The sequence below is a fragment of the Trematomus bernacchii genome, unplaced genomic scaffold (genome assembly GCF_902827165.1).
Source record: "Trematomus bernacchii unplaced genomic scaffold, fTreBer1.1, whole genome shotgun sequence".
NCBI classification, from domain to species: domain Eukaryota; kingdom Metazoa; phylum Chordata; class Actinopteri; order Perciformes; family Nototheniidae; genus Trematomus; species Trematomus bernacchii.
Window position 1 is genome coordinate 157501 of NW_022987517.1, and position 281001 is coordinate 438501.

Here is a 281001-nt window from a genome sequence, read left to right on the forward strand (position 1 = left end):
GACTGATGGTGGACACAGGGGCGACTTCACATATCGTCACAGATGTAACAAAGTTCAAGAGGTTTGATGATGACTTCCAGGCTGAATCCCACTGTGTGGAATTAGCTGATGGTACCAGGTGCAATGGTGTAGCAGAAGGAAGAGGGGAGACCAGAACCATCCTGTCAGGCGTTTCTTGGACAGAGCTTTACCGGCCACACCATCCCCAAAGCACACAAACAGCTGTTCATTGCGCCTAATGGAAGCCGTGTGCCCTACATAACATGCCAGCGCACGAACCGGGCAGAGGAGGTGCAATTTAGCCTCCCTGTCCCCAATATGGGGTGGAAGACTAAAGCCGTCTAACTGTATAGCCCTCGACCTGAACGAATTCCTTAGGTTCTTGGGAACAAAGGAGAGGTTCGATCTGAGTGTCGCCCTGCTATGGTCACCCCGAATCAAAAGGCAACTCGGGTGCACCAACAGAGCGGTCAGCTCGCACACTCTCTTGGCCGAAGTCAAGGCAAGCAGCAAAGCTGTTTTCAATGATAGCGCCTTCAGGGAGGAGAGCTCCAGAGGCTCAAATGGTTCTGTGACCAGAGCCTCGAGCACCAACGGTAGATCTCATTGCGGGGTGGAGACATGCACCACTGGGCGCTGTCTCCTGACCCCCTGCAAAAAACGCGCCATAAGCGGTTGACTAAAGGCTGACCTGCCGCCAAATCCCTCATGGCAGGACGAGATGGCCGCTGCATACACTTTAATTGTGGAATGAGCAAGCCCCCTGTCCACCAGTATCTGTAAATAGTAGGGATGCTCCGATCGCCAATTTTGGGGCCGGAATCAGTATCGGCCGATACCGATCGCTGATCCAATCGAGTGGGCGGGGCCTATGGGGATCTTCCATTTAAAGTGATGTTTAAAACTCAGTTAATGGGGCTCATTCACTGGCGCTTCCACAAACAACAACCAACATAATTATCACATTCAAATGAAGTACATTATTCAAGTTTACATTAACTTTGTGTTGTGTCTCGTCAAATGTGTTAGTTATGTTTATGTATTTTGTCTGTCATTTCCTGTTTTATTTTGTATTTACCTCTTGTCTTTCATTTCAGGCCCTGTTTCCTTCCTCCCCTTGTGTGTTTTTCCCGCCATCATCAGTGTCTGCCCCGCCCCTGATTGTTTCCACCTGTTCCCACTCACCTCATGTTTAAATAGTCCTGTCTCTCCCCTGTCCTGTGTCAGTTCGTCTTGTTTGTTTCCCCGAATGGTCGTGCCAAGCCTCAGCTCTGAAAGGATCGCTTTTCACTCATGTCAAGTTTTGTTATGTTTGTTTATTTTGTTAGGCTTAAAGTGGACCTATCATGCTATATTTGAATAATATATTGTAGGGCCATACCTATATAAGGTATATTTATACGTTTTCTTTTTCAAAATACCAAACAGATCATGCATTTTAGCCATGCCTCATTTCGCTCTATTTTGCTCTCCTCCACCCTGTCTTTGCATGCGCTGCAGCTGACCACGCCCCCCTGCAAAGGAGGGGGCCGAGTTACGAGCGCCATGTTACCATGCTGTTACCATGCCACAGCAACCTCTCATTCCCCTGATAGGTGGAGAGCTCCTCCGTCCTGACGTCAGAGAAATGTTCAAATCTGGATCAGTTTTTATCAGATCCGTTGCAGCCCCTTTTTAGAGATTTGGGTATGGAGGAAAAGAGAGAGGGTTGTGTTTTCTGACACTTGGTGAGTTCCCTGACACACCGGGAACACATATTCATGTATAAAAGACGTACAAAAGTGCATTTTGCATGATAGGTCCCCTTTAAGTTTTTATTAAGTCCTCTTTTTGTTACGCTAGTTTTTTCCTCCTTGTGAGCGCTTTTTGTTATTTCCACTACCTACTCTGTTAAGAGGGATTACCTGATCTGTTAAAATAAATACACTTTTTTATTACATTCAAGACTTTGTCTCTGGGTCGTGCATTTGGGTTCATCAGTTTGTGTCGAGGTCCTCACATTTTGGATAATAACACGGGAGAAATGAGCGGAAGCGCTCTCTTTTCCTCTCTCCCCCTCTCTCTCTCTCCTGACAGCCTGTCAGTATCGTCTCATGCAGCTCACTGATCCAGTAATGAATGACCCGACAGCAGGGGTGAAATTGGGATTTGATATGTGGGGGGGCTCTGTGTGATTATTAGACCTTGGCTGCAACTCCTGATCAGAGCAGAGACACGTTCACTAAGCCGAAAAAACTATATCCGGTCACAGAGATCTGCTATTTTAAAGTAAAGTCAACACATATCGACCCTAAATATAGTCTATATTAAGAACGAGAAAAGTTTTAACATATCGTTTTTTGAATACAAATGTGCGAGGGTGATGACGTCAGAGCATTGTCCTATGTGCCGGTGCTTAGCCCCGGACAGCCCCAGCCCAATTTAACCCCTGCCCGACAGTGAAGAATAAATATATTTATAACTAGTTTAGCTTGTTCCAGAGGTAGATAAAATAGCTAAGTGTGTTAGGTCTAACTCTTAGTGTGTGTTCTGCTCCGCTCACCGGTCCGTCACAGCGGGTGGAGCTGCAGGATTTCTGCTTCACACACGTTGCATACCGCTATTGTATTGTCAATTTCGGACACCTTAAAATACTGCCAGACTGGTGAAGCCATTTTGGCGAGCTTGTTTTGCCGCGCTTAGAGAAAAGTGTCATGTATTTTACGTCATAATTTACGTCATGCGATCGGCTCTTGCGATCGGCATTTTTAGAGAGCACCGATCGATCAGCAGAGAGTGAGTATCCCTAGTAAATAGGACAGAATAGAGCCCAACGTACAGGATAGAGGCTCTAGACTCCTTACTTCACACCACCGCTGGAATCCCAACCACTTCGTCCTGTAACAGGCTGTGGTGGATCCTGCTCTTGCTGCCTGGATAGTCTGAATAACTTTGTCAGACAGTCCCTCCCGTCTCAGCCTGTCCCTCTCAGGAGCCAAGCCTGGAGAGGTTGGCCCAGAGAGGGTAACGCCCCTATTGCACCTGCTTCCTGAGACAACGCCCCCCAGACCTGAGGAACCGTCCAGGGCTGGCCTCTCTCTCTTCTTTTTCCTTTCTTTCTCTTAACCAGGAAGTACATGGAGTAAAGCCCCTTTTCTCTGTGTTGAGAATGCACAACAGACACAGCCTGTGTTTGCAACAGGGCCTGAATCTCTGTTGAAAGGAAATCTATCTCCTCCTGGGATGATAGATTTGCCTTTCTTATCAGAATCAGAATACCTTTATTAGTCCCACAGAGGGGAAATTAGCATTGTTACAGCAGGAAAGAGCCACAGACAGCTTAATGTTACATATGTTAAAAAAAAGTACTAAGTTATAATATAAGAAAAAACTAAAGAAAAACTACTTTTCAAATTACAAATCCTGTAACAGTTCTTAGGATTTAGCAGCCAGGTATATATTACACAGTTATTAATGGCATATGTATATAATGTATATATTGCACATATAGCACATATTGCACATAGTCTCTGCATTTGACCCATTCTAGTGTTAGGAGCAGTGGGCTGCCATTATGTACGTCGCTCCGTCATAATGCAGTCTTTACACTAGGCAAGGTGTGTAAAACTAGGCAACAACATGGCCATCACCAGGGGGAAGCCCATGGCGGGCAGACCTGGGCTGTGGACCCTCATGGACGCCGGACCCGGAAGCGCCCGACAACGAGAAGTCCTCGTCATCCTCCTCCTCGACAAACGGAGCCGCCCGGCCCGCTGGAATGGCGAACGTGAACTGCACCTCCCCGGCCACATCCTGGTCCTCCATCTCCACCACATCGAGCTCCGCCTGGTCATCCGGTGAGACGTAGTGTACCTGGAAATGCTCCCATCGGTGCTGGCGTCTGAGCCATGGAAGCACTCGGCAGGCAGTGCAGGACGGAGCAGGCTTCACGCCGTTCACGGCGTGGTCAGGCCCCAAGCACTCAAAGCAGAGGTGGTGGGGATCGGCACCCGTTATTAAGCCAGAGCACGAAGGACAGGGCCGGGTCTCTAGGAGTGGCGAATCCATAACGGTACGACTACTTTTTCTTCTTCTTTACGTTTACTTCTCTCTGTCAGGTGTTGTCCTGCTCGCTGAAAAGAAAAGGATGACAGTCAGGAGGCGTAGCCGCCTTATATACTGTGTGCCTGCACGTGCATTCAGGTAGGCTCGCCCTGATTGGCCGGCTACGTTTATACAACTTCAGTGTGTGAACGCTCGCGTATCATTGATGAGAGTAGTACCCATAGAGTCCAGTAGAGGGCGGAGTCTGTGTGAGATAGAACATCTTCTTATACAGGGTTGCCAACTCTCACGCATCTGGCGTGTGACACACGCTTTCACTCTCAATCTCACGCTCTCACGCTGCCCAAACTATTCTCACGCCAAAAGCAAGATGAACCAGCGATCGTTTTTGGTTGGTTATTTACAATGTTGAGTTGACAGCTGCTCAAGCTGTCGATCTGCTCCCTCCCCGCCCCCACCACTCTTAACAACGTTAACAGACAGCAGAGCAGTGGGAGCCGGTTAGTCAATCCCCGACCCGTATTGCGCATGCGCAGATCTGAGATCCAGTAGAAATGATAAAAAAGTAAAAGTCTGCTGCTTATTGTTCTACTAGGCCAAAATAGAGTCAAAGAGTATATGAGAGTGAGAGTGTTCATATTCATATATTTGGCAGTTTGGAGTAAGTCTGTAGATTTGTCTGTGTGTGTGTGTTTCATGTATAGGCCTCTCACGATAATTAATTTTGTTGGATACATTTTCCCGGAAATTATTGCGATAAACGATAATATTGTCGGCACCGTTGTATGACCATTTTAGACCACAGACATAATGATAATATATAATAATAATTCAAGTACATCCTTTCAAACTGCTAGTCACATCCTCATGTAAATGGCAATTTATCGAGGTCAGAAAAGTTATGGAGTTCATTTTTATTTATCGTACGATAAGTCAATTAATTGCTTATCGCGACAGGCCTATGCACACAGTAAAACAGTGGAAACAAACATGTGTTTGACTTTCATTAGTGAATGAAACTTTGTGCCCTTTATAGTCTGTGTCCAATATTGTGTATTTGTATATATTGTATATATATGCTAAGGTCCCGCTACTGACACGATAGCAGTCATTTAGTGCGCATATGTGTAATTAAACCCATGATATCAAAATCTCACTCCAGCCAGGTACCCAAAGTTGGCAACCCTGTCTTATATCCGTTAGCGCAGCTAGCACCAGGTGCTAACAACAACAATAGTCGGTACCAGTGCACCCTCTCTCTCTCGCTCGCTCCCACGCTCGCACTTTGGCTGTGAGCTGCGGGCGCCTGATAAGCCAACATCCCCCACCGTATAGGGCAAATGAAACGTGTAACCGGGGTGAAAAGGATGTTACTTTTACTTAATTATGAATGTTGTTACATGAAGGCTGAAAATTAGGATTAGCGCAAACAGTCAAAAATGTTTTTTTCCCTCCCAGAGCTACCAGGGCAGCGCCCCCCCCCCCCCCCCCCCCCCCAGACCACCTATGTCGCCTATGCCAAAAACCGGCCCTGACAAGTTCCGCCCGCTGTGAAGTTTATGCATGTGTGTTATAACAACGGCTCAAGCTAGGCGGAAGTAGCTAATTTGCATAAGTTTGTTCATGATGGCTCATATCAGTGATAGTGATGACATCGTTGCGAAATTATTAACATAGCCATTTTCAAGATTGAGTTACAATGATAAACTGGAGTGGCAAAGGATCAGATGCATGACCCCGCCATCAAGTGCTTCATCCAAAAGGACAGGAGGATGAACTTTGTGTTTAAGTGATTTGATCATCAAAGGTAGGCCTAAGTCATTTTCAATGTGGGCCGCCGTGCCGACTTAATTCATGTTTAATTGTTACTTGGTTACTTACTTGTGTGGTAGAGGGTCGCTGTCATTGATGCGTTTTGCACGCCGGGCCGTTGTTTTGATATTCCGCTGAAGTAAACTACGCTGTGATGTAATAACTTTTTTCTTTTTTTTCGAGGGAAGGGGGGGTTAGAGGGCCTAGGTTTAAAAGTCACGGCTCGCCACTGTGTACAACGTATGCCTAATAGAAGCCACAGTTAATTTATTTGCGATAACGATTCTGGTGGCTTTGAAGAGAGCAAAGATAAAAAGGTCCAGTTTCCTGTCAGAGAGTTCTGTCTGACAGAAAGGTAAATCTGCTCAAAAGTAGTTCATGTAACCTGGACTTTTTTACATTACATTACATGTCATTTGTTAGACGCTTTTATCCAAAGCGACTTACATACATTCAGTACTGTGGGCAATCCCCACAGGAGCAATTTGGGGTGAAGTGTCTTGCCCAGGGACACAACGACATGCTGACTGCAGTGGGACTCGAACTTGCAACCCCCTGATTTGAAGTCCAGCACACCACTCACCGAGCCACAGCCTCCCAACTTAAACTCATATTTGCTTCATTAGACCTTCATCTGTTCTGTTCTGATTTTTTTGTGATCGCTTTTGTTTAGCAGTACACATTATCTCAACAAAAGGTAACATTGTAATTCCATCCATAGTACATTCAGTTTCATTTACATTTTTTTTCAGTATGTAAGCGCTACAGTTGACATTTCATTAAGAAGTCAAATAATAAGAAGTCAAGGCATAACAACTTTAAGTATGTTTGACAAAGTAAGCCAAATGTCAATCGAAAAAATCAACGCATTTGCAGTGCCAAAACATTTACATTTATAAACCAACCTCATGTTTGTGCAGAGATCATCATTTGAATAAGAATCCATAAGATAACATTTTCTGGGTGAAGGATGTGTTACGTGTTGAGTTTGCAGATGATTAAGATTCTCAGATCAACAATAGCCGGCCAAATTATTTTCCAACTGCCATCCACCGGAGGTATCTATTTGTCCCTAGACCATACCTGCTGGATGTGCAGAGATTTTTAAGTAGCTATTGACAGCAAAGAGTAAAGCTCTAACACTAAGCTCTTCGTCTGACCTTTTCTAGTAATGGCATCTTGTGAGTGTTAAGTGGTGTGTCCCATAGCCATTAACAGAGTAGGGCATCTGTATACAGAACAAATTATGAGGTAAGTCATATATAACATGTGCGTCATCAAAAGTGAGACCAGTTGTATTAAAGATTTCTCCTTTATCTTTATTCTTCTTTGTCGGTCTTTTTTCCTCCATGTAACTGAATAGAATTGTTGTCCAGGGGCTTAGATCTGTAAATGCATGCGTTTGTTACGATGGTGTGATGATTGCAGGCTATCAAGCTGATTTAGCAGAAACACAAACACACACACACACTTAGAGTAAACATCGGAATACAAGATCCTGATGATCAAACATTCTCATGATTTCTGGCAGTCTCACAGATGTCAGGGCTGCAAACACACACACACACACACACACACACACACACACACACACACACACACACACACACACACACACACACACACACACACACACACACACACACACACACACACACACACACACACACACACACACACACACACACACACACACACACACACACACACACACACACACAACAACAACATCATCATCTGAAGAAACCCGGCCTGCATCAGGGCAGGGACATCTGGAGCTGAGCCAACAAAGAGGCAGCGTGAGTGGGCCACACAGCAGGAGCCGAGCCCCTGGTCCAGCACCGGCTCTGGAGATGCCGTCATGTTTTCCACGCAGCTGGGGCAGGAGTGGTGAGGTGGGCAACTGACTACTGTAGCAGAAAACAAACAGATGCCAAATGGAAAATGGAATGAAAAGTGCATGTGTGTGTCTACATGTGGGGAAATGAGAAACCAGGTGGATTCCAAAGTCCCAATGACCTAGTTCTGTTTTGGAGGAGCATTCATAACAGGTATTAGCCAATGATGCATATCAATAATTTATATCCAGAATCAACAAAAACATGACTGATCACTGATGACATTCAGAACGTCTGCTCAAGGGTACTTCAACAGGATGAATACTTGCAGTTCTGCAGCTAAACAACACTTTTGGACACGTGGAGTTCCCTTAGCAACACAGCTCTTTGTATACACTTGTACATATAGGGCTTCTTTTTTTCAATGAATAGTTTTGGGAAAAACACTTGTTCACATGCTTTTCAAGAGGCCCAAGTATCAAGTAAATCGGAAGTTAAAAAGCCAAATATGGCCCCCAGCCCCTGCAAAACTCAATAATACACCCTATGTGTTGAGTTTGTTCAATCTGTACACAATCAGGAATTTAAAATAATAAATGGTAGGCTTCAGGACAGCTTGACCTGATTGCCATGACATATTTAAAGTATGTAAAGACACAGATAATATAATTTTTCTTAATTCTTATGACAGAAATGTACAGTATATATAAAAGGAAAGTGTTTTTAAGATCCACCTTGGCCTCTGGGTTATCCAATCAAATGTGATTACAGGCACTTGGCGAGAGCAGATTTACGCCAAGGACGATGGCGCATTCACAAGAACCTTGGATGGTCCCATTTTCCCAAGCTTTAAAGTTGTTCTTCTTGTCCTTCTTTGTTCATGAGCTATACATTTTAATGAGGAAACAACATGGATGCTCATCCGGTTTCGGGGGGAATTCACATGAACTCTTAGGGTAAGTGTTAGGGACAACTATATATTTTTTTTTAATCGCCTCTTTCTACGAAAATAGTTTCCTCAGTCTGTACTTGCAGTACTCAGACTGCGCTCCTCTTCAGGCTGACAGTGATAAGAACTCTTTTCAGCTTGGGCCTATATGTCTCAGCTCTCATCCTCCCCCATTTTCATCTTTTTTTATGGCAGAATCTCTTCTCGGCTCGCTTCATCTCCCTCTTTCACTCCTGCTCATTCACCACGCTGTCGAGGTGAGTCTGTTCTGTCTTCGTTTTAGCTCTGTCGTCAGATCCCGCCCGGGGCCAGAAGGATTCCTGTGATAGCATCCTCAAAGTTAAGATGTGCCTGCACACTGACACAGATGAAAGAGAGACTGAGAGAAAGAATCGGGCTGAGAGATGTGTTCGGTACCTTTTGGCACTTCAGTTCCAATTTGAATTGTTAAAGCTAAAAGTGCAAATTACAACATAATTTAAAATATTCTTCTTTGCTAAAGCTGAATGTTTATTCATTTTTTGGCATTTTTTTATTGCCACTTTCTGACTCTTAATTGAATGAAAACATATCACGCCCACCTCTTCTTCAGAGATGTCCCTCTGTGTTTGATGTCTGTAACTCATTTCATGCCATCAGTCACTTCTCCCTCCATCAGTCTAATAACTACTGTGCCTTTTCTCTCATGTCTGCCTCAGAATAAAGGATTCAGTGCATAGAGTCTGGGCCGACTCTCGCCTCTACATACCTTCCACCTCCGTCACCTCTCAGCTCGGGGCTTCAGTCTTGAACTCCTGACGGGCTGAGTGGGCTGAGTAGGGGGCTGCTTGTCTATCTGCTGTCCGCCTACATTACTTTGTACCGGCTGACTGGATTGATAATAATTTGAGTGAAGAGCTAAAGGGATGTCCAAACATAAAACTATTCAAAAAGAGGTATAAAGACACAATTCTCACAAGGTACAGGGATGAAACTGCTAAACCATAACTGTTTGTATTCTTGTTTTGTATTTTATTTATGAATTTGTGTTTGTATGGATTTGTGTATGTATATGTATATGTATGTGTATATATGTGTATGTATGTATATATATATATATATATATATATATATATATATATGTATATATGGATATGTGTATGTATATGTATGTATATGTATGTGTGTATATATGGATATATAGAGACCATTGTCCTAACTTGCCTGTATTTATTATATATTATTATATTATATATTATATCAATTATTCAAGATTATAAGTATACGTTTATATTGTATGTTAACATATATTAAGATGTAAAAAAATAAAAAATAAAAATAAAAATAAAAAAGGGAGAAGGGGTCGGATTAAATAAGTGTAAACTTCTTCCGACCCCTTTTCGGATGTGTAATTAGCTAAAGCTTTGTTGTTTATTGTTTATTGATATCAGACAATGATACTGCAGTTTATTCAATTATTATTTAAATGTTTTGTTTTGTTATTGCATTCATTTGTATAGCACTGTATCATGTCTGTATCACCTTTTGTTTCATTTGTATTTTCTTTGGTTTTACACGCTCGAAAAAAAATAATAAACTAAACTAAACTAACTAAACTATAACCAGCTGAGTGTGGGCGTTATTTCAAGTTCAGGTTTGCGCTTCCAAATAAAAATTTCTCCTGACTCATTTTGAAAGTTAATAAGGCTTTTTGACAACTCCACAGAATGGGTTCTCGGTAGCTGCCATGCTATTGTTCCGATGACCTGCTATGCCGAAACCCCAATTTCCCGACGAAAATGTCCAGTTGTCCCATTTGTCTGGCAGTCATTATATTTGAGTCATAACATGTACATTCCCAGCTTGGTTAGGTTTACAAATTGGTGTGCAAACTTGAAAATATTCATAATTAGTGTGGAGTCTGGGTTCGTCTCGTAGAGAGAAAATTGTAATTTAAAAGAAAATGCATTTCTTCTCAACCTAGCCTAGCTTAAATTAGCAAACTCTTTGATTCAAGTGGACAGAACTAAAGGGTGGTCAAGAATGTGTGTTTTTGCTCAGTTTGCCACTCATAACCATACTTTTACAAGCATCATTGCTTTATTTATCACCTGTATTTGACAATATTTTATATTCTGTAAGCCAAAACTCATTTTTTTGTGAGATAAAATGAAAACCACTTTCCTTGACGCTGTCGTGTTACTATCACCCTGTCATTCATTACTTATGGGAGGCGTAGGGAGGGAGGGGGAGCGGAGCTGATCGGAGTGAGACGATGCTCGCAGAAGTTGGCACACTGTCTGTAGCTTCAAATATATTTATCTTCTGGTTTGTTCAAAAATGTACAAAAAAACCCAAAATGAACAAAACCTTAATCCATGATAATCTCAGAATGCGCCCTTGCGATAGAAGGGTCACATATCTGAAAACACCACAAAAATCCTAATCCCCCCAAATCAATAATTTTATCGTATTCCCATGCAAGATTGTAAAACAGAGTTTCAGATTAGGTATAGCAGAGAGATATCAAGTAAAAGAGAGCCGAGAGACAAAAGAATGCACGCTGGGTAAAACTTTAAATGAGACGCCACTATAAGAACATCTCTGCCCCCCTTCTGCTGCGTGGAATGTGTTTGCATCTGTATTGTTCTGTTATTTCATCTGGCTCAGGAATGCAGACAGATAGGAAGTTAGCAACCACCTCTGTTGGACCACTAACTTACTCCCCTGGGGTGAGGCGCACACACACACACACACACACACACACACACACACACACACACACACACACACACACACACACACACACACACACACACACACACCACACACACACACACACACACACACACACACACACACACACACACACACACACACACACACACACACACAACACACACACACACAGTAGATTTATAGAGCTATTTATTGTGCCAGTCGACCGTCTGTCTAGTCCTCTTCTATTATTGCCATGCAGCTGCGTAGGTGTGGATTAAACCTCTTCCTGGATGATGCAAACCACAAGTGCCTCTCACTTAATGAGAATAGATGCTTCTAAATGGCTAGACCTGGCCGGAATTATTAGAAACCAACGTCCTGTTCTGCATGCTGCAACCACTGCACAGACTGAAGCAACCGGAGACAATTCATGGGAAATTGTGTTCTGTGGGGTTCCCTGGGGGCACAGCGGCTATAAGAAGCATACTTGTCTGGTGCATGACCTTTGTCACGTGTAATCTCTGCAACTCCCCTATTTGTCATGCCTTCTGTCTACAATCTAGTGCAGCAAAGCAGTAATCACCTAAACATATAGTGCCCAGAGTCTCATGCGACAGGTGTGGCAGGTATGGCAATTTGCAATAAAGAGATGCTCCAATAGGACATGTCATGTTTTTCAATAACAACATCTCCACACACTCCCCTCCCTAACAATACCAGCACATGATGTTTGCTGTTGTTAAAAGACTATCAAAACAAGATAAAGTGCAACATGAGAGGGCGAGTCAAGAATGTCAAAAATGAGCCTCAGGATGTAATGAATTGAGACCTCAACCACAAGCAGACAACAAGTGGGGGTCAGCGGGGGTGCAGCCGAACAAGTTATAGGCCTCCTGCCTCATTAGGTGAATGACAATGAAGTCTACATCCCTTAACTCATGTGATGTTTTCCCTGCTGGCTACGACTGGCAGTTTTCTTACGGTGACTAATATAGATCTATACTGTGTGTGTCAGAAACAAGGAACTTTTTTTGAAAGCCATTCTTTCCGGTAATCCTTGAAAGACTCCTCCACATGCATAATTCTGTCTGATTTGTACTTTGTCTCTCTGTAAGGCATCATGCCCTGACAAATATAAGCCATAGAAGTGACATACAAGACATAAAAATGTATCCGGTAGTTTCTCCGAGTTTTGAGAAAGTGCATTTGGGGAATGTGTCACAATTCAGACTTTGAAAATAAAATAATGTTATTATCTTTCTTTAAACAGGTACACAGAAAACAACATCCCTTCCAATATTTGGTGGATTTTTTTAATTTCCCATTAAGATGCACTCAGTGATTTTTGAACTGCAGGTTTTTATTCTCTAAGTGAGGCCTCAGAGGCAGCACTTCCGCTGGTAACTTTGGTAATTGGGTAATTATTTGTTACCACTCTGTCCCCTGGAAGCACTTCACAGTACAAAGTCATTGTTAACATTAACAATGCTGGGCAGTGTGCTGTCTGATGTGGTGGTTGGTAGTATTGGAGCCCCACAGGGGACTGTGCTGTCTCCTTTCCTGTTCACCTTATACACCTCTGACTTTCTATACAACTCAGAGTCATGCCACCTGCAGAAGTTTTCGGATGACTCTGCAGTGGTAGGGTGTATAAGGGATGGACGGGAGGAGGAGTACAGAGCGCTGGTGGGTGATTTTGTTGAGTGGACTGGAAGAAATCATCTGCTTTTGAATGTGGCCAAGACCAGAGAGATGGTCATTGATTTCAGGAGGAAGAGGACATCTCCTCCTCTGCCCCTGTGCATTCTGGGAGAGGATGTGGCAGTTGTGGAGGTCTACAAGTACCTGGGAGTGCACTTAGACAATGGGCTGAACTGGAGGATCAACACTGACGCTGTGTACAAGAAGGGGATGAGCCGACTCTATTTTCTGAGGAAGCTGAGATCCTTCAACGTGTGCAGTAAGATGCTGGAGATCTTCTATCAGTCTGTTGTGGCTAGTGCACTCTTCTTTGCTGCGGTCTGCTGGGGGGGCAGCATCAGAGCCGGTGACACCTGCAGGATCAATAACTGATCAGGAAAGCTGGGTCAGTCATCGGCATCAAGCTGGAACCCTTTGAAGCTGTGGTGGAGAGGAGGACACTGAACAGGCTGTTGTCCATCATGGATAACCCCACCCATCCTCTCCACCTGCAGCTGGACAGTCAACGGAGCTCCTTCTCCAACAGACTGCTGCAGCTCCCCTGTCACAAGGACAGATACTGGAAAACATTCCTGCCCACTGCAATAACTCTGTACAACAAATCACCTCTGGCTGGAAGAGAACTCTCTGCTCCATAGTTTCTCTAGAAATAAAACCACCTTGTACATTTTACTCACACATAATCTGTTTCATATTTAATACTCCATAATTCCATATATTTTGAATATATATATATTTGTATATATATATAATATCTGTATGTATATTTTCTATTTTGTATTTTGACATGTATATTTTATATTTTATTTTATATTTTATTTTATTTTATTTCTATTCTTGTATATTTTGTTTTATTGTAAAATGCCTTTTATGCTGCTGTAACAAAAACAATTTCCCAATTTGGGATCAATAAAGTACGATCTATCTATCTATCTATTAAAACTGTTGCCAAGCTAACGTATAGCTATTAGCTCTTTTGAGCAATGCATTTTTCTGGTTAGCTCAATGAGCTAACAATGAGGAAACAATTGAAATGTCTTCTTTTATAGTCATCACTTTCCCTGAGGAGTTTGACAATGGTTCAATCCAGACTTCAAACAACATTTGCCTATAGCTAACGTACTGTAAAACTAGCTATAATGCTGCGTTCACACCGGACGCGATGCGACTATTCGCTTCGCTCTAATCGCTCCTATCGCATCGCTCTAAACGCTGGAGTTTCACCGCGGCTGCCAGCTGTGTTTACTCGCATCATTCAAACAAGACGCGCTGGCTCGGGAGCTACAACTACAACAAATGAACATATTTTACCGTGATTAAATTGTAATACACGTTTCTAAATGATGCCGAAGTAACAACATACTGATACCGGTTAGTAACAACCATGAATTAATGCTTTGACAAGTCTGCAGACAAGACGGCAGGCGAAACACCTTTTAAAATGGTTGTTTTCTGAATGAAGATCGGGTCGACCAGGCTAAGCTAACGTTGTATATGCTCATTCCACACTCATAACAACGGCCTACAGACATAAATAAAGCAGCGACTGTATTCGCCATGGCACAGACAGTCTGTGGTTTGTACTTGTTTAACTTTTGTCCAGTTTCTGAACATATATGAGGAGCTGTGAGCTCTGTGTGCTAACTGCTAACAGCTAACGGCTGATGTTGTGTGGTTGAACGTCAGTGACGGCGGCTGAGATCCTCACCGCTGATTGGCTTCCGCGAGAACGCGTCACGTGAATTTGACGCTCGAGTTGAAAAAATTGAACTCTCGCGTTTAACGCGGCACCGTTCAATCGCCTCAATCACGTGATTCGCGCCGCATCCACCGCTTCATGCGCACCGTCGGAGCGAATTCGCGTCTGTCCGCGTCTCTGCATTGACTTTACATGTAATCGCGCCACCCCCAAACATCGCATCGCGTCCGGTGTGAACGCAGCATAAGGCTATTATAGCTCTACTCAACATTGATGAAAAGTCCACTTTTACTTGGTAGCTCAATGAAGGATGATGGGAAGACCATTTAAATGTCTTTTCTTCTTTAGCCATCACTTTCCCTGAGAAGTTTAAGAATGGTTCAGTCCAAACAGCAAACTAAATTTGCCTAGCTAATGTAAAACTAGCTTAAAGGCTATTAGCTCTATTGAACAATGTCAAGCCCCATTTTCTCTGGTTAGCTTAATGAATACTGATAAGGATGCAACTTAAATGACACTTACTGAGGAGTGTAAGGAGTTCATTCGAGACTTCGAACACTACAAATTAATTTGAGCCAAAACTGAATTTGTGGAATTGCACTTCTGAATTTCAACCCCATCTTGTCTGGTGTATCTTTGAGACCCATTATGTAAGAATACTATGGTTTAAGTTAGGGTACTGGTTTCTGGAAGAGCTAATGGCAGTGGCAATATGTTCTTCCATGCAACCCGATCTTCTATCCAGCGTTCTAAATTAGACAGATGGTTATGGGTAAGTCCCTATTACTGCAGATTCTCCACAGGTTGCATCATGAAGGGAAGACACATTATCGGCGAGGAGAAGTAGAACCATTTGATCTGAGCACCTTCTGTGGTTACAGACAAGCAGCTGCTGGACACTTCCTTCTGTGATCCAACAACCACTTGGCTACCTTTTAAAAAAAAACGTTTGACTCCATTAGTCAGCCCTTGTTAAAACCAGCTTATGAACACACACACACACACACACACACACACACACACACACACACACACACACACACACACACACACACACACACACACACACACACACACACACACACACACACACACACACACACACACACACACACACACACACACACACACACACACACACACACACACACACACACACACACACATTTCCCTTTCATTTCCCAATTATTTTGTCACTCCATTGTTCTGTCCCGGAGCTTTCTTTTTCTCATCAAATATTATTGTTTTTATTCCAGTCTGTGTGACAGAAACATCTCCAGAACTGTTCTTTATATATTATTAGCTAATCTTTTGAGAAATATCTGTTAAAGTAGATTTTTGCAAAAGGAGGCATCCATTTTTTATAAATGTCACTTTGGAAAAAAAGTATTTATTTATTTACGTAACGATTTGTCCAATCACATATCCTGAAGCCAACAGTGGTTTGAAGTGAGCCTGGGTTATAAGGGGATGCAGGTAGAGTGGACATGAATCAACACAGGCCATGTTGCTGTACATTGATTATTTTACCAACTCAATAATGTTAGGTTTAATAATGTGCACTGGTTAAGATTCTTTGTTGTAAAGACTGTGTGATGTTTATTTTGAATGGTTAACCTATTCTTTTAAAAATCTCACCAAACAGCATTTGATTGGTTGCGTGGAAAGTGGAAGTTGGTCACAACAACAATAACGTGTCACCACAAGCATTAGAATTGTTAAGTAATGCTCAAAACTGTTATAAATATAGAAACACCATTTAGTGATTTTTCACAATTATTTCACAATGATTTATTTAATACTTTATGTGCAAATGTACTCTATTACTTGTGTATCAATAGATGTATTTCCTAATGTGTTCTCTTACTATATATTTATTTATTATCAACCATTTTCTCCTTCAGTATATTCCCACTGTGTCCTCACTGCATTGCTGGGATCATCCAATCACATTAGGCAGGAAATGAGTCAGTGTCCCCATGACCAGCAGTCGAGGTCATTAGATGCAAGGACGCAGAGGATGCATACCCAGACATATATTTAGGTAATATCTTAAATAATATAATGGAAATAAAGCTCCGTCCCAATTGCTAGCATACACAGGTTTTATATAGATATATTAAACGGCCAAGATGACTGCTTCCATATTTCATACAAAAGTAGGGGCCCTCTTTTAGCTGTTCCACACACATATTGACAAAAGTGAAAAAATCATTAGCTGTCGATAAAATTATGTTTCATGTACATATATAAAACATTTAAATTGTGGTTATATAAAAGCCCCAAAGAGACCTAGTTCAAACTAGGGTTGGGGCTACTTTCCCTGGGTTATGATGAGAAGTTACATCTTTTTGTTTTTACAGAGAACACAAGATATTTATGTGATTTTTGAAATGACAAATGTTGTTTTTCGGGGGAGTCGAGAGATGTAGGCTGTTCAGTTAAATCAATTATTAAAATATGGAATCTTGCAAAATATCATCCCTAACATTTCAAAACAATGTCTTCAATAACTTTGGATCTCTTATAGATTCAATTTGTCAAATGAAAACGAGTTCAGGTTGGTCGCTTAGGGCTTCCGTACCTCTATGACCTACAACACAACATAAAACCGAGTGTTAAGATACTTTATCAAAATGATCAGTCGATTTTAATATGCTGACAATGAATGACTGCAGATCATGTCATATAAACAGCAGATTGTTAATGACTGAGATTGCTGGTGCTGAGCATTTTACATTTCTCAAAGTTTCCATCTTGTTTGTGCAGCCCACTCTCTTCCTTTGATCACTTATTCATCCATCTATCTCAATCTCTATCTGTAGTGTGGGCTGGTGTTCCTGTAATTACCGCCTCCTACTCCATCTCTTACGCACACACACAACTCAGACAATAAACACAAGGCTTTTTACATATCATTTTATTTTCTCATGTCTTTTATCCCCATTTATGTAAATTACAGATCAGATTGAGTCAGCCTACCCTGCCAGACTGTGGCGAGTCTCTTGTTCCAGAGGATTTCCATATGACTGGGGTAATTACATCAAGCTATTCGGCCTACGCATTGGGACACTGCGCCATGGGTGGTGGACCGACCGCAGTTCATTGAAAGGTCAACAAATAAACAGGCGTATCTGGTTTCACACAGTCCTGATGCCTGCTCTGCTTCTGGGTGTGTGTTACTATATTCTCTGTTTGTGTGGCCATGAAAAGTTGAGCTACATATTAAGAGGCACTTTTAAGAGCATTGATCAATTCCCAGGACTGGAGTGTAGAGTGAAGTCCCCATCATTGTTAGTAACCTTACGGTTTTATTTAATGGCTATTTCCTCTGGGGGGATCAATGCCATGATTGAGAGGTCATTCATCACTCAGCAAGTGGACTGCAGGGGGAAAGGTGGGGGGGGGGTTGGTCCTAGGGCTTGAGAGGAGGAAGACCTAATGGTGACTTATTTAGAAAAACAGTGTGCACTTATTAGCAGATAAGAAAAGAGGCAAATAAAAAAGCTAGGCTAGCCACAGTAGGTATTCCAGTCAGTGATCATTGTGAGGCAGACTATTACAAGTTTGCCAACATTCAATTCTGATTTATTTTTGACCCTTTTAAGCTGCATTTACAGGATGCACAGTAAAGCGGCTTTGCGCTGACATTGCCGTTGTCTTCGGTTTTAAAAATTGTACCCTGATTGCTGCTGACGTTTCGAAAAGCTGTATGAAGCTAAACATAGAAACAAAACTAACTAGCTGTGTTCACGGCAAGGCTCTGTGCCCAACTTCAGGTGAGCAAAGAGGAACATGCATATGATGAGAATGCAGCTTAAATGTTGTGAAAACATCAAAAAAGACAAACTGTCTGGATGTTATTTTATCAACAGTCTCATTTTTATCTAATCAATCATTTTGGGACCTATTTCCCTTACCTAAAGATTGTGAACAACTGATGAGATGACATTGAAAACAACAACTCTGCAATAAGTATGTTGACTATGTTCATTTTATGGTCATTGTCCCAAATGTATAATATATTACATTATATTATTATTGCATTATATCATACTATGATGACAGATGTCTACCAGAAAAAGTTTATGAGTTATAAATCATTCACCAGCGTTTGGCAACACTGTCGGTGTCATGGCAGTGGAACCTGTCTGTCTGCAAAAAACTGTTAAGTAAGTATCTCTGATTTATTTATCTTTGGGCTAAAAAGTTAGCATCATCAGTGACAGGATGTCTTGGATTCAGTCCGACAAATATCCTAAAACACAAATTGAACTCCGGGGATCCCAGGATGTATAAATCACAGGCTTGATTGATTTTCTTATTGATTGCTTTTACTTTGATGCTTCACTAGATATAATAACAAGCCTCGCTTGACTGTTTTTCTTGCTGTGTGTTTATTGCTGTCATGGCTAATGGGTATTGTTATTGACATATTTGGATAGGTTTTTTTACGGTTATTTTATAAGGAATATAGAAGCCGAGTGCCATTCTCTCCCATCTGACAGCCACGGGGGCAAAGAGCAGAATCATGATGGATTGGAGGGTGAGAAAGAGGAGACGCCTTAAAGAGAAAATGAGGTTAAAAGGAGGAGGAAAGAGGGGAGACGGAAGGGGAAACAGTGGCTTATTATCTGACCACCACGGTTCCAGATCAGTAGCTTTCAAAGTGGAGGTCCTTAAGCAAAATGATTAATGGTTTCATTCAGGGTAATGATCCCCTATTAGGAAATGTCTTTTGTAGATGACCTTTGTACCCGTCTTGATTCTGTTTCGGCCTTCATTTTCATCACTTCCCCTGTGTTGCAGTGCAAATGACAGTTTATTCTTCTTAACAGAAGAATACAAAATCAGCTCTGATGTGTTATGATTACATTAATATATTTGGGGTCAGTACAGGTTCAGAAATAGATTAAATGCATTTAACTGCACTGAATGAAAATACAAATAGTGTGAAATGTGTCCCTTTCCTCGGTATAGAGAGACCAACCACTGATAATGAGCTCATTCTTTGTGTGGGCTGTTAAAGGTGCACTCCACCTGTTATAAACCTGGAGATCAGTTAATCGTCACATGGAGCACTTCATCGTAACCCATTGGTTTTCCTGGGGTTCGGATGTAACAATTTAATGTCCGGAAAACCGATGTCTGGCCCAGGTCTACCTTTGCCATGCACTTCTCAGTCAAGAGCTAAATTGTCTTCAGGGATTTCATTACAGCCTGCATCGGGCCTCTTTTGCTCTCCACAATCTCCTGCAATTCAAGCCAGCTCAATCCAGTTGGTCAATACTACTCAGACTACAAACAAAAACACAACCATTCCGATACCAAAATCTTGCCCGCTGCATTCATGTAAATATCCATTAAAGGTCCCATGTCATGCTTTTCTGGTTATTACCCGTCCCCTTGTGTGTTATGAAGGTTTTTCTGCATGTAAACGGTCTGCAGTCACAAACCCTCAAAGTACACCCTGTAGTGAGTAAAACTCTAACACAGAAAAGACCTGTCTATGCTGCCCCAGAACGCCTCGTTGGAGATTTCTCTTTTTCTTCCTGGGTACAGTGACGTGCCCATACCCAAATGGACCCATTGGGTAAAAATCAAAGCAGGCAAACTAAAAGGGCTAAGCTAAATTGTAGTCCGAGGGAAAAGGGTAAAAGTAAAAAACTCAGGCAGAAGACAGGTACTGTTAGGCTGTGGCCTGAAATGCTGGACCACTAAGGCTCATGGCACCAAGACAATTTGGCTTCAAAGCAATGGAAGTGGACCTGTATACAAACCATGGAGCTGATTAGGGAATGTGGAGCAGGTGAGTGGAGAGGAGAGCAGGTGAGTTAATCTACTAACAAGAAAGCAGAAACATGGGAGTGGCAATGTCTGAAATGACAGCAGAACACAAACAAGCAAACTAAATAAGAATGATACGTTTAAAAAGGAAAACTCAAAACCATGAAACCCTGATACTTGCAGTACGAACCATTTAAGGACATGCAGGTTTAGTCATTAACTGTTCAAAGCAAATCCTTAAAAATCTATTTATTTTTTACAGCCCTGTATAATAAAAAGCTTTCTCTATGATGTTTTTTTAGCAGTCACTCCAGCCAAATGATTTTGATACCCTTGGGCATAACTCACATCCAGCTATTCTGATGGAGGGGTCACAGGTCACACCAATTCATTATAGCCAGGTGGAGTGACACACACACACACACACACACACACACACACACAGTGGCAGCTCTTTAATGTCCAGCTTGCTCGCTCCGTAAGGAACCTGAATACCAAATTCGTACTCATTATTTTGTCTGACCTGTGAGTTGGCGTTGATGATGCTAACGTATCTTTTACAGCAGCTGAATCTGGTTTTGTTTTGTCACAGTAACCCTTTTTGTGTGTGTGTGTGTGTGTGTGTGTGTGTGTGTGTGTGTGTGTGTGTGTGTGTGTGTGTGTGTGTGTGTGTGTGTGTGTGTGTGTGTGTTGTTTCTCCCAGGATCCCTTGTTAGTCACCATTGTCCACCAATATCTTAAGCATTGGACAATCAAAGATTCCCGGGAAAGTGCAGGAAGTATCTGCTCCCATGGAACCGAGTTGACCAGAAATGTAACCACCTTGCTTGTGACCTACTTTTTTAAATGTTATCTGGAAAAAACCTGGCTTTGAAGTGTGGTCACATTTTTAGGGAATACGCATAATTGTTCTTTTAAAGTTAGGTGAAAAATACATAGCACACATGTCTGTATGCTGAATATGGATCCAGAGGCAGCATAGCATGAACATTTCAAGCAGGGGGAAACCATGCAAATGGAAAAATAAATAAACGGCATCAATTAAAAGCACATTACTCCTCCTACACCACTTCAGTTGTTCCACATATTGAACAAATGTAGTCGTAATTGTAATCTCCCTTTGGCTTTACTGGGAAACACTAAAAGTATTAATCCAGAAGTACGGGTTGAGTGAGGTTATGAGTGTGTTGCCAACATCTTTAAAGAAACAATAGTCGTTTGCAAGCAGAGAACATTAATCTACATTCTGAAGATTCTCCCCTTTGTTATCTTTCCTTATTTTTAAAGAAGAAAGTTATTCAAATATGTCTTTAACGGGATAAAACAGGTAAGACCCATAGCTACAGCATGTTGATTTAACTGAATAACAGATACCAGAGAAATACATCTCAGATATCCTCACATCTTGGTTATAGCCCAAAGTGACTTCAACTTTTAATGTCACCACGACATCAATGAAACAAAGCCCACTATTTAAAATGACACGATTAAAATGTACTTTGTGCAACAACTTCCCCTGTGCTGATAATAAAGGGGGTAGAGAGAGTGTACTTGCAACAGATAATAACAAAAACAGCTCAGCTGTGTAATTGTTCAGCAGCCAATTACACAGCAAATCAGAGGAAAACAAAACACATGCAAGAGGAAATCAAGCAATTGATAGGTCAGTTGAAGCATGCACGATTAAACTACAATGTAAACTAAAACATTAAACATTTTACATAATAAGAATATGGCTCCAGAGCTATTGCAAGGGGCATTGAAGCATGTCTTTAAGGCTGTTCCAGTGCCATGTGGTTGGTCAAAGTATTGGGAGGCGCTGGCCAGTGTCAGAGACAGATTAAAACACATTTGAACCCCATTGAGCTGATGTTAATTCACCAATTCAATTGGGAGCTCGCACAATGCATGCACCTAAGTATCCGTACATTTCATATTTTATATCAGCAGTCTTAAAAAGTAATTATAGGCCTTCATTTAATTTAAAGTATTCGATTCACGTATATTAGGAGAATTCAGTTCCTTCATTTTCTTCCTTCAAATCTCTGCTTTGTCTTAATCTAACGTGGATGCTAACGTGTAATATGCTAAAGGGATTTAGCGGGATTTATTTGTTTCCCCTTGCTTCCAGTCTTAGTGCTAAGCTAGGCTAACATGTCATGGCTGTAGCTTCACATTTAAAAACAGACGTGAGTGTGGTATTGTCTTTCTTTTCTAACTTTCAGCAAGAAAGTGAATGAGTGAGTCCCAAAATGTCAAACTATTAATTAAAGTGAACATGTCTCTCCGTCGGCAGGACATTTCAATTGTTTGAGGAACACATGCTCATAATACAAACTAAAACCTCCAGAGGGATACCAGTGAAACTATAAATAAGCCTGATCCCGGCTTTACACCAAACACACATTCATTAACATCACTTTCAGTAAACTTGAGAAGTTGTTGCATCTTGCACAACAATGGCAACCATCTGTGAATTTCAGCAAAGTGAAATTGCTGAGAAAATTGTTTCCAGATTTAGTGATTTGGTGTCAGGAGCTCACACTCACAAAAATAAAGTGTTTAATTATCAATTATAGGAATCTGCTGAGTGTGTGTCTTTGATTGAGCTCAAATGCCATCTCAGTGTACCCGTTGTCTTGTATCTCTTTTAAGGAGGTTTATTTTTCCCGCCATAGAGTTTAGGGAAAAACATTTCAGATTTGTATAAAACCTGTTAGAAGCAAGAGTGTCGTTTTTTGAGCGGATCCAAATCACAGGGTACATGAATGATGTTTCACCTATGTTTCCATTGCATGATATGCCATTTCTGCTGCATTCATGTGGTGTTGGAAAAATCTGAAAAAATAAGTGCCAGCGCTCCTGGAGTTAGAACAAGACTTGGAGACAGATAACACATTTTTCAGACAACAGATCTTCTTTGTAAGGTCCATGTTGTTTGCACAGTCTCATGAACACACCCTAGCAGGACGTAGCCTACTTCCCAGCTAGGGAAATGGGACCATCCAACAGGCAGATTAATGCACACTTGGACTTGGTGGAAGTGTATGCTCTCCAGACAGCAAACAGCTACTTCTGTGTGGAGCAGATATCAATGTGCTGTGCCAGAGAGGACAATGAAGAGCCATCTATCAGACAGACGGTTTGATCCGTCAAACACATCGGCTTCACAGGCCCTGCGAAGATAAACTCATCAAATTCACTTGCTGGTGCTTGACCTTTAACCACACAGAGAGTGAATGGTAACACTGGCAGGCAGATGTAAACAGTCAGAGAGATATCGTTGTCATGTTAGAGCTCGTTAAACAAAAGGTCAGTTATCATAGTTCCTGAAAAGATCTATAGCTGTTGGGTATATATTTCTACCCAACAGCTGTATCTCACGGGCGATGTACAAAAGATAGGCACAAGTCTCATGTGTTTATAGGACTGATACAATCCTCTCAGAAGAAGACTTTGAAGAGCAGATAACAAACAGCAGACAACTCAAACTCCATTAGTTTAGGATCTGGACAAATGGAAGGCATGGACAAATGACAAGATGAATATGTGATATGTACGAAAAGGCCACAATCAGCATGACACTTCCTAGGAGATAAGTTAAGTTAAACAGTGATACAAAACTATTTTCTGCACATCCTACTCTGAAGTCACTTTCAGCCCAACTGACCACAACCCCATACAATCTATACACCCCCCCCCACACACACCCCTCCCACATGACCCCAGCTGTGTTTACTGTCTGCTACTGTGTTTGATTCCCAGGACCTAGGGACAGGAGACCCTGGGAGAAACAACACACACACACACACACACACACACACACACACACACACACACACACACACACACACACACACACACACACACACACACACACACACACACACACACACACACACACACACACACACACACACACACACACACACACACACACACACCACACAGGCCAATCGATCGGTACAGTTTGGTTGATAATAAAGAATTTTTCCCTGGAACTGAACAATGGATTATTTTGTAACATTTTGAAGAACAGCTTGTTCTCTCTGGGCATCATACTAATGATAGAAACATTATCGAAAGCCAATATCTCCATTTAAAACAAATCTGTGAGTCAGTCTCAGTTTAAAATTCTGATTAAGAAAATATCTCTGCAAACGGAAATAGAGTGTGAAGGTCTTCTGGTGGATGATACGTGTTCTTATGTTCTCCATGTTAAACAGACATTTGTAAAGCTCCCCAGACTGCTATTGGTTTTCTACTCAGCATCAATTTCATAAACTGCTTGAGGAATAAATTAAATGATTGTACCAAACAAAACAAAACACACTAGATTAGTCATGTATAATACCAGGATCCCCAGGATATTCAGCAGGAAGATAACATATAAATACACAAACAGAATAGGAAATAATTTATATAGGATACAATATTGCACGAGAGAACAAGCTGCTGCACTGAATATTACAAAATAAACACTTCTTCTTTGTTTTACTACCCACTAGATCCTTATTCCAAGAAAATCTCATTAAATGACTTTATACATATGTAAAATAGACAATTTACCATAATTTGCATTTCAAAATATATTGCAATGATATTACAGAGGAAGTATTCAGTTGAGGAAATCAGAACTTCACTCAAGGAATTCAAACGCGACACAGAGAAACCCAATAGAGTGTTGGAGGAATGACACATTTTAATAGGCCAAAAAGTAAAGGGTTTCCTCACGCATCTAATCAAAAACACATTCAACCGGAGGTGGTGAGATGCTACCTCAGGTTCGGGATTTAGGGCTCACCCCTGCACTCTATTTTGGATTTAAAGTGACAATAGAAAAACATTTTTGCTTTCATTTATCATGAGGTGCTGATTACACAATGTAACGTTTGTAAAATAATGAAACCACCAGTGCTAAGATAGATTTCTTATAATACTTGCTTTCTATATTCAATCCTGTCAGCTAGCTTGGGGAATGCTAATAACATTAGCTATCATCAAGTAGCGGAAACCAAAGTAATGTTTACTGTAGAAAGTATAAAAGTGCACCTTAGATTGAAGAGGCAAGAAGGTGAAAAGGGAGAATTATAAGAACATTTTTGTATTTCTACCTAGCTAGATAAGTTAGTAACACATTCTGTATTTCAGCATAGCATTGATATCAGGTTTCTAGCTGTTTGGGATGCTTTGGAGACTATACAGAGTGCTAGCGGTAACCATAAGAACAAGTACAACAATCTTTTTCAAATGAAAATCAATGGGCAGAAAGAATGTTATCAACATCTTTGTTGTGCAGTTTTATTTAGTGTATTGTGTTGTTGGTAGCTCTAAGGAAAAGAGAAGGGGATCTGGCAGTCTCAATAACACCAATAGGAAATGATACATTTTTATTTGTACTTTATTTATCCCTGTGTGACATTATTCACACAACTGTCTGCCTAAAGGTCAGCTATAAAAGCTTGTTGCTGTTGGTGACATTGAACTCAATGTGAAAATATAATGCTGATATATTGCTCCCCGGAGTCAATCCATTGATTGTGGCAATTCCATTAAAAATAATTTGATTTCTTTAATGGCAGTGTGACTGGACCTTAACAGCTAATCTACTACTTCTAGATATGTTGCATGTTTAATAAAATGGGCTTCTGAAGTACTTTGATAGACTATCTGCTGTGAACGGAGAGGCATTTTCAGAATAATAACAGGATAAACAATCAAAAACAGCTGACAATAAAGGTTGGAACAGATGAAGGCACTTAAACAACAAAGGCAGGACTTTAGGGAAAGAGAGAACAAAGAGAGCAGGTTAATTATTGAGGACTGAAAATAACAAACATTAACTATTAACCAATCACAGAGGTTTAGCGGATAAGGTAATCGCTGAGGTCACCACTTCGGGATTTCATCTTTGTGGTTGAGTGATTTAGAGGTGAAGGACTGTTCTATAAATCTGTGTGTGTGTGTGTGTGTGTGTGTGTACAATTACTAGCAAGTGTGTGTTTGTGCTTATACAGAACATAAGGTCAACTGTAACATGGAATTATTTATCAGATATATAAAATCCTTTTTGAAAGTATAAAAGCTCAACATATAATCACAACCGACAAAGTGACGACGTAAAAGTATTTAAATGAACATAAAACAAGTTGTGCCCATTACTGTTCGACTTAGAGTACAGTAGATGTGTTTGTGAGATAGTGCTCAGCAGAACACAGAAAACCTATCACTGCCAGGATTGCATTATAAAGGACGTCTGCACAAAGACACCATGTGTCACCTTGGACAATTTGAGAGGTATGCTTCCTTACTCAGCCGTATACACACACGCACGCACGCACACACACACACACACACACACGCGCGCGCGCGCGCACGCACGCACGCACGCACGCACGCACGCACGCACGCACGCACGCACGCACACACAAGAGGTCATAGCAGACGCCACCGGTGCATTAGTTTGTCTGTGACCAAGGCGGTCATTATTAGAATAGTTGCTGTTGATGCAGACCTTCATTTAAACCTGGCTAATGGCTCACTGTCGCCTGCACACACCCACACATGTACACACACTGATAATTATACATTCCAGGGACACATTGTCTCAGTATGGCGGCTCTCCATGCCAGTCTGTCTCCGTGCATCCATCTCTTCTCATTACATCTCCTGTTTAAGTTTCCACAAAGTCGTTACCTCTATCATTTGGGAACACCCTTTGGAGGCTGGTGGTGATCATGACTATGACTTTATTTAACCCCACCCTACTCTTGCTTCAATCAGAAATCATTGACCAGAGTATTATTTTAACACAACAGTAGATTGTCCGTGTGAAGAGGTGTCGTCACTTCCTGGAAATATTCTATTGTGTTGGAAAAAATGCTATCACAATGGAAAATTCACCATTATTTTGAATGTACAGCAAGTCATGCCTACCAGCTGTGAAAATGCTGTCAAGTATGAGACATCTAATTTTAGGAAACATTCACAGGTAGGATCAAACGCTGGCCTACATTTGCTCAATGAAAAGTATGTTTTTCTTAAACAAATAAACACCTTTTTTTTATGCTAAAAATCATACTTTCTCCTTTCTAAGATTGTAGTGTTTTTGTGTCTTTCAGTTAAAAGGAATCCTATTTTTATTTATATTCTTTATTTGCTTATACTATCCATAAATTACGGGTAGAAAATCAGAATACGTATCAAAAATCCACTAAAGGAAACCTTCACCATTTTGGGAAATATGCTTATTAACTTTTTTGGTAATTAAAGATCAACCTATCAGCACCTCAACAGTTTACTACATGAATAGACAAAGTAACATGTGTAGTACATACACATGTTACTTTGTCTATTCATACACAAATGTTAATAACACAAATGTGTCTTTGTTCTGTTAATGAAGCCCTGTCACTACTTCTTGCTGACTAACAGCCAGTAGCAGTGACACAGAAGGGCTGTGCAGACAGATAAACTGTTGTTTAGGAAGACATTCTTCCAGCAAGCAATCCCCTTTTAAACCACAATTTGTTGTTTGTACATTTCTGATTCCACAAATGAGATGCTAATTTGTCCTGCTGCCGGTCTTTTTGCCAAGCAAAGATAACGCGTCCTAACTCGTTGGCGTGCTAATTACTGAGCAGCAAGCGAGTGGTGTTTATTTTCTCATTTTGCTTCTGCTACCAAAAGAAAGTTTCCTAAAATGTCAAATTATTTATTTTCAGCCTATACCAGTCCAATCTAATCCAATTGTAGTTTCACTCCGAAGCTTAAGTAGCCACCTGTAGAAGAAAGAACCAACATAAATGTCCACAATTTGTGTTACTGACATCTTCTCTTTATGATTTCAGTCAAACATAAACTAGTCATCAGGCAGCATAAAGGCTGCTGTCAGTCATTAATGGGCCAATTTATTTTTCAAACATCTCTGAAAATTGAGAAATGACATTCATCACACACATGATTCCATACTGAGCACAAAAACACACACACACACACACACACACACACACACACACACACACACACACACACACACACACACACACACACACACACACACACACACACACACACACACACACACGTGCATACGTACTGTACTAGATACACATCAGTTGCCCGCCCTGCTTGTCCTTTTTCATGTCCGCTTCGAGATCATAACTCCACCCTCCGCTGCCCCCCCGCCCTCCCCCCCTGCCTGCAGAGCTTCCACAAATGAGATAAGAGCACTAATGTGATTGGGAGAGAGAGAGAAAGAGAGACAGAGATAGAGAGGAAGAGAGAGAGAGAGAGTTTCTAATTTAATAGAAACTCCATCAGGCTAATGGAACCGCGGACCGACTGCCCAGCCTCCTACACACACACACACACACACACACACACACACACACACACACACACACACACACACACACACACACACACACACACACACACACACACACACACACACACACACACACACACACACACACACACACACACACACACACACACACACAGTCATTTACTCTACACTGTATTGTACCCTGTGAGCGTGGGAACCCATTAGTATTCACCACAATGCGCTGGGCCACAAAGTTAAATGAAAACGTAGAAAGAGAGGACATGGGAGGATAAACCAAATGAGTGAGATAGATGGACTGGCGGGGGATAAAAATGAAATGATTCTTTAAGATGGATGTTCAAAGAAAAACAAAAAGGCCCCTCAATTAGAGGAACCAAAGCACAAAGTGAGGCGGACAGACGACTGATGTGACGGTCGCCTGGTGCAGACACTTCACCAATTATGGCTGTGCCGGCTTGTAATACGATGTTGAAGCTTGGGGACAATGCGAATGAAGACCGAGAGATGGAGTCAGGTTGGGGGGGGGGGTGGGTGGTGGAGATGACAGATGTTTTTTCTCTCCCCAACTGAAATGAATGAGTGTGTACTTCTTCTCTAGCTATGTCGCACGCACAAACACTACTGATTCTCATTCACATACAGGCCTGTCAGCTGATTTATTTCCACTTAGACTCTCAAGGGCGGAAATTTGGACATGTGACAAAAAGTGTCCTTGAGCTTATGGCTCTTGCTCTTCTATTTTTTTCTTCTAATTTAGTGGCAGTACTTTTTTTTAAGCCAGTAGTCCTTACTCAAGGGCGGCAGTAGCTCAGTCTGTAGGGACTTGGCCTGGAGGGTCGCAGGTTCAAGTCCCCGATCTGACCGAGTAAGGAGTAAGGAGTGTGGACTGGTACCTGAAGCAGTGTCAGGTCGCCTTCTGGTCACTGCTGAGGTGCTCTTCAATCAAAAAGTGCCAACTGCTTCTAATACTTAGATGGGTTAAATGCTGACGATCTGAAACAGCTGAAGTACTCGGATATAGCAGCCGAGGCAGTCCAAGGGGCTGTAAAACACTAGTGCTCCCGGTGGAGGTAGTTATATAAAACACCAGGCTACTGAAAGAAATTGGTGTCCAAGGACAGTCCCTTCGACAAGCCTTCAAGTTGCTGGCAAAAGCTACTGACCATATAGCAAATGGCTGTGGCTGAAAAGGAAGCATCCCAACTGGGCTGCAAGTTAACTTCCACATTTATGATATTTTGTACCGCAATGCCTCCATGCTCTTTCAAAAGCAAAACAGCAAAATAACATAGAACAACATCCAAATGACGAAAATGGTGATGTAAAAATATGCGCAAAAGGAAGATTAAGGATCATGTCAAAAAGATTTGTAATGCTGTTTAAAATAATTACACTGGGTTTAAGCAGGACCACTGCATCAGGCGCAGCCACGACTCCAGATCCAGAAATAACCTTTAAACATGGCAACCTGCAAGGTGAGACAGAAAAACTCTGGGAATGTTGCCCCGGACGCTGAGATAGAAACATGCATTTGTTGGTCATGAATGTATACAGATAGTGGTATGTACTACTGTACATACCACTTGGGTGTGTGGACATTCTGTTCTTACCTAGGACAAATTGGAAACATTGGCTAACTTGGGAATCTCTGTAAACATTGCGTAAGTAGTTTACTTTTTCTATATTTTTATTTTAAATAGATTTTCTCTCAAAAACAGTTGGTGAATGAGCCACACAGCTAGCATTTTATTTTGGTGGCATTCATGCATTGTGAGCTCATCCTAACTCGCCATATTTGGTGTTTGCTGCTTACCTAGTTAACATGTATTTGTCACGGTAAAGACAACAACAACAACAACAACAATTTGGTTAAGAAAGAGATAATGGTTTCGGGGGAAAATCCCACTTGTTATGTTACTTAATGTAAGGATAATGTCAGAAAAAAGGGAAAATAATTACTCACCATCACCCCTCCATTCCCACCATAGTTGTCTTTCTCTATCCTAATATGTCACATTTAACTGGGAAAAAAGGGAAGCGTTTGATAATGATGTGGATTGTCAAAATGATGCCAAAGGGAAACTTGTGCATCGGAACCGAGACGCCAATGCTCACTGCCCAATTGTCCATGTAATGCCTCAGGAGAGACCAGGCTGAATGTATGTAGATTACACAGTGTGGGTGTCTTTATCACAGAAACAAAAAAGTTTGTATAGCTATACAGAATCTGGTGATGCAATCATCCGAGAAGACGCAGGTTTCCTCCTTCTGTCTAGTCTGTAAACATTTACTATATCTATGTGCTGCTCAACTCAGACTGTGTTGAATCTGCTGGAATACTGCACTCTAGCGCATTTCCACTACAGCGCGGTTTAAGCGGCCCGTTTTTGGTTGCGTTTCCACTAGGCGTAGTACCGGCTAGCGGGTACTATTTCACAGTTTTTCTGGCCCCATAAAATCGAGGTTCTTAGCGGGCCAACAACCAGGCTGAGTCGAGTATGCTAAACTAGAGAGAGAGAATCGCTGGCAAGGGGGCTACAACTACAACAAAATGTACATATTTGACCGTGATTTCAAATCAAATCAAAATCAAATCAAGGTTTATTTATAAAGCACATTTAAAAGCGATTTTTGGTCGGGCCAAAGTGCTGTACATGTAATAACTACAATCACATAAAAACACATTTCTATAATCACAATAAAAGACAATAAATTACAACAGATATTTAAAAAAAAAACACAGGGAAATGTCAGGAGTCGTGCTCCGCTCTGACTAAAAGGCCAGGGAGAAGATGGCGCCTGTGTCGGCTCGCCGCTCCCTCAGCTCTCTACCTTTAGCTATCCTGTTTTTGTTTTATGTTTGTCAGAATGTCTCTGCTCTGCTCGTTTACGATCGCCAAGCTCTCCTCCACCTCAGACCCTCACTGGAGTTGATATTGCTACCCAAACCTACATCTGGCAACCATAAATCGTCCCCCCCCCCTCTACTGTCGAATATTCCCACCTACCTGCGCAGGTTGCCCTGCATCCTGCCTCGCCGAAAGCGCTTTAGACGACGGGGAAAGCGTGGTGGTGCACTGGTCCATCTTAAGGCATACCTGACGGCTTCTCCTGGGACTTATCCACGCCTCGGATGTCATGGCCCTCCCGCTGCACGCCATGCGAGGGATCGGTGGATTCGCCCTGTTTTTCCGGAGCTGCGGACTCTACTGGGCCCGCTGGCAGCTCCTCCTGCCCGACTGACTGCTCCTCCTGCCCGACTGACTGCTCCCGGCCCGCGCGGCGTTCAACACGCACATCTTCGTCAGCTGAGACGCACTACACCTTCGGCAAGCCCGGAGCGAAAACTTTGCATGGCTTTGCTAAATGCTAGGTCGATAGCAAACAAAACGTTCCTGCTAAACGACTTCTTCACCTCTCGTGAACTGGATTTTATGTTCCTGACGGAGACCTGGGTCCACGCTGGCGAGTATACACCGTTCTCTGAACTTCTTCCTCCTGACTGTACATTCTTCAGCTCCCCCCGTGCCACCGGCCATGGTGGGGGCATAGCATCAGTGTTTAGAGCTAGCCTCCAATGCCGATTGCTTCACCCTGTAACTAGCTATGCTAGCTTTGAGTTGCAGCTTATTGAACTGAACCCGGCCTCGCCTATACTCTGCACAGTTGTGTATCGTCCGCCAAAGTGCAATAAGGATTTCATAAATGACTTTTCTGACTTTCTGTCCGGGATCATGGTGAAATATGATCGTGTTTTGATCTCCGGAGACTTCAATGTCCATGTGTGTTGCGAGTCCAAACCTCTGGTTAGGGACTTTTTAAATCTCCTTGATTCTTTTGGTCTCGTTCAGTCCGTGGCTGGCCCAACACACGAAAAAGGACACACTTTGGACTTAGTATTATCGTTTGGACTGTCTGTATCTGTGGATGAAATATGTGCAGCAACGCGTATCTCAGACCATTTACCAGTTCTGTTTACAACCTCCATCCCTTCCGCAGAAGTCGAATCACGTGCCCCGGCGCGTCGTCTGCGTTCGATTAACCCCTTGACTGCCTCACAGTTCTCTGATGTTTTTAATGCTTCTCCGATCTGTAAATTAGATGTGAACTGTGCTTTTAATGCTGATGAGCTTATCTCCATGTTTGACTCGACATGCACACTAATACTGGATTCTGTTGCTCCTTTTACGCTTAGACGCACCAAAGTTCTCTCAGAGCCGTGGCTCAATGACTGTACTCGTGCTCTCAGACGCGCTTGCAGGCGTGCAGAGAGAAAATGGAAAAAGGATAAACTCCATGTCTCCCTAGAAATCCTTCGTGCTTGCCTTTCCGACTACCAGACGGCAGTCAAAGCAGCCAAAACAGAGCACATTTCTCTGTTAATCTCCAAAAACAGCCATAAACCTCAGGTTCTTTTTAATGTCCTCAACTCTATCATTAATCCCTGTGATGTTTCTTCTATTGTCCCATGGACTACTCTCTGTGATAAGTTTCTTACATTTTTTATTGAAAAAGTATCTGCTCTTAGGCTAGCCCACACTAGTGCTACCCCAGATCCTGCTCCTTTTCTGTGCCCTGCTGTCCTCGACCACTTTGAGCCTGTATCCCTCTCTGCTCTCTCGGATGTAGTCATGCACCTGCGGCCGACAAACTGCACCTCAGACAGCATTCCCTCTCGCCTTCTCAGTGATGTTTTTGATTCAGTTGGAGCAAGTATTTTATTACTTTTAAACACCTCTCTTAGCTGAGGATGTGTCCCAGCTGCCTTCAAACATGCCGTGGTTAAGCCACTACTTAAAAAGAAAAATCTCGACCCCTCCATTCTCGCAAATTTTAGGCCCATCTCCCAGCTACCTTTTTTATCAAAAGCCCTGGAGCGAGTAGTGTACGCCCAGCTGCAGTCTTTTTTAACCATGCATGGAATCCATGAAAAGTTTCAGTCTGGCTTCAAACCCATGCACAGCACTGAAACAGCCCTTTTAAGAGTTTTTAATGATCTGCTCCTAGCCACCGACTCAGGTAGCCCAGCTGTCTTGGTGCTGTTAGACCTGACAGCTGCCTTTGACACTGTGGACCATAGCATGCTGTTGTCACGGCTTGAACAGTCCGCTGGCATCACAGGCTCTGCCCTTGCATGGTTCAGGTCCTACCTGACAGACCGTAGCTTCTCAGTACAGCTAGGTGCCTTCTCCTCTGCCAAAGCCCCTCTTACCTGTGGGGTTCCCCAAGGCTCGATTCTGGGCCCCATCCTTTTTCTAGTGTACATACTGCCCCTAGGTTAAATTCTCACAAAACATAATATTCCCTTCCACTGCTACGCCGACGATGTACAGATCTATCTGCCTCTCAAAGCAAATGTCAAACACTCACTACAGCAGTTGATGGACTGCTTAACAGAGATAAAATCCTGGCTGAGCAAAAACGTTCTCAACCTCAACGAGAGCAAGACTGAGGTCATCTTTTTTGGACCCCAACCTCCAGCCTCTCCGGTTGAAATTCTGGGCTCTCTCAAAAAAAACATCCTCCCCTCGGTCATGAACCTTGGAGTGACCTTCACTAGCACTTTTAAATTCGACAAGCAGGTCAGCACCGTAGTCAAATCCTGCTTTTTTTAAATAAGACTATTGGCCAAAACCAAGTCGTATTTATCTTTTAATGACTTAGAAAGGGTTATTAACTTCTTTGTAACCTCGAGACTGGACTATTGCAACGCTCTGTATGTGGGTATGGACCAGGCCTCAATTAAACGCCTGCAGCTAGTCAAAAACGCAGCTGCACGTTTGCTGACTGGCCACAAAAAGCGTGACCACATCACCCCAATTCTGGCCTCACTACACTGGCTTCCAGTTCGTTTCAGAATTGATTTTAAAATCCTTTTATTTGTTTTTAAAGCACTAAATGGGCTGGCTCCGGCCTATATAGCTGAACTCCTCCAGCGCTACACCCCAGCCAGAGCTTTAAGGTCTGCTGACCAGCTGCTGCTGGTAGTGCCCAAGACCAGGCTTAAAACCCGAGGGCACCGAGCCTTCGTTGCAGCTGGCCCTAGGCTCTGGAACACTCTGCCCCTCCATGTGAGGTCGGCCCAGACCCTAGGGGTTTTTAAATCTACACTAAAAACACACTTCTTCTCTCTGGCTTTCTAGTTAGAGCGGAGCACGACTCCTGACTTTTCCGTGTGTTTTTTTTAAATTTTTGATATATATCTGTTGTAATTTATTGTCTTTTATTGTGATTGTAGTACTGTGTTTTTATTACATGTACAGCACTTTGGCTCGACCAAAAATCGCTTTTAAATGTGCTTTATAAATAAAACTTGATTTGATTTGATTTGAAGAAGTGTGTTTTAAGAGTAGATTTAAAAACCCCTAGGGTCTGGGCCGACCTCACATGGAGGGGCAGAGTGTTCCAGAGCCTCGGGCCAGCTGCTGCGAAGGCTCGGTGCCCTCGGGTTTTGAGCCTGGTTTTGGGCACTATCAGCAACAGCTGGTCAGCAGACCTTAAAGCTCTTGTTGGGGTGTAGCGCTGGAGGAGTTCAGCTATATAGGCCGGAGCTAGCCCATTTAGTGCTTTAAAAACAAATAAAAGGAGTTTAAAATCAATTCGGAACCGAATTGGAAGCCAGTGCAGTGAGGCCAGAATTGGGGTGATGTGGTCACGCTTTTTGTGGCCAGTGAGTAGACGTGCAGCTGCGTTTTGGACTAGCTGCAGGCGTTTAATTGACGCCTGGTCCATACCCACGTACAGAGCGTTGCAGTAGTCCAACCTCGAGGTAACAAAGGCATTAATAACCCTTTCCAGGTCCTCAAACGATAAAAACGACTTGGTCTTGGCCAATAGTCGTATTTTAAAAAAGCAGGTTTTGACTACGCTGCTGACCTGCTTATCGAATTTAAAAGCGCTATTGAAGGTCACTCCAAGGTTCGTGACAAAAGGGAGGATATTATTTTTGAGGCAGCCCAGAATATCAACCTGGGAGGCTAGAGGTTGGGGTCCAAAAAAGATAACCTCAGTCTTGCTCTCATTGAGGTTGAGGACATTTTGGCTCAGCCAGGATTTGATCTCTGCTAAGCAGTCCATCAATAGCTGTAATGAGTTTACATTTGAATTGAGTGGCAGATAGATCTGTACATCGTTGGCGTAGCAGTGGAAGGGGATGTTGTGTTTTGTGAGAATTGAACCTAGGGGGAGTATGTACAGTAGAAAAAGGATGGGGCCCAAAATCGAGCCTTGGGGAACCCCACAGGTAAGAGGGGCTATGGCTGAGGAGAAGGCACCTAGCTGCACTGAGAAGCTACGGCCTGTCAGGTAGGACCTGAACCATGCAAGGGCAGAGCCTGTGATGCCAGCGGACTGTTCAAGCCGTGACAACAGGATGCTATGGTCCACAGTGTCGAAGGCAGCTGTCAGGTCTAACAGCACCAAGACAGCTGGGCTACCTGAGTCGGCGGCTAGGAGCAGATCATTAAAAACTCTTAAAAGGGCTGTTTCAGTACTGTGCATGGGTTTGAAGCCAGACTGAAACTTTTCATGGATGCCATGCATGGTTAAAAAAGACTGCAGCTGGGCGTAGACTACTCGCTCCAGGGCTTTTGATAAAAAAGGTAGCTGGGAGATGGGCCTAAAATCCCACACACATCCTGAGCTAAGAGAGGTATTTATAAGTAATAAAATACTTGCTCCAACTGATCCTAAAACATCTCTGAGAAGGCGAGAGGGAATGCTGTCTGAGGTGCAGTTTGTCGGCCGCAGGTGCTTGACTACATCCGAGAGAGAAGAGAGGGATACAGGCTCTAAGTGGTCGAGGACAACAGGGCACAGAAAAGGAGCAGGATCTGGGGTAGCACTAGTGTGGGATTTAATTGTAATACACGTTTCAAAATGATGCCGAAGTAACAACATACTGATACCGGTTAGTAAAAACCATGAATTAATGCTTTGACAAGTCTGCAGACAGACGGCAGGCGAAAAACCTTTTAAAATGCGTGTTTTCTGAATGCAGATCGGCTAAGCTAACGCAGTATATGCTCCGACCGTCCACACTCACAACAACGGCCTATACAGACATAAATATACCAGCGACTGTATTCGCCATGACACAGACAGTCTGTAATTTGTACTTGTTTAACTTTTGTCCAGTTTCTGAACAGATAGGTGGAGCTGTGAGCTCTGAGGGCTAACAGCTAACGGCTGATATTGTTTTTCGCCATAAGAGAAGTTGTTTTAGAGTTGCCTCGCCTGGGACCGAGGAGAACATTGTGACTCAACATTGGTGCTACATAAAATGTGAGGAGGTCAAAAAAGCATCTGCGAATGTATTTCATCAGGGTTAAAATAATTCACGACTAAATAGCTTCTTGTCTCAAGTAGAGCCCTGACAGTTCGCAGGGATCCTTTGAGTATGTGACAGTGACTGTATAACAAATCTACATAACCAATTCAAACACACAAACAAAAGCAAAATGCAATGCTATCCAGACCTGAAGAGACAGTACTGTGTGGCAGATTACCTGAGCACAGTGACTGTCAGTAAACACAGAACCAGACTGACCAAGCACAGCCTGACCATGAGACTGGTCGATACAAAAAACCCTGTCATGGCTCCTAAATGAGGAGCGCTTCTGCCAGCTGTGCAAAGAAGACAAAGTGGAAACAGAGGTGCACTTCCTGATAGAATGCACAAACAAAACACTTATTACACTTATTATTAATGCACTTTTTAAATGTGAATATAAAAACACAAATGTGCCAAAACACATGGAAAATGAAGAAAGATCTTCACCAACTTGACGAAACATGCGCAGGGTTTATTAAAAGTGCTGCATAAACGAAAGGCTGCAATAAGCTAAAATCACAAAGGAACAGGGACACTACAGTGTATAGTGATGCACACAGCTGGGAAAGGTGCGTTTCATGACGTTAGGGGGTTATACATTTGGCCAACAGTCACTGGATACTAACCTAAAAGGAAAGTTGTCAGCTTATTTTAACAATGTGATCCTATGATTCCTTCCGATATATCTGCTGTGAGCTAGCTAACAGAGTCATTTCAAATATACTGAAACATTCAAAAACACTCCTAATGGAAGTGTTTTGAGCCGTTGTACATTACAGGCATCAACATTTCAATTCTGCTGGGAGAGCAAACAGAGAGCTGGAGTCTGGCAGAATATGTTTCACCTGATTTTACAGACATGCACAAACTATTATGTATATTACATTTATATTATTTTCATTATCGTCATTTTGATTTGGTTTTGATATCCATCAGTTAGGTTCAGCACCTCTCCTTGATTTTAATGACATACATTTTTTTATATGATTGTTTAATATTTTACTGTTTGGCAATATTTAGTTTTGGACATGGTCAGGCCAATAAGGCCAATAAAGCATGTTTGAATTTGACAGAGCTCAAACAACCAGAGCTTAGAAATTACAACTTAATGTACATCTGGAGATAATTATCAATTGAGTGATTTCTTTTTTTGTTGCCGGCACTTGATTTGCCTTATCTGGTAGTGAAGGTCAACATTTTCAAAATGATTTTAATTTTGATAAAACTCAATGTATTAATATGTCTTCAATTTTAGTCAGATGTGAACAGTACAATCTGTGCTTAAGGCTAAAGCCAATGCTGGCAGTAAAAGTACAAATAGTCAGAGGGGAATGTCATAAAGTGTACAGACATAAAACCAGGAGACAAACTAAGTAGAGGACATTATCTGGGTAGACAAAATAGACATCCTCAGTCCTGCAAGTAATACAATTAAGCTGACATAAGCAAGCAAGGACGGATTGTCTCTGTCTGCTGTCCCACTCTCGTCTCTTACTCACTCCTGTCTTTGGTCTGCAACAGCACATAAAGAAGAGGAAGCGGAGCAACGCTTTCATTACCAGACTAACTACCGTTAACATAGTTTGTAATCAGATTACAACATGTTGGATCACTGAGGGTCCATATTTGTGTCGCATCGATTTTTCTGCATGTGTGGTCATGCTGGTTATGCATCCATAACGCATTATACATCTTCTAACAAAGAAGATTTATAAAGGGATTCACATACTGACAACCACTTAGTGCAACACTCATATGTCACTGTGACTCTGAGATCACATTTTATTGCTCTTAATCTAGACACATCTCTTCTGTCTCTGCTAAACCTTCCTACTACATTTCATGTTTTATCTAAAACAAAGAATAACAAGAAACATCCAATCAGATTACTCTGTAAGTCATAACACGTTTACAAGATCCCCTTTCCTTTTCCTCCATGTGTGAAAGTCTGTGAGGGTTTAAGCCTCTTAGATTTAATGAAATAAAGTGATATTAGAAAAAGTACATCCATCCAACAGCTTAACTGGATTTTAAGTTAAAGTGGACCTATCATGCTATATTTTAATAATATAGTGTAGGACCATACCTATATAAGGCATATTTATACTTTTTTTTGTTCAAAATACCAAACAGATCATGCATTTTAGCCATGCCTCATTTCGCTCAATTTGCACTTTTGTAGCCCTGTTATGGATGCATAACCAGCTTTTTTGTCATCATAAAGTAAAGTAGTTAATGAAGTCTTAAGTGCCTTCATCACAAAGTGTTAAAAGAAATGTCTAAACGCCTATTAACAGAAAACCTGGAAACTGTGGTAGCGACATGTCAATCACATGAAGCCCCGCCCCAAAGCATACCCTATTTGACAGTCTACTGTATACGGGGACATCATTTACAAAATAAACATCATGCTGTACCTAGGAAGTCTTGAAATGTAGCGATGTGATCATAAACTCATCAGGAAAATGTTTAATGAGGTAAAGAGTCAAGAGAGAAGTAAGGTCATTTTCTCATAGACTTCTATACAATCAGCAACAACTATTAGATATTAGAACAAATGCATGTTTAGGCTCCTCTGCTTTGGCTTTACTATTCAGACCCCAAGGTTGCAACATAGTGAATTCCCATCCAGAGCTTGAACATAGAAAGGTAGAAATAGATAGCCAACTGTATATAGGGTGACCATATACTACCGGGACTGCACAGCATTTTTATCATTCGTCCCTTGTCCCACAAATTGAGACGATGTCCCACATTTGATTGGCAGTCGCCCTTCGAAAAACTTGGCTTTTATCCAATTGCCATTTTTAAAGCAAGAGACAGCTATCATCATTAGCTGTGTCAAATGTCAATCAATCAACAAAGTCTGGAAATGTAATCACAGATGGGTGTAGCCGGTGAAGGGCGATACAGAGAGAGTTTTTTGTTATATAGTTCTTTCTTTAATCGCACATGGAGGTGAATAGGATTTAAAGCAACATCACATGCAAGACTCACAAGAAACGCCTGGCTTTTAAAGAAAAACGCGATCTGTGGATACAATCCTCCTGAAACCCAAAGAGGATTACCAAACAGATAAGGTAACAGCAGCTGAAATAATGAGCGTTTACCACACTGTGCAGCACTCATACAGGTCAGCAGTCTGTGGTAGGAAGCTAGCGATGGTCCTTTTTCCAGACTCAATGATTACAAATAAAATATCATGTGGACGATTGTCTGTGAAAAATAAAATAGAACTATCAAATATAGTTAAGACCTTAACGGGCATAGTTTGAGCAGACAAATCAACCATAGTAAAGCGTTGTTATCAAAATTCAGCTCATAGTTTCAATAGAAATATACATTTGTAAGGGTAAGATGAACATTATATTGAAATCTATCTCTTAGCATCGCAGTAACCCCGCATTGTCCAACACTCTTTGTCCCACATGCGGCTTGTAGGCACCTGGCTACCCTAACTTTATAATAATGTTTACGCCGTGATTTCAACGTGAAACACCATCTGCGACTGTTAGGCATTTTAGTCAATATGTTATGGATCAATATAGAGACGTAGTGTTAGCTGACCAGTTTAATGAGCCCAATTTTCTCACTTCTTTTCTCTGTTTTATTTAATATTGAACACACACCCATCAATGCATGACCACACATCTTCCCTCCACTCCCCCCCACAACTCAATTCCAGTAACAGTATATCTGCTAACCGACTAGTGTGTGTGCGTGTGTGTGTGTGTGTGTGTGTGTGTGTGTGTGTGTGTGTGTGTGTGTGTGTGTGTGTGTGTGTGTGTGTGTGTGTGTGTGTGTGTGTGTGTGTGTGTGTGTGTGTGTGTGTGTGTGTGTGTGTGTGTGTGTGTGTGTGTGTGTGAGTAGGACATAAAGACTGAGCAAACATTTAGGAGTGTCACAGTCACAGCAGTCTATAGCATTCTGTTGTTATGTGTTCACTTTCTATTGTCTTAACCTTCACGTGCACCACTTCCTGAATGGCACTGTCTGGATGTGGATATTAACTACGAGGCCTCATTCAGCTATTCATGGAAGCAGCTGTTTTGGCATTAGCCACATAAATCCAGTGACATTCCCTCCGTCTAAAAACAGGTCGCCCACAAAGCCCGGCCACTAGATCACTGTGGCAGCCGCTGATGGGAATCTGCAGCGAGGCCCGCTAAGCCTGGCAGGACGTCAGAGGGGACGCAAGTGTGATCGTGCATACGCAAACATACATGCATGTGGTATTCCCCCCATGGAAGTTGTAATGTTTTACAATGTTGAATCTTGACTAACCTATTCTGTGTATTTATATTGTGTATTCAAAAAGAGAGATATATAGAGATACTGTATATCTGTCCACTGTTAATATCTCTATATATTTACTGTTTTATTACAATTTTATTTTTAACTTATGAACAATCAGAATCGAAATATTTAATATGTCCAGGGGATATTGTTTTTTGTGACAGTTGTCCGATTGTAGAAAAATGTAATAGAAGAAACATAAAATATAAACATACTGTACGAAGTAAACATGTGCAATCAAATATACAATAGGATATATGAACATAAGAAATACAAGTAATTTGTCGAATAAAGATACATTAAAATAAAATAAATAAATCATTATATAAACAAAAGAAGTCAAGTACCGGCATATTGACTCAGAGTGCCTGACACCCTTGGTAGGAGTTAAACAGTAACAAAAACAACAATGCAATTTCCAAAATTGAGATCAAAGTAAATCTAATCTATTCCAATATCACCTTTTGATTACAAAATTGAATGTAGCTTTTTATAAATCGATCAAAAGATGTATATCCTATCATTATGTAAATTGGATTTAGTTGATGTTTGTATATTTGAACCCTTATCTGGTAGGCCCGATTTCTGGTGTTTCAGTATGGTGGCAATAACTCTGAAGATTAAAGAAAATTCCAAACAACCCTCTGAACGTGTTTGAAAAGTCAGAGATCAACTGATGAAGTCACCTCCAGTGTCCAGCTATATCAATCATTAAGAACTGGAAAGTGCATGACAACTGTTCATCTGCCTAGAGACAGTTAAAACAGAGTGGTTATGCAAGAAGAGACTAGTGAGGGAGGCCACTAAGGGACCGATGACAACTCTGACGGAGAAGGATTGGAGAGACAGAATGTTCCGTAGAGCGGCAGAGAGAAAGCCCCTCTTAGGCCCTGTGTCCACATGGAGCCTTGTTTTGGCAGGGTGCTGATACAGAGCTCCATGTGGAGCTGATACTGGGCAGAGCCTCCTCCCAGCGCTTCATCAATAAAAAAAGGTCCCAGCGCTTCTTTATTGTTTCTATGACAATGATATCTCAACATCGTATCACCCCTTGGATTTTATGGTCTCTTCTATAAATTAGTTTGACACCGTGAACACCAGCTGGAAGATGCATGCTCTCACACTTTGTATGAATAAGCTTGTGGCAACTCAATGTAATAGCTGCAGAGTCAAGTCGATCCGGGTAAAAAGTTGAAATATTTTCAACGCGAAACACTCAGAGCGGCTGCACAAAATCAGTGGCATTTGCTCAGTCCTCATGCTACCAGTCAAAAACATTTGGACACAGGCCTTTATAAAAACCCACATGACATCCCAGCTAGAGTTTGGAATAAGCTTGAAGAAAGTATTATGGGTTGACGAGGAAAGGAAAAAGATTTAATAGAGGATTCCTTTTCCCAGCAAGTTATTGAGTTAAGACTAAGCCATAGCTACACAGAAAAGGCTTCATAATATCATGTGGAGTCGCTGTAATTACTGTCAAAGGAGAATATCATTTTTTTTTTTACTTTTTAAGTGTTTTTAGGAATGCACAATATGGAGTTAGTTATAAATCTTACATCCCTAGTTTGTTTTGTTGTTGATCAAAGTCGAAGCAATCTGTTTAATTGCAAGGCTCAGAGATCACAAAACATGAATACTACCTAGGGTGCTAAATACTTTTTATAGTCACACCATGTGCACAGGAAAACCCATGGTTATTATCGCTGAAACAGCTTGCTAAGCAGCAGTTTATAGAAATGTAAATATGGCTTCACTGCCTCTCCATCTGTTACCATCCTATACCTGTACAAACATACATAATAATATAATCTTATTTACATACCCACGTTGCACATCCTGCTGTGCAGCTGTGAACAAAGTGGGTCAGATGAGACTGCTTGAACCACAGAAGAAGTGGTTTTCCTGGAGATCAAACTAAACACACACACACACTTTTTATTCTCAGCATCTGACAGCGGAATACCCTCTGCAGTGCCACTGGCCAGACAGGAAGTAGGAAGTGGAGAAAGGAAGCATGGAGGGGCTGATGACAATGCTTTCTACATCCTCTTTAGCTCAGACTTTGGCTGAGGTCCATTACTCCGCAGCCACTGCTCCTCTGAAAGATTTACAGACTAATATGATAACATGTAGAAACCACTGATGATATTATACTCTAAGGAACAACCGAACAGATAGTTCAAAATATCATTCCAGCTTAGTCTGAGGAAATGATGTATATATCTCTTTCTGTTAAGTATTAACATGCAGACAGCAGCTTCACACTGAGGTTACAAACTGTATTAAATTCACCAGAGATGACTGGAATACCCGATCACCTAAGCAGTCAATATAAATGATGAATTTGGTTTAATTTAGGACAAACTCTAACAGCAGAAATGAAAATAAGTCTATCAGGCATCAGAAAGCTTGGACAGTAATCAGTGTAGAAAGGATTATGGTGGATAGTTTTGGCCTAGAACAAAGAAAAGTATCTGATCAATAGCAGCCAGATCATTCAGATAACTTGATAATAAGATCATTGTTTTCTGCCTTGACTACAGAAGCTGACTGGCAGGTAGTGGTAATGGTAAGTGCCATCAAACCTCATCCAGGATGCCGCAGCCCAACTGACTCCAACATCCCTGAGTTCTCCAACACTACTCCTATCTTCCGCTTCCTTCACTGGCTGCCAGTAGCTGTCCGTATCCAGTTCCAGACACTAGTACTGGCCTACCTCTCTGTGAATGGATCATGTATTTCCTACATCCAGGATATGGTTAAGCCATACACTCCAGCACGTGCACTTCGCTCTGCATCAGCCAATCCGCTTGCTGCTCCCTCACTGCAAGTTGGACCCAGGTACCCCTCAACAAAAACACGCCCACTTGCTTTCCTGGATCCAAAAAGGTGGAACAAGCTTCCAATTGATATCACTACAGCAGAAAGTCTACACCTCTTCTATCTCAGACCGAAAACTGCACTTTGGCCAATACAGAAACACAATGCAAACAAATACAAAATAAAACACTCACGACAGTATACGTGTAGCACTTAGAAAGGTTTTGACTTTTTGAAATGTATCTGCACGATTCTTGCTATTTTGAGTTTGTTTCTTCAATGTAGGGTTAGGAGTAGGGTTAGTTGTTGTAGTTGTGTAGTAATCATTGGTTTGACGATGATAACGTGAAACATGGAAAAGGTAATCCGAAATGTGCCCATGCTCTTTGCTAAATCAACAAATGCCTCACCCCAAAACACTCCAGGTGACCACCGCAGGTTAAAATGTACCCTTGACTAACACTTTGGTCAACAGCAAGTTATCTTAAAAACTGATGGCCAGATTTCCATTAAATTGGAAGTATATAGGGTTCAAATAGGAACAAATAAAACGTTTTTGGGGTATCCCTGAGCAAATACCACCATCTATTTAAGATAGATCATAATCAAACAGGTAGTTGTTAATGAAATTAACACAGCATGTGCATATTCGCATGATTTGGAATTGGAAGTTCGGGGAATGCATGTGCTATTTACGGGCAAACAGCATTTCTTTACATTGTGTTGTGTTGACGCAGGTTTAGATCAGCTACAGGTCTCTGGGGCCGATAATGCTCGAGCTACACTTTCAGCTTTCTTTACTTTGTTATCCATAAATCCTCTGAAGTGACAACAACACACCGCTTACTTATGTTTACCACCCCGACAACTGTGTGATGCTTTTATATATAGAAAAGCAGTAGAAAAAGCAAGCAAGTTGCCAAAAAAACATCTTACAATATGTTCAAGAGTTTCTTAAGACAGCATGCTTCTTCCTGCTGTGAAGGAGGCCATTTGTACTTCCTGTTGGTGGTGTTATCATGCCAGCATACTGCAAACAACAATTTCATCATAACTGCGTCATTTTGCTTTGCTTGGTTGGAAATTCACTTTGAGGTAGGAAAACTGGGTTTTTTCTTTTGCTACTTTTTGTGGTGTTAATAAAGCCAATAATAGTCTGAATAAGCTCATACTGTAAGTAGAGTGGGTTCTGTTCTGGAAGAAGAACTGGAGTGTTTGTTGGGGGTGTCAGAGATGAGGATGTGGTGGAAACTAGTATTATGGACAATGCCTCTCATCCTTTGCATATAAGATGTGCAATATCAACTTTATTACTTTTCTTCAATATCCCTGACAATGTTACCCTCATCATCATGCACAATATTACTTTTCTATTTTAGTTTGACTTTATGTCTCATAGTTTTATTGGTATTTTATAAGGCACTGATGTTAGAATTACTTCATATACACTTTTAAAGTGTCGTCGTAATTTACTTTTCTATTTAGGTCTACCAATGTTGCTGAATGTATCTTATTCCTATTGTTTTTTCTGTTGCACTGGTGTCATTTTTGAGCAAAGATAGCCGTTCTTGCTCATCTTATCTTAGAAGCACAGTCTGTGGGAGGGAATGTCTATCATTTTTTGTGGGTTACAGATTTGAGCTTGTCTTGCAAAAAATCAACTGTCAAATTCGCTGATTTGCAGATTGTTAACAACCACTGGTGACCGGTTCATTACAAGCTGCTGAGAAGGCAGAAATGAGCAAAGCATGCTAATGGAACTTATCTCCTATGACTAAGTTGTCGTGCAGAGGGAAGGGGAGGAGTCAAGATGATACCAGTAACACAGAAGGAGTCATGGAGTGTGAGACAACGGTATGGAGATAGCAAAGTGGGGGACCAAGGTTACATTTAGGGTGTGGACGAGAGCATGTGTTTAGAACTGTCTTGTTTGACCATGGTGAAGAAAGGAAGTTGGAATAAGTGAGCTGTGAGAGGATGGGTGACAAATAGCCGGAAGGAGTTCATGATCAGACCAAAGCAGAGCTGCAGGGTGTGGATGGGAATGGACTCTGTGTGTGGAGAGCCTAGCATGGTTTCACAGTCCCTACAGAGCAGTTTTCATCCCTATTTAAGTACGTTCCATAGCAGGACTGTTCATAAAAATGCAACATGTGTTAGCCCTTTATTTCTGGCTCAGGTTCTGGCAGAGTTTCTCTGGCTCGGTATCAGCGCTGGAACTGACACGCAAAGGTCAAAGCTAATAATGTGGTGAGGAAGAGCTGGGCTCAGCAGTAAGATGGCTAGTAGAATAGATGGTTAACACGTGAAACAAAGCTAGACAACAGAGCTCGACTGCCAACAAAAGGCAGGATTGAACAGCTATGAGGTGGCTGAAATGCTGACTTCACACCAGACGTAGTTATATCAAACCTCTGCCTTACCTCAGATAATAGAAAAGACAGCCGATCGAATTGCTGTCATCAGGTATTATATACACAGCGCAGAATTTTAATGGTGTGTGATTGTGGCAATTGTGACTGAAGGTAATGGAAGAGTGATTGCCCCTTGTGATTTATTAAAGAGAAAGCTATTAGTGGCTGTGTGAGGCGCTTCTGCCGCTTCAATTATCATTAGATCCAGTTCTGACCAGTCAGCTAATTGATAAAGGAAAAGTGCAAGGCTCATCCAGTATCTCTGTATGGGTTCAAATACACTTTGTAGCAGCTGAGAGAAGTCAGAAGCTGCAATAATTGTTGCCATTATTTTTTGTATCTATTCAGTACACCCCAAAACTAATAAGCAATTCAAAGACTAGCATAAGTAAGTATAGCGGCAAATGTCCCTGTAAATGAACAGAGAAAGCTCTTGTTTTAGAAACTGTAGGTTGTGGGAAATGTTTTCGCTTTGTCCTGTTTTTTTTTTCTTGGGTTTAAAAGTGTATACTTAACCCCAGGCAAATTTGGGTAAGATTACCATCAACTGATAAGGATGACTTTTTGTCATTAGCCTCAGTTTTGTTTTGCGCAATATCAAATATGTGGTCATCAGGTGCATTGTTTTCAATCAGCTCATGTTAGCTTATTGAGCCATAGCTTATCTTAACAGAACGGCATATGAATGAAGAATGTAAAGGCAATGGGACAAGAGTTTGGTAACAGAAGCGTCCTGTTTACTGTTTTAATCTGAGTAGTATTGGTCATTTATGTTTGAGGAGGCTTTGGTTGAATTTAGGTAAACAGTTCATGTAAAAAATAAACACGCAGAAAGAATGCATGGTCTAAAATCAATGCAACCTGAAAACTCAACTGCTATTTTACTTGTTAAACAATCCACTTGTTGGCTTTTTTTCCAAACCAATTCTCCCATCACAGTTTGATAATGGGACTGTAAACAATGAGGAGCCCTGAGAAGAGGAAGTCTTAACCCAGATATCATCTAGCTACACCAGAACCCCTAATATACCCCTTAGCCCCCCGAGGCTAATCATTGTCACACTGATAGCTGATGGGTTTCGGGATTGAGCTATAGCTGATAAAATCTGCAAGATGCAGTCAACTTCTGTCTGGAATAAGGGTCCATTGTTTAAAGAAATTGCAAATATTTAAGTGGTAAATTAGCAATTATCATTTTACAACTACATGCGCCATACAAGAATGTCAAGCAAAGCGCATATTTTGTTTTGTTTTTCAGCAGTTGGTTGGTGTGACTAGAGACATACTTTCACTGTTTTTTTTGTGAAAAATTCGTATTTCAGATTTTGCTTAAAAAAACGTGTTAAACGTCTTAAATAATTGGGACCCAGTCTGAATCCCAAATCACTGTTGGTGGTAGTCATCGTCTCTGAATGCCATGCCAGCTAATATCACAAATTGTGGAGCAGGGTTAGGCCTCAGAGGGTGAGAAGGTCCGTTCAGATGGGTCCTTGGTGCTGTGCCCAGATTGGCAGCAATATCCCTTACCCCAACTCTCTTCCACTGGACAACTGGCCTTCATCCGGACAGTTCACTACACCCCCTCACACCTGCCTGTCCCCAAAGCAACCAAACACGTCAAAACACTCCCTTATGGTGTATGTGAGTTCACTAAAAGCAAATGACTCCTTCTGTCCTCCGGTTGTGTTTTCAGGAGTTAATTTAAATGTTGCTGACGTCTCAGCATTGTTTATAATCCGGTAAACAGTAAGTGTATCTACAGCCACAGCAGTTCCCCTGCAGCTAAGTCAAGCTCAATTTGGCTCAGCGTTTACAATGCAGGATTCAAGCTGTTTAAGTGGAGTCTGACTATCAACTCGAGAAAGAACTCAGGCCCTCATCTCGAACACTGCAAACATGTAAAATATGAGCAATTTGGTGCCTGAGTTGCTGCTGCTGTGGCCACTGATGTGTGAAGACAGATCCTCCATGCCTCACAAGCCTTGTTAATATGAGATGTAGCATCTCCAACCAATCATTTTTACCACATCAGCTATGGATTTGTAGCGAGGCCCGGGAATCCTTTTTAATCCCTCTAATACTTTCTCTGCTCCTAATCCCTTTTTAATTCAACTCTCTCTGTGACTTACAAGGAGTCACGCCTAAAACGTAGGTGTGGGATTCTATCAGCTTATTTTGGTGGACCACTTTTCTCAATTTAAGACCTGTGTCAATATCTCTGGAAGAGCACAATGGAGGAAGATTTTTTAAGAGTCTAGGTGGGACGTGTTGTCTGGATTCCGGCTAAAGACATGTGCTTTTGGTCTGGAGCCATAAAGTTCAAGTTGCTGCTAAATTGCAGGGGTTCAGATTCTGTATCTGACCGAATCATGACTTCCAAAGTCATTTAAATTCACATTTTTGGAGGAATCTTATCTCTGTTAAAGCCAGGGTTAACCACATGCCCTGACCTCCTCATGCCCTGACCTTTAGTATCCAACTTGTGGCTCTTTTTGTTTAGTCTGATGGTCATCCTGGATGACTCATCAATCCATTAGCTAGCAGGACAGACCCGTCTTCAGGTCAGAGGTCAGAGGAGAAGAAAAGGAAGGGAAGGAAGATCAGTTGAAAAACAAACTGTTGACGTTGGTTGTCAGCGGACATGTGGAATCTCTTTGTGGTCGTTTGATTTACTTCACAACAAAAAATGTTAACACTGATTTTAAACAGGGCTCTGACCCAAGGGTTACCTAAGGTCTTGGGCCCCCTGTGCTTGTACCCAGCAGGTTTCGGTCAGTATTCTGCTATAAACATGTGTACCAAATGGCAACCCATTTAATACTTGGGGAATTATTTCAAACCAACCCCATGCTGGAGCTTCAGGAAAACACATCCTGAAGGGCAGCAGGACCCTACAGAACCTTCAATGTATTTCCAAAGTCGTGGACAGGCCAGACCCTAACCCTAACCCTAACCCTAATGACCGTCCATCACCATCCGTAGAGTCGCTTAGCTAATGTGGCTTTAAAATCAAAAACAATGGACTGCTTATGTTGCAAGTCTTTGAAGTAGAAACAAATAAAATTAGCAAATTTGTAACCAACAAACCCAAACACAAGAAATCAACATCATGATGGCGAGAATCACTCTCTTGCCACCAACCACAAGCAGCCAGTCAAGCTAACCTCACCCACCGCAGTGTGGTTATGAGGCGTACCTCTAAAGTCCTGGAATGCTCTTTAGAGGTCTGCTCTACTTTATGGTACATGCAAATCGTCAGTGCCCGCAGTTTGCTGACAAATCATGTACTTTCCTCTGAGGTGCCCCTTTTCCTCCCGGGTTTTGACTCTCAACAACAACGCTCATACCCCCCAAAACCTCCAATAAAAACTAATTTAGCCCCTCGGGAAATCAAGCCAACTTTGGATGAGGAGTGGCACCAACTCCAAGTATCCCATTGTGCTTTCTGTATATCGCATTCCTCTAGCCCAGGGGTGTCCAAACTTTTTTCACTGAGGGCCACAGAGAGAAAAATATACGAAAGGCTGGGCCACTCACTAGAGGTATATTGCCTCATAAGTTCAGTTATAAGTTGGAAAAATCAATCCAATGTAGGTAAATTATTCTTGATACTTGAAAATGCTGTTAGAAAAAAACAGCCTACATCACAGCTCTCCATAGGGTTTCATTAATTTCGTTAGCAGCTCATTCCTTAAAACAGAAGCTTCTGATTGATTATAATAAGAGGAAATATGAAGAGTATATTAACTCATGAATACTGTGTAATATATTTGAACAGATATATTTAAGAAGCATAATATAAGACAAGCAGAAGTTTATTATACTTAAGTCATTATCCTTTTTGAATTTGCTGAGGGCCGATTCAAAATGGGCCGCATTTGGCCCCCGGGCCGTAGTTTGGACACCCCTGCTCTACCTCCTCGTCGTCTTTCACTCTCCCCTAACTTTGTTGTTTCTTTCTCCCTGACCCCCACCTGCCTGTCAGTGCAGATGAATGTGCAGCTGCAAAAAGGGCCTTCCACAATATGGTTACTGTGTACACTGGATATTTATATGGATGGGTGCGTGCTTCTCCTTTTGCAAATTCAATAGCGTAGCTTTTAGTGTCCTCACAGGAAGATCATCCCTTCTTCAGGTTTCCACCTCTTTCACTGAATGCTATCTGTCAACGAGTAAGCCCAGCATTAGAGCCCCCTCAATCTCACGCAATATTTCCTCGCCTTCAAGGATAATTTGGGAATCAATTAACCTGAAAAGAGAATGATCTGTAACGTGGTCCCATGTAATGCAATGCAATGAATCTTGTGCATATTGCATTAGCGTTGAACGAATGCAAGGGGAATCAATGAGTCTTCCATTATCATAACTGATTTACATCCAACTTGTATCATTACAGATATGGGAGACCCACTGATGGGGGGGGGGGGTGCAGGGAGCAGGAGGGTGCTTACATGGCATAATAGGTTGCCAGGTGTCATGGATAACTAAAAACACTTGAGAACAAGCTGTCAATCATTGACGTCTTCACCTACAATAATGCACCTAGAACATTTATTTTGCATTTGATACCAATGTAGTTTCACTCCAATGCCTTTTTTAAAGGAAAGATCTTGAAAGATAACATTCAAGGTGAATTGCTAATATTGAAACGTTGATAAAACTACAGCATAAGGTCAATTTAAAGCTGTCCTGCAGTTTCTAAATGATATCTTATCTACAACCATGAAGGTATACTTTCATTCTCAATTGTTGTCGTTACCCTTTATGGTGTGCAAGCTTTCCTTCTAACACCATTAACTTTATATTTGTACTGGAAAATAACTATTTCCCACGAAATAGGGATTTACTAGGCTATATATACAATTTTTACAGTTGATTAAAAGTTAAACAAATAAGCTTGCCTGAAGAAGACCTTGGTTAAGATGTTACAAAACAAAAAAAGTTTGATGCTTATGCAGGTTTTGTTCTAGTTTTGCTTTTTTGATTCATAGTATCCACTGAGATTTTGTTGATCAGTGCACGAATGCTCAAACTAAATGATGATAGGACAGTAAGTGTTACAACATAGAAGTGCATTAAGCAAATGATGCAGTGGTTTGGGTGTGGATTTGGTAAATGACAAAAGCATATTTACAAGCTTTAAATGGACAGTGAAAGGACCATAACATGTGTATTCTAAGCTGTTTGTATGTTTTTAGGTAAACCTACGCCACCTATGGAGATATGTATACAAATACAAGTCTCTTTACATGTAACTGACCACTTGGATTAGCTGTCATCTGCTGCCCCCTCGTGTTGAACATCAACATAACATGCTGGGGTGCAATTTATGTCTTACTGTTTTGTTTGTTATACATTTCCCAATTTGACTTTCATACCCACACATATCTTGAATCCTTTTTTATTTGCTTGTATTCATACAGAATAAATCAACCAAATATCAACCTTTTGAAGTGAATTATGTTGCTATAGGAAAGGCAGTGCTGGCATACGGAAATAATATCAAACAGCACACATATGATGTTTTGACACACACAAAACCAATCCGACACAGAGATGACACTTTTTAAAGAGACAGGCCAGAGAAACCCTTAATCCCATTGGTCCATTAATCCCTTCGACAGCAACAAAATATTATTGTCTATATTGATGAATACATTTTTTTCTCTTTCATTTGAAATGACTTGGTGAGATAAAAAGCCCCCATCATGGCTACCTGAGCTAAGTGACATCATCATCATTGATTATGATTATGAGCAGCAGACAAGGGAACAAAAAGGTTTTAAACTCACAAAGATATAAAACAGAGAAACTTCAAATTCTCATATTTGAGAAAGCATAATCAGCCATGTTGTGTCTTGATAAATGATTATCAAAATGGCAAAGTGCATTATGGGAATGTCACAGAATGTTGTGTGTTAGAGAACTGACTCCTTCTCTTCCTGATATTGGCTTTGGGTGGTTTAAGATGTGCTTGGTCTTACTAGCTCCAAAATATATATTGTATTGTTATTGAAATAGTTTTTAAGTATGTTAAATGATCACATCATAACGGAAGCAGCATACTGGTGTATCAAACTGCCTTTAAGAAGCAGGAAAAAAAGAGCACTTAAATGTCTGTACCTGCATATTTCTTAAAGAGTGTGTCCAGCTCTTATTTACAAAAACATATTATTGGAATGTACAAAATGTAGTGTAAAATGTTCAGTATGTTATCTTCTAGACATATATAAAACACACAATACATTCCAATGTTTGAATCTATGTAGCCCCTACCCCTGTGGGTCCTGCCTCCCCTTTTGCTGACCCCTCTCTAAAACACCCCAGGAATGAGTCGGCGCGGCACAACATCAGTGTAACGCTTCCAATCCTTTCCGTACTTGCTGCTGCAGCGGTGCTCGTCGCGCACACAGCGGTGCACCAGCAGGATGGTCATGTAAACTATGTAGAAGTACGGGAGGATGTGTCCGAAGCCGCAGGCGGCACAGTAAGCCAGGGAGCCCATCAGGTCCCCGGTGTAGTTGAGGTGCCGGGCCAACCCCCAGAAACCTGAGGTCATCAGTTTGCTGTGGTGGAGGCCGCCGTCACCGGAGTGGTACGAGCACTCGATGTACGTTGGCTTACTGCCCCAGATGGAGCAGGAGCCCTCGGTGCGGCGGAACAGATCCTTCTGGTGGTTGGTGGAGCGGAAAATGTAATACCCAACGAGGCCGAGCGACAGCACGGCGAGGGCATGGACGCTGGAGAGCTCCACCGGGTGGTACACCAGGTACAGACCCTGCAGAGCATTTATCACATTAATGTACACTTGCTGAATTTGACAGCAAAACTAATGATTGGTTGAATGACAAGTATTTGATAAGGGATGGCATTAAGACATAGGATATAAGTTCAATATAAATTAGTACAGAAGTCTTGTATTTTACTTTCAACTTTACTTTAGGGCTTCCCAATGGGTAGGCCCCCTGGTGTACCGGCTAAGTAATAACAGGTTGGCAGTAGCCTTGGCTGGAGAAAAAAACCTTCCATGCAGCAAATTCATCCAAATAGATATTATTTTTAACCATATCTTTGAAACTAATATGCACTGTATGAAATGTAGAACTGTACTTTTAATGTTATTAACAACTAACTGTTATTACTGTACAGTGTGTATTGTATGGGCAACCCTTATATTTTAGATTCAAATCAGATTTTTATTTTTGAAGAAACATTTTGATTATTAAATGCATTGTTATTGTAAAAGGTAAGTGATTATCATGTCCACATGCATTTCTAATGAATTTAGCAGTTAAAATCATGTCTCTTGATCCTTTACAAAGGGTGGATCCCATCAGGTTTGCTGCCAATCATTAGTCCTCATGGTGTGATGTGTTGGTGTCAGGGAAGACCCACATAACTAAAACAACGGTGTTTACACACGATGCCACTAAGGACCAGTCATTTCATATTCATGACATAATTGTTACTATGCATTTTTAACATGCATGCATGTGTTTGTTACCTGCAGTGTGTAGAGGTATGGCAGCCACACACAGTCTCCCCAACCCAGATACCATCCGAAGTGGTCGTGGCAGATATCAATAGTCTTCAGGTACCACGCCTCATTCCAGAAGAAATCCAATACATAGAGGCCCTAAAAAACACAAAAAAAGACACAACTTGCCTTTACTACAATGACTCAACAAGCAGTGTTTACTCAAACTGCTTAAGACCCCATTTACACGGGAACGCAAACGAAACGATATCAAAAAAGTATTTTGTTCACACGAGACCACTCGAAAGCGCTGGAGACGCTGTACTTCTGCCACAAAATACACCAAAAGCAGCGAAGAAGACCCCCGAGCATGGTTGCCATGGTTGCCCTTCTGTTTATTCTCCGCGGTGGATTTAGCAACATGTAGTTCATGAAGTTCTCCATGTCCACTTGTTGCTGATGGTTGTGGTAGGGGAGCTATAGATTTTGCACTAACATCTGTAGCATGGTCAGTAGCAGTAGCACTAGCTAGGGCGGTGGTGGTGAAGTCCATAGGGACTTGGCTTGGCAACTGGAAGGTCACCAGTTCAAGTCCCGGAAAGACCAAGTGCTACCGAGGTGTCCCTGAGCAAGGCACCGTTCCCTACACTGCTCCCCGGGCGTCGTACATAATGGCAGCCCACTGCTCCTAAGAAACCATTTCGTTACATAGTACTGTACTATGTAATGACAATAAGTTGAATCTTCTTCTTCTTCTTCTACTGACAGTAGCTACTGACCATGCTACAGCAGTGAGAGGCGGGGCTATGGCTTCATCGTTATCAGGAAAATTATCGTATAGGACGTACCCACGGAGCCGTTTGGCCCCCCAGAGCGTTCCGTTTGCAGATCTATCCACCTTGGGACCCATTATCTTTTCCGTTACGGCCTCGTGTGAGCGAACGGGCTATACGAAAGAGAAAAGTAGCGGATACAACCGTTTGTGTTCTCGTGTGTAAACAGCACCTCAGAGTCAAGAACTCTAAACTTAAATATAAACACACACAACAAAACAGGTCGGAGAAGTTGAGTTTTTCCCAGTCAGTTTTATATCTTGGTGTAATTTCATTTTGCAGGTGTCTGCTTCCACATATTTTCTCAGGGTCATCAATAGCAATTGGTATTCCTCCTTACCTGCAGGACGTTGACCAGGATCATGGAGTTGGTCACGTGACCGTACAGTTCTTGCTGCTTGGCCATGTATGACAGATTGATCAGAGTCCAGGCTACGATGCCGGGCCGGCCGTTGAAGAAAAGCTTGAAGTCGAACCACTTCCCGACACGTGGGTTGAACTCGATGCCCATCATGTAGTTGTAGAAGACGTTCCCTGTGAACTTGCTGCAGAATCACAAAGAAAAAATCTTGATAAGCACTGTGAAGATTATGAAAACAATTGTAGAAAATGTAGAACATTAAGGCTATCTATGGCCACTCATATTCACAGAGAAATATTGCTTTATATTATATAATGAAGACTTTTAACTAGTACATTATTACAAATATTAATGTTTATATTAAGATTTAGTAGCAGTAGCCCTTAGGCTTGGCAGCAAGGGTGCCATCCCCTTATCATTGTGTATTATGTGTATCAATAATTTTATTTTAAATAACGGGTAGGCTATAGCTAGGGCTGGCTCAGGGTTGCCTTGAACATCCCCCTGGGTGCTATACTTCATTGTATTTTATTTAATATTATTTCCCATTAGTTGTATTTTACATTCACATTAGCATTTTGTCAGTTGGATTTTCTATGTTGTAATGTTATTATGTTTTTTTCTGTACAAACTGCAAAGCCACCTGAGACAAATGTATTTTGTGATTTTAAATAAAACTTGAATGTGATCAGTACTCACCAGTCTTCAGCGCACGTGGGGAAAAGGTAGGCCTTTGTGAAAGCATAGGTGGACACAGCGTAGCCCAGTATGTTAGCACACCACATCAGAGGGATCCAGTTGTCAAAGATGATGGTGGGGGAAAACCAGTGGAAGTATTGGGCGTTGGCGTACCACAGAGCATGAGTGATCAGCCAGCACTGCAGCCCATTCACCTCATACTTGTTAATCAAGCCTTAAAACACAGGAGATCAGATTTTAACATACCATTTTGTTGTTTGTTACAAATTTGTATTAATCTCTCCTAAAGTAAAAGTGGATTTAACACATTATATTACATGGCTTAGTTGAATACTCAATTCTGATTGGTCAATTTGGACAATAAGTCTGCTCTTTTTCAATAACAGACCGCTGCTAATTGCGCTGTGATCAAGTAACCATGTGCAGTCATATCAATCCGCAGTAAGAAGTCCGGTGAATTGAACATCAGCTGAGTCCCAAAAAGATATTGGTTTTCCTTCATCAGAATATTCTGCGAAATATTTTTTGATTATTTATTTGTATTATTGTGGAGAGCATGCAGTCCACAACAGACAATTGTTTTCTTAGCGGAAGCATCACATTTAAATTAATACAATTGTGTTAATCAATATCCTGCTTTATAATATTGATTTATTTAGTTAGTGGCCATAGACTTCTATGTATGGGTAAGTGTGTAAGTAATTACCAGCAGGCGTTCGTGCTCCATCCTGCACTCCACCGACATAGCCAGGAATAAACTTGTGTGTAATGTCAGGAACACACATATACAGGAACACCTACGGGAGGAACACACACCCTGTTTTAACACTTGCCAAGATCCCTCCCTGTTTAGCAAGAGCTGGAATGGACACATTATGCAAGTTGCACCTCCCGCACTAATTTTTTGTGCTTCTTCTTCTTACCTGGAAGGACACCCAGATGGCGTAGATCTTTGCAGCTGACCAGGTGAAGGAGGGCGCTCGGGACCAGATGGAGAGCAGGGTGGTCTCTCCTTGGTATAACTCAATCAGAGGCTGGCTGACGGAGCACTGGTACTGATCACAGGCCATCACAAAGTAGAAGACGATGAAAGGGGCGAAGCAGAGGAGGCCTATGACACTGCTCAGGGAAAACCAGTCAACCTCCCTGAGGATGAATCACATGGGAACACAGATTTAAGTTTGGGCTGGGAGACAAAGAAAATATTCAGACATGATTGTGTTGTTTCAGTATTACCAGAACAAGTCAAATGTAGTGTTGGAAGATGAGACCACAACATCAAAGCAACAATAATAACTAGAAAATGCATTTCCTGCTGAAAATGCGTGTGAATGCTGTAAACTGTGTACATTTGTTGCTGAATTTAGCTGAAAATGCAGAAAAAGCTGAATATGTTAGTTGATTTAAAAATTGCAGTAGATTGTGATTTCAGTACAGTTTAATTAATTGTTCAGACCTAGTTTAAATGGTATATGGACTGCATTTATATTGCGCTTTGAGGTCTTTCCGACCCCTTATAGCAGCTTTACATATACATTACATAGTCAGCACTCACCCATTCACACACATTCATACAGAGAGAGGGGCTGCCATACAGGGGGGCCCTGCTCAGCAAGACTAACACACCGTCCATGCCATTGGAAGCAATTTGAGGTTAAGTATCTTGCCCAAGGACACATCAACATGTTGACTGCAGGGGTTGGAGATCAAACCAACGACCTTCCAATGGAGGACGACAATCCACCTCCTGAGCCACATAAACTTGTGATAAAGTAAATTATATAAGAAAATTGCCTATTGCAACCTGTGACATAACATCGTCTCACCATGCTCTCCCCCACTGTGCAGACTGCCCCTCCTCTTCACTGGACTTCCCATTGGCACCGTGCTGGGCTCTTCTCCTGGTGGCTTCCATGGCCACGGAATTTTTCATTACTGGGGAGAGATCAGGTTATCAGGTGAGAATCAGATATCCAGTGGCATGCTGTACTTTGTACTTCTGTCTTTCGAAGACCATACAGTTGCATTCACCAAATAAAATACGTAGGTAATGGCACCAATGACAAGGGGACAAACAATGCTATTTTATACATTTCACAAATAATTTGCCTTTTTGTCTGTACTCTTTTAAGAAGTGTTTCAATGTGAACATGCCATGAAAGGACAAACAACACGTTCCACAAGCCAAACATTAACAAACAGATCTGAGGTAATTGGGAATTAAAGTTCATGTCCATGGAGATGTGGCATACCATAAAGTAAAGTCAATAAATAAAGCTAACTGTTCTCTGGTCAGCTACGCACGCGCGCGCTAACTGTTCTCTGGTCACAGTCACACACACACACACACACACACACACACACACACACACACACACACACACACACACACACACACACACACACACACACACACACACACACACACACACACACACACACACACACACACACACACACACACACACACACACACACACACACACACACACACACACACACACACACACACACACACACACACACACACACACACACACACACACACACACACACACACACACACACACACACACACACACACACACACACACACACACACACACACACACACACACACACACACACACACACACACACACACACGACTCTAGAGCAAATGTAATGATGCAAGTACTTCATGTATGTCATACATATGCGCACAGAAACAATATTACTATCATTTAATAACTATGTTGCATGAAGAGACTCTCTGTTGTCCAGTCCAACATGTCCGTGTTAGCATGTTAACAGCAGCTTGTCACACAGGCAAGTGGGAAGAGGGGGGAGGCGACCCAGCGTTTCATAACGACATAAACAATGAAACCGTTTACCTCTTTTTTTAGTGAAATACAAATCTTTATCTTTTGCACGTGCCCCTTCTCTGACGAAGTAAGCGGAAATAACTGGGTTAAACGCTCAGTACTCATACTCATGTGTATCCTTAACGGTGCTATATAAATATACACAGAGGTAGTGCATTAACCGTAAACACAAGTTGTAGGCCTACCAGGTTAAAAATCCCGTTAGAGATTCACTAATGTACCGTAGCTCACTCACCGGTAGACAGGCCGACAGAAGAGGAGGCAGGCTGCTCTTCCAGGTGCAGGCTATCATGTAACCGCTGGAACAAAACTCACCTCAAGGCTAGAGGCTCCGCCCATAAGACCACTATTTATTAAAATGTAACCAATGATATCCGTGCAAAGGCGGGCCTGGGAAGTGAGGTGGACTCTGATTGGGCAGTACTAACTGGAGCCACCAGCTCCTGACAAAGACACCAGTGGTGGAATCGTTTGGTAAACAATGAAAATGGAAACATTATGAAATAGCTGTCATAGTATCTTCGCCAAACACTGTCCTTTGGCACCCTCGATTCTTATAATAGGTTGTTATATCACAATGTTATTAATGACAGAATCAAAAAGACAACGTAACGAGAAATCAGCAACATTATAAAGGAACAAATTTAAATTAGAAAAAAATAACTGAAATGCCTTTTTCAAAAGCAAAACTCTAATTTCAAACAAAAATGATTACACAATGTCAGATTCTAATAGCCTACTGAGTACCCAGTTGACGTTTAATTTAATACTGGTCTTGAACAGAGGCATGTTAAAAAACATATTTTGTTACACAAGACTCAATTGAATTGCAGTTAAACAGTTATTGTATTATGGTTTTGTCTCTTTAGTACTTTCATACACATACATACAAATATGGTGTTTAATTTAAAACAATATTAAAAAAAATACAATCACATCAATACAGAGACTAGAGGCCTGTACGACGAAGCCGGTTCAACATAACCTGGATATGTTTGAGTTACCCGGTTTACCTAATCCATTGGTTCTCAAACAGGCCCCCCCCCCCCCCCTTTGGAGAAAAAAAAAGTCGGGCCCCCCCAACACAAATAGTCACGTAATGAGCCAAGTTCACATTTATTAAAATACATCAATATGGAAGTGATTTTTTTAGTTTTTTGAAAGGAATTTTCAAAAAACTAAAAAAATCACTTTGCTGGAACAGTGATAATAAAACAATGCTCCATAATTCTGTGTGGTCAAAAAAATAAATACATAATACAATTGTGCAATCCCTTTGCTAGAACAATACGTTATAATACTTTGCCACTTTGCAATCTGTGCAAAAAAATGAAAAGAAAGAAAATGCTGATATTTGGCAAAAAAGTGTGTCTTATCATTAGTGTCTGCAATGAGCTTGTGTTGCACTGCACATTTCTTCAAAACGGGGTTGCAGGCTCAGTGGCGGCGCCAGAGATTTCTTTTGGGGGTGCTGTGGGGTAGCTTGACGTTTCATAGAGGGTGCTCAAACATTTAGGGTTTCCCATTAATGTACCGGTCGCTACAGTGGAATTCTCTACTGCAACAATCCCCACGCAAATACACAGTACACCAGCGACTCTTACAATGAAGGCTCGATAATCAGCTCACCTAGGTGTAAGCAGGGGTAAAGTGCTATTTTTATAGGTGGTGTGTGGACCTCACATAGGGGGGTCCGGGGGCATGCTCCCCCGGGAAGATTTTTTTTTAAATATTGAAGTTAAATGCATCAATCTGGTCCGTAGATCTCTTCATTACATCTCTCAACACCCATTTGAAACAGAACTGTAAACAGATTTTCTTTTTCTTTATGGATATTTTACAAATCACCCTTTTAAACTTTATTCTTTTTTTACTGTCATATAGTATTTCAAACCTGTTTTTCACTCATTCTCTTATTTATAAATGTGTGCCTCGGAAATAATTGTTTACATTAATCGTGACCAAAACATTTGAGACCCACTGAGATAACTTAGACTAAAGTTAACTATCTAAACACTCAGAGAGTCCTTTAGTTCAGTTGTTGAAAAAGCTCCTTATATCCGTTAGCGTAGCACGCTAGCACCAGAAGCTAACAACAACGATCTCCGGTACCGGTGCGCTCCCTATCTCTCTCTCTCTCTCTCTCTCTCGCTCGCTCACGCACACAAAATGGCTCGTTCCACACCAGTGGCGAGCCGTGAGCTTTATACCTAGGCCCTCTGACCCCCACCCCTTCCTTCGAAAAAAAGACGTTATTACGTCACAGCGTATACTTCAGCGGAATATCAAAACAACGGCCTAGGGTGCAAAACGCATCAATGACAGCGACCCTCTACCACACAAAACAACACCTGTGAACCCAATTTGTGTTCTTTGACATTGAAAATGATATTGCATTGTGTTTGTTACTTTCATTGCAGTTGTATGTCTTAAGTGTAATTTGGCATGCTTTTATTTTGAAGGCGAGTTCACGCTGTTGACAGGAAGTTGTTGTTGCTATGGAAACAAGAAAAGTTTCACAGCGGGTGGAACTCGTCATAAAGTCCGCGATAATAAAACCCACCCATTTAGAGGGAAGATATGATTGGTCAATTGTACTGTCATTTGACATTACTCTCTCGTTTAGTTACTATAGCGGGCCCTCTGTGAATCGCAGAGAGGCCCGCTATAGTAACTGACATTCAAACAGAGACTGAACAGGCAGATTCGAAGGATTTATTTCTTTGGAAATGTTATTTTATTAAATCAAGTTTTTTTTCGGTAAAACTAATGAAAAATATAACAAAAATAATATTAAAAAAAAATTTATTTTTAAAAAATATATTTTTTTTTAATGTTTTTAAATATTATTTTTTGGAATATCTTAGGCCCTCACAGAGGGCCTAGAGGGCCCTGACGGCTCGCCACTGTTCCACACACACACAGAGCCGAGCTTGAATGAAACACAGAGACCCAGAAGTAATTGTACTGTACTGTATCATATTATTTTCGAATCAATAATGTTTCAAATTATGATTTTTTATTTATTTAATTAATTTTTTTAATAACCATTTTTCCTCCTGGTCTCTCGCGCCCGGCCCTGTCATGCCTCTGCGCCCCCCAGGGGGGGCGTGCCCCCCACTTTGAGAAACACTGACCTAATCCAAAACAAACGCGCTCTCGCTAAACGGTCCTACGACGCTGGTTATCAACTCGTTAACTCAAGCCAGTTTTGCCCTATGTGCGCGTTCACATAAAAGGGGCGGGGCTAGCAACATTTGACCAATCACAAACATGGAGAAGCGCCCTGACAGCGCAGCGTCTAGCTTCCTGAATGAAAAGTGAACTATAATATTAGACATATGAAGAAGTTAAACTTTCATGACTTAAACACTTTATCCAGGATAAAAGACACATAGCTGCACCTGCAAGGTGAATACAGCTGGTAAAAGAAAAAGTGTTTGAATGCGTACATTAACAAGTTTATGATATCACTGCCCCGTCTAAGACACGAGTGGATCTGACTTTAATTACATTTGACTCGAGTGTTTCGTCAACTTAATGTGTTGCTTAAAATAATACTTCTGCATACAGTATGTGACACTGTGTTGCACGGCCAGATACGGCTCAAGAAGCTGACTCAGATAAGGAAATATATGATACATTATGATGTGATATGATGTGATATGAATGATAATGGGACACATCGACGTCTGCACTCACAGTGCCGCGGACTGTACGTAATGTTACTTTGATCCGGTTACTTATGTTGTGGCAGATATTTAAGTAAGCTTTCTTAACGCTAATGTTATAATAGTCAGATTGCTCTGAAGATGGGAGGTGATATTCTATTCATTTTCACATTCACACAGTTAGTTGATTTTTGCCGGCCGTCTTTCCTGCAACGGCAGTCTAAACTGTATTTCCTTTCTCCTGTAATATGACTTGATCGCTTTAAACTCCGCACACTGAGCTCTGATTGGTCAGCAGACGGTGCTTTCACTAATTTGATCTCTTATCCTGGAACCTATAACTGCTCCGGACCAGGCTAGCCGTTCAGCATAAGTTACCATGGAGATCTAGCCCGCTAAAAAGAGAACCAGCGTCGTAGGACCGGAAACCCAGAGTTTTCCCTGAAGTTAGCTCGCTAAGCGAAAATCCCGCTTTGTAGTACAGGCCTCTGCTCCGGAGCAGGTTAGCCGTTCAGCATAAGTTACCATGGAGATCTAGCCCGGTATGAAGTGAACCAGCTCGTAGTACCGGAAACCCAGAGTTTTCCCTGAAGTTAGCTCGCTAAGCGAAAATCCGGCTTCGTAGTACAGGCCTCTGAACACTAAATAACTATAACCTGACCAGAGAGCCTAAAAAAGGTCAGTTTGGTGCCAAGATTTGGCACTTGGAGACGGTGGAGGATTACTGCGAGTGCCTCCTGTGAGACCCATATTAAATTAAAGTCATATTTCATTTTCCGTGCAGTGCGCAGTTACTGCCAATTGTTCTTCTCTGCAATTAACTTTATCTTTTGCGTTACAATTTTTTTATTAATTTTTTACAATTCTTCTTGCTAATTGCAATAGTTACTCATACATGTTCTGTGTGTCAAAGGTTCTTGGGTTTTATACTTCGATTGTTTAGCACTTATGTCAGTAATGCAGTTTTGTCAGGTGCATGAACATAAACCAACCACTAGAGGGTAGCATTCAGCTGTTACATTATGACACTGCATACACACCACCACCACCACCAAATGCCCTTATAAGAGAAGTGCAGTTGAATTGTATATCTATTTTTCAGCTTCTTAAATCAAACCAGTCTAGATGTGAAACATAGTGCGGCATCAGGCATTCAATGAGCAGGACTTGTCTTTATGTAGGAGTTCAGCATTCAACTGGTAGATTGTTCAGGAAATTAATCCTCCCAGCTGAATCTTTATTGCCACTGAGATGTGAGGATGCCATGGACAGGCTTGGGGAGTAATGGATTTCAAGTAATGCAATTACGTACAGTAATCAGGAGGATACAAAACAAGGAGACCGTATTCCCTTGGAGTTACATAAATTGTATAATACATGATCATATTACCAGTACATTTAGAAAAATTGGGATTAGGATCACAACATTACAACACACACAGAAAAGATCGATATTGAGATGCACATGCTCAACATTTTTATTTTTGCTTTGTAAACTGTACGTGCTCATGTTGGTCTATGACTACTCCATCAATATGCCTAAGAAAAGACAGGTTTTTCTTTAAAAAAAACTCTGCAGACAATTTTTTTTAAACAAAATGTTGTATTTTCTAAGGTTTAATTGTTTTATTTTTCTAATATAATACACTTAAAGGTAGGGTAGGTAAGTTTGAGAAACCGGCTCGAGATCGCTAGAATTTGAAAATACACAACCGGAGAAAATCTGCCACTTCCTTACAGAGCCCCTCCTCCAACACACACGAACGCGCACATTCGTGAGGGCACGAGATACATTTGTGCACAGATGGAAGGCTGACAGGCCAGTTATTTTAGTCGGGCCGGCTAATTTTTTTATGGATTTTTTGTCAAAGCATTTAAGATATTCATTGCTATCGGGATGTTAAGAGCATTCCATGGAATATAACAAAAAGTGTATCTCGAGCCGGTTTCTCAAATGTACCTACCCTACCTTTAAGTAAAAAACATCTTATTACTATTTATTTTCTGTCATATTTATTTGCATATTTGATTTTGATATAATCCAGAAGTAACGGGAAGCAATCAGGTTACATTACTTTAATGATGAGATACTCAGATTACTGATTCTATTGTTTAACAGGTATAGGTAACTAACCCTAACCCTAACCCTTCATATTTCTGGACTTTCTTTTTTGACTGATTTTTGTCCAGTGTGAAAGCTAGTGGGAACGATGTCCAGTTGTCATAGTGTTTTCTAAATTGTCGGGATAGGCCTGCAAAAGACAGAAAAATTACTTGACTGACTCCAATGTTTTAATGTTATATCATATCTTAGTCTTGAGGAAAACAAAAGTAGTGGAGAAGATGTGAGAATACTGTGTATTTTTATATCCAGTGTAGGAATGTGTTGAAATGCGAACAGTTGATCAGGGGTATTTTCTATTGCACTACTGGCTCTTATATTGGGAGTGGGGATACATTCCTGTCTCATTACTTGTGGCTTTTTGTGCCACGTTAGACATTCCACCATCATATTATCCCCTTCATGTAATCAGCACCACACGCTCCCTCTGAAACGCTCCAGGACTCTGACCCTGCTGCTCGGAAATGTAGCCGTGTGCTTTTTGGACAGTCTCAAACTGCTTTATTGTCATCATATGTGTGATTTTCTGATTATCCCGATTTGGTTCTTCTCCAGGTCTACTGGTTTACTGTAAAAGAACTTCTGCATTATCAAATGACCTCACTCTTTCTGATCTTTGAAACATTCTTCTAAGTCTGGTATTGCTTCTCTTTTCTTGCAGTGTGTGTTGTTATGTAGCAGTTCACTCAGTTTGTTTCTGCAGTCTTTACTGTTCTCCTTCCTCACTTCTCCACTCTTTGATCAGATGTTGCTATGCTGTATCCAGACAGTGTGATGTATCTGGGCCAAGCAGCAGACATCACTGCTTCACAATGTGTCTGAGAAAAAGAAGAAATGTTCTGCTGCTGGCATCTTTTGTTACCTTGTGAAATTTGCTGTAAAAATGCACCAGTCTGCTCTCAGAAAGCACTTTCATATTAATCCCAGAATGCAACATGTCAGAATTATTGATGAAAAACCTGTCAGTGTGATAATCTTCATTATTCTGAGTTAATAGACTCAAGACACAAGCTGGGGTACTTACTTAACCATCAGCAGTCAAACCATTTTAAACTGTGAAATTCAGAATTAATATCTCCTTAATTCTAATACACCAGTATTGCAATATGAATGTCATATATTGTCATATTGTTACTTTAACCTCTTGTGTTGATACAACACGTTTTAAAAAAAAATGTATTCATCTTTTATTAGACATTTTAATTTGACTTCTTATGTTTATATAAATATATTTATTTTATCTTTTTTTTACATTCTAACTTTAACTTATTGTGTTTATATAAATATTTGTATTCTTTTTGTATTGTTTATCATTTATTTATTATAAACTTAATGTAAGTAAATAATTATTTTATATAACAGTAATAGTAAATCATATTAAAAAAAGTCAGCTCTCAACAATCAAAAAAACAATGATGAACAAAGAGGAAGTTACAACACATTATGGTACAATAACAATTAGTTAGATTCAATCAGGAATAGGAGTACATAGTCATAAAGATATTGTGCTTTTGGACTTTTACAATACATATATTTGTTTAGTAGTATTTTGTTTAGATATGAAGCAATCCAAAAAAATATATATTTCTGTTCGAAATATATTGCCTCAGTAATTATTTTATGAATCCCAAACTCTTGTCCTCAAGTTAGAAATCAGACGTTATATTTATACTTTTAGTCGAGAGAACCATGGTGATGCTAACAAAAGGAAAAAAAAAATGTCCGTAGTACTTTATACTAAATTATAAGAAATGATTACCAAGTCCAGGGACGAATGTCTGTCTGTCTGTCTGTCTGTCTGTCTGTCTGTCTGTCTGTCTGTGTGTGTGTGTGTATAGCACATATGTGGGAGGGAGGGCAGGTTGCCTGACAAATCTTGCTCTAATCAGCTCCCCTGGGAGAGTGCATGTGTGTCTGTATGCATAGCAGTGTATGCAGTCGCGTACAATATTCAGAATGTATGAATATTGTGTATCAATGTGTCGCCATGAATGTGCATATATGTGTTTGTGTGTGTGTGGGTGTGGTGTGTGTCCCTTTGTTGATGTGTTAGTTTCTTATAAATTCGAGGACCTTGCTGTATCAGAGACGCAGGGCAACACAGCTCTTAAATAATTTACTATAAATGAAAGTGAAAAATGAACGAGAGCAGATCCTCTCTCATGTCCTTATGTGAATGTCCACCCCCCCTCTTCTGCTTCGTTAGACTTTGTCATCCAACACATTTTATTTTATTTTATGTTCAGCCCTAAATAAATTATGCAATTCAAACATAAACATTGTCAAACCTATCAGGCTACTTATGGCTCGTTATTTGTGTTGATATGTTGCCGTTCTCTTTACTTTCCTTCCTCCCCCTTCTGTTGTGACATGAATGCTCCCACCTTCACATCCCTCACCTATGATCTACAGAACCCTTTTTCTCAGCTGCATGTTTGAATTTCATCAGAAAATCTATTTTTCACCACATTTGTTCTCATATGGGGCAACATGAAGGTTCTAATCAGTAGCTTAAAGCTACCTTCACATGATCCACGGTAAAACAGCTCTGTGCTGACCCTTTGACGCGCAACCAATGAGATTACAGCGGTCTGAGACCACGAGTCGTATCCAGAATCAACACAGGCAAGCAGAGGAGGTAACCACACAAACAAAACACACAGCAATCATCAATCCTTCACTCTCATACACTCGGCCCACTACCTTGAGGTGAAATAACAATCATGTGAAGAGAAGACAACTTATTGATATTCATTTGATTAAGACCAGAAATATTTGAATATAGTTTAAATATATATTTCTGAACAATGGAAACACTGAATCACCCTATCTAAAGCAGCCCTAACGTTTCCAACTTTTGACATGTATAAATTGTTTTCCATTGACAATACCCTTCATCAGTCGGTAGGGGCCGCTACTTCAGTTTGGACTGTTTAGGATGGTGTTTTTTGCTTACACACAGCATCCATCTCTGTTTTTAATTGCATGACCGTTTTCTTTTGTCTGTCTCAGAAGAACGTGATCCGCTCAGCCGGTGTTCTTAACGGCCAGAGATCGCTAGATACGTGGAGAAGCAGTGTGTAGAGCCAGCATTTTTTTTAACATCCAACAGTAAATTAATGGTTTATTTTACCCAGATCACAGTTAGTGATTGTTGAAGAAGTCGAAGGTGGACAAACCAAGAAGATTAATGTTGTTTTGTTCCAAAGTGTGTTTTTTGGTGAGTTAACGAGACTATATGTAAACATACATCTACTGATGCATCTGGACACATCCTCAGTGATGTTCCTGGAATCATCGGGTGTTTCGGGTCTTTCAACATCATACACCCTCCTCCAGGTGACCCAGCTGGGGCTGATCAAACCCCAGCTTGTGTCCAGATGGCGAGCTACTATTTCCTCCACTTCTCTCCCCTCTTGAGCCACAGCCATCTGGATGCTCTCTCTGCCGCTTTGGTGCTGCGAATGGCTCTCCTCTTCCTTTCCCCCTCAATGCCCATGGTACTTAGGGCTCTGGCCAAAGAACGAGCAGCAAAACCCCTGCACCCAACCTCCACTGGGAGACACCTTGCTCTCCAACCAGCCTGCTGGCAACTGTTAACCAGTCCTGTATACTTGAAAAGCTTCCTCTTAAGAGCCTCTTCCAAACGATCTTCCCATGGGACTGTCAGCTCCAGAAGTACAACTTGCTTGGTGGAGTCAGAGACAAGGACTATGTCTGGTCGCAGGGTGGTTGCTGCGATGTAATTTGGGAACTTCAGCTGTTTCTCAAGGTCAACCAGCAGACGCCAGTCCTTCGCAGTGGTCAGGATGCCTGCAGATGTTTTCTAGGTGCGTTTTGGCTGCTCTCCGGCTCTGACAAAGGCAATGGTCTGCTTGGAGGGTCTGGACTGCTTTGCTGACTCGATTCCTGCTGCAATAGCTTCAGCTACAGACTTAAGGACCTGGTCGTGCCTCCAACGGTACCGTCCTTCTCCGAGCGCCTTTGGGCAGCAGCTTAAGATGTGCTCCAGGGTTCCTCGCTTGGAGCACAGTGGGCATGCTGGTGAATCTTCTATGCCCCATATGTGAAGGTTTGATGGGCTCCCAAGCCCATCAAACCTTCACATATGGGGCATAGAACACTGCCTGAACAAGAAACTTGATGCGATGTGGCTCTGCTTTCCAAAGCTCAGCCCATGTTACTTTTCTCTCGATCGCATTTTCCCATCTTGTCCATGCTCCCTGTTGTTTCATCCCCACCACCTTGCAGGTTCTGGTCTCCTCAACTGCTGCTCGCCTATAAGCTAGCCTTGGCGAAAGACAGCTACCTGGTTTCCGAAGGTGTACGATTGCCTGTGTAATGAGGACAACGTGTACGAATATTTTATGGGTTTAATTGGTTAATTTATTTTACTAAAGAAGTTGAGAGATCTTAATTTGATGTTGTTGGTTCACATATACTTCAAACGGCTAAAATAGTTGTTCTGGAGCCCTGTCCCAGAAACACCTTGCAGAGCTCTGCAGTTTACTGAATGCACTTTTCTAGCTCTCAATTAAGAGCTTGTTCAGGATTTTGTCAACATGATGGAGGTCATCTTATTCAGTCTCCTGTATTATGTCACTGGAGACACAGTCTGAGAGCGAGCAAAATGATGCTGAGTGCTGATAGTCACACAGAGAACCTTTATAACAAGGTTATTTGTCAGTTGGACTAAGAACAACCAGATCATGTCACAAAAATGTATATTTACTTGTACAAAAATGCATCTTTAATTCTCCTTAAATAAATGTTACATCATATCAAATGCATTGTACTTTTACAGAATACAACATAGGTCACTTTTTGATTGATTAACAGTGAACTTATCCAACAGTCTGTCCTCATCATGTTGCATTTCCTATTACAGCACTCAATCCCAAATAAAAGATGGAGAATTGATTACGGGGGGAAAATAAAAAGCCTTTAAAGTTAACTGTGTTTTGCTTTATTGAGAATGTAAAGTTCAAGAGTTTAAGGCAGACTACATGTATCCTCTGTCCTTGTCCTAGAAGGGACCTGTAAGCAGTGCTGGGATCATTTCCTAGATTTGTGATTGAGTAAAAGCACTCAACCCCAGATGAGACCACCCTCAGTAGTCTACGTTACTTTTAATGTCATGAATGGACTGTATGCATAACAGGCACTTGGGCCTTTGGGGCACTCTCACGAACAGATAGGACACACATAATAACTGCACCAACAGACTGTTTCATATGCCTGACGCCCCAAGATAAATAGGAAGTACACACTAAAGTAGATCTTGCCAAAAGTCTATTAAATAAGAGATATTTTCTGACTGTGAAACCACTCTACTGCTAGGTTTACCATTTCTGCTATCATTAATCAATTCTCTAATCTTGAAGAAATATACAGTATATCAACAATAAAGCAACATTATTGGTAAAAAAGTCTGTGTTTTTATCCTTGACACGTAATGTGACTGTCAGTCAACCATCATAGAGTTTTATTTTTAAGCAGCTACAGCTTTTATAACATTTATTGTTAAGTACAGATAAGCAAAAAAGCTGAAAAATGTTGAGGAACATTTTCATTAAAGTAAATATAACCTGGAACAGTTGAAAGAGCTGAACCCTCACAATCCTTGCTGCCCAACGACCTTTCCATTACAACGATCTTAACCATTCAAAATCAATGCCTTAGATTAACAAGAGTCAAAGACCTGACTGTCTTTTCTGATTCTAACCCTGAACCCCAAACCCAACCCTAACCAGACAAATGACCAGACAAAGAAGCATAGAAGCAATTTCCTTCAGGACATAGTGGAGACCAAAACGAGAGCAAAAACAGAAAGTATATTAAACCCATGTTTATAAGGTGGACTCCAACAACCATTCAAATAAATAATAATAACATGTAACTGTTTTCTTGAGCATTTGAAAGACAGCAGAACTCTTACGATACTTGCTGCCCAACGACCTTCAATCCCAATGATCTTAACCATTCGAAGTCAATGCCTTACCTTAAAGGTGGGGTAGGTAATTTTGGAGAAACCAGCTCGAGATCGCTAGAATTTGAAAATACACAACCGGAAAAAATCTGCCACTTCCTTACAGAGCCCCTCCTCGAACACACACGAACGTGCACATGACCAATGAGGGCACGAGATAAGTTTGTGCACAGATGGAAGGCTGACAGGCAGGTAGGCCTTCATTCACATTTTTTGGTTACATTCTGGTTATAATTTGTGATTTGAAAACTAGATGGAGAACATCTCAGCATTTAGCAACTTGCACCAGATTTTTCCTTCAGGAGGCGGTGGAGACCAAAAATAGAGCTAAAACAAGAGAGTATATTAGACACAAACACCACTCAAAATAAACAGGAGTATTGCTAACATGGCTAACATGTATGCCATATCGACTTTAAAGGTGATATTATATTGAAAGTGTATGAAACTTGTTTAAGCCACCTTGAACCAGCATATCATAAATAAATAAAGCTGCTGATGTGAAAATCAATAATAAACTGATTTTCACCAGCGGTTGTGGGTCCGTCTATCTTTGGTGAAGTGTGTTCTTTTTCCTTCATTGCTACTAAATGATGCCAAATAAAATACATACAGTACACAGTTTTTTGGCTGTGACAGCTGTGATAAAAAAATATGATATCCAATATATTTTTTAATTCACCTCCCGAATTCTGTGAGAGGCATGATCATCTTCAAACGTATGCAGACGTAGGCTCAGGCGTGTTGCAGATCAAGCCCCTGTGTGCCAGCGTGTGTGTGTTCCTCTGAGACTGCTCTGTGTGTGTGTTTCTGCCAGCATATTGTAAGCGTGTCTGTTTCTATGTGCATCTGTGAGTGTATTTCTGCGTATTGTGACGTATGTGTGTTTGAGTATGTTTAGTCTGTGAGATGCGTCAGTAACTGGGGCAGAACAGATTGTTGCTGATGGCTGTAGGCGAGCACAGACCTACATTCTGCTCCGCCATACAGAGGAGGAGGAGGAGGAGGAGGAGGAGGGGGGGGGGGGGGGGGGTGCAGTAGGGTTATACAAATTGGGGTTTCTCCATCACTCCTCTTCCTCCTTAATCTCCCTTTTTCTATTTCAACCTCCCACTCTGCTTTTCTTGAGCTTTTCAGTCTGTTTTCTGATCTGTCCTCTCCTCTCCGTTCAGCTCTTCGTGTTGTCTGCTCTGACACTTGACAGACACAGAGACTTACTCAGCACACTGAGAGGAAGTGACTCCCGAAACGAGGGAGAGAAAAGCCAAAGAGATAGAAGAAGGGAGAGAGAGGAAGTAAGATGACATTGATGGTGCGTTAATGTAATAAAATAATATCCTTCTCGGTTCTAGTAGGAGTCCTCAAATAATAAGCAGAAATAGACATACTATAGTGTAAGATTACTCTGTTACAAGGTCCTGCATTCAAAATATACTTAAAATACCCATATAAAAGCCAATTTTAGAATCATAGTCCCTCTGTGGGACTAATAAAGGAATTATGATTCTGATATGAAATGACTAATTTATGGCAATTGATGCATTAATGTGTTTGTCATAGCTGCTAAATGTGGAGCTAATTTTAATTGTTTAATTGTATACTGCCGCTGGAAGTCTTAAGCAATAATTAAATAACATGTTTCCAATGTCTTCAGAGCTATGTCTGTGTTAACTGTCCGCCTTCAAAAGGGGCGCTCTGAACATACCAGTAGGCATAAAGGGGCCTACACATCAAACTGACACCAAAGAACACGTCCCGACGGAACACAACTGTTGTGTTGCCTCACGTCTCCTGCGTCTTGGCCAACAGTCGCACTGGAACACACCGCAAAGACTTCAGCCGACGGCCAAGAAGCACGTACGAACTGCACATGCGTGATTGGCAATAACTCTCCTTACCAGCAGGCGGCGGTAGTGTGTATTCGTCATTCAAAAGACGCAACAACCGGTAGACAGACTGCGTGATACACTGAGAGAAGAAGAACAGACTGCGTGATATAAACAAACAACAAATAGCGTGTGCGTTCCATTTTCACTCTACAACGAGAAGCTCATGGGGCTTTCCCGAACCTGTGTCGAGAGCTGGAGTTAAATGAAATCTCAGATTTGCCTTCTTAATAGTTTGTTTGGGTCCATCACTTCCGTTTCGCTTCTCATGCTCTGATTCGCTAAGCTGAACAGCCAATCAGATTGACTTCTTTGGCCGACGGCCTTTAGCCGACAGCCTCCCGATTCAACATGTCGAATCGGCGGCGGAAGGTGTCGGCATGGCCAAAAAGACACGATGGTGCAGGACACACCAATCTGAGTAGGGCGACAGGACGCTCATCAACGGCCAGACATCTATCGACATCTATCGATGGCCAAAATCGGGTTGGTGTGTCCGGGCCTTAAGATGCTAAAATGCTAAAAGGTGCTAAAATGCTGCAGCACATGTACTAACCAGAGTTAGGAAAAGGGACCACATTACTCCTGTTCTGGCTGCATTACACTGGCTCCCTATAGAACACAGGATAGAATTTAAAATTCTTCTTCTCGCCTACAAAGCCCTAAATGGGCAGGCGCCATCTTACCTTAAATAACTCATTATACCCTACTGTCCTACTGGGCATTGCGTTCCAAGAATGCAGGGTTGTTGGTTGTTCCTAGAGTCTCTAAAAGTACAATGGGAGCCAGAGCCTTTTCTTATCAAGCTCCACTTTTGTGGAATCAGCTTCCAGTTTGTGTTCGGGCGGCAGACACCCTATCCATTTTTAAGAGTGCGCTTAAGACCTTCCTTTTTGATAAAGCTTATAGTTAGGGCTGATTAGATTCAGCCCCTAGTTTTGCTGCTATAGGCTTAGTTTGTCGGGGGACACCTTACTTCTTCCTTCTCTCTGTCTGTACCTGTGTACTCTCATGTTCCGAAGAACCCAGCTTCCCCACATTTATTTTTGGTGTCTATCTACGCCGGGATCCTGAGTCGTGGCTGATCCTGTTGCTGCGGTCCTGAGTCCTGGATCGCGAGCCCTGGATCTTGAGTCGTGGCTGTGCCTGTTGCTGTGGTCCTGGATCATGAGTCCTGGATGGATATCCTCGTGGATTCATCTTCTTATTATAGACACACGCATTTCCAAACATTTGGACTACCAGTAGCTTTGCCGATATCTGTGTTGATAGGTAATAGATTAAGAGCAGTGAATCATCTTAGATACAGGAAGCGCTCAAATGTTTTTGTGAGTTTATCAAATTTAGCAGTGATTCCATGTCAGCCACAGCTTGTTACAAAAAACCTGACTGATAGTGTGTTTAACGACCTTAAACTAGCTTTATTAAATGTCAGGTCTTTGGCAGGAAAAACATCTTTAATCAATGATTTTATCACTGAGCACAATCTCGATTTTATGTTCTTAACAGAAACTTGGATTGAACAAAATAACAGTGCAGCTGTTCTTATCGAATCAACCCCTCCCAACTTTAGTTGTATGAGTCAGGAAAGAATGCATAAGAAAGGGGGTGGAGTTGCTATTCTGTTCAATGATTCCATTCAATGCAGGAAGACATCTTATGGGGACTTTGCTTCTTTTGAATATGTGGCCCTTCAGCTGAAATGCTCCTCTCGAGCTCTGTTCCTAAATATCTATAGACCACCCAAATACTGTGCAAGCTTTTTTGATGATTTTACCAAGTTGCTGTCTATAGTGTGTATTGACTTTTACCGTCTAGTCATTGCTGGTGATTTTAACATCCATGTTGACAACCCCCAGGACAGAGGGGCTAAAGAACTGTTTTGTGTTCTTGATAGCTATGGACTGACTCAGCATGTGACGGAGCCCACGCACAATAAGGGGCACACTCTGGACTTAATTATCTCAAAGGGTCTGAATATCTCTGAGGTTGTGGTGACTGATGTTGCACTCTCTGACCATTCCTGTGTTTTCTTTGAGAGCTCTATTTCTGTTCACAAAAATGTTCAAAAAGAGGTAACCACAAAGCGATATTTAACTGAAAATACTAGGGAAATGTTTACTCAGAATTTTTCTTCCACACTTGCCCCTGCTAACATCTCAGTAAATGGGCTAGTAGATCATTTTAATTCAAAAATTAAAAATGTTATAGATGCCATTGCTCCAACTAAGGTAAAGGAAGTGTCTGGCAAAAAAATATCTCCATGGAGAAAGGCCATGATCGTGAAAACAGAAAAAAGAGAATGTCGAAAAGCTGAACGCAGGTGGCGAAAAACAAATCTCCAGGTTCACTTTGAAATCTATAAAGAGAGACTTGGCCTTTATAATTTGGAACTGAAAAACGCACGACAGTCTTTCTTCTCTGACATCATTACCAAAAACAAAAACAACACACGTGCCTTGCTTGCTTCTGTCGACAGACTAACTAACCCCCCAGTGTCAGTAGCCTCTGAATTTCTATCCACCAGGGCGTGCAATGATTTTGCCTCCTTCTTCACTGACAAAATTCAGAAAATCAGACAAGCAGTCAGTGCCTCTGCATCAGGTACAGCAAATGTGTTGTCCCTATGTCCACCTAATATCAATTCAGACATCATGACACAATTCCATCAGATTAATGATAAAAACCTAGAGGACATTATTCAACTTCTGAAATCCTCCTCCTGCTGCCTTGATATTATTCCAACAGGATTTTTCAAAGATGTCTTTCATTGCATGGCCTCAGATCTACTTCATATAGTAAACAAATCTCTTCACTCAGGTATTTTTCCACAGGCCCTGAAAACTGCAGTCATTAAACCGCTCTTAAAAAAGAATAATCTAGATGTTTCAGTAATGAACAATTACAGGCCCATATCAAACCTGCCATTTCTAGGTAAAATCATTGAAAAAGTTGTTTTTCAACAGTTGAGTAACTTCTTGCATTTAAATAACTGTTTGGATGTGTTCCAGTCAGGCTTTCGTCCAAACCACAGCACTGAGACTGCTCTTGTAAAGGTCTTCAATGACATCCACTTAAACACAGACAGTGGCAGAACTTCAGTGTTCGTATTATTAGATCTCAGTGCTGCGTTTGACACTGTTGACCACAACATATTACTAGACCGACTGGAAAACTGGGTGGGACTTTCGGAAACAGTTCTAAATTGGTTTGAATCCTACTTAAAGGACAGAAACAACTTTCTTTCTATAGGTAAATACACATCTGAGTTGACAAATATGACATGTGGGGTACCTCAAGGCTCCATCTTGGGGCCTCTTCTCTTTAACGTCTACATGCTACCACTGGCTCAGATAATGAAGAACAACAACATAAGTTACCATAGCTATGCGGATGACACACACATTTACGTAACAATTTCACCAGGAGACTATGCTCCAATTCAAACACTGAGTAAGTGCATTGAACAAATCAATGACTGGATGTGTCAGAACTTTCTCCAATTAAACAAAGATAAAACTGAGGTAATGGTTTTTGGAGCCAAGGCAGAACGTATAAAAGTTAGCACTGAGCTTCAATCTGCAATGTTCAAAACAACAGATAAAGCCAGAAATCTAGGTGTAGTCATGGACTCTGACCTCAGTTTCAATAGTCACTAAAAAACAGTTACTAAATCTGCCTACTATCACCTAAAGAACATACCTAGGATTAAAAGACTAATGTCACAGCAGGATTTGGAAAAACTTGTCCATGCTTTTATCTTCAGTAGACTGGACTACTGTAATGGTGTCAGGTCTCACTAAAAAATCTATTAGAAAGCTTCAGCTGATTCAGAACGCTGCTGCTCGAGTCCTCACTGACACTAAGAAAGTGGATCACATCACTCCTGTTCTGAAGTCTTTACACTGGCTTCCTGTGTGTCAAAGAATAGATTTCAAAATACTGCTGCTGGTTTATAAAGCTTTGAATGGTTTAGGCCCAAAATACATTTCTGACCTACTGCTAAATTATGAACCATCCAGATCTCTCAGGTCTTCAGGGACTGGTCAGCTTTCTGTCCCCAGAGTCAGAACTAAACATGGAGAAGCAGCGTTCAGTTATTATGCTCCAAATATCTGGAACAAACTCCCAGAAACCTGCATGTCCGCTGCAACTCTGACTACTTTTAAATCCAGGCTGAAGACTTTTCTTTTTGTCGCCGCTTTTAATTGAACTATTCACATCTTAAACTGCACTGTAACTTTTATCCATGTATTTTTTTTTCTTTTAATGTTTATTTTATTATCTTTTCTTTTTAATGACTGATTTTAAATGCCATTTTCTTAATGTCTTTCATTTTTTGTAAAGCACTTTGAATTGCCTTGTGTTGAAAAGTGCTATATAAATAAACTTGCCTTGCCTTGCCTTACCTATGTTGTAAATGTATTATCTTTTCAATTTACACTCGGCATCTATTGCATGTCTGTCCGTCCTGAGAGAGGGATCCCTCCTCTGTTGCTCTCCCTGAGGTTTCTCCCATTTTTCCCCTTTAAACTGTGTGTTTTCTCTGGAAATTTTTCCTTGTACGATGTGAGGGTCTAAGGACAGAGGGTGTCGTATTGTCATACTGATATTCTGTACAAACTGTGAAGTCCACTGAGACAAATGTAACATTTGTGATATTGGGCTATATAAATAAACATTGATTGATTGATTGATTAAGATGCGTACACAAATCTATAAAAGGTCACAGTTTCCTTAAGTCTAATTTACAGTTATCTTGGGTTTTGACCAAAGCTACATGGCTAGTTTAGGAACTACATCAAATTTGTGTTTAAATCAGGTAACGTTGCAGAACGTAAATTCGGTGTAAAACGGACGCAACCACACTTTCCATACGTGGGGTAAAACTACTAAATGCTGGTAAGGTGGATGTGGCTCAGGGGATTAATAGGTGTCTTCCAATCTGTGGGTCAGTGAATTGATCCCCAGCCCCTGCAGACGACACGCCAAGTGTCCTTGGAAAAGATACTGAACTCCAAAAAACTGCTTAAGGACGGACATGACCAGGACATATGTCCCAGGGAAACAGGGGAATAATGACACCTGGGACAGGTTGGAGCGACACTGGGAAATATCTTAGCTAATCTGTCCTTGGAGTAATGTAGTCGGTGTACTATACCTTAAATTGGATTAATCCATGTCTAATACAGAAAGATAAGGTGTGTTTACGTGAAACAATGTTTTTCTAGGCGTCCTCTGAGATAGAGTCTCCAACATCCCCTTCCCATGCTTCTTTACTTTTATCCCATTTGTGACGGCAGATATTCAGAATTAATGTATATTTGTTGACAGTGCCCCATTATTGAATGGATTCATATTAAGAACTGAATAAGCTAAATCTTCAGAGGGTACATGATGTGATTTAGACTGAAATTCATCTTATCTTCAATGCTTTTAAATGGCCTAATATATTCTGTGATTAAATATTGCCGATAAATGGTGCAGAAGGAGAGGATCACTGTCAGTTTTTGTTCCTCTTTCGACAAAACAAAACAGAAAGTCCTTCTTTGAACTTCCAGTGGATAATAAATCAGTACTTCACCCACTGATACCGACTCAAATCACATATCGCTGCACACTGTTGTGTTCAGAGCTGCTCACATCTGCTTTCAGTGCAACATCAATTGCTCAAGTTGTGCTGCTTCCTCTCAAAATAAATGCCTACAGTCAGCGGTTTGAACAGTCAGCTGACACCTGACCTCTGACCCCACCCAGGGACATTGGTCTGAGTCACACCACAGAGCATGAAACAGGCTGTCACTCCAACATTCATTGAATGATGACATGAATTCTAAAAAAAATATATAACCTTACACTTAACATACGTCTATGTAGCAAATGCCAGCAAGATGTGCTGGAGCTTGTGCTGAATTTGACTCTTATGAGACATCCATCACTTAAAATAAAAACATGTTCATCCTACCATGACTTCATATACTTTACTGTAGGCTCAGCTGTCATAATGTGATTCCCTGCAACAAATGAATCATCATGGCCTATATGCTAACTGTTTTCAGGGTATTTGAATATTCTATTTTGAAAGCCACTGACTAATCTTTTGCACAGCTTTGCCATAAGCCTTTTTTAACACATTATGATAAAAGAAACTGTGAAAATGCCTTATTTTTCTTATTTTTTCCTCATACTTCACTGTGCGTGTAGTCAGAATGAAGGTTTCGATGGAGCAATGATGAAAATATAGACAACTGTTCTTAATGCAACAATGGTTAGGACTAAAATTGTCAGATTCTTAGGTCCAATACCAACTGGGTAAGAGGTGAAGAAAAGGTTTTCATTAGTTTGAAGGGAAACAAACATGACGGCCTGTCTCTGCAGTAGCTGTGTGCGAGACACTCTAAATACAAACCAGGTCCACGGTTAAGAAAGCAGTGAAACCTTGTCAAATTGATTTAACCTGGCTGGAATCTGTCACTGGAACATACACAGCTGTTAATAAACCCAGACTGTTTTCATGACTCTTTGAAGTATGTTTACCTTCCACACTGATCGGATCCTTTTCACGAAAGGCCTGGTGGGAGACAATGAGAGCCAAAGGAGGATTCAGTTGCAACTGAACACGTGCTCCTTAGTTTTCTGTCACGTCCAAAAAGAACCGGTACATTTGCTGAGTGTGGCGGTAGAGAGAGAGTGTTTGAACAAACTGTGCGCAGGACAGACTCGAAGCACAGGAAGGGTAAGGCTGAGACAAGAAAAACACTGGCTGTGTCGTTCCTTCTGTCAAGGTCACTGTAGAGGACCATTGTACCACATGACACATGCTCGCAAACATGTACACATATAGAGTGCACATATGGTATTCACACACACCCACACACACAGGAGATGCTCACATGGGCGTGTCCTCTCCTGTATCCATATGACGTCTCTCTGGGGAAGCTGAACATTTGGCAGCTGAGCATGTTGATGTGTACATGAGCTTGTGCTTATACACAAGGTGTTTCTGCTGTCGGCTCCCCTCTATAGACACACAGGCTCTTACATGTTGATAAATGTCTCTGCTTTTTTTAAATATTAAGTGTAGGATATGAGCATAATTTTTGTTTTATTATTTCAAAAAGGAACTATTATTAACAGAATTTAAAGAGTTTTGTTAAGTCAAAGAAGACTATGTTTTGTGTTGCTGAGACAACTACTGAAGTTAGCATGCTAATCAGTTATCCCCGCCCAACCTTTCTTGTAATACCACTTGTTCCTCTAGAGGTGTTAGGCCAGACTTGATGCTACAGTTACACACCAAGTCCCATGAATGTACAAAGATGAAAGGTTACGGGCCGTCTCCACGGCAGCGTTAAAAAAATCTTGGAGGTGGGCGTATCTGAAGCTTGGGGATTTTTTTGCGATCAACCAATCACATGAATCTCCCGCCCGCGACATACGAAGCCAAAAAGCCCGAAGTAAACTGGATATAAACTCCCCAAAACAGGCGAAAACATACCACTGTCTCTGCCACCTCCCTCCATGCCTGGCTCCTCCAGTTTATATCCCGGTAGGTCTGGTCATAAAGCACCGGGTGATTGATTCGCTACCGCTAATTTCTCCTCCATTTTTTGGAATATGAGGAAATGATCTGCGGTATGTCTCTCCCAGCATACACGCCGTTTGATTGGCTAGAGCTTGAACTGTCAGATTTGCGTACACGGGATTTGATTGGCTGACGCTTCCTCCTCAGCTTCAAAAGTTGAACATTGTTCAACTTTGGATCTTGAAAATCCTGAGAATCTCCGCTCGCCTGCCCACAATGCATTTCGGCGAAAGCGAAAAAAAGTGACGTCACCCCATTCAAAGTGAATGGGCAGAAGCGTTTCAAGATTTTTTAACGCTGCCGTGGAGACGGCCCGTTATAGTGTTGGAGACGGGCCCGTTCGTTCTGTGTTGCCCAGGGACGATGTAGCCAATGGCCCATCTCTTAGGAACAGTGTTGGGCAAGTTACTTCCAAAATGTAATACATTACATATTACTTATTACTGTCTTTTTTAAGTAATAAGTTACATTACAATATTACTGTCTCTGAAATGTAATGAGTTACACTACTTTTATATTACTTTTGAGTTACTTTCACCAAAATAACCGCAAAATAATGGCTAGGTATTTTAAATGCTAAAATGTAGTTTAGTGCAGCAACTGTGTAGGCCCTTAAGGCTACTAACACATGTATTACAAGGCTTTGTTGAATACTCAATTCTGATTGGTCAATTCCATTGCTAAGGAGGATCAAGAAAGAGAAAGTAAAAGAGGGTAAAAGACGGAGCGCTGGATGTCAGATAAATGAACAGAAGAAGACAGACAGGAAGTAAACACTAACAGGAACACGGAATGGGCTCTGCAGAGTTTAAGGACTTGTTAGTGGATCAGAAACTGTGAACAGAGTTGGACAGTGCTGCCATTAAGTTGTTGTTGTCGCAGTTCCAGCCGTTGGTGCGCCGTGGAACAGAGTTATTTTTTTTCTTAGCGGAAGAAATACGATCATTTTAAGTCAATAAAATAATTTCAATTAATATTGGGAGTCGATTCCTTACTTTGTTTAGTATCTGGCCATGTAATAAGCGGGATAATGTGCAGCGACTTGGTCATTATGGGGAAAAGAACACCCTTCAGGCTCATCAAGATCAGCCTGACTGATTACGTAAACACCAGGCTTACTAATCTACCGGCACAATTTTTCTCTGGTGTCGGAATTGTAACGGGTTTCATTAGTAATGCGTTACATTACTTCGTTACAGCAAAAAGTAATACATTACTGTAACTCCGTTACTTTTGTAACGCGTTACATCCAACACTGCTTAGCAATGTTTTCCTTAAACCTCAGTCCGATGAATGGAGAGGGAAAACAACTCCCCTCGATTCAGCTATTAGTGAACTTTACAACTTTAAGGACCTGAACATTTATACAAGGGCAATTAACGTACTGTGAAGTCGATTTACCCAAAAGAAAGTACCGTATACACTGTAATTATACACTTACTATGTAAGTCAATTGGAAAAAGTCTTGGGACCAACAACGTCATGTGACTGACACTGAAGTTGCAATACCACCGTTTGGCCACAACGGACAATTTGTTACAATGCCTCTGGGGGCTTCGTAAGTCCGACATGAAAGGAAGTAGAGCTGTCAAAGGGCTTTTAATCACGTTAAAGGGTCCCTGTATTTTCTCATAGTTTGTTTATTCTATATAACACAAAGTGTCAGTAACAAGGAAAAATACTTTTTTCTTTGTTCTGTCCCTGAAGTGACTACAGGCGACAGAACTTCATTTAGCAGTTAACTCCAATTCAGCCAGAGCAACCCCCAGCAACGTCATTCTGATCAAGGTGATTGCCGCGGCTCCCTGCCAGATAAGACATTTTTATGTTACTGTCAATACATGTGCTCCACCAGCTTGCTGTGACTTACTTTAATAAAAAAACGATCAAAGTGTACTCAGACCGCACTGCCCCCGGTTATGAGCACACAGATTGCTAACGTATTAAAGACTGCCGTCGCACGTGAAGATTATAAATTAGCATTTTTACTTTGACTGGCTCTCAAAGCTTTAGCAGTTTGCTCCAATTTTGAAAAGTCCTTTCCGACTCTAAGATAGTAGTTGGCTTCTTTTTTTTCTTTTTTTTCTAATTACTGTAAATTAAGACTTTATTGACCCAGTAATAGATGCTAACCTGTATTCCATGAAGCAGGTGAGAAGATATTACACATTTGCCGTTTAAAGAAAGTATTTTCATTTTTGGATTTGTTTCCACTCAACACAGAAATAAAAATATAATAAATAGTCAGCAGATTCTGAAATCTTCATGAGGTTATCATGTGACAATAACATCTTAATGCCTGAAACCGATACACGGAAAAGATCCAATCTGTCTCCAACTAGTCTCCATTGCTGACTAGTTTCCGAGAACTTCTCCCTGACATGATCCATCTGTAGTCACAGAAATATCCAGGGTGCTGTGACCTTTGACCTCTGAACTATCATTCTGGTTGCTTTCAGTATCGTGTTACTTGAATGGCCAAAAAGTACAGTACATCTGGCATACAATACCTGCCCTTTAAAGCAAGATCCATACAAATACACAACTTCCTATCTTTCACTCTCTTATCTCAGTTTTATCCGACTAAACATGACCTAACTTTGATGTTTATAGCAGCAGCTTTGTTCAGGAAACTGAAACAAACCACATTAGTTAGACAACACCCACTGAAAGGACTTCTAAGAACTGCCTCGAGAGATAAATGTTTGTAGTTAGTTGTGGCTTTTACAGAATTACATAACTTTCCCCACTAAAGACATTTTAATAGAATTTTAATGAAAAGTTTGACCACAGTCATCCTAATATCTTAACCTCGGGGTCACAAAACACCCAATAGAAAATCTGTTTTATTACATATGAACACTATGACGAAGACATTGTCGCTATTTGCGTATGGCACATGGTAAAAGGCACACTCAGTACAACACATTGAAAAAGTCATTGCGGTGAGTGTTCACACTATAATTGCTTATCAGTTAGATTTTTGCTAGACATTTTTTAAATATTAATTTAAATCATTATTTTGTTGAAGACAAATACATACTTAACATAACAATGGTTTCCACTTCGCCAAAGTAACCTGCTGTTCCTCTCATTCACATTTCCTGAGTCCCAAACAGATCAACAGCATAATGCTGCCTTAAGTAGAGGCTCAATCAGTCAAAACAGGTGTGCTCAATTGGAACGTGCCATGTATTGCATGTATTAATTATTATGTGTGCCTTTTATCCTTTTATCTTTTCTTATGTGTGCCTTTTATCTATTATTGTAATATTATATTTTATTATAATGTTATGTTTGGTGTGAAGCACTTTGGTAAACCCTCTGTTTTTATTATGTGCTATACAAATAAAGTGGATTGGATTGGATTGGATTGCATGGGCATAGGTTAGAACTTCTTATAATTAAAAATGTCATTGTTTAGGGCTTTATAGGTCAAAAGGTAATATCATATGATGACTCCTTTGACTTACTGTGTTTAATTATTTTAGGATACATTGGAATAAATGTGTAGTTATTTAGAAAAACATTCATTAATATGATAAATAGTTAGGCCTATGGGGGAGGGGCTTAACTCATATAAGCCTCTGGCCACCCATGCTTTGAGGGAGTCTGATGGTGTATTTCAAACCTACCCTTCTTGGGTAAAATTATAGAAAAAGCTGTTTTCCATCAGCTCAACTCTTTTTTGGCACAAAATAACTGCTTTGATGCTCTCCAGTCTGGATTCAGAGCCCATCACAGCACTGAGACCGCACTTATGAGGATCTTAAACGACATATATTTAAACACAGACAATGGCCAAATCACCTTTGATACAGTGGACCACAAAATATTACTGGACAGACTAGAAAACTGTGTTAGTTTATCTGGCAAAGCACTTAATTGGTTCAAATCGTATCTGCAGGACAGGGACTTCTTTGTGTCTGTTGGTTCTTTTAAATCGCAACAAACAGCAATGACTTGTGGAGTTCCCCAAGGGTCGATTCTTGGTCCAATTCTATTCAGCATACAGTATACATGCTTCCACTAGCCCAGATCCTAAAAGTAAACAAAATGTCGTACCACAATTATGCGGATGACACTCAGTTATACATTACAATAAAGCCTGGTGACTACGGACCACCACAATCCCTCACCAACTGCATGGAACAAATCAGTAGCTGGATGAGCAACAATTTCCTACAATAAAAAAAACAAAAAACAGAGACAATTATCTTTGGTGCCAAAAGGGAGGAACAGGCTGAAGTAAGCGCTAAACTAGAAGCCCTACTGCTAAATACATCAGAAAAGGTGAGAAATATAGGCGTAGTTCTGGACCCCGACCTCAATTTAAAATCCCACATAAACACAATTACTAAATCAGCATACTATCACCTGAAAAACATAGCCAGACTTAGAACATTCATGTCTCAACAAGACCTTGAAAAACGAGTTCACGCATTTGTTTTTAGCAGGCTTCATTACTGTAATAGTGTATTTACAGGTCTCTGTAAAAAATTGGTTAAAAAACTTCAACTAATCCAGACCGCCGTTGCCAGAGTCCTGACCAAAACAAAAAGAGTAGAACACATCACCCCAGTACTCAGATCTCTGCACTGGCTACCAGTAGCTTACAGAATCGATTTTAAAATTAAAAGAAGAAACATTTCTCTGCAAGCTGTCTATTTTATATCTTTATTTATTTCTTCATATTTTGTGTGGACATTCATGTAATGCATTTTCTTTCCACCATTATCTGTAAAAAGAAAAGTCACTTCAATATATTAGTTATTTCACCCACACTTTTTGTAACAAACACTATGGGAGTTCAATATGTATGGAATCCAGTGGCGGCTGGTGCATCTTTCTCAAGGGGGGCTATACCAACATTTAAGCAAACGTATACACAAAGTAAAAACATATGTCATATTACAACGCAGGGCTAGCTCAAAGGCACACAGCACTTGATACAGTCTATTATCTGAGTGCCTGTTTTTGTCAACCTCCTTATTATGCTTACTGATCCCTATGCTGTAGCCTTCATTGGACAGCAGTGTTTACTTTCCTAAGCATGGCTAGTCGCATAGCATCATCCATGTGGACTCTAGTTTGTTCATGCTTTTTAGTTTTTTCTGATATGTGCTTTAAGTCACTCACATCTATCTGGATCGATGCTGGGTCTGGTCCATAGACTGGTCTGATCCTGACGTTTGAAAAGGAGGCTGTTGCTACAGGTAGTTAGCCTTCTTGCTAAACCAGGTTTTTTTCTTTTTACCTTTTTACCGGTTTAAATCACAGAGAATGTCTGTTTTGGAGTGGAGGAGACCTCTGTGGATAATTCCTCCTGAACCATGCACACTGAAGGGATCCTAACTGTGAGAAGCTGACTGACACAGTAAACTCCCATGATCCCTCGCTGCTTTAGGAGGTCACTAAACTCCATCTTTCATTATTGTTATGATTTAATTGCATCTAGTGCTTTTAAGGAGCTTTACAGCGAGTTTCAGCTCAATGTTTATTAGCAGGTTGAATGTCATATTTGGTTGTATAGCTTTTTATTTTCAAAACCCAAAAACTCACTCGATTTTACGGAACAGATACAAAAAAACGCAGTTAAAATCTCATCTCAAGACAATTTATCATGTCGCATAACAACTGGCTGTCATAGGTAAATGTTATTGACCTAATTTTCAATATATTCTCATTTAATTTAGTTTTTACTTTGAACACTTTATATATGTCTATCTATTATTTTTAGTAGCAGGTTAGTCTTATGTGATATATTCTAATTTATTAAAGGGGACCTATCATGCAAAATGCACTTTTGTACGTCTTTTATACATGAATATGTGTCCCCGGTGTTCCAGGGAACTCACCAAGTGTCAGAAAACACAACCCTCTCTATTTTCCTCCATACCCAAATCTCTAAAAAAGGGGCTGCAACGGATCTGATCAAAACTGATCCAGATTTTAACACTTTACTGACGTCAGGACGGTGGCGCTACGGCTATTGGGCCAACTCTCCACCTATCAGGGGAATGTGGGGTTGGGCCACGGCCACGGTCATTGCCCAACCTCTCATTCGCATATAGGCTGTCGGCAGGCTCCCCCAGTCACATCTATGTTTTTGCGTACTCTAACAACGATGTCGTCCAAGGGAGTTAAACGTTGTGCTGTTGTTGGCTGCAATAATCTGGACAAGGGCAAGGTACTGCATGCACTGCCATCTCTGGAAAAAGACAGGAATCTGTGGCTAGAGTTTATTTTCCAGGGACATGTGCCAGAAGACTACAGCAAATTTCTGCTTGTGTGTTCACAACATTTTGCCCCGGACATGTTTATGAACTTCACTCAAGTCAAAGGAGGATTTGCCTCCAAACTAAGGCTAAAACCGGGATCAATACCCACCATCCGGGACCAGACCAGTGAGGCCACATCCAATTTGGAAGCTGTACGTTTTTATTTAGCTGTGTTTTTCCTGATAAAGCTATTCTAGCTTGTAGCATGTAGCATGTAGCATGTAGCTTCACCGTATCAATGTCGCCTCAAACCCAAACAGTAATCGGTTAGGTGTTTATATGTTTTTGTAACATTTTATTTTATTTTGTACGCTCCACTGTCTTTTATTTTATTTTAATTATCAGGCATTTGATAACATGCTCAGACATACTGCCGCAATGGCGATCTGTGTGAAGTCTGTAAAGCCACGCCATAGCAGATAACAGAAGTATTTATTCTCGTATTTATTAGTATTTTGTATCCTCTAAAATCATATAAAGTAAGTTATAATAACAAACGTAATCTTCTGTAGCTAAGTGCCGTTTTTTGCAGCGTTATATGTACAAGCTTTTGTGATTGTAGTCTGTAAGAATGATCAGATATCATCGATCTGTAAGCTACGCTACGCTAATGAGACACGCCGTTTTTTGCAACGTTATATGTAAAAGCTTTTATGTGTTTACTTGTTAGCGCACATGAATTTAAATGGGTGTGTGTGTGCACGACTGTTAGGATCTATGGGGGAGGGGGGAGACACACCACGAGTAAAACCGAGCTAAAGCACCGTTGGTTTGTTGTTGTTGTTGTTGACGGGGCCTTACCTCCAGCAACAGGCTAATTAGTGGCTAGCACTCATTACAGTCAGTCTACTGAGCTCAGCCCCTCTCCAACACATCATCTGTATCCTGTCAGAAACACAGCATGCACGTTACGGTTCCAAACTAACTCAGATTGGAAAAGGCTAAGCATGCAAAGAGCTTTGCTAAATAGACAGTTTTAGCCCCCATCTTTTGGGATTTCAGACTATAATTATCCAAATAGTATTTTCTCATCCTGAATACTAAGTTGAGATGATTTTGTTCTAACTATGGTTTCTTCTTTACAGGCCAGCACCTCACATGCTACCAGCAGATTATCTGTGATGATAGATTCTGCATGTCAGACTGACCCACCGAAGCACCGTACTGTTCGTACACATTCCGTAAGAGTTTAAAATATTTATTATACAACTATTTACACAACAAAATGTACACCTTACATTGGATATTTCACATTTCAAATCTCTTTCAAAAGAAACTGCAGCGTTACAACAACAATGGCAGAAGTAAAAGAGTACACTCAGTTTTTTCACATGCATACACAAACCAAACCAAATATTTGTTTTGCTTTTTTTAATATTGCACAGGCTACGTTGCCAACTTGATGGACCTCATCTTCGACCAAGTCTTTGTGGACCCTGCACCATTCACACAGGAGCTTTTGAAGATACCCATCCCAGAGGACCTGTGTTCCCAATATGAGCGACCTGACAGGGAGGAGGTCATCGCAGGTTATGCTACACGGTTCAATTTGGCTGCTGTCTGAACCCAACATAGACATTTTGCGGATCAGGAAACTCCCTGCGAATCCTGAGGACAACGCAGGCCGGAATCACCACTCTGATCCTGCGTCCAAGGAAGCCCCAACACCAGCTCACAAAAGTTCTGTAGGCTAGATACCTGTGACGCCTGAAATAATTTCAAAGAATATTTAGTGAAAAGCCTATGTCATTTATGTAAAATAAAAGTACATTTACTTTATTTTTATGGGTTCAAAGAACCTTTGCTTTTAACAATAAAGTTCCGACAGTTTATATCAAATGTGTCATGATTATTCATGTTGGATGGGTAAAGTATATGCTGATTTCAAAAGCATAAGGTTGTGTGTGGACTTTTTTTGTCATCAACAAATGGGTGTGTTATGCCATTTCTGTGTAGTATATGTAATATAATAGTAACGCCATGTACAATGACAGAATGAAATGAAAGATTGCATAAAACCAAATACACCAGTATTTATTTTCATGAACAATATTAGCATACGTTTTACAAATTCAGTCAAAAGAAACAAACCACTCACTGCTGTATTTGCCTCATCTGTAGTCTCCATATTCAGCTCTGTATATATTCAATGCATTCTGCAGGGAGAACACATTTAGGCACACAGGCTCCAAACCAGGATGGTCCACCATACAACGCACCGAGTCCTCAAGTTCCTGCATCCGTCTTGACACCTAGTGAGATAAACATATATTGAATGACATGTGAAAAATGTATTCTCTAAACAGAGAACTTAGTGAAGCTATCAAAAATGTTACCTGTGGTATCTCAATGCAGCACACATTCTCAGGTTCCGAAGGCATTGTGGCGCAATTTCCACATGTACACCTGTATAAAGAAGTCAATAAATGAATAAATGTTTATTGTATGATATATGTAGCCTACCGCTGTTTTTGCATTACAAACTCTACGTTACAAACTACACATTTCATTCTTGCTAATTAGCCAAAATATGAACGGAATAAGTAGCAAGCATCGTAACAACAAACAGAGTTAACTTAAAATAAATAGGGACAAAAGTGTGTCAACTAACCATTCAGAAAGGTCCTGCTGCAACCGAGATATTTGCACTTCCACCGAAACCTCGTCTCCTTCAGTGTCCGATTCTGGATCATACTCATCAAAATACGCTTGAACGCATGCATTTTTCTGGGAGGACATGTTTCTTCTCGTCTAGTTTTCAAAACAAGCATGGTAACATGACGCTCGTGCCGGGGCCGTGTCACGTCCCCCTCTTCTGCAGGGGGGCGTGGTCAGCTGCAGCTCAAGCTAAGTCACAGAATCAGCCCTTGCAAAAACAGGCCTGGAGAACAGCAAATAGAGCGAAATGAGGCATGGCTAAAATGCATGATCTGTTTGGTATTTTGAAAAAAGAAACGTATAAATATACCTTATATAGGTATGGCCCTACAATATATCATTTAAATATAGCATGATAGGTCCACTTTAAAGAAGGATCTTATAATAGCACTTCATTTAACAGTCTGACTAGGTCACTGAGAGGTTATTACAGTGATCATTTTAATAAAAAAGTGATTAATCAGGGTCATATTATGGAAGCCTGTTTGCGCCACAGGATTTTTTTTAAAGAAATCCTGTAAGTCAATATATTGACTTAGCTATTTCATTATATTGAGTTATATATATTTTTTTTAATTGAAACAATTATGTCAAATACAGAATAAGGCACATAGACATCAATGTTCATCATATAAGCGGTACAACTTTATATTAAGGTACACAAATTCACCATCAACTAGTTTTTAATTAACATGCATATTAGCAGTATATTGGCTCTTTATTAGTCATTATAAAACACGTATTAATGCCTTATTCTACATGACCATATTCTACAAGTACTGTAATCTGTGTATGTTACACTTGCATGTATGAGATCATTAAGTGCCTTGAAACTTCTTCTTTTATAGTTTCACTCCGTTTGAATGTCAGTGGACTGCAAATAAGTCAATAAAGGAGCATGGCTGCTCATTCCCTCGCTCTCAAAAGAGTTTGGCTGGCTGTTTAATCTATGTTCACACTGAGACAGTACAACAAATAGAGATAACAGTACACCTATTGTGTAAGTGCATACAAGCAGGTCACACAGTATATCACAAATACATAAACTCTGTTAAAAATCAGTTTGATTAAAAAGTACAGGCTGCATATATGTTCTCAGCCTTGGAGAAACTTGACATGTTTTGGTACATGTGTCTGAACCTCTCTTTAGTGGTTCATTAATAAAACAGATATTTCAACGTGAGCCTACTTTGTAGGGATATTGAGATAGCTAAGTCAATATATTGAGATAGCTAAGTCAATATATTGAGATAGCTAAGTCAATATATTGAGATAGCTAAGTCAATATATTGAGATAGTAAGTCAATATATTGAGATAGCTAAGTCAATATATTGACTTACAGGATTTAGATTTTTTTTATTTCTGTGGCGCAAACAGGCTTCCATATTATTCTGTATTTGACCTAATTGTTTCAATAAAAAAAAATATATATAACTCAATATAATGAGATAGCTGAGTCAATATATTGAGATAGCTAAGTCAATATATTGAGATAGCTAAGTCAATATATTAAGATAGCTAAGTCAATATAATGAGATAGTAAGTCAATATAATGAGATAGTAAGTCAGTATATTGAGATAGCTAAGTCAATATATTGATTTACAGGATTTTTTATTTGTTTTCCTGTGGCGCAAACAGGCTTCCATATTATGGGGACACATTCCCACACACATGCACACACTCTTGTGGCAGCTAACGCTATGTGACATTTCCCCCCTGCTGACATTTTTTTTTCTGGTGGTCTACAGTATGTGCGTGTGTCTGAGCGTGCGTGGTGCCATGTGACAGGGGGTCCAGAGTTGTCCAGCCTCGTTTTTTTTTGTGTGACTCCCTTGCAGTTGCCTGGATCGTGTTACTGGCTGCTCCCCGCACCGCTGAGCCCACCACCTCTGCGCCAATCACAGCCTGCCTTCACCTACGCGCACATGCACGCACGCACGGGCTCAGACCCTGAGTACTGAGTGACACACACGGCGATCCACCGCTCCCGGTTCTCCGCTGCCTTCACATGCGTCCCCACCGACTCCGCGTAGCGCTGGCTGCGCCAAGATGAGCGGTCCTCCCGGTACCATCTGAACACCGCCTGCCTGACCCGGAGCCGCGGAGAGAGACATCCAGACAGACAGACAGACAGACAGACAGACAGACAGACAGAGAAAGAGACCGTCTTTCCTCTCTCACAACCCATCTTCCGTTCGCTTGGAAGCACTGCATATCTTTCGGCATCTTTTCCTTTTTTCTCACCCCTCCTCTTCTTCCTCCTCCTCCTCCTCCCTTTGCTGCATCCCCTCCGTTATTGTCGGTTTACAGGATAAACCGGAGAGCCAGCTTGTGGAAATACATTTTTTTTTTTGCATTTTTTTTCCTGCCTAGTGTTGGTAGCGCGCTGTCGGTGCGCGCTTTGCAAATTCCGTTGAATGGTGGATTTGGCAAACATGGAGACCGTGGAGAAGGAATGCGGGGCCCTCGGGGGTTTATTCCAGGCGATTGTCAACGACATGAAGGTAAATAAAAGCTTATTTCACTGGGATGGTGGCGAATCACACGTGCGTCCCTGAGAATCATAATAAAACAGCATAATCATAACCAATAGCTGTCTGTCTCTATTCCAAGTGTATCCTGACACACACCTCTAGACTACTAATTTCCCTTTCATTTAATATTAAGATGGAGAAATGCGGCGGTTGTTGGTGCGAAACCCGCCTCCCTAATATTGGCTGCGCATGTAAACCCGTATGCACCCATTATCGGACATGCTTGACGTGATGCGCACCCCCATTTCCCAGCTCGTTCACAACCAGCTCACAAAGGGTTTCTCAATGTGTCTGGCTATTAATGTTGCTCATCATTTCGGGGTGTGTGTTAATAAGCCTGCAGGATCCTATTAACGTGTCTTAATCAGGAACCTATCTTTGTGGAGCAAATTGGCATATATTACAGAGGCCTGTATACTTTAGGGTAGATGTTTTTCACACATTCCGTTACATACACATCAGATGCATACATTACAATCACCTTATTGTGTATGAGGGAAGGTGCAGACATGATTATTGCACATTCAGTCTCTACTCCTCGCCCTTTTCACTGGTTACTGTGCGTCTCCGTGAGAGTGCAGCGTCATTGATTTTCTGTCAGGCTGATCTGGCAGGAAAACATGAAGGCGTGAGAAGCCGAGCAGCCGTCAGACAGCCAGCCTCCCTGTCTGTCCTCCTGTCCTCCTGTCTGTCTGTCTGTCTGTCTGTCTGTCTGTCTGTCTGTCTGTCTGTCTGTCTGTCTGTCTGTCTGTCTGTGGTTCTGCAGCTTGATGTCTCCAGCATGCTAAACGCACGGATCACTCGTCCATCCAACATGTTCTGATTCAGGGTCTGTCATGTCTGCCTGTCATTCCTCTCCCTTTGTCTGTTCCAACCTGAATATGAAAGATAATGCGGCTCTCTTCCACACTGCACATTTTATTGCCTCACAAGCCGATGACCCCAAATGGAGGTCATGTGCTCCGCTCTTATTGTTCCATAAGGAGAGATTATTGGCTTTCTGTGAAGCATGTGGGAGCAGGAGAAAGTGATACATGAGAATGATCCTGGAGTCAATACCAATCCAGCAGACATAGATGAAATATTTCCAATAGTAAATCTGAACAGTATTATATGGATTCAATTACATTTGAGTGAATTTACACCAGTATTTCACAAGCTTGCATGGTGACAAAAAAAAAATGACATAAAATAATTTGACAGATTATTGTTTGTTTTGGGTAAGAAGGATTTCACTACAAAACGAAGGATATTGTGGGGTTTTTTCAATGGTTTTTGTCATTTGATAATTGTTTAGGCTGTCACTAGTTGTGAAGTCAATACATTAGGGCTGAAATAATGCATGGATTCATTGATAAATTAACACTTGATCAGTAACTACTTAATTAATCCATTTTATTTTCAAGCTAGAATGCCCAACCATCGTAGTTCCAGAGAAGAGCTTTGTTAGGATCTTTATTGGTGGCCAAGCGCAGTGCAGGAATTGGGGGTTCCCAGGAAGATTTGTTTTGAATATTCAACGTTAAATGCATCAATAAGTTTGAGAGCAAAATTAAGAGGCTTGATTAATGAAAAACCTTGTGATCTTGTTAAGGGAAGGGGCGGTGTGAACAACTCTCAACATTCAAAAATGAATCTGTATTATCACAATATAAGAACATGAACATAACCAATAACATCAATTCAACTTATTTTATAGTTGTGAACTGCATGTACTCTACCCTCCACCACATATGTCTTTTGATCAATGATATAAAATAATTTTGAGGGTTTTAATGGATAATCGGAATGACGGATGAATACTTTTTTTATTTTCCCTATTTTTTGTATTAAAATAAATGCCCTTGACCTATTTATGAAACAATATGAAACGCTAAAGAATAGTTGTTGGCGATCACTATAGTCTTAGGCTCCTCCGACAATGCAGCATACACCATATTTACATAAACAAATAAACTAGGGGATTATATGTTAACTTTTATCTTAAGTAAGGTGTATGTAATAGTAAACTGGATATGTGTAGGTTTAAAAGCAGCTTTATGACATAACCTTGGGCTCTGGGAAACAATGAAGAGAATTGTTCAGTATTTTCTGACATTACAAGAAAAACATTTAACTTGTGCGATAGGAATGATGTCCTCAGTGGTGACAACCCATTCAAATATTTCAAATAAGTCTGGAAAATGTCAGCCTGAGTATAGCATGGGTGTCACACTTTTCTCTACAGTATCTGGACTGAAGATGAACATATTTAGTATTTATTGTTCTGTGATAGCACATAGCAGCTCCTTTTACGCAGGCAATTCATCTGTATTTTGGAGGAGATTCTTCTGGGAGCTGTGTAATGGGAGCCATGCAGATCATACATCAAGAGTTCCTGCTTATGGTCATACATCAAGAGGTTGTGCTTATAGGAAACAGTTTTTCTGACAAAAACCACAATTTTGTGATGATAATAAACTTGTAATGATGTCCATCTCTCTGAAAACGATGTGGGTGGGTTGGTTGCATGGCAACATCAGCAGCCATGACACAGCATCTGTAGTGTTCTTTAACAGAGTTCAGGATGTAGGTGCATAGTGAGAGTTGTTCCTGCCCATTTTTATTGGTAAAATGTCACATTTCAATTGATTCTTGTTAAGTATGTCCTGCAGTAATGGTCTATAATTAGCAGTAGTAGTGTTTTAGGATGGACAACTTTGCATTGAGGTTCAGGGTTTGAAAGTGAAGTAAACCTGCATTCATTCAAACTGCCAGCAGGGAGTTAGATTGTACTGTATAGAAGTCTATGAGAAAAGGACCCTACTTAGCCCACTTGATTTACAACCTCAATAAGCAGTTCAGACCAACGGTACAGTCTAAATGTTAAAGTAGCCTTGACAGATACTTTAAGAGGATATGTTTAGCTCATTTTAGGGTTCATATTTATAATTTGTGCCTCTACTGGGACATGTCTCCATGCTTTAATGTTCAAAAAGCTCTTTATTTTGCTCATACTGCCTGTGCTGCAGCACCTCTTTTCACCCTCTGTCTGAAACCAGAGCCCAGTCTGCTCTGATTGGTTAGCTGACCAGCTCTGTTGTTATTGATCAAGATGTCCCGCCTCTTAGCCTATCACGTACAATGTGTTGCAGTGCTATATAAGCGGGAGTGTTACATAGTGATGTCACTATGTTACGAAAGTAAACAAAGGAGTCCAATGGAGGAGTTTCATTGCAGGAGGGGCGAGTGGGAGGGAACTTTGCAGACCATCTATATGCACAAAAACCTAAATAACATATAGGAAAGGGAGAACTGAAAAAAGCTGCTGTTTCAGCTGAGTTTCCCAGAATTAGCATCGTCATGGCCAGCTCTTCTAAAAATAAATCTGCTATATCTTTTAACACTTCAAGAACAATATCACCAAAGACCAAGACTGATGACGGACCTCATTTAAAAATCTTTATTCTCTATCTTGTTCTCGTTTGTTCTCTCAGTCACTACTCAAACACACAATACCGAATTAACTTGGGTAAACAATGTTCAAGGAATCCCACTTTAAAGGCTTCACTTTCCATGTTTTCATCTATTATTCATGTGGCTCCTAATGGCCCTCTTGTTTATGCTATCCAGCTCACTCTGATATATGTGGGTCACTACAACCTGCGCCAAAAAACACTACTGCCCTGTCTGAATCCCCGAATCCCCCAAGGAGCCACTGAATGAACCTCAGCGAGCGATTGAGGATAACTGAGTCATTAGCCCTCAAATTCACTTTGACTCAACAGGAAGCTATGTGGCTTTAATCAATATTTATCGCTTGGCAAAGAAGAAGCCATCGGTCAGAAGGAACAAATGGATTAATAGTTTTCGTTGATTTGTTCTTGGGATAAGGCTGGTTTTGAGGTCTTTGGATATTAAGTGGATTACTTAGGCTATTACACAAAAACTAGGGTTAGGAAGGGTACATTAAGGATGTATTCTGTTACAATTACGAGTTAACCATAACAAAAATGTAATCTTTAACCTAATCTGAGTATCAAAATATAAAAGTAATGTAACTGGATTACCCTCCATTACTTTGGAATTGCCTTCATATCAAAGCAATGCAAAAAATACAAGAAAAAGGAAATATCACCAAGGTGTTTTAAACGTGTATTGTGTAGGACAACAGAACAATGTGACCTTTTGAAAGGAAGACACCAAGATATTTAGGATCAGAAATTATTTTATTGATAGGAAAACCTGCCTTTCATTCAGCATATTCAGGCAGCAGCCCAAACACAAACAATGAAACACATTAGCACATACTAAAGTTTAAAAAAGCAGAAATAAAATCTGAGCTGACAGAAAATGCTCCGTTTTAGTTTAAGCTCACACACACTATTTTATGAACATATAGGTTCACCTACTGAATTAAAAACAGAACAAATGAACCAAAGAAAGTGAAAATCATAAAGCAGATTCAGGCGTATAGATTCACACTTAAAGTATTAGCTTACAGGACAGTACAGCTTACAGAGAAGAGATAACATCTGATCCTTTTACAACAAACACTATATGCTCTTTTTAGTTTTTAAGTAACATTGTAATCCTGCTAGTAAACCCCAATTTGTATAAATGTAAAAGCAATCTGGTTACATCTTTTTTTATGTAACTGAAAAGGAATACATCCTGTGACCCCAAGTTTATCAAATGGTTTCACCTGTACTAGCGGACCTAATTCTTGGTAGTATCATTTCACACTCATGTTCACAACAAGAGCCGAGCTAAATGCTGCCGTCTGCCAGTGTCAGCAGATTTAACTCTTGCTGTTTACAAAGCACTTTTTCTTCCTCTTTCCCCATCGTCTTCCTCTTCCTCCTCCTGCTCCACCCAGGGTCCCTTCCTCTTTCTTACCTCAGCAAATCCTCCACCCAAATTGACCAGTAACTACTCTTTATGTGTGTGAATTGTGGTTGTGTGATATTAGTTTCCTTTGTGTTGCAAAGACCTCGTAATCGTAAATAAATAATGGTGAAAATATAATTTATAAAAACAAAAAACTTCATGAGACTAACTTCCCATTAGTCTCATGCAGCAAACATGTAAGTGTGTGTGTGTGTGTGTGTGTGTGTGTGTGTGTGTGTGTGTGTGTGTGTGTGTGTGTGTGTGTGTGTGTGTGTGTGTGTGTGTGTGTGTGTGTGTGTGTGTGTCGTTAAGTGCTTGTTTGTGTGTGTAAGGGCATTATGTTGCTGTCTACCAATGTGTATCCCTGGAGGCTATGTCTCGCAACTTTCTACTGAATTACACACACCCACACACACACAGGTCACCAAGGGGTAATATGATGAGACACAGAGGTCATGTTCACGGTCAGCTGGCTAAATGGACCAGAGGTTACTGAGGAAATGTAATATTAAGTGAACAATTGCAATAGGATGGAAAAAAGCCAGCTATTAATAAAGGTTTTTAAAGGATTATTAGTCTGTCTTCACCTTGATGGTCCTGTTCCACTATCATTAGCATATTAGTTGAGCTTATTTGTAAGTGTATTGTGTGGTTCATAGATACACATAAAATATACCTTATCAGGTTAGAAACTCTTGTTGCAGGATTATTACCAACATTATTGTAAGTGATAGCCTAAGGAGCGGGACATCTCTAAATGGTTGACCAATCACAACAGAGCAGGCCAGCTAACCAATCAGAGCAGACTTGGCTCTGGTTTCAGACAGAGGGTGAAAAGAGGTGCTGCAGCACAGGCAGTATGAGTAAAATAAAGAGCTTTTTGAACATTAAAGCATGGAGACATGTCCCAGTGGCACAAAACACAAATATGAACCTGAAAATTAGCATTATTTATAGGCAGGGGTGCACATAACTTTTTTTAGTGAGTTACTCAGATGAGTACCAGGAGACAGCATTTGGTACTCACCCCACACGAAGTGTGGTCCTCCTCAGTGTCTCTTTCACTGTCCTCTATTTACACTTATTGCATGCTAGATGATGAAGATGATGAAGATGCACCTCCCTGTCTCTTTTTAAGCCTCCCGATTTGCTTTCTCCAAAACTTGTTGCCAAAACTGGGAAGTCCTTGCATTTCCTGAGGCCAAGTTGAAGGATCAAATTTTCACATGACTTGAAGTCATATCTGATTTCAGATGTGGGAAGTTACTAAGTACACTTATTCAAGTACTGTACTTAACCTGTTAAGCCCCAAAGACCCCGTCGGCGGGTCTTTTTTTTTCACAAATCAAAACCTATGGTGATAATTCAATGTAATACACCATTTTTATAGTCTGGTACCTGAAAAAGGTCAAATGGCACTGATGGAACCAGATGTACCCAAATGTGCCGAAAGCTTATTCCGCCTGGAACTTGTTTTTGCTAAACCTCTCTAAAAAGGTCAAATTTCACTTGTTTTGCCTCAATCTTGATACAGGGTACTTATTATATGTTATAGTTTGGATTCCTAAAGCTTTTAGTCTACCATCCCATCATTCAAGGGTGGTTTTCACTATAAGTAATGTTTTTTCTTTAGGCGGAGGTAAGAATTTACCTTTTTTTGCTATGTTCCATCTGAATTTACTCTGACTGAGAAACATCTATATTGATTCTGACACTTCTACATCCAACTCACAGATGTAACCTTGCTTTGATAAAAGAAATTATTCATATAACCCTTTTAGAAGTTAAGTTGTAGTCATTTGTTTTGGGCATGTCATTTTCGAGTCTGAAACCTGAAAAACAGGCTCGGGGCTTAACAGGTGGGGTTGGTAATTTTGGAGAAACCAGCTCGAGTGCGCAAGAATTTGAAAATACACAACCGGAGAAAATCTGCCACTTCCTTACAGAGCCCCTCCTCCAACACACACAAACGCGCACATGACCAATGAGGCCACCAGATAAGTTTGTGCACAGCTGGAAGGCTGACAGGCAGGTAGGCCATCCAGTTACTTTAGCCGGGCCGGCTAAAATGATTGGTCGTGCTTTTTACAGTACTACGGCTTCCACAGATGACGTTTTTTAATGGATTTTTCAAAGCACTTAAGATATTCATTGCTATCGGGATGTTAAGAGCATTCCATGGAATATAACAAAAAGTGTATCTCGAGCCGGTTTCTCAAACTTACCTACCCCACCTTTAAGTACAATTTTGAGATATTTGTACTTTACTTGACTTTGATGCTACTTTGTACAGTACTTCTACTCCACTACAGTTCAGAGGTAAATGGTGTACTTTTACTCCATTACATGTATTGAATACCTTTATTTACTTTACAGATTTGGATTAATGATGTGAAATATAATCAACTCTTAAATCAGACTTTAGTTCCACCTGGAGTAAATTCACAAGCTACCCTGCAGTATACAAAGTCATTCAAACTAGCTGCACCTTTACCAGCTTTGATAACACTTTGATGATCAATAATTATAAAACACATCATATATATTATTCTGAAATGGACCAATCTGCACAATGACTACTTTTACTTTTGGTACTTTAACTATATTTTGATAATACTTTTCAAATTTTACTTGAGTAACATTTTGAATGCAGGACTTTTACTGTAACAGAGTATTCCTAAGATCTGAGTACTTCTTCCACCTCTGTCTGATTTCAAACTCTTCCATTAACACCCTGAGTAAGTTTGCACTTTGTTGTAAATAAAACTGCAGCAGCTTGACCACAGAGCGTGAACGTTGTGATCAGCTGATTTTGCGCAGTTCTTCAGTGTGTGCGTGGGGCACAAAATGTGCACAGGGGAGTCTCCCTCCGCAGCCAGTTGGCGTAGTTTTGGTACAATTCCGCTGTACATACCGACGTTAACCCTGTCTGTGCACACGGCGACCAACTCTGTCGTCCAGTGATCTAAGCCTCCGCCTCCTGGAAAAGCTTCACAGGTCCGTCGGTTGCGGCCAGCACCCAGTTCAATCAGTCCAAGAAAGTCAGAAGATTTTTTACAGGGAGCGAAACGGCAACGTAGCTGCTTAATGTCTTTGTTTTTTTTTACATGTCTAGTAGTTTACTCAATTGAGTGTTAACAAGAAACACTTGTAGACGAAAAATGTGTTTTGTTTTGATGTTTTGAGGTACGCAAATGCGCGTAGTGACACAAGTGACGTTACGCAATTCAGATTTTTGCCGCGCATGCCTACCTGCGTACCAGTTATGTGCACCCCTGATTATAGGGCCCCTTTAAAGTGGACCTATCATGCTATATTAGAAAAATATATTGTAGGGCCATACCTATACAAAACATGTCTGTGAAGTTCTTTGCTTAAAATACCAAACAGATCACCCATTGTAGCCATGCCTCATACTGCTCAAACCCCTCTTTTGCAGCCCTGTTAGAGAAACGCGGATTTTGGATCCTTAGCTTGAAAAAAAAAAAAGATGCCTGATCAGAATTCTACCGGAGATAAAGTTAAATTCTGCTCAAATGCTTTTTCTCTTGCGGGTTTATCACAAGGTGAGTTCCTTTTTTGATTTCCTGCTTTTTAAACACATGTGCTCTACAGTACAGGTTAGCTCTGAGTGTTAGCGAGGCTTGCTAATGTAAACAAAGACAAGATTACGTCCAAAACACGTCAGGCAACTTTCTGTGGGTCCGCAGCCGATTTGACGTCATATCGGCATCAAATCTGTATCCGCTCGTTGTACCCCCGTTTTTGAAAGATTTGGGTACGGAGAAAAAGAGAAGGGCTTTATTTTCTGACGCTGCGTGAGTTCCCCGACACACCGGGGACACATATTTATGTATAAAAGACATAAAAAAGTGCATTTTGCATGATAGGTCCCCTTTAAGTTATACTGAATATATAGAGTTAAAAACAGCTGGCAATTTTAGGAAACTGTTATACAAAATGCTTGGGCACAGTGCCTCTACTACAGTAAGGTAAGCGTGCATTCACTTGCATCTGCAAAGACAGTATTTGTCTGAACTTTTGCACGCAATGTTGCTGTGGTTGAAGTCCCGAACAACTCGATGCACAAACAGGTTAAACACATTCATCACCAGCTGCAGTTTACGTGCAAAACAGGAAACCGAGTCCCTGTTCTCCTCCTGGGGAGTCAGCAGCCACGATGTTGCATGCAGGGTCCTGGTCACATGCAGCCACTTTCCCAGTAAGTCTCTACCGCATCATTAGTTTAGCTGCGGGCTTTCAGCTGTGTGTCTGCCTGGCATAACGTTACTGTCAGGGTTTCTGCTAGTCTATTACAAAGCCCTTTGGTTTGCCATGAATGTGTGATGATGAGTATGAAGTGAGCAGTAACATCATTAAAACTGGAAGCATCAAAGAGTCAGCAGAAACCAAAAAGATCCAAGCTAAGTATATGGCTTTTGCAACTCTACTTGAATCCAGTATTATTTTAGTTATTAATGTTCATTCTAAAACTATAAAATATAAGGGTTTCCAAAATTCTATGAAGACCTATAAAGGGAGGTCTTGTCTTGCTTTGAAGAAGACTTTGTTCTTCGTTGTGCAAAGATGGCTCCTCGAGGTTAAGTCCTCTGCTCAGTTATGGTGAGAACCAGGAAGAGCCTGTGGTTGTGTTGGCAGGCCGCATCTGCTTTGCTTCTATTTGTCTGGCCATGGCCATGCCTCATGATGCCCAATGTGTAGTCTACCACACAGCATAAGAGATAGCAGATACACAACCTCACATGTGCATGTTGGTTAGAGTCCCTCCAGTCTTGTAGCAGAGCTTTCATGTATGTGTTCGCCCTTTGGCATTACTTATGCTAAATGTTGACTAACAATTAGCGCCATTGAAAGTCTTAACTTGGACATGTCTTAAAAGTTAGTTCTTTTTGTATGCATCCAAAAAAACCCTGAATGTATATATTCAGATCATAAACCCTATATGCACTGAGCTTTGTTTAGGGCTGGATATATTCCATTAAATGTGAACAGTGGATGTCCTTGAGGTTCTAATTTTAGTGCTTCAGGTTTCTGGATAGGCCGACATGTTTACAACTCTGCAGACAGCAATATGATTAGTGCATTCAGTGTGGACCCCCGCTAACATGGGCAGATGATGATATTTATGTCACGCTCGAAATATATTTTAGCCGTTTAGCACACCTTTGTGTGGGCACATATTCCTTGCAGATCTTCTCAATTCCAGGCATGTTGGCAGTGTCATTGGCTAGTCTGGCTTTAACTAATGCATTTCATTCATTTATTGAATCATAATCAGATTGCTTTATTTATACCAGGGGAAAATTATGTTTTTAACAACTTTCTGGTTGCCCTGGGTGTCACATTACTATCAAACAACAAGTAGAAAGTAAGGCTTGCTAAACACTGTATATTGCATAGAAAGCTTTTATCTAGCAGTCCATATTAAGAATGTTTTTTCCACAAATCAGGAACAAAATCCTTTCAGATCTGGATTAGAAAACTAATAGAGTTCAGTGTCCTCATTAAAGAACAACAACATCAACAAACCAGGAGAACTGGAAGTAAACTGCTCACATAGACCGCCCATTGTTTTTCAGCCCTTTAAAAACCTGTGACAATTATGTCCTATGACTGTGGGCCATGCTGCAGAACTGAAGATGATCTGTGGGAGCGTATCATTAGTCCGCTCTGTTGTGTGTTTGTGTCTGTGTGGTCCGGGGGACTTCCCACCACAGAACTGTCGTAAAACAGAGGATGATGAGAGGGTCCTTTCTCACTGCATGTATAGTATATCCATGCAGCATTAGCTTCAAAAGACATCAGACATTTTCACTTGTCAAAAGCACATATGTTATTAATAACTAAAACCATGACTCAGTTCTATATACTACTACTCCGAGTCCCTCCCGGATGATTGAACTTTTCACCTTATGCCTAAGGGACAAGCCAGCCACCCTCCGGAGAAAATCCATTTTGGCCACTTGTATCCGTGATCTTATTATTTTGGTCATGGCTCCACTTGATGACCATAGGAGAGTAGAAACAACGGTTGACCGGTAGATTAAGAGCTTTGTAGGGAATGAGTCCTTTCCCCAAGTAAAGGAGTTAAAGTATCTCCGAGTCTTGTTCTTGAGTAGGGGACCCGTATTGATATCATTTCTGTAATGAATGGATTCAGAAGAGCTTTTTTTCTTATAAAAGTAATAGCAGCAATGGTCCGACTGACGAGGATATAGTCAAACCAATCCACCGACTGACCAGAATGTGTTAACACTAGTAATGTTGGATGATGTAGTGACTTCTTGCATTGCACATTTGCAATGTATTGTGGCCAGCTAACAAATCAGTATCTTACTAGCTGTCTGATAACATTCTAGAACTTTTTTGCTTGACAAACCAGCTGGCCTAAAACTGAAATTGGATCGACCGCAAACCGGGCCTCTTTAGTAGAGCTATTTTGTAACAGACATATGGCAAACACATGGTTTTAAAAACCTTGGTGTGTGTCACTGCTTATATGATAAATGTATTCTATTTCCACTCTCAAAGATAATCTTCAAGACATTTCTGTACAGTCAACTGCGCACATTTGACAGTCAGATTGAACCAAAACTACATTTTATGCAAAACCTGCTCAGATTTGCTTCATCCCCCTGAGCAATTATGCTTATCACAGAAACTGTAATGAATTGATTTTGGGCAGTCATTTCTTCTATGCATGCTGACTTGGATATTCCTTTTACATACTGGTGTAGATTAAAAAGGTGTAAGACAAGGTAAAAAAAAAGAAGCTGATTTTGAAAGAAAATAAAAAGCTAGTTGAGGACAGGTTTGACATGCCTTGCATTGCCTCATTGATAACAGGGTTTCCCACACATAGACTTTACTTGGGCGGGCCGCCAAGGTATTAACGGCCGCCCAAGTATATTTCACGACCCATTTAGTTTTTTTAAAGTTTTTTTTTTGTAATTATCCGTCCGCGACCACGACGCCATCTGCGATCGATTAACTTGTGGACAATGATCCCTCGCTCTACGCCTCCTGTACCCAGGCCCGGACTGGCCATCAGGAGGACCGGGGGGTTTCCCGATGGCCTGGCCTGTTAAGTGGCCTGCTGGCCTGAGGATATATATATATATTTTTTTATGTATTATGAACGCAACGCTGCACAAATGTGGGTCTGCCTCACACAGGGTGACTGGCTGTCTACATGATGTGGCCTGCCGACATGGCCACTGTCATACAGATCATACATCAGAGCCCTCGATTGGTCTCTGTGTGTCATTCAAGCTCGGGATAACTACAGCTCAGGTGAGGTTAAGGACTCTCTGAGTGTTTAGATAGTTAACTGTGTCTAAGTTCTCAGTACACATATTTCCATTTGAGGGGGTAGAGATTAGTAAAATATGCATGAATAAACAAAAAAAATTAACTAGGTGAAAAAAGGTAAGATACACTTTTAAAACTTGTTGAGAGTCCACCCCCACTTAAAATCACATGGATAGGTTCCTAAATACATTAACAATTTTTTTCAAATAGTAACCCATGTCCAGAGATGGGGTCGTTACTAAAAAAAAGTAATATATTACATATTACTTTAAAAAAAAGTAATATATTACACTACTTCGTTACTCTCTACATAAAGTAACTCGTTACTTTACTCGTTACTTTACTCGCAGGGCCGGCCCGCCCCTCCCTGCAGGCAGATCACGCAGACTGCTAAAGTTTCAAATGTTCTCTTTAGTTCAGTTTCCATTGTCGCATAAGACTGATCCAGATAGCTCTGACTATGGCTGTCCTCTGTCTCCTGCTATCTGTATTTTGCGCAGTATATCTCTGAACGATGCGATGGTGATTCCACTGTGCAAATGGGCAACATTACCTCTACTATGAAGGATGCTACAAGCCTGTCCATCTCTGCTTTGGTTACCGGTCCTCCAAATTCTAATTTGTGCCGCTTCGGAGTCGGCGGCGGCGCACTCACAACATCCTCACTCTGGGTTCGGGGGTCCTTAGCTATTAGCTTCACCTTAGCATGTGTTCTTTGCAGGTGTTTGTTGAGGTTTGACGTGGTGTTTACAGCAGTGGATAACAGCTTCTGGCCTGGACACAGTTTGCACCTCACCGTCACATTCCTGTCTATTCTTCGGACAAACTCAAAATAATGGGCATACCTCCACCCCTCGAAAGTTATCGCTGACTCTGCCATGTTTATGCAGCACTGCACGGGGAGATGTGGACGCGCAAGTCGCGCAGATTACGTACATATAAACCTGCGGCGGAAACCCCTCTTGTCTGTCAGTGTGATTATGACTGATTTTATAAAAGTAACGAAGTAACGCGTGTCGGGGCAATGTTAGTAACTGTAGTGTGATTACTGAATTATAAAAGTAACGCGTTACACTACTCCGTTACCGACAAAAGTAATATTATTACAGTAACGTGTTACTTTGTAACGCGTTACACCCAACTCTGCCCATGTCCATATGATTATTTGTGGGTAGTAGATTTAAACTATCGGGCTATCACTATGGGCAGCAACGCTGTAAATATTGACAAATAAATCCAGCAAAATGGCACAAAAAAAGACTGGTAGTGGCCTGGCTGGGTGTATAATTTCCGGCCTGAATTGTCTCGGTCTGGCCCTGGCTGTACCTGTTCGCTCTGCCATCGCATGAAGGGTCTGCTAACAAGCGACCAACAGAAAGGTTCATGTTAATGTTGTTGCACTTCACAAAGGCACGTCACATCACCTCGCCACGCATCCCCACCACCACCACCCCCCAAGTATATTTCAAATCTGTGGGAAACACTGGATATGCATGCTTTTGTTTTTGAATAATTCAGATGACCTTGATTATTTTTCTTTGCAAAAACCACCATGGGTTGTTTCATTGGCTTCAGTTTCATAAGAAAAAGGTGCCAGCAGAATCTCAGGACGCCTAAAGTAGCATCTCCCTCGTTAGAACTCGTTAACATTTCTGAGGTTGTTAGGGCCCAGGGGCTCGTTAGGGCCGCTGCAGATGAATGAGGAGGGCTGAGGGTGGGAGGCGTGAGGGTGCTGGGAGACAGCCAAGACAGCCTCTCTCACTGAACCCTTTGTCAGCGCTGTCAAAGCCTTCTCATCACACTCAGCTGTTCACTGTAAAACACACTGATCATTATGAACAGGCCACAGATAGAGAATAACAATGAATGTGGCAAATCAATATTCTCTTGTCAAACAGAAACTACTGAATAAACAGAGAGATGTCCTCATGCTCTATATCACATCTTTTTTTTTGGAGATATTCTTAATTTAACTCTGTAGCCAGAAGCTGCATTGCCGAAAACACAGTTAGAGAAGAAAAATGTAAATGCAGAAAGTCCGCCCTTCATCTCTATCTGCACCGACAGCCTCTTCATCCCACAACACACTGTAGTGCTGTGCAGTCTGCCTCACTTCCTCTCATGTGTCAAAAGATATGTTACATTTGCAACATTTGGACATTCTGCAACAGTACATTTAGCCAACAATATCCTCACTGACAAGCCTGCAGATGTATTGGCCAATTAGCATATTGCTGATATTAAGGTAGTGGCATGAATGTTGGCCTCTGAAGCTGCGTTTCCATTGCATGGTACAGCTCTACTCCACTTACATCATTTCTTACCATTCAGTTACATTGCTTCAAAATGTTGTGTCAGCAGGAGGCTTGCTGAATTCTTTCAGTAGCAACTTAAACGAAGTCAGTCTGCATCTGCTCAATTGTTAAGGAGTGTAAGGCGTAGTTTTGACGGCTTCCAAATGCCAGGTTTGTGCAGGTTGCCCGGACCGTCACACACCAGTTTTGATTCTCTCTGACATATGAGTTGTCTGCAGTGTCTTAACGTCACCTTTTAATATTGGCTCAGCTAGCTTAGTATCACGTTTGAGGTGGTAAAGTATAATATACACAAATATTTTATCAAATGTTTACCTGCTAGCCATGCTTACCGGCTAGCCTTGCCTACTTATTCTGTTGCAGAGAGACAGAACCAAAGCAGATACGTTTTAGGTGGCAAACCAAAAGAAAATGTGCTAAAATGCTACATAAGGCTGAGGGTAACCACAGAGTTGACAGTTCTTGTCACTACGAGCAACCCTTTCAACACATTGTTCAAGGTCATTTGATTTATTAGTAAAAAAAAATAGTCACAAGTGCACCTGTGATATCGCTTTTCTTTTAATCTAATATTTTTTGGGTATGGATCTGCAGCATTCCATTCAACAGCAAAGACTCATTCTGGAGGTCAACACTAACCCTTCTGAAGCAAATTGCTACAAACTATATTAAATTAGGATTGGATAATGATGTACTTTCTCAAATGTCTTCAACTTACCTGCTTAATGAGATTTTAGGACACCGTCTCACGCTTAGCCATCAAAGTCAAGTTCCTCTCCAACGTATTTCTGCAGACGCACCTCTCTGAGTGCTGGGGATCACAGCAGCAGTTACAGTCACTTACAGTAAGTGATCTGACGGACCCTCCCTTTCACAGGATTGGAGCAGTGCAGATAATAATGACATTGAACCCAACAAAGAGAGGAGAAAGACACCTAAGTGACATCTTTATACCTCTACGAGCCTGATGGATGGCTGCTTGTCCACATACCGTCCCATGACAGATAATGTAGATGGCTCTGCTTCCGTCTTGTCTTTTATCAGTGTGCTGTCTGTCCTGTGTGTAAATCTCTCTCTGCGTGACATGATTCATGCACAAGTCGGATCATAACAAATTAAGAACACTGTTCATATTTGTATCTACAACGATCCCTAATGCGATGGTCCGTTAGGAAAACAATTAACACAATGTCATTTGAGATTGAATATTGGCATTGATATGATGAAATTGATAGCAATAGGGGAGCAATGGCCATTCAGTCCAATAGTGGATGAGTGGCTGACACTTAAACAGGGATTTCCTTGGCTTGTCAGTGTTTTATATTCCAATGCAGCATCTATATAAACTACTTTGACTTTTAACATTACCAGTGGTTACTGTTACGATTGGAGTTAACCTCAATAGTATCATAATTGAGCTGTAATGGAGTGTTTACCACTGCCGATATGTATTTACTGACCGGGTCCCATCATTTACGCTTTCAATCTCTCTGTGGACGGCCCGCAGATTTTTTCTATGTGAAGTAAAGAAAATTGTAAATGTTGATCTTTTTTTGTTGTTTGACTTTCAAACATGACACAGCAGCTTTTAGGCAGGATAACAAAATCCTTCTTCTTTGTTTTCACCAGAAACGAGGCGGGGCCTTCATTTGTCCACGCAGTGACGTAGCACTCCTCTCATCCATTTACCAGGCAGCCAGCATTATGGGAAGTGTAGTTAACGGTCTTTGTGGAGCTTGACACATACTTGTGACAAAGTGAAGATATCTCGGCCTCTACGTTTCACCATTTTCTATTCCCCAGTATCTGCGTCTGGAGCAAATGCCACTATCTTTTCTTCCTCATATCTCATACTTCACTCCTGCTAAGATACAGCAGCATGACATGCAGCCACTGATCAAGCGTCTACATCCATGGCCACCTCTGTCTGCCATATCACATGATATTCATGAGAACAGTTTTGCCCAAAACATTATGCAGCCATCCCATTGGGCAGATCGCTGCACAGAGACACAACAACACACAGATGGTTTCCCTTTCCCCTCATCACTATGTTTAGATTGGAATTAGCTGCTGCTCTTCATCAATTATGCAGCGAGGCAGCCTCTGTCTCCTCATCTGCATGCTGATCCTCTGCCTTTGAAACCAGCCATGTGGTTGGAGAGGCTTTTTACTCAGCATGGTAGAGGACATCATGACTCCTCTTATATTGCATAATGCATCACGTTTCTTTTGTGAGATACAAATCTAATCACATTTTTAGGTATATAAATTAAGATTTTTCAGATGATATTAAATGAGTTACAAGTTGCCCCCTGATAGTTCCTAAATTGACCACCTCTATGGTTAAGGCATTGTTAAAGTTAGGGAAGTAGGGGATAAAAGACCCTCAGCCTTCCATCTGCAGTGTCAGATGTTCTGTACACCCTCAGTTAAACCGGAGTGTCCAGTGTGGCGAATCACACAAGGCTCAGGACCAAGAACGCACAACAGCAGGGACAAGGTAAACATGTACGGCTTTTAGTCAAGAGATTAATAGAATATTCAAAGAAAATGCTCACTTGGGGGATACAAAAACACTGAAAAACTCAATCAATGGATACTTAGGTCTGGGGAGATGGCTGGTAGGTTTGGTATGACAAACAAACTGGCACAGGGAGACGCAGACTATATACACACAAGGTAAGGGGGCACAGGTGAAGACTATCAGGGCGTGGTCGACAATCACAGAGGCGGGAAACACCCAAAGCCATGTTATCAGTTATCTTAAAGGAGAGGGAGAGGTTACTACAAAATAAAAGCAGAAGTCACGAGACGAGACAAAGGACTTGAATTAGATAAATGAACTTGCCATAAATGCCTGGACACCACATGCAGCCCAACCTACTTTGTAAAAGTTTGAATAATGCTTTAATTTGATGCTTATTTTACCTTTAATCTTTGGAAAAAGACCAACCAGTTCTCTCATTTTCTGTTGTCATGTGTCGGCAGAATATCTCAATTATCGTTAAATTACATGTCATTTAGCAAACGCTTTATTTCAAAGCAACTAACACCAACACTTACATTTCGTATGGAATTCCGGGTTAAGTGTCTCGCTCAAGGAAACTTCAACATGTTGACTGCATGGGACCACTGACCCATTTACCCCCTGAGCCAGAGCCGATGTATACCAAAGCTTCTTCTTTGCAGCCTGAGCAATCATTTGGCCAATAATCAACATGATATAGGTAACACAACTATAAAAGTAACACAGCAACTTGAGTTCAAATCTTAAAGATGTGCCCAGGGTTGACAGGTTTGTCATTTTGTCAGGGCCATAGATTCAAATTCTATTCAACTTGTATAGTCGTTTCTCCCACCATTTTTTTTATACAAGCATAAAACAAACATGCATGCCTGAATAAAAAAAACAAGGAGCAATGCAGTCTTTATGATAACACTATTTTGTCTGCTTGGGGCTGATTCTTAATTTTCACCGGAAAGGGCAGGCAGTAACGTGGTGCAATGCAATTACTTTAGAGAAAATACAGATAAAGGATCAATAAGTCAGGCAAAGACTAACATATTCAACTAAACACCCTCTACCCTGCACTCTCTTTGCTCGGGTATTGAGAGGGGGGATGGAAGGTTAACAAGGGCCATGCATTTTGGTCATATGCTAACAAGAGGGATGGCACCCCCCCTCGCCTACTGGCTCTGTGTGTAAGTGCGTAAGTGAATCTGATTCACTGTAATGGTGCAGACAAAGACAGAAACCCTCTCTCTGGGGACGTGGAGATAGATCATATGTAGCTTATTTCCAGTGGCGAGCCGTGACTTCGATACCTAGGCCCTCTGAAAACTTCACAGCGGGCGGAACTTTTCATAAAGTCCGCGAAAATAAAGCCCACCCATTTAGAGGGAAGATATGATTGGTCAATTGTACTGTCATTTGACATTACTCTCTCATTGAGTTACCCTAGCTGGCCCTCTGTGAATTTATAGCTGGACCACCAATCAGCTTCTATCTTCACCTCGCAGAGACGGCTAAAGGAGCTTCTTTCATTTAACCCTTCACATTCCAACAGAAACTGAACAGGCAGATTCGAAGGATTTATGTCTTTGGAAATTTTATTTGAAATATAATTAAATCAAGTTATTTTGGTAAAACTAATGAAAAATATAACACTTTTTTTTTTTTTTATATATATATATATATATATATATATTTTTTTTTAATGTTTTCAAATATTATTTTTTAGAATATCTTAGGCCCTCAGAGAGAGCGGCTCGCCACTGCTTATTTCTTTGTGGCTCATACATCCATCCCAACCTCGATAAATATGAGTGTGATCCTCTTTTTGAAAAACTCCCAGTTGGTCGATTATGCATATGAAGAACTGTGAAATTAGCCCCTTTTGTTTGGTTCTTGCATTTCTCTTTAAACGTGTGAATTGGCTCCATTATACAAAAAGAAAAAAAGAAAAATCGGGCTAATCCTTACATCCCTCTCTGCCTGCCTCCACCCGTCCTCGCTTTCGCTGGATTTCCTCTGTTTTTCTGTCTTGCTGTGGGGGAAACAAAGGGAACAAAAGAGCGAGAGGAGACAGTAAGCTTCTCATCCACTGTAGTGAGTGCTGGAGTGGGAGCTCTCAATGGAGTGCTGGGCAGACTGGGTGGACTGGTGGTGCTCTGAGAACTAGGCCAGAGGACTGTTGACAGCACCCCAGAGTCCAGAGTCAGGACCAGATGAAACGGAGGATTACTGGAAGAAAAGGGGAAAAAGTTGTCAATATATGGCTCAGGTTTGGGGATAAGGGATTATTATTGGAAAGAGGGAAGGGTCCCTGTACACTGTAGGATTTAAGACTGGGATCAAGTGGAGGGGAAATCACAGTTTGCCTACTCCCATTTAAATAAACATTCAAACATGAATTCGACCAGATTATATTTGAAGGAGGAGTCAGTTCAAGTACCTGTCAATGCAAATAAATTGTCCCAAAATTGCACACTAAATAAAAATGTCCGACTTCCTGTTGGCTTTACAATACATCTGCATGACGCTTTGTTTTTTAGGTATCTGCTCCTACTATGTTGGTGTTCAGGACTTTTTTTTATCACCATACATGTACAAAGCACATTGCAATTCATTATATTTGTACAAGGAGCCGTTGGCAGCTACTATATAGAGTCCTGGGGGTCAAGTGCCTTGCTTAAAGCCACACAGTGCAATAATGCACATGCTTACAGTACAGCAGCAGCACAGGTAAAGCTGCATTTCACCCTTTGTTGTATTAGTCTTTTATGTGCCGGTTTAGCTGCAGCAAAATCTGGACAATCCTTTTTTTAATCGTCCACAGTGCTCAGATTCTGATATGCACTAGTATTTAACTTGATATTGAAAACAAGGGAGGCTAAAAAGGTTTTTATTAGTAACGTCCTCGCAGGGAGGAATCTGGTGTTGTGTGTATACAGTATGCGTCTGTGTGCGTGAGAGGTAATCATGCATGGCCTGCTGACCTTTTTTCTTGACACAGGAAGTGGTGATGTAATAGTACACAATCCCAAAGCTTTTTCTCACACTCTCGGTCTCCCGCATTGTGTCTCTCACACACTGCTGTGTTTGCCCCCCAGCCACCGTGTATTCCCAATTCTACAATCGTGCGAGCGCAGTGGTTATGGTGGCCGTCGTTCAGCTCTCTGGTCGAGACAAACACAGCCATAGACACATTTATGGAGTTTAAAGCAAGGAGGCTGAGGACCTTGTATAACCTTAAAGGCAAAACTGATTTCAGAAGGATTCAGAAAGTAGATATTTCACCTTGGACGGACAGGCCCTGTCTTTGTAATAGTATTACCCAATGTCAGCAAATAGGCCTTTAACCTGTCATCAAAGGAAAATAGAAGTCTCAAATGTACAATATTAGTGTTGTGGTTGCTTTAGTACTGCAATACTTAGGCCCTGTGTCCACGTAGCATAGTTTCTTGCAGGGGGTTGGGGAATTTGGCGCATTGTTCTGTCCCCATAACTCACACTTTGTTGAATGAGCTGCACTGCTCAGTCTGACAGCCGTAGAACAAGCGGGCTGATCCCTGTACGAAAGAAACTGGCTCGCGGGAGCAATGTCGATTGGGCAATGTCTCTCCCCCCCCCCTTCAACTCTGCTTCTATCAATAAAGGCACTCTCTGGCCAAATAAATATCATAAAAAAAGAAAAGAATTGAGCTCTTAAATCTTTGTTATGATCATTTATATCTGAATGTTTCTGCAGTGATGTCACAAGCGCTTTGGTGAAAGGTTGCAAAGTTTATTGCAATTATTTTGACTGATATTGCAATTGATTCACGATATTAGAGGGAATTTACCTACCCTACCTTTAAAGGTAGGGTAGGTAAGTTTGAGAAACCAGCTCGAGATCGCTAGAATTTGAAAATACACAACCGGAGAAAATCTGCCACTTCCTTATAGAGCCCCTCCTCCAACACACACGAACGCAAATGAGGGCACGAGATAAGTTTGTGCACAGATGGAAGGCTGACAGGCAGGTAGGCCATCCAGTTATTTTAGCCGGGCCGGCTAAAATGATTGGTCGTACTTTTTACAGTATTACGGCTTCCACAGATGATATTTTTTTATGGATTTGTTGTCAAAGCACTTCAGATATTCATTGCTATCGGGATGTGAAGAGCATTCCATGGAATATAACAAAAAGTGTCTCTCGAGCCGGTTTCTCAAACTTACCTACCCTACCTTTAAGTCTTTAGAATACTGTTTGTATGCCGGGACTTCTCTGCAGATAATCAGATATTTTCACACATTACTGGGAAAATATTGCACTAGCCCATATTGTGATTTTGATTGAATTGTGATTGGTTGTGCAGCTCTAGTATATATGTAACATGAGTGAGTTTACCAACTGACTAGGTTAACTAGGTGACGGCACCTCACTGCTGCATACTAACACAAGGTGTGTGGGGGAAGACCTGTGTGTAAAGGAAGGGGAATCAATCTCTCACACACACACACACACACACACACACACACACACACACACACACACACACACACACACACACACACACACACACACACACACACACACACACACACACACACGCACACAAACACTCAATCATCACTTGGTCACTTGCCACCAGGCTCTTACTGTATACCCCATGTAAATGGCTGGTACACTAATGAGATGAAAGACTGCTCCTGTGTGTGTGTGTGTGTGTGTGTGTGTGTGTGTGTGTGTGTGTGTGTGTGTGTGGGGGGGGGGGGGGGGGGGGTGGCTGTGGGGGGGGGGGGGGGGGGTATATTTCCGTACCAGGGGGAAATAGGACTGTGATTTCAGACCAAATTAAGCCACATCAAACAGGGCAGATCAAAGCGTGTACAGACCTTACTGCCTGTGGCAGTCTGACATCCCGGCAGGATGCCCCACCCCCCCAGAACTGTCTTCCTTCGCTTTCATTTGTCACTATTCCCTGCACTTCCTTAAGTTTCCTTTTTTCATATCGACAGATTTTCCCGTATCTTACTGTTCCTGTAAGCACACTTCATACTGCTATAAATTCAACCGCCCACCCCCATGCACACAATTTGCAGCTATTTAACAGGGTTATAGGTTAACCTGGATCAAGTGTAATGTAATATATGCTGAGGCTGGGTGTGTTTGATAGAGCAGTCATGCAGTCTACAGGGGGGAGGGTGGGGGAGCAGCATCCATTAGCTTTGAATTGTGTTAGCAATCCTACTCAGAGCCTTTGATGCTGCCTCACGTGTGTGTGTGTGTGTGTGTGTGTGTGTGTGTGTGTGTGTGTGTGTGTGTGTGTGTGTGTGTGTGTGTGTGTGTGTGTGTGTGTGTGTGTGTGTGTGTGTGTGTGTGTGTGTGTTTTGGGCGATGGATTAGACTGCTGTATAAGGAGAGGAGGGGTGGAAGCAGTTTTTGGGTATGAAGAAAGAGGTTGAGAGCAGAGAGCGTGTTTGGGGTGTGTGCTTTGTGGAAAGATAATAAAGGGAATTAAATTAATGACAGAAGCTGACAAGGGTAAAGAGGTGTGTTATTAACCGACAGAGGTACAGGAGAGGAGGGGAACAAAGAGTGAGACCTGGAGACATGTCTGCCTCAGGTTTTTTTTTATTTGGGGATTGTTTTTCCTCATCTAAATGACTACTATATATACACAATAGTTTCATATTAGGGTTAGGGTTGGGGATAGGATCCAGCAAATGTAGGGGGTTCCAATTCCTTTGTACTTTTCCTGATGAATAATAACATTTATTTCGATTTTTTTTCTCAAATTAATTAATTGGGCTTTACATATTATGTCAGAGAAACAATGACGATCACCCAATAAAACCCAACATCACCAAATCCTCACATTTAAGAGAGTGTAATCAGAGAATATTTAAAAGGGACACTTTTATTTCAACATCCCTTAGAGATGTATAGCATTGTTTGTCTGGTATGTTTTTTCTACAAAAATGTTCCACTGCCTGACATGTACTTCTCCTTCATGGGGGTCTGCCCCTTCAAGTCCATCCTCAGTTTGTATCTGCAGCGGAGGCTTCGATAGGTTTCTAAGCTTTTACTTAAGATTTTAAAATGTAAACATTTTGAGGTATGACTGGCCCCAAATTGTGGTCATTTGTGTAAGCATGCAGAATATTTCCCCCTACACAGTGAAAGTGGAAATATAAAATAAGAAATAATAATAAAGTACATGAATTGTCCCTTGGTACAGTTCTTGAGTTAGTCAGTCTACTTTGTTAACTTCCACCATAAATAAATGTCCAATGAATTCCAAATCAGTGTCATTTTGGTTCTTTCCTAAAATGTTCTCCCCATTTATTGGCATTTCTTAATATCTCTCCTTCCTTTCACCTACTGGGTAGTATGGTATGTTTTTTGTATCAATATGTTATATCTGTGGATTTTAATGTGTATTATTGTCTGTGTGTTGCAGTGCTCCTATCCTGTGTGGGAGGACTTCAGCGCCAAGGCCACCAAGCTGCATTCCCAGCTCCGGTAGGTTTCTTTGAAAACATAACAAATAAATCATTGTTTTGATATGCAACACTGTCATCGTACATGGAGTATGTATTGTGTTCTGTACTGATTCCAAGTTTCCTTTACATTTATCTAAAGTAATCAGTGTCTTCTGTTACTATAGAACCACGGTTCTGGCTGCTGTAGCCTTCCTGGATGCCTTTCAGAAGGTGGCAGACATGGCTACCAACACCAGAGGTAGGACACCAGCAGTGTGTAGGCTCATCTCAATTGAATATTTCACCTCCTCCTTTCCCTCACTCGCGTCCCTTCCTTGCGTCTTAGCTCCGCCTCCGTAAGACGCGAGCGAGAGACACGAGGAAGAGACGCGAGGACAGAGGAGTCCTCAGGTATTCATTGGGATGTCCTCGTTCACTCCAGCGTCTCCATAAACAACGCCCTTTACTTCTGGTGCGCGCAGTGCATCACCTTTCACTGGACTCGCTCCACATCAATCCCTTCAAACCTGGGATTTAGTTTCTCATTGAAATGATTTCGTCCATCTCTTCCATTCAGCTCTTTTATTATAGTTTTCTATGTATTAGTTTCGGTCCTGTATTGGTTTTTCCAGCTATAACATTTCATTTAAGTTATAATTGTAATCATAACAATAATAACAATTGATGGATTAATTTCCTCATGGTATTTGAGCTTGTTTCAGATCAACTTTTGTATTGGATGTTGTTATTTAATTTCTCCTACAGAAGAGAGACACAAATCACTAACATATGTATTAGTTATGCTTCCCCTATTTGTATATATCCTAAATGTTTGACGTTCTGTGGGTCTACCACACATGCATCACAAACCACAAGTAAGAACTGTACGTTATTATTTTATAATCAAAACATTATTATTGAATTTGTAAGTATATTTCACACACTTTAATGTTTTTATAGAGTTCGATCTCCTCATTCGTTTAAGAGATGTCATATATTTTACTCTTAATGAAGCACTTTAAACATGGAATGACTCTGATCCTCCTTTAACGGTAAGATCAGCTGCAGTGAGCAGAGGCTGTGAAGGTGGGGGCGGGGCTTTTATACGCCAGTAGTGAAAACACTTCCGCGTAGTCTGCTCTCGTGTATCCTCGCTCTCATCTCCTCTGGAAGCCTCTTCCCCCCCTCCCCCCCCCCCTCCTCGACTCCTCCGTGTGCATTTAAGAGATTGGGACGTCCTTCAACATGGCGTGTCTTGATCGATTTCCGGGTCAAGTCCCGGAGGAGGGGGAGAGAGGAGTCGAGGAGGGACATTGAGATGAACCTTCTGTGTGCGTGCTTGTGTGTGTGTGTGTGTGTGTGTGTGTGTGTGTGTTTGTGTGTGTGTGTGTGTGTGTGTGTGTGTGTGCCCAACAAACTAGGATTTGTGTTCATCAGTATGTGCCTTTACCAATGCTGTGTTGTGTTTTGCTCTTCTGAAGCGCCCTCCACATGGCAACACTATTAGGAATATCATTATGTTGTTGAGATATTATCAACCAGTAACTGATGAAAGTGTTTCCAAGAGCCTCAAGGTACACTTTGTACCAAACCTCAAAGCATTGCACTGCATTGTTTACTGTGACGATAAATGGCGAGAGTATCTCGGAGAGGTCAATAATAGCTATTTGTGTAGCGGGACTTTTTTTAAGTCTTCCCATGGCAATAGAACAACCAGTGTTCTATTGCAGTGTGTTATACATGACATGGTTTTTAGAGGATATTTTTGGGTAAAAGTTTGTTGACAGTTTATGCCTTGCTGTCATATATCTAAATGTTACTATGTGTGAAGCAAACAAATCAGGGTGTGTTAGTGTATTAAAAGGGAATGCCTCAAAAAACAATGTTTTATGCTCCTAATTAAGCGTTATTACACTGTACCGTTGCTAAATGCTAACATTTCTTCAGTCTCGGTTAGCGTTATAATTGCTCCTAGCTTCTTGTTCTCACTGTAATTTCATCAGTCATGTCTAGCTATAGCTAGCCAGTCGGGCCTCGTGCGTGGTAAAAGAGATTTGAAATTACACAAATGCAGCATATAATTGTTCTACTTTTCTTTTTAATCAGTTCTTACTCCCAGCTTGACCATTAGCATGTGTATGAGATACATCAAGGCAAGGCAAGTTTATTTATATAGCACTTTTCAGCACGCGACAATTCAAAGTGCTTTACAAAACAAATTAAAAGACTTTTTAGGAATAAATACAGTAAAAACACATTATATAATGGCATTATACAACAGGCATTAAAAAGCAAAGATAATAAAATAAACACCACAGGTATACAATATATGTTTAAATGGCATACTGTAGTGCGAATATGAGCAGCTCAATTAAAAGAAGCGGCAAAGAGATATGTTTTCAGTCTCGATTTAAAAATAGTAAGAGTTTCTGCAGACGTGCATGATTTGGGTAGTTTGTTCCAGATTGTCGGGGCATAAAAGCTCAGACTTTCTACTGATTACAATGATTAAACTCATTATAAGAATGGTCAGAGCAACTGACGGTAGAGTGAGAAACATAGTTTAGGGTCAAACAAGCACAAAGGACCCTCCTGTTAGAACCTTTTGTGAAGCCAAAACTCAACGCTGACTTACTTTATCTTTGTCACATAACTCCCGTACCCAACTAACACCGGATACGTAGCAAGCGCACTTATTTCACGGAACAAAATACCTCTTTTTTGCATCGTACAAGCAAAAACATGCGACATGTTCCATACTCCTTGATCATCATATTTAGAAGTGTATGGTTTATGACCAATCGTCTGTATTCTGTATAAGGGAGAATGTTGGGTTTTTAAGCAAGTTTCTCCATTTCTGAATAAACAAAATAAAGCTACCATGACAGTGTGTTATTTTCAATAGAAAGCTCCACACTGTGTTTTATCCCCTGTGCTACGCTCCAAAAACTCAATGAACTTTATAGAACTACGGTCAATGGATTGTATATTAGGTGTTTGGCTTGACACTCTTGAGATTCCCTGCGTAGGCTAAAAGCTGGACGCTAGTTTTATCAGAGTGTGGGCTGAGAGCTAAGCGGGTCAGAAAAACACATGCCGCCCACTGAAGGACAACTGAATACTATAGTACCACAGAGGAAGAGAGGGAAACCAGGAAGACAACTGTGGCTGGAACACAGGGGATTCCTCCTCCTGTTGTGACTTATTAGATGCAGCTGCCAGACAGTGTGTGTGATGCTGGTGTGTGTGTGTGCAGCCCCAGGTGGGATTCTACAGAGAGGATACAGGAAGAGGCTCGTGCTGCTTTTACAGGCCAGACAGGAAATCACCAAGCTCCGTCAGCTCATTACACATGCCACACGCACACAGAGAGGCAAAAATATAACATAAATGAAGTTGGCACAAAGATGCCGTCTGTGCATCAGAGGCTCTTTGTACTTTCTGTACTGATGAGTCATTCCTGCTGGAGTCCATTTGTCAGATTGCCTTACAAACGCTGCTCTTTCTCAGTGTGGGATGTTCTCTAATAGATTTGTTGAATGGATGGAGGCAGAAGACGGAAACAATAATGATGCTGTCTGTCTTCCTGACATTCGTTGCATCAATGTTCCACTTATTACTATGTGTGTGTGTGTGTGTGTGTGTGTGTGTGTGTGTGTGTGTGTGTGTGTGTGTGTGTGTGTGTGTGTGTGTTCAATGTGCCCAAAATGGTACTGATGATCCTGTGCTCTGCTCTTGTACCGACTATTAATGAGTCTGTCGGCTGTGTTTCCTTTCAGCGTGAGTTTTATGTGAGTTGTTTATATCAGCTGCCTTGATCAAAAATGGTACTTGATTATATATAAGGAATATTTTCTGTCAATAATTGTATCTTGAATTTGATAGAATAAAGGCACTGCATTATAATATTAAAGACGACATATTTTTGCTCATTTTCATGTTCATATCAGTATGTAGTGTCTCTCCTGTGACATGTCTCCATGCTTTAAGGTTAAAAAAGCTCTTTATTTTTCTCATACTGCCTGTGCTGAAGCACCTCTTTTCACCCTCTGTCTGAAACCAGAGCCCAGTCTGCTCTGATTGGTTAGCTGGCCGGCTCTGTTGGGATTAGTCAACCGCTAAGAGATCCCTTAGCCTATCACGTGTCACTATGTATTGAAGCGCTAGCCAATAGAAGCAGGAGTGTTACATAGTGATGTAATTGAGTTATATAAGTAAAAAAAGGAGTCCACTGAAGGTGTTTCAGCCATCTCTGGAGGGAACACAGAGATGTAAGCCTTTGCAGACCATTTACATGCACAAATACCTATATAACACACAGGGAATGGAAAACCCCAAAGAGCATAATAGGGCCCCTTTAGCATCGATATGAATCACATAAAGTATATGGGGATAATATGTATTTGAGAAGTGGTACATGCCATATTTTGGATTGTTTTAAAATAAATAAATCAACTGTTCAGTAGTTTTTGGGAGAGGAAAATGTTGGTTGGTCCTCCACTTTGATCCAGGCTGAAATATTGGATACATTGCCATGACATTTTCTACAAAAAAAGATGGTCCCAGAGTACGATTATACTCCTTTCGGTGATCCCCCACGATACTGTGACACCGTCATGAAGTTGCATTTTAGATTTGAAGTAAACTAATCAACAATTTTTGAACGTGTTAATGTTAATTGTTTGTGTTTAAGTGGTAGCATATACATGGAACAAAGCTGTATACTGCATCACACACTGTATAAGATGGCCAATGGGAATAACAAAAAAAAGTAGTATTTTAAAGGTTGAGGTCATTTGAAGCTAATGCACCAGCGCTTACAATGGTTTGGCTCATTTGAAGCTAATGTTGCACATTTTCTTGCCGAGTTTGTATCTTCATGGTCTATTGCAGTTATTGTAAACTTCTTGGGATTAAAGTGCCAGCTGAATTTATTCAGTCGTCGTCACGAGCTGATAAAGTTTTAAAAAAGACAACATGAAGGGTGAGAGAAAATGTGTTTTAGTGTGTGTGACGGTCATGGTGTGTGTGAGAGAGAGGTCTAGTGAAATCCAGTAGGATAAACATGTGCAAGTGTTGCTGAATTCCCTGGTGAGTGGTGAATTTGAGTGCACTTTCAGAAGTGTTCTCTTCTTCACTCTTATAGCCCAAATATTCACCTTCCCCAGTGCCAACACAGTGTGTTTGTGTGTGTGTGTGTGTGTGTGTGTGTGTGTGTGTGTGTGTGTGTGTGTGTGTGTGTGTTTGTGTGTGTGTGTTTGAAAGCATAACACAGTAAACTGGAAGCATATAAACAAATACACATCACAACTGCTCCCCTGACATGGGTTGATAAATGTGTGTGTGTTAAGCTTCCCATGTTTAATAACCTGTCTATTTGGCACTATTTAAAGACTCTTCATCTTTGCTTCTGTCACACAAAGCATGATCCACTATACACACACTCACGCACAGACATCATTTGTTAATTCTAACATCCTATGATTCATTTTGGCCATTTAAAACACAATCACTTTTGTATATGCTTGAAACTATTTGAGAAATGTTATGTTAAAAAGCTGTCCCAAATACAGTTGTTACATCAGTAGTTCTTAGCATAACTGGCCTTTTTGATTGAGTTCGTCCACAGATTCTGCTTGTCTTTTCTCTCTGTTTAGATAGTCTTGTTTCATATTAATCCAAACAAGGCCTTTTCATATTGGAAATTCAGAAATTGCTGCTTTGGTTTATGTATTTTTTTACCATTTTAGAAAACAGCTGTCAAAAATCTTTATTGTGTGGCTGTTCTCAGTTTACCAACCAACTCAAGCTTTGTTCAATAGGTAAATGTGATGAGTTCAATGCAACAGAAACCACAGAATACTGCATACTGTGTTTAAAAATGCCCTAAGATATTCCCCTTAAAGATTTTATTGCAATGATGTCCAGCATATCTTTCACGGCGTGGACCACATGACAATTTAATGATGTGTAAGCCATTGAATTTTTGGCAACGTCATCATGTACTTTCAGTGACAGCACCCGTGCATCTTTGACGTAGAGGCATACACATAGAAATGGAGTACAAAGGACATTATTTGCATGTACAGCACTTTGGCTCGACCAAAAGTCGTTTTTAAAATGTGCTATTTAAATAAAACCTGATTTGATTTGATTTGATTCCCATTCAAATCAAAGCAGCAGAATGGTCAAAGCGGCATAGCCATATAGACAACTCACTGAGGTTTTGGGGTTAGGGTTGGGTTAGGGTTAGGGTTACTAAGCAGAGAGCCAGAGTGAAGTAGAATTCATAATTTCGCTGGATGAGTGACTGTTTTCCACTCCATTCATTACAGCTTGGTGGAATTATCAGACAGCTAACCTACCAAATCCACCATGTGAATAGCCTAGAACAGCGGTTTTCAAAGTGTGAGGCGCGCCTCCCCTGGGGGGCGCCAGAGAGCTTCAGGGGAGGCGCAGCGTGAGAAAAAAATAAAGAGAAACAATGAAATCTAGCTCGTTAACTTCAGCTAACTTTATGCGAGCGGCAACATGGATCGATTTTTAGTGAAGTTACCTAAAGTGAGAGAGGAGACAGCGTCTGGCCACCCCAGTTGGCAGCTTTGTTTTGAAATAAAAGTTGTGGCTCATCGGACATTTATCAGAGAAAATCCCTGATGTCCGAGTGCAAGTGAATGCAGCACAAGACGCGAGCCTTGTAACCCTGGCGCGAGCGAGGAAATGTGATTGGCGGCGATTTCATTTGAACGGGCGGCAGAAAACGAGAAGCATTCGGACCCAAGTACACGGAAGGAATAAGGTATTTGCGGTCTACAATGACAGAGAAGAGACTGTCAAGTTTGGCTGTGCTCAGCATTGAATCAAAACGCACTAAAGCTTTGGATGTTAATACGTTTGTGAGGCGTTTTGCTGAACAAGATGGTAATCGCCGCATTCAGCTGTAATAGGCATGCCAACTTGATGCTCTGCTCACGGATGACTCGAGCATTAAAAACTGTTAAGATGATGACCTTACGTGTGTACATATATTTTTTTCTTTGTGGGGGTCTGCCCTGAGAAAGTCAAATAAGATGGTGTGTAAAACTACACTGCCCAGACAAAAATAAGTAACCACTTTGATTTAACTAGGCCAGTACGTAAGGGCATTCCACTGGATAATAATACCCCTGCATTATAGCAACAACAATAATAATAATAATAATAGCAATAATAATTGGGAGGGGGGGCGCGGCTGTTCTTATATTCTCTGAGGGGAGGCTCACCTTCCCACACTTTGAAAACCCCTGGCCTAGAAGATTGATGGTATTTATTTCTCTACAGTACCACCTATGCCACAATGGACACTTTGGTAATGGTAAAGGTACTGGAACAAGTGTATAGTCAGGGCCTGTCGGAGCGGTTACATCACCTTTAAAAAAAAAAAAAAGGTGCTATGTCCCAGGGGTAAAATGATCAATCAAAGGATTAGTGGTTGGACCCCTAGCCCCTGCAGTCAATATGTCAAAGTGTCCTTGGTTAAGACCCCAATTTGCTCCTGTTGTGGAGGTGTTTTGTACCATGCTTTGGATTAAAGCATCAGCTAAATGTAAAGTAATACTATTTCAAGGATTACATGCAACAGTATTATACAACTTTATAGTTATCTGGCTTCTGATGTCAAACAGAGACTCTGCCATAATACTTTTTCTATTAAACCTTATGAACTCGATGAGGTAAAATGATCTTGAACTGTACAGGACCAAGCTTGATTGTTTTGCTATTAAACAAGCAGTAGTGAGAACCAGGGCTAAGGCTTACCTCAACTACAGATGGTGTAAAGGAGAGAAAAATGTCTTAAACTAATTTCCAACATGTTTATTTTCTTCTGTAAAGTGAAATGAAAGGTTCTGCGGGGCAGGAAGCAATGAAGTTTATTGGAAATGTGGTTTTGATTTTTTGAAACGTAACCACCAACAATATTACTACTGGTGTGACATAGAGGCTGCCACTGATGCTGACCTCAGTGTAATGCGTTTAGAGTCATTTTACCAAGCTAGGAATTTTAAATTGAGACAGTTTATTGGCAAACTGCTACACAAAGCACATTTCAAACCTGACAAAAAGAAGAAGAGCACATTGATTTCCTGTAAATAAAGAACCTCATATTTTAGGCACAGTGGCACTGTGTGAGGAATGGGAGTTAATGTGTTTAAATGGTATTGAAATGATGCGAGCAACAGTTGAGGATTGTTCCAGACCTCCGAGGAATGGAGTGATGGCTGTATGAAAAGACAGAGGGGTCCATGCTTGAGAGGGCACTATGTAGCGAGTAATAAAGACAGAAAACGGACAGAGGAGTGTTGTGGGGAATAGAGAGGTAGTCTTCAACAGCAGGCTTTTGCCATCACTTCACTATACACTATATACTACATTTGGACATAGTGAATACATTTTTTTGTACAGTTTGACTTTCAATGTTTAGGTGGTTTTGGTTCAAGTTTGCATTAATACATGTAGCATCAAATATTTTAAACATGTATCTATTCATTTGAGCTAACTATTTGAACAATATCCATTATCTCTAGCTATCTATTAAAATCATCACCTACAAATGACTTTGTGCTAGCTATTTCAACCATATCCATTACCTTTAGCACCGTAGCACACTGCATTACTTTTAGCTTACTATTTTACCCATACACTACTGTTAGCTAACTATTTCAACCATGTGTCCATCACTTTAAGCTAATCAAATCAAATCAAATCAGGTTTTATTTATAAAGCACATTTTAAAATGATTTTTGGTCGTGCCAAAGTGCTGTACATGCAAATAATAAATAACACATTACTACATTCGCAAAAACAGAAGACAATAAATTACAACAGCAAAATATAAAAATCAAACACAGGGAAATGTCAGTAGTCGTACTCTGCTCTGACTAGAAGGCCAGGGAGAAGAAGTGAGTCTTTAGTGTTGATTTTAAAGACCCTAGGGGTCTAACCCTATTAGCTAACTATTTCTACCATATTGATTATGTTCATATCTATTTCAACCATATAACCTACTATTTACTTTTGCTAACTGTACATGTCTGTTAGCTAACTATGTTAAACATGTATCCATTACTTTTAGCTGACTATTTTAACCACATATAAATAACTTTAAGATAACTCTGTCAACCATGTATTCATTATTTTTAGCTAACTATTTCAAACATGTATCCATTACTTTTAGCTGACAATTTTAACCCTATCCATTACGTTTAGCTATCTATTTCAACGGTGTACCTATTACTTTTAGCTAGTTCAACCACTCACTCGTATGTGGTGTGCAGGTGTTACTGCAGATTCAGTATGTGGACATATAATTGTTAATCTATTTGGTATTTAAGAGACAAAGAAGGGGACATTAAGAATAATAACTTAATACAATATTTAAAAAAAAAGGCTTTTAGATTGTCCTTACTTTTAAGTTAATCTGCTGATTGTGTCCATGTGTGTGTGTGTTCATTCAGTACAATAAACAAGTATTCAACACTCCCTCATTAACTAGCTGGCAGCCTGGCAGAACCTTCCATGCTGACTACACTGATGACTCCCTGGGTGGGAGGAAGAGAGGCAATACTTAGGCCCCGTCCACACGAAAACTAACCTTAGTCGTTTCCAAAAAAGTCTTCCGTCCACATGGAAACGGCTCAAGAAACGTGTCCGTCCACACGAAAACGCTGGAGACGCTGTAGTACATATGCCGGGCCTGTAAGTGGCGCTGTGCTTCCGCCACAAAATACACCAAAATCATTGAATAAGACAGATGACGATTATTGTTATTATTATTATTATATTATATTATATTATTATTGTTGCTGATGGTTGTGGTAGAGGAGCTGTAGATTTTGCACTCAAATCTGTATCATGGTCAGTAGCGTCTGAAGCACGAACGCAACCCTGTGATCCGCCATTGTTGTTGTTTTTGGCGAAACGCATCAGCAATGACGCGGGGGTGAGCAGGAGAGGTGGGGAGAGGCGGGGCTATGGCATCATAGTTTTCAGGAAATGATCGTATAGGGCAGGGGTCGGCAACCTTTTTGATATGAAGTGCCATTAAAATAAAAAATTGTTATCGGCGTGCCAACGATCGAGAATTATCAACGGGGGGGGGGGGGGGGGGTGGAGGAACTTGACGCTGGTGAACTATCAACAGGAGGGCGGGGGGAGCCTCGCTGCGCGGAAGCAGTGTGTGTGTGTGTGTACCTGTCAGCACAACTTACATGATGCCATTTAAATAATTGGTTTAAACGGCATAATAATAAGGACGATCGTCCGTTCTGTGATTCTCCAGAACACACATGTTATGATATTAGGGTCATGCAGAGTGAGATGAGATCGCTGTCCCTTTAAGAGAGAGAGAGAGGGGTGTGGCGTGTGCATGTGTGTGTGGATGGTAGAGCGACAGTGAGCGAGCGTGTGTATGTTTCTGGAAGTGAAACGAGGCAGCAGAAAAACAGAGGTCTGTGATGTATTTTGTGAAACAGAAGAACAGCTAAATAAATGCAACGGCCTCCCAAGAAGAGCTCGCCTCTCTCCAGTCATTTAAGCTAAAGTGGGTTATTGAACCTGAAGCTTGTTGCTTCTGCCCTCCTCGACTACGGTCTGGGAGCCGACAGGAAAGTTCAACACACAGATGGCCAGTCCGCCCCTTTGTAGCATATTATTTCAATGAGAGATGAGCAGATCGCCACTGGGCTTTCAACTAAAGACACAGCCACGCAAAAACTGTGGCATTTGTAAAGCTCCTTATGGGTACTGCAATTTGTGAAGTGCTTTCCTCTGTGGTGAAACGATCAGCCCTGCACCACGGAGGAAAGCGGCAGAAAGTCACCTGGAGTTAAACAGAGCGGGGCTGCGCTGCGTGCATGGCTTCCTTCTGCAGGTAACGGGGAGATGCGCTCTGGCGGCGGTCTCGTTCAGGATCCGAAAATACAATTTAAATATTTTGCACACTTATTCGACTTATTCCTAGTGTGCCACTGGTTACGGTGCCGCGTGCCAATGTTGGCACGCGTGCCAGGGGTTGCCGACCCCTGGTATAGGGCGTACACACGGAGCCGCAAGCGTTTCGTCCTCAGACCTACCCACTTTGGGAGCCGTCATCAAAGTGTATCGGATTCGGGCTCCGAATCCGCGTTTCCGTTTCGGCCTCGTGTGGACGAACCGTCTATACGATAGAGAACGTTAGCGGATTCAACTGATATCGTCTCTGTGTGGACGGGGCCTTATATGTGAGGCCACTTAAGTTAAAAAAAGATACACACACAAAGTGGAGACAAACACACGCACACATGCAACTGGGTTACCCCTATTCAGCTCGCAGCATGGCACCCCCCTGCAAGGACCCCCTGCTAGTTAATACCACTTCTCACACACAGGGACACTCCCACTCACCCCCACACATGCAATTCTGACATGCATTGGCTCACTGGCATGTGTGTAAACATGTATGCACTGCTCAAGCAATTCTGACCACACGCACATACAAACATGCATGGTTCATCATGTAGAAACAACATGCAATCGGAAGTGGTTATTGCCTCAGAAGATCACGCATACTTATTTCAGTTGTGTGATATTCGTTAGTTAAGATTTCCTGCGTGTGATGCATGCGTGTCTCCCCCTTTTCTGGCTCTGACATGGATCCGCCGTCCCCTCAGCCAATCACAGACAAGTGGGATCACATTTACGAGTGTGGTTGCCAGGCAACAGGGAGAACGAGAGCTAGAGAGTGTGGCCCAATTCCAAACCGCCCCTACACCCTACCCCTACACACTACCCCTCCGTTTGCGCGTTCGCGCGGAGGGTCCGCCACATTAAGTGCTGTTCCAAACCAACAAGTGTGGAGGGGGAGTGGGTTATCAAGCCCTCAAACAGCGAGTCTGCATCGGTCCTGACTTCACGTGCTGCCCTACCTGACCGGACTCAATGCTGTGTGTGTCCGTCAGGAAACAATCTGTTTACAAACAGTTCCAGCAAACATCCACTGATAAACTGCGATGTTAACAACCTCATGATAACCTCATATTTTTTTAACTTAGGATCATACCTGTGTTAGGTCTAGAAAAAGGTAAATGTGTGCATTTTATTATAAAGTTCTGTATTTACAGACTGTTGCAAAAACTAAGAAGCTTATAAACATCAGGTTAAAAGAGCTTTACAAAAAAGTAACACAATTAAAGATGTTTGGAGTTTTATTTTAGTTATTAATTTACATTTTTTGTCTAAGAGATGCTGATTTGAAACCGTTGTTACATACAGTTACAGCATTTTCTGTTTCTGCCGGAGAGGGGAGTTTGTCCCAAAGCTTGCCGCTGTATTTACTCCCTCCATCTGACAGGAGGGAGCCTCGTTGAGCTGCGAGTGTCACTCTGCCACGGAGGGGTAGGGTGTAGGGCGTGGTTTGGAATTGGGCCTGAGTGTGTGAGAAAGAGAGGGGAAGTGGTGGTGGAGAAAAAATAGCCATGTTGTTGCCAAGAGGAGAGGAGAAATCTGAGCAAGATGGCTTAATTGCATTTCACATATAGCATGCCATTCACGGTCAACTGGACGTGCATCTGATCTAATACAGTTGATCAAGCAACCCAAATGAATGAACTGAGGTTTGGTATTATACATCACTGGGTTAGCCCACTTTGGTCAGCTAACGACCTTAGTTTAACCCCACTGAATACATTATGACCTATATCATTCAACTCTGTAATTTCATTGTCTGGTTGTCTCCAAGTATCTCTATGTTAGATCTTTCTCTCCCTCCTCCATGTTTTTCTCTCACTCATCCATCTCTTCGATGCTTCCTCTTCCCTCAGCGCTCACCCCAAACTCCAGTCCTCTCTTCCCTCCTCCTTTGTTCCCCTCTGCTCCATCGTACTTCTCAACACGTTTCTCCCATCAAATCCTTCCTCCCATCGTTCCTCCTCCTCCTCTCTGCTCTCCTCCTTCCCTTCATGCCTCTCTCTGTCTCTGGCAGCTCTCTAAGGACATTTCCTGATGTCACAGTGCAGTATTGTCCCAGAGGTCAACAACACAGGACACGCTCTGTTGCACACACACACACACACACACACACACACACACACACACACATACACACACACACAAGCACACACACACACACGCACATGCACACGCACACACGCACACATATGCAGTGCACTCACTCAGTAAGCATGGGAAGCTGAGCTCAGTGAGTCTTGGTGCTCCAAGGCCATGTCCTGTTTAATGAGACAAGAGGCTGGAGCGAGGAGTAGGGTGCGTGTAAAAGAGAGTGTGTGTTTGTTGGATAGCCAGTGATGCCCTTTCTTAATACTGAAGCGCTGGTCCTATAAAAAAAAAATATCAAATATGTTAGAACTCTTACTGAATTTGATAAAGTATTAAAGCAAGTGCTTGCAGAGTGGTGCAGAATGAGTCCTTAAACCCAGAACTTAGTCAGCATTTTACCACTTCCGGTTCCCTTGTCCTGAATGTGCGAGAATGGCTGCACAAAATAAAGTGGTGAAAACAACTCAGAAAACAAATGTTTTTGCATACTTTTGACCTGAGCTAAGTTAGTCAACAAGGGCCAATGGTAACACAGATTGTTAATAGAGTGTTGCAAGAATAAGTCCTAACAAGTGTCTAAATGAGACTACTAAACGTCCTCACACCGAACATTAGCGGCCTTTAGCTTAGCTGTGCTGACGTGAAGCCATGTGACCGTGATGAAGTATATGGCCTAATGTTAGCTTTTTACTTCTGGAAATTAGATTCAAGCTTCAAAAATCATAAAGTGGTGTTAATATGTGGAGATTATCTTGCTGAACAAAACGTGTAAGTATCATAAACAGGTGTTTGCCATTTATTTTCTGCAATATTCCAAAGTCCAATGGGAAAATGCCATAGCTTTTGTGAGGGAGCCTTTTCTATGCTAACTTCTGGGTCGGCCTTCCAAAATACGTCAACACTGCACCGCTCTATTGGTGTGTGTGTGTGTGTGTGTGTGTGTGTGTGTGTGTGTGTGTGTGTGTGTGTGTGTGTGTGTGTGTGTGTGTGTGTGTGTGTGTGTGTGTGTGTGTGTGTGTGTGTGTGTGTGTGTGTGTGTGTGTGTGTGTGTGTGTGTGTGTCTGCCTGCTTAGAGTTAGGGAGAGTGAGGTGTTAATCCGCAGCATTAACAGCCATCAGCCAGGCGTGCTAACTTGTGTGGCTGCTGCTGGCTCAGCTGTACACACACACACTCAGCCTTGTACTGCTATACTTCTGAGGACCATCCATATCTGACATTATTTTATCTAAAACGACTCTCCATCCTTTGCTCTGGAAAGTTATCACGGCCCTAATCGTTATATATATACTGTATATATTTATTTTCACAATGTGTCCGTCTGACAGACCTACATCAGGTGTATACTTGGTACCTGATAAAGGTTGGAAAGACAACAACGTGTTAATACATTTTTTACTTTCTGCCTTCCCACCTTTCACACATTCTGGAGTGCGGATGTTTTTCTAAATGATTGAAAAAGATATTACCAAAAAAAGCATCAAATTAGTTTCCTTATAAATCTAGTTGTCCTGATAACACTACACTGCGGCTGTGTTCCTCTTAAATGCCCAGAAGCTACAGAGAAGAATCATATTCTGGCATGTTTGCAATATTTCACATTCATCATACGTTTGTTACGAAATGTGCTTCTATTTGTCCTTCATGTCGTGCACGTGTCTACAGGTAGGCGTGCGCATCCTTTTTATTCTTTCATTTTGTCCTCTATGCCTCATCTCTGTCTATCTGCTGCAGTTCTGCCACTGGATGCATTGCTATGGCAACAGTAGCACACACAGATGTCAGTATGTAATGTTTTCGGGCATCTTGGACAAGGGGGTACGACATTCCTCCTCACACACTTTTTGTCAAATAGGAGCAATTACCAATATAATATCTTTGACACAAAGTCTATATTTTTTAATTGTGTGACAGAAAGAAAATCTCAACTCAAGGTCATCTTGTGTGATTCAGTTGAATGCTTCTTAGGATAGAAAAGTCACAGTGGAGTGTATTTCTATTCAGTCTCCATCATGCACAAAAAGCCAGTTTATTCACTGGTGGTGGGAACACTTTATTTCGTTTTGTGCTTTTGTGTTAACAGTTCTCTTGAAAGTTGCTGGAAGCTGCATGGAAGAGCTGTTAGACAGAGACAGTGCAGAGTGTTTCCCACAGTTACTTGACCTTCTGCCAGCCAGTCTGCTCAAAACTAAAGTGTTCTCAGGGACACACTGTCACCTTCTGACCGTGTGAGAGGCATACACACATAAAAAAAGAGTATTCAATGTTTCCCTGACTCTGTCTTTCTTGAAAATATGTTTTAGTGCCGGAGTTGTGACCCATCATTCTGCTAATTTTCCTCTAATCCCGTCCTCTCTGATGCTTTATCTAGGGGGGTCAGAGGAGGAGGAACATGCATTCAGCCCAAACTACATTTCCCACAATGCTATATTTAGTCCACTGCAGTGTGTGACTCAGCACAGCCATGTCTAATTCTGGTCGGACAAAACAGCTCTTACTGGTTATGCCGCTACACCATTATATGCATATTAAATTCTGATTTATTTCCAGAGGGACTAGGCTTTATTACAACCATAATTGCTAGAAGCCACAACAAATACACTGCCAAGATTAGAAAAACTAGCATGCAGAAAAACATTTCAATGTATAATGGTTGCTCTGGTATTAAAGGTTCCTATAATTCAAATCATATGTGTATTGCTTTGTCAGACACTCAGGGATGTATAAGTCTGAGATTAAACAGGCATTATAATTACAATAGGGGTTAATATCCATTTATAACTGTATGTGTGTATAATCTTCTGCTATCCTGACGCACCCTCTCTTGCCCCTAAGCAGCTCATATGACGCGTCTATGCAGATGGCGCGCTGCATGTTACAGTGAATGCCATCTGTGGAATTAACACTAGAACCGCCAACGGGTACATTTTACCTGCAGCTGTTTCTTGATTGTATGTAACTTTTTTTCAATAAAATATTCAAGTCTCCCAGTCTGTAACTTTTCCTGAAAGTGTGTTACTGTATGTAGCACCCTCTGTTGTTAAAAATTGTCAATATGAAGTCAGATTGAAAAAATGGCCCAAAAAATCAGCGCCAGCGGGTAATATTTACCTTATAGAAAATGCAGTGGGCGCAAAAATAAACATGACGTGTTGCTATAGCAACGTCTGTTGTTTACTGTGGTTCCTTATAGATAGGTCTCCCTTGAAAAAGAGATCGTTGATCTCAATGGGATTTTTCACCTGGTTAAATAAAGGCTACAAACAAACAAACATAGTTATAGATAGATAGATAGATAGATAGATAGATAGATAGATAGATAGATAGATAGATAGATAGATAGATAGATAGATAGATAGATAGATAGATAGAGAGACACTTTTAGCGATATTTTATACTTCATGCTATCTGCACACTAGATATCATAGGAAAGCTGAGAGTCCACAGATTCTATTGGTATAAGTTTCATCACTGTGCGATCAAAACTCACTCTTAACCCTGTGTTCTAGTATGATAAATAAAAGAACATTGTACCTTGAAAATCAATGCATTCTAATAGCGGGTACATTTTACCCGTTGGCGGTTTTAGGTATACAGCGACCCCTGGTGGTTCTAGTGTTAACGTGCGAGTGCTATTAGGTCCGTGTGAGAATGTTTGTCCGTAATGCACATGCACATCGGCATATGTGGAGCCGTGTTTCAGTAACATGTGGGCTCTGTGAGGCGGTGTGTAATGGGTGACATGGAGTGTGGATGAGCAGTGAATTCCAAACACCTTTTCACGCATTGCATGCTCGTGTATGTAAGTCATGTTTCCAAGACTCTGTATGTGCTCTACATGCAAAGCAATGTGTAAGGAAGCCATGACGAGTAGTCGCCCTCAGGGTTTCGTGCAAAGTGTGTGTGGGAGACTTTCTTTCTTAATTGCTTTTGTCCTAGAATGCGTGTTAAGAAATACCAGCTGACTTGACTGAAGCTTCATCGCTGTCTAAACAATCCTGTAAACTAAAAAATGTCAGAACAGTCTGATCAAAGCCCTCATATTGGTGAATATCAACCTTGCTGGTGTCCTTGAGCAAAACACTGATTCCTCTCAACACCTCCAGGGAGGATTTCCTGACCCCTGACCAAGCATTGTATTTCTTGTTTTGTTCAATACAATGTCTGACAAGAACATATGATTGCAGGTCAAAATCTTAAAAAAGGTCACGTCTGCCACACCAGGAACAGAAATATCAGCTTGTGATATAATAGAAGAATGCTTTCATCATTCTTGGTAGAGACATGCTGCTGGATCTAGATCCATATGGATACACCTTGACATTGTTATCAGTCTTGTCTTATGACTCTCTAGCCTGTATTTCTAAAAATGTTGAAGTATTCCTACAATGTTTTTTCCTGAAGATAATAGACATAAAATGAGGACCATGACACCAATTGGTTATCAGACTGTGGTTTTGAAGCTTCAATTTTGAAAGAGAGGGGTGAAGCTAGACACAACACTGAACAAGATCATTTTAGCACTCAAGCCTTAACTTTCATGAACTGAAAACACACTGAAAGGTTCAAAGCTCTATAAGATAAAAATGGACATACTTTATGAATAACAAGTTACTTGTGCCTTAATGCATACCCTGCCTTATCTTCTATTTTCCTGTAAATAAAACCATTATTAACTAATAATAATCATGCTTCATTATAGAAGACTTCAAAGCTAGTAATTGAGACCATAAACTCATTAGGAACATGTTAACTGAGATAACAAACCAAGTCAGATGTAGGGTATTCTTTCATAGATTTCTATAGAATCTGACTGCAAGTTTTAGGCAATTTTGGATTGGCTGAACTTTTCAGACCTGGAGGTTGCCACTTGTTCAGATGTGTGCTGCATATTGGAAGTACATCACAATGCAAATACAGTGATATATCCTGTTCCAAAATCATTTTGGGAGACTTTGATTGTGTAATTATTTATCGCATTTATCTACTGGCAAAACATTTTTGTAATTTTAGGGCAGAATAAACAAGCCTTACTAGATTGCACTTTACAGTTATAAATTATGAATATTTAAACAGTCTATGGACAACAACAATTGTCTTGGCATGCGTAATCCTTATTGAACTGTTGCAATTGCAAAGCAAGCAAAGTGCCCAGAGACTACAATGTTTTCAGCTGACCCTCTCAACATGTGATACTGAGAACGCACACTCACACACACACACACACACACACACACACACCAACAGGGTGACAAAAATACGTTACGGAGATACAATTACACTTGCAAGAGCAGTGAGAGCCCTTTAAGATCATGTGTCATGGAGCTCTCAGAGGTTGGGAAGCCCAGACAGCGCAGACAATCAGCGGCTATTGAAAGGATCACCGCCACAAACACTGGCATAAAACTGAAACCTTGTTTACTGTTCAGCATTCTTACCAAATTACAACCCAGTCTCACGGCATTTCGTGTTATAGTCACAAAATTAATCTATTGATTCGTGTTCACCAACACGATTTCCCCATTTTTTTCGTGTCACACAGAACGATTTTAAAAGCAATGTAAATAATAACAAATTAGAAGGAAAAAAAGATTTTAAAAAATACAGATTTCAGTATTCTGACACAGAACGATTTTAGAAGCAATGTATTTATATTGGTAGTATGTTTCGTGCCTGCACCAAATAATAACAAATTAGAAGGAAAAAAAGATTTAAAAAATACAGATTTCACTATTCTGAGGCTCTGAGCCCCATTTCTTTTCCTCACTGACGGCAAAAAAAGTCAGACATTATACAATTTAAAATAAAAACAATAATCGTGGCTTGATATTGAGTAAGAAAATGTTTTTATGAACCACACAGCTTCTGGTCTTCCAAGACCCGACCGGACAAAAAGACGTGTTGCAGGCACAAAACATACTACCAATAGAAATACATTGCTTTTAAAATCGTTCTGTGTGACACGAAAAAAAGGGGAAAATCGTGTTGGTGAACACGAATCAATAGATTACATTTATTTCGTGACTATTACATGAAATGTCGTGAGACTGGGTTGATCAAATTATGATCAACAGATGAATTGTTCAGGTCTGGATGTATTTTTTAGAGAAGTTGCCCTGGTTAAAAGGCTGAATCAGGGTAAAATTAATCTGAAATTATAATGTACTGTATGATAATGTTATGATATGGCTTAAAAAGGTTCCTGGTTGCATGATATATAATTCAGCATCGACATTGCAATGTGTGCAGTCACATAGCACGACATGTAATGAACTCAAACATGTCATGCTATAACTTTTTGCTGCTTGATACAAAGGGTAAACTTGCTTAGCTCTAACTTTCCATGACTAGTCTACAAAATAAGTATTTATAGAACCCCACTAGCTCATATTTAAGGGTTGTTGGATACTAAGAATGTGTTGCTAATGAGTAACATTGAGGCTCTGCACAAAAACAGCAAACTAGTACTCAGGATCCTTCTTGATCAATTAATAATACAACCAAAGCCTGCCGGAAATGAACAAGGCTCTGAAAAAATAACAGAAAAGTAAGAGTTGGTTGCAAAAGGAACACGTCAGCTGTATAGACACATTTTAGCGACGGAAAGGATCATGTTGACCGAAAAGATGGCACTGAAAGGTCATCATCTGGTGAAAATGTTTTGTGTTTTGTCACTGTAGACCCTCCATTCCGCTGAATTTGTGAGAAACCGTTCTGGCTGCATAGCACCTCCATTGAAGACAGACTGGATATCATTCTGAGAGACCAAATTGTGAAACCTCTCAGCTAGCTAAGATCAGGCCAGAATTGTTTATATAGCACTCTTTTTTTCTATCAACTTGCCTTTTGCTTAACAACACAGTGTTGATGGCAAACAGAGACAGGGAGACAGATCCAGAACAAAGCCTTTTAAGTCCCTCTGAACTCTACTTGCTTCCTTGCTTTGTATTTTTCCCCACAATTTCAGTGTAATGTAAGGGCGATCCGGCCTTTCTGGTTTCACTTTCTGAGTTGCTATTTTTAGCAGCAGAAACTGTCCCTTGCCAACAACCACCCAATTTTTGAGTAAATATGTCCTAGCTGTCTGGAGGCCTACAGTTCAGTTTGCCTCGGTCTCTGGGGATAGAGTGTGTATCTGAATTTCAGTTTGTATATTCGTGTGTGTTAGTGTGTAAGAGAGATTTAAAGCCTCTGTAATCAAAGCCAGAGAATGTGCATGCTTTCCCAGGCCCAGCTGACTCCACTCTAAACCATTACACCAGCACACTCACTGTACAGTATCCTGCGTCTTAATGCGTCCAATGTGCTGGCTACTTGTGTGTTCATGTGTGCGAGAAAGGAAGTTACAGGCAGTAGGCTTCGTCTATGGTGGTTTGGTGCTAATGGTTCTCTGTAATATTTATTTTTTATTTTTAAAAGTGATGAAAAATTACGAAGGGTATTCACCTTATAGCCTACTTTGCCTTCTCTAGGGCACTTCCAAATCGCCTTATTATGTGTAAGTACTTCCAGTTAAAGCATAACTTTTGCATGTCATTGCCAGTTTTATCAACCTTTACTTGCTAAATAAACAGTTTTGCAGGCAAGAAAGTAACTATTTTGATTACCAATATGTGATTACATTATCCAAAAAACGTATATTTGAGAATTGACAACAATGTTTGTAGCTGTGAGGAGCTGCTGGCTGTATGACTCACTCTCACTGCCAGAACGGTAGACACAGGTCTGCACTGCAAGTCTAACCATAGACTGTTAAATAATAATTACAATCTAAATTGCGAGACCCGCCCATTTGGCGATGGCTAGCTGGATAGCAAACATTCAATAGCTAGCTTGTTAGATGGGTAGCTAAGCTATGCTAGGTTACTATATAGCTAATGTTAGCTAGCTTGATTTACAGATAGATAGATAGATAGATAGATAGATAGATAGATAGATAGATAGATAGATAGATAGATAGATAGATAGATAGATAGATAGATAGATAGATAGATAGATAGATAGATAGATAGATAGATAGATAGATAGATAGATAGATAGATAGATAGATAGATAGATAGATAGATAGATAGATATAGGTAGATATAGGTAGATAGGTAGATAGATAGATAGATAAGCTTTAAACTGGAATTTGTAAAGGGTCAGGCCTAAGGTAAACAGAAAGAACAATATACTGTATATTGCATCCACCATCTTGTTTGATTTAATGACAGGCCAGAGAACAAAAATACTGCAGATGTCTTTAATTTGTGGCTCATATTTTGGTGACCAGTGATATGTGTGATGTTGAAACAGAAAGTTGAGAGCCTCACACAGGAAGAGGATATAAGTTGAGCTCTGTATAAGCAAGAAGAGAATTACTGTGCAGATTGAGTATACAGAGAACTCCTGAACCCCCCCCCCCCCCCCCCCCCTAAAACACCCCCTGCTGTTTTATGGCTTCTGTTCACTTTCAAGTCAGTGCTTTGAACTGTCAAATTGTTCGGTTATTCCCTTATGACAGGAAAGCACACTTCTCTCCCTGCAACAGCAGTCTGTGAGTATTAAAAAGATAAAGAGAAGAAAGTAAAGAGAAGCACAAAGATGGAAAACTATCGGTCAAGGTTACTTTTATCTTAACATACTGTACTGTTGCTCACCTTACTTCTCTATTGTCTTCTTCCAATAGGAGTTGTGATGTAGATCCTATTCTCAGACAGTATGTGTATATTTTATATTCTACCCTATTGCATAATCAATATGTTGATATAGTACGTTTCCTGTTTAATTAATCAAGAAACTAGTTAGGGCAAAATAAGAGCACCTACTGTCGTGGGATTTCTTTTTTAACATAACAGATATTTAGCTTCTGCTACCAGGATGACATACATTTAGTAGACATGTTTAAAATAGTAAGAAAACATCAAACATACATAGAAAATACATTTGTAACTTTCATCTAAAAAACAAAATGAAAGAAAGTACTACCTAAGAAGAACCTAAATGAAGAAAACTCATGATGTGCTAGTTCCTGTTAAGGCTAATAGAACTCTGAGACATTAATAGTAGAGAATCAGGGATGAATAAGCTATAATTCTTCACAGTTTAAGCTCCTGTACACTGAGACTGACAGGCAATTAGGCTCAGCTCTTATAAGACCAGAACGTATTTAGAAACCTTTGCAGGTTCTTTTGCTATTCGATAATTATTTTTAATTAAAGAGTCATCAAGCAATTGATTGGATTTCTCCACAAAATAAGAAGTGGATTATCTGTAAAGTAGAACACATGGATTTCTAGTTGTGGTTTTGTGTTCACTCTCAGTCCAGACATAAAATGACATTACCAAGAGAGAAATGTGTATGTCCAACTCACATAGTCTTTTTTTCTTCATAATTTACATTGAACCAAGAGTGTACTTAATATTTGAATAAAAATAGATAGGACAAAGGAAGAGATTATGTTTCCTGTGGCTGCACCACTTGTTGTGCACTGTTTGAGACGACACGGGTGGAAACTGACCGGCTGTGGTTGTACAGCTTCATCACAGCGGACGCTCTTCTAGGTCACAATCTCCAGGATGATGGGTTGCAGTTTATGTTAAACAGTAAATATCCTGGCTTAAGGGCAAAACATTTAAATGCAAAATATGACCAGTAAATGCTACTTTTGTCTCAGATTTTCTACATGCTACTATGTGTTATCAATCTTAGCCTTGAGAGCGTGTGTCAGTTACAGCTGTTATTGGCAAATGTATCCTCCTGTCACCATGGCAATAGCAGTTGGGTTGGAGAGATGTGTTCTGACAGGAAGTGACCTAGCCTTGACCTCAAAGGTCGAAGGTCAAAGCTGGAATGTTGTGGGATGTGTGTGTGTGTGAATGTCGATTTCTACTGTCTATTGAAAGGCAGTAGGAGTAGGGGAACACCGGTACAAATGTAACTCCTTTTAGATACATGTAATTTTAAAAGATAATTTAACAAAGATAAGCTAAAATCAACTTAATCAACATCTCACATGTGTGTCCTATCAATACCAATAAGTATGTTGTACAATTGTTGAACGACTCTGGTTTCATCTGGCTTTGAAACGATGATGTACATGGTATGTTAAAAAAAGGAATCTGAAAATGTCCAATGTTGATGGCAAACACAGTATGTTATTATAAATGTACATTTCAATTTTATAAAATGTTCTACAAAAACAGTATGAATTAGTGTCACACAGGAGAGCAGAGCAGCGTGAACCCGAGTGCAGGACACATTCATTAAAAAAAAAAAAACTTTATTTTTAGGTAAAACAAAGCAAGGCAAGGAGAGCAAAATGGAACAGAACGCTCTGATTAACAAAAAACAAGGATCTGACAAAGACCAACAGATAACCAGAATTGAAATAGATGCAGGACTAATCACAAGGACAACACACAGCTGGGCAGGAAAAACACAAGTGCACCAGGTGAACAGAATCATGTAATCAAACAGGAGGGAAAACACAGAGACAGGAAGTAAAAACAGACGTAACACAGGGCATGAGCACTTTTCAAAACAAAACAGGAAACACTGACAGATCTTGACTAGTAGAACAGTTACAAATTGAATATTACATAAAGAAAATTGGAAAATATTGCAGTAGGAAACAGTTTAAACTGATGTATAGTATGTGTTTCTGTATATAGGCATATTTGCCTAGGCTTGAAGAAAACCCCTGATTTAATTTTACTCAGAAACGTTTAAGCTGCGTTACTTTCGTTCTTAGTTACTTTCATTCTTAGTTACTTTCATACTGCATTTTTTTCTTTTTATTCACAGTTATTTATGTCATTCAAAACTTTCATTCTGCATATTTCCTTACAGGCTCACTCTTGTTCCTGTCCTCTTTTAGCTTGAAATATTTAAGCTGGTTTTCGGTTAGAGTTTGGACAAAACTATTTACAGTTACGTTATAACCAGGATAAATGTCTTTTTGCATATACAAATGGGAAAAAAACCATTTCAAAGAGAAGATAGTCTATTTATCAGGTAGCAGTGAATATAAAAGTAATAATGCTACAAAACCAGAGACACAGACATTATCCTAATGAAGGCAAACCATTTGGTAATGAAGGATGATGTAGTCGAGGAAAGTGTTTATAATTGTGATAGTGTTACTCAGACATTGTTTGACCATTTATTAATCCTGTTATCAAGATTGGTTCCCTTGTTCTAGTTGCAGATAGAGCTCAGCAGGGAGAACACCTCACATTCATCTTTTAAATTTGTTTGAGCACAAGGTCCAGTGTTTCCCACAGAATTTGATTCGATTTGTGGGGGCACCGCACCGCACTCCCCCCCCAGCAAGAAAAGCCAAAGGCCCCTTAACCTATTTGGGTGGCCCACGCATCCACCCCCCCCTCAAATAAGAAAATACATTCATGGCTACTGTAGACAACGTTCTTGTTGCTCTGTGTTGCGTTGTTAATGAGTGAGACACCGGAGTTCAGGGTCTGTGGGGTTTATTCTGCCAAAAATATAATTTACAATTTAGGCATTTAGCAGACGCCTTATTCCAAAGCGACTTACAATGACCAATTACAGGGACATTCTCCCTGGAGTAACTGAGGGCTAAGTGCCTTACTCAAGGACACACTAGTAGTGGTGTTCCAGGCGGGATTTGAACTCGCAACCTTCCGATCATCAGCCCACCTCACTATCCACAAAAATAAAAATAAAATATGTATATATTTTTTTATGAGATCCATTTGTGGCGTACGATATTTAATTGTGGGCGGCCCGCCACAAATAAATCAATGTATGGGAAACACTGAGGTCTTTACTTGTGGAGAAACCTTTCCTCCCCTTGCCTCTGATCTAAGCAGAAGGCAGACAGGTAAACACACTCACCGTGAGCTCATTTAAAATTGATGTACAGGCTGTAACAACACACAAGTCAACAGCTTTAGCCTTGGGATCTGTGATACGTTGCAACAGGGTTCAGATTCCCTGTATACTGGACATTATAAGATGTTCTAGCTGCTATAGTACCTTCTTTTAATCACGTCATTACCAAATATCTTCACTCACAATAATATTTGATCACCACCAAACTGTTCATTTCCATTATCGATGATAAACTTATGAGCCTTCTTCTTAATCAAACTCCTTCCAAACCACAGCCTCTTGCAGCTTGTTTTTTAAGTATAATGTTTCATGCTGTAATACATTCCTCCAGCATGCGGTATTTGAGGTTGGCTGCATACGATTCACCCTGGAACACACTTCAGAGTGTGTAGATGCTGTTGTATCAGAGACTGGTGGCTTGTTTTGGTGACGGTGACGGTCTGCTTCGTTGTCTGGGAAGGCACGACTTGGTTTCAAAGTGAGAGGAGAATCTAGGCCTCATGAATTATTCTGCTTTATCTGCTACTGCTGCAGTCTCTCTGCTGCATCTTCCTGTCATCCTCTCTTTAATCTGTCTCCTCGTCACCGCCTCCTTTGTCTCGCCCTGTGCGTCTATCTTTTGTCTCTAACTCTGCCGTCTTCTTATTGTTGCTGTGTCACCTCCGAGATGCTGGTGTCAGGGGAACAGAGGGGCGTTTTCCTGCAGACGTCTGTAACCTTGGCAACAGCAACCTCACCTGCTTAAGCATTAATCCTCTATCCTTGTTATGCCACAAGAGACACAAAAGCACCGTCATCCATGACTCCATTTTCCTCTTCTTCCTTATATCTTATTTTGTATCTTTTCTCATGCTGTCTTTCTCCTTTGATTCCTTGTTATCTGTCTTCAATGGTCATGTTATTGGTCAACGGGAGCCAGTGAAGTATTTCCTGCACTTTTAGCACGTTGTGTTACATGAAATATCTAAGAAATAATCAATCATTAAGATATTGGAATGAAAAACTCCTTGGATGAAGAAGAAGATATACTGTATTCATCCCTTACAGGGAAATGTCTTTCCCCACTCTGTTGTGTTTACACACACAGGGGAGGATATACATGCAGAAACACAGAGGATATACATGCAGAAACACAGAGGATATACATGCAGAAACACAGAGGATATACATGCAGAAACACAGAGGATATACATGCAGAAACACAGAGGATATACATGCAGAAACACAGAGGATATACATGCAGAAACACAGAGGATATACATGCAGAAACACAGAGGATGTACATGCACACACACAACCACATGCAGATAGGAGAAGTGGCAGAGCAGAGAGGCTGCCAGGTACCCGGCGCCAAGGGAGCAGTTTCGAGGTTAGGTGCCTTTCTCAAGGGCACCTCGGCAGTGGCCTTGGAGGTGAACTGGCACCTCTCCAGCTACCAGCTCACTCCATATTATGTTTTGTGGTCCGATCGGGACGTGAAGCAGCGACCCTTCGGTTCCAAGACCAAGTCCCTACAGACTGAGCCACTGCCGCCTCAAATGGTGGTCATATAGAAATAACATGTGTGCTACAAAGACGTTTTATTTAGATGTATTAATCAATTGGACTCCTTTTTACTTGCGTAACATAGTGACATCACTATGTAACAATCACGCTTCTATTGACTAGCACTCCAACACATTGTAGGTAATAAGCTAAGAGGCGGGACATCTCTAAGTGGTTGACCAATCACAACCAGCCAACCAGCTAACCAATCAGAGCAGACTGGGTTCTGGTTTCAGACAGAGGGTGAAAAGAGGTGCTGCAGCACAGGCAGTATGAGACAAATAAAGAGCTTTTTGAACATTGAAGCATGGAGACATGTCACAGACACCAAATACAAATATGAACCTGAACATTTGCAGAATTCCCCTCTTTAAAAGTGAAGCATATGTTGTGTATTTCCACAATATTTGGATCCGCAATTCATCAATGTCCCACACCTAAACTGGCTATATTCTGATCCCTAAGCCAGGTGCATATTGACTGAGCCCCTTTTTTCATTAGTAATGATTCGAGCCTCCCAGGAAACAGAAAATGTCTCTCTGGTATGATTTAATAATATAGATTCATCCTTCATTTCATTCAACACTCAAACTAACTGACTTGTTTTCTTATATAATGAAAGGTTGCTTCAAAGGTTCCGCTATGTCTTTGCAGTCATTGGCCTTCTTCACACTTGGATCACGCCTGAGAGGCATGTTAGCATTCCTTTCAACAGAATTGCTCCCACATCCCAGAAAACAGATGTGATTGTCATGGTTACAATGTGTCTAATGTTTATGGTTTGAAGCTATCAAAGTTGTGTATATGAGCAATTCTGAGGTTTTTAGTCTGGTTCTGTAATATCGTACGACACTGCGACAACTTTTTATTGGATGATTTATGTTAATTATAAACTGTATAAGAAGTGGACGTACTCACACTGACATCACCCAAGAGTCACGTTTCTGAATCGGACACTCTGAGTGGATGCAGTCACAGCCAATCGGATTCAGAGGGTTGCCTGTCAGTTCCGTTGTTTTGTGTACTGAAACGAGAGCTGGTATAATTCCACGGGCGAAAACAAAATAAAAGTTGGAATACGTTCTTTTAGTGTTTTAAAAGTAGACTGAGGTATGGCAAGGAAGTTTACAGCTGAGGCTTTGGAGCTGATTTTTCAAGGGGACGATGTCGACGAAAAATCAGACGAATCTGCTAAGCATGGCATGTGTGATTGTGGACAGGATCTGCCATGATATATATCATGTGTAGTCTTCAAAATTGGCAGCACAAAAAATGACAATTCCTGGCAAGAAAACGCCCATGGACACTGCCCAAAAGAATGGGCATAACTAATGAACAGAATAAGTTAGAATCTTTTAATCAGTTCTGATATAATGTTAATAAATGTGTGAATGTTTCTTTCAAAGTTATGGTTAGCAGTTATTTTTTATGAAATAAGTAAAAGATTCAAGCTCCGTTTTCTTATTTATGGGCAAATATTATAGTGTATATAAGTCTCTAATGAGTGACATATATCATTAGCTGAGGTTGTGCCGATTTCTGGGATGTGTAAAACTTGATTATAGTGTAAATAAATGACAATTTATAAGGCAAAACACAAAAATATACAAAAATAGAAATGTCCTATGTGGGTCTCAGAGGGTTAAAGCTTCATGTTAACATTACATTACATGTCACTTGTTAGACGCTTTTATCCAAAGCGACTTACATACTCAATACTGTGGGCAATACCCACAGGAGCAATTTGGGGTGAAGTGTCTTGCCCAGGGACACAACGACATGCTGACTGCAGTGGGGTTTGAACCTGTGACCCCCTAATCTGAACACCAACACTCAACCCACAGCACCACACGCCTCCTTAACATGTTAACATGAATGCATCAGTTTGTGTGTGTGTCTTTATGTGTACATTCTATTAAATTATATCCTTTTCCGATGGATGTCATTTAATAATCTGAAAGGTCCATCTAATCGTAAACAGTCTCAGAATATCTAACCTGGATAAAACTTTTGATCTTTTCTCCAAACATGTGAATGAAGACTAAACTCATAACCACACTCACACATAAGCATGCATGCCCATGCTGTATATATTTGTCAGGTCTATTGGAGATATTTGAGGGGGTGGTCATCACTGCCGTTCACTTTTGTAGTTGCAAGTTTGCTTGCATTGCACAGCCAATGAGGATAGAGAAGCTGACGAATCCCTCTGCAAGATCATAGATAATAGTTGCCATGGAGATGCACTGGTGGGAAGGCCACAGATGCCCCAGGCAAAGAGAGAGAGGGAGCATGTTATCATTAGAGAGCAGACTGTTTAAAAGAGGCTCATTGAGATTCCCTGGGAAAGCAACAGTATACCAAAGCATATACAGTATATGTGTTTGCCATTTTCAATAAGAGGGTATCTGAAATCACTCTGGAATATGGTGGTCCCTGGGCAGCCCTGCATCTGTGCTGAAGGGAAATGTTTTTAGATGATTATTGTGAATGTGACATTCTAACATGTCTTATAATTATTGAGATTTAAAGAACAGCTGTTAGACATTTTCTTGCATTTCTATTTTCTATGTTTCGATGTTTGTGTGTGTTTGTCTGGCGTGTTGGTGGATTTTTCCGTACCCCACTCTCTCTGCGTTGATACCTCTTGTGGTTTTGACAGTGAAGTTACTGTGTGTGTGTGTGTGTGTGTGTGTGTGTGTGTGTGTGTGTGTGTGTGTGTGTGTGTGTGTGTGTGTGTGTGTGTGTGTGTGTGTGTGTGTGTGTGTATGTGTGTGTGTGTGTGTGTGTGTGCGTGTGTGTGATTTTGAGTACTTAATTCTCTCTCTTGCAGTGAAGTTCAGACATTCATTTCCGTAGCTGCAGACAATTTGACATTAGCAACAAACATTTGGATTCCCTCCTTAGCAACAGGCCAAGATTTGCGCTGTCATGGAAACCGTAACAAACCTGTCACTGAAGATGGTTGCTAGGTGACGTGGGAGAATTATGACTTTGCCATTCTCTGGGCAGACTTCCACAACATTCAATCCAGTCATTTTTTAAACATCATGTGTGTTATTACAGGTAGCCTGCTTCCTTATCTGCACCAGTATTATACAAAATGGAAATGTGACGTCACAAACAGCAAGTCGGCCATCTTTGATGACTCGTTGACTAACAATTGCGGCAGAAGAAGTAGCAGTAACCCTTTTAATTTAAACTTTTAAACAAGGTCATTAGGCACTGTTGCATTGGTACACAAATAAATAAAGGACCATGGGTATACGTTTCATTCGTTTCGAGCATGGAAAGTTTACCAAATGACCAGGTAGCCATCATTAGCAAGAGACGCCGCATGCGTTGGGTGGCAGCCATTTTATGACTGCTTAATGTCAAAATGAATCGCTGAACTACAGTTAAACAGACCATTAATAAAGGAATGACAATTCAAACATGGAATAAGGTAGTAGTCAATTAATTATGCATGATAAGCCATTGTTTTGTTAGCATTCTTGTGCTACCTTTGTCCAGATATTTGTTTTGTTGTCATTGAGCAATAGATTTAAAGGCCCTTAATACCCACTTTTCAGCAATTTAGACATGAGCTTCAAAGATGTACAATTTTTCAATTGCTGACTGGTGTATAGGCACCAACTCCATATAACAGAGAGGCGCAGAAAAGTTACGATTCTTTGAACAAGAATTTCATGAACAATTACCCATTTTATGCTCATGTCGACAAGGATATTTATTTGGTACATACTTTATTTATTTACGATGTCGAACAGTTCACATATGACTGAGAGCTGATAGATATTTGTGGATCCTGCCGTTGCTATGGACGCCTTTCTTCAAAGATGGCAGTGCCGCCCCAGAATGCAACATTTCCCTTTTCTCTATTGATATTCTAAATAGCACACCACTTGGTTGAACAGAGTCAACGCTAAACTTACTTATATGACAAAAGTAGCTTACTTGTTAGTACAATTGATGTTTTGCAATGGATGAGTACCATGTATATGCGATACAACATTATACCTTATACTACTTCTGTGAAACTACAGCACTAGTGTATTGTTCAGTACCTTGATCGGGTGGGTCCCTCTTACAAACACATACATAAACACATGTATTTTCACTGGGAGCTCTGCAGCCAGGAAGCACATCAAAAGCAGGAAAGAGAGAGTGAATCAAATCAAAGTTTATTTATAAAGCACATTTAAAAGCGATTTTTGGTCGGGCCAAATGAGGGGGACAGGAAGGAAAAGTCATATTTCCCAGGAGGGAGTCCCTCCTTCTCTTTAAAAGGTGGTCACTTTTCCTTTTTGGGGGCTGTTCCTGTCCTTTTGTGTTCCAATAAATTTGATGCAAATTAACACTGACTTACACACATAAAACAAGCACAGTAGCTGTATTCCAGATGTGAGAAGCGTGTGTTCTGTGCCGCCCCTCATCTAAGTTGTTGATCTCCCGTGGAGTCTGAGAGGCATGGTAATAACAGACAAACAGGAAGAGAACCATCATAAACGACAAGATCAAACACACACAACACACACAGACACACACACTTGGCTGTAACTGCAGTCCCATGTTCCTCTCGCCAGCAGTGAGCTCATTAAAATGTGTGAGGCGACCCCTCTCGTCTTCATGTTGTTTCTCATCTCTTCCTCTCTCATTTAATTCCTAATGTTCCTTTTCCTAGGATACAAAATATCACACAATCTTCTTATCAGCTGTATTACGTTGCTTCATTCTTTCTCTACATCAACTTCAAAATGTGCTTATTGATTTAGGATTAGATTCCACCGTCAACACACAGTACAAAATACTGCAACTGATCGGCATGCACGGACGGCATAAAAGTGTGTGTGTGTGTGTGTGTGTGTGTGTGTGTGTGTGTGTGTGTGTGTGTGTGTGTGTGTGTGTGTGTGTGTGTGTGTGTGTGTGTGTGTGTGTGTGTGTGTTGATGTGTGTGTTTGGGGGAGGGTGGCTCTGCTTTAATGAATGGTTGCCGGGTAAAACAGGAGGTGTGAGGGAGGAATTTGTTAATTATGAATGGAGCACTTCTCTGTGGATGTGAACAACACACAGAGTAAGTGTGTGTGTGTGTGTGTGTGTGTGTGTGTGTGTGTGTGTGTGTGTGTGTGTGTGTGTGTGTGTGTGTGTGTGTGTGTGTGTGTGTGTGTGTGTGTGTGTGTGTGTGTGTGTGGTTTTACATTTGTCAGTGTATGGGTATGCACTGACTTGTAGGGAAATAACATTTCATATGAATTACCAGTATTTGTTTTTCAAAATCTACTGTAGGAGATTATGCAAATGATATCCATTTTCAGGTCGTTTAGAATGAGAGCATTTGAACTGTCATTCTAAACGTCTTGATAATTGAAGTGGAGTCTATTGACCAATCAGAATTGAGTATTCAACCAAGCCATGTAATATTTTGTAGTAAATACAAATAGCTTAGAATAAATGCTATTTTTTTCATATTTAGGAAGTACTTGGACATGATCAACAGTATTTGGTCTGATGATGTCACAAAGTTCTTCTAATTTATTCTGTAAGAGTATATAAAGAACGTTGACAGTTTCATTGTTTGTGGTCACTGGTGGTCACTGTAGCTGTTATATTTATACGGGATTTGTTGAATGGATCAACTCCTTTTTTTCAAACACAGATTTTTTTGCAGTTTTGGAAGAAAATATTAATCTGGTGCATAACATTTTGGAATAACAACTTTCTTCACTCTGCAATCCCTGCATTGGACTATGTAAGCCTGTCTAAGCTCTCCTGATAAACAGTGTCTCTTGAGGAAATCCCATTTGGCTGCTGTTTAATCTGAATGTTCCAGTGTGTACATTTCAGCAGTGATGATATACTATATAAGCCTTACCTCTGGTGGAAAGCCTTTATGTGCACATCATCAGAGTGAAGCTCTCATCCCATTTTTCTTGTGGGTTCTCCACCTGCACAGCAGCAGTGTCAGTTTGGAGCACCTTGTTTGGAAGTTAACAGTCTCTGCCATCATTTAAACTGACTTAAACTTCAGGGTCAGCTTTTTCCACACAGACCTGCTCTCTCTTAAAATAGACTTGTGTTTACAGTTGCAGGTTAGCTGCTCACAAATCTGGGTCCCTGGGCGCTTGGGCTCTCGCACAAACACACTCACGAGACACCACTTTATTTGGATGAGGCAGGCAGTGTTTGTAGTATCTACGAAGCAGATCAGGGTCTAGTGTAAATACTGGCTGAATGTAAAAGGATACTTGGTAGTTGCTCATCTGTTTGAAGGATACATTGTTTTTCACCAGCATTTACTTTACAAAGCACACAAATAGCTGCAATGTAAATATTGAATGTGGCTTTGTGTTTTTTCTGTGGAACAAAATCGGGTTGTAAATGTGCAATGAAACTCTTAGGTAGCATCTTTTTGTGTGTATGTGCATGTGTATCATCATATGAACATGGCTTTTTGTGTTTCTAGGGGCGACCAGAGACATTGGTTCAGCTCTAACCAGGATGTGCATGAGGCATCGCAGCATTGAGGCCAAACTGCGCCAGTTCACCAAGTAAGATACATTTCTTTCCTTCTCACTTTTTATCTCCTTGTTTACCTCCTAAATTTGCTTCCTTTCCTTTCTTTGAAGACCTTACACTGTAGTCCATCAAGGCTTTTCAGAAGTCTAAGAGAACTCATCCAATGCTGACCTTTTATTTTGTGTTATGATTGGGCCAAAGCTTGGGGAGGTTCTTTGTCAGATGTATGGCTTCCATTAGGATCATTGCTCTGTCTGTACTAATTACAAATCACTGTACAGTAGGTGACTCCAACCATTGACCCATAACACATACCACTCTGGAAACCTCACCAACAGTCTGTTTACAACCATCATTTGCTTGTTCCTCTATTCTCTATCCTCTGTTATGACTTTTCCACAGCACAAACTATTATATTGATGGTGATGATAATGACGATGTTGATCTATAACCATGGTAATGACTGGGGTCTCTATTTTCCAATGCACTAATGTGCCACCATTGTGTACATTTTGCACGTTGACAGAAATATGTGTATGGATCTCATTCCAGAAACTTGGTGCTTGGTGCTTGGTCGTCAGAATACGATGTTGCTACTGTTTACACCAAAGCTTTTCCTTATACTGTCTGGGTGGAAGATGCATTGCACACATGTTAAGTTGATAGTAAAGCATATAGCATTGAGATATACGTGATGCAGACCATAGCAAACTTTCGTAACTCACCACATAGAAAGTATAACTGAAGTCAGACTCTTGTCAAGACACCACACAATACAAGTACTTGTCCTAGGACTGTTTTGATTGAAACAAAGCAGCAGTTATTAATGTTGTGTTTGAACTGTCTCTCAATCTCTTCAATGTATTTCACAGTGCTTTGATGGAGAGTCTGATCAATCCTCTCCAGGATAAGATTGAGGATTGGAAGAAGACAGCCACCCAGCTGGATAAAGATCATGCCAAAGGTACACACTGCTCACAGGTTATGATGCTAATTCATGACATCATTGCACAAATAGCATCCACCCAACTGAAGTTGCTTTATATATTGTATAAAAGTGTGTGATGTCTTGTAAGGTGCTGCTCTGTGGCTTACTAGTATTTTTAGGGTTAGGGTTATTTGACCGTTTATCAGCAGAAATACAAAAATACTTATAACCTGATTCAAGAGCAGAGATTGCCCTTCTAGTTTAAATGTTTGAAGGTTGGTTGGAAGTGAAGTATACTGTATTCAGACAGTAGATTCCTTATTCATCAATTATCCAGAACAATCACGTTATTCAACTAAGAGTCTCATTAAGATTAAACATGTATTTTACAAGAGTCCTGGTCAAGATACATGAGTATTGGTCAAAACTCTAAAGTCACATGGAGTGGAAGGTCTAGGGTTAGGGTTAAGTCGCACTTTACTAATACCATTGTTGTAAAAGAAAAAAGCCTAAATAACTGATAAATAAATACCTGGTTTTGAGCATTTCATTTCAAACCTTTATTTAACCAGATTGGTCCCATTGAGATCATAGATCTCTTTTTCAAGGGAGACCTGCAAAGAATTATTAGCCAAGGTTGTTTATTATAATGTTATTATTATAATGTTATAATAATGTTTAATCGTTTGGTCCATTCAAGTTTTACAAAGTCCAAGGCTATGATTTGACTGTAATCTCTAAGGATCAGTATGTTTTGCTCTAACCAATGCAAAGTCTTTACCAGTTAGCTCTTGGCTTCATAGCTTCTGTAAGCAAGATAATATGAGTTCACACAGAGGGCTTTACATTCCTGCTACTAAAGCATCTCTGTTCGTCCCGTCTCCAGAGTACAAGAGGTCACGCCACGAGATCAAGAAGAAGTCATCTGACACCATGAAGCTGCAGAAGAAGGCCCGTAAAGGTAACGGTCAGCAGGAGAGCTCCGGCTCCTCTCACATTCAACAGGAAGTCACATTGTAGAGCTCAATCTGTTTTATTGCAAGCTTACAAAGACCACATCAATTATCTTCTGTCAATGGTGTTTATGTGTTGCTCCTATACTTTGTTTGTGGACACTGAGTTCATTAATACATCTGTTATCTCTTTGATGGTGTCACTGTTGCTAATGAATGGTAAATCCACACCAACAACAATATTCCCTTGGCCAAAAATCCAAAATGATGATTTATGGTTTGTATCTGATATGGATGCATGATACATTAACAAAAGAACAGACAACATACAGTGATTGCATTCAGTGCCAACACACACACACACACACACACACACACACACACACACACACACACACACACACACACACACACACACACACACACACACACACACACACACACACACACACACACACACACACACACACACACACACACACACACACACACACACACACACACACACACACACACAGAGAATGAGTCATTCACCGAGGTCAAGAACCGTAGCCTTTCTGCAGCACATAACAAAAGCTGTAGGTTTACAATGACATCTAGTGGTGATCAGTGGTATTGCAGGTCTTCTCTTATTTGTCCTGAAACACTTCACTTAATGATGAAACAACCAATGATAAGTATGTTTTTCTGGACCAGCTTTCATTTAGTTGCCAGGCAGATCAATACACAAATGCATTATGTCTGTAATGTACATTTCATAATGTCTTTCTGTTTAATACATTAGTCTTTCGGTTAATAGAGCTCTAGGACTGAAACTATGCGCATCCTAAGATATTTAAAAAAATGTAATGATTGAAATGTGATACATATCTTAGTGGAATTATTATTAGTATCATTATTATTAGTAGTAGTAATAATAATGTATTTCTATATTATTTTATATATTTTTTATTTATTAAGTAAAGGCAAAAGTAACACATAAATGACAGAAATAGAAACCTTAAATCCAGATAACTTCTTGATTGAGCTTTAAAAATATGTATTTTACCAAACAGAATCATTGTATGTATCATCTAAGGACCATTTTCATCCGGAACCCCTAGAATTGTTTAATGCAACATTTAATAAATCAAATGTGATACATTAAATAAAATATGTGTCAATAGAAAAACATTGAATAATGCAACATTTGCTGAAACTGACAGGATAATAGCTCAGTTATGTTTGTATGTTTGCTGATGCTTGGTTCATGTATTATTTCTGGATGTTTTGAGTTGTGTTATTTTGCTCTAACCTGTGGCTCTGTGGCTGTCTTGATGGCTTCCTTTTATACTAACCCTAACAATGAGTTCTGCTCTGTCTGCTCTCTCTCCCCCCTTTCTCTTTCCTTATTTTGCTTCCTTTTTGCCCCCCCCCCCCCCCACGCCCCCCACGCTACCGTCTCGCTGTCTCTCCCTCCCTGTGGTGTTTGTCCCCCTGTAATAGAGATCCAGGGTAAGTATCGCTCGCTACAGATCTGCTGCATTATCTCCTGTTTAACCCACATTCAGACTGTTCCTGCAGATTACCTTACTAGCATGTGTGTCGTGTAACAGTTTGTGGTTATCATTACTTTAGAGATACAAGGGGTGATCAAAAAGGTTCTTTGTATATTAGGGAATTGTTTACAACATGGAAAAGCCATAGAAGTTGACTTCAGGTGACAAAGAGAGCAATGGACATGGGCTGGATTAACTGACCATGGGTCAACATAAATAAGTCTATGGTTACATGAATAAGCATGATTTAATAACACAGAATCAGAATCAGTTTTATTACCAAGTAGGTTTACACATATGAGGAATTTGCTTTGGTATATGTGGTGCATACAAAGACACAGAAAGAAGAATACGTAACAAAATAAAATACAATAAAAATTGGATACATTTAAATATAAACCAAAATAACAAAAGCCTTGAATCTTTATTTTATCACTGGGCCTCAAAATCCGGAAACAAGACCAATCCAAACCCCCGCTCACCCATTTAACCCTAAAACATATTACTCGAGCTGTCCACCTCCATGTATTTACAAGTTGAAGAAAAGGGTTGAGAAAATTAAACTTGATTAAAACGAACCCATAAAACAACCTGGTTCATGTAATTAAAACTCCTGAAACACATTCACTTTCACCAATATGTTTCTCTTCAAAGTTGGGTCTTTATTTTAATTCCTTTATTATTTAACCTTCATTAAACCAGGAATGTTTCATCAAGGTTATAAGAAAGAAATCAAGGGATACCTGGCTGAGACGTGCAGCAGCACAAATGAAAAGAGAAAGGGAAACAAAAATGAAAAGGAACCAATTATCACACATATGTTAAAGAAGCAGTTTTGTTACAAGTTGAATTTAATAAAACATTGACTAAAATAAATCAGCCTTTTACAATTTTTTGTATTTTGGATGTAACACATAGCAAGATCAATGAAATAATATCTTCCTGCAACACATTCTATACTCAGAATACACAAATGCACTTTTTTCTCTATGGGCTTTTTGGGACATAAAGAAGTCCATCATTATTCTGTGATGAGGATACAAAGGTATTATTGCAGCAGACCAATCATTTCATTAAATACATTCCCTTTTAGAGAACCAACATATGTTAACAGCCTGAAACAACTGATGATGAATATATCCTTTCAGTGCCGGATCAGTTAGATATTTTTCAGAAGTATAAATTGCATGAGTACGGCAGAAATACCTGAAAGGACATAAAGTATGCTGCGAAACTGTGGACAGCTGCGGAGCACACAGCTATGATTTAATGACTACAGACAGGGATTTGCAGACCAACCCATGTTTGGTAAGTGCATTCCATTGTGCAGTTACCGTAGCCTATGAGTAGAACAATACAAAAATAAGAAATATTATAACAACAAAGCACTCTTTATGGCCCCTGAGCTCCATGTAATGCACATTCATATTAAAAGTTAACTTCTTGAAAACATATGTGAAAGCAGCTACCATGACTTTTTAGCAAACTACTGTAGTTGCAACACATGAGTTTTAAAGGGCTTTTTTTATTCTGGTGACAGACAGAGTTCAGCTTCTACAGTTTTTTGAGTTATGCAATCTTCTTCTCTGACTTCTGCATGACTTCTGCTATTATCTTTGTAGTCACACCGCAGGCTTTCATTTTGCTCTCATGCTGCCACTCGTCTCTTGTCCTCTCTTTCACTGCATGTTGTGACACTACAAATATATATTTCATGGCTGACTTTCAATGGATTGCACTAGTTTTTGTTAACAGTAGGTAGGATTGAGATGTTTTACACCATACTTATCCACTTATGTGTCATTTTCTGTCATCAATGAATTTCTGTGCAATCACAGCAAGTGACATTTTTAGGAAGAAACACATCGTTTGTGTTTTGGCTCTGTGTTGTTATTACGGGAGATGTGCACACTCTCACACATTATGTGTGCACATAGCTTTTTTTATGGATACATTTAGACTCTAGTCTTAGTTACAACAAAAAACACAGGCCGTTGTAGACTTGTAGGCCTATACATCATGTTTTACCAAGGTTATTCAAAGCTCTAATTATTGAAGTGAAAGGGCTCTCATAACCCACCATATGTTATTATGCCAGCACCAAACAGGGGACACACAAAGTTAGCGGCCAGCTACATGTGATATTTAGCAGTTGGTGGAAATCAAAACAAAGCTGATAGACAGCGGTATGGATTCCATGTAACTTTTATAAGCATTGGATTAAAATATCAAACAAGATGTTGCTGCTTACCTTGTTTCCCTGTGTTCGGTATGCTATGGTGACATTTCCTACACACACCTTCCACTTGCATTGTTTGCAACATCATCTTCTTTCCTACTACTTCACCCACATCCAAAAACCTCTCTTCTCCCGTCTTCTACCCTCATCTTCCCACTGAGCTGCTGGTTTCAATCTCTTCTATATCATATGTGTTTCCCCCCCTGCAGGGCGAGTGGACCTGCAGCCCCAGCTGGACAGTGCCATGCAGGATGTGACTGACATGTGTCTGCTGATGGAGGAGATGGAGAAGCAGGCAGTGCGCCGCGCCCTAGTGGAGGAGAGGGGGCGCTTCTGCACATTCATCGGCTTCCTGCAGCCTGTTGTGGTGAGTGGGGGGGGGGGGGGGGGGGGGGCTATAGTCTAAAGCTCCTTACACACCAAACTGACACCAAAGAACACGTCCCGACAGAACGTCGCCTCACGTCGCCTCACGTCTCCTGCGTCTTGGCCATGTGTCGCACTGGAACACACCGCAAATACTTCAGCCGACGGCCAAGTTGCACGTACGAACTGCACATGCGTGAGTGGCAATAACTCTCCTTACCAGCAGGCGGCGGTAGTGTGTATTCGTCATTCAAAAGAGGCAACAACCGGAAGACAGACTGCGTGATAACCGAGAGAAGAAGAACAGACTGCGTGATATAAACAAACAACAGATAGCGTCTGGGTTCCATTTTCACTCTACAGCGAGAAGCTCATGGGGCTTTCCCGAACCTGTGTCGAGAGCTGGAGTTAAATGAAATCTCAGATTTGCCTTCTTAATAGTTTGTTTGGGTCCCTCACTTCCGTTTCGCTTCTCATGCACTGATTCGCTAGCTGAACAGCCAATCAGATTGATTTCTTTAGCCGACGGCCTACCGATTCAACATGTCGAATCGGCAGCGGAAGGTGTCGGCACGGCCGAAAAGACACGACGGTGCAGTACACACCAATCTGAGTAGGGCGACAGAACGCTCATCGACGGCCCGACATCTATCGACGCCGAAAATCGGCTCGGTGTGAAAGGACCTTAATAGTTGCTGAGCAGCAGAGAGAGATTGGGGTTGAGTGCCTTGCTCAAAGTAAATGAGGCTTGTGTGATCCAGAAATACTAAAAGTTACACTTTACACATATTCCACTGGGAGGCAACATACTGCAATTCATCTCACACAGGTGTGTGTTAGTCTCCCATGGTAACAGTGGATGTGACAGTTACACATTTTCACACTTTTCACAAGGATTGTGGCCAAAAACATCACGGTAAATTAAATGATGATGCATCAAAGTTGCACTGTGGTTTCTACCGAATTCCTTTTGAATTTTCCTTTGTATTCTTCCTTGAACTCATGAGTGTTTTTTTACTTTACAAGCGCAGTGCATTTCAATCATGTTTTATAGAATGGAGAGATTGCCATGCTGGGAGAGATCACACACCTCCAGGCCATCATTGATGACCTCACTGTGCTGACAACTGATCCTCACAAACTGCCGCCAGCTAGTGAACAGGTAACACACACACAGACACACAAACAAACACACGTGCGTGCTGGAAGGAAAGAAACTAATGAGATTAAAACCTCTCTCTCTCTCTCTCTCTCTCTCACAGGTGATAAAGGACCTTAAGGGGTCGGATTACAGCTGGTCCTATCAGACCCCCCCCTCATCCCCCAGCAGCTCCTGCTCCCGCAAGAGCAGCATGTGCAGGTACTCACACAAACACACATATGTACACACATACACTACCAACATCTTATGGTTGCTCGATAATACTTTTTTGTAAAGAAAGAGGAGCCTCCCTGTTTGTGTTTTACTGTGCTATTGTCTATGTGTCAGTACATCATTACTGTGTGTCCAGTTATCATCACTCTTAATGGGATTCTACATAAACCACAAACCACCTTCAGACACAGAAACAATCTTCTAAAAAGTGGACAAATTATATTTAATTTGCCACAAATAGCAGATATCATCAGCATACGCGCATATCTGCTTTTCTTAGGGGTTAAAATGCGTGCAAATTCACAATTCAAAATGAATAATACAAGAAGAATACTGTAAACTAAGCAATGTGTTTCTGTAGTTCTTTGTCTGAAAAACATCACTGTATACGTCTCTCTGTCAGTTTATGCATGTAGTCGCAGGCAAAGCTCAGAAGCATGCAAGTTCACAGCCTTTTGCCTGCAGTGTTTAGTGTGTGTGTGTTTTCCCTGGATCCTCATGAGCTTACACACTCTCTCTCCCACCCCTCTCGCCCTTTCTCTCCCCCCTTTTCCCTCACTATAACCATCACTCTCTGACTGTACTTGTATTTTTCTCCCTTTTTTCGATTTGTGTCGTTTGTCTGTGTGCACTCGTGTGATCTGCCCTCTTTCTCTTGGATCCCTGGTTTCCTTTCTTTTCTGGGGTCTTTTTACTGTGACTGACTTAAATTTGCCATCTCATCGCTAACATTCTAAATCAACGACTACTCCTCAACTTCACCGATCAACCACCACCACAAAATCCTCCTATCACCAATTCATCATCTTTCCCAATAACCAAACCCTTCCTAAACCCTCACTTTAATCATGCTCTCCACTAAATACTGTCCTTACTGCACAATGGCACCCATCACCTTCCTCACATCCTCCCCTCACACTCCTCACCCTTCCCTCAATCCACCCTCCTCTGCACCTTACCCTCCCAACTCCCACTGCAGCAGCGTCAACAGCGCCCACAGTAGTGCCTCCCGTTCATCAGGGGGAGGCGGTGGTGGTGGTTTTGGTGGAGGCGGTGGAGGCTCCCAGCCCCACTCACCCACCTCATCCTCCTCCTCCTCCTCCTATCGCTACCGCAGCAACCTGCCGCATCAACCCCCACCACCGGGGGGCATAGCGGCACACCGCCTCAGCAGCGTCTCCTCCCACGACTCGGGATTCGTGTCCCAGGATGCAAACATCTACTCCAAGCCCCCCTCACCCATGCCCTCGGACATCACTAGCCAGGTAAGCCAAAATACACACATAATATGCTATCTTAAAATGCCTTGTCTTCAATATACTTCCACACAATCATACAAAGACGAAGCAGGACATCAGGTTGCAGACATTAGAAACAAATTATTAAAGATTCTCTGTTTTGCTTTTTGGGGTTTTCCCTTCCCTGTAGTGTGTTATACTGTATAGGTTTTTGTAAATGGTCTGCTAAGGCTGAATCCCAAAGTTCCCTCCTGGGGGAGTTCCTCTTAAAATGTTGGGGTTCAGTCATGAATTGGAATAGCATAAAAACATCAGGATTTTACTTTCTATAATGGACTTATTTTGGAAATCTACCGGAATGATCTCACCTAACTGGCATTTGGGAAAAACATATATATTCAGGCTTCACAGATGCAACGCTCACACTGACTCATTGAGTCTTGGCAAATCATTACTATGTTTTCTGCTTTTTTGTTGTTTTGCTGTAGAAGTCGTCCAGCTCAGCATCGTCAGAGGCCTCAGAAACGTGCCAATCAGTCAGTGAATGCAGCTCCCCCACCACTGTGAGTACTCCCATTCAAACTGTACAATAGGCAGTCATCAGCGTAACACTCAATCCAAATGAAAGTGATTTAAGTATGGCAGAAATAGAATAAAACCGGTAATTTTGTTATCAATTTATCCTTGTAATCAGAGCTTTACATTTGTGTTTTTCATAACAAAAACTAAAACATCCCTTAAATAATTTTACCCCTTATGTTTGATTACATTGTTTGAACATTAAAAGAGTTATTGGTGTGTTCATCTATCTGTGAACTGCCTCCAATATACTGTTTTATTCCTACATTTTTGGCATCACAGTTAGATGAATTAGTTGTGATTAGACAATTTAATTTGTTACACCCTCCATCCACAGCGTGTCAAAGCTGTGATGTATGCATGTCAGAGGACACTGCCATCTGTTCAGCAAAAAAGTTAGCAAATATGTCTCTTAGTGGTATCATAAATCCAACAGCTTGAAGTTGTAACTTTCTTCAACGACAACTTTTTTTTACGGTGGCAGTGATGAACATAAACTAAAAATTATTTCTAGTATAATAGGACCGTTGTTGAAACAACTGATAATTGTGGTGGTGGTATAAAGCCATTTCAGAACAGAATTATACAACACATGCCGTTTGAAATGATGAGTTGCATTCACCACGGTAGCGGGAGTTTTATTTAAGAGTTTAATGGATTTTTGAAAACAGTGGGAGACTTTGACATCTGGATGATCAGGCAAACCTTCAGTAGTAGTAGCTCTCTGTGGGCTCTCCAGCAGAGAAGGCATTTTGGTGGTACAATATCAAACAACATCGAATCAAACACCATATACCTACGAGAGGACGAGTAAAATTCAATCTCACATGTGAGGTTTTTGTTGAATAAAGGCTTTCTTGCAGAAATTAGGTTGAACTGGATTTGTTTAGGAATATATTTTCATATCTTCCTAAGCACAAATGATTACTATTAGCACATATGTTGCTGGCTTGCTGCATTGGAAGAAGATGTTTCCTTTCAAGAATATTTTATGAATTATAAGGTGTCCTTGTGTACTTTGAAAGGCGCCTCAAAATAAAATGTATTATTATTATTATTATGAAGTTACTGGCTGATTTAGTGCAGTAGGGATGCAGTGATGCACCAAGAAGTTAGCATTCCAAAAAAAGTCCCTGATAAAATAGCAGAATATGTGATCAGTGACAAACAAACATTTGTTCGACCAAGAAGTTTTGTTCAGCAGAACAATCTCCACATAAAAATACAACTTTTATGATTTTTGAAGCGGAAATTCATTCGCTAGAAGTAAAAAGCTAACGTTAGGCCATAAACAATGCTAAGCTAATGGCGGCTAATGTCAGCGTGATGATATTTAATAGTCTCATTCAGCTGCTTGTTAGCAACCGTAGACTTCAAGACAAGGGAATTGGAAGTGGTAAAATGCTAACTTATTTCTGGTTAATGGACACCTTCATGACTTTACTACAATTCTGGTTAATGATTTGCAGCATCTAGCATTATCCCTTTCTAACTGATTTGGTTCAGATCAACAGCAAAGTATGCATGGATTGTATTTTGTCTTGTATTCACCACTTTAGTTGGTGCAATCACACCCACATAAACATTTGGAATATAACAGATTTATTTTATTTATGCTTGAGAGCTTGTCTCCTTCCCTTTCATTATACATTATTTGACCAGCATGCACATCTGTTAGCAACATAAATACAATTCCAATGATGCTCGCGAGGCAAAGTACATTTTCATGTCGGATTTTAAGCAGCATCTGCCATCAACAACAGCCTGAATATATGTCTGTGTTCCCTTTCAGTTGATTAACACCTTCTACTACCATCTGATGGCAGTCAGTGTGTGATACATCTCCAATTTGAGTGACATGCATTGTCTAGATCAGGGATGGGCAAATGGCGGCCCGGGGGCCGCATGCGTACATGATTTCGTTCGGCAGCTAAATACCGCAAAATAATCTGTGACGCGTTTGTGTGTATTGTGTTTGTTTCCCGGGGAAACACTCACAAGAAACACCGGCTGTTGTTATGCCAGCTGTGACGTTAAGTTACCGCTTGTAATTATGCCTTTACAAGCTTAAAAGTTGTATTTATCATCTGAATTTGGCGAAACAAGTTTAATATTCTAAAAACCAAGACTTTGTTTATTTGAAATCAGATGAAAACAAACTGTCACAGACCCTGCCGTGTTATCTATGATTACTATACGCTTTACATTCATAATTTCAGCGGGAGGGGGGGGGGAGCGGCGCTGAGGAACAGCAGAGTGCGGGTTGACAGGTGTCTGTGTGGACATTCCCCTTATTGTGGAATAAGGGGAATGCAGAGACAGGCTACAAGTGTCTTAGGTTCAATTTAGACAACTAATGTCTGGGTTAGTGTTCATGACTTCATGTTTATGTCATCTTAATGGTTAATCTCAATGCACACACATTTTCCGTGCTTTCCAATAGTTTAAAATAGTTTTATTCCACTGTTAAATAACCTGTTCAATACAAACATGCCACGTAAAAATTAAATAACATTTCTGTGAACTGATATTTGTTTAGTGAGCTTATTAGAGGATATTCCTTGAAAGATTGTAAAATGTCAATGAAGATGTCAGAGTTAGTATATTTGTTAATAATTACATACAACACATGGAATGTGTGTGTGTGTGTGTGTTCCAAGTGAATCTGCGACCCCCTGGTGGCCAGTACATAAATTATGTGGCCCCCACCACCATCCAAGTTGCCCATCCCTGGTCTAGATTGATTGCTCTCACCACATACACTGGTAACCTTGCACAACCACCTTGCAGATGTTGCAAAAACAAATACAAATACACTTCTGTTCACTCTTAACACATCCCATTGTCTTTCTAACAGATGTATACAGTAGATGCAAAAATGTAGGCTTTTTAGAAATCACTTAGTTTTTCTAGTCATTTTGACGCACTTTTGACACTAATTGTATTTTCTATTCTAAATATAATAACTGCGTCTTGATTTCCAACCCAGTTTATATTTGAACACGGCCACTTCCGTATGGCAAAAACATCGAAGCAGCGTCACCCTTTGCGTTTTCATCCACCAAAATATGAATTTGGCAGCTACAGTTACTTCATACAGCATATTTTTAAGCCTTTTGCAGCATGGCTTGAGCTTGGAGGGACTGCAATGCCAGTTGCATTTTTCCCAAGCTTGGATCAAAGTGATATAAGTTGTTCAGATAGGGACATGTTAGGAACGTGACACAAATACTCAAATGCATGACTCAAGACAAAGGGAACAAATCTAAAGTCTAGTACAACAAAAAATAACTATTTTAGAGGCAAAACGTAGCAAAAGCAAACTGCCAAAACATAGGACTAAATAAACTTGACTATATGAAATAACAACAAAGGTTCTTGGCTTCAAACGCTGGCTCTCTTGACTACACATTGAAAGAAGACAAACTGACACAGGACAAAGGGAGACGAGGACTTTATATACAAAAGGTAATGGGACTCAGGTGGCAACAATCATGTGTGGGGTTAACAATCTCAATGGTGGGAAATCACGCAATGGCAGAAAGTCAAAGGCTCTGAAACGAGAAGGAAAGGTAAGTACAAAATAAAACAGGAAGCGCAATGACACAGAGCAAAACAAGGCTAGACATAAGTGACTCTAACTTAAAGAGTGAACAATGAGACATGACTAAACTTAAAAACCTAATTCTACACATGGACAATAAACTAAACATGAGAAAGAGCTAGGTCGATGCGAAAGTGGGCGTGGTCGAATCTAAACTGGGTTGAAAAAAAGATAGACGCGTCCCTGATCTTATGTTTCTTACTTGGTGTGTGAGGCTACTGTAGAGTAGATGTGTGTATGATGCTTTTATTTTCCTGTGATTGGCCCAGCGATCGTCCACCACAGCTGGCCAACTCTGTCTCTGTTTCTCTCTGATGATGTGACTATGTCTCTCATCCCGCAGTTTGGCACGTCCTTCGCTACCTTCCGCCCTGCTCTCTCTCACTCTGGCTCCCCCAGGCCACTCTCTGTCATTCTTCCTGCCTCGTCCCCACCCTATAACTGCCCCCCCCGGATCCAGCTCCTCCTCTCCCACATCAAAGGTTCCGATGTGGAAGGTTTGTTCTCCATTCGCTTCCATTTTTTCAGTTGCACTGTTTTTTCTGTTTCTGTTTCATACGTTTCAGTTAATGCCTTTTATTTTCACTTTCATCACCTTTTTAACTCATTCGTAACCACATTGCTTTGCTTCCTGTGTTCATCCCAACTTATTGTGTGTACTTTTTTTTTGGCCTCCCCTGTCGATGGTTTTGCAATCTGGGGTCTGGAGATTTTCCAAAACTAAACAGGGTGTTGAAAGCCGGCCATTCCAACTCATCACGATAAAAACACGGAAATACTCAAAAAGCCCCCTGCCCACATACACCCACGCTCTTCCAAGCACTCCCACACAATCCACCCGTAAAGGCCCCCTCTCTCTGCACTCAGATGAAGGGCTTCAAACTGCTGGATAGTGGACAAGTCTCTCGTGCTAACCCTACCTGCTACTTCCTGTTTCTTAATTTGACTCACCTCTTCAGGATTGGTCCAAAGCAGGTCAGTACGAGCATGCAGGGGCGGCAGCGGTAGTTCAGAGAAGAAAGGAACCGCTTGATAGACTGAGGGAGAACGAGATGTCGCCGGTCTCCCAGGGATACGCCACACCTACTCAGCCCGAGGACGCGCAGAGACACAGGATGACACCGGCCAACATGGCTGCCAAGGTAACGCCGAAAAGCAAGGATACAAGTGTATTAAATGTATTCATACACTATATTTATATGCAATATTGTCAAGAGTAGTGTGTAGCAAAACCAAGACCTGTTGGCCCCCGGTAGACGCAACATCTTGCAAGAAATGGCGTCTCAGGGCTTCTTAACATTTAACGACCTATTATTGATGCATACCCACTTAACAGGAAGAAACTCAGCTAACAGACGATATTAACAATTTTTACCTGAACGGAACACAATTCCAACACCAAGCGTCTAAATCGTCTAAACCAGGGGTTTTCAAAGTGTGGGAAGGTGAGCCTCCCCTCAGAGAACATAAGAACAGCCGTGCCCCCGCTCCCAATTATTATTGCTATTATTATTATTATTATTATTATTGTTCTTGTTGCTATAATGCAGGGGTATTATTATCCAGTGGAATGTCCTTACCTACTGGCCTAGTTAAATCAAAGTGGTTACTTTTTTTTGGCTGGGCAGTGTAGTTTTACACACCGTCTTATTTGACTTTCTCACGACTTAAAACTGTTTTTTGGGGGCAGACCCCCACAAAGAAAAAAAATATATTTACACATGTAAGGTCATCATCTTAACAGTTTTTTATGCTCATCGAGTCATCCGTGAGCAGAGCATTAAGTTGGCATGCCTATAACAGCTGAATGCGGCGATTACCATCTTGTTCAGCAAAACGCTTCACAGACTTATTAAGATCTAAAGCTTTAGTGCGTTTTGATTCAATGCTGAGTACAGCCAAACTTGACAGTCTCTTCTCTGTCATTGTAGACCGCAAATACCTCATTCCTTCCGTGTACTTGGGTCCGAATGCGCCGTCCCGTTCAAATGAAATCGTCGCCAATCACATTTCCTCGCTCGCGCCAGGGCTGGGGGAGGGGTTACAAGGCTCGCGTCTTGTGCTCACTTGCACTCGGACATTAGGGATTTTCTCTCATTGTCCGATGAGCCACAACTTTTATTTCAAAACAAAGCTGCCAACTGGGGTGGCAGCTGGGGTGGCAAGGCTATTTTTAGGGTGGCAGTTTCCACACCATGCCATCCCGGTAGATCCGCCCCTGCTTGACCGGTACTTGCTTTTGTTCAAAGTCAATGGGGAAAACCCGCACTCACACAGGTAGGCGGAGGTGAAGGGAATGAGCACTTTTACAGCCTTTTTGGCGAGGTGGGGGAACTCGGTCTCCACAGACAGCCAAAAGTGTGCAAGTGACGTTTTCTGCCAGACGCTGTCTCCTCTTTCACTTTAGGTAACTTCACTAAAAATCGATCCATGTTGCCGCTCGCATAAAGTTAGCTGGAGTTAACTAGCTAGATTTCACTGTTTCTCGTTATTTTTTTCTCACGCTGCGCCATTAGAAAGCTGCAGCTGATTCAGAACGCCGCTGCTCAAGTGCTTACCATGCTAAGCCGTTTATTGCCATAAATGTAATGATAGATTATCAGTAATCATTTCAAAGTGACACAGAGACATTGGATTAACCTTCAACAGTGTTTTTATGCCCTTGATCACAACTTTTGATCACAAAACAGCAAAGGCAAGGCAAGGCAAGTTTATTTATTTAGCACCTTTCAACACAAGGCAATTCAAAGTGCTTTACAAAAATGAAAGACATTAAGAGCATTACGAAACATATTATAAAATGATATCTGGAAACACTCATTTAAAAGCAATGATATAAAATGTCATTTAAAACCACTCATTTAAAAGCTAATTTAAAAAGCAAAGATAATAAAAGTTACAGTGCAGTTTAAGATATGACTATATCTATTAAAAGCAGCGGCAAAAAGAAAAGTCTTCAGCCTGGATTTAAAAGCAGTAAGAGTAGCAGCGGACCTGCAGGTTTCTGGGAGTTTGTTCCAGATATTTGGAGCATAATAACTGAACGCTGCTTCTCCATGTTTAGTTCTGACTCTGGGGACAGAAAGCTGACCAGTCCCTGAAGACCTGAGAGTTCAGGATGGTTCATAATTTAGCAGGAGGTCAGAAATGTATTTTGGGCCTAAACCATTCAATGCTTTATAAACCAGCAGCAGTATTTTGAAATCTATTCTTTGACACACAGGAAGCCAGTGTAAAGACTTCAGAACAGGAGTGATGTGATCCACTTTCTTAGTGTTGGTTAGCAGTCCGGAGCGTCAGCTTTAGGGCATGTGTGTGCGTCATTCTAACTGACCAATGGTAATGTTTACATGATTTATGAACCGCCCCTCAATTCTATTGGCTCTAATGGTTACAAAGAGGTGTCAATCACCCACTTTGACCAATGGGTTCCAGAGATACGGCCATACGTAATGCACGTGTAATGCATAGGTCTGACTGGCAGCCTGCGCAGCATTACGCATGTGGCCAAAAAGGGCATAGAGGTCAGGCTGAACTTTCCAAAAAGGTCAAAATACAGTTGTATTTGGATGGAATGAATACCTATAGTGATATTTCAATTAAATAAAATGAGTTTTACAGTGTGGTACCTGAGAAAGGTCAAATGGCACTGATGGTAACCAAATGTACCCAAAGGTGAGTCCGCCTGGACCTGCCTGTGCCAAAAAAAAGAAATTCAAGTTTCACTAAATTAGCATCAATCTTGACACAGGGTACTTGTGATATATTGTGGTTTGGATCCCTAAAGGTTTTGGGCTACTATTCCATCATTCAAGGGTGGTTTTCACTATAAATAATGGGTCTTTTTTAGGCGGAGATTAGAATTTACATTGCAATATCATTGCTTTGATAAAAAAGATTATTCATGGCCCTTTTTAGAAGTGAAGATGTAGTCATTCATTCTGGGCATGTCATTTTCGAGCCTGAGGCCTGAAAAATAGGCTCAGGGCTTAACAGGTTAAAGAGGCCCTATTTAGCTTCTTAGGGCCGTCCCTTTCCTGTAGTGTGTTATATAGGTTTCTGTGCATGTAAATGGTCTGCAGAGGCTTAAAGGTCCCATGTCATGGCCATTTCCACTGATCATAATTCCATTGTTGAGGTCTACTAGAATACATTTATATTGTGCAATTTTCCAAACTCACATTGGTTTCTCATACAGCATCTCTGTAAACTACTTGTATTCACTGAATTTCACTCTCTGCCTTTAACGGCTCGTTGGAGCTCCAATAGCTCCAGCCCCCACCCTACCTGTGAGCACAGTGTGCTCTGATTGGTCGGGACGTTGTGAATCGCGCTGAGCTCCGTGGAGGTGTGGTTTCCTTGTTTTGTTTAGCGATACACAGCCAAACTCATCCTGAGCACACACAAAGTCACAGTCGAAGTAAAAACAATAAGTGTGGCTTGATATTGAGTAAGAAAAAGGTTGATAAACGCTGTGAGAATGGGTCTGCAGAGAGAATTTTGCCGCGATCCCAACTGTCTGTTATCAGCCTGCAGCCAGGGAGGAGAAATCAGCAGAGCTGCCTGCGCTGAGTGTGTGAGGAAGTCCGTGGATTGGTCAATTTGGACCAATCAGCGGGGGCTTAACGTAACGGCTCCGCGGACGTAACGTAACGGCTCCACGGATTGGTCCATTTGGTTCCGGGTACCGCATGACTGTATTCCGTCATAGCTCTGGGCGTGGCTACTGGGTATCCAGACGTCACGATGCCCAGGAAGAACATGAGAAATCTCCAACGAGGCGTTTTGGGGAGGTCTTTTCTGTGTTAGAGTTTTACTCCCTACAGGGTGTACTTTGAGGGTTTTTGACTCTGCAGACCGTTTACATGCATAAAAACCTTCATAACACACAAGGGGACGGGTAATAACCAGAAAAGCATGACATGGGACCTTTAAATCCCTGTGTTCCCTCCAGAGGGAGTTTCTCTCCCACACACGCTGACACACTATCTGAAACGCCTTAATTGGACTCCTTTTTTTACTTCCGTAACACATGATATGCTAAGAGTTCCTAAGCGGTTGAACAATCACAACAGAGCCGGCCAGCTAACCAATCAGAGCACATTGGGCTTCCGTTTCAAAGAGCTCTAGGGGATGTTGGATGGATGGGAGTGAATAAAAGAGGATCACATTGAATACATTTGTGTGATTTAGTAAAGAATACTGTATATTTCAGAGATACAGTTGTTTTAGGGAATTATACTGTTTTTCAACTTTCACCAAAGTGAGTAGTTTTTCCGTTATATAATTTGGGGACATAATGTTTGTTACCTCTAGTCTAGCTGACAAGCGTTATACTAAACTTAATTAATTAATGAGGATGACTAAATATATTATTGTCTTAAATACAAAAAATATTGAAGTTTTAACAATATGCGAACATTTGTTCAAACTTTCAATTTCATTATAAATGTAAGTTTGGGAAAAATGTATAACTAAGCTTTAGAAGAGGTTTTGCCGACATGAATTACATTTGTCATTTTATTTTTTGTGTTTGAGTATTATCGGGAACTGTGAACTATCATCACATGAATTGCCTGCTTGGATTGCGATCGACCGGTTGGTGACCACTGGCCTAAGCCAAACTGACTTGCTTATCTGACATGTGATCGGGACAAAGTTTGTGTTTAAACACCATTCTAATCTTTCCTCTTTCTGTCCTCAGCATGGAGATGAGGTTTCTCCAGCAGCCAGTGACCTGGCCATGGTTCTGACCAGAGGACTGAGTATGGAGCAGCAGAAGAGCAACAGGGACTCTCTGCAGTACTCCAGTGGCTACAGCACAGAGACTACAACCCCATCCTGCTCTGAGGACACAATCCCCTCCCAAGGTGAAACTCTAATCTACTATACACCTTTTGCCTGACAGTGCAAGTTTACCAATGATTAATCCTGATATTGCCTGCAACTATTGCTGTAAAAGCAGAGTTGTAGTGCAAATGGCCAACAATTGGAGATGGATACACAGTATGGATGTCTCAAAATGTGTTAGAAAAAAATGGAAAAATCAGAACCAAAACCTCTTAACAGGTTCAGGATAAATAGCTGGAGGCAGTCGGAGCCTGATGAAATAGAACTTTATTCACAAAAAAGAACAATACACCAACCTGCAAATTACATAATGCAGTGGTCAGTTCAATCAGCACAATACAGAAGAACTATACAACATGAACTGTCGGCTGTGAAACCAAACCACGTCACCTGTCAGTCTTTCAAAAAAAAATGTAAACCTCTTTTTGTCCTCGAGATTACACTTTTAGGAAAGTGCTACTATGCTTTACACTCATAAGTACAGCAACTTTGACAGCTTTGAGTTATGAAAGACATTCTACCAGGCATATTTTGAAGTTTGTGAAGGAAAAGCAGCACAACTAGGATTGTAAAAGTGTTGGCAAAGTGCATCCTATTCATGGTACAATTGTAGGAAAATCACTAACATCTAGCTGCAAAAAAGGTTCAAGTACATGCAACCACAATTTCAGCAACGACGGATTTCTTAGTGAGTACACATACCCTTTTTTATGGTAAAAGAAAGAAGTTAGATATTGCCACCAAGAGGGACTGAATACTACTTTCAATTGCACAGTTGTGTCCAAGAACCCTGGCTCTTTGCAAGTCCTAATGGGGTCATTGATTCTTATTTGATTTTAAACATAAAATGTCCTGCGCCATCCCAGCCCACACTCACTGACCAGCTTTCTCAGAAATGCAAGGAAATCAAACCACTAGATTAATTCTTACACCTGCAATTGGTCTGTTACATGTAACCCCCTCCTCAGATTCCTGTCCATGTTTGCTCTTACCTGTGAAAGAGGGCATTACCAATTTCTTTCAAACAGCAATATATGTTTTGCTAAAGTCTCAAGTCATGGCCCAACCTTCCTAGAGTTCATCAATCCAATATCAGATTATTTTGCTAGTGATTTACAAAACTGCCTTCTCAGATCACGTATACTAGGTTGGTAAACAAATGTCATAAGGGTCATGAGAACTTCTCGCACTCCTTGCAGAAACATGGTAATTGCATTGCTAGCATATCCATCCGGTGTTAAATGCTTCTAGTGCTAAATCAATGTAGAGGAAATCATTTGTTGAGGCATCATGTTCCCAACCTCTTCACGGAAATTGATGCCAACATATTTTGTGCTGCATAAAACAGCAAGATACCGTTTTTAACTTTAATTTACTAGGTCCATCTTAAATGTCTTGGTTCACGTTACCGTTAGTGTAGGCATAAGCCTGCTGGGTCACCGCTACCGACTTTAGCTACCAAAATCAAACAAAGTGAATCACCCATTTAATTATTCAAGCAGCTGGCACAGTATGACAGTTCTGACACTTTCCTTGACAGTAGCTGGGAGATGACAATTTATGTCAGGACTAAATTGAATATTATTAAATGTTTGTGCATTTCAAGACTGGCTGTCAGTTTCAGGCATCTTTTATCAAAATAGCATACCATTATAATGTTGCTATTCCTGTGCTTATCCAATAATGTAACCACAATAAATTGTCTTTCTTGTCTTTTCTTTGTGATCCTCAATCACTTGTCTCCCTTTTCTCCCTTACCCCCCCACATTAGGTTCTGATTATGACTGCTACTCAGTGAATGGTGATGCTGAAGGTGCAGATGGCCAGACAGAGTTTGACAAGTCCTCCACAATTCCTCGCCACTCTAACATCGCTCAGAACTACCGGCGCATGATCCAGACCAAGAGACCAGCGAGCACAGCCGGACTACCCAGTGGGGTTCTAGGTCCTGGGGGTCATCTTATATCCGGGGGAGGTGGTTCAGGTACTCCAGGCACTGCCACCATCCGCCGAACCCCGTCTACGAAACCGGGCGTGAGGCGCACACTGTCCAGCGCGGGGCCTATTCCAATCCGACCACCCATTGTGCCTGTCAAGACACCAACTGTTCCAGGAGACTCACATTCACCTGGGGCAAGTGGTGGGTACGCAGGTGGAGCCCACTCAGGTGGGGTGCCTGTACGTGTGGGTAGTGAGGAGTGTGTCTTCTTTACTGGAGTTGAGGATGCACAGGGAGCGCTTGATTATGTGAAGGCATCACCGAAGCGCCTCAGCCTGCCTAATACCGCCTGGGGATCAGGGGCGGCATTAGAGATCTACACCCAGCAGCATGGAGGCCTTGCCATGGGAACAGGCTCAGGGGCCGGGTCAGAGGAGGATCAAATGATCGCGGCCAATCGGCACAGCCTAGTGGAAAAGATCGGCGAGTTAGTTGCCAGTGCACACGCCCTTGGAGAAGGGCAGTTTCCTTTCCCCGCCCTCCCTGATGACCCGGCCCTGCAGCCAACCGGCCCCACCGATAGTGAGATAGAGAGGGCAGAAGGGTCCGGCGACATGTTGACCACCATCAGGAGAGGGGTCCGTCTCCGCAAGACCGTATCCAATGACCGCTCAGCACCACGTATCTTGTGATTCGAGGAGAAGCAGGAATAAGATGATACTTGTCAGCCAATAGGGAGTCAGGTGTTGGTGTGGTGCAACCCAACAGCCTAGTACATACACAAACACTTAACTATGTAGGGAAAGCTATAATATAACAGATAATGAATAAAAACATACACAAAAAAAGTTTAATGACACCATTAGAGTAAATGATATATAATATAATGATAATAATAACATTAATGATGTTAACTCATGGTGACAAATAAAAGTGAAATACTGAATATTGACAGGCTCCTAGCAGGCCACTATAACTAGTGTATGTTGGACGCATGTTTGTCTTCTTTACACCTTCACCCAGGGACGAAAAACAGATACGTGAAAAAAAAAAAAAGGCAAAGAAAGAGAGAAAGACTGGGTTCTGTTTGTCAATTACACCTTTCCCCATCCTCTTCTCCAACTAACCCGACTGTCTACTCCTAGATGAAAGACTAATGACTGATGGAGGTCCCTGTGGGGGGTGATTAAGAGGGGGGGTCAGAGTGCCATGTGACCAGCTGGATTAGAACCCAGGCTATCTCAGCAGCGACATACTGTACTTATTAGCCCACTGAACTTTAGCTTTGGTATTAGCACGGGGAGCTAACAGGCCAGAGGTCCCCTCTGGTTCATCCTAATGTAAAAGAGTGTTTAAAAAATACTGTTGGCATTGAACCGTGCTAGTTCCCCCTTCCCCTCTCTTGTGTGTGTGGTGCATTCATGTGTATGCATGTGGGCAAAGGCGAGTGTGTGTGCACGTGATTGATTGTTTGTGTGTGCGCGAGGGGGGTGGGTAGAGCTCTGCTGCAGGACAGCTGGTTACCCAATGAGGGCAGGGCTTTTCTCCTGTGTGTTGTACCTGTATTTTCTTGTTTATATCGTGACGTCATTTACCTTGTTACAACTGTACGAGAAGTAATCCAGGCGTATAGATATATTCATATATATTTTCTAGAACCAGAGAGAAAATGTTAAATCAGAAATGGAGCAATAAATGTGTTTTATTTTCTTGTTTCTAAGAAGAGGATAAATGGAGGACTGTGGGTTCTCCTTTATCACATTCAGGCAATCATCAGGAATGCTAAATTACATGTTGACTGTGAATTCATGCCTCACCACTTTGGTGTGTCTCTCTCTCTGTCGCTTTTTCTTTCTAGTGGAGGAAATGGATTTCAAAAATGTTGAAAAACGCTCAAACTGTAAAGCACTTTGAAAGGTAGAGTATGTACAATAGCTGCTAGATGTTGCTGTAGTCATACCTTATGCAAGGGAGAGAAAAAGTGAAAGAGATGGTTGCCAATAATAGGGAGGGATATTATTTAATGTGTTATAGAAGACAGGGAGGGACAAAGAGGAAGTGATAAAGACCGGTGGAATTGAAGTAATTGGTGGAAGAAGAGCAGGGATGAGAAAGTTGGGCACAAATATTTATCTAAAATGTTGATTGAACGTCAGAGCTCTTCAGGGTTCTACAAGCCTTTGTGCTTCTGTGGATGGTGAATTAAGTGGTTGCACTCAACACATATTGCAAAATATACACAGCACAGATAGTTGAGAGTACTTTGGGATATAGGCTTTAGAAGGTCACTCGACCTGAATGACAAAAACAGTCAGCCCATAAAATTGATTATGGAAATGTCTAATTTCTAATGTCCAAAGTAAGGTAAATTACAAAATAGCATTCACTCAAGTTCATGTGCAAATAGATATCAGTACATTGGCTTATCCGCAAATGTGTTCTTACCTGTACATACTGTATATCTTTGCATTATGAAAAAGCTGAGCAGCAGCCTTTTGCCTAAGATTGGCTCCTCAAGTTTTATTTATAAGGACACCATACAACAAAGGTAATATATCGTACAGAGGATCATATTTGCAATAATGTTACCATAGTAGACAAAAAATGACTTTGAGGGAGAGCACGCAGTTAGTTGCACAGTGTTGGGCAGTGGTTAGCTGAAAGCTAGCAGTTAGCAGCTCTGGCTTTGGCCACGCCTTTAGTTGAAGATAGGATTTATCTTTAGGTAAACAGAATTTTAAACTCAGTGCTTTTGATGATCGGTAATGTGTAGTTGAAAAAAAATAAAACTTGCCCAACACTGTTTATTTAATTGAGGGATTTACCCTGTTTGTGTATGTAATGCTAAGCTAAACGTTAACATTTAGATTAGCATGTTTTCAGTCACAAACAGTACATACAGTGCCACTAATCATGTCCTTTAACTGAACCTGTGTCTCAATTTGGATACTTCCATTAGTGCCATGTACTTGTGTAGTGCTTGAATTTCAACAGTGTTGTGTTGCTTCAAAGCTGACAGCTGTTGTGAAGTAACCTAAATTGACTCACATTTGAACATCCCTTTTTATTTTGATCGTATATTGCAACAGGAAATATATCTAGCCACCTTATTGGCAAGTCTGGTGGTAACTGCCCTTTGACTAGATAGCCAAAATAGCGACCACTGCTCCTAGTACCAGGAAGAGGGTTTCATCCCTCCAATTCTATTCTATTCTATTATTGAGGGTAAGAATTATCCAGTGTTCCACACGTCACTTTTTGACTGTTATAAGTACAACAACCAGGCATTCATAGTGCACTTCTGCCATACTTTCACAATACGGAAGTCCACAAATTGAGACACAGCACAAGTGTTTCTATCCCAGTTTAGCTTAGCTTAGTGCTAATAACTCAGTTCAGCTCAGGACACGACTGCATGAAAGGATTATTTATGGACTTGAAGATGTGGTGAAGAAAAAGGTGAAGCCTGTTTGATACGCTCTCTGATGACAAATAAGCAGGAGTGTTAAATTAGACTTTAGAAACTGACGGAGAGAGGACGAGAGCAATGAGCATTTCACTGCCTGTTCATACAATATGTGTTGTACTTGTAAATGAGAATCAGGCGCGCATATTTGGCATTAATGGTTTGTTAAACAAAAATGTACATTGAATTTTCAGTTTCGGTATTATTCTTTTTTCATTCCGCAGTATTGTTTGAATATTTTGTCTTAATTTTATTTTATGTAAAAGAATAAGAAATCACTCCACATGTAACACAAACTATTAAGCTGTGTCATATGTGGATGTAGGATGGGTGGGCCGAGTGTGAGTGTGTCCTTGTTTGGTCGGTGAACTCTTTACGTCTGTACGCTCTTCTAACAGAAGGCATCAGCACTCTTATAGTAAATGCCCTATTTTTAACTTATTTCTGAACTGTTTTAAATATAGTTGTGGCCCTTAAAAATAATATAATGATAATTCAATTTAAAGGGTGAGAGAGGATAATGTTTAAAATGTGTAAACACAATGTGTGTGTGTTTTCACATGTGGATGATGTGTGTTGTATCAGCTGGGTGAGAGGGTAGAAGGGGAGAGGACCTCCCTCAAGAAAAAGAGAAATTGTTCATCTGTAAGACCACCAATGGAAGTCAAAGTGTACATGAATATAGGTATGGATGCTGAATGTACTGCAATGTGTAGGGGGGACATTTAACTGTTTGTGTTTGACTTGCTTGAATGATTGCAATGTCATGACTTTGTTCTTGTACAACTGAATGAAGTTTAAACAGTAGGAAAGCAATACAGAGGTAGTGTGCATGTGCGTACATTCAAGTGTGGGTATGTTAAAGGAAAATAGCTCTGTTTTGTTTTGGTTCACCATCTTAAAGCTATATCACATTGCCATCTCTCAATGGGATGATATAGAGTTACCCTTCACTATATTTCCAAGGACACTGTTAGAGCCAATTCCAAGAGTCTGAATGCGTATGTGCTGTATGTTTATTCATTCTAGTGCACATTGAATTCACTGCCAGTTATCTATATTAGTCATTGCTTGATTAAAGCGTTTATAATTCCCTGCAAAACAGACATGCTGCTTAATTCCAAAAGATGGATTACAACTCAGGATAAGAGCAGGATTTCACATTGAGTCAGATGAGAAAAAGTCAGATCATATTGAACACACTGGCCTTTGATGAGTGTGAGATGAGTGTACAACACTGCTATTTTCCTTTAAAATGCCAAATTAACAGCACAAAAAGTTATCTAAACTAAAACAATAATGTCTTTTTTTAACATGCTGAATTAACTGTGTACTGAACTAACTGTCTGATCAAGCTGAAACTACTACTCTGCTACACATATATCATTATGCCCATTTTTACGAGTATGTGTTTGTGGGTAGAAATAGGTCTACTGGCTACAATGAAACAGACATACATAAAAACATATCGGCAGATGTACATGCGTGCAGGCATGCGTGCGTACAACACGAACAAACACGTCATAGGATATACACAAACTACACAAACTAGGCCTGTGTATACACAAGTTACACAGGCCTAACTGCTGTACATCATGTTCAAAAGGAACTAGCACTGTAAAAATATATTTATTTACATTTCATAATTTTTAAATCAGTTAAAAAGTTGAAAATATCCCATCTCGACATTCAGTGATATTGCAGCATTGTAAGTTCTTATCTTGACAACATCTAGATAAGTACACACATGAAACATGATAGTTACATGCCATGTGCACACTTGAATAAAATGACTTCAGAAAATACTGTGTTTCTGTACAGACTGTAGTGCTGTTGAGTTATTATGCAAGTACCTACGACTACAACTGTCAAACTGATAAAGGAATAGTTTGAGCTACCTACAACGGCATGGTTAGCTTAGCCTACGACCAATAAGTAAGCACAGTTAGCCTGGCTAGCCCAATGATTCATAATACATCAACCAGGATCTAAAGTAAACTAATTACCATGCTATGTTTTGTTTGTTAAATCCACACGAAAATATTTTTCTATTCGACTCATTTTTTGGCCAAGTGCCAAAACATACCCAGTTGAAAACCAGTTACTCCAAAGGAATACTTCTAAAACAAAATGACAATTTGTATATCAATGAATCACCCAATGTTACTATTGAGTTTTGAGAAAAATGCCTGCCTTTACGTTCTTAAACTAAAAGGCTTGGATAATACTGCAAGAGTTTTTATAGTGATATATTTTTGCTTTACAGAAATGTTCTGTAAGAACTCAAGGTAACACATGGTTTGTAATTTGTATACAAGTTGTCATTTTTGGTGTTTATTACTCTTCATATGATTAGTATATTGCCATTGTAGGAACACAGTAGGGTTAAAAACTCAGCAGCACCATTGTCTGAAAGCCTGGAGGTGTACAGAATCTACTAATTACTATCAAATTTGTTTGAACACTCACATTATGTACGGAGACCGTTTTCACACCCATCTATCCCTCTTTCTCTTTTCCTCTCTATTATCTTACTCTTGTCTTACCTCCATCCACTGGCACAGTAATCCCAGGGACGCCGTCTGACTGATAGGTTAGAAAACAACATTTGTTGAGTCCCAGCGGCTGTACTCTTTGTCCCTCGCAGCCCATCAAAGCTAATGAAACATAATTCTGATGAAGTCTTTATTCACACCACAGCCAACATGAGCTCAGTTTCTCTCTCTGTTATATCCCATTCACTCTGGTCCTTCCTCTTTCTCCATGTCTGTGTTTGTAGGTTGGTAAGTATGTGTGCTACAGTTCAAATGTGTATGTGGCTAACTGGTGGTTTCTGCGTGTGTTGTGTTAAGAGCCAGAAGCATTAGCTAGGGTAAACTACCCCGCTGTACAGGACTAGCTTCAAGGCACTCAGCTGACACTCAATCATAGCACTAGATTACATTTTAATTAATTTTGCCTTTTAAGACATCTTGTTGGGACCATATCACAGGCAGCTTATATTACTTTGATGGTTTCTTGGTGAGCTTCTGTCTCTAAAACCTACAAGACGCAAGGGGGAGCAGTATAATAACATGCAGTAGGAATTTTTACCCACATCGCCAAAATAAATCTTATGGTGTTTGCAGCACAAGTATATTAGTATTTGTGTTAAATAGGGCTAAAAATCAAAGGCAACTTTTCTTTTGAAAAGCTGCCAAAATGGACACAAGTGACAATTACAGCATAATGTTAAAATGTCACGGAACAGTAGCACATGAAAGGGAGGATTCTAAAGTCTTAATTCAAAACCAAACATCACCAAATCACTCAAAGTAAATGTTAAAAAAGAGGGTTTTTAAAAAGCATTGGTTTTTCAACTTGTTGTCCATCCACAACTTAGTTACCCTGGTTACTTACTAGGAAATTGGCAGATTTCCATTGTGGACATTTGCTTGCAGCGGGAACACATATGCAAATCTATGTGGAGATTTAGCTGAGAACAGACTTATTTTGCGGTGTGAAATGCAACTTTGATTTCCTTCAAGAAAACACAGTCTGTCAAACATTCTTAAAAACAAAAACACATATTTTAAGGCTCCTTATGGCTGATTCAAATAAGAATGACCTTGTGGTGACCATTAAAAGGACAGATTGAGCTGCATTTATAATGAGAAGTATTTCACATAGGCAAATCCCTAGTGTATGGAACTGAGCTAGGGTTAGGGTTAGGCTTAAGCAAAAGACAAAATATATAAAATGTTCTTACTCTAAGTAGGTATTTAAATACTAATATCAGTCTTAATTTAAATTATACCTTACCAAATACATTTAAAAGTCTTTAGAAGGTACCAACATATGGGGTATTTAAAAGGGTCCTTAGGCTCAAATGCTGCATTACAACACGCTCCCAAAGCCATCTGCCCAGGTTATACTGAATGTGTACTTTATGTGAGTGTGCATGAATGTGTGTTGCACTAGGACACTTGGTTAAGACCCCTACTGTTTCTCCCTCCCACCTCCCACGCACAATCTGCCAATCGTCTTTGCTGTCTATAACTGAAGAGACCCAACACACACACACACCAACAAGCACACACACAGTTGTCTGAAGCAAACGTGACTAAGGTAGATTCTTGGAAGCTCCATTATGGTCTTCTGAGGGATCATGATGAAACACGTTGTAACTTCCTGTCATATAGACATGCAGAACAGAGGGGCCACAGTGGCCCCCGGTGCCACAGTGACTGAACTGAATATCTCTGTCAGTTCTCCAGTTCTCAGTAGTGTCTCTCGCTTGCTCTCTCTCTCTGTCCCTTCTTCCTCTATAGCCTCCACATGAAATCTCTCCACAACTCACCATTAAGACATTGATATCATTTTCTATGGGGCTATTTTGTTCCAAGGATACCAATTTGGCCCAGTCAACATCTGCTTTATGTTTCTGTACAAACCAATCTTTTGCTCCTCTCTTCACCCCCCCCCCTCGTAGACCAGCAGGCACCGTGGTCTTTGTCTTTCTCTCTTCTTTCTGTCCCCTCTTCTTCTTTAATTTATTGTGAATTGATTTCCAAGGTCGTTTCGCCTCTGTCGCTGATGATAAGGTTTTCTTTTTCTGTCTTCCTTTTTGTAAAATTGACCTTTTTTTGTTAACTTTAGTCACTGCTAATGTAACAAAACGCACTGTGATGATTCCAGTATTAATAAAAGTTGTACTTAAACTGTGCACTGCTGTGTGAAGCGATTCTTTTTAATCAAGAATTAAACAAAGGTCAAGATTTTTTTTCATTTAATGGATGATATCTTGATCTTCAAGGGAACAGACACCAGTTGAGGCAATTCTAACATTTTCAGAATGAAATATACACAACTGTGAGCACTGGAGCGGTCACGTAGAGCAGGGTGGACCCAGGAGCAGGAAACAAAATCACTTGAAGAAAATACCTTTAATACCAGATGGGCCTAATCCGGCAAAACAGAACAGAGCAAGGCATACAAGCGGAACATAACGCTCCATTGTTCGACAAACAAGGATCTGACAAACGGTGACTGAAAACCAGAACTTAAATACATGCAGAGCTAATCACAAGGACAACACACACCTGGAGAGGACAGTAAAACACAGGGGCTGCAGGTGACAATGATCTGACAATCAAACAGGATAGAAAACACAAGGAAGTTCATACAGAGATAACACAGGGGGTGACCACATTTCAAAATAAAACAGGAATCACTGACAGATCGTGACAGAAGATCACACCTGTCTGCACAATTAGATCTGTTGTCCATATATTACATTAATACTTACATCAACATTGTTTTATTGATTTACATTGTATACGTTTGATAAAGGACATTTTATATATATAAAAAAAACGTTTTGCAACTTTACTGATTTCTTAGTTGTATTTCATAACGTCAAACGTTGTTTTTTTGAATGTGTAGATTCCTTAAGGAATCAAAACATTTGAAAATCAGCATTATTTACTGTAAAAGTTTGTTTCCACGTGCTGATAGCACACCACTGTTGTATTCCTTTATATATATTTCCCACAAAAAAAGATTTGAGCTGCTCACAGGGTACAAACTTTGAGGAACATTGACTCTATACGGCACTTTTTATTCCAACATCTTTGGTAAATTAACAAAACATTAAAACATGGCAACTACAATTGGTTGTCTTAACTACTAGTTTGTAAGTAAAAAATTCAGAGCAGCCTTAAATCTGGGACTCAGAGGCCTTACATTTGAGGGGCCACAAGATGATGAACACGATAGAAGATGGGGGGGAAATATTTCTGCTCTCCAAAGCTTTTCTGACTAGCTAATTTATTTTTGTGTTACTTGAACAGTTTATTTATTTTTGGTATACTTGAACAGTTTACATCTCCAGGTCAGCCAATACTAACGATGCAATAAGTGAACATGACTCTAGTTGGACTGGTCACAACTTAAATTCATTATACAATTGTGTGATTTGTTTACAGGATGAAAAGGCTAGCAGCACTGCTGATAAAAGTGCTTTACTACAACTATACTATTGCAATAGTTGGTTTCTTGATAACTTAAATAGTGTAAAAAAAGACACATGACCTCTTTGTTGTCTTCAGGTCAAATTTGAAGAGTTTCTAAATAATTTTACATTGGAATAAGGGGTGATAGAAGATAAAAACTAAAACATGTATGCTTTCGTCCAGTTTTGCTAGAAAAGATAATGATCACTACTTTGAATTAGGGATGTTTTATTCAAATGTATAGCATGCCAATTTTGTAAAACCATACAAAATGTGTGCCTAATATTAGCTTTAAAATGTGTTTTAATTTTGTGTAAATTAGTTATATTGACCATAAATTCCAACAAACAAGTAACACTTGTGGTAATAATTCAGAATTAAGTTGGCTTTCAATAAGAAACAGGTTAAAGTTATGATTTATACTATATGCTTATAAGCAGCCAAACTGGGAGGACAAAAGTTGCATAATCGCAAAATCTTGGAAAACCCTTTTCAATTAGACCCTTGAAGGAACCTACTAAACGGAGATTCATCAGGGTCTGGAGAAAAGAGAAAGTATCTCAGTCCTGCTCACACCTTATACATTACACTCTCAGTAAGTAAAGGCTGAGTGTGCGGTCTCCACTTCCATTTGTTTGCCTTTTTTCCAGGTCATTGCCCATGACAGAGTTGTAGAGCACTCACAAAGGTGGAATTGAGGAGAGGGTGAAGAGAAATGAGATATGTTCTGTGCTGGTAGGGGGCGCCCAAGATCTTTCCTACCTTGCACATGGGAGGTCAGTCTGAGGCAGATGGAGCAGTGATGATACACTAATTACTGTGTATAGGCCGTTTCAATGCAGATATGTCAGGATACAGTCTGACAAGCATTATACATGTGCTTACAGTGAGATGTAGCATTAGATCAGTAAATGTTTAAAATAAAGACCATTAAAATACAAAATAGAGGAGTTAAAAAGCCAATAGGATTCCTATTTTCAAGCGTAAATAGTGCTAAATCCAGAAAAACTGATGAAAGATATTTCATTATCTTTATTTGTATCTGCTCCTGGAGATGTATCTACAGTTAACAATGCAAGGCTTCATCTGCTGAATGTCAGTAAGTAGTCGATTGGTTAACTGAACTATATCTTGTCAGCCTGTCTTTATAAACCACAGAGCGAGGACAGACGTCTTCTACTTAACATCTTGTCCCATGCTACCAGCATGGAACCACACAAAGAAACTTTAATTAAAAATAAGTGGGCCACAATTAATAGGAGGGAGGCACGCTTCATTCAAAGTCGCAGCAGCTTGAGACTGTAAGCCTGATGTACTGTCTTTGTGTGCGTGCGTGCGTGCGTGTGTGCATGCGAATGCTCAAGAAAAGAGTGGGATTGTGTCTCTGCCTCGCTGTCCTTCTCATGTTGGTGCTCTAATTAAAGGTTTAAATGGTGTGTCTCAGTAGTAGCAGTTCTAGTTTGGCACACTGAGTGACATACTGAAAAGACTGAGGACACTTATTATAAAGAAGCAATACACAGACAAAGCAGTACATAAAGTTGAAATTCTGGGCCCATGCTGGCTTTTAAACAACAACTTCCTAAACCCCTATACAATTGTTACAGTAGATGTACTATACTTGCTACACTCAGTACAACTACCTTTAAGCCTTTTCTTTTTGGTGTGTCACGTTCAACATTACACATGCTGTTGAAAGCAGTGTTAGTAACTGTTACGACCACAAGACAACATAAAGCATTAGTGGCTCAGTTTGTGACCTGCAACATGTATTTGATGCCTTACCGGAGAGAGTTTACAACAATACCTTTTTTCATACCAAAATATAACTTAAAGGGGACCTATCATGCAAAATGCACTTTTGTACGTCTTTTATACATGAATATGTGTCCCCGGTGTTCCAGGGAACTCACCAAGTGTCAGAAAACACAACCCTCTCTATTTTCCTCCATACCCAAATCTCTAAAAAAGGGGCTGCAAAGGATCTGATACAGACTGATCCAGATTTGAACACTTCTATGACGTCACAGAAGTGGCCATGGTTACCCTTCTGTTTATTCTCCGCTGTGGCTTTCTTTCTCCCTCCCCGAGGCAAGCGGTTGCTCCCGCTGCTTTAATTCAATGCAATCCCTCCCCATGAGGCAAGCACTGTAATTCTCTCCGGTTAGTCCACCAGCAGATGACAAACACCCACCTCTCCGCCTCTTCCAAGGAACGAGGGGACCGTGCGGCAGAGTTTCAGTTAGGTTTTCTTTCGCCGGTCAAGATGTCCGTTAAAGTTTAAATCTTCCGGACAAAATTTGAAAAGTGGCCCTACAATATATAATTTAAATATAGCATGATAGGTCCACTTTAAACTAAATCAAGCTATGCAAGTCTGGATGAACGTACAAAGAGAACAAAAAGATGAGGGTAGTCTGGGCCAGCCACACTAGGGGCCGTAGGACCCAGAACTTCCCGAAACTAAAAGGTGAATGCATAAAGTAACCTAAGAAACAAAGCTGCAAAACTTAAGAGGAGCAACAGAAAGACATAAGGAGAAACTAAACTCATAAACTAAAGTTGACTGAGCGCTGCTGTGTGTGGCAGCTAAGAGACTGAAGCTGCGTCTCACTTCTCTTAATTTGCATCCCTGCTTCCCTCACTTGCCTCTTAGTCCCTCCCCCCAGGGATGCATGGAGAGCCTGCATTGAACCCATCTGCTGTCACAAGGTTATGCACCTTGGTCACAAGAAGTTGTACATCCTTGTTTTCAGTGACACAGATGTAATGGAGGACAGCAAATTTGGATGCTATGTAGTGAGGGAAATGTACGAGCGTTCCATGGCGCTTATTTGTGCCGGAGGAGCGATAACCGAGGAACCACCAGACCATCCTTCGGTGAAATCCTCAGCCACTCGCCCCGCCCCCTTACTGTGTATCGCTTACTGATTGGACGCTGCAGCGCATGCCTAATCTGATGCTTCTTAAAATGAGAACACATAACACATTTCACATCTCTCCATGCATCCCTGGTGGGAGGGACTAAGATGCAAGGAAACCACGAGAAGAGAGAGGAAGCAAGGAAATGTGTTATGTGTACCAACACGTTTTATTTGGTTAGTGTTGTTTTTCTATGATTGGTTAAGATGACTGTTCTCTTACAATGGTCTGATGGCTTCAAAAAAATCTAAACATTTTCATCCTGTTTCCATCATCATTGATGATCAGAGGCGATAAAACTACTACAGTCATTTATTCTGGGAATGATTGGCAATTGTAATATTTCCCGCTAAAGACAGTGGAGTGGTATGTGAATCCCTCCTTAAATCCAGAATTGAGTTAGCATTTACCACTCCCTATTCCCTGATCATAAAAACAGTGGTTGATAACAAGTGATTAAATGAGACTACTCAACATTAGAGCCTTTAGCTTAGCGTTGTTGACGTGAAGTAATTCGACCATGATGTAGTTTGTTTATGGCCTGACGTTAGCTTTTTACTGCTAAATATTGCATTTACGCTTACAAAAATCCCAAAGTGCAATTAATATATGGAGATTATTTTACTGAACAAAACGTGCATTTAGCAAATATCTTGTTTTCTGCAATATTCTGAAATCCAATGGAAAAATCCCAGTGCTTTCTTTCAAAGGCAGCCCTTGCGATGCTAACTCCTGGTTCGAATTACAAAAATATGTCATCACCAGACCTTATAGACAGATATCTGCGAGTCGTTTTTTGATGTGTTTTGTTTTTCAGTTTACAGCAAAGGAAGAAACGTGTGATTTAAGGTGCAAAAAATGTCCTCCAGTTAGGACAGTAGAACCTGTGATATCAGACCTTTTTTCCCAGGTGACATTTTCAATCCTCATATAAGCACAGATGTCTTTAAAAATTGTAAATCCTGCACAAATGTGAGTTGGGCTAATCGATGGTGAGAGTTAAATGCTGGGTGAAAATTTCGTGACTTCATCAATGTTTTCTTAGCACTGACTTTGTATGTAATTGGGCCGTGCAAAAAGTTTGCTTTTGTTGGTTGAACCCACCAATGAATGTCTGAATAAGTCTTGAAAGACATATTTATGCCTTTATCTCCAGAAAGCTTCATCTTTGGCTTCTCAGTTCTTCATAAAGAAAGTAAGCCTGTTAGACAGCTACAGCTGTGAAGACCAAAAACAACCCCTTTGTTTTCAGTGCACCACTGAACTGATTTTAAAACACTGGTGTTGACCCTTTTTTTGAGGAATACTTTTATAGTTGCTTTTACAATGTAAGTTCCTTTGGTCATCAGAGATGCCGGGGTGTTACTTCTTATGGATATAAAAAAATGTTGGATGAGCATTCAGCTACACATGGTCAGGGTTGGTATTTAAAAAATGTATTCCGTTTCAATTACTAGTTACCTGTACAAAAATGTAATCAGTAACCCAATCTGCTCCATCCGGGGTCCTATTGACACCAGCCCATGTCATGTCCAGGATCCCGTCTACGCCTGTCCCGTCGGCTCCGGTTCCTGTCCGGTCGACACCGGGTCCTGCCCGGCCTCCGGAGCTGTCCCGTCATGGCCTTCCTACCCGTCCTCCAGAGCTGTCCCGTCACCGCCTTCTTGTTCGCCCTCGAGCCCGGCCCCCTGAGTGCCGCGGCCTTCGCCCTCGAGCCTGGTCCCCTGAGTTCCCCAGCCGTGGTCTTCGCCCACAAGCCCGGCCTCCTGACTTTTCGAACTCTGCCTTGCCCCCGGGCCGTCCGCCCGAGAACTCCACCATGAACTCTGCCTTGCCCCCGGGCCGTCCGCCCGAGAACACCTTCTCGAACTCTGCCTTGCCCCCGGGCCGTCCGCCCGAGACCCCTTCCGGGTCCTTCGCTGTGCCCCTGGGCTGTCAGCCCAAACCCGTCCTCCAGACCCCCTCCACCCACCCTTTTGGCCCTAGTTTGGTGTCCCTCCTCCGGTCCCCCTCCACCCACCCTGCTGGATGTTTTTTTTGGACTCTTTGTTTTTTGGGATGTCTGGAATCCGTCCCTTGAGGGGGGGGTTCTGTCACGGTTTTGGATTGTTTTCATTTTCCACCTTTTATTTTGAAATGTTTTCCTCCTTGTGTCTTGTCTGATCCTTCTTCCTGTGTTTGCCTTCCTGTTGTTAGTTTCCCTGGGGTCCTTCTCAGGTCGATTAAATGGAATCCTTGCGTCCCTCACTTGCGTCGTTTCCCTGCGTTTAGTCCCTCCCACCAGGGAAGCATGGAGAGACGCAAGGAAACCACGAGAAGCAGGGAAATGAGTTTTAAGAGCAATGGGACGTCCTTTCCTCCGGAGCGTCACGTGAAGCGACGTCCGTTTGTGATGACGCCGCACAGCTGATGTCTGACAGCAGCTCTGTCCCCGTTGTTTTCACAAACACCCCCGCCTCTGTTAGTACACATTTACTGACATACACATTTGTATCATCTGTTGTAGAACCAAATAAATAAAATAAAATAAGAACTCATTCTCAAAAAAGATAAACGCCATTCTTAAAAGGTATAAACGAACAATAGTTAGATTAATATTGATTAGAGTGCACAATAGAAATAAAATAATTTAGAGAAGAAAAAGAGATATGTTATCTATCAAAACCCAGTTAGATTAACATTCATTGGATTGCACACTTTGTTTGTTTGTGTGGATATGTAGCAAATTAACATTTTAAATAGCACTTAATGACTGACTGAATGGAAATGACAATAAATGAAAATGTAAAATGAAAAAGCGATCATGAAAATGTTTCCAATAAATAAATAAAATAATTTTTCACCACTTTGTTGTTCAGATATATCACATATTTGTAACTAAATGATACATTCATTGAAACAAAACACAGTATAAACTGAGGAGTGAGTCCCGTGAGTTTCATGTATTTTCTTCACTCTGCTGGGAAACTGCTCTCATGTCAAGAAGCAACAGATCAGTGGATGCGCTGCATCGTCCAATCAGTGAGCGATACACAGTAAGGGGGCGGGGAGAGTCTCTGAGGATTTCACCGGAGGATGGTCTGGTGGTTCCTCGGTTATCGCTCCTCCATTATCGCTCCTCGGTCCTCCGGCAGAAATAAGAGCCATGGGACGCTACTCAAGATGGCGCAGACAAATCAACTTCCGGTGATACCGAGGACCGACGACCGAGGAAATGAAAATAGTCGACCTGAGAAGGACCCCTGGTGTGTCTGGTTGTCTGATTGTGTTCACCTGTTGCCCTTGTGTTTCTGCCTCCCTTACCTCCAGTTTTGTTTGTATTCGCTACCTTGCGCTATCTATGTTTTTTCATGCCTTGTTTTTGTGCTCATCGGCTTTGGAATAAAGCTCGCCTTTTGTTTATAGACCTTTTTCCTTTTTGAAGTCTGCATTTGGGTCCTACCTTTGCCCAACCCTAACAGGTACAGTATATGAATGCAAAAACGTCATATTATAGAAACACACTGGACATTTTACACAACAATGAGTACTTCTTCCGTTAAGAAAATGTTGCTCATACTATTACATGCTCTGACAGAGGTTAAGTTTAAAGGACTTTTACTGCAGTTGAGTATTTTCCTAATGTTAAATGAATTTGAGTAATATGAGTCCTACTTCAGATAGTTGTAGCAAACTCCCACCAGTTGAGACCCGTTTCGAGTGGGTCGCAGATGTGTGAGTGAAGAAAACAAAAATTGAAAAAAAATAAACTTTTATTTTGAAGGCCCGATTTTCTAACGCTGTGCATGCAGTAGGCGTTGGACTGGAAGTACCGGAGACCATAAACGGTTTTGATGTTTTTTCGAGTCTTCTGGCCAATCAGAATCAAGATTGTTGCCGGAAGTCCCCACGGAGAATAACTTTGCGGTAGATCTATTCTTTATACATCCATGGGTACAACTTCAGATAAAAATGAACACATAATGAAATATGACCCCCGGTTTGATGATTGACAGGTCACAGAACAATGGGAGCTATCTACCCTTAGCCACAATTTAAAGTAATTCACACAAACTCTTCTCTCTGTGTGGAGCAGCAAGTTCAGCTGTCAGAACAAAGTGAAAAACAAACAATGGCATAAAATATTATTAATATGTCGGGTTGTAATACATGTATTTATTTTCTTCTCAGAGTGTACCAGAATGCGTAGTTTATATGTTAGTATTTCTAAAAATCTCCGGGGGGAGAATCCCCCAGACCCCCCTTCTGGGGTTGGGTTTTCAGCATGTGTGCCTTTTTGTGTTATTTTTTCATTTCATCATTTATTTGAAGAGGGACAGTGCACATTGAAGTAAAAAGATATGATTCTACATTGTATTTTAGTGAACATGTATTGTTTGAACTGTTTTATGTAATCACAACGGTTTATGGGTAATCATATATATAGAAATGATACTCTTACTTTCAAACTCACTGACCCAGGGATCCTGTCACACACACACACACCTCCTCTCCTCCTCTACACCAGATGTTGGTTTTAAAGTCGTTAAAGACCTCATTAAATGTATGCAGAGGGGTTTGGATGTCTGAGGGGGGATGGTTTATGTGAAGAGCTCTCATGGGAAGGTAGGGGAGTGGGGATCCCCACAGAGATAAGGGTTGACTTTTGACCTCAGGGGACTTTGGAATTTCAAGTCCTGGTGAGAACTATTGACCTCGACCAGAAGCGAATCCAGCCAGTCAGGACACTTGGGGGAGGTGATCAGCTTACACAGCTCCTCCTCACGGAACTCTGATTCGCTTGGGAGGAAAATGGGAAGGAACAATTCAACACATCTCCGCCCCAAAATAGGGATATGTATACGGTTGGTTTTGTATGTAAAAATGCTTCTGGTTTGCTGAAGGCTGGTCTAGAGACGTGTAAACCGCATCCCAAACCTGAAGTCTGTACTTCTCGTTTCCTGAAGGCTGGTCTGTCTACCTGTAAACCGCGTCACAAACCTGAAGCCCGGAGTGCTCGAGTACTCTGTATAACTTGTATATGTGTTTGGTTTCCTACTAGAAGTAAACTCAGATAATTTGTTATAACTTTGATTCCGGTGTTTTCAATTCCTTTCTTAATTTAATAGAGATCCAGCCTCATCCAACGAACGGCGCGTAGCAGAGGTGTTCTGCTCTAACAACATTGATGAACATTTAAAACAAATAATGCTTTAAAAACATAAACATGCCGGATTTTAGCTTTGAGCTAGTTTCCATCCGTAGTCCCTCACATACAACATTTAAATACATTTATACATATACATGTATTCCATCATCTCATTAAACCTTTTTTTAAAGCATACTTTAGTTCTGTGAAGGGATATAAGGGATACGTATATGCACTGTACTTCACTTTAATTCATATTGTATGCTGAAAAGCGTATATATTACAGCACGATTTTTTGTTGAATAGATTTGGTGGTTCAAAATTTCGGGTCGCGATTTATTGACAAAGGAAAAAGTGGGTCCCGAGGCCTGACCAGTTGAGAACCACTGCTTTAAAATATATCTTAATTATTTATTTATTTGTTTTCTATCCTGCAATTAGCAATTCCCATAAGGGCACAGTGTGTGAAATATGTACACACTTAATAAACGCCTCATATTTCAAGAGATGCCGTGCAGTAGGTGTGTGTGATGTCCATTGTGTCTCTTTGAAGATCAAAGAAGGTTTAAAAGATCCCCTTTATCTGCCACAACACATGGTGATAATGAGGATAAAAAGGGAGACAATTACTCATGAATAATGCTATGGAGGTTTCTGGCTTTTAACATGTACACACACCATGTGAAGCCTGTAAACCTGCTGACATCGTTTAACATGATTACTGTCATTACTTCATACTCTGAACCTTTCCAGCTTTCTTTGTTCTGGTGAACAAAGTAGCATCTGCTGTGTATAATTTCATGCACTGAGATATTGGAAGCCCAAAAAATAGCCCAATTCCACATCACACATCATTAGTCACACTGAAGATTTTACAATTTTAAAGCAGCACCTTTTTTCCAGGCTGTTGAGCATAAGCATTTTACTGAAAGCTGTACCACAAACTGACATAAAGTTATGTATTTTTATAGGGAAAAATAAAATATTGGAAAGCCTAAGAACATGTATAGAGCGACATTAGTTCTATGTAAAACAAGGCTAGGTTGAAATGTAGAATGTCAAACTAACTTCTAATTAAAATGGATCAATAAAACAACAATCACACATTATAAGCCAGTTTGAAGAGGTGAGTTTTTGAACGTTTTTTGAAGGTGGTGAGGTCAATGCAGTCTCTGATGGGTTGTGGGAGTGAGTTCCAGAGGGAGAGGGCAGCGACAGAGAAGGCTCTGTCCCCCCAGGTTCGGTGCTTGATGCGGGTGGGGATGGGGATGGGGGTGGGGATGGGGATGGGGATGGGGATGGGGATGGATAGGAGGTTGGCTTCTGATGAGCGGAGGCAGCGGGAGGGGGTGTGGTGGTGCAGCAGGTCTGTGAGGTAGGAGGGGGCCTGGTTGTTGAGGGCTTTGTGAGTTACGAGGAGGACTTTTATGAAGGTAGATATGGTGCAAAATGCGAGAGCTTGTAAAACCTGATGTGAGCACTTGCAGAAAAAAAATCTGAGCTTGTGTGCATACTTTACACTTGTATAAAATATCCACGTATCTGTGAACCAAATGTGAAGTCACAGAAGAAGTTTTGTAGCTTGTAGAAAAAAAATGAACTCAGTGATGAAATGTTCACGTGCAGAAAAATATATATTTTTTAAATATATTTTCCATTACAACTGCAACTTGGTTATTACAACCTCTCAAATCAGTCATTACAACTTCACAAATCTGCTCTGTGGCAGTATAAATCGACGAATCTGCGGCCTTGACTTTCGCTACACTTCTTGTGATGAATGTGTTGCAAAAGTAATTTTCACCTGTAGATGTGGGGGGAGGGAGGGGGGTTGGAGCGAAGGGGCGTCTATCAGAACGACGAGGCGCAAGCTCGGGTCAGTCACACACACAAGTGACTACTGTTGGCCCTTTCACACCAACGCAGCTCCCGTTCTAGCTCCGTGCTTCGCTCACAACAACAACAATGGGGGACTGCGTCGGGTCGATGATCGTGTTACTTTTAATCATACGAAGCCAGATTAAATTAAATAACTACTTCTCCAACCTTGTACTTTTCTCCAGAGTGCTGTGGTTCATTGTTTATTAATGTGTTACAGCGGGATTTACCGACCGCTGCAGTGCTGCTCGTCCACTGGAGTGTATTCTCCCGTTAACTCACAGCAGCGGCCGTTGTAAAGTAGGCCTATTCACTGTCTGACTGTCACACAAGCAGCTGATAAATATCCCCAGTTCCCCTTAAGTGAATGTGTTTCAGTATGAATTGACGCTGTTTGGCATCACAACGCTGTTATGAAAGTTTCTCTGGTATAAAATGGGTCATGTTAGCATAGCAACCGAAGCTAAACTGACTATATTGACTAGGCTACTTGTAGCTTGTTGCAATAACTTGTGGCATAAGCCGTTTTCTACAGTCACATTTTACCGGCGTATTTTTCATTATGATTCTACTTGTGATAGTCGGACATGACAACCTGTGCAGCCCATGTATTGATTCCATCTGATAGCTGCTATAATACAAAACAAAACATCTGCCCCCTCCACAATGATCAATAACAGTAAACGGATGGTCAAATAAACAGAATCACACGAAGCCTGGTTACTGGTTAGTGTTGCCTGACTTTATAAAGTGTGTTTTTTTTACAAGTGCGTTCTAGTCACTTTGCTCAGCGCTACTGCTTGTTTCAACTTTTATTTGCCGTAGGCTACTATGGAGCCAGAATTGGGTCAATATTCTAGCGCGCAAAACAAACTACTCACGAGCGAAAAATGTGCTTTTACACGCGCATAAAATGACCCTGGCGCGCAGATTAAACCCCCGCGAGCGGCTATGCCAGGCATTGGCAAACTAAGGCCCGCGGGCCATATATGGCCCGTTGGGCTTTTTAATACGGCCCGCCGAATATTGGTCCAAATTATAGTAAAGACCGCATTCATTTAGCCTTTTTCCTGCAATACCCGGCATTTCAGTTGATCCCACTAGATGGCGCACTCTAGACACAATTGACCTTTGCTGGAGTCGGCAACCCGGCAAGATCTAAGAACCAAATACGTCACGCTTACATTGGAGGGGGTCGAGATTAACCTGAGCAATAACAGTTCATGGCGAGTACAGCGAAATACAAGTTGTAACAAGCAGTAGCACTGAGCAAAGTGACTAGAACGCGACCACACACTTATTAAAAACACTTATATAAAGTCAGGCAACACTAACCAGGCTTAGTGTGATTCTGTTTATTTTACCTTACTTTAATGACCATCCGTTCACTGTTATTGACCATTGCGAAGAGCAGGCAGATGTTTTCCTGTTGTTTTGTATTATTGCAGCTATCGGATGGAATCAATACATGGGCTACATGTGGCCATCACAAGTAAAATCATAACGAAAACTACGCCGGTAAATGCGTGTAGAAAACGGTTTATGCCACAATATGATAGCAACAAGTAGTCAATATTCTGATTAGCTTCGGTTGCTATGCTAACATCACCTGTAGAATGCCAGAGAAACTTTCATAACAGCGTTGTGATGCCAAACAGCGTCAATTCAGACTGAAACACATTCACTGATGGGGATGGGGGATATTTATCAGCTGCTTGTGTGACAGTCAGACAGTGAATACTTTACAGCGGCCGCTGCCACGAGTTAACAGTAGACTAAATTCCGGTGCACGAGCAGCACTGCAGCGGGCGATAATGCAGCTGAACCACATTAATAAACAATGCACCACGGCACTCTGGAGAAAGGTATAAGGTTGGAGAAGTCGTTCTTTAATTTAATCTGGCTTCGTATGATTGAAAACTACCCGACGCAGTCCTCTATTGATGTTGTTGTGAGCAGTGTTGTGGAGAAAATCAGAGACGTAAAACGCTGTGTGGGTCATAAAATGGCACGTAGATGGTTACATCATGACGCAAACGATGACGCAATAATTCACCTTTGAACCTAATTCACCTTTGAACCTGCATCTGTAACAATGAGTGGACCAAAGAAAAGAAAAGTCGACATTGAGTGCAGAGTGTTTAATGAGGAGTGGACAGCTAAATATTTTTTCACCGATCTGCTACTGGCCCGGCCCGTCTGTCAAATTTTAAAACTCATAGTGGCCCCGAGCAAAAAAGTTTGCCACCCCTGGGCTATGCGCTCGCTCGCAAGAGAGACAGCCCTCTTGCTTGCTCGCGGGAGTGTCAGCCTCACTCGCTGGCGGAGTCTGTCTGCGCGCGTGTGAAAAGTTTCTGACACTTTGGGGCGGAGCCACTGGACTTTGATTGACAGCTGCCAGGAAGCCCGGAGTTGCCAGGTTTGATCATTGCCTGAACTACCAAGAGCTGAGGAGTGACACCAGCAAGATTAGTTGGATATTTATTGGTGAAGTTGTCCATACAAAACTATTATATTCGTAAAGTGTACAGCTAATATATATATCAATTAATTTAATATAAAACAATATATTTTTGAGTGGGCTGTATCTGTTGAAATCTGCTAGCTACTGTCTGCTGTAAGCACCTACAATAGGTAGGAAACATGAAGGTCCAGTGTTAACATGTAGAAAACAAGTTAACCTAGAGGCCGTTTTATGATAACGTTTTGGTATAATTGGCAATTTTTATTTTCAATATTCAATGAATATGTAATGATGCTTAGTGAGGTTCAAGGTTCAAGGCTTTTATTAGTCATACGTACATAGCTACAGTGTAGTTATGACGATGAAAATCTTAGGTCACAGGCTCCTCCAACAGTGCAACACAATAAAACAGAAAAAATTGTGCAAGTAAATACAAAGAGGAAAATAGTAAAAAAGTGGAATAGTGCAATAAGAGTCTATATGCAAGTGATTGAATATGATATATTAGATAAATAATTTCTAAATTGCAGCCAGATTAATGTTGTGGATGTTGTTTCAAAAGTTCAGGTGTTTCACAGTCTTATGGCCTGAAACTGTCCCTGAATCTGGTGGTTTTAGTCCGGATGCTGCGGTACTGCCTGCCAGACGGCAGCAGACAGAACAGTTTGTGGCTGGGGTGATGGGGGTCTTTTGTAATCCTGAGGGATTTCTTCCTGAGCCGCTGGGAGTAAAGGTCCTCCATGGATGGTAGCTCCGTCCTGGTGATGTTCTGTGCAGTTTTCACCACCCTCTGTAAAGCCTTACGATTGAGGGCGGTGCAGCTGCCGTACCAGGCCGTGATGCAGCCAGTCAGGATACTCTCTATGGTGCACCTGAGGACATGCAAATATGTTTGTTGTCTACTACAAAGACAACCAATGATCTTAAAACTAAATATATATATTTAGTTTTACATTGTGATGCCAAACACCCTGTTTGTGTATTAATTCATTGCTTTAAACTTTGTTTCCTTTCATTTAAAATCGGCACCCAATTCAGAGAATCATCCAGCTAATGTTTGCTAGCTAAATAGCTAACTCAACAGCACACTGACAGGGTAATCATAAAACGGCCTCTAGGTTAACTTGTTTTCTACATGTTAACACTGTGGACATTCATTTTCTTCAGCAGACAGTAGCTAGCAGTTTTCGACAGATACAACCTTCTCAAAAATATATTGTTTCATATCAAATTAATTGATATATATTAGCTGTACACTTTACGAATATAATACTTTTTTATGAAAAACGTTATCATTAAATCTCATCCAACTAATCTTGCTGCTGTCACTCCTCGGCTCTTGGTAGTTCAGGCTATGATCAAACCTGGCAACTCCGGGCTTCCTGGCAGCTGTCAATCAAAGTCCAGTGGCTCCACCCCAAAGTGTCAGAAACTTTCACGCGCGCGCAGACAGACTCCGCGAGCGAGTGAGGTTAAAATAAATAAATAAACATATTTGTAAAGTGGGGGGACACAAATGGGATTTCGAAAAGTGGGGGGGACTGTCCCCAGTGGAAATTACGCCATGCGTGTGTGTGCGTCAAGTGCAATAAATATGCAAGTTGCAACACACACACAGTAAAACTCTGCCCCTCATGTGTTGTATATAGGCTGGCATGACTAGGCTGTTCAATGGGGCTGATGTGTTGTGTAGATTCTGCCAGAAAGAAAGGTTAAACTCCTTATGAAGCGGTGAGCTACCGCTCCACATTGCTTTTCTTCCAGACTGCAACGCTGGTCGCGCAAATCAAGCAAGAACGTGATTGGTCGATATTCATTGTGGGGGGAGGAGGGGTGTTAGATAGATATAGAGTTGTAGTAAGTAGATAGAGTTCGCTATGATTGAGGTTTCGTTTATGCATAGGGTAGATTCTTTTAATTACATTTTGGATTTGCTTGGCGAGCTACTTATTGAGGGCTTGCGAGCTACCGGTAGCTCGCGATCGACGTGTTGGAGACCCCTGCCGTAGAGGATGCTATTGCAGTAGTCAAGTCGTGATGTGATGAATGCATGAATCAGGGTTTAAGCATTATAGGAGGAGAGTGATGGACGGAGGCGGGCAACGTTTTTGAGGTGGAAAAAGGCAGTCCTGGTGATGTGATTTATGTGGTGATTGAATTTGAGCTGGCTGTCGAAGATGACTCCGAGGTTGTGGATGTGAGGGGGGGGGATAGAGTGTTGCTGTCAAAGGTGAAGTTGACATTTTGGATGGTTTTGGTACCTTGCTTCTTGCTCATCCTCAGAGGAGAGAACACTGTCCCACACTCGCCGCCCCGCTGTAACTCCAGTAAAGGAAGCGTCACTCCATTCAGTGGTTTAAGAAAGGCAAATCTATCATCCCAGGAGGAGATAGGTTTCCTTTCAACAGAAATTCAGGCCCTGTTGCAAGAACGGTGGGTTACGTATTGTAACCATAGTTCTAGAGCAGGGGTGCCCAACCAGTCGGTCGATCGCGGGGAGATTCCCAGTCGATCGCGAGATGTGTCTGAAAATAGAATAACAATATTCTGTTTTATCGTTAATGTCCTATAACATAATCTTCCTGTGCCAGAATAATGCACTTGAACGCATCAAAGCTTTGTGATTGGCCGGCGTGACCCCATGTGTCGGGGCGTGGCTGGTGGGCAGTGGGCACTATTCCGCTGACGTTGTCCGTGTCAACAGGAGTGACAGTCCGCACACACACAAGACCGCAATTATGGCAGAAGCAAAAAAGCCCAAAATATATAATTTTCACTCCGAGTGGGAGGATGATTATTTTTGTATCTATTCCAATTCAAAGTCCATCTGTATCTCATCTGCAATGCGAGCGTGGCTTTACCGAAGAAGGGTAATTTAGGAGCGGCATTTCAAAACAGTGCACACACGCTACGAGACGGAATTCCCTCCTAATTCTGCCCTACGCTCCCAAAAGGTGAGGGACCTGAAAGGACAGCTAAATGCACAGCAGTCCATTTTCACCAGGCCCAACAACAAGAGCAAGGCTGCTACCATAGCATCTTATCGTGTCAGTCACGTTCTGCGAAACACATGAAGTCTTTCAAAGACGGCGAAGTTGTGAAAGAAGCATTCCTGGAGGCTCCCGACGCGCTGTTTGGGGACAGTACAAATAACAGTAGCATTTCAACAGGTTTTTGATATAATAAAAACTCAAGTCAGATACCGTTATTAATCAGCTGTAAGTTTTAGTTTGTTTGAACTTATTCATTATAATTATTGTACAAAATGGTATAAGAATGCAAACTTAAATTGATTATAGTCTATTATCAATTCAAGTTAAGAAACTAGTGTTGCTTGCATCCTATTTTAAAGGCATTTCTTTTTATACTCTACTAAAATGCAACAAAAAAAGGGTTTGATTCTATTAATGTTGTCTTTTTTATTGCACTCTGGCAGCAGATTCCTGTGTAGCTTCAGATCTGAGTTGTCTTATTAGTAAGCCTAATTTATACTTTTGGAGCAACACTATTTTTATATAATGGCAAAGAAAGGGTTCAGAGTCTTTTCTTTTTTTCCTGTGTCATATGTGGCAGCACTGTTCAATGTTTCTTGAAAACATTACCCACTGTGTGACGTGTGAATAAACTCCAACTCTGTATCAACAACACTGTTGTGTAACTTCAGTTAAATACTTGTATGTGTGTAGATTAGAAAGAGGTAAGATAAAGGATCTGCAGTATTTTATGAAGTATTAATCGTACAAAGGTCAGTTTTATACAAGTAGAAGTGTGTATTTACCTGGTAGTAGGCTGTCAGTAATGGCTACGCCTCTCTATTTGGACTGGTAGATCTCGGCAGACTGGCAACTTTAAAAGTAGCTCTCGGTTCAAAAAAGGTTGGGCACCCCTGTTCTAGAGTGATGTGTGTGTGAGAAATGCATTCAATAAAAACGATTCATCTCTCTCTACAATTCCACATTTCCCCATAATGTCTCGTTGAAATCGGCAAGATCCGTTTCATACGATGTTAACTGGGCACCCATTATGAGACACGATTCTCCACTCGCCGCCCCAGTTGTAAGGAGGCAGCCAGTGGGCGCGCGCATGTGAGTGTGATAAACTGCAGGAAGTGCTGTCAAAGCGCTATGCGGGTGCAGGGACATTGTGGCCGGTGTGTTGTCAGAAAACACACCTCGCCTAGTGTAATAGCTCCGATTAATGCATTTCACCGTCTGATTTGTAAAACATCACAGACAGAAAGGTATATCCGTCATTTAACGGTAAGCTATTGAAATTCTGATTCCATATATGTGTCTCCCATCACACAAAACCCCTGACTCAGTATTTACATTCTTATATATTATATATGCAATGCGGCTAAGACATCCAAATGGGGGGTGGTGGTGGCGAAGTCCATAGGGACTTGGATTGGCAACTGGAAGATCAAGTCCCGGCAAGACCAAGTGCTAACGAGGTACCCCTGAGCAAATCAAATCAAATCAGGTTTTATTTATAAAGCACATTTTAAAAGCGATTTTTGGTCGAGCCAAAGTGCTGTACATGTAATAAAAAACACATTACTATAAAACACAATAAACGACAATAAATTACAACAGATATAACTTAAAAAACAAAATAAGAATAAAACACACGGAAAAGTCAGGAGTCATGCTCCGCTCTAATTAGAAAGCCAGAGAGAAGAAGTGTGTTTTTAATGTGGATTTAAAAAAAAAGCAAGGCACCGTTCCCTACACTGCTCCCCGGGTGCCATTCATAATGGCAGCCCACTGCTCCTAACACTAGGATGGGTCAAATGCAGAGAAACCATTTTGTTACATACTATGTACTATGTAATGTTGTGTTCAAAATTCGACTTCTAAGTTCAACTATTTATGAAAAAGAGAGCCAAAGATATATATTCACTTGGCCAAGGACTCCGTCATGTCATAGAAATGACAGGCAGCAAAGCTGTAATCTGTAACCACTATTTTCGGAAAAGAGCCTCGAACCTCGTGCGACAATACATTTTATTACACAGGGCGTTGCCCGTACATTTATGATTGATCAAGACTAGATGAAGAGATACCGCGGTTTAAACTTGGTTCTCTTTGGTTGGTGCACAGACTCAGACAGAGTCTCTTGGCAACACGATCCTCAGAATCAGCATTCGGCCGGCTGGCGAAGTCCCTCCCTACTCTGTCTCTATTCTAGTAATTTGTTTTCGCTAACGTTTCTACAGATATAGTGGGAAACTTTCATAATGCTGCTTCCTAGCTATGTGTGGGTGTGAAGCTCAACCACACGCCCAAGGTCAGACTCTCAGTAACTCACTGTCTTCTTACTGGGTCTACACCTGGCTTTGCTACATTAGTATTGCAAGCTGAAAACTTTCTTCTGACTATCCCCTTCGTTGGTATCTAACCCTTCAGAACCTGGGATTAGTGATTGTATCTATTTGTGTTATAGTCATAGCAATCTCATGAGCAGAATAAGCATATCATGTAATAATAAGAATCAGTCTTTCTAATGTTATATAAAAATAGACTCCACAGTAATGTAATGACGTTTGTGAATCCTGCTGGGGTGATTTGATTTATTGAAAAATAGTCCAGAGGTTTTTGCCACGTTTCGGTCAGATACAGAAAATCCAGGTTATTGTCTTTAATGAATTCATTCAGAATGTGGCTTTTATTGTTGATGGAGCGTGTGTTGAGCAGGGTTGAGTGGACAGAGATTGGTCATATTCACGTGTCGTTTGTTGTGATTACGTAGTGTGGGCGTGCGACAGGACCAAATGGAAGGGATGGAGTGTGGAGACGTGGAATGAAAGAAAAACTTAGGGCCAGAGCCTCTGTGTGGAGGACAGCGTTTGCGGAGTAATTCAGTATCTGCGAGGATATCCATGCAGTCCGGAGGCAGGCGGTTATTAAAGGAATGGAGATCTAACAGAGAGTAGAGCGGCGGCATGATCTGGTGAAGTGGCGCTAGCACGGAGCTAGCTAATGCTGGGGACCCGGGCAGCAGAGACCAGGAGCCGGATGACCGTGGAAGAAGGAGCGGTGTGAGCTGTAAGAAATTAAAATCAATATAATACGGGAATATTAAATAATTGCACCATTTTATTTTGAAAAGCTTTATTTTTAAGGAGAACCCGGATGTTTACATAACGAGACAGGTGACGGCGGGACCCCCAACGGAACAGGACACAGAGTTGGGACTTGAGAAGGGACTAGAGAAGGGAAATGAGAAGGGATTTGAGAAGGGAGTTGAGAGGGGACTTGAGAGGGGACTAGAGAAGGGACTTGAATAGGGACTTGAGTTGGGACTAGAGAAGGGACTTGAGTAGGGACTGGAGATGGGACTTGAGATGGGACTAGAGAAGTGTGTAACTTGCTGCAGTTAAATACCATCATACTATGTGCAATATGTGCTATATGTGCAATATATACACACATTACATTATATACATAAGCCATTAATAACTGTGTAATATATACCTGGCTGCTAAATCCTAAGAACTGGTACAGGATTTGTATTTTGGAAAGTATTTTTTCTATTATATCATAACTTAGTCCTTTTTTTTCTTAACATAGGTAACATTAAGCTGTCTGTGGCTCTTTCCTGCTGTAACGATGCAAATGTCCCCTCTGTGGGACTAATAAAGGTATTCTGATTCTGATTCTGAGTAAGGACTGGAGAAGGGACTTAAGATGGGACTAGAGAGGGGACTTGAGTAGGGACTGGAGATGGGACTAGAGAAGGGACTAGAGAAGGGACTAGAGAAGGGACTTGAGAAGGGACTTGAGTAGGGACTAGAGTATGGACTAGAGGAGGGACCATGGCTGCTGGGGCCGGAACCAGGGCCTGAACCATGTCTTCTGGGGCTGGGACCATGGCTGCTGGAGCCGGGACCTGAACCATGGCTGCTGGGGCCGGGACCATTGCAGCTGGGGCCGGAACTGGAGCCGGAACCAAGGCTTCTGGGGCTGGGACCATGGCCATGACCATGGCTGCTGGGGCACAGGCTGGAATCCTGGCCTTGCGTTTCCTTCCATGCTGCCTTGAAGCCTTGTGGAGGCTCAGAGGTCCTCCAAAGGCCAGACGAGACCCAGCGAAAGGGTCCTTGAAAGGAGCCATGTTGGGAACTGTGGCCGGCAGGGGGCTAGCATGCCAGGGGCTAGCAGGCCGGGAAACAGGTTTGACCTCAAAGCTACCAAAAAAGTCCTCCACCCACTTGGGTAGTAACTCCCTTAACCAGGGCCTTGAGGTTACTTATTGGCGTGCCATAGAGATGATAGACTGCCTCTCTTCACTACTGGAGGCATATCGACAGTCATTCTTTAAGCACATTAAATTGTACGTCACCTCGTACAGGCTGTCTGCTGGGTCCATTTTTGGTGAGATCCTTCTGTCAAGGTTGAGCGAAGCAGGCAGGACCCAAACGCAGATTTAACAGAAAATACCTTTATTTAAAGGCTACAAGAAAAATACAGAGCTCTTCCCCGTGAACACAGTCATAAACAAACAAGGATCTCACAAAAACTAACAGGAAATAACGAACCTAAATGCACACAGGACTAATCAAAGAAACAAGAGACAGGTGAGGAGGGAGGAGAAAACACAGGGGCACAAGGTGAACACAATCAGGAAATCAGGTAGGAGGGAACAGGTAGGAGGGAACACACAGACAGGAAACCAAAGACAGATCTAGACAAGACAAAACACAACACAGACAGATCGTGACAATTTGTATCCGCAATCTCATTCTTTTGGTCATTACCCATCCTTCATGACCATAGGTGATGGTATGAAGGAAGAAGGACAGGAAGAGCTTTGCCGTCTGGCTCAGCAGAAATCATGCCTCAAAATAGCAGATTTGAAAGAAAGAATTTAGTTAGTTTTGCACACCATTGTGAAGTTTCTGAAAAATCCTTGCATCTTTGCAAATACACCATCACAATCTAATTTATCTTGAACCCAGCCAAGGCAAGGAAAACACATCTCTATTGGAAGCTAGCCATTAGTTACTCTACTGAATTGTTCCTGAGAAAATAGCACCCATAGGCACCTGAGCAATCAACAGACAATGTGTGTGCTTGATATGGACCAGCAGAAGGTCTCTAAAGGACACATTCCTTTGCTTCCTTTCTAAACTAACCTAAGAAGTGAGTTCACACTGTTGTGCAAATGAGTGTCAACGGTAGCCTGCATTGGACCCATCTGCTGTCACAATGTTATGCACCTTGGTAACAAGAAGTTGTAAATCCTTGTTTTCAGTGACAGCGGATGTAATGAAGGACAGCAAAATTGGATGCTGGGTAGTGAGGGAATTGTACAGTTTGCGAAAACACTTTACATAAACCATCTGATTTGTAAATCCTTTTAGAGTCTTATCAATATGTATGACGTTTCGCAACCAGTATGTCCACCTTTTGTAATCTATAAAAAAATGTTTATGGAAATCTACAATTAAAAAAGCAATCATTGTTATGTCTAGATTTTCCAAAGTCTTGATGGGAGATCACTAGTTATGGTTTCGACTTATTTGAAAATACCATTCAGGTACAAACCTCAAGAGAATACAGTCTACAAATACATTTGCCAAACACACAATAAATAAATATCTTACATTTGAAAGACTGAACATTGTTTGAAGCGTCCCTTGGTGTTGTCGCCAACCCTAACCCTAACGGATTCCACAGATTTGAGCAGATCAGTTGTTACAGAAATATTGACTTTGCCAAACAAATCTCACGAGGGCCTTCATATTGAAAATAATGTGTCTTTAATGATAAAAAAAAGCCTCTACCATAATAAACAAATGCATCTTTGATGATACGGAAATGTGTATAAAGAAGGTTTAAATGAAAAACAAAACAATACAAAGCCTGCAAGGTTATCGTTACACAGCATACACTCTTGAAAGAATGGCACTCAATCCGCCCTGATCCAAGTAACTTAGTGGAAAGGTGTTTTTTTAATTTAACAAGGTTTCAGAATGCATAAAATCCTTCTCAATCATTACATCAAAGCTTCAGAAGTTTGATGCCAGAAATGAAATTCACACTAAAGGTAGAAAAGGGCTTATTTGCTATATTCTGTAGGAAAGTCCCAAGTAAGAACAATTCCTACTTGTACTTTTAATAACTTTCTTTAAATGTGGGAAATGCTGGGTATCACAGTAATATAAATACAACATAGAAGTTGTATCTATCACAGTTTATTTTTTAAATGTAGGGAGGGTGTGTTTATCAGTACACATCCGTTCCCGCTATTTAAAAAAAGAAAGAAAATACAGATTTTGATCACAGATAGTAGAGACTTACAAGAAATGGAGACGCTACACAGTTAGATGGTTTTGATGGATGAGATACATAGAACCTGATAGCAAAGTCTTATCTTATCCAGTAAGACTTGTATTGAGATCAAGTTTATCTGGAGAGATTCAAAGTGCTTAACGGAGTCTTATTCCATAGTCTTGGTGAAAACTCAATTCTGATAGGCTGGTGGGTGTCTTTAATTCCTGATAATGGACACCTACTCTGTTCAACGTAATAAATAAAGGGTTGTGGTCTCCCTGTTGTCCATTAAATCCGTATCATTGACACCTCATGGGGCAATTTACATTGCATGCATGTAAACGTATCTGGCCGCTCATGTGATATGCAGATAATGGTTCAATGACCTACTAGCTCATTATCTTTACGCATTAAACACCAGTTATTGGTATTTCATCTGTTCTTGGCTTATATCTTGTTTCTAGTTGGGTTCCCTTGGTAATTGGCATTGGGATACTTTATCTTGTATATCTGACTGTGAGATCATGCTGCTGCAATGCCAATTAATTTTGTAATCTGATGTGGGTATGAAACTGGCTACTTGAAACTGTAAGACATTTTTATGGATTGTTTCTCATTATCCAATTCCACCTTGGCACTGTCTCTCAAAACTATGTAATTCCCTTGCTTCTTTTTTAGTTCCATTATTTTTCTTTCTCACTGTCTGCGTCATTAAACATATAACTGTTGTTATTTTAGCTTGCGGTACTGTAATGCATATCACACTTGACCTTTTATGATGAAACTGCTCAGGCAAGTGCAATGATCGAACGTCTTTTATTTAAAGAAAAACACGGGGAGGCTGTGGCTCAGTAAGTAGTTGGTCGTTCTCCAATCAGAAGGCCAGTGCCCCTGCAGGCAACATGTTGATGCATCCTTGGGCAAGATAAATAATTGCTTCGGATAACGAATAGTGTGTTTGAATGTGTATGAATGTTAGTCTCCCTGATCAGGTGGCACCTTGTATGGCGGCCTCTGCCTCCATGTGTATGTGTGAGGATGGGTGAATGCTGACTTGTATATAAAAGTGCTGAGGGGTTTTAAAGAGTGGAAGAAAAGAGTTACATAAAGGCAGTCAATTTATAGAGGTTCTCTTTTGCATTTATCATATTACAGTCAAGGATAGATATTGGGGGAAGAGAAGGGTTGACATACAGCATTCACAATCCGGGCCGATGTGGTAATGGGTGCCAATGCACTCTACCAGATAAGCGTGGTGATATGTTTAATAATTATGGGGTTGTCTATGGAAGTGTTTTAGCACACCACGTGACGCATCTGAACGAATCACGTTGTCAGAAATTGACACCAGCCAATGAGATTTTGTTTCTTGGTTTAAGACCCCTTTGTACTTTCACGATTGGTTGCTGATACAAAAGGAAATGACCATATTTGGATCCGATGAGATTGTGCAGGAGAGACTGAGCTTTCCAACGATACCTCTGATGGCATGGTGCAAACAGTGGTTGCGGTACTTTATGTTACGTTAGAATGCTAACTTTTGGTGAATTTAGGAGAAATCTACAGACGCAAATAGACAAACTATAGTAAAATAAACACTTAAATGTGTATTTTGTACGTTTTCCTTCCAAAAGCCTGAAAGAAAACATGTTATGGAATCAAAATAGCACAAAATCTCAAAATTGACCAGTGCATGAAAAACGATGTTTTTGCCTGCTGTGTCTCGCCTTAAAGAGGCCCTTCTCAATATTTTTGCGGTTGTCCCTTTCCTGTAGTATGTTATATAGGTTTTAGTGCATGGTCTACAAAGGCAAAAATCCTAAAGTTCCCTCCAAAGGGAGTTTCTCTCCCACACACTCCCCCCCCCATTAACCCTAAACCCCCAATAATCAGTCCTCTTTACTTCTCTGTTAAAAATAGACTCAAAGTATAGACAGCATGCTCCTCACTGGTATCATAGATTGTTGTATAGTGATAATGTCCATTTCACAAAAAATACCCACAATACCTTTTTATTAAATTGCTCTCCGAAAAAAGTTTCCTCGGTTGAGGCATACAACCACAAGGCTTTATCTTAGGGTATTGAAAAAAAGTCTTGACTTCAAAAGTGGATAAAGCATGGGGATCAAGTTGATAACAGGCAGATAAAGGGACTAAGGCAGAGGACATAAAGAGAAAATACAGAGTGATAGTTTTGTTATGATGAAATTAAATTATAATTGTAGAGCAACAAGGCTACAGAGTGACATGTTTTCATTATCCCACTGATATGTGGCCCACTGTGAGACCTCAAAATGAATCAGGCAGTTCTCATGTTTAAATGTATATGTTTTTGAAAAGAGAGGGAGTGCGTGGGGGGAAGAGAAAGGGAAGAATCAGTGGAGAGAATAACAAAGCAAGATTGCTGGAGATGAAAAGGATGTCTGGAGTTTCAGTGTCTGAGAAGATGACAGAAAAGTGTCTGTCTGCTCTGCATTTTTGTGGCTCTCATCATATCCTCAAATGGCTGTCAGGCTTCGCTGAGAATGGCGGCTCCTTTGTCTGAGCTCCTAAAAAACCAAATCAGAAATCAAAGAATACCTCAACTCACAGCATATAAACCATCAACTATCTCGTCTCAATGCCGAATGGCCTCGAGGAGGACTGGGGACAGGAGAGGAGGGAGAAAGACGAGAAGTTTGATGGAGGGAATTCTGTTTCAGTAAATGATGGGCTGTATGCTCGCACAGCATGTCCACAACAGAGTGAATGACAAAACAAAAAACAATTCAAGAAAGTACTTTTATCAAAAGTGACAATGAAGGATGACAAGAAACAAAGAAACATGAATAAATTATAACGGCATATAAAGCGTCCATTGAACAACTTGGATTTTTGAGAGAAACTTCCCATGTGTTACCATGCCTTGGTAGGACATCTCAGGGTTAGCTTATTAGACTTTACTGGTATCAGCTTCAGCAGCACTCGGTCACACATGTTTGTGTACTTTAGTTTCACTTTACTGAGTAGATACACCAACAGCTCTTGCATTGTGAACTTCCCAACTTGGTTTGGTCGATAATATCTCAGTTATATGTGACCTGTTCATAGGATCAACGGAAAGCTTGTTCATTTCCCTTTACATTAGTGTCTCACATAAGTGATTATGTGTGTCAAACTGTGTATTTTTATTTGGTATTAACTCAGCTTGACCAGTTGATCTCTGGGGGAGTATTTGTTGCTGCAAAATCTCATAAGCTTGTGTTTACCACAGGCCTTATATCAGACTTCTAACCACAAATCCTTGACTTCAAGACTAGGGAACCATAATTGGTAAGACCCTAGGTCTTTTCCTGGTTTTAGGACTCATTCCTGCACCACTCTATGAAGCCGTGGTGTTAGAAGGGTGGTGGCTACAGCTAAAGCCAATTGCAGTTATTGCAGTATCCAACATTGATCTGGAGCTTTAACCCTCCTGTTGTGTTCGGGTTAAATCTGACCGATTTACTACTTTCATCAGTCATAACTTTTTTGTTTTACATTTGATTGCATTAAGGCTTTATGATATCCTTCACAGTAGACATTTGAACATATAAAAATTGCTGATCACCACTTTCATTGAACTTTGGATGATTAACTTTGTAACACCCATGGTGTTCCCGGTCAAAAATGACCGCCATAAAGAAAAGGAATTAGTAACCATCCGGATCAGATCACACACACACACACACACACACACACACACACACACACACACACACACACACACACACACACACACACACACACACACACACACACACACACCACACACACACACACACACACACACACACACACACACACACACACACACACACACACACACACACACACACAATGTGTTTTTCCCCCCCATATGTGCCCATCCCCCCCATGCAACCCGGTATCACGGCAAGACGTGAACATGTGACGATCTACCATGCTGGGAGACGTGAATATGTCACGGTTTCGTCCCTTCAAACGTGACAGTTACACGGTATTGTTAACATGGCCCAACCAGTGGAGAAATACCCGGAAGTGCCAAGCAAATGCTCTACCAAGACTATTGGTCGGTTTTTATTGTCAAAATTAGATGTTTTTCATGTATTTTTTAATCGTCACACTCGATTTCGCCGATTTTCTTGTTGCCCTAGCTGGTCGACACCTCTTTTAGCAGAAACAAAGGCTACATTAATGTATTAAATTGATGTTAATCCATGTGTGTGGATCATAGACTGTATAACAAGTCTGACAAACAGGAAGCACTGCCGCCAAAACTGAAAACGTGACGTGGATCATAAATATATCAGCAATTGAAGGCTACAGGATAGGGATCAGTAAGCATCATACGGAGGTTGACAAAAACAGGCACATCCTTTCTACAACAATAGACTGTCAAGTTCTGTTGTGCCTTTGAGCTAGCCCTGCGTTGTAATGAGCACACTGATTGGAACAGGTGGCCACCGAGCCGCTCGCTAATGCAGCTCGTGAGTTGGGCTCAGAGACCAAACATTTCAGTGATTTCTGCAGTTTCTGGTAACTTCTAATAATGATATAATATTACTTTGTGTGGCTAAAGACGGGTATTCAATGTAAATACGATTGGATATATCGTCAAAGGCTAGCCGACAGACCGACAGACAGAGGCCTGAATCCTATACACTACTGAAACCACAATCAGGTCATCTACGATCTGCGGAGGCCTGCTCCCACCTGTAGAGTACGGCTGTACTGAGGAGGATTTTATCCCGGAGACATCGCGGTGAGTGGCTCCACGCTTCGGGCTGGGGCCTGCTTCCACCGGGCGTGTGCTGCTGTGCGGAGGAGGATTTGCCGCGGCTGGGGCCTGCTTTCCACCTGTCCTGGTTCTGCTGTTGCGGAGGCCTGCTCCCACCTGTCGTGTGCTGCTTTGCTGAGGAGACCTTTTACCCCGGGGATACCACGGAGAGACCGGAGCGCTTCCACGCTGCTGCTTTCGCCTGTCCTTTACTGCTGTGAGGAGGAGGATTTTTGCCCCAGAAACATCGCGGATACTGTGTGCTGGCCTGGGAAAATGGCCCATATCGTGATTCTGCTGTGCCTGTTAACTGTTCTGGACTATGAGAAGATCTCTAGTCATTCTGAGAAGTCTACTGGATTCAGGTCTGTTCTGCCACCCGCAGTGGGCATCCCCTGCAAAGGGTCGGATGTGTTACACAAACAGCTACCGGTTACCTTGTCGCAGACAATCTGCTCGACAAAATATGTTTGTCTTTTTTGTTTGCCTGCGATGATGGTACTTCAGGACTGCTTCTTAAACTCTAATCAAACTCTCGCAGACTTTTCCGGTGATTCTAAAGTAGATGACAATGTATGCGTGTCGTTTAAGAGGAAAAGATGCCTGTTTTTTTTGTTGTTATTACTGTCAGGAAATGTTCAACCTAACCCTGGTCCGCCCAGTAGTAGTAGTCAGATCGCTACTCCTGCTGATTTTAAAGCTAGGTCTGGGTTGGGTTTCATCCACTTGAATGTGCGCAGTCTGTTAGGTAAACTAGATTTTGTCCGCATTTGGGCAAGCTCGACTGACGCTGACGTCATTGTGTTATCAGAAACATGGCTAAATAAAACTATTTTGGCCTCTGACATATCCTTAAATGGTTATAATGTGTATCGTACCGACCGGCCTAATAAAGGTGGTGGAGTTGCCATTTATGTTAAGAATAAGTTCAGTGTAACCACATTGGTTTCCAAATCTGTCAGTAAGCAATTCGAATTTTTAGCCTTAAATATAGAAGTGGCAAAGGGGCAACAAGTCATGGTGGTGGGGTGTTACAGACCCCCCTCAGCTGTCAAGGACTCCTTGTCTTCACTAGCAAAACTTTTATCGCAACTTGACTATAAGGAAATAGTGCTACTTACTTAGTTAACTGCAGTATCAGAGGATTTTAAAAACCTTTGTATCTCTCTGAATGTTACTCAGATTGTTGACAGTCCTACTCGCCCTAACGTTAAGTCCCCTAATAAATCCTCCCTAATTGATCGCATTCTAACTAATGTTCCCTATAAATACCCATCTGTGGGAGTATTTGCAAATGATGTGAGTGACCACTGTGTTGTAGCCACAATTAGGGACACTAAGGTCCAAAAGGTTAAACCTCGTATTATTATTAAGAGACACATAAAACATTTTGTGGAGCAGGGTTTTGTTCATGATCTGTTTGGGTTTGATTGGGGAAAAATCGATCTGTGTGCTGATGTAGAAACTGCATGGTCTTATTTTTATCTTGGTTTTATGGAAATTATAGATAGACATGCACCCCTACGTACTTTTAGAGTAAAGGGACGAGACAATCCTTGGTTTTCTGCTGAACTTGCCACTCTTCTGCATGAGAGAAACAAGGCCTGGGCAAAGGCTAGGAAATCAGGCTCAGAGGTAGAATGGCTGCGTTTTAGGCAGCTAAGAAATAGCTTCACTTCACAGGTCAAAAGTGCTAAGTCGAAGTACTATTTGTCAGTTACTACAGAAAACCTAAATAATCCTAGGAAATTTTGGAAAGCCATAAAATCGATATCCACCGGTGAGATCCGAAATGAGCTACCTCCGTGCATTACCACAACATCTGGCTCTATATCGGACAGGGCTACTATGTTAAATTGTTTTAATGAGCATTTTGTGTCCTGCGGTTCTATGTTTGATTCTGTGACTAACTCTGCTTCTGTGAACACCACAGTCTGTGACTCTGAACAATGTGGTCTGGAAAACCCTTTCAGTTTTACTCCTTTTACTGTAAATGTTGTTCATGAAGCATTATCTAAGTTAGATCCTAAGAAACCGGCCGGCCCGGACAACGTAGAACCTTTCTTTTTAAAGATTGCTGCAGATTTTATTGCTCCACCTCTTACTTCTCTTTTTAACCTCTCCCTCAGCACAAATACAATTCCAAAAGTATGGAAGCCACTACTAAAAGGAGGGGAGGCAACTGTTTTAAATAACTATAGGCCAATCTCGAAATTGTCAGTTCTGGCTAAGGTTCTTGAACGCCTAGTGAGTGAACAGGTAAAGGAGTTTTTATGTAAAAATAATATCCTGTCTAAACATCAGTCAGGCTTCAGAAAGCAACATAGCACCATCACTGCCACAATGAAAGTGGTGAATGACATTACAAGTATTTTAGATAAAAAGCAGAGTTGTGCAGCTCTATTTATTGACCTCTCCAAAGCGTTTGACACTGTTGTGGCGATCCAAGTACTCACACAACATGAAAGAATGAAACAGAGAGGAATCAATGAAACACAAACACAGAAATAGTTGAGATTAATCATTATTATTTAGTTGCGCACCACTAAACAACAATGGGGAAACATTACCTTGCTTCAAGAGCAACCAATCGCAGAAATGGTCCCGCGAATATTCAGAAACACAATGCACTTATAGGTTTCCTAAATGACACACGAACATGTTCCCTAATCATGTTTAACGCACACACATTGTCAGGTCTCCTAAACTTGGACGCACCAACATCAGAGCAACATGTAAGTTCCAGATGTCAAAAGGTCATTATCTCATGAAGTCTTTAGGAGCCTTGCAGGATATGAATTATCCAATTAACAAACTATATATATCGTCTGCACATGAGCGCACATACATTTCTTTACAATAACTAACACACCAACATCCTTATCGTTTCTTAGCTAATGCATGCTGGATATGAACCACTAACTAACAAGACTTTAACTGTATTATATCTGAGGAAGACCTCTCTTGGAGTTCCTCTGACCTTTGCCAATTTACTTAACATGGGTACATCTGCTGTTAATTGCAAAGACCATTGATAATTAGCAAAGAGACTCATGGGCCTCTTCCAATATCTGGAAACTGTAATTAAATCATAGTTATATTGAGAAGGTCCAAGACTTGACATAACATTCCCTCCTTTTATTAATTTAAGTTTCCAGATCATACAAAAAAACTCTTACAAATAACCTTTTGAGATCCGCCCTTGAAAGTCCAAAATTACTTTCTGAAAAATATTTATCAATGAATAATCATTTTACTCAAGGCAGAAGTCACAGGGTTACCTGTACTACTCACAAATAGCCAAAAAACCACCTTTTTGATTATAACACAAAAAGTGGAAGAAAAGACAATTTGCGCTAATCTACTCTTACTTAAATGGAAAATCATTTAAAAACCTCAGTATGCTTAAGAGGAAAAAATCAATTTGTCCCATTCAAGTTTAACAAACTTACATACATACATAATAACAAAGTAACATTCAATTTAATACTTGATTATACATAATAAAAAATCTTCCAAAACACTTATAGCAAGATGTAACTGTCGTACACTTGTTCGGCTTCTGTTATATTGTCCATTAAACACTTCTTCAGGTGGTGCACGTTCCGATCTCCATGCGTAGCCTTTAGATGGAATATCTATCTTAGCCTTCATGCTGTAATGTCCCATCTCATAGCAACATCCCTTGATGACATCTGAAGCAACATCATTACCATTTGAATTGGACGGAACTGTAGTCAGAAAACTGAGACTTCTTTAAAAGAACAGTTTAACTGTAGATCTTCTTCTCTGGAGTTTGAGATTACTAATATACTTGGCTGTAAATCATCTCAGACATCTTGGGTTTTGTTCTTCGTGTTGACCCAAACCCATAAGACAATAGCAGTGGAAGAATAGCTGGAACTGAAGGTAGTCATCCAGCTGCCTTCATTGACACTCCAGTTTGCCTCCAGACGTAGCTCCTTAAACCCCGCCTCAGAATGATCCATCTTCCCTCCTCAAGATTGCAAGGGAAAGACAGCTTTGACCTGGGTAGAAAATAGCACTTGCATTCTGGGTTAACAGCCTACAGTCGACCACTAGGTCTTAGAGTCTTACCTATAATTTTTAAACTTCTTGAAACCATGAAATGTTGTTCGTGTTGTGTTTTTACTTACCCACAATTTCCTAAGCACACAACAAACATATTCTGCAAAATTGTTCAGCCACGGTGCTGAAACCAATCAGATCCCAACTTCGAACATTAGGCAAAAAGTTGTTTAGGCAAAAAGTTGTTTCATTTGCCCTCTGGATCATGTGAGGGTTAACAAATTCACGTGAACAAGAACAATAAACCCATTATACCCCTCCTGGAAACATTGTCCTCTAAACCATAGAGACCATGTTTCCCCAAGTAAGATACCTCAGAGTACCCATCTGCTCATACATTGTTATTTCAAAGTCCTATGACTCATCATCAGGAAAACTTTCTCCTGTCAAAAAGAATCAACAATGTTAAATATCAAGTTACATAGTCATCAAGTCATGCAGGGATCATGCATAGTCAGACAAATGTCATGCACCATGTCTCACAATGGTTCAACTAATATGGCATAGTCAGAAATCCATTGCCAAAAGCATTATGTATACCCCAAAATAAAATCACCTTGTCGGTGGGTCAGTGTTACTGTAACAGTCAGGAATTGACAAATCAATTCACATTCATTCAGTCTTTGCAAAGTCTAAGTCAGTGTCGAGATCTCATGTCCTATAGTAGTGCACTTTGATATTCTACCAGCTGGAGTTTTTAATCAGTGACATTGTTGTGTTGACGTCAAACAATGCAACAAAGTGTTCCCCGTGTTCGCAGCACAATTTTCTTCAGATGTTAAACAAACAAATTATCAATACACTTCATTAATGTACTGCCCCTGGGAAACACAAAGCCTGACAAATGTTCTTGCAAGGCATCCCTAAGTAAACCTGCAGACATCGGCCTTTTTAATTAATTATTTGAATTAATTAATAATAATAGTCCTTTTTATTAATTTGTTTACCCTTAGAAGTGAACATATCTCATAATGTTACATCAGGATCTTAAACTAAGTTTTAACCAAATCAACCAATAATATCATTTTACAGTACCAGGTACTGAAGTAGATCATTATTACTGTATCAGATTTAACTGGTGATTGAACCAACAAAGCCTCTTTGTTTACGACATGCAGACCACTAACACATTTTTCCAAGTTCAGCATCAGCCTTCGTTACTCTAAAATTACGTTTTAAATAGGAATATTAGAAATGGAACAAATATTCAATCTTCAGAAATGTTCTCAATAAATCTCTATCTAGTGAATAGCCAACATATTTAAAAAATAAACCTAAATACTCCTTTGCTATCAAAGTCTAAAGCTAGACATAAGGTGAACAGTTTTTTGTAATAGACAATTTAATTCTAAAAAACAAAACTGGGCTCGTGTTTTTTGTTATTTATTCTTCAAAATACATTAGTAAATACTTTGTGAAGTATTCACAATATAACTAACCCTCTAGGATATCAAATCAGTTCATCTTTAACCAGATACTATTTCCCTATTTACTTTCAGTTCATTATAACAATGGTATAACAACCACACGTTTTACCCATAGCTAGTTTATATTTCAAGATTATTCTGTGTGATATAATAATCAGATGTCTTGTATGCTAAACAAGGATATTAATAGTATTAATCTTTTCAGTATTCTAGACCATCGTTAAACAAGCAGCCTCTCTTCTTAAACACTAAACATAATGTTCTACACCACCCTCTGGAAAACTCTTGCACAGTTATGCTGTAAAATCATTGCATAATTTCTTCAGAACAAACAGTCTGAGACAAGCCTGTCTCAAGATCTTGTCATAATGAGAACAGTTAGTGATTCGTTGTCCTCTGCAGCTGTAGTCAGTGGCAGGGTCTCCAAAAAGCTAGAAACGGCCTTGGTCAGTGGGCTCAAGGAAACTCTCTCTGGCATCTGGAGGGAAGGAAACTCTTGGATCAATGTGTTACAATCAGCAGACACATGTTGTCCTCTGCACAGTAGAAATCCCCAAAAATTGCAGTTCCTCTTCACACCACTGTTGCCTTGACAACAAGGGTTCATGTCCATCACAAGCAAAATGTCAAAACCTCCTCAGAGATGCGTTCTTTGCACACTTCTTCTGTTTCTGTAATGAGCAACATTTCACCAACACACTGATTCAGAGTACAACCCAAAGGTGGCGCATAACTATCCAGTGCTGCTGTAATCACAGCCAATCAGCTACTAGAGAAAAACTCAATTTAAATCTCTCCCCCAACGGGTTATAAAATAAAATGGCTGAGTGTCCATATGGTCAGGAATGCTGAAACATGTGAATGTTAAAACAAACTAATGGTGGTAGTTTACCCAGATTCTTTACTTCATCAAAAGTAGTACAACTACATTGTAAAATCTCTTTTGTCTAGTTGACGTCCTGCTTTTAAAATTCTAGTCAGGAAAAGAACATAAACATCATCTTTAAAATCTTCTTAAATTCGAAACCAAAAAGGTATTCCTTCTCCACTATGATGCATTTCAACATCAAAGTCCATAAAAACTGATGATTTATCTTTAAAAACCATGAGGAATGACAGTTCTCATAAAACACCATTCTTCTTTACTTCAGTTCTAAGTCAATGAGCAAAACAAGGAAACCTTCATTTAAACACTATAGATTCCTCTTTTATCTACTTGCTTATTTTATTATTTTCTAATTGTTTATCTAAGTTGTGTTACAAGCATGGTTAGGGTGTAACAATACAAAACATCAAGTAACTGTATTCAATCCGTGCTATATTTGAAAAACAAGTAATCTAATTTCAGTTAATGAATTATTGGTGGTTTCCTCACAAAATGTAATCTTCATTACTAAAGCTAAAGCCTAAAGAAATCATCACGGAACAGTTTTCTTTCCTTATCACTTAATTGTTTCAATAAAAACAAAAAAGCATCTCAACATCTCAACACTTTATTCCATCTAAGCATGAATGTTTATGACAGACACGCCATATATTCCAAGAATAAATATCTCTGGGCATAAAGAACAATCCATTAATCCAAAACGGTCTTTAATGATATAAATTGTGAACTTTCTTAACATTAATTGTAAATTCGACGTATGTTCTCTTTAGAACAAAGATATGATAGTTGCAGCTGAAACTGGTTAATAGCAATTCTCTGTTAACCTAGATACCATGTTTTTCTTATATCTAGTAATATAAATATATTTATATTTTATGTTACTCATAAAACAGTAAACCATAGGAACATTTTCCAGAATAGTAGTTAACTTTATATAACATTTACTCTCTCTAGCTTCAAAACATCTTAATTCTCCTGTCTCTCTCTTTCCTCACTGTGCCCTGCAGCTGCTCCTGTCCACAAGCTTCTCTCATCAATCACACTTGACCTCTTATGTTATCCAACAGTGTGAAAGGGCTTGAGCAAGCATCGTACAGAGCCTCTTTCATGCTTAAACATTAACAGCTTCCTTCTGACTGACAAACTTATAAAAACCTCCTGCTTATTACTTACTACTCTTTCTTCATAAACTTTAAAAATACAATTGTGGTGAATCGTTTGCGTTTTCAGTTTCCTATCTACTTTAAACAACCATCAAATGAGAGTTACTATTGTATGATAAATACAACCCCTAAATAACAATACAATATATATATATTTCTTACAGTGTGTTTGTTATTTCATGTTTAACAAATTCTCCTCTTTCTATGTCTTATACTAGGTGGACAAATCCACTATTATATTTAATTTGAATAAAACCTTTACCTTAATGTACTTCATATACTCAGTAAACCTCTTCTTACTTTGCCTTAACGTTACTGTATGTAATTAAGTTCCTTTGAAATATAATTAAGTACAATTCTTAGTCAAATGACAAATACCATGACATTCACAATGCAATGCAATGGTAACAATCAGTTCCCAAAGACTATGTTTAAATAGCAACAAATCATTGTTTCTTATTTATTTCAATATATCTACTACTTCAAATCACACATTGATCTATTAATTTTCAATGTATTCACTCCAACTTCAGATCACTCGTTGATCTTTCACTCCTTGTTTTAAACAGAGAAACACAATGCAGCCTTCTTTCAGGCATTAGAGAAAAAACAAGCAGAAACACTCCGAGCTGCTGCTCTCAGCCTTTTCAGGAGAAGGGGGGACATATTTCAAACTGCAGCTTCTTTGACCAATAAGAAATTAAAACTATGGTATACCAAAACATTTAGCGCTTTATACTGAGTCTCTAACTCATTACGGCCTGACAAAACATGGTTTCCTCCACTTTTGTATTCAGTGAATTCACAGAGTCGCGAGCAGAGCTTTTTATATTTTTAACCCCCTCGACTCAGATCGGGCTTATTAATCTCTTAATTACCGAACGGACCGGATGTGCACTTGGCTCGCAAAGCAAATTTGTATTCCTCAGCCAATAAATCTCTGAACCTTAAGACAAATCATCAGGATCTTCTCAGGCAGAATTCAAGACTACGAGCAAATACAGTGATTCCTCCAGCATAACATGTCCTTACGGCTAGCAAAGATCATATTCCCTCAGTCAAACCTTTAGCTTCTCAGGCAGACTACGAGCAGAATACAGTGATCTCTCCAGTATAAACATTTATCAACATAAAACAAGTCCAACAAACAAAACAAACAATCAACAAACAAACAATCAACAGATCTCAACCATAACCGTGCAAATATCTCAAATCCACTCCTCTGCATCTTCATTTGAACCAATACAACTTCAAAAGTCATTTAATTCCAAATACGTTTTGCTTACTGTGAGTTGGTATTTCTTCTGTGGAAGTCTCAAGTCTGGTTTCTCAATTCCTTGAGATTTTACCCCAGCCGTCTCAGGGCTGCCTGGCCAAGGGAGTTGAGACCTCCAGGGAAAAACACAGCAACCTCCAGCATCGGCAATCTCGGTAGAACCTCCAAAATGTTGTGGCGATCCAAGTACTCACACAACATGAAAGAATGAAACAGAGAGGAATCAATGAAACACAAACACAGAAATAGTTGAGATTAATCATTATTATTTAGTTGCGCACCACTAAACAACAATGGGGAAACATTACCTTGCTTCAAGAGCAACCAATCGCAGAAATGGTCCCGCGAATATTCAGAAACACAATGCACTTATAGGTTTCCTAAATGACACACGAACATGTTCCCTAATCATGTTTAACGCACACACATTGTCAGGTCTCCTAAACTTGGACGCACCAACATCAGAGCAACATGTAAGTTCCAGATGTCAAAAGGTCATTATCTCATGAAGTCTTTAGGAGCCTTGCAGGATATGAATTATCCAATTAACAAACTATATATATCGTCTGCACATGAGCGCACATACATTTCTTTACAATAACTAACACACCAACATCCTTATCGTTTCTTAGCTAATGCATGCTGGATATGAACCACTAACTAACAAGACTTTAACTGTATTATATCTGAGGAAGACCTCTCTTGGAGTTCCTCTGACCTTTGCCAATTTACTTAACATGGGTACATCTGCTGTTAATTGCAAAGACCATTGATAATTAGCAAAGAGACTCATGGGCCTCTTCCAATATCTGGAAACTGTAATTAAATCATAGTTATATTGAGAAGGTCCAAGACTTGACATAACAACACCGTCAATCATCGCATCTTAAAGCAGAGGCTACTCAGTATTGGCTTATCCAGCCATGCAGTGGGGTGGTTTGTGAACTACCTCTCTGAAAGGTCCCAATGTGTTCACTTTGATGGGCTGTCTTCTGAGTGGTTGAACATTGCTAATGGTGTTCCTCAAGGTTCTGTTTTAGGTCCACTTTTATTCTCCATCTACAGTACATCAATAGTTTAGGTGAAAATGTGGATGAAGCTACTTTGCATTTTTATGCGGATGATACCGTGATGTACTGTGCAGGTCCCTCCATTAAGGAGGCGGTTGTTAAATTACAGGCTGTTTTTAACATTATTCAGACTCAGCTCTCTGAACTAAAGCTTCTTTTAAATGTTGAGAAAACCAAGGTAATGCTCTTTTCTAAAGCTAAAAAGACTCTAGAGACTGCTTTGGATATTGTGACTATGCAAGGACAAGTACTTCAAGTGGTTAGCTGTTATAAATACCTTGGTATCTGGCTTGATGATTGTCTTACTTTTAAACTTCAGGTCACTAATCTGCTTAAAAAGCTGAGGGTTAGACTAGGTTTCTTTTTCAGAAACAAGTCCTGTTTCTCTTTTGAAGCCAGAAAAAGGCTAGTCACTGTGACCTTTTTACCTGTGCTAGACTATGGTGATTTGATCTATATGAATGCACCTGCCCATTGCCTGGAAAGGTTAGATGCCGCCTATCACAGTGCTCTGAGATTTGTTACTAACTGTAAAGTACTTACTCATCACTGTACCCTGTATGCCAAGGCAGGTCTGCCTTCACTTACTGGTCGGAGGCTCAGTCATTGGTACATATTCATATATAAAGCCATGCTGGGTAAACTACCGACTTATATATGCTCTTTGATCTCACGGAGAGTGGCAAGTAGCTATTGCCTGAGATCCCAGGATGTGTTCTTATTACATGTGCCAAGTGCTAGGACTGTTTTAGGTACTAAAGCTTTTATGTGCGCTGTTCCTCTAGCTTGGAGCACTATGCAAAACACATTGAAACTGAGCATTTTGATTCCCTTGCATCATTTTAAAGCACGGCTGGATGAAATGTTATTGGATACCTGTCACTGTAAATAGGTTGCTAATGTATACCCCTGTAATTATGTTGTGATGTCCTTTTGTTTTCTGTTGTTTTTATGTGTAACTAATGTACCGCAGGTCTCCCTTGAAAAAGAGATCGTTGATCTCAATGGGATTTTTTAACCTGGTTAAATAAAGGCTACAAACAAACAAGCAATTAAACAACATCGTACATTTCTTTTCACACAATACGTCTCCTTGCAGTATCAATACTAATTCGGCTGACTTTTATATTTGATCCAATTGGCAGATAGGTTATATTTACACCATAACGGTGCACAGCTGATATAAAAGGACTTGTCGTTTTTAAAGTTATTACTGATTTTCTTTGAATATAAGAATGTAAATACTGAGTTGAGATAATAGTCAGGGGATTTGGGTGATGGGAGACACATCTATGGATTCAGAATTTCAATACCTTACTGTTAAATGACGGATATACTTTTCTGTCTGTGATGTTTTACAAATCAGATATTAGAAGTAAAACATGTGAAATAATATAGCAATATCCTGTACAATTATGTGAAAATATGAATAAAACTACACATCTTCAGATGTTATACATACACAAGTGTCCTACACTAATAATACAAAGTTATTATGGCTGTGTGTACCTTGTGTGCACCGCCTAGTGGTTAAAGCACGTTATTGAATTAGTTGTGTATATGATATGTCAATGAACCTTAGAAAATCTTGAAAGGGATATGCAAAATAGCCATTATATACAGTCTTTAATTAACTATTAGTAGAGAATAACGAGTAATGAATATACTTTATAGGGATCTGCAGATAAATGTTTAGTCTTCTCAAGCAGCAACTATCAAATATCTCTCCTGATCGTTGGCACTTGACAATCACCTTTCCCTGGATTTTACTCAGGTGTAACTAAAGCCTGATTTAAGGGTTGTTTATATTTCACATCATTAATCAGAATCTGCAAAGTAACTAAAATAAATGTAGTGGAGTAAAAATACCAGGTTAACCTCTGAATTGTAGTGGAGTAGAATTGCTGTTTTGTTTAGTAATGGATATTGAATATGGAATAAAGGTTTTGACAAGACCTGATGTAACAATAATCAAAAGGACATTAAAAGAGCTCCAGATGTTAACCTGTTAAGCATCAAGCCTGTTTTTCATGTTTCAGGCTCGAAAATGACATGCCCAAAACAAATGACTACAACTTAAAGCTCCCATGTCATGCTTTTCCGGTTATTACCCGTCCCCTTGTGTGTTATGAAGGTTTTTATGCATGTAAACGGTGTGCAGAGTCAAAACCCTCAAAGTACACCCTGTAGCGAGTAAAACTCTAACACAGAAAATACCTCCCCAAAACGCCTCGTTGGAGATACGTCACTGCCCATTTGATTCTTCCGGGTACCGCCTGATGTCATGCGGTACCCGGAACGAAATGGACCAATCCCGAAGAGCTATGGCCACACCAGCAGCGGCGTGTTCCTCCTCCAGAGGTTCGAAGAACCGGCATTTCACAGACGAAAGCTTCCAAAACATTGCCCAGTTTGAGGCCGGATATGCACAGCTTGTTTGGACCGTTTGGAGCAGGGGAAGATCTGGGTATACAACCTGTAAGTTTGCATTGTTATTTGTGTATTTATCAAACAAGACTGTTTAAATGTGTAAACTGTGTTGGACTGCTAAGCCATTGACACAGTGCTAACTGTGCTAACTAAGTTGCTAGAGTTTCCATATATCAACTCTAATATCAGCAGATGGCCTTGCATACATGTATCTCATAGCAGGAGAATGTCTGCATTCACACACACGGAATACTCATACAGTATACTGTACTGTGATTTACCGTACATTGTGACCATACATATACTGCATGTAGCTAACGAGGCTAGCTGTATGCTAGCGCAAAACAATGTATTCATGCAAGTTACATTGTATGGTAGCAGAATACCCGTATACGATTGCAATTATAAACACGTTATTGCTAGCCTAATATGAACCACTAGCTTTTGTTCATAGTAGTTTTATTACACTGCATTATAGTTGCCTTTCCTCCAAGCTAACGTTCATATCGTGTTAGCTACCAAGGTAAACAAAGCTAGGTTAGCATATTAGCAGGCAAGCTGTTCATTACACAACTACTACTAACGAATCTAAAACAACTAAGTTTCTCTAATATTTTGTGATTTGCATTTGATTTCGTCCAGCCAGATCCTGGCGGACAATCCATGACGTGCTAAAAGGCACTTCTACTACTACTGAGGCGTCGTGCTAAAAGGCACCGCACCGACTGTGCGCAGGCAAGATGCGAGGAGGAGGAATGGATGATATACCGTGTATATATGTATATTTATGTTCATTTTGTACATTTCTAAAAATAAAGTTTAATGGAAATACTTAGTAGGCCTATCCTTTCTTCCCTGAATTCATATATAGCAAACCATGATTTGATTTCTCATCAAACAGTAGTAGTTTATAACGGGTAAAAATAACTTACTCTTTGTTATGAGCGGCTCGTAGGCCACAAAGACAAGGAGACATACACGAGTTTACAAAACCACGGCACATTTATTGTGGTAAATGCAGAGATAGGTGGTTGAGAGGATCGCAGAGTTAGTCTTCCTGCAGCCGCTTTGGAGAGAGACTGGGGCCGTAGTGTCCGGAGGTGTCCGTGATCGTGCTGATTAGCCTCTTCAGCTCCACCCCATCGTAAGACAAAGGCCCTGGGGCCGTCACACTCTTCTATAACAACAGTTAAAAATATATATGTATATAAAATATACGGCTGTGCCGACGCCATGATAAGACTGATGTTACGCTGAGAGCAGCCGGGAAAAGCACTGTTAGACATGGGCGCAGCCTCTCTGGTGGTTGACTAATCAGAACGAGTGGCCGAGCTGACCAATCGGAGCACACTAGGCTCACAGAGAGGGGGGGGGCAAGAGCTCCAACGAGTCGTTTAGTGGAGAAAGTGAATACTGCTGAATACACATGCTTGACAGAGATGCTGTATGCGAAACCAATGTGAGTTTGGAAAATTGCACAGTATAAATCTATTTTAGTATACCTCAACAATGTAATTATGATCAGTGGAAATGGCCATGACATGGGCCCTTTAACTTCTAAAAGGGTTATATGAATAATTTCTTTTATCAAAGCAAGGTTACATCTGTGAGTTGGATGTAGTAGTGTCAGAATCAATATAGATGTTTTTTTTTTAAAGAAAATTCAGATTTTACATCGTAAAAAACTGTAAATTATAGTGTCCGTCCAAAAATTATTTTTTACAGATAGTGAAAACTACTCTTGGATGATGGGTTAGTAGACTAAAAGCTTTAGGAATCCAAAGTACAACATATAATAAGTACCCTGTATCAAGATTGATGCAAAACAAGTGACATTTGACCTTTTTAGAGAGGTTTAGCCAAAACCACCCCACCTCTGAGGTGATTTGGGTGAAAATGTTTTTTTTCCCCCCTTGCTCGATTTTGATGGTTGACACCTCTTTCTGACCGTTAGAGCCAATAGAATCGAAGGGGGAGTCCCCCACACACACACGTTGTGAAGAGAAGAGGTGGTGGCTTCGCGCATGTAATTTAGCATCAGAGTGAAGCGATCTCTCGCTCTGACATTTGGAAACGAAAAAGCAGTTTTATTGTTTATGGATTATCAGAAATCATTTCAAAGAGGACACAGACACATTGGATTAACCTATGGATTAACTGCAGCATCGTTTTTTTATCGCTTTAATGCCATTGAAGACCAGTTTTGACCAAGGTAAGCCATGTTAGCGTTTCTAGCTACCTAGATCCACATGTTATGATGTACGCTTTCGTTTATAGCGTCGCAAATGTTTATCACTGAGTGTTGACGTGGGCACCCCCAGATTCTGTGTCTCCAGGAGATGCTAATCGAGGGGTTGGCTGTGCATCTAGGATAAGTAATAAGGGAGTTATTGTGAGTTTAAGTGCCGTTTTAGGTTACTTTTTTTCGCTCGTGGATAATTCAGAGGCTGAGTGTTAGCATTGTGGGGTTTTTTTGGAGAAAAAAAATTAAAAAGATCAGTTAGCTGAGTTTCTTCCCGTTACATGGATATAAAACATTCATAGTTTATTAAATATTAAGATTCCTTAGACGTTGTTTCCTGCAAATGACGCGTTTATCCGCCCGGTACCGGGGGGGCGGTGCGTAACAGGTTAATGATCTAAACAAAACAGCACACCTGAAATGTATATTTAAATACTTTATTAAGGGCAGTGAATTAGTTTTTTCTGTATGTTTTTCAAATCAGTGTCATAGACAGTGTTACATTGCTATTATTATCCTTAAAATATATGTAAAACAAAACCACTTATGATCTTTTTATTTGAGTGGTTTACTAATGACAGTTAATTCTGTTTTTGCTATTGATGGTTTCATTTTTGTGAAAAATAATAAAATAATAAAATTCAATAATGTGCTTTAACCACTAGATGTGCACCGTTATGGTGTAAATACAGCCTATCTACCAATTGGATCAAATATCCAATATATAAGTCAGCCGAATTAGTATTGATACTGCAAGGAGACGTATTGTGTGAAAAGAAATCTAAGATGTTGTTTAATTGCTGATATATTTATGATCCACGTCACGTTTTCAGTTTTGGCGGCAGTGCTTCCTGTTTGTCCAGAAGTCTTCTCATCGGGGCTCTATAAATACAGAACTACGGCAGATATGTCATATTTAATGCAGCCGAACCGTGTATTACAATGCCGTTATGTGATGACTTTCAAAGAGAAAAGCAAGCACACTCGGAATAAAGTATTTTATTTAAAAAAAAAAATTTCGGATTTCACATCGCATAAACACCATTTCCCAACGTGCATTGCGGCTAAACCATCGAATCACCGAGCTGAGGACCTTGCCTAAGTCTGTTTCCGGTATTTTTTATGACGTTTGTATTTTGTTATACACACATTCCTTCACATTTAAATTTAAATTTACATTAAAGTATTTCGTGAGGCCTTCTAAAATGTTTTTAAATATAACTACGGTTCTAGTTGAAGAGTTTGTAAATTAACATGAACCGAAGCTGTTGCCTGGCAACGCAATCGCACAACGTCACGTCCGTTAATTCCACATCCACACCTTTATATATACAGTCTATGATCCACACACATGGATTAACATCGATTTAATACATTAATGTAGCCTTAGTTTCTGCTAAAAGAGGTGTCGACCAGCTAGGGCCACAAGAAAATCGGCGAAATCGAGTGTGATGATTAAAAAATAAATTAAAAACATCTAATTTTGACAATAAAAACCGACCAATAGTCTTGGTAGAGCATTTGCTTGGCACTTCCGGGTATTTCTCCACTGGTTGGGCCATGTTAACAATACCGTGTAACTGTCACGTTTGAAGGGACGAAACCGTGACATATTCACGTCTCCCAGCATGGTAGATCGTCACATGTTCACGTCTTGCCGTGATACCGGGTTGCCCCATGTGAATCACACCTGGCACCAGTGGTTGCGTTAGACTTTTTCGTTGTCCGTCATTTTGACAGACAGGATCGTAACATTTCCGTCATAATCCATTAAGGTGGGGTAGGTAAGTTTGAGAAACCGGCTCGAGATACACTTTTTGTTATATTCCATGGAATGCTCTTAACATCCCGATAGCAATGAATATCTTAAGTGCTTTGACAAAAAATCCATAAAAAAATGTAATCTGTGGAAGCCGTAGTACTGTAAAAAGCACAACCAATCATTTTAGCCGGCCCGGCTAAAATAACTGGATGGCCTACCTGCCTGTCAGCCTTCCATCTGTGCACAAACTTATCTCGTGCCCTCATTGGTTATGTGCGCGTTCGTGTGTGTTGGAGGAGGGGCTCTGTAAGGAAGTGGCAGATTTTCTCCGGTTGTGTATTTTCAAATTCTACGCACTCGAGCTGGTTTCTCCGAAATTACATACCCCACCTTTATTACCCGTCATTTTTATTTTTTATTTATTCATTTAATAATATTAGCTGCTAATTGTAGCCACCAGAGTATCGCAGCTTCAGGTTTTGGCTATGCGTCACTCTCACGTATGTGTGAAAAAAAAGATGAACAGACACCAACCGTGCGGTCACTTTTCATGTCAACACGAATATGAATGATTTATTTTTTCCTGCACTGACAGCACAGCAGAGGGGGGCAGAGGCCACTAAAACACTGCGACCATTGTGCCTAAACAGGCAAATATGAACAATGCCATTGTTTGAAATGAGACAATTACAATTCAAATATGAACAAAACATTTACAAGAACAACTCAATTGACCTGCTGTAGCCTAGCCTGAAGTCAGACCCTCCTCCTGGGCCGCATGGATTTAAACTGGGTGCTCGCTTGTGCGTAGTCAAATGCATCAAGGGAGATTGCTGCAGAGGCAATTGTCATTAAGCGTTGGGTCTTTGCCTCGGACAGACGACTTCTCATGGCCATTTTGATGTTGTTCTGAAGGCTGAACCCGCGCTCTGCTGCTATGCTGGAGACTGGAATTACCAGCGCCATTTCAGCCAACGTTTTGTAGTCGGGAAACATTTCTCCCAGGGAAGTAATCAGAAGTCGGCAAGACTCTCTGAACGAGGGAGGAAATCCCGCAGCATGCGCTCCTTCTGCACCAGTGGTGCAGCTGCATCCCTTTGTGACCCGTAGTGGTCACAGACGTGCTCCAAGGCCTCCAGTCCGTAGCTCTTTAACGCGCTGTCAGCACCCGGATAGCGAGATGCATTGATCACGGTGTCGAGATCAGCGATGATGCCTACATGCTCCGAAGGAAATCTTTTTTTGATGGATTTAGTAACCTCCGCGATGTAGTCTGTGCACACACGTGAAAAGGTCTGAGCGTCTGCCTGGGTGAGCGTGATGCCACAGAACTTGCAGTCTTGAAAAGCCTCGTTAAATGTGGTCTCCGCCTCACCTGGCCCATTCATCAAGTCCTTGAGGCTGGCAAGGGTCATGTTCACGACGGGCTGGATGGAGGAGGTGTTGATGTCTTCTTTTTGGAATGTGAGGTTCATGCGGTTCACCACGGCCAAGACGTCAGTCAGCAGGTGAGTCAAGGCAGGGAACATGAGCGTTTGGAGGTGCTTTCTAATCCCCTTAGCGACCGGACAGTCTTTGTCAGCTTCCTCCTCCTGCAACTCCAACACCAGAGCAACCCAGTTGGCACGTATGCCCTTAACTGCCCTCTCCAGCGACAGCCAGCGTGTAGCTGATGGTTGTTTTAGGCTCAGCAGGTCGTGTTCCTCCATTTTGTTTTGGAGTTCATTTAGTCGGTGTGTTCGAATGGGGGAATTCTTGTAGTAAGTGTATATGTTATTAATAGTCGTAACATATGCACTTATTTCACGCGCAGCCCTTGCCGTTCTGTGCGCACCACAGTGAATGTTTACGAGGTAGGGACAGTCATTCAGCCGCATCTTTTGTGCAACTCCGGCCTTCCGACCCACCATCACATTCGCTCCATCACTTCCCAGACCGACGACCCGAGCCATAGCTACACCACGGCCCGATAGCACATCTTTCATTTTTGTTGTGATGCATTCTGCAGTGCCAGAGGGTATTACATAATTGCCAATAAACACGGTTTCAGGCTCCCCTTTATGCTGAAGTGTCAGGTATGTGATCAGCATTTTCTCAACCGTGATATTAGTCGTCTCATCTACTATTACCCCGACGTATTTACTGTTGGCGATGCGGTCATCGATAGTGCTGGATATGGTCATTACTTTCGCCTCCTCCATCTGATTGACTGTCTCATGGTGGGTGTACGTGTGCGCACTGTTGAGGTCTGGACATCCAGCAGATTGTAATAGCTGTATTAGGTTGGGATATAGGTGGCTCGGGGTGTTTGTGTTTGCCATATGCAACACAACTTTCAATTGTGTTTTTAATGCCTCGTTACAGGCAACCTGCGATTTCTCCACATGCTTTACCATTGCCACGCTCTGGTTGACCACCCTTGAAGCTTCGATGTGGCTATGGCTACTTTTGTGAACATTCAGCGCTGATTTCTGCATCGTCGTGCACCCTCGGACAAATCCGTTACTCATCTTAGCTTTTCTACAGATGTCGCAGAACATTTTGCCATCTTCCCTCCTCAGCCACATAAACTCTTGCTCCCACTGAACCCGGTACTCCCGCTTCAACTCCTTGCCACTTGCTTGTCCCTCTGCTGCTGGCTGAACGTTGTCAGTTTTAGTCTTACTGGCTTGTCCTTCATCCTCCACTGCATCAATCCCTCTTTTTTCACCTCGTTTATCCACACCATCACAATAGAGTGGCAAAGTCACGCCCATCTACTTCCGGTCCATGGGACCTTATTTCGGAAAGATTATGCATTGAAGTCAATGGGGAGAGAAAACGTATCTTTCGATCCCGTTTGAATTGTGCCATGAATTACACATATGATGTTTGTTAATCTTAAAAAATAATTTCCATGTCAAAAAAGTCAGTTTGTCGTAAAACTGTTGAAATATAAGACTATGAAAAATACGCAACTAGAAAGACTACAAATCCCAGAGTTGGGTAAGTGATGTCACAATTGTTTTCCTCCACTAAGAGATAGCTAAGATCAGCGCTATATAGATAGAATCTATCTATATGGCGCTGGCTAAGATAATATAACTTTAACAAGATGCCTGTGTGCTTAGTACCAGGTTGTTATCATACCAGCAATGGGTCTTGCTCGTTCTTTCGCTTCCCGTCTGATGAAAGGACCAGGAGTGGCTTGATCAAGTTAGCTACATAGCTAGTAGCTAGCACGTTAGTTAGCATTACAGCCTTGTCATATTTATTAGCCTTAACATGAAGTAACATTAAGTAACCCAAAATGTTAAACAGTAAGAGTAGTAGTCATATTTCGTGAACCCTTTGAAGAGTACTGTCACACCGGTGTGATCATTCTATAATACACAATTTAAGCCCGGGGGAGAAAGGCTAACGCTAACGCTACATTAGCATCGGCGATCTTTTGCACTTCATGCTATCTGCACAAATGGTTGACATTAAACATTAAAAAGACCAGGCAGTTCAGAGAGAATCAAAGGAAGGCAGGCAGGCAGGCAGCTTTGCATGACATTCATAGTGAGGGTAGTCAATCCTTTTTTTGACAAGACAGCAGTGACGGCCATCTTGGTGACGTGTGTTATTGTGCGAGACCGGAGATGTAGTTCATTGGGCGTTTCACACAAACAAATGTGTTACTTCACAGTTTTACGACATATATATATATTTTTTTGATTTGCAAAATTATCTTTTAAATTGACAAACATCATATGTGACCTGCTCTATCGAAATCAGTCGCATTGACCCGAAGACACATTTTGAGTTGTATACACTGTTGGAAAGAGGAGATTCCTAGCTTTCTAATGATATCAAGATTTTTGTTGTACTCCAAATATTAAGCAAAATATGTCACATTATATAATGACTGTCACCGAGTCATCATTTTGAGAAAAAGGCCTTCAAAGTTTCCTCTTCTCTGGAATCCATCGATCTGATTGATTATTAGCGGAGCAAATGATCAAAATAGTCCGGAGGGAAAATATTTCCGTTTGGATTACTGGTCTGGGGGAAGCTCGCGAGTGTGTGTGTGTGTTTGTGTATTTTTGCGTTAGTGTATATTGTGTTTGTTTCCCGGGGAAAACACTCACGAGAAACACCGGCTGTTGTTATGCTTGCTGTGACGTTAAGTTACTCCGTTCTCCGCTTGTAAATATGCCGTTACAAGCTTCATAGTTGTATTTATCATCTAAATTTGCCGAAACAAGTTTAATATTCTGAAAGCCAAGACTTTGTTTAATTGAAATCAGATGAAAACAAACTGTAACGGACCCTGCCGTGTTATCTATGATTACTTATGCCTTACATTCATAATTTCAGCCGGAGGGAGGGGGAACTGCGCTACGGAACAGCAGATTGCGATTGAGAGGTGCCTGTCATCTTCCCTTTACAAGCTTCACAAATGTATTTATCGTGTGATTTTGGAAATAAAAGTTTCATATTCTGAAAGCCAAGACTTTGTTTATTTAAAATCAAACAAAACACCCGAACCCCGAAAAAATAGTTTTTTCCGCAAATCCACGTTTATTTTTGAAATGAGCCGTTGCGACATCCGACTGATTTCGATAGAGCGGGTCACATATGTGTAATTCGTGGCACAATTCAAACGGGATCGATAGATAATCTTTCTCTCTCTCTCTTTCTTTTTCCGAAATAAGGTCCCATGGAGGTCCACCGGAAGGGGAGGGACTTCGCCACTCTATTACTGGGCTTATTAAAAAAGCTTCGGACACTCAGCTGCCATGACATTTTGCGATTGCTAAAGCCGGTTAAACGACGAGGCAGGGGTGGCGCCTAGCAACGGCGCCTAGCAACCCCATTGTTTTGTTATGAAAATGAATCTATATATATTTATACACATTCTCCCTCAGTCGACCTGGCCACTAAGGATGTAATATAATGTGGGCCGCTGGTGGACATTTTGGCGCTGTTCCCAGTTGTGTTCTAATCTGTAAAAATGACAGACTGCTTTCAGATTTTTCCGTCATTCTTGGAAAAATTCCGTCATAGACGGAAAATATTCGGTTAACGCGACCTCTGCCTGGCACACACAAACACACACACACAAACACAGAACAATTTGATACATTTCCCGCTCTTATGTGCCCATCCCCCACATGGATCACACCTGGCACACGCAATACATGTTCAGTGTCTATTCTTTGTATATTTACTGCAGTTTTTCATGTATACCAGTAGTCTGATACAATATGTAGAGTTTGAAAGGGTGTTAAATGAAATTTGGTGATGATTTATGGTTTTTGTGTTAATGTAATAGCAGTTAAAACAGGACCTTGTCAAATTTGACCGTGAACACCAAAGGGGGGGAAACGAACACAACAGGAGGGTTAATGGAGGTCAAATTTTCTTTCTTGATACCATGATCCCCAGATTTTACACACAATCATCATCAGTCTGGTTGGGGTCTAAATCTAGGTTTGCAGCTCCCTGCTCATTTTATTTATTTACATTAACACATATTGGTTGATAAGATTAGACAGGCAGTCAATAACTCAACAGAGTGCAAGGAAAGGTCATACATCAGTACAAAATACTAACCATGTTCGAGCATGGTTCCCAATGGCTGATCAATGTTTTGATTGTAGATGTTGAGAACCACTGGTTTCTGAAATCCAATATCATAGGCCCTGGTTAATAATGGAAAAATAATAAAGTTGCTTTGCCTCAGATCAAACTATGCCAACGATGTGATTGAGTTTCCTATTTACTGAAAACAAATTGTGTTTTAGTCAGTCCTCGTAAAATCATTCCCTTTTCCTTCTCCCTCCTCATGCTTTCCAATTTTCTGTCCTACATAATAATTTCTCTCCTCTTCCATCTTGGCTTCCCATCATTATTTCTTCTCTTGTGACTGTCGATAAGTGTTCTGGTGTTGGTGGCTGCAGTTTGCAACAAGCTAAAGAACGACAGCATACGCATATCAACAAAACCCCTCCCTCTCTGCTGCTGAGTTTTCTGTGATTCTGCTACGCAAACCATACGACACCAAACATATAGGTTGTTTGAGGCGGAGAGCCATCAACACTGATTAGATAATAATCTGTTTCATAATTAAGAATAAAATACTCTACAATCTCTAAAGAAAATCACTTAACAGTCAAAGAGCTAACTGGGAAATTCCTTTGGGTTCTGTAATTATTGTTGGTTCATGATGTATATGACATGACCTTTTCTAAACTCTCTCTTACATATTGATGCTTCATGCATTTGAACAACATTTAAATGAATCTCTTATCTGAGTTTATTGGAGTGGATACGCAAATGTGTTAAGTCTTGTGTTTCATACAGATAATGTATTTCTCTAGGGCAGTGCCATACAAAGCTGCGGTTACTACAGAAGGAGGAAACAGTGGTACCTGAAGATCTGGATGATACCCATACATTTACATCGGGTATTAAAGAGGACATATTATGCTCATTTTCAGGTTCATATTTATATTTTGTGCCTCTACTGCTTACGAGTTAAAAGTACTTTATTTTTCTTATACTGCCTGTGCTGCAGCACCTCTTTTCACGCAAAGAGATGTGTCAGAAATGGCCTGCCCCTTAGCGTACAATATGTTGGAGGGCTAGCCAATAGAAGCGCTAGTGATGTCAATGTTACAGAAGAAAGTCCAATGGAGTGTGTGGGAGAGAAACTCCCTCTGAAGGGCACATTTGAATTTGAGCTTTTGCAGACCATTTACATGCACAACAACCTATATTACACACTACAGGAAATGGAAAACCATAAAAAAGAACAATTGGGACTCTTAATAAGATATCTTTACTCTGTTAAAATGTTTGTCTTTGTCAATAATTAGTTGGGTAGGGCACAAGGTACAGGCCACAACAACACATGGTACGTATCATGTCCAGAGAGGTGGTGTACCTCTCCGGGTACATCAGTATTTTCCATCAACACAAATATAGGAGAAAAAACTCATTTTGAGAAAACGACCTTTAAAGATTGCAGTGTGACGCTAGCTAAACCCTCCTGTTATCTGGATGATAGCTTGCGCATCGACGCACTCCGTGAAGGTATTTCATGTTCGGGGTCATTTGTTTTTTGTATAACCTTGCTTTGTGCAAGTGACAATTGTTGTCGTCTTCTCTGTGAACGTTTTTTTCGCCGTTATTTTGCCATTTTCAGATTTAAATTTTTAGCGGAAAGCTAACCAGGAAGTGCTTTAGCACACCACGTGACGCATCTGAACAAATCACGTTGTCAGAAATTGACACCAGCCAATGAGATTTTGTTTCTTGGTTTAAGACCCCTTTGCACTTTCACGATTGGTTGCTGATACAAAGGAAATGACCATATTTGGATCCGATGAGATTGTGCAGGAGAGACGGAGCTTTCCAACGATACCTCTGATGACATGGTGCAAACAGCGGTCGTGGTACTTTATGTTACGTTAGAATGCTAACTTTTGGTGAATTTAGGAGAAATCTACAGACGCAAATAGACAAACTATAGTAAAATAAACACTTAAATGTGTATTTTGTACGTTTTCCTTCCAAAAGCCTGAAAGAAAACATGTTATGGAATCAAAATAGCACAAAATCTCAAAATTGACCAGTGCAGGAAAAACGGGGGGTTACGTATTGTAACCCTAGTTATATAAACACAGGCGGAGCCCTCTACTGGACTCTATGGGTACTACTCTCTATCATGCTGTGCGTGCTTTCACCTACTGAATTACGTAAACGTAGCCGGCCAATCGGGGCGAGCCTACCTGAATGCGCGCGCAGGCCCACAGTATATAAGGCGGCTACACCCGCTGCCCCAATTATCCTATACACTCTTCAGCGAGCGAACCAGGAAAGACAGGGCCTCCAGGTAGAGGGCTCCGCCTGTGTTTATATAACTAGGGTTACAATACGTAACCCCCCGTTATATCTCTCACAGGCTCCGCCCTCTACTGGACTCTATGGGTACAGTGGGCGGAGCCCCGATGTATAAACGCCCTGTCGTCCAACAACATCGACCCACCACACCGTCCCTGACCGGCTTTTGGCTAATATCCACTGCATCCCCACTTCCTCCCATCCGGTTGTAACCGTGGAGAAGTCGGGGCTGCAACTTGGATAAGGCACACTCACACACGCTTACCTCGTGTAGAGTGTGCATGGAAAAAATTGTGCGGAGACTCCGTCTGGAGCCTACCGCGCACCATGTTCCCCAGGTCCCTCAGGAGCATGGGAAAACATAAGTGCACCACATGCCCCACACTCACACACGCTCCGTGTAGAGTGGGCATGGACAATAGTAAGGAAGGCTCTCCCTGCCTGCCCATAGGCAGGCGGGGAGAGTCCTCCAGCCCTGTATGGGGCTGATTGTACACCATGTCTCCCGAGTCCCTCAGGAGCATGGGAAAAACACAAGTGCTTTATGTCCAGGGGGGGGGGGTCAGATACCTGCTGACCCACAGCCACCCCCCTCTCACCAGTCATGCGTTGCCTCGGCAAGCACAGACGACGAGAAGGAGCCAGACATGTCCAGGAGATAACATTTTATGAAGGGGCCTGGCGTAGACCAAGACGCCGCCGTGCATATATCTTCTACACTCACGCCGCTGAATAAGGCTGTTGACACAGCCACAGCCCGTGTAGAATGTGCACGGACCCCAGTGGGGAGGGCTCTCCCCGCCCGTCCATAGGCATGTGTAATGCACCCGCATAGCCATCCTGCTAGGCGCTTCTTTGAGAGGGCTTTTCCAGCCACACCATCCCCAAAGCACACAAACAGTTGTTCAGTGCGCCTAATGGCAGCCGTGTGCTCTACATAGCATGCTAGCGCACGCACTGGGCAGAGGAGGTGCAATTTAGCCTCCCTGGCCCCAATATGGGGTGGAAGATTAAAGCCACCTAACTGAATAGCCCTTGATCTGAATGAACTTCTGATACTTTTAGGAGTAAAGGAGGGGTTCGGCCTGATTGTCGCCCCGCTACGGTCACCCCGGATCAAAAGACAACTTGGGTGTACCGACAGAGCGGTCAGCTCGGACACTCTTTTAGCCGAAGTCAAGGCAAGTAGCAATGCTGTCTTCCATGATAGTGCTTTCAGGGAGGAAAGCTCCAGAGGCTCAAATGGTTCTGTGACCAGAGCCTCGAGCACCAACGGCAGGTCCCACTGTGGGGCGGAGGCGTGCACTACCGGGCGCTGCCTCCTGACCCCCTGCAAAAACCGCGTCATAAGCGGCTGACTGAAGGCTGACCTGCCTCCAAATCCCTCATGGCAGGACGAAATGGCTGCTGCATACACCTTAATTGTGGAATGAGCCAGCCCCCTGTCCACCAGTATCTGTAAGTAGGTAAGAATAGAGCCCAGCGTGCACGACAGAGGCTCTAGACTCCTTCCTTCACACCATCGCCGGAATCCCGCCCACTTTGGCCTGTAACAAGCTGTGGTGGATTCTGCTCTTGCTGCTTGGATAGTCTGAATAACGTTATCAGACAGCCCCACCTGTCTCAGCCTGTCCCTCTCAGGAGCCAAGCCTGGAGAGGTTGGCCCAGAGTGGGTAACGCCCCTATTGCACCTGCTTCCTGAGACAGCGCTCCCCAGACCTGAGGAATCGCCCAGGGCTGGCCCACCATCATCTGTGTTACCCCCGCGTACCACGGCGCCAGGCGGCGATCTGGGGCCACCAGGATGATTGACAGCTGTTCCCGCCTCACCCTCTCCAGGAGGGGGGGGGATAAGGTGCAGCGGTGGAAAGGCGTAAAGCAGCTTTCTTGGCCATGGCTCGTGTGCAAATGTGTCGACCCCCAAGGGCGGGTTGTCCCACCGAGCCAGGGAGAACCACAGGGCACAGTGGCTGTTGCGCCGATTGGCGAACAGGTCCACCTCTGCTCTCCCGAACTGAGTCCAGACCTGCTTCACCACCTCCGGGTGAAGCCTCCACTCGTCTGGCAGGGGTCCGCCTCTTGACATGAGGTCGGCCCCCCCGTTCTCCCGTCCCGGGATGTGCAGGGCCCTTAGAGACAACACAATCTGTGAAACCCACAGCCACAGGTTCTCTGCTGCGGTCAACAAGGCTATTGAGCGGACTCCGCCCTGCCTGTTGATGTACGCCACTGTGGTGCGGTTGTCGCTCCTTACTAGCACATGTTTGCCCTGTATTAAGGGTTTGAAGTGCTGTAGGACCAACATCACTGCCTGCAGCTCCAGGAGGTTGCTGTGCCGTGCCTCCGTCAGAGGCCAGCAACCACCCACAGCTCTCTCTAGGCACGTCCCCCCCCATCCTGTCACTGAAGCATCTGTGAAGATTGTGACATAGGAGGTTACCTGCCCCAGTGGAGCTCCCCTCCGCAGATTCTCTGGGGATTTCCAGAATCGGAGGTTGCTCTCTACTGAGGGGGGGATGGTCACCAGACGCCGTTTGTGTCTTTTGAGATCTAAACGAAGGCCGATAAACCACCTCTGCATGCGACGTGCATGCAGGAGTCCGAGTGGCACTACGGAGTGAGCAGCCGTCATGAGCCCCAAGGTCTGCATGATGATCAAAGCTGTCACTGTCGCCCCCTGACGCAGCCTGCAGACTGTCCGCAGCAGGGATGCCTGTCTGCTTTCTGTCAGGGTGGCCCGTAGCCTGCCCGCATCGAGCATCACCCCCAGATATTCTACCTGCTGGTGAGGTATGGGGGAGCTCTTCTTCCAATTGATCGCAAAACCTAACTTGGTTAGGTGAAGGATTAACTGGGCTGTGTGAAACATTGCCCATTCCCTGGACCTGGCCATGACTATGATGTCGTCCAGATAAAAGAACACCCTCATGCCATGGTCGCGCAGCGGTTGCAGCGCCGTGGCCACACATTTGCTGAACGTGCGTGGGGATAGGGAGTAGCCGAACGGCAGTCTGTTGTACTCGTAGGCTACCCCCTGGAAGGCAAAACGCAAATACTTTCTGTGCTTTGGAGCAATTTCGACATGAAAGTAAGCGTCCTTCAGGTCGATGGTTGTAAACCAATCGCCTGGCTGCACCAGTCCCAGTAACTGTTTCATAGTCAACATATGGAACTTTTTGCATGCAATGTGCCGGTTCAAGCCCCGAAGATCCAGAATGGGCCTGAATTCTCCTGTTTTCTTGGGAACCAGAAAGTACAGGGAATAGTGCCCCCTCTCTCTGTCTTGAGAGTGCACAACAGACACCGCCTGTTTTTGCAACAGGGCCTGAACCTCTGCTGAGAGGAAACCTATCTCCTCTTGGGATGACAGAATTGCCTCTCTTATGCCTCTGAACGGAGGAGGGACGCTGCAAAACTGGAGTGAATACCCCAGTCTCAGTGTCCTGTCCATCCACTCTGTTAACACACAACTGATTTTCCATTCCCCATAACATTGTGTTAGGGGATGTGCAATCAGCTGAGGAGCTGCAGCTATGAAGCTGTGATACTCTCTGGTGGCCCACTCCGCCGTCAAACCCTTCATAAAAGGAAGTTTGACCCATGGGGGGCTGACACAGAAAGGGCCGTTTTTCAATAATGCAGTTTTCACTCTGAGAAAAAAACGACCGGTTTTCCACTGACGTTCCTGAACGCACCACAGCACGCTCCCGTGAGAGCGCGCGCTCCGCCATAATGCTGTTTTTTCTCAGAGAAAAAGAGGCATTAAACGGAGCTTTTACACTCGGCGTGATGTGTTTTTTAACAACCTCACGCCGCCCATAATGCCCTTGTACCCGCATAGCATTCTGCTTCCTGCGGTTTATCACACATGCGCACCCGCTGGTTGCTTCCTGTACTGGAATTACAACTGGGGTGGCGAGAGGGGAATCTGTACAGGCATTACCGTGAAGTGCGGGATTGTGGAAAGGAATGATTCTCACACTGGAATAAATGCAATTATTTTTATTTTTGCACACAGTAGGATCGTACACATTGGAGGCAGGATTCATCCTTGCGTCCTGGGTGGAGAGAGCCCTCTCCTTCGGGACGCTACCTCCCGCCGCCCGTCAACTACGAGCGGACGGCGCACCCCAACCCGCGGCCCTCTGCTGACGCGGGGCCGGGGGAGGATTTCTCCGGGATCGCCCAGCTTGGCCTCGTGGAGCCCTCTGGGATCGCCGCGCAGAGCTGGGCGAGTAAGCAGGAGAGGCAACGGACGCCATGGGAACCGAGGCCCTGCGCCTGTCTCTCCGTCTCACTGTCGGTCCGCGCTCGCCCCGCTGAGGGAGAGACAGCGGCAGCATCCGGCTGAGCTGCTCTCTTTCCTCCTCCAGCCGGCGAAAGCGCTGTGTCACCGCAGTAACGGACCCGAAGAGCCCTGCCGTGGATATAGGGGCTCCCAGGAGATCGTCCCGGTCCGACCGAGACAATGCCGTGAGTCCCAACCACACATGTCGTGACCCCACTGTGGCTAGGTACATCACACGGCCAGCTGCAGCCGCCACACCGTTCACCAGATTGTTAATCTGCCCGATGCAGCGGTCCGCATAATCGCCCGGGTCGTCCTGAGACGAGGGGGCGGAGGTTTCTGGTTGAGGGGTAATCAGTGATACCCCCAACACGCCCAGGTTGTTGGCCGCCGCGGCCATCTGAGCTCCGAGGCGGAATATCCTGTCAAGATACTCCAATGCCTCACGGTCCCGAGGCAGCGGGGGCAGGGGCCTTCTCCCCTCCGCCCAACCAGCTGCCTGGGGAAGCAGATGGGCCGCCAGGCTCTCGTCTAAGGGGGGCACACCGGGACACCCTGAGTCCGGGTGGCCCTCTAACCTTAGCAGCCCCGTCATGTCGGCAACCGAAGCTCTCGCCCTGAGAGGTTGCCGCCACGTCGCCTCCACACACTGCCATACCTCCGGCAGCAGGGGCGAGACAAAAGCCGGCTGGGCCGGCTGGACCGGGCCATAAAACCCCTGGCGGAGTCGGCTCACCGGTCTGGGTGGTAGCGGAGGAGGAAGCTCCAGGCCCACACGCTCCGCTGCCATGGCCATCACCACCGGGAAATCCTGATTGACAGATCGGCGTGGTGGCCCCACGCTGCCAGAAACACCCGACAGTGAGAAGTCCTCGTCTTCTCCCTCCTCGATAAGCGGAGCAGCACGGCTGGCCGGAAGTGCGAAGACGAAAGGCACGTCCTCCTCGTCCATCTCCACCACCTCCACGTCGCCTCGGTCCAAATCGTCCTCAGGAACGGCATATCGGGCCTGCTGGAAGTGGTCCAGGCGATGTATCCGGCGGAGCCGCGGAAGCGCCCGACAGGCACTGCAGGTCGGGGAATTTCCACCACCCTCCATGGCGTGGTCGGCCCCCAGACACTCGAAGCAGAACCGGTGTGGATCCGCGCCCGCGATCAGACCAGGGCAGGTGGGGCATGGCCGAGCTTCTAATAATGGTGAGTCCATTTCGTTTTTCTTAAATCTTCGTTACGTTATGTTTTCGGTTCAGCTCGTCTGAAGAGAAAAAGGATAATTGGGCAGCGGGTGTAGCCGCCTTATATACTGTGGGCCTGCGCGCGCATTCAGGTAGGCTCGCCCCGATTGGCCGGCTACGTTTACGTAATTCAGTAGGTGAAAGCACGCACAGCATGATAGAGAGTAGTACCCATATAGTCCAGTAGAGGGCGGAGCCTGTGAGAGATATAACGATGTTTTTGCCTGCCGTGTCTCGCCTTAACCCAAAATATGCCCCTTCCAAATGATATATAAATTCCAACAGCAGTAAATGTATTTAAATATCTACAAAGCAACACGGACAGTTTTAGTGTACCTGCATTAAAAGCAGTTTTTGCTAAACAGCTTATTCCACCCCAAGGTCCTAAAATGGCCTTGTGTAATAATTATACATATTATTATCATAGCTCCCTGTGTGCACATGTAGACCAATGCACACAGTTTGTTTCACTTCCCTATTTCTCTCTGCAGAGGTTTTTGTCTTTGATTGTATTTTAATTTCCCCAATCTTTTAAATGTTGTTAATGTATTTTCCCCCCCTTATTGGGCGCCATGTTTCTCCTGGGATTAAGGTGGGATACTGGTTGTGCAACCCTGTCTCCTAAAAATTACATTCCCACAGAACTAAACTGCATTCTCAATTACGTTTAGCTAGAAACGTTTTTTCTCCCATGTTACATTTGTTATGAACGTATCTCAAATACGTTTATTTTCTACATATCTTCTAGAAACATATTTTCTCCCACGTTACGTTTGTTATGAACGTATCTTAAATACGGTTATTTTCTACATATCTTTGCCATTTATTGTCTTGCTTATAATAATGATAATAGTCATTTATAAATATCATTTTAGAGCACACATTTGAAATCGACGATCGGGCTCGATATATAGTTAAATTAAAATCAGTAGGCGAGGGTGTAATTTGCCAGCTGTTACTCTCATGAGCGAGGCAGAAAAATATAGTTTTAACATGCCAAAAAGCTGCTGTGTTGTTTATTGCACCTCAAACATTAAAACAAATCCAGAGTTACGTGTTTCTGTAAGAAAGGACAGTAACAGAAGAGCTCTGTGGCTTCAGGCTTGATCGCCGTTCAAATGACAGCGTTGGTTTCCCCAAAAGTGGGTGGGGCTGTAAAGTGACGTAGATTTGACTCTCATCTATTATTCAAAACCATTCTATTTATTCTAACGTAAATTACATGCCAGTGTTTTATCTTTTTATTTAGCGATTTGTTTTTGCACTGGGAATGTTTTCATGTGGAACCGGAAGTACGTCACTTCACTTTGTCTTCTTCGTCCCTTTTACGTTCCAGACAATGCATGGCTCAGCATAACAGACTGAACAGCGACCCCAGGTGTGTCTACATTGGAATTACATATTCATTACTGAAGGAAAAATACTTTACCTAGTGTTTGTTAACTGGGTTTTTTAATGCAGTTGGCTTTTCTTAATGGTTACAATATTGCTATGAGTTACAGTATATCTGAAGCAAATTATGTTTCTGAAGATGTGTAGTCGATTCCACCCTTCAATGTAGCATAAATGTGAACTCTCATTACAGGAAACAATACCGGAAACAGATGTAGGAAAGATCCTCAGCTCGCTGATTGGATGTTTTAGCCGCCAATGCACAGTTGGGGAGATTGGTGTTTATGCGATGTGAAATCGAAAACATTTTAAAAATAAAATACTTTATATCCGGAGTGTTCTTGCTTTTCTCTTTGAAGTCATCACATAACGGCATTGTAATACACGGTTCGGCAGCATTAAATATTACACACTCTGCCGTAGTTTTTTATTTATAGAGCCCTGATGAGAAAGACTTCTGGACAAACAGGAAGAAGTGCCGCCGAACTGAATACGTGCCGTGGATCATAAATATATCAACAATTACACATATTTTACATTTATTTTCACAAAAACGTTCCTTGCAGTATCAAAGTAATTCGGCTGACTTTTATATTTGATCCAATTGGTAGATAGGTTATATTTACACCATAACAGTGCACAGCTGATAGAAAAGGACTTGTAGTTTTTAAAGATATTACTGATTTTCTTTGAATATAAGAATAAAAATACTGAGTTGAGAGAATAGTCAGGAGATTTGGGTGATGGGAGACACATCTATGGAATCACAATTTCAATAGCTTACCATTAAATGACGGATATACCTTCTTATGTGATGTTTTACAAATCAGATATTAATGTGGTAGAAGTAAAACATGAGAAATAGTATAGCAATATCCTGTAAAATTATGTAAACATGAATAAAACATCTTCAGATGTTATACATACACAGTGTCCTACACTAATAGAGTGGCGAAGTCACGCCCATCTACTTCCGCCCCATGGGACCTTATTTCGGAAAAATAATGTAATGAAGTCAATGGAGAGAGAAAACGTATCTTTCGATCCCGTTTGAATTGTGCCATGAATTACACATATGATGTTTGTCAATCTTAAAAAATAATTTCCATGTCAAAAAAGTCAGCAGTTTGGTCGTAAAACTGTTGAAATATACGTAACTAGAAAGACTACAAATCCCAGAGTCGCGTAAGTGATGTTACAATTGTTTTCCTCCACTAAGATCTAAGATCAGGCGCCATATAGATATAATCTATCTATATGGCGCTGGCTAAGATAAGATAACTTTAACAAGATGCCTGTGTGCTTAGTACCAGGTTGTTATCATACCAGCAATGGGTCTTGCTCGTTCTTTCGCTTCCCGTCTGATGAAAGGACCAGGAGTACTCTGGATCATGCTAGCTAGTAGGCTAGCACGTTAGTTAGCATTACAGCCTTGTCATTTTTATTAGCCTTAACATGAGAGTAACATTAAGTAACCCAAAAATGTTAAACAGTAAGAGTAGTAGTCATATTTCGTGAACCCTTTGAATAGTACTGTCACCGGGTGTGTGATCATTCTATAATACACAATTTAAGCCCGGGGGAGAAATGCTAACGCTAACGCTTAGCGATCTTCTCTACTTCATGCTATCTGCACAAATGGTTGATATTAAACATTAAAACGACCAGGCAGTTCAGAGAGAATCAAAGGAAGGCAGGCAGGCAGCTTTGCATGACATTCTTCAGGACGTGTTTCATTGTGGTGATAGTGAGGGTAGTCAATCGTTTTGTTGACAAGACAGTAGTGACGGCCATCTTGGTGACGTGTGTTGTTGACCAGAGATGTAGTTCATTGAGCGTTTCACACAAACAAATGTGTTACTTCACAGTTTTACGACACATTTTTTTTTTTTTTTGACTTGCAAAATCATCTTTAAATGACAAACATCATATGTGTAATTCGTGGCACAATTCAAACGGGATCAAAAGATATCTTTCTCTCTCCATTGACTTCAATACATAATTTTTCCGAAATAAGGTCCCATGGAGGTCCACGGAAGGGGAGGGACTTCGCCACTCTATAATACAAAGTTATTATTAGTATGCTGTGTGTACCTTGTGTGCGCACCGCCCTCTAGTGGTTAAAGCACGTTATTGAATTATTTTTGTTGAATAATGTTATTTTTGTTGAATAATGTTATTTGATGAAAAAAATATTAAGAGTACATACTTTCATAGGGTGAAGTAGAAGGTCAATGATAGAAATATAGAATATCAAAAATCAAGAAGATACTGTAAGTGATCTCTACAATAAAACAGTTTAGTGCCGGATGTATAAAGATATTAATATGAGGATGTGCAAAACAGACAAACTAATTAACCTTTATTAACACATTAAAGAATACTTTAGGTTAAGGTCTTCTTTTAAATAAGAAAACAGCTTGGGGGGTATCTACAGATAAATATTAAGCCTGACAAAGTACTTAATGTCTAATATATTGCTTTCCTGCAATGTTAACTGTTGAAGCACTTATTTTAACTGATATGTATGTAGATAGTATAAGAAATGTGCAGAATTTGACAGTTTAATGGTGGAGGTATACACATATTTATAGATGTCTTGTAATGCACTGTTGAGGAACCTGTGACCCACGTTTTTCATTCATTGCATAACTACACCGTAGTTGTGTATATGATATGTCAATAAACCTGAGAAAATCATGAAATCGTGAAAGGGATGTGCAAAATAGCCATTATATACAGTTTTTAATTAACTATTAGTAGAGAATAACGAGTAATGAATATACTTTATAGAGATCTGCAGATAAATGTTTAGTCTTCTCAAGCACCAACTATCAAATATCTCGCCTGATTGTTTGCACTTGACAATCACCTTTCCCTGAATTTTACTCAGGTGTAACTAAAGTCTAATTTAAGGGTTGTTTATATTTCACATCATTAATCAGAATCTGCAAAGTAACTAAAATAAATGTAGTGAAGTAAAAATACCAGGTTAACCTTAAAGAAAGCCCTCAGGATTATAAAAGACCCCCATCACCCCAGCCACAAACTGTTCTGTCTGCTGCCGTCTGGCAGGCGGTACTGCAGCATCAGGACTAAAACCACCAGACTCAGGGACAGTTTCATCCCACAGGCCATAAGACTATTAAACACCTGAACTTTGAAACAACATCCATAACATTCATCTGGCTGCTACTTAGAAATTATTTGTCTAATATATCATATTCCAATCACTTGTATAAAGACTCTTATTGCACTATTTCACTTTTTACTATTTTTTCTTTTTGTATTTACTTGCACTATTTTTCTGTGTATCTGTTTTATTGTGTTGCACTGTTGGAGGAGCCTGTGACCTAAGGGGAGGGGGGGGGGGGGGTTAGGACACGTTCGATTCCTGTTTTGAATAGTGTGCCGTGGATGGGTTTCATTCCATTTCAAACTGCTGTTTGACGCTCGGTGTAAACTTTGCGCACTGCCACTCCAACATCCAATCACAGAGCTTGAAGACTAATCACAGGGTTTGTCAAGCAAAGCACATGGTGTAGTCCCAAACGATAGCTGAGGGATTCTGGGTAGTGTAGTGTCTTCTGCCATCCAAAACTCCGAAAAAATATTTGTTTCTCCGAATCGAAGGGGAAAAATACAAAAGTATTGTACACAATTTAAACCAATCAATGTTGTGTAATTAACAAGGATAATCTGGTGTTTTTGAGTTGATGAGTAGTGCAGATATCACTGTAAAATCAATCGACAGTAAAGAGAATACTTACTTCCGGGTGTAAAATCCTCCGTTATCCAATGGGAATGGACGCTCACATTGCCTTTGAGACTGTGTTGAAATTACACCCTCGCCTACTGATTTTAATTTAACCATATATCGAGCCCGATCGTCGATTTCAAATGTGTACTCTAAAATGATATTTATAAATGACTATTATCATTATTATAAGCAAGACAATAAATGGCAAAGATATGTAGAAAATAACCGTATTTAAAGGGCCCATGTCATGGCCATTTCCACTGATCATAATTACATTGTTGAGGTATACTAAAATAGATTTATACTGTGCAATTTTCCAAACTCACATTGGTTTCGCATACAGCATCTCTGTCAAGCATGTGTATTCCAGCAGTATTCCACTCTCTCCACTAACGACTCGTTGGAGCTCTTGCCCCCCCCCCCCCCTGTGAGCCTAGTGTGCTCCGATTGGTCAGCTCGGCCACTCTGTTCTGATTAGTCAACCACCAGAGAGGCTGCGCCCATGTCTCAGTGCTTTTCCCGGCTGCTCTCAGCGGAACATCAGTCTTATCATGGCGTCGGTACAGCGTATATTTTTATATACATATATATTTTTAACTGTTGTTATAGAAGAGTGTGACGGCCCCAGGGCCTTTGTCTTACGATGGGGTGGAGCTGAAGAGGCTAATCAGCGCGATCACGGACACCTCCGGAGCCGAGGTGCTATTAAGCCCAGCTGCCCGGAGTCACACGGCGGTCCCTGTCTCTCTCCAAAGCGGCTGCAGGAAGACGAACTCTGCGATCCTCTCAACCACCTATCTCTGCATTTACCACAATAAATGTGCCGTGGTTTTGTAAACTCGTGTATGTCTCCTTGTCTTTCCGTTGTGGCCTACGAGCCGGTCATAACAAAGAGTAAGTTATTTTTACCCGTTATAAACTACTACTGTTTGATGAGAAATCAAATCATGGTTTGCTATATATGAATGATATGTTATAGGTGCAAATAATTCAGGGAAGAAAGGATAGGCCTACTAAGTATTTCCATTAAACTTTATTTTTAGAAATGTACAAAATGAACGTAAATATACATATATTGTTGTCGGCATCTTGCCTATAGCAGCCGGGGCTTTTTGAGACGATGCCTCAGTGTGGTCGTCCAGTCATGTATTGTCCGGCAGGATCTGTCTGGACGAAATAAAATGCAAATCACAAAATATTAGAGAAACTTAGTTGTTTTAGATTCGTTAGTAGTAGTTGTGGTAGGAGTGTGGATATATCTAATGAACAGCTTGCCTGCTAATATGCTAACCTAGCTTTGTTTACCTTGGTAGCTAACACGATATGAACGTTAGCTTGGAGGAACGGAGTGTAATAAAACTACTATGAACAAAAGTTAGTGGTTCATATTAGGCTAGCAATAACGTGTTTATAATTGCATTATTCTACGGGTAGTCTGCTACGTTCGGTCATACAATGTTTCCCGCTAGCATGTATAGCTAGCCTCGTTAGCTATACATGCATAGCTAGCCTCGTTAGCTATACATGTACTGTCACAATGTACGGTAAATCACCCGGAGTATACTGTATGAGTATTCCGTGTGTGTGACTGCAGACATTCTCCTGCCATGACAAACATGTAAGGCCATCTGCTGACATTGTAGTTGATATATTTAAACTCTAGCAACTTAGTTAGCACAGTTAGCACTGGCTTAGCAGTCCGAAACATGTTTACACATTTAAACAGTCGTGGGTAGCTACCTTGTTTGATAAATACCACAAATAACAATGCAAACTCACAGGGTTGTGTACCCGAATCTTCCCCTGCTCCAAACGGTCCAAACAAGCTGTGCATTGTTTTGGAAGCTTTCGTCTGTGAAATGCCGGTTCTTCGACCTCTGGAGGAACACGCTGCTGCTGGGTGTGGCCATAGCTCTTCGGGATTGGTCCATTTCGTTCCGGGTACCGCATGACATCAGGCGGTACCCGGAAGAATCAAATGGGCAGTGACGTATCTCCAACGAGGCGTTTTGGGGAGGGTATTTTCTGTGTTAGAGTTTACTCGCTACAGGGTTGTACTTTGAGGGTTTTGACTCTGCACACCGTTTACATGCATAAAAACCTTCATAACACACAAGGGGACGGGTAATAACCGGAAAAGCATGACATGGGAGCTTTAAGATACGTTCATAACAAACGTAACGTGGGAGAAAATATGTTTCTAGAAGATATGTAGAAAATAAACGTATTTGAGATACGTTCATAACAAACGTAACGTGGGAGAAAATATGTTTCTTGCTAAACGTAATTGAGATTGAGAATGCAGTTTAGTTCTGTGGGAACGTAATTTTTAGGGGACAGGGTTGGGTTGTGTGTGTGTATATGTGTGCGTATTGGTGTGTATGTGTTCATGTGATGAGCTGATCTGGAGCCAGTTTGGTAAGATTTTTTAATAATAAGGCTAAATCGTTTGTTTTGAATTGTTGTAATTAGAGTTGTCATCTTGTGTGCAAAAGAAAAGAAAAAAGAAAAACTATGGACAAATAATTTATCCTTCAACACAGCACTTTCAACCAGAGGACTTGGGTTTGCGTCACAATGTTAAACCAAAAGCTTAAAAACTGTACAGCTTGTGATATTATGTCATGTGACACTAATTCAATTAGTCACATAAGGTTAAGTTCTTAGCTTGTTTCTTACCAAAACAATATCGTTTTCCAAGCCTAAGCAAATGGTTTGTTAGGGGTATGCACAATATGCAAACAATATCTTGTTTACATTTAATTTAAATACTGTCTAAATATTTTTGCACATTTGTATAAAAAGCTACCTCTTTTCATATCTGCACAGCTTACCACTTTTTCCTAACAGTACAGAGTATTTAGTCATATTATAAAAAAAAGTTTGGTATATCTATATTTCATGTAAATACTGCTCTATATTTTTATGAATTAAAGGTGGGGTAGGTAAGTTTGAGAAACACTTTTTGTTATATTCCATGGAATGCTCTTAACATCCCGATAGCAATAAATATCTTAAGTGCTTTGACAAAAAATCCATAAAAAAATGTCATCTGTGAAAGCCGTAGTACTGTAAAAAGTACGACCAATCATTTTAGCCGGCCCGGCTAAAATAACTGGATGGCCTACCTGCCTGTCAGCATTCCATCGGGGCACAAACTTATCTCGTGCCCTCATTGGTCATGTGCGCGTTCGTGTGTGTTGGAGGAGGGGCTCTGTAAGGAAGTGGCAGATTTTTTCCGGCTGTGTATTTTCAAATTCTAGCGATCTCGAGCTGGTTTCTCCAAAATTACCTACCCCACCTTTAATAGGTTTATTTTATTACGTTTTTTATAATATTATTTTGTGGTTTTTCTTGCTATTTATCTTCTTTAACTGTGTTTATATGCACCATATCCACCAAGGCAAAATACTTATTGACAATGAAACCTGCTTTTGATTCTCATTTCTGATTCTGACTGTGTTTCCTAATCCAAACCATGACTTTTTTACAACGTTAAAAACCTGTTTCATCAACTCTACATCACTTACTATGGTCACTTGTTAGAACCATATGCCATCCTTCTGCTTCCAGACGCTACACATAAGGCTGCCACTGGTTTCATTTAAGTGACGCAGAAAGCCTCTGCCTTAGCGGTTTGACGTGAAGGGATGATATCCTGTTGTTCTTTTCATTCTTACTTGAAATAAAATAAGGCAAGCACTTGCATCACAAAGTGAGTACACAGTCACTCTCTGATGCAAGCTTTTTTACTACACTATTTCAAAAAGCCATAGGGACTCATCGACTCATGATGTGATCCACTTCTCTTCATAACCGAATGTCAAGAGCGCAGATGACACTCTGGGGACTGACACTTTGAACCGGCATTTGTACTGCGCTGGTTGAGCCTTGGCCTGCTGTGAATTGTGTATTTGATATGATGTAAGCCTATTCAGAGCCTCCTTTCGTCTCAGACATATTTCCAGCTCGGGGATGTCTGTTATTATCTCATTTATGATAATTCAGTGGATGGTAAGGGGACCTCCCCAAAATGTACGGGTATTTCACCTGGATAGTTTTATCAGGATGCAGCAGTGCAGGCTTCTGCAACTTCCTTACAATATGAAATGTATTTATTTAATGCATGTCAAGTATGAAGGCCTACAGTTTCCCTAGATTTTGGTCTCACACCTATACACACATGGAAATGGATAGTTTCCTTGTAAGCCTGTTAGGTCTATTGGTACAAGATACTACATTAATAACAAGCTTTCAGAGGCCCATTTAAGTAGGTGTTTTCCATCTAAATGTGATGATATTTTAGCATTTTTAGTTGTATATAAATTCCAGTACAATGTTATGATGAGCGATATTTGTATTCATCATCAGTCAGGAAAAGTCGTTCAAATACCTGCAGGCAGGATCACAGTTCCAGATTTGCTAGCAGTATACCAAGTGTATCTAGGTGAATTGATGATTCCAAAAAATAAACATATAGGATTCAGGGTTCGTACGGGTGCTGGAAATCCTTGAAAATGCTTGAAATTGTACGAGGTGTTTTCAAGGTTTTAAAAGTGCTTGAATTTTGGGAATGGCGCTTGAATTTGGGATAAAGTGCTTGAAATTGTAAATGCTTTACTTCGCTTTTTAGATTAAAAGAAAATAAAGAAGTCGGAGCGCGCTTAATTGCTTCGCTTTTACATAAAACAGCTCCGCTCCGGCCTTCCCCGCGCTATGGCGCGTGACCCGGCAAGTGTTTTTGTTACGTGTGGTGACCTGGGCATTCTGATGAGAGTGATAGATGACAGTATGCCAGGAGGTTGCCGTTTCAACGAGCGTTGGCTAGCAGAAGACAAATACATGCCATGGCTAGACGAGGGTCAAGCGCAAGAGTAGCCTCCTGCAAATGGCAAAAAATAACGATGCGAGAGTCTGCGCTGACGAGCCACACACCACACGAAAGGTACGCCGTAAGTAGAGCATTTTAGATTAAGGCTAACGTTGCCATGTAAAATACATGACACTTTTCTCTGTGCGCGGCAAAACAAGCTCGCCAAAATGGATTCACTAGTCTGGCAGTATTGTAAGTGTCCGAAAATGACAATAAAATAGTGGTATGCAACGTGTGAAGCAGAAATCCTGCAGCTCCACCCGCTGTGACGGACAGGTAAGCGGAGCAGAACACACATTAAGAGTTAGACCTAACACACTTAGCTATTTTATCTACCTCTGGAACAAGCTAAACTAGTTATAAATATATTTATTCTTCACTGTCGGGTCACTCATTACTGGATCAGTGAGCTGCAGGAGATACTGACGGGCTGTCAGGAGAGAGAGAGAGGGGGAGAGAGGAAAAGAGAACGCTTCCGCTAATTTCTCCCGTGTTATTATCCCAAGTTAATGTAAACTTGAATAATGTACTTCATTGAATGTAATAATTATGCTGGTAAAGGTGCAGCTAGTTTTGAATGACTTTGTATACTGCAGGGTAGCTTGTGAATTTACTCCAGGTGGAACTAAAGTCTGATTTAACATTATATTCACATCATTCATCACCATCTGTAAAGTAAACTAAAGGTATTAACCTGTTCCACCCATGAGCCTGTTTTCAGGTCTCAGGTTCGAAAATGACATTCCCAGAACAAATGACCATATCTTCCCTTCTAAAAGGGTTAAATTAATAATCTTTTTCTCAAAGTAATGATAACCTGTGAGTTGGATGTAGAAAAGTCAGAATCAATATAGATGTTTTTTATTTTAAAAGAAAAATTCAGATTGAACATAGTAAAAAACTGTAAATTATAGTGTCCGTCCAACATTTTTTTTTTACTTATAGTGAAAACTACCCTTGGATGATGGGTTAGTAGACTAAAAGCTTTAGGAATCCAAAGTACAACATATAATGAGTACCCTGTATCAGGATTGATGCAAAACAAGTGAAATTTGACCTTTTTAGAGTGATTTAGCAAAAAAGAAACACTTCTGGGGTCATTTGGGTGGATTTTTCATATCTCTGTCCCCCCTTGGTCGATTTGAATGAAATCTCTTTATAACTGCCGAGAGCCAATGGAATCGAGGGAAAGTTCTGCACACACCAACACATTACAAATAAGGAGTGAGAGTGACGCGTGGCCAAACCGGAAGCTGCATACACTCTGTTGGCTACCATTAGCAGCTAACTTTTTTTCTCCGATTTTACATAAAAATTGAATTATGGATTATAAATATTTTTTTCAAAGCGACAGATTACATTATTAACCTATGGATCAAACCGATTCAGCCGCTTTGTTCTCGTTTTAATGCCATTGAACACGTCTTTTGATCAGATTGACAGCTACGGTGAGACGATCTCCCATAAAAGCTCCGTAAAGGTACGTGTTGTGATGTCTGTGTTTGCTTCCCTGTCGCGAGTTCGGTATCGCTCAGTGATGATACTATACCTATATAATCTGTGGAGTCTCAGCTTTAATCGGATATATGGTATGTGCAGTTACGATATGTAATAAGGGGTATCTGTATCTTGAGTTCTGTGCTAAGTGCGTTAGCATTTTTTCGCTTAGTGCTAATTCAGAGGCTTGGTATTTACCCTTGTGTTTGTTTTGTTAAAAATGGTTCATATCTTCAGTAGCTGAGATTCTTCCCGTTAATCTGGTGCTACACATTAATAGTTTCATAAATGTTAGAAGCCCTGAGACACAGTCCTTCGAAGAAAACGGTGGGGGGGGTCCACTGGGGGGACCGTCGTCCTTAAGAGGTTAAATACATGTAGTGGAGTAAAAGTACACCATTTACCTCTGACTTATGTTTACTGCCAACCTAAAAGTACCTCAAAAATAGTAATCAATAATGTATTGAAAAAGTTATTTGGCTGATTGTTTTATATTGGCTCAGCCAGGTTATATGGGATGCCCAGTCTACGTACAGATGGGTCACTCATTTTGAAAATATTAAACTTAGTTTTCTTTTCTTTAATTTTTCATCCTCATGTAAAATGCTATTATGAAACACACATTTGGTTGTTTATAGCATAAAGAACATCTGATTTAATGTGAGGTAGGGAAATAATCATTTGAGTATAAGTATGTGTATATAAATATGTAATTTACAACAGCTGTAAGATGCTTGAAAAGCTTGAAAATGCACCTTGAAAATGCTTGAATTTGACTTTGGAAAAGGTGTAAGAACCCTGATCAGTGGCGTCGCCTGGCCTGGGCATCCGGGGCTTTAGCCCCGAATGTTTTTTCTGTTTTCTGTAGGTTCTGTTAACCGTGCTTTACGTGAACCTCATCATGACACAAGAGAGGACGCAGGACTGTAATTTCCCGTGTTCAGTGAATGCAACAGAGGCATGACACCAGACAATCAGAGAGTTGCATGGAAATAAACGTGTGCTTGTGTCATTCAAGCTCGGCTCTGTGTGTGTGTGGCAATAGCGCATTTAGGCCCAATCCCAAACCACGCCCTACACCCTACCCCTACACACTACCTCTCTGTTTGCGCGTTCGCGCGGAGGGTCCGCCACATTAAGTGCTGTTCCAAACCAACGAGTGTGGAGGGGGAGTGGGCTATCAAGCCCTCAAACAGCGAGTCTGCATCGGTGCTGACTTGAGACTGGTCTCTACCCTGACCGGAGTCACACTGTGTGTGTCCGTCAGGAAACACGCTGTTTACAAGTAGTTCCAGCAAACATCCACTGATAAATTGCGATGTTAACCTCATGATAACCTCATATTTTTTTAACTTAGGATCATACCTGTGTTTAGTCTAGAAAAAGGTAAATGTGTGCATTTTATTATAAAGTTGTGTATATTTACAGACTGTTGCAAAAACTAAGAAGCTTATAAACATCAGGTTTAAAACTAAAAGAGCTTTACAAAAAAGTAACACAATGAAAGATGTTTGGAGTTTTATTTGAGTTCTTAATTTACATTTTTGGCTAAGAGATGCTGATTTGAAACCGTTGTTACATACAGTTACGGCATTTCCTGTTTCTGCCGGAGAGATGGAGTTTGTCCCAAAGCTTGCCGCTGTATTTACTCCTCCATCTGACAGGAGGGTGCCTCGTTGAGCTGCGAGTGTGGCTACAGACGGAGTTCACTCCGCCACGGAGGGGTAGGGTCGAGGGAGTGGTTTGGGATTGGGCCTTAGTGTGATAGAGAGAGAGAGAGGAGAGGAGACCGGTGCCAGCAGGGGCCGTGTTGTTAGCATCTGGTTAGCTAGCTGATAAACGGACATAAGGAGCTGTTTGTTCCACAAGAAGCTGGAGGAGAGTCCTCTCCTCTCAGACTGAGAGACTCAGGTGAGCTAAAGGACTCTCTGAGTGTTTAGATAGTTTACTTTAGTCTAAGTTATCTCAGTGGGTCTCAAACGATTTGGTCACAAATGATTCAAAAGATTATTTCCGCGGCACACGTTTATATGATCATTATAGTTATTAAAAAAATAAAGAGAATAAAGGAAAAAACAGTTATGAAATACTATATGGCAGTAAAACAAGAATAGAGTTTAAAAGGGGAGTGATTTGTAAAATATCCTTAAAGAAAAAGTAAATCTGTTTACAGTTCTGTTTCAAATGGGTGTTGAGAGATGTATCCATAGATCTCTTAATGTTGCTCTCAAAGTGCACCAGATTGATGCTTTTAACTTCAATATTTTAAAAAAAATCTTCCCGGGGGAGCATCCCCCCGGACCCCCCTAGAGGAGGTTAGGTCCCCCCCCACTTTACCCCTGCCTATATGCCGTGAGCTGATTATCGAGCCTTCATTGTAACAGTCGCGGGTATACTGTGTGTGTGTGCGTGTGGGGAGTCTTGCAGTAGAATATTCCACTGTAGCGCCGCCGCCTCTGTGGGCTAAGCCCCGAATGTTTTCAGGTCCAGGCGACGCCCCTGACCCTGATGATTAAAATTAAGGTTGGTGTGAGATTGTGAGTGGTTTAATTGTGTGTAAGATAAATATTTATAAGCAAAGAGTATTGAACAACTTTTTAAGTTTCAGTTTTGCTAGCTTATCCAATAAGTAACAGATTACATGTAACAGAATTAGGTAATCGGTATTGAAAAAAAGGTAACAATAGATGTAATCAGATTACTGCCACTTTTCTCAAAATATGGGGATTACTAGCAGGATTACAATGTTAGAGAGAAATTAGATTTTAAAATAAAGAACATTATATTATGAAGCAGTTTTAAAAACAAAGTGAAACATGTTTTGAGTTTCCTGTCGTGTGTTATATAGGTTTTTGTGCATGAAATAGTCTACGAAGGCTAAAATCCCTGTGTTTCCTCAAGAGGGAGTTTCACTCAAATATGAACCTGAATATGAGCATAATATGTCCTCTTTAAATCTGTCTTTGAATCTGTTAATGCAGCATTATAGAAGATGTGATGTGGAGCAATGACATTGACACCTACTAAGGACTGCAGATGGAAATTAGCTATTAGCTCAAATGTGGCATAAATCATCTCTTCTCTTTCATGAGATTAATGTATATGTATGCATGGTCCTTGTTCAAATAAATACATAAGTAAAATCCTGTAGGCATATTAAGCATTTGTTAGCTGAATATGGATAAAAGGCAGCTAATGGCTTGACTTCATTATACCATTCTTACCTAATACACTAATGTAAAGCCATTTTTTAATATTTATTTTCTGTTGTATTTTTTTTCAGGGCATTTGATATTGAGGTAATTAATATGTAACGGAAAGTAATCAGGTTACAATACTTTTACATTGTGATACTTGGATTAGGTAACTGATGAGATTGTTTTTACAGATAATTAGTAATTGTAACGGAATACATTTCTAAAGTAACCCTCCCAACCCTGCCATTAAGTGATGAAAAAAACACATGGGTGCCTAGGAAAATACACATCAGGTACACAACCCAGGACATATGGCTCCTCCCCAAGGAGAGGCTCAAAGACAAAATGTTAATACTATTTTTTACGGCTCCCTAAACCAATTTGGCAATGGTACTATAATGGCAGATCAGAAGGCAGTAAAGGTGAGGAGAAAACGTAGATTTATGGGTAAAGAGTCCCTCATGCCTGGTGGAGCATCGGAGCCAAGGGGTGTGATTGGTCTTGTTAGGACAAAGAAATAAAGTGAGAGTGGCACATTATTAAATTCTTTTTTTTTTTTGCTGATCGCCTTTCCCTAAACCCATAGAGGCCAATGGCTGCCAGGACATCAGAGTCAGAATCAGAATACCTTTATTAGTCCCACGGAGGGGAAATTTGCGTAGTTACAGCAGGAAAAAGAGCCACAGACAGCTTAATGTTACATTATGTTAAACTGAACTACTAAGGCTGACCCAACGTCCTGTGGAGGGGATGAAACCTTTATCAATGTTTTAGTTGCATGATTCTTGGCGTGAAGCAAGAAGGGAAGAAAAAAAAAAAAAATACTGTGATGATAAAACACTGAATTAATTAGCCACTTTAATTGTGTGTTCTCCAACTCCTATTCTCTGCGGGCATAATTAAGATGTGTTTATTTGGACACAGTTTGCTCTTCAAGGAGGTAGCACAGCTAATTGGTATTATACTCGAGTCACGCATACATTGCAATTATCTCAACTAGCTGCTGCTGCAGAAGCCACTGTGTAGAGCTGGCATCTCCAATTACTCTTTTAAAAGATAAAAATGCGGACATATTTGAATGGATTTGTAAATGCAATAGCATTTAAAGGGGGGAGGTTGTGTACAGTCTCTTGGGAAGAGGAAAGGGAGTGGAACATCTATTGGTTCTTTAAGCCACAATGTACTCCCTCAATCGGTTTCACTGATTCTTTCAATGAGGATGCTTGGGTGGGTGGGATTGGAAACATGTTCATTTTCTACCTGATGATTTGGCATAATTATACCTTTCATTAATCAATTATCCCAGAACACCACGAGGCACGTTATTCCAAGACGTTCTTCAGTGCTAAACCTTGGCCACCTTGGCTCTTTTGCAGATAATAGAAGTTAAATCAGGAAAGGTTCATGTAGAAGTGAAATAATTGTATTGACATGTGATGTCATGTGGATCAGGGATTCTAGTGATGGGAGGAACCCTGGGCGCTGGATGTGATGCGAACTGAAGGTGAATGGGGTAGAGAAGGGTCACAATGATTAGCCAGCGCCATATAGATAGATTATATCTATATGGCGCTGATCTTAGCTATCTCTTAGTGGAGGAAAACAATTGTGACATTACTTACGCGACTCTGGGATTTGTAGTCTTTCTAGTTGCGTATTTTTCATAGTCTTATATTTCAACAGTTTTACGACAAACTGACTTTTTTGACATGGAAATGATTTTTTAAGATTGACAGACATCATATGTGTAATTCATGGCACAATTCAAACGGGATCGAAAGATACGTTTTCTCTCTCCATTGACTCTCTTCCCCCTTATCTAAGGATGTACATAACAGAAAATGCACAGGATCTTATCGGCTTCGCTCCGAGAACTTTTTCCTTTTAACTGTACCAAAGGTCCGTACTGAACTGGGGAAAAGGGCGTTCAGTTACACTGCCCCTCAAGCTTGGAACCTGCTTCAAACTGAGCTGAAACTCATTAAACACACTCAAAGCAGGCCGCTGTGTCTATAAATGCTTTGGCTAAACTTGGTGTATGATTGTGTTGTGATTGTGTGTAACTGTAAAATTGTCTGTAACTGCTTTTACCATTCTTGGGCCAGGACTCTCTTGAAAAATATTTTTAATCTCAATGAGACCTATCCTGGTTAAATAAATAAAATGGACCATTTTTACCGAAACAAAACACAAGTCTAACGCAGAGCCTCTGAATTAGCACTAAGCGAAAGAGTGCTAACGCACTTAGCACATAACTCACGGTAGAAATATTGTATACTTCATCGGATCTGCACAAACGAGATATCACCTGAAAGCTGAGATTCCACAGATTCCAATGGTATAAGTATCATCACTGTGCACCCGAAACTCACGGCAGTGAAAGCCAGCAAAGACAACACACAACTTCACTTTACGTAGCCAAAACGGCAAATTCGTCTTACCTTTGCTGTTTTCTGATCAAAAGTTGTGTTCAAGGGCATTAAAACGCATATAAACGCTGCTGAAGGTTAATCCAATGTCTCTGTGTCCCTTTGAAATGATTACTGATAACCCATCATCATATTTATGGCAATAAGCCTAGTTTTCAGAGTGTAACGGGAGGTTAGGTATTGTAACCCTAGTTATATAAGCACAGGCGGAGCCCTCTACTGGACTCTATGGGTACTACCTCTTATCCATACTATGCGAGCATTCACCTACTGAGATATCTATAAACGTAACCGGCCCCTCGGGGCTGGCCTACCTGAATGTGTGCGCAATCCCACCATATAAAAGGCGGCCACGCCTCCTGACTGTCATCCTACACCCTCTTCAGCAAGCGGCATAGGACAGACAGTGCCCTGAGTAGAGGGCTCCGCCTGTGCTTATATAACTAGGGTTACAATATGTAACCCCCTTTTATATCTTACACAGGCTCCGCCCTCTACTGGACTCTATGGGTACAGTGGGTGGAGCCCTGATGCATAAACACCCTGTCGTCCAACAACATCAACCCATCACACTGCCCCTAACCGGCTTTTGGTTAACAGCCACTGCACCGCAACCTCTTCTCCTCCGGCTGTGACCGTGGAGAAGTCGGGGCCGCAGTTTACTTGGCTGGTAGAGCACACTCAGACACGCTTACCTCGTGAAGAGTGTGCATGGAAAATAGTGAGGAAGGTCCTCCAGCCTGCATGGTCTTACCGGATCCCTAAGGAGCATGGGGAGAACGTAAGTGCACCATGTCCACCACACTCAGACACGCTTACCTCGAGTGTGTGTGCATGGAGAATAGTGAGGAAGGCTCTCCTCCTCCACACTCACGCCGTTGAATAAGGCTGTTGACACAGCCATACCCTGTGTAAAGTGTGCACGGACCCCCCGTGGGGGAAGGCTCTCCCCGCCTGTCCGTAGGCATGTGAAATGCACTCGCAGAGCCATCCTGCCAGGCGTTTCTTGGACAGAGCTTTACCGGCCACACCACCCCCAAAGCACACAAACAGCTGTTTAGTGCGCCTAAAGGCAGCCGTGAGCTCCACATAACATGCTAGCGCACGCACCGGGCAGAAGAGGTGCAATTTAGCCTCCCTGGCCCGAATATGGGGTGGAAGATTAAAGCCACCTAACTGAATAGCCCTTGACCTGAACAAACTCCTTAGGCTCTTGGGAACAAAGGAGGGGTTCGGTCTGAGTGTCGCCCCGCTACGGTCACCCCAGATCAACAAGCAACTTGGGTGCACTGACTCAGCGGTGAGCTCGGACACTCTCTTGGCTGAAGTCAAGGCAAGTAGCAACGCTGTCTTCCATGACCAGTGCTTTCAGGGAGGAGAGCTCCAGAGGCTCAAAGGGTTCTGTGACCAGAGCCTCAAGCACCAACGGCAGGTCCCATTGCGGGGAGGAGGCGTGCACTACTACTGGGCGCTGCCTCCTGACCCCCTGCAAAACCGCGACATAAGCGGCTGACTGAAGGCTGACCTGCCGCCAAATCCCAACGTATAAGATAGGGGCTATAGACTCCGCTCCTCACACCATCGCTGAAATCCCAAACCACTTTGGCCTGTAACAGGCTGTGGTGGATCCTGCTCTTGCTGCCTGGATAGTCTGAATAACTTTGTCAGACATTCCCCCCTGTCTCAGCCTGTCCCTCTCAGGAGCCAAGTCTGGAGAGGTTGGCCCAGAGAGGGTAACGCCCCTATTGCACCTGCTTCCTGAGACATCGCCCCCCAGAACTGAGGAATCTGTCACCTCTGCGAACCACGTCCCGCGGCGATCTGGGGCCACTAGGATGACTGACCGACGTTCTCGTCTCACCCTCCCCAGCGGTGGAAAGGCGTAGAGCAGCTTTCTTGCCATGGAAAAACCACAGGGTACATTGGCTGTTGTGCCAGCTGGCGAACAGGATCCACCTCCGCTCTCCCAAACTGGGCCCAGATCTGCTTCATCACCTCCGGGTGAAGCACCCACTCACCCGGCAGGGGCCCGCCTCTTGACATGAGGTCGGCCCCCCGGTTCTCCAGTCCCGGGATGTGGAGGGCTCTCGGAGACAACACAATCTCTGAAGCCCACAACCACAGTTTCTCCGCTGTGGTCAACAAGGCGGCGGAGCGGACTACGCCCTGCCTGTTGATGTACGCCACTGTGGTGCGGTTGTCGCTCCTCACCAGCACATGTTTGCCATGTATAAAGGGTTTGAAATGCTGGAGGACCAACACTACTGCCCGTAGCTCTAGAAGGTTGCTGTGCCGCGTCTCTGTCAGAGACCAGCGACCACCTATAGCTCTCTCTAGGTCCCCCCCCCCATCCTGTCACGGATGCGTCTGTGAACATCGTGATGTAGGAGGTCACTCGCCCCAGTGGTGTTCCCCTCCGGAGATGCTCTGGGGACTCCCAGTATCGGAGGTTGCCCCCCACTGAGGGGGGGATGGTCACCAGACGTCATTTGTGCCTCTTGGGAAGGCCGGCAAACCACCTCTGCAGGCGGCGCATATGCAGCAATCCCAGCAGCACCACAAAGTGAGCAGCCGGCATGAGACCCAGAGTCTGCATGATGGTCAAAGCTGTCACCGTTGCCCCCTGTCACAGTCTGCAAACTGCCTGAAGCAGGGATGCCTGTCTGCCCTCTGACAGGGTGGCACGTAGTCTGCCTGCATCGAGCAAAATCCCCAGATATCCCACCTGCTGGTGAGGTATGGGACTGCTCTTCTTCCAATTGACCGCAATCCACTTGGATCAATTGGGCTGTGTTTGCCTCTTCCCTGGACCTGGCCACGACTATGAGGTTGTATTACAAAACCCTCATGCCATGGCCGGGTCAATGACGTTTATTGATTTTCAACAGGCCATTTTTAAAATGCAAAAATTAAGAATATCTATTAACATTTTTATAACATTCAGAATGTTGAGCACGCATAAATCCATATAACAAATAATATTTAAGTGATTTTAAGTGTTTTTTCTTCTAGATGATACGGCCGCGTCCTTTAAAAAGTAATGTGGTGCGACCATGTTTTTTCATAAAACTAAATAAATTCCTTAACATTTTGTAACTATTTTTACAAGTTGTCAGTAATTTTGAGAGTTTAGAAACAAGGAATTTGCATTTCTTTAGAGATTTTGTTAAAAGTAATCTTATATTTTGGTTAAATAATGTCAAAATTATCATCTTAAATGAAGTTGATGGGCTTATTTTTCCTGTAAATAAAATAAAACTGAGATAAATGTTAAAACAATACAATTCACTCAAGCATACTGTATCAGTGATCACTTTTTAATTGATAGACATTTCATACATTCTTTCTATTTAAATACAGTAAAGGCAAAAGACGGTCGCACCACATGATCAGTGGTCGCTCCAAATGACATAAAGATCATACAAACAATAAATGACCATACAAATGTTGAGTTCAAACACATGTTGTTCACATTTTGGAATAACAACATTTCAATAACATTTTTGAAATACATTTTATCTCAAACATTTAGAAAACAATACATTTAAAGCAGTACAAATGTATGACTTTTTACAAAAAGCATTTCATTTAACAAAAAAGTATGGCTTTTAGTAGGATATAACATTGTCAAAAACCATGTATTAACAAATCATGTAATGTTTTACTTTACAGATTCAAGTAAAGTGCACAATATGAACCAACATTTAATTTGATATTATTATTACCCTTGCTTCAAATGGGTTACAGGATTGCCTATGTTCGGGCCTTTCTTCAACCCCAGGCACTATTGAACTTTACCCAATCTTGGCTGCTCAATTTAGAGAATCGTGAGGTTGCTGGCTCAGGTTCTGCAATGACAGATTGAACATCTTTCCTATCGTAGAAAATGATGTCAAGAATTTGTGGCCACATGAATAAATTATTTTCACCTGACTGCCACATGCAGCTAACCTGGACCTCTTCTTCCACAACCTCAAGGACCTGACCTATATAGGGAAGTTCATCATAGGTAACAATCACAAACTTTCCACTGAGGTCTTTTACACTGGTGTGTTGCCTTGGTGGATTAGGAGTGCTTACCAAATCCTTAGAGTGGCTCTCGGTGTTCCTCATGTCTACCAGTTGTGGCTGATAACATGAGCATGGCTTCATTTCTGCATGTGTGCAAAAGCATGAAACCTGCCTGTGACTTATTTTACCAGCTTCTACAGACAAAACCTGGTGAATCTTTAAAGTGCCCTTCACTGTTGCCAATTTGCCTGGAATCAGCTCATCATATTTTTCAATTATTTCTTCGCTTATCCAATGGAAGGTAATAGCTGAGCCAGTTTTTTTTTGCAAGCATCTCATAAACATCCAGTGGAGTCTGTACAGATGAAGCGTCTTATTTTGGACAGTTTAAGTGCGAGGGTCGTGATCGGTTCATGCACGTCTCCCGTGATGGCCGGCCGGCCCCCAGTCAGACTTGATAACCTGCCCCCCATGATAATACATTTAATTATTGTGAAGCCAGCTGCAATGGATCATTGATCCACCAGGGGGTTGCAGTTGGGGTTCCACACTGGAGTCATGTGAAATCAACTTCTAAATAATAGATGTTGTTTAGTCGGAAAAAACGGAACGAGCCGGCTTCTCCCGATTTTTTAATCCTACTTTAATCATCATCATTGATGTTTATGTTCACCGAATTGACATGAAATCACTGACAATATGAATATTCTGTATTCAACTTCATTGAAACGATCAGGATGGGTGTTATTTTTCCCCACAATGGACCAAGTCGCTGCAAATGATCCCATGTATTACATGTACATGGCCACATTCTCAACAAAGTTACGTAACGAAACATTCTGTATTTCCTTGCTTACTTTTTATTTAATGCGTTATAACAGCTGGAATAGTTCGTTTAGAACAGGCACCTCACTCGCAATCTGCTCCTCCGCAACGCCTACCACCTACCACCTTCCGGCTGAAATTATGAATGTACAGTAAGGCATAGTTAATCATAGATAAACACGGCAGGGTCCGTTACAGTTTGTTTTTCATCTGATTTCAATATTTCAAATGTCTGAAGTTAATAAATACCATTCTCAGTGTTCAATTCAATAATAGTCATATAAGAAAAGTACTGATCTAATAACAGAGATTTTATAAGGACTTTTCAATGTTCGACATCGCTCATGTGAAATACAGTAAACTGGATGTTGTGGTGCCGAGAGGCGGGGTATCAAAAGTACAAGCTAAACTTTTATTTAGCATCTGAACGATCTGAACACACTTGTAAACAACGTGATGCCCGGGGAAAGCGAAGACCCGGCGGAAACAGCTGGTCTGGTTCACTAAAATGTCCGTGTACAGTATATCTCGGTACTAATGTATAGCGGATCTTTTGTTAAGATCCATATGTCACGGATAGATATTATATATAGAGATGGGATGGCAGAAGGTGCTATATATATATATATAATTCCAAAGCTGGTAAAGACCTTTCAAATTTAGCAATAATAGTCATATAAGAAAAGTACTGATTTGTTCTTGAATATTATATAAAATAAACACCGGCTGTTGTTATGCCTGCTGTAACGTTTACTTCTCCGTTCTCCGCTTAAGTAATTATTACTTCCTGGTTAGCTTTCCGCTCGAAATTTAAATCTGAAAATGGCAAAATAACGGAGAAAAAAACGTTCACAGAGAAGACGACAACAATTGTCACTTGCCACTTGTCATTTAGCATCTGACCACACTTGTAAACAACGTGATGCCCGGGAAGCGAAGACCGGCGGAAACAGCTGGTCTGGTTCACTAAAAATGTCCGTGTACAGTATATCTGGTACTATGTATAGCGGATCTTTGTTAAGATCCATATGTCAGTAGAGATGGGATGGCAGAAGGTTGCTATATATATATATATATATATATATATAATTCCAAAGCTGGTAAAGACCTTTCAAATTTAGCCAATAATAGTCATATAAGAAAAGTACTGATTTGTTCTTGAATCAACTTTTTTATGGAAAATGTTTTATGTAATTTTATTTCATTTTAAATAAAATGAAAGACATTCACAGTTAATGTAATTAGATATACATTATTAATGCCATACATTTTTAATGTAATTAGATATACATTATTAATGCCATATACATTTTGCATAAAATATTTATTCAGTATGATAGCTGTCTAACAGAAGTTAAATCCATTTCTCACTTATTCTGACAATGTACTTAACCCCAAATAAAAGAACCCAATAAAAATAGTTGTTAAATAATAGTGAAGTCACGTTGTAATAACAATACTTCATCTCTCTCGGTTTTTTTTGTTTTTCTTTGTGTGCTTTGCCAAAAGCCACTGTGTCAAGTGTCCTAGTTTGGGTTACCGTACCGAACAGCAGCGGCTCTCGATTTTTAATCCTTAATTTAACGTTTATGTTCGCCGAACATTGACATGAAATCACTGACAAATATGAAATTATACTGTATTCAACTCATTAAAATGTTATTAACGTGCCCTAAACTCAGTAATTCACTAAAAATTACTGATCCCTCCGCGACGCGGAGGGATCCCTGGGTCCCTTGATCCCTGGGTGTTATTTTCCCCCATAATGACCAAGTCGCTGCAATTATCCCGCTTATTTACATGGCCACATTCTCAAACAAAGTAACGACATGACTCCCAATATTAATTAAAATGCTTTTATGGATTTAGAAATATTTTTTATTGATTTTAAAACATAGTTCTATGTATTGATTTAAATTTACATGCATCCGCTAAGAAAAATAGTCCGTTGTTACCGTTTTTTAAACAGTCAGAATGAAACGGCAGCTCTCAGCTGTGTGTTCACACTCCTAACTCTGATCTTTCTTTTCCAACAGTTAAGTTAACTGTAGGTTACTCTGAGTGACAAGCTTTACAGTTAGTGAAGTAACACTTTTTTTTTGTGAGTCACGACCCTCGCTGTTTCATTCTAACATAACGCTCCAAATATGACTGTTTCCACTCGGACTTCAATACAGCAACACATTGGTTTGGTTTCCATGGTAGCGTGTCTCTTTAGTAGCGTGCACTCCTTTCCTGTAAATTACAGGTCCAGCCAGGCAAAACAGTAATATGAATATGAACGTTAGTTTTTTAACTGAAATGATCAAATAAAGTCAAAATGTCACAGTGTTTACAAACATTGACCATACCGTTCACCAGTCCCCACCCCACTCTTTGTTTAAAACGAATTGGCCATCGGAAATGTGTGTGTCCCAACCCCCCCCTGTGATATCTCTTCACAGGGGGGGAGAGAGTTAGACGCTCGTGAATTGTCCACGGGGGGGGGGCCTCTCTGCACGGAGGAGCCGCGGAGAAGTGAATCACAGTGATCTGCTATTTTAAAGTAAATTCAACACATATCGAACCCTAATATAGCATATATTAAGAACGAGAAAGTGTTAACATCGTTTTTTGTAAACATATGACCAATGTGCGAGGGTGATGACATCAGAGCATCGTCCTATGGGCTTAGCCCCGGACAGGTACAACAGGTATTCACTCAGAGGGGGGGTAGTTATCCATTTACATGTCAAAAAGCAACATACAGTAGGCGGGTGGGGGATGGTGAACGTTATATTTCTCTACAGCAGTGGTTCCCAACTTTTTGTGCCCAAGGCACACCAAAGGACAAGTAAAAATCTCAAGGCACACCTATTGTGCGAAATAGCCCTTATAACACGTGTTATCACTCATATCATGTAAAATATCTGTAAATGTGCATAATTATTACTAATGCCAAAATAAAATGTATAGATAGAACAATCAGTGGTTCAAGTTAGTATATTCCTCAGTGGTAACATATCCACTAGTTGCAAAGCTTAAACATTTTTATATATTTTTTATTTTAAGGGAAAGGATGTTTTCACTCCTCAGTTTGTCACTAGGTTTACGGACAAACTTGATGTCATTACAATCATTTGATTAAGTCCTGCACTTCAAGTAAAATCAATTTGAAAGGCTCTTGAGTCTATTCTACCATATATCCAAAGATTTTTTAAAGTTTACAAAATAATTGTATTAAAGTTTTGTTTTTTCATGTGATATGTTTCAGCACTGTCATTAAGTTTAGGGATTTTTGTATTATAAAACTACCATACAGGTCATTTTGATAGTTTTAAGAGATGTCTGTAAAACTCAACCTGTGTAGATATACATTATACTATAAAGGATATCAGAAAGCACTATTTTAGATATTTTAAATTTGAAAAAATGAGGTGCACATAGTTGACAATGAAAGTCAAACATTTGACGCAAATAACATAGTGGACTGGACACATTATTAACCATCAGCAACTATGTTAATTTCAAGCAGAAGTGCAAAATTCCATTGATAATGATGTGTAATGACGTCTACATGTCGTACAAATTGTCAACTAGGTTACCTGTCAACTAAGTTACTACAGTTATTACAGTACTGGGTAACTCAGTTGACAGGTAACCTAGTTGACAATTTCCCTATTTTGACCCATCATTTCAATGGTAGGCCTGCCTGGATGACCACATGTCATTTTCTTGAACAGGTTAACATCACATTTGCACATATAATTGAATTAAAATCATTAAACAATTGTAAACCATAACAATGTACGTAACATTGTTGATTGTCAATGAGTATATTAATTGACCATGTGCTATTATACATAAAATATTGTAAAAATGTAGAGGACAATCACCACAGTGTGTTCAAAATGTCTGCCAAAGAGGAACATGGCATCATGTGATGCTGGTGACATGGTATTGGGACAAACAATTTTGAGTTAAAGGGGGAAGTTCTGTTAGTAACATAGTTGACAGAACTTTTGCGGACATTCATATATTAAGATATTTAAATTATTTAAAGGGGGAAATCAATTAAAAATATGTTATTATTCTTTAGTATTTAGACTTTTGAAATAAATGAATCATTTTTTAAATTTACTTTAATGGTTTTTATTCATTATTTTGAATCCAAGACACCCTCAACTGAAAAACGGACATAGCAAAAACTGACAATTTAAGAACATCATGACACATTTCAAGCTAAATAAAGCATAGGATGCACATAATGTTTGTGTGATATTATAACATGCTTTCCCAATAATAGGCAAAATATGATATTTTTGAAGAAAATAGTTAGAATAATTATAATTATCATCAATGGACATCAATGGACATGGAATGTACCCTAAATTGTAGAATCACTCAGCAGTTACATACACCAAACCTTCCAGTTATATTCCTATCAATATTATGAAGGCTTTTACAGAAGGGTTTGGTCATATATAATTCATAGCCTGAATTATATAACATTTTATACCTAAAAACATGGTGAAAATTGATATTTTAGGGCTGTTGACAGTATTTTCTGATTTATGGAGTGATACAAAGAGATATCCAAAATCCCTTCTGTAAAAGCCTTAGATACTAATATGACTACAAAATGAAACAATAATTTTGATCCTGGCTTTATCCAAAGTTCAGATTTCGGTTCCTGAAATGTGTTAAAATATGCGCATATTTCATGAGGTAATGGTTCATTTGGATATTTAAACATGCTATTTCAGAAAACTTGTAATACAAAAAACAATTGCCTTATTGTAAGTAATTAACTGGAGAAATATTTAGCTGATATCTTTAAGTTAAAAATACCCTATTCACCTGGGGTGTCTCGCCTTAATTAGATGTTTGATAAGTGCAGATCACATAGTAAAACACGTACACAGATACATTATTTTGTATTTTTATTAAATTCGACAATGTCAATTTCACTTTCCACTATGTCCACCGTTGTTTTTCACAACCAATGGCAGAACTTTATTGAGGCCTGTAATTAGTCAACTACAGGTCTCTTGAGTCAGTCTTTTTCTTCCAAAAAGCTTGTGACAAGATGTTATTGCTCTTGGGGCATTAAAAACAAGATTTTAACTTTAGTTTTTTATATAATATCTGCATTTTCTATTGTGAAAAACTAAGTCTTAGTTATTTAATATATAGCGCCATCTCCTGGTTAAACCCTGAAATTGGAGAATAGTGGGAGGGCCTAACATTCCTGAATACTGGTCTTTGGCAGGCAACTGGCTGGCAACTGGCTGGCAGTCGGCAGGAAGCTGTATGCTGGGGTCCAAAATAAGAGGCTCCATCTGTAGGTCGCCCCCTCTTTGGACATAAAGATCTGCATCTCTCTTAACCGCACCACCAATGCCATCTGGGGCTCCCTTTCCATGGGACTTTTCAGAGTAGTTCCATGTAACTTGTGTGCAATTAGAAAGGAAGGGAACAGTGCTGAGGAGGTAAAAGTTTGCTTTGTTCCTGTACTGTGTACAGGGCCCATCACTGATTACATGTAATACTGTAATCTGGGGGCAGGTTGCCCGAAGCTCTTTCAGTATGGGCTCCAGGTGGGCCCACACTGCCCGCTCATCATGGCGGAGGCTGTCCGACAGTGTGCCATACGACTTAGTGCCATTGACTGTGTCGAGTACAGCAGTGTGTAATGTGGCTTGCTTTCTGCTGCCTCCAAAATGGTAGGCCTGTATTTCAGTACTCATCTTACATGAATAGTTCTCTGAAAAATCAATGTGTAGAACTGCTTCAGTGTCAGTGAGATTTAGTTTGAGGTCACAAAACTGTTCTGTTTGGTGTATCCAATTAAATTGATGAATGGCTATATGTTCAAGCTTTTTCTGGAACAACTCTGTTAACTTCTGGATTGTCCCTGTGTATGTCTGCTTTAAAACATTTGCAAAGTTTTTCTCTCCTTTTGTTGATGTGACGCGCTCCCATTGATCCCAAGAAACTTCGCCACACTCTGTCTCAGGAATTTCTATTTCTTCAAAGCAGCAAGTGGGACATTTGCGGTCCATGCATGCTTTATTTTTACGATCACACACAATCATACTCAACAATTCTGAGATGCTGGTTGTTTTAAGCAACCCTCTAGTAGCAAGTTTGTTAACCAAGAGGCGGACATTCTCATGTTCCACACATGCACATGTTTCTCTATCTCTATTTTTTGGCTCTGTGATGTAAAAAGGCCGCCTCCTCACAAATTGTCTGTATGACATTGAGAGATGCTCTTTGACCTCTTTTTTGTACTGGGCATGGAGCTCAGTGAGGGGCTTGGTTAGAACCCTCCTTTGCATTTTCTTTTTGTTTTTCGTGATAGTGTCTTTTTTCCCTGGCAACAGACGACTGTTTTCGTCTCTGGACAAAAAATGGACAACAGCTTGCTCTCTCTGAGCCGATTTGTTGGGCCCTTTTAGCTTTTTTCCCCCACTTAAGCCCACTCTCTCTCTTGCCATTAACCTTTTTCCACTCTTTCGAAATTTTTCTTTAAGTCTTCTCATTTTTGCAAGCTGTTTTCTAAGATGTAACACCTGCTTTTTTATTTTATACTTCTCTTTCTGAAGTTTTTTGCAACGCTTTTCTGCAGAAGATGTAGTAACTTTCTTCTTTTCCTCTGGTGTGGAAGATGATGGGGGATTAAAAGTTTCATTTAGGGGTATTGGGTCCACCATAGATTGTCTTGCATTTTCTGGCTGTTCTTGTTCTACATCTGAAAAGTTCTCCATAGATGGTGGTGTAAGGTCAAGCAAAGGGTTTGCCATATTGGTCCCTTTCCCTGTAAGTACTGGATGCAGCCCTCCATTTCTCTCTCTGTTTCTTTCTCTCTCTCTCTGACAGCTCACTTGCCTTAACATATGGAATCTTTCCCTGCTGTGTCCTTCTCTGGTAGCTGAAACATATATAAATAAACAAAATGTATAGCATCATGCCATTTATCTATGATGAATAGCCTATTTTATCTCGGATGGTTGATAGATGACAGAGAAGATGAAAATGTTAACAAAAAAGGAAAAGCAACAACACAACATACCTTTCTCTTCTCCTTGCAAGGTACTCAGCTCTTGCTGCAGGGTCAGAATTAACACGCTGCCTATGGCAAGCGCTTTTTATTTTACTTGACAGTGGCATCTGTTCAAATAGAATAAAACAGTTAAAAATAAATAAATACATAAACATTCATTCATAATGATTACAATAATGTAATTAATTGCTCTAATTTCATGATATATTAACCATAACCCTAACCCTAACAATTTTTTCAAAAACGAATAAAGTTGCATAAAAATTATTCATAATGAGTCTAAAGTAAAGTACTTTAAGTATATAAATCCTCAAATGAATATTAAAGCATAAAAACTGACAATGTATGACATATTTTAATCATAATTACACTTCTAAAACGGTCGCACCACATGATATTTGGTCACACCAAATTATATTTGGTCGCACCACATGATATTTGGTCGCACCAGATGATATTTTCAAGTTGAGTCAAGTTTAACAGACACATATATAGCTAACTGAAGAAAGCAAGCTAGCTAGCTACATGAAATCACTTTGAAATGTATGATCAACATGCTAAATTGTATAAATAACTACATATTCATTGTTTACTTGAGGTCATACCACATGATATTCAAATGTGGCAACTACATTCTAGGCTGCAAAAAAGTAATTTTTCTAGAAAATTGAGAAAGAGCTACAAACCTGCTAGCTGTTAGCATTGATCCTTGGCAGTTGGATGTATGATGCTACTTCCTGTCCTTCAATGCATTTCAAAATAAAAGTCCCAAAATGACAGTTTCTTGATGGTTGCACCACATGATATTTCATAAAATGGACATCATTGGACAAAGTATGTTAGAATATTATGAATAAAATATTAAAACAAATGCGTTTGAATTTATTAAAGGATTATTAAGGACACTTTAGAAATGATGCCAAATTAGGCAAAAATAAATTTCGACAGATTTAGGGCAATTTTAAAGATGTCTTACAAACAGCAGTCAAGGCTGGACGGTCACACCACATGACAATTTGACTGTGTAAATAACTGAAATATAATGACTGATTAAAGCTTTTGTAAAAATAGAGGGTGTACATACATATGAAAGGTAATACGTATAAATGGTATCTTTAAAAAGATGAACACTTTTTTTTTTACCTAAGAAAAATCAGTTGGACAAAAAATGTAGGCGTCATGTCATTGACCCAAATACTGAATTGAGAGAATAGTCAGCGGTTTTGGGTGATGGGAGAAACATCTATGGATTCAGAATTTCAATAGCTTACCATTAAATGATGGATATACCTTTCTGTCTATGATGTTTTACAAATCAGATATTAATGTGTAGAAGTAAAAATGTGAAATAATATGGCAATATCCTGTAAAATTATGTGAAAACATGAATAAAACTACACATCTTCAGATGTTATACATACATAAGTGTCCTACACTAATAATACAAAGTTATTATGGCATTGCTGTGTGTACCTTATTTGTAAGGACCTTCAGACCTTTCCAACTCCTCAACAGTTGCCTGTCTTTTGACTGTTGCAGGTGTAGGTTCAAATATCAAAAAAATATATGTGTGGATAACAAAATACATCCGTCATGAACTACGCTGAAAATTATACTGGAAAGTATAATTTATTGTGTTAACACTTTAAACTTGACAGTTTTTTAACCCGCACCTCCTAGTGGTTAAAGCACGTTATTGAATGTATTTGTTGAATATGTTATATTTACATAGGGGGAAAGTAGAAGATCAATGATAGAAATATAGAATATAAAAAATCAAGAAGATACTGTAAGTGATCTCTACAATAAAACAGTTTAGTGCCGGATGTATAAAGATATTAATAGGAGGATATGCAAAAAGAAAAAAATTAACCTTTATTTAAACATTAAAGAATACTTTAGGTTAAGGTCTTCTTTTGACTAAGAAAAAAAACTTTGGGGGTATCTACAGATAAATATTAAGCCTGCTAAAGTACTTAACGTGTAATATATTGCTTTCCTGCAATGTTAACTATGTTGAAGCACTTATTTTAACTGATAGTATACATATTAATTATACTCTTATGTATGTAGATAGTATAAGAAATGTGCAGAATATGACAGTTTAATGGTGGAGGTATACACACATATTGATAGATGTCTTGTAATGCACTGTTGAGGAACCTGCGACCCAAGTTTTTCATTCACTGCATAACTACACCGTAGTTGTGTATATGATATGTCAATAAACCTTAGAAAATCTTGAAATCTTGAAAGGGATGTGCAAAATAGCCATTATATACAGTCTTTAATTAACTATTAGTAGAGAATAACGAGTAATGAATATACTTTATAAGGATCTGCAGATAAATGTTTAGTCTTCTCAAGCATCAACTAACTCGCCTGATTGTTGGCACTTGACAATCACCTTCCCTGAATTTTACTCAGGTGTAACTAAAGTCTGATTTAAGGGTTGTTTATATTTCACATCATTAATCAGAATCTGCAAAGTAACTAAAATAAATGTAGTGGAGTAAAAATACCAGGTTAACCTCTGAATTGTAGTGGAGTAGAATTACAAAGAAACAATGAGCTGTCATGTGGGTATATTAATGCTGCCCATTATGGACAAAAGCAATTTTCACCCATTTATTAATTATATGTTTTAAATTTGATAACACCAATGTGTTTCCTATCCCCTAAACCTCCAGGGATGTACACGTTTAATACTGGCAACTTCTAATTGTGGGAAAAACGTCTTTTAAAACTACAATTTCTAGTAGAGACGTGCCATAGAACATGTTGCGAAACACAATAGCCAGCATGTGTAGTTCTGGGGGGGGGGGCTGGACCCGTTCGAGTCCAGTTTTGGATAGTCTGCCGTGGGTTTCATTCCATTTCAAAGAGCTGTCTGACGCTCGGCATAACCTTGGCACACTGCCACTCCAACATCCAATCCCAGAGCTTGAAGATTAATCACGGGGTTTGTCAAGCTAAGGGACTGTAGTCCCAAACGATAGCTGAGGATTATGGGTAGTGTAGTGTCTTTGGCCATCCTAAACTCCAAATGTTTTTGGGATTTCATATCGCATAAACACCATATCCCAACGTGCATTGCGGCTAAAACATCCAATCACCGAGCTTCAACCATAGCTGAGGATCTTGGGTAATCAGTTCAGTGGGTGTGTATCGCAATGATGCTCGAAATGTCCCTTATAGGCCTACGTCTGTTTACTATTATTTTATTTTGAAATTCAGTTCCTGAGGAACGGCCAAAAAGCCAGAGAATATAGAATTAAACAAATAAATAAAAACAAGGATAATTGTGTGTTATTGTTGAGTAAATAACAGTGTGTTATTTAGAAAAGAATAACAAATTAGAAGTAAAAAAAGATTAAAAAAATACAGATTTCAGTATTCTGAGGCTCTGAGCCCCATTTCTTTTCCTCGCGGACGGCAAAAAAAGTCCGACATTATACGATTTAAAATAAAAACAATAATCGTGGCTTGATATTGAGTAAGAACATGTTGTTATGAACCACACAGCTTCTGGTCTTCCAAGACCCGACCGGACAAAAAGACGTGCTACCAATAGAAATACATTGCTTTTAAAATCGTTCTGTGTGACACGAAAAAAAAAAGGTGAAAATCGTGTTGGTGAACACGAATCAATAGATTAAATGTCGTGACTATAACACGAAATGCCGTGAGACTGGGTTGCCCTAGAACATCTTATGTAGCAGCAAACGGACTCACTGGTTATTTCACATGTTTTCTGATTGATGGCGTTGGGAAAAAAGAGGAAGGGTGTCATTTCTGACATTATGTTGTCTCTTGACACACCCGGGACACATATTTATGTTAAAAAGCCATGAAAAGTGCAGTTTTTTCGCCTAATAGCTGATCTTTAAAGGTCAAGGATGATTGTTGACTTCCATAACCCAATGATGAAGCCCCCAGAGAAGTTATGGAATCACTGCCAGGCTTCAATTACATCTTCATTAGTGAAGAATGTTCTTGGATTGCACAACCATTCCAAAGAAAGATGTGTTTCCATAACACATTAATGACTTTGGCTGTCAGATGTAGGGATAACTTACGTTTCTTTTTCTAAATGAGCTCTTTTGTGTTTCAACCTTATGATAGTCCAAGTCTGCCTCAGGGTTGAGTTGTGCTGATTCCCACAACAATATGACAAGGCCCCCAGAGATGGATTGTAACAGGAATTGCTGGTTACAAGACCAAGATTATTTTCCTGGACAACATGTCCTGAGTTGGATCCTTGGAGAGACACTATTGAAGACAGGGGAAACCTACTGAAAAAGCCTTTTAGTACCAACATTCTGTATACAAGTTTGTTTAGTTATGTCAATGTTCAGCAGCTGCGTATCTGAAGTAACGTTGTCAATCTTGGCTAAAGTGGCTCCCTGTATTAGTTTAAGTCGGTTAATATGGACAATGTTTTATATGTAGAACCTCATGACTCTTGTCCTCCATTTATTTTGAGTCAGCTTTATGCATGATTATCTGTGAGCTGCTGTAAGTAGGACCTTGCTATGTGTTCAAGTGGGTCCTGTCAGTCTGAACTATTTGGAAGGGGGCTACATTTGCAGTGACAGTGATGTATTGCAGAAAGTGGTGGGATGATGAGGGGTAACCTGAGATTTCCCACACACATGAAGACAGACATACATTCATGTGCACTGATCTTGCACAAACACACTCACTTACAAACCGACTACCTAATAGCACAAAGATTGGGTAATCATACATGCCAGGTCTCTTTGGGTTTGTCACAGTTAAAGTTAAACATTAATATTGGACAACAGGCATATTGACAACCTGACAGAGTCTGTGAAAAAGTGAAGCTGGTGTGACCTCCCCTCATTGTCAATTAGAGCAACTTCAGTTCTGAGAACAGACAGCTGTGTGCGGAGGTTTGTATGCCGGGCTGGAGGGAGTGAGGGGCGTTTTATGTTGACAGGCATGACCTCATCCTTTAGTGCTGCCCAGTCTACATCTCCAGCTAGTGTGAAACATCTTGTCGAGAAAATTCACCCATGGTCCTAAAGAATGGAACGAAAGTCTATATAAGGTTTCTGTGCTTGAGGTAATTGATAACATTTGCAGAAAGACGGTAGAACATGGTGGAACAATGGTTTAAGTTAAGTCCATATAAGTTCCCCTTTCTTGGACTTCTTTGGTCTTAGCAACAATTAATGCTTATTTGACTTTTCTTTATGTTGTAGCATTCAATGTGGTTCAATCAGGGTTGGTATTTAACCATTAAATGCCACTATACCCATTTAGGTGTTGGGTGTAGCTCTGGAATAACTAAACAACTTTTATTGGACATGCGAACGTAGTTAAAAAAACATTTAAAAAACATACATCTCCACCCTTATATGGGGGTGGTTACATTTAGGAAAGCAGTGAAGCAGGGAGCATATCTCAGCGTCGTATGCAGACTGAATGGCCCTTAAACACCAATATCATATTTTACATCCTGTCCTCCCATTTCTTCCTAAGAAAGGTTGGCCCAGTGAGTGCCAGATGTTTTGAAAGAAACCCCCTTCTGTGAATGATTGGTCGTGGAGATAGATGATTGTAGGCAGTGGTTATACTGTAACTAGATACGAATATACAGGTTTGTATATTTGTTAAACATTGGCATGACATATCCTGTCAGTCATCATTGGGTCCAAATTGACCTGTATTAGGAAAGAGATGCCGGTAAATCAGCGTCACAATTTTTTTAAGGTAGTGAACTGCCCAGTACAAACACTTGAATAGCTCCTAGTTAAAGATCCTTATTAGGTAGTTAAGGTTGAAAAATGCGTTAAAAGCTAATTTCAGTTTTCAGAGTTTTTTTTCGTTCCTCTATTCATTTGACCGAGCTGAGACTGGCCTTGACGCTGATGGGCATGCACCTACAGTATGGGCCCAGATCCCTGGAAGATCCGGTATATATTGTAATCCAAAGCCATAACATTTTGCCTTCATGAGGAACTTTGATGAAATGAAAGTATCCAGTTCTATTTATACATCCATGGTTTGCATATGTCTAGTATCAGAGCATTAAAACGTATAAACGGATATCTGACTGTTCTTGTTTTAAACAGAGATACTCAATTGTACTTACTTTCACAGGCTTGAAGCAGCCCAATCAGCATTTCTTAACTGTAACATCTGAAGTGGGACATTTGAGCCTTCTTCTTGTCATGGTTTTGGATTTATGTTTTCATTTTCAACCTTTTATTTTGAAATGTTTTCCTCCTTGTGTCTTGTCTGATCCTACTTCCTGTGTTTGCCTTCCTGTCGTTTCCCATGTATTTTTTCTTTTAATGTTTATTTTATTATCTTTTATTTTTAATGACTGATTTTAAATGCCATTTTCTTAATGTCTTCCATTTTGTAAAGCACTTTGAATTGCCTTGTGTTGAAAGGTGCTATATAAATAAACTTGCCTTGCCTTGGTGTGTCTGATTGTCTGATTGTGTTCACCTGTTGCCCTTGTGTTTCTGCCTCCCCTGCCCAGCTGTGTCTTGTCCTGTGATTACCCTTCTGTGTATTTAGTCTTGTCTTCCCCTGTGCTCCATGTCTGTTTGTCGTCGTTTCATGTCCATGCTACCTGTCGTCTCTTTGTGTCCATGTTCGCTGCCTCGCCTATGCTCGTCTATGCTTGTCCATGTCTCCTGCCTGTTCCCGTCTGTAAGTCTGTTCCTGTCTGTCGTGCTCCTCGGTTTTGTTTTTGTTAATTAGTTTCTTGTTTTTTCATGTCTTCGGCCTTTTTTAATAAAGCTCGCTTTTTGTTAACAAACCTTTTTGTATTTTTAACAGCACTTGGGTCCTATTTTCCCCAACCTGACACTTCTGACCCAACCTTAGAGTCACATGACCCATTTCAAAGTTGGACCAAATGTCCCTATGTCTGGCGTTGTTTGCTGTGCACTGTTCAGGGAGTAGAAGGTATAATGGCCAACTCCCCCAAACTTCTACACTCCCTGGAGCTTGCAAACAAATCTTTATCGACTATTACATATTAATACATAGTATAATATACATTCATTCTCAATGGCAAAGAGGTCCCCCAAGAGCCAGTGGGTCATGTATTATCTATTTAAGCTGAACTAAGGTTGTCGGTTACAGATGATTTACTCAAACAGTAGAAATTGGAATTAAACAACAGTGTATGCCCAGTCCAAGACAATAATTCCAAGTGCTTCTGCTGCTGCATCTAAGCCAGGGGTACTCAAATACAAATCTTAAAGGTCCAACATTTTTTTTTCAATAAGACAAAGGTCAGTTTATTACGGTCATTCAAACTTTTAAACAATTGCAACAAGATTCTTAACACGAGGTTGCAAAAACAAAAATAATCTGTATGCAGCAGTTTTCATTGTTATTGTGTCTGTGCTTGCTCCCTCAGAGTTGCAGTGTGAGCTGCACAGTTATGAATAAAGGCAGCTGCACCCTCTTTCATTCAGCATTCCCATTATTGCTTTATAAATGTCTTGCCCCCGTGTGTCCACTGAGGTTCGTCAGGCCCAACACATCTTCAACAAACTCCCCCTTTGCCTCATCATAAAAACTCACAAACACCAGCAACTGAGCATTGTCAGTGGTGTCAGTGGACTCATCCACAGCTAAGGAAATGAACTGTGCATTTTTTATTCCATCACAAAGCTGATTAATCAAATCACCAGCCAGTATTTATGTTCTTCTGGTTTCTGTGGCATCTGAGAGGGGGATTTGCTTGATTTGACCTGTTATTTCCTCTTTTTGTTTGCCTTCAAACATGGTCTCCATCACTTCAGTCATGCATTCTTTTATACTTCAGTTATTATCCAGTGGAATGTCCTTACCTACTGGCCTAGTTAAATCAAAGTGGTTACTTTTTTTTGGCTGGGCAGTGTAGTTTTACACACCGTCTTATTTGACTTTCTCAGGACTTAAAACTGTTTTTCGAGAAAAAAATATTTACACACGTAAGGTCATCATCTTAACAGTTGTGTATGCTCATCCGTGAGCAGAGCATCAAGTTGACATGTCTATTACAGCTGAATGCGGCGATTACCATTTTGTTCAGCAAAACGCGTCACAAAATTAGTAAGATCCAAAGCTTTAGTGCGTTTTGATTCAATGCTGAGTACAGCCAAACTTGACAGTCTCTTCTCTGTCATTGTAGACCGCAAATACCTCATTCCTTCAGTACTTGGGGCCGAATGCTTCTCGTTTTGCGCCGTCCCGTTCAAATGAAATCACCGCCAATCATATTTCCACGCTCGCGCCAGGGCCGGGGGAGGGGTTACAAGACGTGCATCTTGTGCTGCATTCACTTGCACTCGGACATTAGAGACTTTCTCTCATAAATGTCCGATGAGCCACAACTTTTCTTTCAAAACAAAGCTGCCAACTGGGGTGGCAGCTGGGGTGGCAAGGCCTATTTTTAGGGTGGCAGTTGCCACCCCGGTAGGTGAAACTAGGCTACTAGCTACAGTACAGATGCAACTAGATGAGCTGCTAACTCTCGCTCTGACTTTTTTTTTTTTAAACACACACGCATTTTTCCCACCCGCATTCCGCGAAGACCCGTGCCTCTGATTCGCAGACTGTTGGTGGGGAAAAAAACGCTGACGGGATGCTGAATGTGATTGGACCAATGCGTTGACAGACACACAGACAGTGGAACAGTCGGACATGCAGAGCGCTGTTTGCAGTGGACATAGCGGAGAATTTTGACTCGTTGCGTTGTGGCGATGTCTCGCAGATAACACAGATAATACAGATAATACATATGAAAAGTATAATTTGTTCAGAGTCCAGAGACAGTTGTGGTTCGGTCCGGATCCGGACCAGAGTCCGGGCTTTGAGGATGCCTGATCTAAGCCATCATTTGATATTGGAGTTCTGTTGTTGAATCAGGATTGGTCTTGATGACCTTGATCCCCAACTGTTCCCTCTTTCTTAAGGACCAAAACCATTTGCTTGTGTGATCACTGATTCTTCAGAGCTTTTCTTTGTGGCTTGCCATAATCTCTGACCAAAAATCCCTTTTTCTTTGAGAAAATTAGTATTGAATGTAACTGCAATATGTGACATCTCTTTGAAACACATTTGCTGTTGAGCTTTGCCTCCATGTGCCTAAGTATGAAGCAAACCAAGCAAGTAACATGTTCTTATATGTGACTTAATAGTGACTGTTTGATCATTTAGCTTTGATCAGCAATTTGTTGATAGTTCTGGAGTGGATCCAGATGCTTGTTCAATCTCTTTCTTTTGATGCAGTTTGGCAGAGTTCACATGTATGGTGCCGAGGGAAATACTGTGTAGATTCCCAAGAGCTGAGAACTTTTAAACAAGGGAACCCAACATAAAAGAAAACCCTGTTATTGGTTCCAGCGCCTCGGGGCCATGCAAGGTTCAACCAAGTCTTCATGTTCCTAAAGTGTTAGCTCTCTTTACACAGAATGTCTCACAAATGTCTGAAGATATTTTCATATGCTTAGTTCACATTATTATATATAGAGGTTTTCCAATTTCAAACACTTCCAACCTTTAAAAGTTGTACACAATAGAATAAGGTCCACAGTGATGTTGCTATAAACATTGATGATGTAAACTGGACAACGCACTGAAGCTCTTTCTTTACACTTAATCATTGTTGGGTAAGAAGCATAAATTAGGTGACACCATCTCTGCTATTTCTCATTTGTTCTACAGCAATTTTTCAAGGCCAACATTATAGATCAGAACTTGTGTTTAATGACTTGCCTGGTTAACCTGTTAAGCCCGGAGCCTGTTTTTCAGGTCTCAGGCTCGAAAATGACATTCCCAGAACAAATGACTATATCTTCCCTTCTAAAAGGGGTAAATTAATAATCTTTTTTCTCAAAGCAATGATAAACCTGTGAGTTGGATGTAGAAGAGTCAGAATCAATATAGAATTTTTATATTTTAAAGTAAATTCAGATTGAACATAGTAAACATTTTTAAATTAAAAACATTACTTATAGTGAAAACCACCCTTGAATGATGGGATAGTAGACCAAAAGCTTTAGGAATCCAAACGGGGCTGTTCCCGTTCGAGTCCAGTTTTGGATAGTCTGCCGTGGTTTCGTTCCATTTCAAAGAGCTGTTTGACGCTCGGCGTAACCTTGGCGCACTGCCACTCCAACATTCAATCCCAGAGCTTGAAGATTAATCACAGGGTTTTTCAAGCAAAGGGACTGTAGTCCCAAACGATAGCTGAGGATTATGGGTAGTGTAGTGTCTTCGGCCATCCTAAACTCCGAAATGGCCATCCTAAACTCCGAAATGGCCATCCTAAACTCCGAAATGTTTTTCGGATTTCATATCGCATTAACACCGTATCCCAATGTGCATAGCGGCTAAAACATCCAATCACCGAGCTTAAACCATAGCTGAGGATCTTGGGTAATCAGTTCAGTGGGTGTGTATCGCAGTAATGCTCGAAATGTCCCATATAGGCCTACGTCTGTTTCCGGTTATTTTATTTTGAAATTCAGTTCCTGACGGACGCCAAAAAAGCCAGGGATTATTGAATCAAACAAATAAATAAAAACAAGGATAATTGTGTGTTATTGTTGATTAAATATTAGTGTGTTATTTAGAAAAGAATACCAAATTAGAAGGAAAAATTGATTTAAAAATACAGATTTCAGTATTCTGAGCCCCATTTTTTTCCTCGCGGACAGCAAAAAAGGTCCGACATTATACGATTGAAAATAAAAACAATAATCGTGGCTTGATATTGAGTAAGAAAATGTTTTTATGAATCACACAGCTTCCGGTCTTCCAAGACCCGACCGGACAAAAAGATGTGTTGCAGGCACGAAACACACTACCAATAGAAATACATTGCTTTTAAAATCGTTCTGTGTGACACGAAAAAAAGGGGAAAATCGTGTTGGTGAACACGAATCAATAGATTAAATGTCGTGACTATAACACGAAATGCCGTGAGACTGGGTTGTCAGAACACAGCAACGGTAAGACTTATTTTCCGATTTGGTCCCGTAAAGCTAATCTTTTTGTTGTTTGTTGTCATTTCGCCGCGAGTTCTGCTCAGTGATGATACTAAAACCTGTATAATCTGTGGAATCTCAGTTTGCTAATCCATATCTTGTTTGTTCAGATACGATAAGTAATAAGGGTATTTTAACGTGAGTTCTGTGCTAAGTGTGTTAGCATTTTTTCGCTCAGGGCTCATTTAGACGCTTCTTGTGAGACTTGTGTTTTGTTTCGGTAAAAATGGTTCATATCGTATGTTAGCTGAGTTTCTTCCCGTTAAGTGAGTATGTAAGGGATAATGTGCAGCGACGCGGTCATTATGCGGCAGTGGCGAGCCGTGAGCTTTATACCTAGGCCCTCTGACCCCCACCCCTTCCCTCGAAAAAAAAAAAAAAAAGTTATTACGTCACAGCGTATACTTCAGCGGAATATCAAAACAACGGCCCAGGGTGCAAAACGCATCAATGACAGCCACCCTCTACCACACAAAACAACACCTGTGAACCCAATTTGTGTTCTTTGACATTGAAAATGATATTGCATTGTGTTTGTTACTTTCGTTGCAGTTGTATGTCTTAAGTGTAATTTGGCATGCTTTTATTTTGAAGGCGAGTTCACGCTGTTTACAGGAAGTTGTTGTTGCTATGGAAACAAGAAAAGTTTCACAGCGGGCGGAACTTGTCATCTAGTCCGCGATAATAAAACCCACCCAATTTAGAGGGAAGATATGATTGGTCAATTGTACTGTCATTTGACATTACTCTCTTGTTCAGTTACTATTGCGGGCCCTCTGTGAATCGCAGAAAGGGCCAGATGAGCTTCTTTCATGTAACCCACATTCAAACAGAGACTGAACAGGCAGATTCGAAGGATTTATTTATTTGGAAATGTTATTTTATTAAATCAAGTTTTTTTTCGGTAAAACTAATGAAAAATATAACAAAAATAATATTAAAAAAATATATATTTTAAAAAAATATTTTTTTTTTAATGTTTTTAAATATTATTTTTGGAATATCTTAGGCACAGAGGGCCTAGAGGGCCCTGACGGCTCGCCACTGTTATGCGGGATAATGACCAAGTCGCTGCACATTATCCCGCTTATTACATGGCCACATTCTCAACAAAGTAATGATATGACTCCCACTATTAATTGAAATGCTTTTATGGATTTAGAAAATGATTTTATTGATTTAAAAAATAGTTGTATGTATTGATTTAAATTGACATGCATCCGCTAAGGAAAATAGTCCGTTGTTACCGTTTGAAAAACGTAGCAACGGCAGGAAGGCGGAGCTTTTTGATTACAGATTTGAAAACATCGTTGCTTGCTTTAAAAGTAGCACAATTCATTATGTCAAACCTTGGAAAGTATCTAGATACCCCTGCCCTAATGCCAAAGTAACTGGCAACTGAATATGTGTCGCCGTTTGATGTCTATGTCTGGACCGCTGCGTAAAAAGGAGGGTTTCTGCCCGTTACTTCTCCGCTGTTTCCTTGTCGCTCTTGTCTTGTCAGTTAGAAAAGCAAACTGCATGCAGTTTGCTTTTTTATACACAGTTAAATCGAACGGACTTGTTTGTGCAGATGTGAGCGTCCTTAACAACGGTCATAAGTCCTTGACAGCGGTCTGTCTGTTCTGGATTAACAACGTGTCACGTGTTCTGAATTGACCAATCAGAATCGAGTATTCAACTAAGCCATGTAATAAGGAACATTAATAGTTTCATAAATGTTAAGAAGCCCTGAGACACAGTTTCGTGAAAAAAACAAAACCCTGCAGCCCCCGATATCGGGGGCTTTTGGACTTAACAGGTTAAATAAAACACAAAAGATGTACAATGACAATTTTTCTACTTAAGATACATTTTTCCACAGCTAGTCAAGACTATTCTTTCAGAACCTGCAGCATATCACTCATACTTCTTTAACACTAGAACCGCCAGGGGTCGCTGTATACCTAACCGCTAATCTATCTATCTATCTATCTATCTCTCTATTTATAAGGAACCGCAGTAGACAACAGGCGTTGCTATAGCAACACGTCATGTTTATGTTTACGCGCAAGATCAATAGCGCGAAAAATAACTGCATTTTCTATAAGGTAAATATTACCCGCTGGCGCTGATGGGTATAAATGGCAATTTTGTTTGCCATTTTTTCAATCTGACTTCATATTGACCATTTTTAACAACAGAGGGTGCTACATAACACACTTTCAGGAAAAGTCACAGACTGGGAGACTTGAATATTTTATTGAAAAAAAGTGACATACAATCAAAAAACAGCTGCGGGTAAAATGTACCCGTTGGCGGTTCTAGTGTTAAACATTTTCAACTTTTGACCCCTACCTTGTTTTGCATAGCCGATCCTGCTACAATGCATTCCAAGGTCATTAGCTCATACCTCCAAAACCTCCCTTTGCATTCACTGAGTTCAGGGGGCTTAAACTCAATCTTAAAGGTCTCCTATTATACTATTTTTCATCAATATATTATAGGTCTCAGATATATACAAACATGTCTCTGAAGTGTTTGGCTCGAAATACCAAACAGATCACCCATTGTAGCATCCCATAATCCCCTGTTTCAGCCCTGTTTCAAAAGTGCTGATTCTCTGTTTGTTACTTTAGATGAAAATAACGTGCCACTCCCAATGCCCCTCTGAGCGATATTTGGTTAAACATAACACAATGGTGCTCTAGGAGGAGATTCAGTTGATAAGGTGGGGGGGGGTTACCTTGGTTGGTGATTGGCTAATGGTTACACAAGCCGAAAAAACGTTATGACATCATAAAGTGGCCAAAATGTGATCAGCTCATTTTCAGACAGGTTTTTATATAAATGGATCAGGACAAAAAGTGAGCTAATCTTTTTTCCTGAAACGTTCAGAATCTCTTTACAAAGAGGGGACACATGTTCATGTATAAAAGACATGAAAAAGTGGATTTTGCATAATAGGTGACCTTTAAATGGCTAGATGACATAGCTTAAGGATAAGTGTTTTTATCAATCGATCTGCTTTTATGCACATTTTAAATAGGTGCATTCTAAAGTTGTCATGTAGATTTAGAAAAGATGCACAAAAAATACCAAATGAAACAATTTTTTTCCAAATACACCTTTATTGTATCTTTTGATGTATCTTCATCTATAGACAAAGTTTCATTTCATGCTGTCGTAAACTGTTAGATTCATCTAACAGCGACACCACGGGGCAATTATTTTTGCTCTGACAATTTTCAATCAGTTTACCCTAATGTCTTATTGGATGTTTATTCCAGATTTGAAAAGATTCCCTGTGGCATTACTGAGAAATCCTGTTTACGAAAATAAAAAGGACGGTCACAGCTCACCCTTGACCGCCAAATTCTAATCAGTTCATCCATGATTTCATTTGGATGTTTGTAGAAAATAAAAAATAAAATCCTTCAAGGTTGCTAAATTGCATTCACAAGAAGGGTACTAAAGGCCAGAATTGTACAGATATATAACAAAAAATAAAACTACGGACAGAGTTACAGTGTATGTTTTTACTTTGTATCACGTCAGGTCCAATCCCAGTTAAACCATGCGGTCCAGTGTTTGGCATGACACAGCTTTGAACAAGTCAGTGATTAATGGTCTGTGTTAAAGTCTTCTGATGTGCTGATTACATCACTCTCTGTTCCTGTCTTTCTCGCCAATATGACACCTGATATCTTGTCAAACCAAAAAGATCATGTCATCAGCTCATCAGGGTCTAGTGTTTCATATGTTTCAGTATGGTGGTCTTTGATCCAATGCTGTCACATTGAAAACAGACTCTATGGACATAGCATGAGAACACCAGTCATAAAAAGAGCCATTTTACTGCTATTGCGTATGCAGGCCGCATGTTTTCCTTGCCCCACTGTGTTGTTAAAATGCTATGACACACACACACAGCATTTTTATAGTATGAGCATAGTTATATGCCGTGAGCATATTTCCTTATGAAAAAAATGAAAGCATCATATAATACAATTCAACACTGTTAGTTAGATAGATGTTCTCTGCTGAGCGATCAAAACCACTGATTCATACAAAAAAATAGCTCTATTAAAATAAAGTATGGAACACATGACTGTCGATTACAATGTTACCTCTCCAAAGTGCAGTACAGTTAAATGAAAGTTGCTTTTCACAAGTATAAATGACAATACTTTTCAGTGTTATTTGAAGGCAAACAATGCAAATAAATGCTGATATATTTTAGTATAAAAAAACGTTTTCTATATTCCAATTACCTCTAACTGTATCTCAGCATCACCAGCTATCATTCTTGATTATTTTATTCAAAGGATAAATTGTTTAAACTTTCTGACTCACATTACGTCATTGGACAGTATAAAGAGCCACCATGCATTTTCGGGTGGTTGTGTGCATCCAGTAAACCTAAATTCTACGTAATACTTTGTATGAATGGAATGTTAAGAGCCTATGCCATTTTGAAAACAGAGTTGACGGTGGAGCAAAACTGTAAAGTCCAATTTATCCTTCAGGTCACAGTCAGGTCTGGCATCAATTTCCCCACAGTGTGTAATGTTCAGGCCCTGAGAAACCAAGCCAATTATGAAGACGTAGCTGGAGTCGGAGACATTGTTGAGCCTCTTTCGGCCATGTTTTTTATTTGTGTCCCACAGCCCTTTCTTCTTCCTTCCAACAGCCTTCGCCGGGCTGCGTCAAAATATATCAGGCTGATTGGCTATTCAGTTTATGTAAATGAGTGCACAAGAAGAGAAACAGATGCGAAGGAAACAAGAAAACATTGCATTAAGAAGACGACACACACAGAGTCTCTTTTCATTTTCCATCTAAGTCTCATCTGATCATGTAATAAACAGATATTTTTACAACATGGCAGTTTTAAATTAAGGTAATTGAGAATGACGTGAAAATGGTCGGAAAACATTCCTTTGATTTAGTATTGAATCATAAAAATGGCATTAATATCGACATTCCTATGTTTTCCAATTTCAATTTTTGAATGAGTAGTAAACACTACCGCTGCCTGCTGTTGCTGAACGTTTTTTCCTGTCATCAAGTGCAGAACGTACTTGGAAGTTTGCCTTAGGTTATGATCTTTGCACTGTGTTCAAGTTTTTGGGCTAGCTGCAGGTAACAGGAGGCAACGCAACTCTCTCTCCTTCGAAACTAGTTCTTTCTGTGTTGGTTTAGTGTATCAGGGCATTTAGCAAAAGCTAACTTTGACAATGTTATGTGGAACACAGAGGTAAGTCCCCATCTTAAGAAAACCTAGGCCTACTGTTAAAGGTATGCAAGTATGTTAGCGCGTAAGTATGGTAGTCTATCATACCGTTTTTGCTAATTATGATAATACTCCCAAGCACTAACTAGCTCTCCAATGCAATAGCAATGCTGACTTATATTTGTCTTTTTATTGACCATCACTTTGAGGATATGGAAAATGCTACTCTAGCCTCAGGCTTGTTATATTATGTAAGTAGACATCACTTTGTTAAGTGTTTTGCTTTTACTTATAATTGTGAAGTAAATCTTGATCACAGTGCAGTGGCTGTAGAATAATGACAGCATTAAAGTTGAAATGGGTTTTTATGAGCCATGCTTTCATAACGCAATTCTGCCACTAGGTAAGATATGAGGGTTACTGGCTGGAAGTGAGAAGCCTGCTTGTGTCTACCTCTGTCTAAATCCAGAATTTGAAGTAGTGTGAGGAAGAGAGAACTTGATAGGCCTAGCATTGGCAAGTATGTGGGCCAGGACTTAGTGAACCGTCAGACATTAAGTGTGCTTTACTTTATTTCTGTCAGTGTGTTTCCCTCTGTGTGTGTTAGATGTCCTCCAGATTGCTTCTCCTCCGCCTGAGCGACTCTCTTAGAGACCACCATCTGAAGCGCTGCCTGCCTCCTCCTTCAGAGAGGCTCATCAGTGCAGGGCAGGCAAACCGCTCTAGTGTAAACCTGTTAAGCAAACACAACGTGTTGTGATGAAAACCATGCTGTCTCACTCCATGCCTTTAACAACAGTCAGCGTTATTACAGCTGAGGAATAGCTCTCACTCTATTCCTTCCTCTTCTCTCACTTGCCTAACCCGCAATTCCCTCCTTTTCTCTCATTCAACTATACGTTCAGTTCACAGTTTGAACATGGCTGTTGGCCAGAGTATAGCAGAGGCCGCTTTGTGGGATCAAAGCCTATTGGCATCTTCAAGCGGATTTCTGCCATCCATCGGTTGCATCTCCTTCAGATTACAAAAGGCGTTTTTGTTGTGGGAGAGCTGGCTAGCGTTTAAAATGTGTGGTCTCTGAGGGGCAAGTGAATCACTCATTGACAGGCTGGATCCCCTAGGTGCTGCTCTCCCTTTAACAGCAACTCAACCTTTTTGCTAACCAACTTTTACTCCATCTGTGCAAAAGTTAAACTTTTTGAATAACCCATTTCAATGTATCAAGATATTTTATTTTATACATGCAGTATTCACAACATGTGTCCAAACACATTTGTCAATGCAGCCATGA

The 281001-nt window shown here is 40.9% G+C and overlaps 2 protein-coding genes and 1 long non-coding RNA gene across 5 annotated transcripts; 1 reads left to right on the forward strand and 2 right to left on the reverse strand.

Annotated features, from left to right (window-relative positions):
* Nucleotides 1-52130: 52130 nt before the first annotated feature.
* Nucleotides 52131-59312, reverse strand: dhcr7 (7-dehydrocholesterol reductase). The gene is made up of 8 exons (XM_034116648.1): nt 59215-59312; nt 57942-58050; nt 57039-57261; nt 56822-56912; nt 56116-56329; nt 55396-55600; nt 54250-54381; nt 52131-53523 (listed from the first exon to the last, which is right to left on the reverse strand). Exons 2-8 carry the CDS (start codon nt 58046-58048, stop codon nt 53059-53061), a joined length of 1437 nt encoding a protein of 478 aa, XP_033972539.1. The 5' UTR covers nt 58049-58050; nt 59215-59312; the 3' UTR covers nt 52131-53058.
* A 29331-nt stretch (nt 59313-88643) lies between these two features.
* LOC117471282 lies at nt 88644-89146 on the reverse strand. Its single transcript, XR_004554783.1, has 3 exons — nt 89125-89146; nt 88850-88919; nt 88644-88765 (listed from the first exon to the last, which is right to left on the reverse strand). It is a non-coding gene; the product is annotated as an uncharacterized LOC117471282 (long non-coding RNA).
* Nucleotides 89147-90886: 1740 nt separating this feature from the next.
* On the forward strand, nt 90887-176961 carry LOC117471516 (protein MTSS 2-like). Of its 3 annotated transcripts, XM_034116600.1 has the most exons (15): nt 90887-91677; nt 115176-115237; nt 115383-115456; nt 148129-148213; nt 149054-149145; nt 149996-150070; nt 151548-151556; nt 154049-154206; nt 155260-155367; nt 155468-155565; nt 156560-156845; nt 157307-157381; nt 161961-162143; nt 166706-166871; nt 168623-176961. In XM_034116600.1, exons 1-15 carry the CDS (start codon nt 91591-91593, stop codon nt 169480-169482), a joined length of 2418 nt encoding a protein of 805 aa, XP_033972491.1. In that variant the 5' UTR covers nt 90887-91590; the 3' UTR covers nt 169483-176961. The 3 variants fall into 3 exon arrangements, with proteins under 3 accessions (XP_033972491.1, XP_033972500.1, XP_033972508.1); XM_034116609.1 differs by lacking the exon at nt 151548-151556 and having other exon boundaries at nt 90888-91677; XM_034116617.1 differs by lacking the exon at nt 151548-151556 and having other exon boundaries at nt 90888-91677; nt 156698-156845.
* Nucleotides 176962-281001: the final 104040 nt, after the last annotated feature.

Excerpts from the sequence above, each read along its gene's own strand:
- dhcr7 (XM_034116648.1), bottom strand. The coding sequence starts at position 58,048 with ATGAAAAATTCCGTGGCCATGGAAGCCACCAGGAGAAGAGCCCAGCAC. Across the intron at positions 57,262-57,941 it reads GCACAGTGGGGGAGAGCATG|GGAGGTTGACTGGTTTTCCC; the intron begins GTGAGACGATGT and ends ATTCATCCTCAG. Across the intron at positions 55,601-56,115 it reads CCCACGTGCGCTGAAGACTG|CAAGTTCACAGGGAACGTCT; the intron begins GTGAGTACTGAT and ends GTGATTCTGCAG.
- LOC117471516 (XM_034116600.1), top strand. The coding sequence starts at position 91,591 with ATGGTGGATTTGGCAAACATGGAGACCGTGGAGAAGGAATGCGGGGCC. Across the intron at positions 148,214-149,053 it reads AAACTGCGCCAGTTCACCAA|TGCTTTGATGGAGAGTCTGA; the intron begins GTAAGATACATT and ends TGTATTTCACAG. Across the intron at positions 166,872-168,622 it reads GGACACAATCCCCTCCCAAG|GTTCTGATTATGACTGCTAC; the intron begins GTGAAACTCTAA and ends CCCCCACATTAG.